We start from the raw sequence: 241,131 nt of genomic DNA on the forward strand, positions 1-241,131 counted from the left end.
GCTGGGGAGCCATAAAACTGGCAAAGGCCTTGGAGAGTGTTCCCCCGCCGGCGCTGAATATGCTGCCTTATCTCCGCGCCTCCCCTGCTACTTGGCCCTCGGAACTGTGCCTTCTGTCACTAGCGCTGTCAGATGGGACGTTTACCATTAGTTTGTCCACCAAGGCGCTGTGGTATTGCATCACTCTCGAACGCCTTTCCTCTTCAGGAATGAGAATCGAAAGGTTCTCCTTATACCGTGGGTCGAGCAGTGTGTACACCCAGTAATCCATAGTGGCCAGAATGCGTCTAACGCGAGGGTCACGAGAAAGCATCCTAACATGAAGTCAGCCATGTGTGCCAGGGTACCTGTATGCAACACATGGCTGTCCTCACTAGGAAGATCACTTTCAGGATCCTCCTCCTCCTCTACAGGCCATACACGCTGAACAGATGAGAGGCAAGCAGCATGGGTACCCTCTGCAGTGGGCCCAGCTGTCTCTTCCCCCTCCTCCTCCTCAGGCTCCTCCCCCTCCTCCTCCTCCACCTCCTCCAAAACGCGCTGAGATATAGACATGAGGGGGCTCTGACTATCCAGTGACATTCTGTTTTCCCCCGTATCTGATTCCGACCACAAAGCGTCAGCCTTTATGCTTTGCAGGGAACTTCTCAACAGGCATAGCAGAGGAATGGTGACGCTAATGATTGCAGCATCGCCGCTCACCATCTGGGTAGACTCCTCAAAGTTTCCAAGGACCTGGCAGATATCTACCATCCATGCCCACTCCTCTGTAAAGAATTGAGGAGGCTGACTCCCACTACGCCACCCATGTTGGAGTTGGTATTCCACTATAGCTCTACGCTGCTTATACAGCCTGGCGAACATGTGCAGTGTAGAGTTCCATCGTGTGGGCACGTCGCACAGCAGTCGGTGCACTGGCAGATTAAACCGATGTTGCAGGGTCCGCAGGGTGGCAGCATTCGTGTTGGACTTGCGGAAATGTGCGCTGACCCGCCGCACCTTGCCGAGGAGGTCTGACAAGTGTGGGTAGTGTTTCAGAAACCGCTGAACCATCAAATTAAAGACGTGGGCCAGGCATGGCACGTGTGTGAGGCTGCAGAGCTGCAGAGCCGCCACCAGGTTACGGCCGTTGTCACACACCACCATGCCCGGTTGGAGGCTCAGAGGCGAAAGCCAGCGGTCGGTCTGCTCTGTCAGACCATGCAACAGTTCGTGGGCCGTGTGCCTCTTCTCTCCTAAGCTGATTAGTTTCAGCACGGCCTGCTGACGCTTGCCCACCGCTGTGCTACCGCGCCACGCGACACCGACTGCTGGTGACGTGCTGCTGACACATCTTAATTGCGAGGTAGAGGTTGCGTAGGAGGAGGGGGAAGGTTTAGTGGAGGTGGCATACACCGCCGCAGATACCAGCACCGAGCTGGGGCTCGCTATTCTGGGGGTGGGTAGGACGTGAGCGGTCCCAGGCTCTGACTCGGTCCCAGCCTCCACTAAATTTACCCAATGTGCCGTCAGGGAGATATAGTGCCCCTGCCCGCCTGTGCTTGACTACATGTCCGTTGTTAAGTGGACCTTGGCAGTAACCGCGTTGGTGAGGGCGCGTACAATGTTGCGGGAGATGTGGTGGTGCAGCGCTGGGACAGCACACCGTGAAAAGTAGGGGCGACTGAGGACCGCGTTGCGCGGGCCGCCGCCGCCATCATGTTTTTGAAAGCCTCCATTTCCACAAGCCTGTACGGCAGCATCTCCAGGCTGATCAATTTGGCAATGTGCACGTTTAAAGCTTGAGTGTGCGGGTGCGTGGTGGTGTATTTGCACTTTCGCTCCAACGCTTGTTCTAGCAACAGCTGGACGCTGCACTGAGAGACATTGCTGGATGGGGCCGAGGACAGCAGAGGTGAGGGTGTGGGTGCAGGCCAGGAGACGCTCGTGCCTGTGTCCTGAGAGGGGGGTTGGATCTCAGTGGCAGGTTGGGGCACAGGGAGAGAGGCAGTGGTGCAACCCGGAGGCGGTGAATGGCCTTTGTCCCACCTTGTGGGGTGCTTGGCCATCATATGCCTGCGCATGCTGGTGGTGGTGAGGCTGGTACTGGTGGCTCCCCGGCTGATCTTGGCGCGACAAAGGTTGCACACCACTGTTCGTCGGTCATCCACGCTCTAAGTGAAAAACTGCCACACCTTTGAGCACCTTGACCTCTGCACGGTGGCTTGGCGCGAGGGGACGCTTTGGGAAACAGCTCGTGGATTATTCGCTCTTGCCCTGCCTCTACCCCTGGCCACCTCACTGCCTCTTCCAACCTGCTGCACTTGCCTCCCCCTCTGAAGACCTGTACTCAGTTGGCTTATCAAACCAGGTGGGGTCAGTCACCTCATTGTCCAGCGGCTCTTCCTCCGAATCCTCTGTGCGCTCCTCCCTCGGACGTATTGCCCTTACTACTGCCTCACTGATAGACAACTGTGTCTCATCATCATCATCCTCCTCACCCACTGAAAGCTCTTGAGACAGTTCCCGGAGGTCTCCAGCCTCATCACCCGGACCCCGGAAACTTTCCAAAGGTTGGGCACCGGTCACGACAAACTCCTCAGGTGGGAGAGGAACCATTTTTTCCCAATCAGGGCAGGGGCCCGAGAACAGTTCCTGGGAGTCTGTCTGCTCAGCAAAATGTGTCTTTTTCATGGAGTGAGGAGGCTGGGAGGAAGGAGGAGCAGCAGCCAGAGGATTCAGAGTTGCAGCAGTGGACAGTGTAGAAGACTGGGTGGTCGATACATTGCGGGATGCACTTTCTGCCATCCACGACAGGACCTGCTCACACTGCTCATTTTGTAATAAAGGTCTACCACGTGGACCCAAAAATTGTGATATGAAGCTGGGGACCCCAGAAACTTTCCTCTCTCCTAATCCCGCAGCAGCCGGCTGCGATTCACCTGGACCAGGAACTCGGCCTATGCCCACACCCTCACTTGGAACTCCATGTCCTCACCCGCGTCCACGTCCTCTAGCCCTAGTTGGTGGCTGACAGCGGTTATGTAACGCAAACTGCATCCAGAAATAAATTATACGGAAGGCTGCAACCAGGCCTAGCTGTGCAATAGTGATGCACCTCAACTCCCAGCAGCCACGCAGTTAAATGCACACGGTCACAGGTAGCCCTAAAAAGGAGGGTTTAAAAAAAAATGCAATGCAGGCTATATAGCGTGTATCTGACTTTCCCTCTATCGGGGACTGTCGTCGTACGCTGTGCGTGCAGTTGACGGCACACAGAGAGCGGTGTAAAAATTTTTTGATTTATTGGCGTGCAGTTGGAAGCAGACAGCGCTTATGTTACACAAACTGCAGCCAGAAATAAATTATACGGAAGGCTGCAAGCAGGTCTAGCTGTGCAATGTGCAATAGTGATGCACTGCAACTCCCAGCAGCCACGCAGTGAAATGCACACGGTCACAGTTAGCCGTAAGAAGGATTTTCTTTTTTGGAAATGCAATGCAGGCTATATAGCGTGTATCTGACTTTCCCTCTATCGGGGGCTGTCGCCGTACGCTGTGCGTGCAGTTGACGGCACACATACAGCGGTGTAAAAATTTTTTGATTTATTGGCATGCAGTTGGAAGCAGACAGCGCTTATGTTACATAAACTGCAGCCAGAAAAAAAAATATACAGAAGCCTGCAAGCAGGCCTAGCTGTCTAATAGTGAGGTACTACAACTCCCAGCAGCCACGGAGTTAAATGCACATGGTCACAGGTAGCCCTAAGAAGGACCGTTGAGGCTCTTGTAGACAGGATTCCACACTACCACTGTTACTGCCTCACCACCACTCTCCCTATACTATGCAGTACAGACTGCAGCCTGAGAACGCTATAGCCTGCACACCCGATATAAAAAAATAAAAAAAATGTGCCAAACTGCTACCAGCAGCCACAACAGTAATGCACTAGGTCAGATGTGGCCCTAAGAAGGACCGTTGGGGTTCTTGTAGACGCTAACACTATCCCTGAATGAGCAACAGCACCTTCCCTAATCTCTGCCAGCGTGTGTCTGAGGCGAGCCGCGGGCGGGCCCACTTTATATACTTACCAGCCACTCACTGCAGGGGGGTGGGATAGGGCTGGCACGTCACAAGAGAAAGTTGTAATGCCTTCCCTGCATGTCTATTGGCCATAAAATGGCGCAAAACTTTCGGGGAAGGAAATGGAATTGACTCGAGTGCCGCGTGGTGCTCGCCTCGAGTAACGGGCATCTCAAGTACCCTAATAGTCGAACGAGCATCAAGCTCGGACGAGTACGCTCGCTCATCTCTACACCTCACCACTCACAACTACAAATTGTGTCCAAGTGCACTGGCATCCGAACAAAACAAATCACAATTAATTGCCAGGCACAAATAATAATAAATTAGCGCTCACCATAACGCTTTGTGGTGGCACAACACTAACATCTCCCATTTGTATATCTATTCACAGTTGATATTGGTGGAATGGCAGCTGATCTCCATGAAAGTCAAGCAGAGAAGAAGCAGATCAGATCCACAGCCATCAGGAAATCTTGTGAGATCACTATTACATTACTGATGTCTGTGGTCACCAAGTTCTGCATCTAGGAAATAAATGCTAAAATGGAGCAAAGACAGGAGGAAATCTCATGCCTTCTCATTCTTACCTTTTGGAGGTAAACACCTCAATTCCTCCACTTGATTTAGCCTTACAAATCGGTTCACTGCATAAAAAGAGAAGTAAAAGTTAATAGCAGCGAACAGGTGGGTCACAAGACTTAATAATTAGTGAATGTGCCAATACTGTTCTCTCAGAGCTTCCTTCAGATAGTTTAATTTAACCGTTTAAGGCATCCTGTTACCTTTCTGCAAGTCTTTCTGGAGCTCCTCTGCTACTTTTTTCTCATTGATCTTGCCTAGAACTTTCAGGGTCACCTCAACCCCATAGACATCATTGTAGTATTCCCTGATGAGATCAGCAACATCCCCCCAGTCCTTGTCCTCTAGTTTGCCCCTCGGGATCCTCCTATAGTTCGGTTTTACTTCAATTTCTGGTAACTGATTGCGAAACTTCTTAAATCCCATCTTCTCCAGATTCTCGAGAGCGTTGATTAGGGCGTCTCTCACCTTCATTTCCATCTCCTCCTATAAGGGACTGTAACACAATATCCAACTTACTGCAGGTACTGTTTTTGTAAAACAACTCCATTAAAGACTACAATAGAAAATAAAATCTAGTAGCCAGGGATAGACACTAAATGACCACTTTATTAGAGACCCCCATTTAGTAGCACATTGGACCTCCTTTGGTCTAGAACTGCAGCAGTTTGTCTTGATGTAGATTCCACTTTACTTTTGTGGACTACATAGCACTCAAAAAGTAAGTGGGAGTGGGGCTTCCATTATTCAACCCAGTGATGACTTGATCTTCGGGTGGTCTTAGCAAACCAAGATCACATCTGCCAGTTATTATTGTCACTACTGGGGGATGTTTTCCAATGTAATTGGGGCTCCTATGGATACTAGTCCTATGGACACCCCAGGTACAGACAAAAAGTGTGAAATAGAAAAAGAAATGCCAGCGTGAGTAACCCCCAGTGGTCTAAAATAATGAAATGAGGTATACAGATGTTAAAAAAATGATTTACAAAAAGAAGTAAAAAAAAATTACAGGATAAACTCAGAATATATTTATAAAACAAAAACTATTTGCCTTTGATGCCAACCTAAATCATCGCCATATCGACACTGTAATCTGAGACTATACAAATTATACATTAAAAAGTCAGGAACAAAATGCAAAAACCATTCCTATACTATATGTTAGTGTAAGTATGCTAATTTTAGAAATAAACAACTATACAGCAAAACCTTTTTTTTTGCTTTTTGCCTGTAACAAAACAAAAAAAAGAAAAAAAACACAGTGAACAACAGAGATTAAAAAATAGCCTTACTGTAATTAAAGAGAAAACGCAGCAAACATAATTTTGATAGCTAAAGAAAAAAAATAGGGCCTTAAAACCACCGCATGGGTAAAATTCCTACAAAGCGTCTGATCCATAACTGGTTACAATAGGCCCAGTCGGGGACATGGCCTGGCTGGCAACGGGAACAGCCATGGGATTTGGGAGCTTTCCAGTCCATGACAGAAACTTTCTGGCATCTAGACTTTTGGACGCTCCTATCTTTCTAAAAGTAGCACCTTCATCACCCCCAAACGAAGGGAAGCAAAAACAGGGGTCGTATACCCCCACTGGTAATCCCTGTAAAGCCGGGGACTCGAGTAATGGGAAGGCTTGCCAGAGTGTGCCACAAAAAGGAGTGGGGAGCCTGGATAGAAGTCACTCACCATACCGCTACATGAACGGACCCTCCTGATAGAAAGACAGCCGGGACAGAGATGAGGAGACGCCTGGAGGGGGTCTGAAGCTCCACTGGCGGCATCCACAAGTGCCAATCGTGGCCTGCACATCAGATGGGGAGACAGTCTACAGCAAAGCAGGAGCACTCCCGGCTGCAGCTAGGCCCACAATAAAGCAAAGGGGGCAATGGGAGGGGAATCCCTTGTAAGCAGCTGCTGCAGACAGGAGAGGGAAGGATAAGGACCCTTAATTATCATCTAGGAGCCTGGAAAAGATGGCCCAAGCTCCCCATACTGGTCCCCCTTCCCCTCCTCCTCCTCACACTACAAATCTAGTGGACGTCCTTCCATCTCCCTCCCCCACCAAAATACAGTAGCAATAGTGATGCCTGTTGCCACGTACATTATCTTTTAAAATAAAAAAGAACAGGAACAGTGCTCTGCTTCTAATTTTTTTTTAGTTCCTTTCATAAGGAACTACAAGCTATGATATGTCTAACTCAAGTAATTCACTAAATATTAGAGTGCTGCTGCCTAGTGGAGCAATATGAGACGGCGCCTATTTCAAATTTCTCATCCCATATATTAAACAGCAGGATTAGATTTTTAAACTAAAAAATTCCACACCGAGAATGACACAATTTATATGGAGGACGTGTGCCTCGATTTTTTACTGAATAACGCTGCTGCCTCAGCCTTTAAACCAGTGTTTTTGGAGGACTAACTACTAGGGCACAAGCCTTCCTAGCTAGTCACAGGTGATACTTTACCCTCAACTTGCAATGACTTGACCTTCAACTCAGGGAATACATGTTCAGGGCTGATATGCTGCTGCATTGACCCCTGATCAATTGGGGATCAATGATACCTACGAGAGAAAATTGTATGACAAAGAGTGCCTAAACATGCCAAAGTACGGAAAACACCAAAAGAATTCCCCACCACATAGTTCTGCTCAGAGTTTCCCAGAAATGTTCTGTTCTAAACATCCAGCAACTATGACAAACCAAGAACAGAATTCTTCCTCGTCCACAGAAGACAAAGGCGAGGCATCAAAGACAACACTAACCAATGTTGACCACCCCCAAAGCTTTGATGCCAAAGCCTTATATGAGAACATCAGCCAGCAGGTCAAAAAAGAACTCTATTTTGAAGTCTCTGAATTCTCTAAACAATTACAAGACCTGTCTGAATGGGTTGATAAGGTTGAAACCAAGATGGACGAGGTTATTGCCAACCTAGATGCAGATCAAGCCTGAATAGATGAAAACCAATCTAAAATAGAATGTCTAGAATTAAAATTGGAAGACTTAGAGAACCGGTCTGGAAGATCCAACTTAAGAATCAGATGCTTTTCTAATATAAAAGAAGTGGCACTAAACATCTTCCAAGCCCTTCTCCTGCAGAAAGATAGATAAACCGGTTTAGGATGGACTGCATTCAAAGATCCCTGAAAAAACCTTGGAATGCAAATCTACCCAAGGACACTATCTTTAAACTTCACTACTCGGAAGCACGGGATATGATACTTTCAGCAGCTAGGAATTTTTCACACCTCCCAGGGACAGAGCCAGGGGTTCAATGTTTTGTAGACCTGGCCCCATCCACTTTAGAAAGACGACATCAACTCCACCCCATCACCCTTGCCATACAAAGTGCACAAATTTGTTACAGGTGGGACTTTCCATTTATGCTCTCGTTCCAAATTGATGGTCGAAACCATATTAACAGATTAGTACCTGAAGGTCAAGACGTCCTCTGCTGGTCTAACATAGCCTTTGATACACCACTCAAGCAGAGATCCCCGATCCCAGAGACCATTAGGATTTTGGGAGACTTGAGGACAAAGAGCCAACCCTCCATCAACCAGTTCCAGAGGTTCAGTTTAAGGCAAGTACAGAACATTCTCCTTTGAGCGGACTAGGTCTTACTGTCATAGTTGAATGGTTTGGCACTCTTAGGGCTCCTGCAAACTTGCGTTTTTCTTGTGCGTTTTTTTTAAGCGATATCGCTGTGTTTTTTTCACGCAATTGTTAATGGGACGTTCTAATGTTAAAAACACATTGCAAGTAAGTGCTTTGCAATTTTTGTGTGATGCGTTTTTAACATTAGAAACTCTAATTGACAATCGCCTGAAAAAAAAACGCAGCGATATCAAGTGAAAAAAATGTGCAAGAAAAACGCAAGAGTGCAGGAGTCCTTATAGGTAGAAAATTTTACCTATTAATTGCAATTTCTAATTCCTTTTTACTTTAAGATCACCAACATGGATACCATGTTCTTCTCCTTTCAGGTGTGACCTAAAATGACCCCCCATGTGGGTCAACTTCGCACACTTCATACCTTTTGGTTATTGGTTGGTATAAGTGTTTTCTACCTACATTCCTTGGTTTGATACAATCTCCCGTAATGTCACTGTTAGACGTGCCTGGAAAAAAACATAGTCTTGTCACCCCTATATGCAGTACCGTTCAATGCTCCTAGCCCACCTGCCCTAAAATCTAAATTGGCCTACAGATTCGGAATTTTATTTACATATTCCCCATGTGTAAAATTATAAGTCACAATGTAAGTGGATTCAATGCCCCAATTAAGCATAGGAAGGCCTTCTTTGATTATGAGAGGCACAAACCTGACATTATATGCATACAAGAGATGCACTTCTCGCAAAACTCTTGCCCAAAATACTTTAACTTCTGGTACTAATCTTACTATCATTTTCTGTTTGCTACAAAGAAAAGGAGAGTGTCAATATCCATACGCAATTCCCTACTATATAATGTAACAAAGACCATAACTGATGAGCAAGGAAGCTACTTAGTATTACTAGGAGACCTATATAACGCAAACTCGGCATAGTTAACACATACGCCCCTAACAAATTACCTATTGAGTTCTCCAGTGCATAGGCACCATTGCCAATTGGATTGGATCCTTACCAGCTCTGTATTATTACCTCTCCTGTCCTTTTCTCGCCATATAATTTGCGCATGGTCTGACAAAATTTCTTTTCACCACTCACACTTATATTCCATACAACTGGAAGCTCAATTAATCTCTTTTCACTAACCCTGAACTGGTTACCACCATTCAACAGGAGAAAAATATTTCCAACTTAATAGCCCTAAAACTACCCCCACAGACATTTGCTGGCTTGCACACAAGAAGGTGATTTGGGGTACTCTGATTTCCATGCCCTCCCGCATGAGGAAGGAAAGAACCTGAGCCCAGATAAATCTAGAGCATAAAATTACTAAATTAGAGTAAGCGTACATGCAGCATCCCTTAGGCTAGGGTAACACAGGGCGGATTTGTTGCGGTTTTGCTGCGGTTTTTCCGTTGCGGTTTTGATGCAGAAGAACTGCGGAAAAATCCGCAGCGCTTTTTTACTTTTGTCGCGCATTTGTCGCATATTTGGTGCGGTTTTGGCTGCGTCAATAGAGGTCTATGAACAAAAAGGCGCTGCAGAAACGAACAAAGAATGAACATGCTGCATCTTTTAAAACCGCGACGCAGTTGCATTTCCGCACTGCGGCTGTGCGGAAAAAATCCGTCCTGTGAGAACAGCTTTTTGGCAAATCTCATTTGTGCTGCATTGCACTGCAAACGCAGCGGTTTTGCCGCAGTGCGGATATGCAACGGCAATCCGCGGCAAAACCGCGGCAAATCCGCCCTGTGTGACCCCAGCCTAAGGCTGCATTCACACAGGGCGGATTTGCCGCGGTTCTGCCACAGCAGATCCGCCCGCGGCCGCTAATCTCGGGATTTCTCGGGTTTCTCAGAAACCTCGTCCACACGGGACAGCTAATCTGCTGCGGTAAATCCGGTTGAAACAGCGGCTGCGGCCGCCGCAGCCGCGGTTTCAAAAGATTGAGCATGTCTGTTTACAGTCGTTTTTTTGTTTATTTATGTTATGGCCGCGCTCTCCTCTATGGGAGAGCCAGCCGCAACGGAAAAGCATGCGGCCGGACCGCTTCAAAGCCGCCGCGGCGGTTCTCCCGGCGGAAATCTCGCGGTTTTTGCTGCGGCCAAACCGCGAGATTTCCAACGGGAATCCGCCGTGTGTGAACCCTGCCTTACTCTATTTACATAAGGCTGTCAGAAACTCTAGAATGGAACTAAACGCCCTTTTAACCCACAAAACAGAAAAGGCACTAGCCTGGTTGCGGGTCACATTCTTACAATATGCAAATAAACTGAATTGTTTATTAGCACGTAAACTCAGGGAGAGGCAAACACTAAACACTATGCATTAAATTCAGATCAGAACAGAAACTTTCCCCTCTAACCCTGATAAAATTTATTCCACTTTGCGTCAATATTACCAAAAGCTGTATACAGAACCCCAGTCCGACTCTGGCTCCAAGGCAAATGCTTTTCTTTTCCAGATTAATCTCCCACTGCCATCAGATTCCACCCTTTTGAGACTCAATTCCATTATTACTTTAAAAGAAGTTGATTGAGCAATCAAACGTCTTAACGTGCCCTTATAACGACCATACCAAAACATGGGAAAGATCCCACTATCCCATCTAACTATAGGCCCATATCCCTCCTAAATATTGACCTCAAACTTCTTAGATCCATCATGGCCGCTCGACTTAATAGACTTCTCCACTCCCTAGTGCACAGAGACTAGGGGGGATTCATTCCAGGTAGACAAGCACCCAATAATGGTCGAAAAATATTGAAACTTATTCATGTAGCAAAACTCCAAAAAACTCTGGACATTGAAAAAGCTTTTGATAGATTGTCATGGTCCAACTTAAAACTCATTCTCCACCACATGGGATTTGAGGGCCCTTTCCTAAACCTCATTAAAGCCCTCTGCTCTGAACCCTCAGATTTTCTTAAAATCCCCCTCACCAAACCTATTCCATGCAACATTTCAATAGGCACTAGACAAGGCTACCCACTCTTGCCAGTCCTATTTGCTTTAGCGATAGAACCCATTGCTATATCTATATGCAACAACCCTAATATATTTGGGATCTCTGTGGATTCTCAAAATACAAAACTTAGCCTCTTCGCTGATAACCTCCTCCTACCCTGGCAAAACCCCTCACCTCTCTCCTTATTCTGCTATCAGTTCTGGGGAATTTTGAGAGGGAATCTGGACCCAAAATTAACCAATATAAATCTGAGATTCTCCACTGTAATGTCCCCTCCCACACTCAAAAAACTTATCAAAATTAATGTCCAATTCCACAATTGTCCACAATTTCTACTTTATCTTGGTGTCAGATTAACAAATAACATAGATTCTATCTATAAGTGGAATTATGAACCCCTCTTCCAGAAGCGTAAACAGGACCCACTAAAGTGGGAATGCCCGTACCTTTCCTGGATAGACCAGATTCATAGTGTCAGAATGGTACTCCTACCAAGACTATTACACCTATTTAGAACCCTCCCGGTCCCAGTACCACATCAGGCCCTAAAAGCTCTGTAAAAAAGAATTATGTCCTTTATTTGGTCCCATAAACGTTCCAGAATACCAAAGAACAAAATGTGTCTTTACAAGAAATCAGGTGGCCTCTCAGTACCTAACCTCCTAAACTACTACAGGGCAGCTCGGCTAGCCCAAATTTCACCAATTTATGCAGGACCTAACTCCCCATTATGGGTTTCTATAGAAGCTACGCAATTGTGTCCACATAACTAGCTTTGGACCAGATCGACCCTCCCAATTAGTTTTCGAAATTCGGCTCCACTCACATTTTTTACTATTTTACTATGGCGTCAGGTTTGATTCAAGATGACTTCTCCTTCTGGCCCATCACCTCTCACCCCACTCCGTTCCAACCCAGCATTTTCTCCAGGACTGGATGTTCCAAGCTTAACCTGGTGTCAGATTAATAAATTAACTACCCTCTATGACTTCTTACTACATGTTAGGCTTATCTCAGTATCCTCTTTCAAAAACCATTACCAACCTCCCCCAATGGAGTGGTGGAGAATAATACAGGTATTTCTCTTTTGGTCTTCCATACTACCTTCTGAAGCTAAGGTGGAACTAAACCCACTGGAAGCATTACCGTATGTAAATACTGCCCAAACTACCCAGGCACATTGTCGAATCTCTACAACACATTGAATAAAACACAAGATAAACTACATGTCCCAATGGGAATCAGACTTGGATGCCCCCCTAACTATAGAATAATGGCACCACTGCAGTGAAGGCTTTAGTTAAAAAAGATGGCAAGTTAGTCTTATGGAGACATCTTTAAAAGTTCTACATACAACCTATTTAGTGCCAGCCCGATTACATGGCATTCGTCCCAACATCTCAAACCTGTGTTTTAGAGGGTTCAATGACATTGGTTCCCATATACACATTTAGTGGTCCTGTCCCATAGTGCAGGCCTTTTGAATAAAGGTTACCCACCTTATCTCCTCTGTCATGGGAACCTCCCTGGGGATAGACCCAAACGTACTTCTACTAGGCAACAAACCCAAAAATATACGCAACACCCCTTTAAACTTATACAATTTATTACTATGGCAGCTCATACCCACATTGCTCAAAAGTGGCGAAAATTGCAACTACCTTTTAACCCACTCATTGACTGAATTAACAGGATGCTTCTAAATAAAAAATTGATAGCCATACATCAGGACACGATAATCCAATTTGAATCTGTTTGGGAACCATGGATCATCTATGCCAATATACCAAATCTTCAATATCACCTCCATCTCTAGGCCTTCCAAAATAAAATATGTAGAATGAAAAGATACTAGAGAGCATTCCCTTCCACAAAGAAAAACTTCACTGGTCAATTGATCTCTAAGCTTGACATCAAAAGGGAAAGACAAAGGAAAAATCTACTTCCCACCCACTCTTCCTTCAGTATGTTACAGCATCCAATAGAAACAGCATATTGGATGCTGTAATAGACTGTGCCGGCACTTGTGCAGTAGGCATAATACTATTGAGCAGCACTCCTGTAGCCACAGGATAAAAAAGAAGACTGAGAAGATCCTTGCTTTGCTATTATTTTATGCCCACCGGGATGTGGAGGTGCTAGTGGGAGTTCCCAGCAGGGTAGCCCGCTAGACACCCGGTGAGTCCCTTCTAATACCTCTTTAAAGATTTTGTGCTGTATTTGTCGTGGAGCGCTGCCCTAATTGTTTCATATTTACCTTTAGTACCGTATATACTCTAGTATAAGCTGAGTTTTTCAGAACAAAAAAATGTGTGGCCAGCTGCTGCAGTCTTCTTTCCGCTGTGTTCTCGCTTGCTTTTAAAATCCCCGCCGTCAGCGCTGTGATTGGATCGAGCGCCGGCCAATCACAGCCGGCGCTCGATAAACCAATCACAGCCATTCAGTGATGTCATTTTGACAACCAATTACAGCGCTGATGGCGGGGATTTCAAAAGCAAGCCAGGGAGAAGACAGTGGGGAGAAGACTGCAGCAGCTGGCCGCACCGCCGGGGAGAGCATTGTGCCGGGGACAGCATTGCAATGGGAAAACAGACGCCGGCTGATAGGGGAGTATTGTTTTTTTTTTTTTTACCTACTATATACTCGAGTATAGCTCGGCTTATACTCGAGTCAACAAGTTTTACCAATTTTTTGTGGTAAAACGTATTGACTCGGCTTATACTCGGGTTGGTTAATACTCAAGTATATACGGTATGTTGATTTGCATTGATATATGTTTTAACCCTTTCCAATCCACTGTCTGACGTCTAAAGACATTCTGATTGAAGGCCGTACAGCTTCTGATGTAGGAAGACGTCCGGCAGGGTATTCTTACTGTATATTACTGGCCGCTCTGCTGTCCAGGGCCTCTCCAGCATGTCCCATACCGCAATGCTGGCTCTAGCCAGCAGGTGGCACCATTGTATAATGGCAGAAAGAGAGAACCCTCTAGGAAACCCTGAATCCAAAATTGGATTGCAAAGGGTTAAATGTTTATTAGAGAAAATTAATGTTATTGATGCTAAGAAGTCGTGTCTTATACCAAACCTTTATCCCCCTATGTGGGGTCTATGTGGCAGGAATGTTGCCAAGGTTTAAAAATGACTTTCAATAGATACCTTTGAAACATAAAGATTTTCAGAGACATCCACCCTCTGTAACCTTCTGACTCTCTGGATGTAGCATCTAGTAATACAATGTATCTGAGGATCAGCTCTCTTCTCCCCTCCTGATGACTGCGGTCAGTACTAGTCTGTACGCTGGTTGCTGCATACAGAAGGGGCAAGCGAGAGTTAAATATTCAGCAAGTTTATGGCGCAGATAAGCAACAGACCCCGGATCCTCCACCCTCCAGTCTAAGGGCTCATTCACATGGACGATTTTATGCAACTAAGTTACACACAAATAAAAAAAAAAAAAAAATCACACCTAAAAAATAGGACATCAGCAACTGAAATTCCCTGCTGCGCAAAAAGATAGGTCTTGACTTAACTTTTGAAGGTTTTGGGCTGCCTAGACGAAATAAAAATCTCTCTCTCTCTCAACAGCGCATGTTTTAGCAACACGCCGCTCGCAATCGCGTGAATGGGCAATTTAGATGCTAATTAGTATCGGGACTTGATGATGGAAAATTGTCCATTCATGCGATTTTGTAGCGTTTTTTTGAGCGGTTATCTTCTATGCGATTTTAATGCCCATGAGCCCTTAGTGAAAAGACCCAACACGAAGAGCACTTTTCCCGGTTTTGCTCATTTCAGGTTGAAGCATTTCCTGTCTGTAGAAGTCAGTGAGGATTCCATCACTGTATATGTAATGCCTAGGCATACAAAGCTTCAGCACTTGTCGTAGGAGCTTAGATCCTAATATAATTCCCAGTGACCTGCAGAGAGTTACTGGTTACAACCTGTGAACTCTTCCATACCTGAGTGCTGTACATACAGAGAAGGCAATATTCCAGGTGCTGGAGTCACTTACAATGCTTCTCTCCTGCTTGGCTTCCTTCTTGCTAAACTTGGCCTCTTCAGAAGTGAAACAACATTCAATCCTCCCATCGGGGAGGAGGCGATGGGGTCGGCCAGCTCTGTCTATTGTGGAGATATGCAGGGTGTGTTTCTATCTGATCAGTCATATTCAGTGCTGTGATGAAAGGTCACTTCTTACCTGCACTTTATATTGGGAGGCTGTTCCATATACTTGAGTGCTGTTGTAGAAGATCCGTGTCCTTTTGCAGAAATAAGGCTTTGTTCACATCTGTGCTGCAGCTTATGTTCATAATGGAAGCCGTGATGAAGTGGCAGATCCATCATACAACAGACACCAATGACCCTGATGACCCCATTCACTCAAGGGCTGCAGACTACACACCTGGTTTTGGGTAAAAAAAATTCCCAATTCCAAATCATTGTTATAAAGACTTGTATAAAGGGTCTGACATTGATTTGAAGGAATACTGTAATCCAATAAGTGGCACTGCAGAGTTATTGTTCCATCTTCCATATTTGCACTCCTGGTTTTGGCTTGCAAATATCATTGCAAAATACTGATGTGAGAGCGGTCTGAAAGAAGTGTCCCTGTGTTGTGTGATATTTTACTATTTAGTCCTTTAGATTCACATGCCGAGGCATATTTACTTACACTAGCGTTTCATGTGCTGCTCTAAGCAAACTGTATACCAAGCTATGAGCAACAAATGTGCCGGATGGAAATTTATGCGAGCTGGGAGTTAGGCTGGGTTCACATGGGACGAATGTCGGGCAAACGATGACCCTTGTCCCTGTGTGTCCTCGCTCCCGTGCTCCTGCAGGAGAGCTAATAGTGCTGGCTCGCTCACAGAGCAGCCAGCAGGGGGGTGGGGCAGCAGGAGATTTCACTCCTCTCGCTCCCCCGCCCCTCTCTATTGACATAACACAGCGGCCGTTCAGTACTGAACGGCCGCTGTTTACACTGAACGATGAGCGATCAGCTCATCGGCCATCATTTATGCAGCATAAACGATGGACAATCAGCTGATTGCTCATCATTCAGTGTAAACAACGGCCGCTCAGTACTGAACGGCCACTGTGTTATGTCACTAGAGAGGGACGGCGGGCGCGAAGAGAGAAATCTCCCGCTGCCTCCCTGCTGAGAGCTAACGATTAAAGATGAGCGAACGTACTCGTCCGAGCTTGATACTCGTTCGAGTATTAGTGTGTTCGAGATGCTCGTTACTCGTGACGAGTACCACGCGATGTTCGAGTTACTTTCACTTTCATCTCTGAGACATTAGTGCACTTTTCTGGCCAATAGAAAGACAGGGAAGGCATTACAACTTCCCCCTGCGACATTCAAGCCCTATCCCACCCCCCTGCAGTGAGTGGCTGGCGAGATCATGTGTCACCCAAGTATACAAATCGGCCCCTCCCGCGGCTCGCCACAGATGCGTTCTCACATAGTTCAGGGAAAGTGCTGTCTTGGTGGAGTTGCTATAGGGAGAGCGTTAGGAGTATTTTAGGCTTCAAGAACCCCAACGGTCCTTCTTAGGGCCACATCTAACCGTGTGCAGCACTGTGGAGGCTGCTTTTTGCAGTGTTGCACTTTTTTTTTTTTTTGTATATCGGCCATGCAGAGCATTGCGCCCTGCAGTAATACTCCAGGGCCAGAAGTGGTGGTTAGGCAGGGACAGAAGACATATATTGTGAGGCAGGGACAAAACACATATATTGTGAGGCAGGGACATAAGACATATTTCTTGAATATAGGCAGTGGGCCTTTGCAAAAACATTTGGGGGAAAAAATCTATTTGGGCTGCCTGTGACTGTCCTCAGTGTTCTGGGTCTGTGCTGGGTGTAGTAGTCCTCCTTATTCATACGCAGCCAGCTAAGTCTTACAGCAGGCTTGCGCAAAATTATTTGCTGGCTCTGTGTTGACTGTTAAATCACCGCTGTATTCCAGTCCACAGTGCAACACTCTGCAGTTATTTGACATACTCCAGGGCCAGTAGCAGTGACGCAGAGAGAGAAGAGATATATTTCTTGAATATAGGCAGTGGGCCTTTGCAAAAACATTTGGGGGAAAAAATCTATTTGGGCTGCCTGTGACTGTCCTCAGTGTTCTGGGTCTGTGCTGGGTGTAGTAGTCCTCCTAATTCATACGCAGCCAGCTAAGTGTTACAGCAGGCTTGCGCAAAATTATTTCCTGGCGTTCCGTAAGCGAAGTCAGCCTCCAACCACAGGCCAATAAGCGGCACATTTAATTACAGCGTTCTGTTTCTGCACTACTGGTAATACACCATGCTGAGGGGTAGGGGTAGGCCTAGAGGACATGGACGCGGGCGAGGACGCGGAGGCCCAAGTCAGGGTGTGGACACAGGCCGAGCTCCTGATCCAGGTGTATCGCAGCAGACTGCTGCGGGATTAGGAGAGAGGCACGTTTCTGGCATCCCCACATTCATCTCACAATTAATGGGTCCACGCGGTAGACCTTTATTAGAAAATGAGCAGTGTGAGCAGGTCCTGTCGTGGATGGCAGAAAGTGCATCCAGCAATCTATCGTCCAACCAGAGTTCTGCGCTGTCCACTGCTGCAACTCTGAATCCTCTGGCTGCTGCTCCTCCTTCCTCCCAGCCTCCTCACTCCATTACAATGACACATTCTGAAGAGCGGGAAGACTCCCAGGAACTGTTCTCGGGCCCCTGCTCAGATTGGGCAGCAGTGGTTCCTCTCCCACCAGAGGAGTTTATCGTGACTGATGCCTAACCTTTGGAAAGTTCCCGGGGTCCGGGGGATGAGGCTGGGGACTTCCGGCAACTGTCTCAAGACCTTTCAGTGGGTGAGGAGGCCGATGATGATGAGACACAGTTGTCTATCAGTGAGGTAGTAGTAAGGGCAGTAAGTCCGAGGGAGGAGCGCACAGAGGATTCGGAGGAAGAGCAGCAGGACGATGAGGTGACTGACCCCACCTGGTTTGCTACGCCTACTGAGGACAGGTCTTCAGAGGGGGAGGCAAGGGCAGCAGCAGGGCAGGTTGCAAGAGGCAGTGCGGTGTCCAGGGGTAGAGGCAGGGCCAGACCGAATAATCCACCAACTGTTTCCCAAAGCGCCCCCTCGTGCCATGCCACCCTGCAGAGGCTGAGGTGCTCAAAGGTCTGGCAGTTTTTCACTGAGAGTGCAGACGACCGACGAACAGTGGTGTGCAACCTTTGTCGCGCCAAGATCAGCCGGGGAGACACCAGCACCAGCCTCACCACCACCAGCATGCGCAGACATATGATGGCCAAGCACCCCACAAGGTGGGACGAAGGCCGTTCACCGCCTACGGTTTGCACCACTGCCTCTCCCCCTGTGCCCCAACCTGCCACTGAGATCCAACTCCCCTCTCAGGACACAGGCACTACCATCTCCTGGCCTGCACCCACACCCTCACCTCCGCTGTCCTCGGCCCCATCCACCAATGTTTGTCAGCGCACCATCCAGCCGTCGCTAGCGCAAGTGTTGGAGCGCAAGCGCAAGTACGCCGCCACGCACCCGCACGCTCAAGCGTTAAACGTGCACATAGCCAAATTTATCAGCCTGGAGATGCTGCCGTATAGGGTTGTGGAAACGGAGTCTTTCAAAAGTATGATGGCGGCGGCGGCCCCGCGCTACTCAGTTCCCAGTCGCCACTACTTTTCCCGATGTGCTGTCCCAGCCCTGCACCACCACATCTCCCGCAACATTGTACGCGCCCTCACCAACGCGGTTACTGGCAAGGTCCACTTAACAACGGACACGTGGACAAGCACAGGCGGGCAGGGCCACTATATCTCCCTGACGGCACATTGGGTGAATTTAGTGGAGGCTGGTACAGAGTCAGAGCCTGGGACCGCTCACGTCCTACCCACCCCCAGAATTGCGGGCCCCAGCTCGGTGGTGGTATCTGCGGTGGTGTATGCTTCCTCCACTAAACCACCCTCCTCCTCCTACGCAACCTCTGTCTCGCAATCAAGATGTGTCAGAAGCAGCAAGTCGCCAGCAGTCGGTGTCGGGCGGCATGGCAGCACAGCGGTGGGCAAGCGTCAGCAGGCCGTGCTGAAACTACTCAGCTTAGGAGATAAGAGGCACACGGCCCACGAACTGCTGCAGGGTCTGACAGAGCAGACCGACCGCTGGCTTGCGCCGCTCAGCCTCCAACCGGGCATGGTCGTGTGTGACAACGGCCGTAACCTGGTGGCGGCTCTGCAGCTCGGCAGCCTCACGCACGTGCCATGCCTGGCCCACGTCTTTAATTTGGTGGTTCAGCGCTTTCTGAAAAGCTACCCACGCTTGTCAGACCTGCTCGGAAAGGTGCGCCGGCTCTGCGCACATTTCCGCAAGTCCCACACAGACGCTACCACCCTGCGCACCCTGCAACATCGGTTTCATCTGCCAGTGCACCAACTGCTGTGCGACGTGCCCACACGGTGGAACTCTACGCTCCACATGTTGGCTAGGCTCTATGAGCAGCGTAGAGCTATTGCGGAATACCAACTCCAACATGGGGGGCGTAGTGGGAGTCAGCCTCCTCAATTCTTTACAGAAGAGTGGGCCTGGTTGGCAGCCATCTGCCAGGTCCTTGGAAACTTTGAGGAGTCTACCCAGATGGTGAGCGGGGATGCTGCAATCATTAGCGTCACCATTCCTCTGCTATGCCTCTTGAGAAGTTCCCTGCAAAGCATAAAGGCAGACGCTTTGCACTCGGAAACGGAGGCGGGGGAAGACAGTATGTCGCTGGATAGTCAGAGCACCCTCATGTCTATATCTCAGCGCGTTGAGGAGGAGGAGGGGGGAGGAGCATGAGGAGGAGGGGGAAGAGACAGCTTGGCCCACTGCTGAGGGTACAGATGCTGCTTCCTTTCATCCTTTCAGCGTGTATGGCCAGAGGAGGAGGAGGAGGAGCATGAGGAGGAGGGGGAAGAGACAGCTTGGCCCACTGCTGAGGGTACACATGCTGCTTGCCTGTCATCCTTTCAGCGTGTACGGCCAGAGGAGGAGGAGTAGGAGGATTCTGAAAGTGATCTTCCGAGTGAGGACAGCCATGTGTTGCGTACACGTACCCTGGCACACATGGCTGACTTCATGTTAGGATGCCTTTCTCGTGACCCTCGCGTTACACGCATTCTGGCCACCAGAATTACTGGGTGTACACACTGCTCGACCCACGGTATAAGGAGAGCCTTTCCACTCTCATTCCCGAAGAGGAAAGGGGTTCGAGAATGATGCTATACCACAGGGCGCTGGTGGACAAACTGATGGTAACATTCCCATCCGACAGCGCTAGTGGCTGAAGGCGCATTTCCGCGGCCCAGGTAGCAGGGGAGGCGCAGAGATCAGGCAGCATGTACAGCGCAGGCAGGGGACCATTATCCAAGGCCTTTGCCAGCTTTCTGGCTCCCCAGCAAGACTGTGTCACCGGTCCCTAGTCAAGGCTGAGTTGGCGGGAGCACTGTAAAAGGATGGTGAGGGAGTACGTAGCCGATCGCACGACCGTCCTCGGTGACGCCTCTGCCCCCTACAACTACTGGGTGTCGAAGCTGGACGCGTGGGCTGAACTCGCGCTGTATGCCCTGGAGGTGCTTGCTTGTCCTGCGGCTAGCGTCTTGTCAGAGAGTGTGTTTAGTGTGGCTGGGGGAATCATCACGGATAAGCGTACCCACCTGTCAACCGACAGTGCCGACAGGCTTACACTCATCAAGATGAACAAAGCCTGGATTTCCCCAGACTTCTCTTCTCCACCAGCGGACAGCAGCGATACCTAAGCAATACGTAGGCTGCACCCGCGGATGGAAGCATCGTTCTCTTTCACCATCCAAAACGGGGACCTTTTTGCTTCATCAATCTGTGTATAATATTCCTCCTCCTCCTCCTGCTCCTCCTCCTGAAACCTCACATAATCACGCCGAACGGGCAATTTTTCTTAGGCCCACAAGGCTCAGTCATATAATTTTTCTAAACAATTTTTATACGTTTCAATGCTCATTAAAGCGTTGAAACTTTCACCTAAACCAATTTTTATTTTTACTGGGCTGCCTCCAGGCCTAGTTACCAATTAAGCCACATTAACCAAAGCAATTAATGGGTTTCACCTGCCCTCTTGGTTGGGCATGGGCAATTTTTCTCAGGTATATTAGTACTGTTGGTACACCAATTTTTGGGGGCCCTCGCCTACAGTGTAATCCAATTAATTTTTAGCCCACCTGCATTACAGCTGACGTTACATCAGCTGTGTTGGGCACTGCAATGGGATATATTTATGTACCGCCGGTGGCTTCCTGGCACCCACCCATGCTGTCGGTCCACAGGGAGTTGTAACTGCATGTGTCCACTTCTAAAGAACCCCAGTCTGACTGGGGCATGCAGTGTGGGCCGAAGCCCACCTGCATTAAACATGACATTACATCAGCTGTGATGGGCAATGCAATGGGATATATTTATGTACCGCCGGTGGCTTCCTGGCACCCACCCATGCTGTCGGTCCACAGGGACTTCACAATAGGGAGTTGTACCTGCCTGTGTCTATGAATTAAAAACCCCGGTCAGGTTGGGGCATGCAGTGTGGGCCGAAGCCCACCTGCATTTAATCTGACGTTAGCTCTGCTGTCCAGGGCACTGCAATGGGATACATTTATGTACAGCTGGTGGGTTCCAGGGAGCCACCCATGCTGTGGGTGCACACGGAATTCCCATTGCGGAGTTGTACCTGCCTGTGACTATTTATAAAAAAACGCGGTCTGACTGGGGCATGCAGACACCTTGACAGAATGAATAGTGTGTGGCACATAGGTTCCCCATTGCTATGCCCACGTGTGCAGCTCCAGATGGAGGTGGCACAGGATTGGATTTCTCATTGCTTCTGTACAGCATTGTGGACTATCGCCCCACCCCTTTTAAAGAGGGTCGCTGCCTAGCCATGCCAACCCTCTGCAGTGTGTGCCTGCGGTTCCCTTTGGCAGACGCACTTATAAATAGACATGAGGGTGGCGTGGCATGAGGGCAGCTGAAGGCTGGGCAGGGACAGTTTGGTGTGCACTGTGGACACTGGGTCGTGGGGGGGGGGGTTGGGCAGCATGTTACCCAGGAGAAGTGGCAGCGGAGTGTCATGCAGGCAGTGATTGTGCTTTGTTGGAGGTAGTGTGGTGCTTAGCTAAGGTATGCATTGCTATTGAGGGCTTTTCAGAAGTAAGAGTTGTTGGGAGGGGGGGGGGCACTCTTGCCGCTATTGTGGCTTAATAGTGGGACCTGGGAACTTGAGATGCAGCCCAACATGTAGCCCCTCGCCTGCCCTATCTGTTGCTGTGTCGTTCCCATCACTTTCTTGAATTGCCCAGATTTTCACAAACGAAAACCTTAGCGAGCATCGGCGATATACAAAAATGCTCGGGTCGCCCATTGACTTCAATGGGGTTCGTTATTTGAAATGAACCCTCGAGCATCGCGAAAAGTTTGTCTCGAGTAACGAGCACCCGAGCATTTTGGTGCTCGCTCATCTCTAGTCATCACCAATCCCTCACACACACACACACATAGCCACATCTGGTGGAGTGTAGTGGGCATTTTTTGTTGCTAGGGGCAACGCAGGGCAACCTGGTAATATTTAAGGGCTAAGCTGGCCGATGTCATGGGTGAAACCTGCTACCATTATGCAATCACATTTCGCTGCACTTGTCAAGCAGCTGGCTCAGGTGAAGCAACAGACAAATGTCCAGCCACCACAGATAATTATGCAGCAGCAACGAACGTTTGAGCGGCAACTCCAGGCACAGTAAGAACAAATTGCACTGCTGAAAAAGGAACTTTTAGGCTGCCCTCAGAGAAAAGTTGAAAGGGCCCCTGCTACTATAAGTGCAGTGAGCTATAGTCAGCAGATGTAACTTAGGTGGTTTGTTCTTACTCAGGCTTAGTCACGTTGGTGGCTACTCTGCCTAGAACGAAGGCCCGCACAGCAGCCAGATCACACAATTATGACCATTAACCACAGTAGCAAAAGTTCCATGTGATGCCAGTGCCTCAGAATATGCTGTAACGATGAAATAAAGAATCCACACTCAAAGAACTTTGGTTAAATTGGAGGGACACGGTTTACTCTGTTCTTTGCAGAATTCACAAACAGTTCACACTTTGCAATTTTTTCAAGTAATGACATATCAGCAGTTTCCAGGCCTGTCTTCCTTGCAGATTCCATAGGGTCTGTCCTTACTTAAATTTCCACTTATGCAGTGAGGAAAAAGACTCTTCAATGGCTGTCTCCACAACTTGCATCCCACTCTCTCCCTGGAGGTCTTAACCTAGAACAAGGCTGACCTTGATTTGCGCTTGGTTCAGACTGGCTGGTCTGTGCCTAAGCTTCGCCTCTTGCATTCCTCCCCTCCGACTACATTTTTTCTTCTCTTCTCTCCGCTTGGCCTAACTCTACCCCCTAAACAATTCTGATGCAGAAAGGGGTGACTGACTAGACACAGAGCAGGTTAGGGTGACAGGGGTACAGACATATACAAGCTTGTGGATGCTGACACCAGACAAGGACCTTTTGGTCACCTAGGAAGGACAATACACATAACTCTACCACAACTAATGACACAGACAAACACACATAAATAGTCCACATGAGGTAGCCAAACAAGTGCTGTGGGAACCCTAACTCCGGGCCACTATATTAGTACAAGAGAAGTTGTGCAACGGACTCTACCAAAGTTTACTGCTGAGGATGATGTAGAAGCATACCTGTCTGTCTTTGAGAGTACTGCAGAAAGGAAGAAACTCCCAGACGTGGAATGAGTTTAGGTTCTTGCACCGTATCTCACTGCTGAACCCCAAGACACCTAATATGACCTCAGCCAGTGCAGCGCTCCTGAAGAACAGTTCCTAAAGAAATCCAGGGCAGGGGTTCCTAAAGAAATCCTTACTGACCAATAGACACAGTTTATGTCCAAAATAGTGAAAGAACTGTACCACCTCTTTCAAATCAAGCACTTATGCCCCTTTGTGTACCACCCTCAGAGAGATTTAAAGGGGTGGTCTCGCGAAAGCAAGTGGGTCTATACACTTCTGTATGGCCATATTAATGCACTTTGTAATATACATCGTGCATTAAATATGAGCCATACAGAAGTTATTCACTTACCTGCTCCGTTGCTAGCGTCCCCGTCGCCATGGTTCCGTCTAATTTCGGTGTCTTCTTGCCTTTTTAGACGCGCTTGCGCAGATCCGTCTTCTCCCTTCTTCTCCCTTCGGCTCCGCTCGGCAGAATCGGCATTTTGGCTCCGCCCCCTTGTACGCATCATCGCGTAGCTCCGCCCCATGACGTGTGCCGGTTCCAGCCTCCTGATTGGCTGGAATCGGCACATGACGGGGGCGGAGCTACGCGATGACGCGAAAAGGGGGCGGAGCCAAAATGCCGATGCTTCCAAGACCAGCCGAAGGGAGAAGATGCATCTGCGCAAGCGCGTCTAAAAAAGCAAGAAGACACCGAAGTTAGACGGAACCATGGCAACGGGGACGCTAGCAACGGAGCAGGTAAGTGAATAACTTCTGTATGGCTCATATTTAATGCACGATGTATATTACAAAGTGCATTAATATGGCCATACAGAAGTGTATAGACCCACTTGCTTTCGCGAGACCACCCCTTTAATAAGACTCTAAGGCTGGTTTCATATGGGCGACAAAAATTGCACAATATTTTCACACTGCCAGTGCTACAAATCGCATGTATGTGAAGTCCATGATTTCCAATGGGTTCTTTCACATCAGCGATGTTTTGTAGCCTGCAACATTGCTAAAATACAAAATTGCTGCATGCTCTATACAGGCACAAGCTGTGATGTTTTGTAGCTCATGTTTCCCTATGAAGCATTCCTTTCTGTTGCATCACCATGTTAATTTAATTAAGCCCTGAAAGGATAAGTAATTGTTGGGTGCCTTGGCTATTAGGGAGGAAATGGTGCAGCAACCTTTTCCCACAGTTAGAGTAGGAAACTCCCTTCCAGTGCACCAACAACAAGAGGCCAAAGAGTTTCTGGAGAAAAATAAAAGTAAGTTCTCTGACCGATCAGGTCACACCCATGTAATAAAGCATGACATTTTGACTGAGTCTGGGATGAAGGGAAACCTAAAATCATACAGGATACCAGAAGTGTGTAGATTAACAATCTCTGCTGAGGTCAAGTGCATGCTTGAGCTAGGAGTGATTGAGTAGTCAGAGTGGGTGGTCAAGCCCCATTGTTTTGATTCCCAAACCAAATGGCCCTTGGAGATCCTGTAATAACTTCAGAAAGCTAAATGAAATCTCCAAGTTTGATGCTTACCCCATGCAAGGGTGAATGATCTGATTGAGAAATTAGGTAACGCCAGATAGATTATCACTCTTGATCTTGCAGAAGGCTACTGGAAAATACCTTTAATGGATAGAGCCAAAGAGAAAACCGCATTTGCCACCCCAGATACTGTGTTCCAATACAAAAACATGTCATTCAGATAGCATGGGGTGCAGGGTACTTTTCAGAGGTTGATGGCTGGCTTGAGGCCACATCATGACTATTCCACTGCATACCTAAAAAACGTAGTCATTTACAGTTCAGATTGGGAAAGTCAACTTTGCACAGTACAGGCAGGCTTGGATGCAATAATGGATTTAGGCCTGACCATAAACCCAAAAAAGTGTACTTTAGGCTTGGAGTATGCCAAATACCTTGGCTACATCATTGGCAGAGGTGTAATCAAACCACAGGTCAATAAGGTGGATGCTATACAGAGTTGGCATAGACCTTTGACTAAGAAACAGGACAGAACTCTTCTAGGCATCACAGATTATTATCGAAGGTTTGTGCAAAATTTTTGCCTCCATAACTGCACCATTGACTGACCTGACTAAAAGTCGGAAGTCAGGGATCGTGACGTGGACTCTAGAAGCAGAGAAGGCCTTTCATAACCTGAAGACTGCGTTGTGCCAGTAGCCAGTACTAATTACCCCTGATTTCACCAAAGAGTTTATACTGCGGACAGATGCTTCTGGCACAGGTCTGAGGGTAGTGTTATCCCAATCGATAAATGGTGAAGCACATCCAATAATACATTTTAAGTCGGAAGCTGTCTGAGAAAAATTATTCCATCATGCAACAGAAGTGTTTAGCAGTTAAGTGGGCACGGGGGCATTAAAATACAATCTCATGGGTAGAAAATTTAGGTTGCTTTCTGACCATGCCCCCTTAACCTGGATGAAGCAAAACAAAGGGGAAAAAAATGCAGGGGTGGACAAGATGGTTCTTGTGAATACAGAACTTTAATTTTGCCCTCGAGTAAAGACCCAGCAAGTCTCAGGATAATGCTGATGCACTATCTAGGGAGCACTGCATGGTGGCTAAAGTTTGCCCAGCCCCCCCCAGTCTGGAGAAGAGGGGGGGATATGTAGACTTAGAAAATTACTGGAGGGAGTGTAAATCTTATCCAAATGCTTAGCCTGGGTAAGATAAAACTCTAGCACAGGTCTAGTTTCTGGATCCCAGTAAGCTCAGCTGGACGCACTGGGACATAAAAGGCTACAAGTTCAGGCAGTCATGGTCAGAGTCTGGAGTTAGGACATCTGCCATGGTGCACATCTGCTATTTGCTGACCATTGCTGCGTGTTAGTAGTAAGATAGTACAGCTGTTCAGTTAGTGCTTGACGGGCAAGCATTTGTTTTGCTTGGTGCACAAAGTGTATGTGCTGCCAGTAGCGATTGTTTTCCACCGAGTTTTCCGTTACCTCTAAATATTCAAGAAAATAAAGTTATTCAGACTTTTACGTGGACTGAGTGAGCCGCTGTGTCATCTCTGATCCCTCCCTCCACACAAACATATATATTGCCTATATATAGGCACAGACATGGTGTGATTAGTTTGCACCTAAAACAGGATGAGTAGAGGAGTAAACACTTAGTTAGTCCACCGATAAGGATGGGAACGTTTTATGGTCTCTAAATTGGTGTTAGGGATCACCGGGCCAGAGAGTTATGTTTGCTATAGATTTCTCATATTCTTCATTGTAGCGGGAAGCTTCTTGGGTTGTTTATGCCTGTGTTGAAAGTGTCAAAGATGGTTATAAAATTGTACTCCCAAATTCTTCTATGATGTTGAGATTTTAAGTTGCCTTTTAATTAAGCAGCCTTTATTTGTTCTACGTTGTGTCCGTGATTAGAAAAATGCCCCGCCCCAGGTAATTCGGCATTTTTTTCTTCAATTGTGGGACGGTGAGACCTCATCCTCACTTACAGTATTTGTCCTGTTTCCCCAACATAAAGGCCCCCAACAGGACATTTACTGCACAGGATCAGGTACACAACATCAGACGTGGAACATGTGAATGTCCCCGGGATCTTATAGTCCTGCTATGTGTTGAGGACTTGTGGTCCTGGACTTGGTCCGTACATGTGAGCAGGTCTTGTAGCTCCTTACATCGCAGGGATAAGTTTCTTTTTGTGTGTCAGAGGGCAATTCTAAGGTATCATATCTATAAGGTTAATTGGTTTCTCTTACAGAGAACAATAACATGAAAAAAACTAACGTGAACCTTGAATTCAACTTTATATAAAAAATGTTAATCATTAACTAACTTACCTATTTACCTGCTGGAATGTCCGTGCAATAAACGATTCGTAGGAAGAACTAGTAATACATTAAGAACACGGATATCTCAACATAGGAGCAATATCAAAAAAGGTTTCCTTCAACATAGTGTCTCCCGTCATTTTAATATCCAGCAAAATTGTAATCCCGCCCCCCCCGATTTAAGAGTAACTCATATGGAATACATTTCCACCAGGTCAATTCCAGAATTACAGACAAAAGAAATGTATTGGATTTTTAAATTGAACACTTTAGTTCCATATGGCCTGAATGAGGTGTTAAAGAACATATCATTTATTAATTTAATATATATATATATAATATATATATATATATATATATATATATACTTTTTTTTTTTTTATTTTCTTCCAATTAATTATATTATAATAAATATAATTTATTCTGTGGACTGGATAGATTTTTTTATTCGAGAATTTTTAGAGGTATACGTTTTTCTGGATAAATTATTCATATATAGTGATCATATGTAGAGATGAGCGAGCACCAAAATACTCGGGGACTCGTTACTCGGGACGAAAATTTCGCGATGCTCGAGGGTTCGTTTCGAATAACGAACCCCATTGAAGTCAATGGGCGACCCAAGCATTTTTGTATATCGCCGATGCTCGCTAAGGTTTCCATTTGTGAAAATCTGGGCAATTCAAGAAAGTGATGGGAACGACACAGCAACGGATAGGGCAGGCGAGGGGCTACATGTTGGGCTGCATCTCAAGTTCCCAGGTCCCACTATTAAGCCACAATAGCGGCAAGAGTGGGCCCACCCCCTCCCAACAACTTTTACTTCTGAAAAGCCCTCATTAGCAATGCATACCTTAGCTAAGCACCACACTACCTCCAACAAAGCACAATCACTGCCTGCATGACACTCCGCTGCCACTTCTCCTGGGTTACATGCTGCTCAACCCCCCCCCCCCCCCCGCACGACCCTGTGTCCACAGCACACACCAAAGTGTCCCTGCGCAGCCTTCAGCTGCCCTCATGCCACGCCACCTTCATGTCTATTTATAAGTGCGTCTGCCGTGAGGAGGAACCGCAGGCACACACGGCAGAGGATTGGCACAGCTAGGCAGCAACCCTCTTTAAAAGGGGCGGGGCGATAGCCCACAATGCTGTACAGAAGCAATGAGAAATATAATCCTGTGCCACCGCCATCAAGAGCTGCACACGTGGGCATAGCAATGAGGAACCTATGTGCCACACACTATTCATTCTGCCAAGGTGTCTGCATGCCCCAGTCAGACCGCGGTTTTTTATAAATAGTCACAGGCAGGTACAACTCCACAATGGGAATTCCGTGTGCACCCACAGCATGGGTGGCTCCCTGGAACCCACCCGCTGTACATAAATGTATCCCATTGCAGTGCCCTGGACAGCAGAGCTAACGTCAGATTAAATGCAGGTGGGCTTCGGCCCACACTGCATGCCCCAGTCAGACTGGGTTTTTTTATAAGTAGACACAGGCAGATACAACTCCCTATTGTGAAGTCCGTGTGGACCGACAGCATGGGTGGCTCCCTGGAACCCACCGGCGGTACATAAATATATCCCATTGCAGTGCCCAGCACAGCTGAGGTAATGTCATGTTTAATGCAGGTGGGCTTCGGCCCACACTGCATGCCCCAGTCAGACTGGGGTTGTTTAGAAGTGGACACATGCAGTTACAACTCTGTGTGGACCGACAGCAAGGGTGGGTGCCAGGAAGCCACCGGCGGTACATAAATATATCCCATTGCAGTGCCCAGCACAGCTGATGTAACGTCAGCTTTAATGCAGGTGGACTAAAAATTAATTGGATTACACTGTAGGCGAGGGCCCAAAAAAATTGGTGTACCAACAGTACTAATGTACCTGAGAAAAATTGCCCATGCCCAACCAAGAGGGCAGGTGAAACCCATTAATTGCTTTGGTTAATGTGGCCTAATTGGTAACTAGGCCTGGAGGCAGCCCAGTTAAAATAAAAATTGGTTCAGGTGCAAGTTTCAACGCTTTATATGACTGAGCCTTGTGGGCCTAAGAAAAATTGCCCGTTCGGCGTGATTACGTAAAGTTTCAGGAGGAGGAGCAGGAGGAGGAGGATGAATAGAATACACAGATTGATGAAGCTAAAAGGTCCCCTTTTTTTATGGTGATAGAGAACGATGCTTCCATCCACGGGTGCAGCCTACGTTTTGTTTAGGTATCGCTGCTGTCCGCTGGTGGAGAAGAGAAGTCTGGGGAAATCCAGGCTTTGTTCATCTTGATGAGTGTAAGCCTGTCGGCACTGTCGGTTGACAGGTGGGTACGCTTATCCGTGATGATTCCCCCAGCCACACTAAACACACTCTCTGACAAGACGCTAGCCGCAGGACAAGCAAGCACCTCCAGGGCATACAGCGCGAGTTCAGGCCACGTGTCCAGCTTCGACACCCAGTATTTGTAGGGGGCAGAGGCGTCACCGAGGACGGTCGTGCGATCGGCTACGTACTCCCTCACCATCCTTTTACAGTGCTCCCGCCGACTCAGCCTTGACTGGGGAGCGGTGACACAGTCTTGCTGGGGAGCCATAAAGCTGGCAAAGGCCTTGGAGAATGTTCCCCTGCCTGCGCTGTACATGCTGCCTGATCTCCGCGCCTCCCCTGCTACCTGGCCCTCGGAACTGCGCCTTCTGCCACTAGCGCTGTCGGATGGGAATGTTACCATCAGTTTGTCCGCCAGGGTCCTGTGGTATAGCATCACTCTCAAACCCCTTTCCTCTTCGGGTATGAGAGTGGAAAGGTTCTCCTTATACCGTGGGTCGAGCAGTGTGTACACCCAGTAATCCGTAGTGGCCAGAATGCATGTAACGCGAGGGTCTCGAGAAAGGCATCCTAACATGAAGTTAGCCATGTGTGCCAGGGTACCTGTACGCAACACATGGCTGTCCTCACTAGGAAGATCACTTTCAGGATCCTCCTCCTCCTCCTCCTCAGGCCATACACACTGAAAGGATGACAGGCAAGCAGCATGGGTACCCTCAGCAGTGGGCCAAGCTGTCTCTTCCCCCTCCTCTTCATGCTCCTCCCCCTCCTCCTCAACGCGCTGAGATAAAGACATGAGGGTACTCTGACTATCCAGCGACATACTGTCTTCCCCCGCCTCCGTTTCCGAGCGCAAAGCGTCTGCCTTTATGCTTTGCAGGGAACTTCTGCAGAGGAATGGTGACGCTAATGATTGCAGCATCCCCGCTCACCATCTGGGTAGACTCCTCAAAGTTTCCAAGGACCTGGCAGATGGCTGCCAACCAGGCCCACTCTTCTGTAAAGAATTGAGGAGGCTGACTCCCACTACGCCGCCCATGTTGAAGTTGGTATTCCACTATAGCTCTACGCTGCTCATAGAGTCTGGCCAACATGTAGAGTGTAGAGTTCCACCGTGTGGGCACGTCGCACAGCAGTCGGTGCACTGGCAGATTAAACCGATGTTGCAGGGTCCGCAGGGTGGCAGCGTCCGTCTTGGACTTGCGGAAATGTGCGCTGACGCGGCGCACCTTTCCGAGCAGGTATGACAAGTGTGGGTAGCTTTTCAAAAAGCGCTGAACCACCAAATTAAAGACATGGGCCAGGCATGGCACGTGCATGAGGCTGCCGAGCTGCAGAGCCGCCACCAGGTTACGGCCGTTGTCACACACGACCATGCCCGGTTGGTGGCTCAGCGGCGAAAGCCAGCGGTCGGTCTGCTCTGTCAGACCCTGCAGCAGTTTGTGGGCCGTGTGCCTCTTCTCTCCTAAGCTGAGTAGTTTCAGCACGGCCTGCTGACGCTTGCCCACCGCTGTGCTGTCACGCCACGCGACAGCGACTGCTGGCGACGTGCTGCTGCTGCTGACACATCTTGATTGCGAGACAGAGGTTGCGTAGGAGGAGGAGGAGGTTGGTTTAGTGAAGGAAGCATACACCGCCGCAGATACCAGCACCGAGCTGGGGCCTGCAATTCTGGGGGTGGGTAGGACGTGAGCGGTCCCAGGCTCTGACTCGGTCCCAGCCTCCACTAAATTCACCCAATGTGCCGTCAGGGAGATATAGTGGCCCTGCCCGCCTGTGCTTGTCCACGTGTCCGTTGTTAAGTGGACCTTGGCAGTAACCGCGTTGGTGAGGGCGCGTACAATGTTGCGGGAGACGTGGTCGTGCAGGGCTGGGACGGCACATCGGTAAAAGTAGTGGCGACTGGGAACCGAGTAGCGCGGGGCCGCCGCCGCCATCATGCTTTTGAAAGCCTCCGTTTCCACAAGCCTATACGGCAGCATCTCCAGGCTGATCAATTTGGCTATGTGCAAGTTTAACGCTTGAGCGTGCGGGTGCGTGGCGGCGTACTTGCGCTTGCGCTCAAACAGCTGCGCTAGCGACAGCTGGACGCTGCGCTGAGAGACATTGCTGGATGGGGCCGAGGACAGCGGAGGTGATGGTGTGGGTGCAGGCCAGGAGACGGTAGTGCCTGTGTCCTCAGAGGGGGGTTGGATCTCAGTGGCAGGTTGGGGCACAGGGGGAGAGGCAGTGGTGCAGACCGGAGGCGGTTAACGGCCTTCGTCCCACCTTGTGGGGTGCTTGGCCATCATATGCCTGCGCATGCTGGTGGTGGTGGCTCCCCAGCTGATCTTGGCGCGACAAAGGTTGCACACCACTGTTTGTCGGTCGTCAGGCGTCTCTGTGAAAAACTGCCACACCTTAGAGCACCTTGGCCTCTGCAGGGTGGCATGGCGCGAGGGGGCGCTTTGGGAAACAGTTGGTGGATTATTCAGTCTGGCCCTGCCTCTACCCCTGGCCACTGCGCTGCCTCTTCCAACCTGCCCTGCTGCTGCACTTGCCTCCCCCTCTGAAGACCTGTCCTCAGTAGGCTTAGCAAACCAGGTGGGGTCAGTCATCGTCCAGCTGGCCCTGCCTCTACCCCTGGCCACCGCACTGGCTCGGCCTGTGCCCACACCCTGACTTGGGCCTCCGCGTCCTCGCCCGCGTCCACGTCCTCTAGGCCTACCCCTACCCCTCAGCATGCTGTATTACCAGTAGTGCAGAAACAGAACGCTGTAATTAAATGTGCCGCTTATTGGCCTGTGGTTGGAGGCTGACTTCGCTTACAGAACGCACAGCAGAGCCAGGAAAGTAGCTGGCTGCGTATGAATTAGGACAACTACCCCCAGCAGAGACCCAGTACACAGAGGACGGTCACAGGCAGCCCAAATAGATTTTTTTTCCCAAATGTTTTTGGAAAGGCCCACTGCCTATTTACACTGTATATGTCTTCTGTCCCTGCCTCACCACTACTGGCCCTGGACTATGTAAAATTACTGCAGGACGCAATGCTCTGGACGCAATACTCTGCACGGCCGATATACAAAAAAAAAAGTGCAACACTGCAAAAAGCAGCCTCAACAGTACTGCACACGGTTAGATGTGGCCCTAAGAAGGACCGTTAGGAGTTATTGTAGGCTTCAAGAACCCCAACACTCTCCCTATAGCAACTCCAGCATCAGCAGCACTTTCCCTGAGCTATGTCTGAATGCATCTGTGGCGAGCCGCGGGAGGGGCCGATTTATATACTCGGGTGACACCTGATCTCGCCAGCCACTCACTGCAGGGGGGTGGTATAGGGCTTGAACGTCGCAGGGGGAAGTTGTAATGCCTTCCCTGTCTTTCTATTGGCCAGAAAAGCGCGCTAACGTCTCAGAGATGAAAGTGAAAGTAACTCGAACATCGCGTGGTGCTCGTTTCAAATAATGAGCATCTCGAACACGCTAATACTCGAACGAGCATCAAGCTCGGACGAGTACGTTCGCCCATCTCTAATCATATGTTTTTATTTATGTACTATGTATTGTAAATAATTAATATATATTACACACACATTTTTTATTATATGAAAAATCATAGATTTTAAAGTGCTGTTTTATTTATATATATATAATATTTATTTTATTTTTTTTCATATAGGTGTATTCAATCCGAGAATGATGGTATTTTGTTTATATCTGAAATCACATTATATGAGGGTTCCTGTTTTTTCTTTCATGCACTGTAAGATATAGGACCCTCTTTATTCTGAGGCCGTATGTGTAGGCCATATTCCAAGGTGAATGACAGGATGCAATCATGTGACCGCTTCATGTGGGTCACACCTCCAGGCATTACTTTTTGGGATAAATCTATGGACGGCAGTTTTTGGCCGCTGAGTATGTCCTGACGCATTTTTTCAGCACCAGCACGTAGACACGGGACTTCCAGAATCCGACCACGTCATTGGTTACGCCCAGTAATGACGGTGTCAAGCTTGAGAACATGTTGTTCTCAGACATAAGTGTCATTTCAGCTGGCGGGTACATCTTGACGTCAGCACGCAGACACGTCACGGCCTGTCGGTGACTGTGTCATTGACCACGCCCAGGCATGGTGGCACCCAGCGCAAGCATGGGGTTTCTTGATGTAAGTGATATTTTCACTCTCTATATAAAGGTTTTGTTTATGTAATATGTTTATGCTTGATAAAGGCTCTGTGGTGATGAGCCGAAACGCATTGCATTTCAATAAAGAAAGATCGATATATGACGGAAAAGTTTTGGCAGTCTATCCTCGGGAGCGCTAGGTGATTTTTCTCCTGTGCTTCTTTGACTACCTACATATTGAGTCTTCCCCTGGTAGACACAAACACCAAGCGGCTCTCCTGATCCTTCAGGATAGAGGGAAGAACTGTGAAGGCATGTCTTCTAATTTTTATATGCCTGCCGGGATGTGGAGGTACTAGTGGGGTGTCTCCTCAGGGAACTCCACTGGGTACCGGGTAAGTCCCGTTAATCTCATGTTCTATTTTTATTTTAGTTCATCAAGTGGAGTGCTGTCCTGATTTTCTGTTTTATCCAATAACTAATCTATTTGAGACACAGATAATTCACCTTCAATGTATGATGGAAGAGCGGCCATGGTGAATGTGAGAAGAAACAAACCTGTGTAACCAGTATTCTGGTTTCATCTGTTTATTCACAGCAGGTGATAAACCAAGTTAGTAGCTATTAACCCGTATTACTGCGAAAGGTGCTTTTAGATGTAAGAATTATTGTTAAAAAAATTGTACAAATGAATGAATGTGAGTGATAATCATTCAGTCTAAATTTGCGCCAACAACTGAACGATGAATGATATTCATTCATTTTTCGCTCATTGTTTATTTTATGCAGGTAAAAAAATAATCATTGGCTAGTAAACTTACCATTCGGTTTGAACAGCGCTCATTCAGTTATTCCCATTCACTTACGCTGCTCTCACACAGGCATCTATAAAAAACGCCTCATTTTTAAACACTGCATTTTACGGCATTTTCGAATGCCATCTTCAAATGTATTCAACAGTGTTTTTTACTCACCCCATCATTGTAATGGGTGAGGAGGTGCGTTAAAAATTGCTGAAACACACATCATTTGAAAATCGTGGCTCTAGAAACACCGCGTTTAAACGCTCTTCTGAGAAAGCCCATTGAAATCAATGGAGGCATTTTACAGCATTCAGCGTAGTGTTTGAAACGCCACAGTAAACGCTGTAAAAAAAACGCCTGTGTGAGAGCTGCCTTATATAAAAAACAGAATTCTTCTGATTTCTCGCTTGAACGAGCGTTGTATCTGCCTGTCTAAACATTATTCGCACGTTCAAACAATAAATCGTCTCCTCTTAAAGGTCCCTTATTCACAGCAGGCTAGTAAGCGTGTAAAGCATCATTAACCTGATAAATCACTGTTATTGGTAGAAATTATATTTCTACATAGCGAGTAATTTACTGGTAAGTGTAGTAGAGTAATAGAAAAACTAGCGACAACAATTAGGATGGGCCGCTCATTCTGAGTGAGTCATTAATTGAAAGGGGAGTTTTCATAATAAGAGCAGTGAGGAGTCACATTGGTGAAATCATTGATTCTGTGGAATAACGGGTTAATTTTGGTCTTTATTAAAAGGAGATGTCCCGCGCCGAAACGGGTTTTTTTTTTTTTAAACCCCCCCCCCGTTCGGCGCGAGACAACCCCGATGCAGGGGTTAAAAAAACCACCCGCACAGCGCTTACCTGAATCCCGGCGGTCCGGTGACTTCAATACTTACCGCTGAAGATGGCCGCCGGGATCTTCTACCTTCGTGGACCGCAGCTCTTCTGTGCGGTCCACTGCCGATTCCAGCCTCCTGATTGGCTGGAATCGGCACGTGACGGGGCGGAGCTACACGGAGCCGCTCTCTGGCACGAGCGGCTCCATAGAAGAAAGCTGAAGACCCGGACTGCGCAAGCGCGGCTAATTTGGCCATCGGAGGCCAAAAATTAGTCGGCTCCATGGAGACGAGGACGCCAGCAACGGAGCAGGTAAGTATAAAACTTTTTATAACTTCTGTATGGCTCATAATTAATGCACAATGTACATTACAAAGTGCATTATTATGGCCATACAGAAGTGTATAGACCCACTTGCTGCCTCGGGACATCTCCTTTAAGGTTGGCAAATGTTGCTCATGTTGGTCATATTGCATTTCCTTCTGAAATACTGATGAAAATCGGTCTTTTCAGACATTGTTCTGATGTAGGACGGACTTTGATTAAAAAGTTGATTGGAGGGGGAGAGTGGCCTATCTTGCTGAGCAAGTGGATGTGCACTGCTGAGATCCGTTTTCTTGAGATAAAAATCCCCGGCCTGTTACTCAGATCTAATCGCAGACCCCGGGAGACCCACAGGAGCTGTGGACACCTTCCCCTGTAAGGTCCGAATACGAGACACAGAGGCAGCACTGGGAGGACCAAACTTATGGGGACATTGCAGCCTGGTAGTCCTGAGAAGCCAGAGGGAATATATTGTTCCGCGCCGGTGCGAACGGAATTACAGCGAGATCCAAGTAGACTCTGCAGGAGGACCAGTAGTATAAGATGAGAAGCCACCTACTGCTGAAGTGCTTACCAGTGGGACCCAGACAGGAAATGAAAAGTATAAAAACCCTCACTGGAGCCCGCAGCTCCGATGCTTATCGCTACACATATATACTTACAAAGGCCTGACTGGGACTGTCAGGGCTTAAGAGAAGTGGCCTGTGACTTTAAGGGGCTAGTGATTTTCTATCAGGAAGCTACATATTCACTGCTGGGGCTAACTGCATCAGAAGCTCTTTGAAGGCCTACTTGCATCAGGGGACCTTAATCCAGAGAAGAATAAATAAGCACTGTGAATACTTATTGGACAGAGCCTGTTGAAGAGATTGGTTGTATCCCTATGCAGTCTTCCTCCCTCTCTAACCGCAGCTCAAAAGAAAAGCCTGCATCTTCAAGTTATTCAAAGAAATGCAAAAGCAGTTGCAAATACCATGTAAGCTCCTTTTATTCATCTAAACCATACTTATGTCACTCCTTAGAGGGACACTAAACAATGGAAATCATGTTTAACTAGTGAATGTGTGAACGACACCGAGACTTCAACAGATTTTAACACAACAGACCAAATTCAAAATGGTTAAAATTGGAAAGGACAGGATCAGTGACACAGCAGATACTCCAAAATTGGCCAAGAGCCAGATAGAAATGGACAAATATTGAAAAAAAACCCACCACTTATCTAGAAAATTAAAACAACATACGAAAATCCCTCAGAATGGGACCTGATAGCTTCTGAAATAGCGTGTACTTCCATCAATTTTAACAATAATGATGATCAAGAAAAAGGCCCCATCTCTCACTCGTTTATCAAAGCAAATTCAATTCCAATCTCTGACCCCAGTGTTAAAGGAACGGGTGGACATTAAATACGATGTAAAACACATAGGCTAGAGGGTTGAAAGGCTCAAGAATTCTCAGATGGAGATAGTCCAACATAGTGACTTCCTCCAGTCTCTCTCCCTGGTTGTCATCTCCCACCTCACCACTATATTCAACCTCTCTCTGACCACTGGCATTTTCCTCTCCTCATTCAAACATGTTATCATATCCCCACTGCTAAAGAATTGACTCTAGACTCATCCTATACTGCCAACTACCAGCAGATTTCAAATCTTCCCTTCATCTCCAAACTATAAGAATGCCTGGTTTAGTCCCACCTTATAAGCTATCTCTCAGAAAACTCTTTTCTTAACTCCCCACAGTTCGGCTTCCACCCTCTACATTCAACAGAAAACGCCCTGACTAAAGTGTCAAACGACCCCCTAATGGCTAAATTGAGGGGTTATTACTCCCTACTGATCCCCCTCGATCTCTCTGCAGCATTTTACACTGTTGACCACAAACTCTTCTTAATATGCTTCACTCCATTGGACTCAAGGACACTGCTCTCTCCTGGTTCTCCTCCTACCTGTCTGACCGCTCGTGCAGCAAAAATTACATCACATGATTCACAAGTAGTAAAACTTTTCATGGTATTATTCTTTGTACCATCACCATTTTCGAATCTATTTTTTTTTCCATAGCATCACAGCATGCTCCACATCGTCGTTTACCACATTTGAAAAGTCCTCTGTAGTTTAACAAATGTTTTTTTCAATATAAATAAACTTAGTGATAGTTTATCCCCCGGGCTTTTGTTTTGTTTACACAAAGGACCCCTTTCTCCCAAATATTTTTTAGGGTATCATCTTGTTTCAATATTGGTAAAAATTTCCAGAATAGATTCCTAATAGTGTAGCAATTATAGCTAAACGCTGTAGAAAAAAGCAATTTATTTTTGTTACTATTAATCTTCCAATAGATCCTCTCATTTACGTTTATCACTAAGGATGAGCGAGCATACTCGCTAAAGCACTACTCGTCCGAGTAATGTGCTTTAGCCGAGTATCTCACTGCTCGTCCTTGAAGATTTGGGTGCCGCCGCGGAGCGGGGAGCTGTGGGGAAGAGCGGGGAGGAACGGAGGGGAGATCTTTCTCTCCCTCTCTCCCGCCCGCTCTCCCCTGCTCCCCGCCGCAACTCACCTGTCAGCCGCGGCGCTCCCCGAATCTTCAGGGACGAGCAGAGAGATACTCGTCTAAAGCACATTACTCGGACGAGTAGTGCTTTAGCGAGTATACTTGCTCATTCCTATTTATCACCTTTTTTCTATAGCTTTATTAACCCCTTAACGACCAATGACGTACCTGGTACGTCATGGAGCGTCGGTATTTGTATGAAGAGAGGTTGCGATGCAACCTCTCTTCATACAGTGCGGGCATCAGCTGTTTATAACAGCTGACATCCGCGGGCAATAGCCGCAAGCGGCCGCGCGGCCGATCGCGGCTATTAACCATTTAAATGCCGCTGTCAATTCTGACAGCGGCATTTAAATCCCCCAAACGATGTTCGGGGGTCCCGCACGGCCCCCCCGCGGTGAGATCGGGAGAGCCGTGCATGTGTCATGGCAGCCGGGGGCCTAATGAAAGGCCCCAGGGCTGCCTTAGCAGACTGCCTATCAAGCCGTCCCCGTGGGGTGGCTTCATAGGTTGCCTGTCAAAAAGCAATATGACGTAATGCTATAGCATTACGTCATACTGCAGGAGCGATCAAAGCATCGCATCTTAAAGTCCCCCAGGGGGACTTCAAAGTAAAGTAAAAAAAAAAATCAATAAAGTTTTTTTTTAATTGAAAAAAAAAAAAAGTTGTAAAAGTTTAAATCACCCCCCTTTTGCCATATCTATTATTAAAAAATCTAAATAATAAATTAAAAATATGTATTTGGTATCACCGCGTCCGAAAAAGTCCGAACTATCAAAGTACCACATAATTTTTCCCGCACGGTGAACGTCGTTCGAAAAAAGAAATGAAGAACGCCAGAAATGCATTTTTTTAGTTACCCTGTCTCCCAGAAAAAAACACAATAAAAAGCGATCAAAAAGTCGTATGTATTCCAAAACGGTACTATCAGAAACTACAGGACATCCCGCAAAAAATGAAACCTTGCTCAACTACGTCGACGGAAAAATAAAAAAGTTATTGCGCGCACAAAATGACCGCAGAAAATAATTGAAAAAATTTTATGTCTTTAAAAAAAAAAAAGAGGAGTATAGTAAAAAAAAACCTATACAAGTTTGGCATCGTAGTAATCGTACCGACCCATAGAATAAAGTTATCATGTCGTTTTTGTTGCCATTTGTGCGCCGTAGAAGCACGACGCACTAAAAGATGGCAAAATGTCGTTTTTTTTTTTCATTTTACTCCACTTAGAATTTTTTAAAAGTTTTTCAGTACATTATATGGTACTTTAAATAGCACCATTGAAAAATACAACTCGTCTCGCAAAAAACAAGCCCTCATACAGCGACGTGGATGGATAAATAAAGGAGTTATGATTTTTTTAAAGGGGGGAGGAAAAAACGAAAATGGAAAAAGAAAAATGCCCGCGTCATTAAGGGGTTAAAGGAGGAATTTCTATATCCTCGATCTTGCAATCTATGACAAATACGTTTTTTTGACATTTCAGTGCTCAGTCACACGGGCGTTTGTATGTACGTCTGTTAGTTGCATTTGCGGTCCGCATCTATATAGAACCTATGCTTTTCAATGCCAGCGGTCACATGTGCGAATTTTTAATGTGCACAAATACATGCGGCGGAAATTATAGGACACCGTTTCGCAGAACGCATGTAACTGCGGCAAAGCGGTGTTTTGTGTATGTAAAACTCCTGGATGGTGTCATAGCAGCAGCACTGACCTCATTGAGAACATACAGCGAAGATCGCGATCTTCTGCCACAACTGTCACAGCTGTAGCAGAGGAGCATGATGTTCTCCCATTGAATTCAATGGAGCTGGCAATACAGCCGGCTCCATTGAAAGCAATGGGCTGCCAGCAAGCCCTGCACTGATTTTTGGGGAAGGGCTTAAAATATAAGCCCTTCCCTGAAAACCATCCTAAAAATGTGTAAAAAAATACTCACCTCTCTGCAGCTCCCGGGGCTCAGCCGTGTTCAGCCAGCTCTTTTCCTGCACTGCTATGAGAAGCTTTGAGCAAGAGGGGATTTAAAATCCCCGCCTGCTGAAAGGGCTGCCTCTGATTGGCTGAGCACTGTGACCAATCACAGGCAGCTCTCAGCTATTGAATGACAGTTGAGAGCTGCCTGTGATTGGTCCCTGCGCTCAGCCAATCAGAGGCAGCACTCACCCATTCATTGAATTCATGAATGGGTGAGTGCTGCCTCTGATTGGCTGACCACAGGGATGAATCACAGGCAGCTCTCAGCTGTCATTCAATAACTGAGAAGTGTGGCAGAGGATTTCTTCATCTCTGCGGGGAGTCCCATTGTCACTGGATACTGTGACAATGCTGAGGACCGCAATGTTCTCTGTATGTCAATGGGGCCACCGCTGCTGCCGCCGGCCCCATTGATCAAAAGTGAAACCCCTAGATGTGACAGCATCCATGGGTTTCACATCCAAGGAACCCCCTGCTGCAGCTGTCACAGCCAGGGATAGCACACTTTGAGCAGAAAAGCGTGACCAGGTCTGTTTTTTTCTGTGTGCCGTCCAATTTGAGCGTTAAAATGCCCATGTGACTGAGCCATTAGTGGTTAAGAAAAAAATCTGCACAACTTAAAATTAATTACTTTAAATATATTGAATAATTACTGTATTTATCTAAATGAAATATCACTGCTTGAATGGCTACATGGTGTGGTATGCTCGAATAGAGGTCCTTCACATCACAAAGAAGCCACTGGTGGCCTATATCCCACTTGATATTCTGCAATTGCTGTATTACATTTTTACTGTCTGCTATTCCAGGGGAGTCTATGTTCTAATAGCTGCAGGAATCGATCAACCCACGAATTTACCCACTCACAGGAGGGATCAATCCCGGGAACTATCCGGTGCATCTTCGGCAAACCAATAAAAATTGCTATTGATGGACTTGAAGGACATAGGAAGAAAGCTTAATTCTCCTCCAATATCCCCATTGTTACTCCTTCTTCCAACAATTTTGGGAATTTCAATTTACATTCTTGTATTGGATTTTCTTATAAACCCTCGTGACATTCAAGATGCTATACACTAAATGTGCATATAAATTGGCATCTAAGACAACTATGTTCCCTCCTTTGTCTGACTTTCTAATTATTAAATCTTTATTAGATGACATTTTTATCAGTTCTTTCTTTTCCTTCGTGGAGAGATTTCCATACTTCTGTTCTTATTTTTATGCAATTCTGTTAATTCTCTCTCCATAGTTAACCCCTTAACGACCACGCTATAGTGTTTTTACGTCCTGCAGATGCAGGACGTGTATGGAGGGAGGTAGCACCGCTATCTCCCTCCATACAGCGTGGGTGTCAGCTGTTTATTACAGCTGACACCCGCGGGCAATAGCCACGCTCGGCCGTTCGGCCGATCACGGCTATTAACCCTTTAAATGACGCTGTCAATTCTGACAGCGGCATTTAAATCCCCCGAACGCTGTTCGGGGGTCCCGCACGGCCCCCCCACGGTGAGATCGGGGGAGCCGTGCAGGTGTCATGGCAGCCGGGGGCCTAATGAATGGCCCCAGGGCTGCCTTAGTAGACTGCCTATCAAGCTATCCACACAGGGTGGCTTGATAGACTGCCTGTTAAAAAGCAGTATGACGTAATGCTATAGCATTACGTCATACTGCAGGAGCGATCAAAGCATCGCATGTTAAAGTCCCCCAGGGGGACTTCAAAGTAAAGTTAAAAAAAAGGTCAATAAAGTTTTTTAAATTGTAAAAAAAAAAAAAAGTTATAAAAGTTTAAATTACCCCCCTATTGCCATATCAATTACTAAAAAATCTAAATCATAAAATAAAAATATGTATTTGGTATCGCCGCGTCCGTAAAAGTCCGATCTATCAAAGTAGTGCATTATTTTTCCTGAAACAGGACGCACCGAAAGATGGTGGAATGTCGTTTTTTTTTCCATTTCTCTCCGCTAAGAATTTTTTTAAAGTTTTTCAGTACATTATATGGTACAATAAATAGTGCCATTGAAAAATACAACTCGTCCCGCAAAAAAACAAGCCCTCATACAGTGACGTCGATGGATAAATAAAGGAGCTACGATTTTTTAAAAGGGAGTAGGAAAAAACAAAAATGGAAAAAAGCAAAAAAGCCTGGTCACTAAGGGGTTAATTGAAAGTCCTCCATACATTTAACCCTTGATAACAGGCAAAAGCGAGGATTGGATTTTTTTAATTTAATTTTGTTCACTGGATCAGACTTATTACTTTCTATGACTTTCTTTTTCTAGATCTTGTAAGTCCTTCAGTCCCAATACTTCCAAAAAAAACTTTTTATTGGAAAATTTATTATAGGAACTAGAGATGAGCGAGCACACTCGTCCGAGCTTGATGCTCGTTCGAGTATTAGGGTGTTCGAGATGCTCGTTACTCGAGACGAGCACCACACGTTACTCGAGTCAATTCCATTTCCTTCCCTGAAACTTTTGCGCCATTTTCTGGCCAATAGACATGCAGGGAAGGCATTACAACTTCCTCCTGTGATGTGCCAGCCCTATCCCACCCCCCTGCAGTGAGTGGCTGGCAAAATCAAGTGACCACAGAGTATTTAAAGCTTTCCCGCCCGCTGCTCGCCTCAGACACACGCTGGCAGACATTAGGGAGGGTGCAGCTGGTGCTATAGTTAGAGTGTTGGCGTCTGCAAGAACCCCAACGGTCCTTCTTAGGGCCACATCTGACCGTGTGCATTACAGTTGTGGCTGCTGGGAGCTGTTTTGCTCATTTTTTTTAATATCGGGCGTGCAGGCTATAGCGTTCTCAGGCTGCAGTCTGCACTACGTAGTATAGGGGCAGTATTGGTCAGGCAGGGACAGTGGGTAGTGTGGAATCCTGTGTCCAAGAACCCCAACGGTCCTTCTTAGGGCCACATCTTACTGTGTGCATTACTGTTGTGGCTGCTAGGAGCAGTTTTGCACCGTTTTTTTTTTTTCATCTTGGGCTCTGCAGAGTATTGCGTTCTCGGTCTGCAGCCAATTATACAGAGTATAGGGGCAATATTGGTGAGGCAGGGACAGTGGTAGTGTAGAATCCTGTCAACAAAACCCCCCAAAAAGCTCCTGCTTAGGGCTATCTGTATGCATTTAACTCTGTGGCTGCTGGCAGTTCTAGTAACTCACTATTGCACAGCTAGGCCTACTTGCAGGCTTCCGTAATATTTTTTGTCCTGGTGCAGTTTGTGTAACATAAGCGCTGTTTCCCTCCAACTGCACGCCAATAATTCCAAAATTTTTTACACCGCTGTGTGTCTGCCGCACAGCGGACAGCGACAGCCCTCGGTTAGAGGGAAAGTCACATGCACAATATATAGCCTGCATTGCATTTCCCAAAAATTAAAAAAAAAAAAAAAACACTTCTTACGGCTAGCTGTGACCCTCTGCATTTCACTGCGTGACTGGTGTCAGTTTAGGTGCATCACTATTGCATATTGCACAGCTAGGCCTGCTTGCAGGCTTCAATATTATTTTTTGTCCTGGGTGCAGTTTGCATAACATATTAAGCGCTGTTTCCCTCCAACTGCACGGCAATAATTCCAAAAATTTTTTACACCGCTCTGTCTGCTCTATTCGGAATCCAACATACTGAGGTGTAGGGCTAGAGGACATGGATGTAGACGCGGGCGAGGACGCGGAGTTCCAAGTGAGGGTGTGGGCATAGGCCGAGATCCTGGTCCAGTTGAATCGCAGCCGGCTGCTGCGGGATTAGGAGAGAGGAAACTTTCTGGGGTCCCCAGCTTCATATCACAATTTTTGGGTCCACGTCGTAGACCTTTATTACAAAATGAGCAGTGTGAGCAGGTCCTGTCATGGATGGCAGAAAGTGCATCCAGCAATATCTCCAGCAACCTGTCTTCTACGCCGTCCACTGCTGCAACTGTGAATCCTCTCGCTGCTGCTCCTCCTTCCTCCCAGCCTCCTCCCTCCAAGAAAATGACACATTCTGATGAGCAGGCAGACTCCCAGGAACTGTTCTCGGGCCCCTGCCCAGATTGGGAAAAAATGGTTCCTCTCCCACCTGAGGAGTTTGTCGTGACCGATGCCCAACCTTTGGAAAGTTCTCGGGGTCCGAGTTATGAGACTGGGGACTACCGGGAAATGTCTCAAGAGCTTTCAGTGGGTGAGGAGGACGATGATGATGAGACAGTTGTCTATCAGTGAGGTAGTAGTAAGGGCAGTAAGTCCAAGGGAGAAGCGCACAGGATATTCGGAGGAAGAGCAGCTGGACGATGAGGTGACTGACCCCACCTGGATTGATAAGCCAACTGAGGACAGGTCTTCAGAGGGGGAGGCAAGGGTTAGAGGCAGGGCCAGAGCGAATAATCCCCCAACTGTTTCCCAAAGCACCCCCTCACGCCAAGCCACCGTGCAGAGGCCAAGGTGCTCAAAGGTGTGGCAGTTTTTCACTGAGAGTGCTGACGACCAACGGACAGTGGTGTGCAACCTTTGTCGTGCCAAGATCAGCCGGGGAGCCACCACTACAAGGTGGGACGATGGCAGTTCAACGCCTTCGGGTTGCACCACTGCCTCTCCCCCTGTGTCCCAACCTGCCACTGAGATCCAACCCCCCTCTCAGGACACAGGCACGAGTGTCTCCTGGCCTGCACCCACACCCTCACCTCCGCTGTCCTCGGGCCCATCCAACAATGTCCCACAGCGCAGCATCCAGCTGTCGCTAGCACAAGCGTTGGAGCAAAAGCACAAATACGCCGCCACGCACCCGCACGTTCAAGCTTTAAACGTGCACATTGCCAAATTGATCAGCCTGGAGATGCTGCCGTACAGGGTTGTGGAAACGGAGGCTTTCAAAAACATGATAGCGGCGGCGGCCCCGTGCTACTCGGTCCCCAGTCGCCACTATTTTTCACGTTGTGCCGTCCCAGCCCTGCACAACCACGTCTCCCGCAACATTGTACGAGCCCTCACCAACGCGGTTACTGGGAAGGTCAACTTAACAACGGACACGTGGACAAGCACAGGCGGCCAGGGCCACTACATCTCCCTGACGGCACATTGGGTGAATTTAGTGGAGGCTGGGACCGAGTCAGAGCCTGGGACCGCTCACGTCCTACCCACCCCCAGAATTGCGGGCCCCAGCTCAGTGCTGGTATCTGCAGCGGTGTATGCTTCCTCCACTAAACCACCCTCCCCCTCCTCCTCCGCAACCTCTGTCTCGCAATCAAGATGTGTCAGCAGCAGCACGTCGGCAGCAGTCAATGTCGCGCGGCGTGGCAGCACAGCGGTGGGAAAGCGTCAGCCGGCCGTGCTGAAACTACTCAGCTTAGGAGATAAGAGGCACACGGCCCACGAACTGCTGCAGGGTCTGACAGAGCAGACCGACCGCTGGCTTGCGCCGCTGAGCCTCCAACCGGGCATGGTCGTGTGTGACAACGGCCGTAACCTGGTGGCGGCTCTGCAGCTCGGCAGCCTCGCGCACGTGCCATGCCTGGCCCATGTCTTTAATTTGGTGGTTCAGTGCTTTCTGAAAAGCTACCCACGCTTGTCAGATCTGCTCGGAAAGGTGTGCCGGGTCAGCGCAAACTTCCGCAAGTCCAACACGGACGTTGCCACCCTGCGGAACCTGCAACATCGGTTTAATCTGCCAGTGCACCGACTGCTGTGCGACATGCCCACACGGTGGAACTCTACGCTGCACATGTTGGCCAGGCTGTATGAGCAGCGTAGAGCTATAGTGGAATACCAACTCCAACATGGGCGGCGTAGTGGGAGTCAGCCTCCTCAATTCTTTACAGAGGAGTGGGCATGGATGGCAGATATCTGCCAGGTCTTTGGAAACTTTGAGGAGTCTACCCAGATGGTGATCGGCGATGCTGCAATCATTAGCATCACCATTCCTCTGCTATGCCTGTTGAGAAGTGTCCTGCAAAGCATAAAGGCTGACGCTTTGCGGTCGGAACAGGAGACGGGGGAAGACAGTATGTCGCTGGATAGTCAGAGCACCCTCATGTCTATATCTCAGCTCGTTTTGGAGGAGGAGGGGGAGAAAGAGGGGGAAGAGACAGCTGGTCCCACTGCAGAGGGTACCCATCCTGCTTGCCTCTCATCTGTTCAGCGTGTATGGCCTGTGGAGGAGGAGGAGGATCCAGAAAGTGATCTTCCTAGTGAGGACAGTGATGTGTTGCGTACAGGAACCCTGGCACACATGGCTGACTTCATGTTAGGATGCCTTTCTCGTGACCCTCGCGTTAGATGCATTCTGGCCACTACGGCTTATTGGGTGTACACACTGCTCGACCCACGGTATAAGGAGAACCTTTCCACTCTCATACCCGAAGAGGAAAGGGGTTCGAGAGTGATGCTATACCACAGGACCCTGGCGGACAAACTGATTGTAAACTCAGATTGGGCAGCAGTGGTTCCTCTCCCACCAGAGGAGTTTATCGTGGCTGATGCCCAACCATTGGAAAGTTCACGGGGCCCGGGGGATGAGGCTGGGGACTTCCGGCAACTGTCTCAAGACATTTCAGTGAGTGAGGAGGACGATGACGATGAGACACAGTTGTCTTTCAGTCAGGTAGTAGTGAGGGCAGTAAATCTAAGGGAGGAGCGCAAAGAGGATTCGGAGGAAGAGCAGCAGGACGATGAGGTGACTGACCCCACCTGGTTTGCAACGCCTACTCAGGACAGGTCTTCAGAGGGGGAGGCAAGGGCAGCAGCAGGGCAGGTTGCAAGAGGCAGTGCGGTGTCCAGGGGTAGAGGCAGGGCCAGACCGAATAAACCAACTGTTTCCCAAAGCGCACCCTCGTGACATGCCACCCTGCAGAGGCCGAGGTGCTCAAAGGTCTGGCAGTTTTTCACTGAGTGCAGACGACCGACGAACAGTGGTGTGCAACCTTTGTCGCGCCAAGATCAGCCGGGGAGCCACCACCAACAGCCTCACCACCACCAGCATGCGCAGACATATGATGGCCAAGCACCCCACATGGTGGGACGAAGGCCGTTCACCGCCTCCGGTTTGCACCGCTGCCACTCCCCCTGTGCCCCAACCTGCCACTGAGATCCAACCCCCCTCTCAGGACACAGGCACTACCGTCCGTCTCCTGGCCTGCACCCACACCCTCACCTCCGCTGTCCTCGGCCCCATCCACCAATGTCTCGCAGCGCACCGTCCAGCCGTGGATAGCGCAAGTGTTTGAGTGCAAGCGCAAGTACGCCGCCACGCACCCGCACGCTCAAGCGTTAGCCGTGCACATAGCCAAATTTATCAGCCTGGAGATGCTGCCGTATAGGGTTGTGGAAACGGAGTCCTTTAAAAGTATGATGGGGGCGGCGGCCCCGCGCTACTCAGTTCCCAGTCGCCACTACTTTTCCCGATGTACCGTCCCAGCCCTGCACGACCACGTCACGTGACCAACGCGGTCACTGCCAAGGTCCACTTAACAACGGATACGTGGACAAGCACAGGCGGGCAGGGCCACTACATCTCCCTGACGGCACATTGGGTGAATTTAGTGGAGGCTGAATTGCGGGCCCCAGCTCGGTGCTGGTATCTGCGGCGGTGTATGCTTCCTCCACTAAACCACCCTCCTCCTCCTCCTACGCAACCTCTGTCTCGCAATCAAGATGTGTCAGCAGCAGCACGTCGCCAGCAGTCGGTGTCGCGCGGTGTGGCAGCACAGCGGTGGGCAAGCATTAGCAGGCCGTGCTAAAACTACTCAGCTTAGGAGATAAGAGGCACACGGCCCACGAACTGCTGCAGAGTCTGACAGAGCAGACCAACCGCTGGCTTTCGCCGCTGAACCTCCAACCGGGCATGGTCGTGTGTGACAACGGCCGTAACCTGGTGGCGGCTCTGCAGCTCGGCAGCCTCACGCATGTGCCATGCCTGACCCACATCTTTAATTTGGTGGTTCATCGGTTTCTGAAAAGCTACCAACGCTTGTCAGACCTGCTGGGAAAGGTGCGCCGGGTCAGCGCACATTTCCGCAAGTCCCACACGGACGCTGCCACCCTGCGGACCCTGCAACATCGGTTTAATCTGCCAGTGTACCGACTGCTGTGCGACGTGCCCACGCGGTGGAACTCTACGCTCCACATGTTGGCCAGGCTCTATGAGCAGCGTAGAGCTATAGTGGAATACCAACTCCAACATGGGTGGCGTAGTGGGAGTCTTTACAGAAGAGCAGGCCTGGTTGGCAGACATCTGCCAGGTCCTTGGAAACTTTGAGGAGTCTACCCAGATGGTGAGTGGCGATGCTGCAATCATTAGCGTCACTATTCCTCTGCTATGCCTCTTGAGAAGTTCCCTCCAAAGCATAAAGGCAGACGCTTTGCGCTCAGAAACGGAGGCGGGGGAAGACAGTATGTCGCTGGATAGTCAGAGCACCCTCATGTCTATATCTCAGCGCGTTTTGGAGGAGGAGGAGGAGGGGGGGAGCATGAGGAGGAGGGGGAAGAGACAGCTTGGCCCACTGCTGAGGGTACCCATGCTGCTTGCCTGTCATCCTTTCAGCGTGTATGGCCGGAGGAGGAGGAGGATCCTGAAAGTGATCTTCCTAGTGAGGACAGCCATGTGTGACCCTCGTGACCCTCGCATTACACGCATTCTGGCCACTACGGATTACTGGGTGTACCCACACTCAGAATAGCGGACCCCAGCTTGGTGCTGGTATCTGCGGCGGTGTATGCCACCTCTACTAAACCTTCCCCCTTCTCCTACGCAACCTCTACCTCGCAATTAAGATGTGTCAGCAGCACATCGCCAGTAGTCGGTGGACAAGCACAGCGGTGGACAAGCGTCAGCAGGCCGTGCTGAAACTAATAAGCTTAGGAGAGAACAGGGTACACGGCCCACGAACTGTTGGATGGTCTGACAGAGCAGACCAACCGCTGGCTTTCGCCGCTGAGCCTCCAACCGGGCATGGTCGTGCGTTACAAAAGCCGTAACCTGGTGGCGGCTCTGCAGCTCGGCAGCCTCACGCATGTGCCATGCCTGGCCCTTGTCTTTAATTTTGTGGTTAAGCGGTTTCTGAAAACTACCCTCACTTGTCAGACCTCCTAGGCAAGGTGCGCCAGGTCAGCGCACACTTCCGCAAGTCCAACACGGACGTTGCCACCCTGCGGAAAATCACTAATCTTCCCATCTGACAGCGCTAGTGGCAGAAGGCGCAGTTCCGAGAGCCAAGTTGCAGGGGAGGCGCGGAGATCAGGCTGCATGTTCAGCGCAGGCAGGGGAACACTCTCCAAGGCCTTTGCCAGCTTTATGGCTCCCCACCAAGACTGTCACACCTCCCCAGTCCAGGCTGAGTCGGAGGGAGCACTGTAAGAAGATGGTGAGGGAGTACGTAGCCGATATTACCACTGTCCCCCGTGACGCCTCTGCTCCGTACAACTACTGGGTGTCAAAGCTGGACACATGGCCCGAACTCGCGCTGTATGCCCTGGAGTTGCTGGCTTGCCCTGCGGCTAGCGTCTTGTCAGAGAGGGTGTTTAGTGCAGCTGGCGGAATTCTCACGGACAAGCGTACCCGCCTGTCCACTGACAGCGCCGACAGGCTTACACTCAAAGATGAACAAAGCCTGGATTTCCCCAGACTTCTCCTCTCCACCAGCAGACAGCAGCAGTGCCTAAAGAGCTTTTTCAATCGGTGTATGATATTCGTCCTCCTCCTCTGGCTCCTCCTCCTGAAACCTCACGTAATCACCCCGAACGGGCAATTTTTCTGTGGGCCAAAAGGCTCATAACTTTTCAAAATAATATTTATCTGTTTCAATTCTCATTAAAGCATTGAAACTTCCACCTGAACCAATTTTCATTTTGACTGGGCTGCCTCCAGGCCTAGTTACAAATTAAGCCACAGTAAGCTAAGCGATTAATGGGTTTCACCTGCCCTCTGGGTTGGGCATGGGAAATTTTTCTGGGGTACATTTGTACTGTCGGTACACCAATTTTTCGGGCCCTCGCCTACAATGTAATCCAAGTAATTTTTATGGGCTTCGCCTGCACTCATGGTACACCACTGTGTCTGGGGTTGGCCTACACTTGTGCTACAGAAATGTAACTCTGTTCTGCCTACCTATACTTCTGCCACAGTAAAGCTAGAGGGGTCTGACTATACTTCTGCAACAGAAATGTTACTTCGGTCTGCCGATACTTCTGCTCCTGAAATGTTACCTTGGTTTGTGTGTACTGTTACTACTGTAATGTTACTAATACTGGGGTCTGCCCATACTGCTTCAACGGAAATGTTACTGGGGCATGTCTATACTGCTATAACTGAAATGTAACTAATAGTGGGCTCTGCCCATACTGCTTCTGCGTAAATGTTACTGGGGCCTGACTATACTGCTACTACTGAAATGTTACAAATGCTGTACTCTCCTTACACTGTTGCAAGGGAAATGTTTATCTGCTACTTTGCCCATACTGCTGCTTCGTAAATGTTACTAGGGTCTGACTATACTGCTACTACTGAAATGTAACAAATACTATGCTCTCCCTACACTGCTGCCAGGGAAATGTTTATCTGCTGCTTTGCCAAATCTGCTTCTACGTTAATGTTACTGGGGCCTGTCTATACTGCTACTACTGAAATGTTACAAATGCTGTACTCTCCCTACAGTGCTGCCAGGGAAATGTGAATCTGCGGCTTTGCCCATACGTCTGCTACGTAAATGTTACTGGGCTCTGACTATACTGCTACTACTGAATAGTTACAAATACTATGCTCTCCCTACACTGCTGCCAGGGAAATGGGAATCTGCTGCTTTGTCCATACTGCTTCTACGTAAATGTTTCTGGGATCTGACTATACTGCTACTACTGAAATCTTACAAATGCTGTACTCTCCCTACACTGCTGCAAGGGAATCGTGAATCTGCTGCTTTGCCCATACTGCTTCTACGTAAATGTAACTGGGGTCTAACTATACTGCTACTACTGAAATGTAAAAAAAAATGCTCTCCCTACACTGCTGCCAGGGAAATGTGAATCTGCAGCTTTGCCCATACTGCATCAGCGTGCATGTTACTGGGGTCTGTCTATACTGTTACTACAACTGAAAAGTTACTGCTTTCTGTCAATACTGCTGCAAATGAAATGTTACTGGGGTCAGCCTACACTACTGCGCCGGAAATGTTAAAGGGGTGTGTCTATACTGTTACTACTACTGAAATGTTACTGGGGTCTGTCCGCACTGCTGGAACTGAAATGTTACTGGGGCATGTCGCAACTGATACTACTGAAATGTTACTGGGGTCTGTCAATACTGCTGTAAATGAAATGTTACTGGGGTCTGTCTGCACTGCTGGAACTGAAATGTTACTGGGGTCTGTCTATACTGTTGCTACTGAAATGTTACTGGGGTCTGTCCCGAATGATACTACTGAAATGTTACTGGGGTCTGTCAATACTGCTGTAAATGAAATGTTACTGGGGTCTGTCTAGACTTATAGTTTTGAACTGTTACTGGGGTCTGTCTATACTTATACTACTGAAATGTTACTGGGGTCTGTCTATACTGCTGCAAATGAAATGTTAGTGGGGTCTGTCCCTACTACTGCCAATGAAATGTTACTGGGGTCTGTCCATACTCTTACCACTGAAATGTTACTAATTCTCGGCTCTGCCTATACTTCTGCTACTGCAATGTTACAGGGTTGTGGAAACTGAGGCTTCCCAAAGACATGATGGTGGCAAGGCCGCGCTACTTGGTCCCCAGGCGCGACAACTTTTCAGCGACGCGGTTACTGGGAAGGTGCATATAACCACGGACACGTGGACAGGACACATACTGCCTCAAAAACATCCCCCTCCTCCTCCAACAATGAAAACATTCTTGGCAAATGCTTTCGCAGTGGTCCGTCTGGCGGCAGTCCAAGAATTTCACCTTAAACGACACAATAAGAAAGCCCCCAACACGGCCCACTTAATCCTGGCCACATTCCGAAAACCAACTAAATAAAACCGCGCTACTATATCCACACTCCAGATTTCATCCTGGCCACATTCCGAAAACCAACAAAATAAAACCACGCTAATAGGTCCACAGTCGCGACCACTTTCCCACCAACGCGGTTACTGGTAAGGTGCATATAACCACGGACACGGGGACAGGACACGTACTGCCTCAAAAACACCCCCCTCCTCCTCCAACAATGAAAACATTCTTGGCAAATGCTTTCACAGTGGTCCATCTGGCGGCAGTCCAAGAATTTCACCTTAAACGACACAATAAGAAAGCCCACCACCACCACCCCGCCACGGCCCACTGAATCCTGGCCACATCCTGAAAACCAACTAAATACAACCACGGTAGTATTCCGTTATCCCTAGCTGAAGCTTTCAGCCGACTGGTAGAGCAATGGTGGCTTCCAACTTGTTGGTACTGCTAAGTCCAAAGATTAGCATACAACTGAGGTCGGAATACAGGTGACTATAGAACACAGCATCCCTGCAGGGCAAGGGACAGAGTTGCAGCAGGTACCAACCCTAAATGTAAGCAGGCCAGCTGAAAACCACATACTGCCTGAATTATTTTGGACAGACCAATGATGAAGCCTTTACTTGTGATCATCATTGGTAATTCCTTAGAAAGATGCTTGCGTGGTAGTAGCCGGAAACTTGGATTGCTATTTGCTAACACTTTGAAATGGACAACGGAAACCATAGGAATGAAGGCTTTCCATTTTCCAGCTTGAGATGAGAAGGAGTGCAGACTTTCAGTACCTTGAGTATCCTTGCCATTGCAATCAAATGCCCATCTCTTGTCTTAGAAACTACTAGCTTTTCCACAAACGTGTTCTCAATCTGTCTATACTGTTACTACTGAAATCCCACTAATACTGGGCTATGCCTATCCTGCTGTTACGGAAATGTTACAGTGGTCTGTCTATTGTTACTACTGAAATGTGTTGCGTCTTAAGAACGTGCAACCTCAATAACCTAAAACAAAGGCACAACTGTGCAAAAGGAAACAAAAACTAAAGGGGAATGCTCTCCCTATCGTCCCCTAACCCGGGACGGGGCCCTGCCTACTCAGCAGACCGACCGCGCTGATAAGTGCGAGCCTGAACTCGAACCTGGGCCACTGACCAGTCCCTCACTCAGGGCCCTAGCACAAAACCAAAAGGAAAACAAAAACCAAACCAAAACAGCAAAGCACTTAGCTTAAGATGCAGAGCTTCCACCTCTGTGTTGCACTGTCGCTGTCCAGCATAGAACTGCAGTGAATCATTGACCCGCACTGGAGTAACAGTTAGCACTGCTTACAAAATAGCAGAGCTACTTAGCACCAGGTACTGACTGACATTAATCTTGCAACCTCCACACCTCTCAGCTCCAGGAGAGGTAGGAATGCTGCTAAACCCTTGTCTGGCCTGAAGACAAGGTGGGAACCTCAGAACGGCTGCAACACAATGTAACTGATACTGTGCTCTCCCTATACTGCAGCTACTGAAATGTTACTGGGGTCCGTCTATACTGTTACTACAGAAGTGTTAATAGGGTCTCCCTAGACTTCTGCAACATAACTGTTAGTGGGTTGTGGGTATACCTAAGCTGCAGGAGTATTACAGTGGTTGGTGCACACTATGGGTGCACTAAATGTTCCCATAGCGGTGTTCCACGTACATGGCCCAAAAAAAAAATTACCCAGTCTGATTAGGGCATGCAGTGTGGGCCGAAGTCCACCTGTATGTAATCAGACGTTAGCTCTGCTGTCCAGGGCACTGCAATGGGATATATTCATGTACCGCCAGTGGGTTCCAGGGAGCCACCCATGCTGTGGGTCCATAGGGACTTCACATAGGGGAGTTGTTCCTGCCTGTGCCTATGTATTACAAACCCCGGTCTGACTGGGGCATACAGTGAGGGCCAAAGCCCACCTGTATTTTATCTGACGTTACCTCAGCTGTGCAGGACAATGCAATGGGATTTATTAATGTACCGCCGGTGGCTTCCTGGGACCCACCCATGCTGTCAGTCCACACGGACTTCACATTAGGGAGATGTACCTGCCTGTGTATACTTATAAAAATCTCGAGTCTGACTGGGGCATGCAGTTCGGGCCAAAGCCCACCTGCATTTTATCTGACGTTAGCTCTGCTGTCCAGGGAACTGCAATGGGATTTATTAATGAACCGCCGGTGGCTTCCTGGGACCCACCCATGCTGTGGGTGCACACGGAATTCCCATTGCGAAGTTGTACCTGCCTGTGACTACTTATAGAAAACTCCAGTCTGACTAGGGCATGCAGTGTGGCCGGAAGCCCACCTGTATTTCATCTGACGTTAGCTCTACTATCCGGGGCACTGCATTGGGGCAAACTACAGGAGCATTACAGCGCTAATGAGACGTGCACAGCTACGCTAGCATTGGAGTCCGCTGTAGGCCCGCGATTGCTGAGGGTTTGTGCAGAGGCCTATGTCCTGGGCGCAGTGAAAGTCCGTTTCCTGCCTACGATTGCTGAAGCTGTGGGCCGAGGCCTATGTCGTGGGCATGGTGTAAGTCTGCCATGTTTGGCCGCTCAGATTTATTTTTTGTTCATGTCTTGGGTTGCCTAGGACCCTCCTATGCTGTTAGTGCCCACTTAGTTCCCATCATGGTGTTTGACCTGTCTGGCACAAAGACACTGACTGACTTGGGTAGGGGGCAGAGTGCAGATGGCTTTCCCCTTGCGTTGTCGATTGAGCTATGCAACACTTTGACAGAATGAATACTGTGTGGGCACATGGATTCCCCATTGCTATGCCCACGTTTGCAGCTCCTGACGGAGGTGGCACAGGACTGGATTTCTCATTGCTTCTGTACAGCATTGTGGGCTATCGCCCTGCCCCTTTTAAAGAGGGTTGCTGCCTGGCCCCGCCAACCCTCTGCAGTGTGTGCCTCCGGTTTCTCCTCATCGCAGATGTACTGAGAAATAGACATGAGGGTGGTGTGGCTATGCAGCCAGCGTGTGGCATGAGGGCAGCTGAAGGCTGTGCAGGGACACTTTTGTGTGAGCTGGGGACCCAGGGTCGTGCGGGAGGGTTGGGCAGCATGTAACCCAGGAGAAGAGGCAGCGGTGTGTCCCGCAGGCAGTGGTTGTGCTTAGTTGGAGTTAGTGTGGTGCTTAACTAAGGTGTGGCTTGCTAATGAGGGTTTGTCCGAAGTAAAAATTGTTAGGGGGGTGGGCCCACTCTTGCCGCTATTGTGGCTTAAGAGTGGGACCTGGGAACCTGAAATGCAGCCTGGCATGTTGCCCGTCGCCTGCCCTATCCGTTTCTGTGTCGTTTCCATCACTTTCTGGGGTTTTTCAGATTTTCACCAATGAAAACCTTAGCGGAGCATGGGTGATATACAAAAATGCTCGAGTCGCCCATTGACTTCAATGGGGTTCGTTACTCGAAACGACCCCTCGAGCATCGCGGAAAGTTCGACTCGAGCAACGAGCACCCGAGCATTTTGGTGCTCGCTCATCTCTAGTCTTATATATATATATATATATATATATATATATATATATATATATATATATATATATAGATATATAGATATATATATATATATATATATATATATGTATATATATAGATATATAGATATATATATATATATATATATATATATATAGATATATAGATTAAAGAAGGTATACATTGTATGTAGCAACACAACAATATCCAAATTGTCGCAACATTGTGGCAGGGTGGCCTAAGCACAGGTAAAGACCTGTTGCCTTGTTATGCAGGTCAAGGGTTAATGCACCATGTGCAGAGACTGCTGGTGCTGTCTGTCTTTGCTGCATGGACGCATGCTGGATTAGTCATGCCTGGGACTAGGGTGGAGGTGTGGTTTTCCCTCTGCCAGTTTTTTTTCACTCTGCCAGTTTTAAGGTGCAAAGTGGCTTTATATTTTCTCACTTCCTGGTGATCAGTGCTGCTTATTCCATTCCATAGTGGAGAACTTAGAGTTTGGAGCTCTGCTGTGCTGGGTATTTTTCTACTTGCAGATAAGTTGCTGCAGATTTCCTTCAGTTGTATTTTGCTTTTCATTACTGTTTTGCTTAGCTGTTCAGTTCATCTCTCCAGGGGTCCCTTCAGGGACAGTCAGGGCCCAGGATGAAGACTGTGGGGCATCTCTATCGAGACAAATACTCCGCTGCTAGGTAGGGACCCTTCACCTCCCCTACCAGGTTAGGGCCAGGCTTCCTCCTCCCTGGAGTGGTGTTACCATTCGGCATAGCTTAATGTGTGGCTATTTTCCACCATGTGTACGTTCCTTCTCACCGTGCTAAGTGTTGTACTCTGGTGTCGCACGAGCCTTGCATCTGGGTTACGTACTTCAGTTGTGGAGCGCACTGTTCTTCAGTGCAATAGTCTTTCAGCTACTGTAGTTGCTATCATCACCCTACATTCGTGCTGAGTGAGGAGCTCATGTGCAGATGGTTAGGCGACTTATGAGGGCGACTGTTATGTTTGTTAGTGGCATTAGGGTGTTTGAGGCTAAGTAAGAAAGTAAACAGTGCATGTTAGCTGTCCATAGGTGAGGACAGGATAGAGTTCGGAGTTACTTAGAAACTAGTTCTAGTTTAACGCTTTTGTCTCTCTTGCTCTGGTACAGATGTTCTGGCTTCTGATACATAAAAATTAAAGATGAGCGAACACCAAAATGTTCGGGTTCGCGTTATTCGAAACGAACTTCCCGCGATGTTCGGGTGTTCGTTTCGAATAACGAACCCCATTGAAGTCAATGGGCGACCGGAACATTTTTGTATTTCGCCGATGCTCGCTAAGGTTTTCATGTGTGAAAATCTTGGCAATTCAAGAAAATGATGGGAACGACACAGCAAGTTCTCCTCTGCCACAGCTGTAACAGCTGTGGCAGAGAAGAACGATGTTAGCCCATTGAATTCAATGGAGCCGTCAATACAGCCGACTCCACTGAATGCAATGGGCTGCCGGCGATCGCGGGATGAATTGTCGGAAAGGGGTTAACTATATAAGCCCTTTCCTGCAATTCATCCAGAAATGTGTAAAAATAAAAAATATATATATACTCACCTGGTGCCGACAGACGGAGTTCAGCGCGGCAGGCTGCAGTTCTCCTGAACTGCTCTGAACAGCTGTTAGTAGTATTCAGCAGCCGGGGATTTAAAATCCCCGCCTGCTGAATAAGATGCCTCTGAATGGTCACAGCCTGACCAATCAGAGGCCAGCCCTCACTCACACCCATTCATGAATTCATGAATGGGTGTGAGTGAGGGCTGGCCTCTGATTGGTCAGGCTGTGACCATTCAGAGGCATCTTATTCAGCAGGCGGGGATTTTAAATCCCCGGCTGCTGAATACTACTAACAGCTGTTCAGAGCAGTTCAGGAGAACTGCAGCCTGCCGCGCTGAACTCCGTCTGTCGGCACCAGGTGAGTATATATATATTTTTTATTTTTACACATTTCTGGATGAATTGCAGGAAAGGGCTTATATATTTAACCCCTTTCCGACAATTCATCCCGCGATCGCCGGCAGCCCATTGCATTCAGTGGAGTCGGCTGTATTGACGGTTCCATTGAATTCAATGGGCAAACATCGTTCTTCTCTGTCACAGCTGTTACAGCTGTGGCAGAGAAGAAGGATTTGTCTTCTATATGTTCTCAATGGGGTTGGCGCTGCTGCCGCCGGCCCCATTGAGCGCATATAGACGAACATCCGAACATCGTGTGGTGTTCGTTACGAATAACGAACATCCCGAACACCCTAATATTCGCCCGAGCATCAAGCTCGGACGAGTACGTTCGCTCATCTCTAATAAAAATACTTATACGGGACAGAGAACATGGTCCTCCTATAATATTTGCAGGAATGTGGGTAATGTAATATTTCCACAAGAAAAGACCCAACCTGTGGGTAATTTGACATGCCTATTATGACTAGGGATTTTTACAGTGTTGTTACACCTCATACTATTGATGATATTTTTGCACTTTGTTCGGCTGCACAGGATCACTGAATCATTTGTTGCTGACATCTGGTTAAGTGATACTTGTGCACATTTTCCTATCACAGACTTATAGCAGGTAAAGTGGTAATAGACGTCTGCTCCTGCCGCCTGTCTGAGTCAATCACTTCTGGTACCCCGAATCTGCAGATTACCTCATTCATGAGCTTCTTTGCAGTTACCTATGAGGTTGTCTTGGTAACAGGGTAGGCTTTAATCCAATCTGAGAAAACATCAACACAAGCACATATTCATACTTCCTAACAGGTGGAAGCTGAATATAGTCAATTTGCAATCTCTGAAATGGGTAGAGGGGCTCAGGCAAGTGTTTGTGGCACCTTTACCTTCTGTTCTGGGTTACTTATGGCACAGATCATGCAAGATTGAAAAAATGATGCAGCAGCTACAGAGAATCCACAGGCCATCCATCCTCGTTCAAGCATCAACATTAGAGATGAGCGAGCACCAAAATGCTCGGGTGCTCGTTACGCGAGTCGAACTTCCCGCAATGCTCGAGGATTCGCTTCGAGTAACGAACCCCATTGAAGTCAGTGGGCGACCCGAGCATTTTTGTATGGGACCTATGCTCCGCTAAGGTTTTCATTTGTGAAAATCTGGGAAATTCAAGAAAGTGATGGAAAAGGACACAGAAACGGATAGGGCAGGTGAGAGGCTACATGTTGGGCTGCATCTCAAGTTCCCAGGTCCCACTATTAAGCCACAATAGCGGCAAGAGTGGCCCCCCCCCCAATAATTTTTACTTCTGAAAGACTCATTAGCAAGGCATACCTTAGCTAAGCACCACACTACCTCCAACAAAGCACAATCACTGCCTGCATGACGCTCCGCTGCCACTTCTCCTGGGTAACATGCTGCCCAACCGCCCATTTCAGTAATAGTAACAGTCAAGACAGGCCACAGTAACATTCCCGTTGCAGCAGTTTAGGGAGATAACAGTCTCTTTCACATTTCAGTAGTTGCAGTATAGACAAGGCCCCAGTTACATTTATGTAGCAAAAGTGTAGGCCTTAAGTATTTTGCTTCAATTTTTTAAAATGGTGAGGTGAAAAACCAGACAGACACCGTATGCAGCGTATATATGTATACTCTTTCCCTCTGGCGGGATGACGGCGATCATGTAACGGACACAGCAGAGCCAGGAAACAATTATGCGCAAGCCTGCTGTAACGCTTAGCTGGGTAATAATGAGTGACTACTACCACCAGCACACACGCAGTAAACTGAAGACGGTCACTGGCAGCCCAAATATAGGATTTTTTTTTCCAATTTTTGGGAAAAAGCCCACTGCCTATATAGCCTGTATATGGATTTCCCTGTTGGAGGTAGACTGTGGTGATTGAAAGCAGTGCAGCCAGAAAAAAATTATGCGCAAGACTGGGTATTAATGAGCGACTACTACCCCCAGCAGACGCGCAGTAAACTGAAGATGGTCACAGGCAGCCCAAATATAGTATTTTTTTTCCAATTTTTGGGAAAAAGCCCACTGCCTATATAGCCTGTATATGGATTTCCCTGTTGGAGGATGACTGTGGTTATTGAAAGCACAGTGCAGCCAGAAAAAATTATGCGCAAGGCTGCAGTAACACCTAGCTGGGTAATAGTGAGCGACTACTACCCCCAGCAGATACGCAGTAAACTGAACACAGTCACAGGCAGCCCAAAGATTTTTTTTTTCCAATTTTTTTGAAAAAGCCCACTGCCTATATAGCCAGTATATCTCTTTCCCTGTACCACTGTCCCTGCCTCAGCAGTACTGCCCCTATACTCTGTAAAATGACTGCAGACTGAGGACGCTATGGTCTGCACGCCTGATATACAAAAAAAAACAAATTGTGCAAAATTGCTAAAAGCAGCCTCAACAGTACTGCACACGGTCAGATGTGGCCCTAAGAAGGACCGTTGGGGTTCTTGAAGACGAAAATAACACCTAACACTCTCCCTATAGCAGCTACAGCAGGACGGCACTTTCCCTAATGTCTCTCAGCGTGCATCTGTGGCGAGCCGCGGCCGGCCCCAGTTAACATACTCGGGTGTCACCTGATCTCCCCAGCCACTCACTGCAGGGGGGTGGGATAGGGCTGGAACTTCACAGGAGGAAGTTGTAATGCCTTCCCTGTGTTTCTATTGGCCAGAAAATGGCGCAAATGTTTCTGGGAAGAAAATGGAAGTGACTCGAACACCGCGTGGTGCTCGTCTCGAGTAACGAGCATCTCGAGTACCCTAATACTTGAACGAGCATCAAGCTCGGATGAGTACGCTCGCTAATCTCTAATCAACATCATTGCTGCTTTTGATAGATGTGTCTGTCCATGCATCAGCTGGGCCATCATGGCATACAGGGATAAGGGTAGGCAAATTCTGTTGTCTGTTCGCCATACGCCGTCCTGTTCTGTCGCTCCCATCTTAGTCCATTTATCCTTTTCTTCCTTACTGGCTTGTGACTGTAAAATTTTTAGCTTATCAATGTCCAAGTTTTTGTCTCTGACTTGTGCAGTCAGTATCTTTTTTTTCTTCTTTCTTCCACGGCTTGAGGGCCGCTGCCTTTGCTCTGAAGTCTGCTAGGGCATTGCCTCTTGCTTCTCCAGTGTCGGCTTTGGTGTGAGCTTTCACCTTGAGGACTGCTACTTTTTCAGGTAGGAGTAGGGCCTCCATAAGACTCTGCACTGCTGCACCAGTCTTAATTCCATAGTGGGCTGTAATCATGAGCAATGCCAAATGCATACCGGGGATCAGTGTAAATGTTTGCCATCTTACCTTCTGCCACTCTACATGCTTCAGTGAGGGCTTTCTGTTCTGCTTCTTGTGCTGAGACATGCAAAGGCAGTGCTTCTGCTTTTAGGACATCATGTTATGTGACCACTGCATATCCGGTGTGGAATCGTTCATCCTCAGCTTGGTACCTGGAACTATCTACAAAAAGCTCAAAATGTGCATTGTCAAATAGGGTTTCAGTAACTGTTTCAAAACCTGTAGCTTCTTGTTGCATCAATGCTAGGCATTAATGGTGATGTTCTATTTCAAATAAATCAGAGTTTTGTTGCAAAGGATTTAAAAATAACAGATCTGCAGTACCTAAATCACCTATGTTTCTTTCTCCCCCATTTGAACCAGGGTACTTGATTGGAAGAAGAGTAGCCGGGTTCAACGTAGTGCAATGCTGAAAAGGTCATAAGTAGGGCACATTGTAGCTGGATTTGAAGTGCCAAAGACAAATGTTTATGTTGGACCCGTGTCAGTATGCTCTGAATGTCATTAGGGGTGAGGACCACTAGGGGGTAGTCCAGTACTAGTTCAGAGGATTTGTCAACCATTGCTTGTACTGCTGCCACCACACAGACGCTTGAGGGAACTCCCTGAGCCACTGGATCCAATCGCACGGAGTAGTATCCAAGCGGTCCTGGTCACCCTCCATGTTTTTGTGTCAATACTGCTGTTGCATGGACAGAGAGTTCAGTGCAGAAAAGAGTGAAAGGTAGAGTATAGTTAGGAATTCCCAAGGCTGGAGAGCTGAGAATAGAGAGTTTTAAAGTGTGGAAGTTGTCAGTTGATTCTGAAGTTAGAGAGCAGGGAGTAATTGAGAGACAGTCATAGAGTGGTTGCATGAGAGATGAAGCAGAGCGGATCCATGGACGGCAGTAGGGGATAAGGCCTAAATAGGTGCAGAGTTTGGCAACAGAGGAGGGCACAGGAATGGCCTGGACAGCGGCCTTCCATTTCTCTGTCAGATATCTGGTTCCTTGAGCCTGGTGGTGGCCCAATAAAACAACTTTTTCTTTGCAAAACTGAAGTTTTTCCTTTGAGGCTTTGCAGCCATTTTTTGCAAGGAAAATCAACAGTGAGATGGTAGCCTGTTGGCAGGCTTCCAAATCATCAGCACACAGTAAAAGATCATCAACATTTTACAGAAGTACCACCCCAGGTGGAAGGGGCCAACACGGCAACACTGACTGGAGTGCCTAAGTGTACATGTTTGACGAGTTGTGAGCTCCCTGTGGGAGAACCATCGACACATACTGTTTACCTTTAAAAGTGAAGGCAAAAAGGCTAAACGTTATTGGCAGTCTGGGGGGAGGGGAACACTAAAATAAGCATTTGTTAAGTCCAACACTGTGAAGTAGGTATGTGGCACCTGTGCCAGTAAGGTGTGGGGATTGGGCACCACAGGGGTGTCCAATACCATAACCTTGTTTTCCTCACGCAGGTCATGGACTATGCGGTAGGTGTCTGGCTGACCTTTCTGCATCTTTTTCTTGACTGGAAAAAGAGGGGTGCTAGCGGGAGAACATATCTCTCACAATGCTCCCATTTGAACCAAGTCTCCCACCTGTCCCCAATTGCATCTTCTTGTGGGAAACTAAGGGGATACTGTTTAACTTGGGGAGGGTGTATATCCTGGTTTCAGATATACTATTCTAGGGGGTACATAAAATTTCCCTATGTTTGTTTTGGAGGTGGCTCACGATTTGTCAGGAACTGCGTGAAAATGCTGGGTTTCTTTAGCAGCTGCCAGGACAAACACATGCACTGGATCCACCAAGACAGCAGTTAGTTTGCAAAATGCTTCTGAACTGGCACCTGAGGTCTCAACCCGTACTGATCTATCCAGTGAGAATTTGATGGATGCAGATAAGGCTTGTAAGATGTCAGTGCCAAAAACAGAGATGTCATCGCTGACCAGCAGCTTAGCTATTACTGTCTAATCCCTACATTTGAGTGGAAAGGATTTTGTTTCTTGCAATGCAACAGTCTTCCCTCCCAACCACACTACTGATTGTGTACTCTACTGTCTATGGCAGCCCCCCATATCAGTAAGAAATTGAATCTTTTAATGTAAAACTTCCCCCTTCATGTAGACCACTGAACCTTCTGTTTCTACAGTGATGCAGAAGAGGGGCAGGAGGTCGCCTGTTTTGTCATGCCTGTTCCTCCTCCTCCAGAGGGGGCATGATGCTAGACTGTTGCTTACTCCTGCATACTGACCTCTAGACCTTTTTTTCTCCTAGGAGATCGGAGATAAACGCTCCATACAAGGGATGTTCTTGTCCATCCGGAGAAGTAAAAGGTCTTCTAGTGTTTAGTATATAGCAGGAAACAAACTGAGTAATATTGCTGGGGCTTCCAAATGTTAAAGAAATTCTTCAGATCAGGTAGAGTTAAAATAAGAGTCATATTACCACACCCATTAGACCAAATCAGACAAAACAGATGCAGCTTTAAATGAAAAAAGTGATCAGTTCTAGTGGTGAACTACCCCTTCATCATCTCTTATAGTTTGATAAAAGAAGTTGGTAAAATGTGTATAGAAATTGGTTGTCTTACAAGTATGACAAAATCAAAGTATATGAATAAATACATTCTTGGCATAACAATACTCTCCCCAGGCTAGGAGATGGTCTATGTGTGGAAATCAAGATTTGGCAAATCATCCAACATCTGGTGTTTTGACCATTCAAGATTGCACAATATTTCACAATTGCTTGGACAATGGAGGACATAACTCAACTGTATTTCCTATACACCCCCACATTCTGGCATACATTAGATAAATAATCTGGTTAAACGCACATCTCTGAAATTCTCGGATCATGTATTTGTTATAATTAACTTCATAAGGCTCATGAAGACGTTACATTGACCTTTTTTCTGATGTCTTAAACACACCAGCCTTTCTTAAAGGCAACTAGATTTCTCTATCACAGGTGGTCCCCTATTCACAGAATATCCACAGGATAAGGGATAACTGGCTGATTGGTGGGAGTCTCACCACTTAGACCCCAATCAATGTGGAGAATGGGACTGCACTTCTCCGCCCCAAGTGACATCACTGTGAATGGACAGCCAGCACTCCATTCATTTCAATTGGGTTCTCGGAAATAGCCCAGCCGGCACCACATTGCCATTGAAAGGAATTGGAGCACTAGTGTGCTTGTGTGACCAGTGCTCCATTCAGTCTCCTCTTCCGTACTTCGAGGGCGACATGGGACCACTGTTCTCAAGATCAGCAGAGGTCTCAGTGATGGGTCTCATCAATCAGCAAGTTATCGCCTTGTAACCGGGCACAAGGTGGCAGTGAAACGCAGGGGTGAGAATGGCGCAGCAATAGCAAACAGAGGGGGCACATTCTTTTTCTATGAAAATAAGTTACTGAACAACTCAGTAATAAACAGTATTGCACTCCATAGGAGGGTTCATGTATTTGTAACGTTGTGTAATAACTGCATTGAACTCTTAAAGTGACAGTAATCTTAAGGCAACACAATACTAATCACTTGCCATCTTTTGCCAAATATATACTATCAGTTTCTCATTAGCTCCTCCTGGCAGCAGTAAGTCACATGGCAGTACTCATATTTTCAGCATCTTTAGCTATTTCTCATTACTGCAGTGTAACCCCTATGTAACATAATCTCTATGAGTGTTGCCCACAACCTTAAATGGCCATAGGAGCAGTGTCCTTACCTACAAATGCGTCACATGTCTTAGACGTCGTTTATTTTTCCAGAGGTCGTCACATCATCATCATCTAGCAGCTTCTGTTCCGCGTTACACATTTCTTAAATCATATTGCTTCGTGCTAATCTATACAGCTGCTCTGGTCTTACTATGCCAATAAATATCCTGCATCAAAGACACTTCATAGACTTCATGTGTATTACACTCCATTACATCACATCAGGTACATTACACTAACATAACCACTGCTCAGAACATTATTAACCCCTTCGACCCCTGTGAGGCCTTGCGTTAACTAAACCATGGCGCCACATACCCAATACTGTTTCACTGTCCCATGGGTTCATTTCCCCCACCCTGGCCAGGGATTTTACCTTACATTATACTGTCAGTTGCAGTCTGCTGGCTCTCACTTCTGCTGCCGGCAGCGTCCATGGCAAATCTTTTGTGGTATCCAGCAGGCAGGGATACTTTCTCGCCTTCCCCCCCAGAAATGTAGCTGGCCCTCAATCTTCACCCCTGGGTTTTCAGGGCACACAATGGTTGCTGTGTCTCTGCAGAGAGCTAGACCGAGCGCAGACCAAAGATAAGGGTAAAGCAGTAGGGAATAAGATGGTTGTCAATGGTGGCTCTGCTGCTCCCCAAAAATGTTTACAATTGGGATCTGTGCCGGTAGGCCACATGCAGTGGTAAAAAACAAATAAAATAAAAATAATAGAAATACTCAGTTATTGTAATCTGCTACCCATGGAGTCGGGTAGGGGAAGATGTTAGTTTGTCACGATGCCAGTCCATGTATGGGTAGGGACTAGAGATGAGCGAACGTGTTCTAAACGAACACTTACGCACCCAGACACCGGCTTTACCGAGGACTTCAGTGTCCGCGCGTAAAGATTCGGCCGGCGCCGGGGGGCGGGGAGAGGCGCGGCGGCGCGGGCGGCAGCAGCGGGGAACAGGGGGGAGCCCTCTCTCTCTCCCTCTCCCCCCCACTCCCCGCCGCACCCCCCCGCGCTGCCACGGCGACCCCCGAACTTTTTTCGCCCGAGCACGGAATTGCTCGCAAAGTTCGGTGCTCGGGCGAAAAGGGGCGGAGCCGAGCACGTTCGCTCATCTCTAGTAGGGACTCATTCCAAATAAAAATAATAAAGGATAAAAAGTGGATAAATAAACAATAATGAGGGTAGTAGTGCTTCCACTCCTGCAGTGTTGTGTGGTACCTAAATGCAGATTTTATGAATGATGGGAAGCACTCCAGCAAGCAGACTTTAGTTGCTAAAAAACAATGTAACTCTTTTTCAAAGAGTGAGGGAACAGTGGAACTTGCAGCAGAAACACAATTTGCATTCACTTGAAGTAATTGTTGCATTACAATTCCAGATATTGATTACTTCTGAACTCTTCCCAGGGGATTTACATTAGGTTCCAGTTTTTCCCCCTGGTTTTAATAACTGCATTAAACATGACTTGCTGACTTGCTTTTACTTTCTTTCCTTTTTTGTCCTGTCCTATCTCTCTCCTCTCCCTGCTAAACATTTCTTGTAGTTTGAGTATTCACACTTGGATGTTCTAGCCTGCCACCACACTGACTGTTAGTAAAGATGGTATCCTTGCTCCTACCCGGTCTCCTTCAGACTAGCTGAGCTGGCTAGACTCCACTCAAAAGACTTTGTAAAGATGTTCACCTTGTTCCTTCCTGGTCTCTATCTCTGGGCAGTCTTCTATCTATTAATTCAAAGAGAAGACTGACTAACCCCGCCCACTCTTTACTTTTTATGTCTTTCCTCTCCATTAATCCTAAACTAGAAGGAATCTCTCTATCCAATCCCAGTATTGGGAGTGACTGGCACCTAGGTGTGACTGGCAGGTGTGAGAGCAGGTTAGGGTGTCTTATGCATAGTCATGCAGTGTTAGGTAGCATAAACACTTCTAAACAACACATTTAAAGTTATAAACACATAATTTCATTCATTTTAGATTTTTGAAGATATATATATATATATATATATATATATATATATATATATACATTTTACATGAGGTAGTAATAAAACTGCTGTGGGACACCAACTCTGGGGTACTACATGAGTAGCTCCCCAGCATGGGGAATCTGTCTACAATGCCCCCCTCCCCCCAGTAGCCCAACACCACAATGTTCCCAAACCTACTGCTGCTTCGTGCCGCCATCTCTGGGTCTCTGCTCCCATCGGCTCTCAGTCTGCCTCAGGCACTGGAGCTGTGATGTAGCACTCACTATTCTCCTATCATAGGGCTGATTTTCGAAGCAGTGAAACACTGGAACAAAAGCACTGGTCAGCACTCTTCAGACTAGTGCTAGCAAGTGCTGTCTCCCCGCTCCCCCTTCCACCAGGGACCAAAGATGTGAGGCTTAAACTTACAAATGGCAGCCTCTCTAACAGTGTCTGTATGGTGATTCATGGGGTAAATTGGATCGCTGTAGTGTTATACCTCTTACATACTATCCTGTGGATAGAGGATAAATGGCAATTCTGGTACAACTCCTCTAAGACTGTGCAGGTGAGATGTGCTTAAAATTATGCAAAAAAAAATTTCTATGCTTCCCGAAAATTCTCTTTTTCATAGTCTTCACTGGAGAACACAGAAACCATGGCTATGAGCTGCTGTCACAAAGAGGTGCGACACCAAGGGCTCTTTCACACGGTGTTATGCTACCTGCATATTATACTCATATTTTTCATGCATGTGGTACGTGGTGCTAAAAGTCAATTGATTTCTATCGGGACACTCACACCTGTGTTTTTGTTGTGTGTTTTTACGTGCAGAAAAAAAAGGCATGTCCTATTTTGGTGCATATTTTATGCATGTAAAAATTATGCATGTAATACGTGGGACACATATTCCCATGTGAGTGAGCCCTTATCTCCTCTTACACAGTCTATACCCGAGTTCCTCAGTTTGTGTTGTAGCACTTGGAGAAGCACAAGGTAAAGGGTGAAAAATAATAAGAAAACAGAATGAAGGCTTCTACAGACGAACGTATGCACAAATGTGCTCTCCGCAACAGAGCATATCTGCACATCAACTAGGTTTAGAGATGGTGCTAAACAGGTTGATACGTGTGTACTAATATAATTTTTGCGCTCAAAATTCCAGTTCACACGCACACATTACTTCCTTTCCGTGGAATAGAATGGCTATTTAAAACCAAATAAGGGCCAGCTCGCTTCTTTTCCTTGCATTTCACGCACCCAATCCCTTTTTAAAGCTGTCATAGACTTCTACAGCAGCTTTCTGCATAGCAGGCAGAAAAATAGGGCAGGGCCTATCTTTATCTCACACAGGATTTGTAAGCGATAAACACATTCATGAGAAAGACACCACTGAAATCAATGGCTTTGCTTCATTACGTTATATGAGCATGATTTTCACTCACATAAAAACATGTGCAAGCACATTTTTGATCGTTTTAAGCCCTAGGTACCACCAAAAGGCAACTTAACCCCAAAACAATGGGCAGGTGCTATATCCCCAACAGAGACTACGAGAAGTGATTGCACAGCAATTACCAAAATCTTATTTTCTTGGTTGTTTTACTAGTGGGCACAGAAACCATAGGAGGTCCTAAAGCTGTCCCTGGGGTAGGACAGAGATGCAAAAGTGTCTAGAAATTTGGGTTAGTTCAGGGTTTTCGTATTTCTGCTCTGTTTTTGGAGAAGATAAACTAAAACTAAAATGATCCTTTTTTCCCCTTTGATTTCCATGGGGCTTCAATAAAAATGGAGAGCAAATGCAAAGGCTTCTGCAGGCTTCCATTCCATCAGATTTCATGTGTCTTTTGGACAGAAAAATAAAGCTGCAGACTGCACTACTCTCCTGTCCAAAAAAAATGGAAACCTGACCGAATGAAAGCAAACAGAAGCTCTTTCATTTGCCTCTTTTTTTGAAAACCCATTAAAATTAATGGAGAAAAAAACGAAACCTTTTTTTTTCCATTTTCTTTTCAGTTTCTCTCCTCCAAAAATGGAGCAGAGACAAAAAACACGAACTGACCCTAACACAGGTGGGAAAGCAGCATTAACCATATCGTGTCTATCTTTTACTGAATATTCAGCCACTTTATTTGGTTCTAAAGAATATATCTGTGGTAAGCACAACTGTTTGGGAATTGGTGGGGTTTATCATGGTGGCATTACTGCTCCCCGACAGATGGCACCTACACATTGGTGAAAATAATAATGGTGGGGGTGACTACCCATCTAGTCAGGTAGGGTAAATTCATGACTGCAGTCCTGTGCCATACAAAATAATAATAAAAAAGGGAAAAAATGAAATTAAAGAAGTCTGTCCTTTCCCTTAGAGTGTAGTGTGGTACCTCTGTGTAGATGTCACAATGGTGAGAAGGGACTCCAGAAGGCAGGGGTTGAACATTAAATCAGCTGAAAACAATTTATTTAACAAAAGGAAGATCTTCCAGACTTTATACAGCTTTAGTATTTGGTATTCTTATCTAATGTCAAAAAACTTTATACTATGTCAGATTATCTGATAAAGGTCTTGAATTGACCAAAACATAAAATGAATTCTGACTATTGATTGTGTACATAAATTGATTGTGTACATAAAATTAAAATTAAAATAATATTTCTGCAGCATTGAAGAGACAGATTTTTATTCAAACTATCTGAGCATCAAAGTTCTCCTATTTCCTCTCTTCGTACAAAGCTAATTTTCAGTCTTATCTTATTCCTTAAGAACCCACAAGCCCCTGCTGTTCCCTAATACTGACGCGCACCAGCAGTCCTGTACTCATTTTATCACTTAAGGACCCACAAGCCTCTGCTGCCCTCTCATACTGAAGCCCACTAGCAGTCCAGTTCTCAGTCTTATTACCTAAGAACCCACAAGTTCCCGCTGCAAGTCGGTCTTATTACTTAAAAACCCACAAACTCAGTCTTATTACGGTCATCCTCTATTTGCCTCCACAAAGAGTGAAGTATAATCATGGCTCTGTAGAATGAATCCACATAAAAAATCTTTTTGGCACTGTGGGAATCTGGACATCACACACAAACATCCATTGCTATCTGTAGAACGCCTGATTGGTCGAACAAGAAGACATTAACTTCAATTGTTTTTCTCAAGAGTCAAGTTTTCTCTTTCTTCTTGAGGGTCTTCTTATATATCTTCATCTACCTCATCTGCTCGCTGATCCACTTCTTCCTCGATACCAAATATGAGTGTTGGTTTAAGCCTACAAAAGACAACGCCGATTATTTCTCTTTTTAACCCAATTTGTAAAGCCATAAAGATCAGGATGTTCCGTCATGCCGGCTGCTACTGTATACAGGAGGCGTCTGTCTACGGATCAGCTGATCTTATTAATGGCCACAAGTCCTATAATAATCAGGGGGCACAGAGGTAACTCTCTGGTCATCGGGGACTAAGAACAAGAGATCACCAAGGACTGAGGACTGTATATACTGGGAAATACCAATAATTAGAGATGAGCGAGTACCAAAATGCTCGGGTGCTCGTTATTCGAGTCAAGCTTTTCGTAATATTCAAGAGCTCTATTCGAGTAACGAACCCCAATGAAATCAATGGGAGACCCGAGTATTTTTGTATTTGACCCACCCGGTGCCGAGGTTTTTTTTTCTATCTTTATCTCTACCTCTCCACATATTGCTGTGGACGTGCGGACGCTGGCACGTCACAGCAGAAAGTGGTAATGCAGTGAGGGGTCAAAACAGGGAGGGGTCGAACTCGACGTGGTACTCACTCGAATAATGCGCACCATCGAGTATGCTAATACTCAAACGAGCATCAAGCTCGGACGAGCATGTTCGCTCGACTCTAGTAATAACCTTAATAAAACTGGTACCAACATGATCCACAATACCCAACACTCAGAACTAAATAGCATCTTACAGTGATGGACCTGACCCTAAAAGCTTACAATTTAAAGGAGGGGGTAATGTAGACTATACAAGCGCTCACTATACAGGAATTCAAAATAAAGCTTAGTTCAGGGTCAGCTCAGTAATCCCCTCACTGGAAGAGTTGTGACCCCCCGCTATAGACCCCCACATAAGTCAGACACAGTATCACACTATAGAATCAGTGATGTCTGTGTAGAGATGTGATTGGTCAGTGACTGCATCCTCACCTGGCGGTCACCTATGTGACTCATCACACTGGCCACCATTTACTATATAATAACCCTGCTGGATTAATAGAATGACTTACAATCTTAGGACGCTTCTACTTTTCTTTTCTACATCTGAAACAGAAAAAGATTATTTAGTAGGAATTAAACATGAAGTTTACAATGTGACATAAGAATATTCCAGAAACTGGTAAACCTGATAATTACTGGACTGCGGGGGAAATTATGCTCTTTATGACCTGATCCCTGCAGGTACATCTCACCTGTCTCCCTGTAATGTCCCCATTATCCAGCACTGACATTCTGGGATTATATAGTCATTACATCCTCAGGGGACGGACGTCTCGCTGCGCTGTAGTGTGAGGCTGGAAATATCATCAGTAATCTTATATACTGCCAGTATGATTACCGTATTTTTCGCTTTATAGGATGCATCGGATGATAAGATGCACCCCTGTTTTAGAGGGGAAAATAGGGAAAAAATATTTTGAACTTACCCAGGGACAGTGCAGGGGATAGTGCCGGGCGACGGAGCAGCAGAGGTCTGAAACAGCAGAGCTCCGTGTCACAGCAGTGCTTGTTTGGCAAGAGGGAGGCAAAAAGCCGATTGGTGGAGGCAAGGATGCAGGAGCAGTTCCTGCCGGCACTCACCACCAATCAACGTAAGGGAGGCAGTGGGGAGGAGAGAAAACTGGAGAGTGACCGCACATTTGTTCACACAATCGCAACGGTCTTTGTGCGACCGCAATTTAGTTAGCCTGATTGCACGCTTTGGGAGGAAGAAAAGTACATCTTATAAAGCAGAAAATATGGTATATAACAATTGTGTCCCCCTTTAGTGATAAATTATGACTAGAGATGAGCGAACGTACTCGGTAAGGGCGATTTCGCAATCGAGCACTGCGATTTTCGAGTACTTCACTACTCGAGTGAAAAGTACTCGGGGGCGCTGTGGGTGAGCAGGGGGTTGCAGAGGGGAGTGGGGGGGAGAGAGAGTGGGCTCCCCCCTGTTCCCCGCTGCTACCCTCCGCTCCACCACGCCACGCCCCGCCCCCCCGGCGACCCCGAGTACTTTTCACCCGAGTAGTGAAGTACTTGAAAATCGCGGTGCTCGATTGCGAAATCGGCCTTACCGAGTACGTTCGCTCATCTCTAATTATGACCCATTCACAAAGCTGTATTTTCAGGCCGTGTACGGCCCGTGTATTCCATGCTCAGCACACGGCTGCATTACAGATCATGATGCCGTTCACATGAATGATTTTACCAAGCACTGAAAAAAAATTGCTGCCCTGTCCTATTCTTGTCTATTTTCCATATCCATGGACCATGGATGTTGGGGTCCATCGAGCTCAGACGAGGGTCTGTGTGGCGTTCAATGAAAGTTGTGACTAAAGCCGTATGGATCTGGCTTATTTGCATGTGTTTTTTGCATGCATGAAATTTGTGTGTGTAATATGCACAGAATAGAACCCATCGACTTCAATGCATTCGTGCTCACACCCATTGTTTTGCATTTAAATTTAGCGCATGCTGAAAAAAACGCAGCATGCTATACTTTTGTGCGCACTAAAGGTCCCCATAGAAATCGGGGGGGGGGGGAGGTTGCGCAAATGTGGGACAATACACAACTGGATGAACTCGGGGCAAGAAAAGTACAGTAAATTACACCTGTTATGCTGCTACCTTCTCTTTACATATTGGATCGACTTTAAGTGGTTGATGGTCCACAACCCTCTGGTTGCTTGGCATGTTTTGCGTATGCTAGACGCACTTTTTTCTCCCTCTTCAACTTGGCTTGTCCTACTGGGGTGATCTGAGTGCTGCTGACCAACTTATTAACGATTGCATGTAGCAGCCATGGTGTACGAGCGTCAGCGCATTGATGTAGGAAGTACAAAAGAACTTGGTCTGTTTAGCAGTGTGCAGGTGGCGGAGGGCTGCCTCCTTTTTGGTCTAATCCACCCATCTGTCTCAAAGCCTTTTTATTATAGCATCTTGTAGCTGGATCCAAATTTCTCCGAGTTCATTTGGAGACTTAGGCCCAAAGGAGACCTAAGGGGTCACCTGGTCGCTGGCAGCTGAAGGAGATGTGCACTACTAGCCTTATATATTATGAGTGTAGTAAATATAATAGCAATGTCCTTTATGAACCAACATATTCAGTGTTTGCAGTTTGCTTCTACATGCAGGTTTGCAGTTCCACTGACCTTGTGCCTCATTCACACAGGCATATGCAACTTTGCTCTGTGAAAAACGCCCCATTTTTGCTGTTTGTGTATGTGTACTTTTGGTGCATATATGCATTTTTGTAAGCCTCTGTTGCATCCAGTTCCACTGCGTTTTTTATGCGTCGGCAAAAAAAAACCAAGACGGCCCAAGTGATGCCAGTTTTTTCACAATCCACAGAACACAGGGGGCGCAATAAAAAAAGAGTCAATTGTGAACGCAGATGTTACTGCATATTCACTGCATTATTTTAGGCAACCTTAGTCTTTAATAAGCAATTTTCATCCACGAATACGACCCCAAATATCATATGCTGCCGGCCTTAGTTTCTAGTGCTGTAGGGAGGAGACAGGTTAATGGATCTGTCTACAATCCTACAAATCTATTCAGACACAGATACCAAACTGAAACAAAAAGAAACTAAGGTTTTCTCTTTTTGGCAAATCAGTCCAAAAACAGAAGCATTAGTCTCCGTTTGTATCAGTTTGTCATTCGTTATAATAAATCAGTCAACTGGAGCTCATTTAATTTTCTTCTACACCGGCCAAGAATTAGATTATGGAGATGAACGCTAGTAAGATAGTTCGTGCCCCACCGGACGGCTATATACCTCCCTGTTCACATGAGGAGACGTACAGAGCCGATCAGAAAGCATCTTTATGTCCACTGAATACCAACGATCAGCCAGCGAGGGCTCACTCATTCGTTCTTTTTTACACGCCCTGATTGTCGGGCGAACAAACGTTCAGAGGAACATTCATGCTGATATCAGGACCGTTTAAAAAGACCTTATTGTGAAGATCTCATTATCTCTATAAAGTTATATCTAAGGCCATGTTCATTGTATCTCCTGATACATATGCTGAAGGGGTCCATGGAGCATTATTGACATGGCAGATGCCAAGTGCCCTCGACATCCACTAAGTAGATATATAGTACATTAGAATACTTTTTTTTTCTTTAGGCTGGCGACACACGAATGGGTCGGATTACGCATGCTGGAGCACATAGCAGAATCCTGCCCCGAATGCGGCTAGTGTCCACAACGGAAATGTTTAAATTTTTATTGCAGATTGACCCGGCGGTTCACCGTCAGGCATGCGCAGTACAAATTTTAAAAAATTTAATTTTTCCTGCGCTGTCGCTAGGCGATGACGCGATTACCTGCGACCTATCTGCAATGTCAATTATGGATAGGCTGCTGGTGGGATGGTTTCCATTGACTTTGAAATTAACACAAAAATTGAGAATTCTATGATTTTTCCTCCACCATGAAAATTGCTATTTGATTCCGCGATAGTGTTGAAAAAGACGACTTTACACTGCATGCTCCAAACAATAGTTACTGCGGATCCGTGCTGCGGTCAACGATCGTGGATTCAACAATGAAAATCTGTTCATGTGCCTCTGGCCTTACTGTATAGGAACGCACAGCCTGTTACACTTTCCTCTACAGCAGATGCCCCCAATAAACACATAACACACGGTCTACATTTTTTTAAACATAAGGCTTATGGATGATTATCCATCTGTGTATTATACTGTGGCAAACATTGGGCTTTATGTTGGGGTATAGAATGCAAGATTTTCCTTACATGTATGCCAGACATAGAGTCCAAGCACAATGTGAGTAGAGCAGGACTCTGGGGATGGTTTAACTGAAGAATATATATAAAGAGATATTTTGTTATTTTAATTTATTTTCCAAATGTCAATGAATAAAACTGATCCTTTTCTGTAAAGCTGGAGGCAGCTGTAAATTTCTATAAATGTATATACACTCACCGATGACTTGCAGCCTCCCTGTACTTCTATCTATGGGTTTCTCCAGGGCGGGATGGTCCACTTCACATATATATTTTGCCCCCTGATGTGTCCCAAGTGTGGGGGTGATGGTTAGGCAGGCGATACAGCTGTAGGTGTTATCGTTCGCTCTCATGGATGTCACACTTTGGTTAGCAGCACCGTCAGCTACCTCGTAGTTCTTATGTCCAGCACGTCTCCACCATATCACAGTGATTGCATCCGGAAAATACCCCGAGATATCACACTGCAGGACGGCCGGGACTCCATGATCTAGACGAGGAATCTGAATCTCTCCTACAACCGGACGCCATCTGTAATCTACAGAACAGGACATGGAAAGGTTTTGTAATTGTAAACCAACCTTATCAAAGAAAAAACATCCTCCACATAAATATCCCACAGGTATGTACTGTATGTTACATGTCAGGATGGGATGTGTAACAGCAGCTCAGATTACATACAAGTGGGGGGCAGTAAAAAATGTTTTACCCTCCATTAAACCCAATTTCTGCCTCATCCCGCTGCAAAAATACCATCTCTTACTGCTGATGTCTTTAGCACAGGGATATAATATATGTACAGTGCAATGAAATGTTGCTGCCAAACTAGAGCTCTAGTCTTCATGTGCCGGAGAAAGTCTTCTGGGTTCATCCTGCGCTCTCCATATATAACAATATTAGAGCTCAGCGAGGAGGAAACATCCCGCTCCTCACCTGAATCTCTGATAGACAGCTCCCTGGATTCCAGGCTCTCCATATATAACAATATTAGGGGTCAGCGAGGAGGTAACATCCCGCTCCTCACCTGAATCTCTGACAGCTCCCGGGATTCCGGGCTCTCCGTATATATAACAGTATTAGGGGTCAGCGAGGAGGTAACATCCCACTTCTCACCTGAATCTCTAATAGACAGCTCCCTGGATTCTGGGCTCTCCATATATAACAGTATTAGGGGTCAGCGAGGAGGTAACATCCCGCTCCTCACCTGAATCTCTGATAGACAGCTCCCTGGATTCCGGGCTCTCCATATATAACAGTATTAGAGGTCAGCGAGGAGGTAACATCCCGCTCCTCACCTGAATCTCTGATAGACAGCTACCTGGATTCCGGGCTCTCCATATATAACAGTATTAGAGGTCAGCGAGGAGGTAACATCCCGCTCCTCACCTGAATCTCTGATAGACAGCTCCCTGGATTCCAGGCTCTCCATATATAACAGTATTAGAGGTCAGCGAGGAGGTAACGTCCTGCTCCTCACTTGAATCTCTGATAAACAGCTCCCTGTATTCCGGGCTCTCCATATATAACAGTATTAGAGGTCAGCGAGGAGGTAACATCCCGCTCCTCACCTGAATCTCTGATGGACAGCTCCCTGGATTCCAGGCTCTCCATATATAACAGTATTAGAGGTCAGCGAGGAGGTAACATCCCGCTCCTCACCTGAATCTCTGATAGACAGCTCCCTGGATTCCGGGCTCTCCATATATAACAGTATTAGAGGTCAGCGAGGAGGTAACATCCCGCTCCTCACCTGAATCTCTGATAGACAGCTCCCTGGATTCCGGTCTCTCCATATATAACAGTACTAGGGGTGAACGAGGAGGTAACATACTGCCCTCACCTGAATCTCTGATAGACAGCTCCCTGGATTCCGGGCTCTCCATATATAACAGTATTAGAGGTCAGCGAGGAGGTAACACCCCGCTCCTCACCTGAATCTCTGATAGACAGCTCCCTGGATTCCGGGCCTCCATATATAACAGTATTAGAGGTCAGCGAGGAGGTAACATCCCGCTCCTCACCTGAATCTCTGATGGACAGCTCCCTGTATTCCGAGCTCTCCATATATAACAGTACTAGGGGTCAGCAAGGAGGTAACATCCTGCTCTTCACCTAAATCTCTGATAGACAGCTCCCTAGACTCCAGGCTCTCCATATATAACAATATTAGAGGTCAGCGAGGAGGTAACATCCCGCTCTTCACCTGAATCTCTGATAGACAGCTCCCTGGATTCCGGGCTCTCCATATATAACAGTATTAGAGGTCAGCGAGGAGGTAACATCCTGCTCCTCACCTAAATCTCTGATAGACAGCTCCCTGGATTCCGGCTATCCATATATAACAGTATTAGAGGTCAGCAAGGAGGTAACATCCTGCTCCTCACCTGAATCTCTGATAGACAGCTCCCTGGATTCCGGGCTCTCCATATATAACAGTATTAGAGGTCAGCGAGGAGGTAACATCCTGCTCCTCACCTAAATCTCTGATAGACAGCTCCCTGGATTCCGGGCTCTCCATATATAACAGTATTAGTGGTCAGCGAGGAGGTAACATCCCGCTCCTCACCTGAATCTCTGATAGACAGCTCCCTGGATTCCGGGCTCTTCATATATAACAGTACTAGGGGTCAGCAAGGAGGTAACATCCTGCTCTTCACCTAAATCTCTGAAAGACAGCTCCCTAGACTCCAGGCTCTCCATATATAACAATATTAGAGGTCAGCGAGGAGGTAACATCCCGCTCCTCACCTGAATCTCTGATAGACAGCTCCCTGGATTCCGGGCTCTCCATATATAACAGTATTAGAGGTCAGTGAGGAGGTAACATCCCGCTCCTTACCTGAATCTCTGATAGACAGCTCCCTGGATTCCGGGCTCTCCATATATAACAGTACTAGGGGTCAGCAAGGAGGTAACATCCTGCTCTTCACCTAAATCTCTGATAGACAGCTCCCTAGACTCCAGGCTCTCCATATATAACAATATTAGAGGTCAGCGAGGAGGTAACATCCCGCTCCTCACCTGAATCTCTGATAGACAGCTCCCTGGATTCCGGTCTCTCCATATATAACAGTATTAGAGGTCAGCGAGGAGGTAACGTCCTGCTCCTCACCTGAATCTCTGATAGACAGCTCCCTGGATTCCAGGCCCTCCATATATAACAGTATTAGAGGTCAGCGAGGTTGTAACATCCCGCTCCTCACCTGGATCTGTGATAGACAGCTCCCTGGATTCCGGGCTCTCCATAGATTCATGTTCCCAGGTCACTCGTACTGTGAATATTGGATCCTTGTGACGATCCTCAGGGATTCGGACCCTACTGGAGACGCTGTAGGTTCTGTCAGGATTATCGTCCAATGCTTCAGTGGATGATATGACGTCTTCTGATCCTCCCACTCCGCACCTCCATTTAATCCTGATGCTTGCAGGATAAAAGTTCTCCAAGATGAGCAAATAGTTCATCTCTCCATTGATAAACACACTTCTCATCACCGGCTCTGACAGCGTGGGCTTTGCTGAAATGTGAACGCACAGCCTGTTACACTTTCCTCTACAGCAGACGCCCCCAATAAACACATAATGCAACATAAGGCTTATGGATGACTATTATACGTCTGTGTATTATACTGGGTCAAACGTTGGGGCTTTAGGCCTGTGCCCCAGCATTGACCTTTTTACTTACCTGTCCGGCGTCTTCTCCTCCGTTCTGGGATGTGCCAACTGTTGCACAGCCACGCAGAGTGGAGCCGACGCGCCGGCAGTGAAGTTTCTGTGCGAGGCTTGCAAAGAAATAAATCATGCCGTAATTTGTTTACCGCACGGATTTTCACGAGGTCAAATAACGGCTGTGAGCATAGGATTGCATAAACGAATGTAATCCTATGACAGCGTGCCCCAGCCGAAATTCTGTTGCAAAAATTGCAGCGGAATTTCTATCCGTGGGCTTTGGGCCTTGTATTGGTACATAGGTTGTAAAAATCTTCCTGACATGTATGCCAGATATAGAGTCCAAATGCAATGTGAGCAGAGCCGGACTCTGGGGGTGGTTTAACTGAAGGATATATCAAGAGATATTTTGTTATTTTGATTTATTTCCCAAATGTCAGTAAATAAAACTGATCCTTTTCCATAAAGCTGGATGCAGCTATATATTTCTATAAATGTATATACACTTACCGGTGACTTGTAGCCTCCCTGTGCTTCTCTCTATGGGTTTCTCCAGGGCGGGATGGTTCACCACACATACATATTCTGCCCCCTGATGTTCCCCCAGTGTGGGGGTGATTGGCAGACGGGCGGTACAGCTGTAGGTGTTATGGTCCGCACTCCTGGATTTCACTCTCTGGACATTTACCTTTTTAAGTTCACCAACTCTCCACCATTTCACATAGATTTTATTTCGGAAATACCCCGCAATCTTACACCGCAGGACGACCGGGACGCCGTGAACGAGACGGGGAATCTGAATCTTTCCTACAATTGGACGCCATCTGAAATCTACAGAAAAGGACAGCAAAATGTTTTGTAATTTTATGCCAACTTAAAAAAAAACAAACATCCCCCCCACATAAATATCACACAGGTATGTATTGTATGTAACATGTCAGGATGTGATGTATAACGGCAGCTCATATTATATAGAAGTGAAAAGCAGTAAAAACTGTTTTACCCTCCATTAAACCAAATTTCTGCCTCATCCCGCTTCAAAAATACCATCTCTTACTGCTGATATCTTTAGCACAGGGATATAATATATGTAGAGTACAATGAAATGTTACAGCCAAACTAGAGCTCTAGTCATCATGTGTCAGAGAAAGTCTCTTGGGTTCATCCTATGCACTCTATATATCTGTTCTATTTTTCGACCCCAAAAAATTGGTCCGGAACCAAAAGGAAACAGGGCAGGTGACAGGGAGAAGGTGGCCATATTTTTCATACCTATCTGCTTGCTGGTTCGTGCGCTGCCTACTTGCAAAGTCAATACGCTAACTGAAAATCTGTCACTTTAAGAGTCCCTTGCCCTCCTATAGACTTGCAGAGTAAAGCATGCACACAGCACTCTAAAAAAAAGAGACAGATTTTCATGCCGTGTGCTGACTTCAAAGCAGGACACCTTTGCATTGCGAGAGTGGGTGAGTACAAAAATACATCAATAGACTACCTGTCAAATCCTATAATGGCAGCATAATTTAGGCCGGTTCCCCACGACCCTGATTTAAATAGTAGATTCTGCGATTGTATGATCTGCAGTAATACACTGTTCACTCTAATACATTGGGTTATGTGTATTATACTGTGGCAAACATTGGGGCTTTATGTTGGGGCAAAGTTGTAACATTCTCCTGACTTGTATGCCGGACGTAGAGTCAAAACACAATGTGAGTAGAGCCGGACTCTGGGGATGCTTTTAACTGAAGAATAAATATAAAGAGATATTTTGTTATTTTACTTTAGTTATTTAAAGTCAGTGAACAAAACTGATCTTTTTCCGTAAAGCTGGAGGCAGCTATATGTTTCTATAAATGTACACACACTCACCGTTGGCTAGTAGCCATCCTGTACTTTCTGCTATTGGTTGCTCCAGGGTGGGATGGTTCAGCACACATATATATTCTCTCAACTGACATTTCTCCTGTGGGTGGGTGACGGTCAGATAAGCGGTACAGCTGTAGGTGTTATTGGCCGCTCTCCTGAATGTCACACTCTGGCGAGCAGCAGGCTCAGGCTCTTCACAAGACGCCTCTGGAGAAAGACTCCACCATACCACATCAATTTCATCTGGGAAATACCCTGAGATATCACACTGCAGAATGGCTGGTTTGTCGCGAACTAGATGGGTAATCTGAATGTCTTCCACAACCGGACGCCATGTGTAATCTACAGAACAGAAGAAGCAAATGTTTTGTAATTTTAAGCCAACTTTGCCAAAGAAAAACAACCCCCCACATAAATATCATACAGGTATGTACTGTATGTAACATGTCAGGATGGGATGTGCAAATAAGGGATATGGATTAAAACCTCCACAGTGCCACCTTTCGGATGGCAACATTGGAATGCCGCCTACCAATAGGTGGCACTGTGGAGGTTTTATTCCATCTCCCTTATTTGCATATTACCCAGAGGAGCGTGCATGGCCATTTGAGTCTCCTCATTCACCATCTAGGTGCTCTCCCTAAGGAGAAAAGAGGATGTGATGTGTAACAGCAGCTCAGATTGCAAAGAAATAGAAGTCCGTAAAAATATATTTTACCCTCCATTAAACCCAATTTCTGCCTCATCCTGCTGCAAAAATACCATCTCTTACTGCTGATAACTTTAGCACAGGGATATAGTGTATGTACAGTACAATGAAATGTTGTGGCCAAACTAGAGCACTAGTCTTCATGTGCCAGAGAAAGTCTCCCAGGTTCATCCTGCACTCTCCATATATAACAGTATTAGAGGTCAGCGAGGAGGTAACATCCCACTCCTCACCTGAATCTCTGATAGACAGCTCCCTGGATTCTTGGCTCTCCATATATAACAGTATTAGGGGTCAGCGAGGAGGTAACATCCCGCTCCTCACCTGAATCTCTGATAGACAGCTCCCTGGATTCTGGTCTCTCCATAGATTCATGTTTCCAGGTCACTCTTACTGTGAATCCTGGATCCTTGTGATGATCCTCAGGGATTCGGACCTCACTGTAGACGCTGTAGGTTGTGTCAGGATTATCGACCAATGATTCAGTGGATGATATGATGTCTTCTGATCCTCCCACTCCGCACCTCCATTTAATCCTGATGCTTGCAGGATAAAAGTTCTCCAAGTTCAGTAAATACTTCATCTCTCCATAGATAAACAAACTTCTCGTCACCGGCTGTGACAGCCTGGGCTTTACTGAAATGTGAAGGAAAGAATGAGGTGAAGATCTCCCCACATGTCACAACACCCTTCATCCTGGCTAAATAACTACATCTCATGTCAGCTCATTGAACATTGAACCCTGAGCTTGACAAAGGCTACAGTGGTAGCCGAAATGTCGCCACTTTTTACGATATTTGAGGAATAAAGATACATCTCTGGATGTCATAATACTATTTTTTGCACCAGACTTTGCTGTCCTGCATCGCTGCTTTTCCCTGAGCTCATTGAACATTGACAACTGGACACATTTTACAGTTTTCTTTTAATGGATTATCCTGAAATTTCAACATATCCCTTATCCACAGGACAGGGTTAGAGTACCTGGCTTTTTTCAGTAGTCCCACAGAGAAGAATGGAGCAGTATACTCAACTGCTGTCTCTATTCATATGGGGGGAGGGGGGGGGCAGGATCTAATTTTTGTCATTGGTGGGGCTTTCAGTTATCAGATCCCCACCAATAAGACACTTATCAGCTATGTAGGGGAAAGGGGATAAGATGAAATCTTGGGACAACCTTTTAAAGGTTATCTGATAGTATCAGGCATACATAAAACAGACCATTACTCAGACGTCAGGGGAGTGTAATAAATTAGAAAGATAAATTTAACATTCAGAATCTGTGTCTTTTGAACTATCCGGCCATTACAGCAATTTTGGAGGGGAAGTGCTAACAGATTTCCTTTAAAAAAAAAACTAACATTTTCTGATGTTATTTGTACCCTGAGATATTGCTACTAAAATATACAACTCATCACAGAAAGAACAAACCCTCGTATGGGTAATTTAAAAGAAGGGAAATTTAAAAAATATAACTCTCAGATCGCAGAGATGAAACACAAAAAAAAACGCAAAAAACACAGCAAACAAGTGGCGATGGTCACAGTAGATCATTCTCTCTGCAGGTTTAAAAACATTTTTCCACCAACTAATTGTACAGAAACGTATGTGCACCCGTCAGTGAGTTATGTCGCATATATGCTTTCTTTAGTTCATATATCATAGCTAGCTGATATACCCGGCTTCGCTCGAGTTAATTTGGTACAGGTAGTTCGCACAGAAAATTTTCATGAAGTCATGGTTACTTCAGAAAAAAATGAGGAATAAAATATGTATACACATAGAAGTAATGTGTATACACATAGAACCTAATAGCAGCGGGCAACGCAGCGGATTTTCGCCGCGAATTACGTGGCGGAAATCCATTCGTGGGAAGGAGGCCTTAGTGAGAGAAGGAATGTGTGCTGCGGGGAGCTGGAGGTGTGGGCGCCGCCCCCTCCTCATAGATAAGAGAACCAACAGAAAGGCATTGTCCCCTCACCGAAGGGACAAAAGGTTTCAATAATGACTTATGAAAAACTCTATAAACCCTCCATGTAGCTGGCAAATCCAGTTCATAAGCAAGCAGGTTTACTACACGCGTGATGACAAAGGGACCCACGTAACGTGGCGCCAGTTTTAATGACGGAACCTTCAATTTGAAATTTTTAGAAGACAAATATACCTTCTGTCCCATCCTGTAAGGTTCAGATACTGACAGACTCCTCCCACTATGCAACTGCATATGAGCCCATGCTTCCAGGTTCTTCTGTACTTCTTTCCATACCCCCTGCAGCGCATCTGTGGTGACATCAGCTGCAGGACAGGCAGACGGAGTAGATATATATGTAAGGAAGCAAGGATGCTGACCATATATGCAAAGGAATGGAGATACCCCAATGGAAAAACAAGTACGGTTGTTTAGCGCAAACTCTGCCGAGGGCAGGAATTCTGCCCACTGATGAGCTTTTTCGCTAGCAAACAACTGTAAATATTGCACTAAATCCAGGTTCTCCCACTCAGTCTGACCATTAGTTTGCAGGTGGAATGCTGACGAGAAGGAAAGCAACGTTCCCAGGTTTCTACAAAAGGCTCGCCAAAATTGCGCAACAAACTGGACACTGCAATCAGATACGATGTTCTCGGGAACCCCGTGTAGACGAATGATTTCTTTTACAGAGCATCCCTTAACAAAGTCACGGATCTCTCGAGACATGCCTAGCCACCAGTAATGTCTAGTACAAAGATCCAGAGTCCCCTGAACCCCCAGATGGCCTGCGAGAAGAGATGACTGAGACTCTTCAATGACTCTAAGATGCAAGGTCTCTGGCACAAACCATCTGCCCTCCGGTATCCCCGAGGGAGCATCCTGTTGACAATTTTGTAGATAAGGAATGAGATCAGATTCTACAGCTGCCACCACCACCCCAGGTGCCAAGATATTCTCGGGAGCCACTGTCTCACTTTCCGGCGAACCAAAACTCCGTGAGAGGGCATCTGCCTTCATGTTCTTCTCCCCTGGAATATATGTAACAACGAGGTTAAACTTGGCGAAAAACAACACCCACCTGGCCTGAGTCTCTTAGCATTGGCGAGATATACCAAATTTTTATGATCAGTATACACGGTAATGGGATGCCTTGCCCCTTCAACATGGTGACGCCACTCTTCTAGAGACCACTTAATCGCCAATAACTCACGATTACCCATGTTGTAGTTACGCTCCGTCAAACTGAACTTCCGCGAGAAGAACGCACATGGACTATACCCAAATCTCCCATTGACTTTCGGAGACAATACAGCCCCCGCCCCTACTCAGATGCATCGACCTCAATGAAGAACGGCCGCCGCGCGTCAGGCTGTACTAGCACCGGGGCAGTAGTAAATGCCCTTTTGAGATGACAAAACGTCTTTAGGGCCTCTAGCGACCATCTTACCAAGTCGGAACCATTCTTGGTAAGATCGGTCATGGGTTAAGCAATAATAGAATAATTCTTAATGAATTTACGGTAAAAATTTGCGAAACCTAAAAACCGCTGGAGAGCTTTCAGGTTATCTGGTCTGACCCATTGGGAGATTGCTGACACTTTATCAGACTCCATTTGAATCTCCGTGGGTAAAATCACATAACCAAGGAAAGACACTTATTTAGTACCAAAAATGCATTTCTCCAACTTGACAAAAAATTGGTACTCATGCAAACGAGTCAGAACCAGCCTAAGGTGCCGCACATGTGAATCCCAGTCTGGGGAGTACACCAGAATGTCATCAAGATTTATGACCAAAAATACCCCCAGGAAGTCGTGGAAGACCGTGTTCATAAATCCCTGGAACACAGCAGGTGCATTACAAAGTCCGAAGGGCATGACTAGACATTCAAAATGTCTGAACGAGGTGTTGAACGCTTTCTTACACTCATCTCCCTTTCGGATGCAAATTAAATTGTAAGCCCCCCTTAAGTCCAATTTGGAAAACCAATGGGCCCCTACCACCTGATTCAATAAATCAGGAATCAGGGGCAAGGAGCACTGGTTCTTCACTGTAATTTTATTCAAAGCCCGATAATCCATACAAGGCCTCAATATCCCATCCTTCTTCTCTAAAAAGAAGAGACCTGCCTCGGCAGGGAACCTGGACGGCCTAATATGTCGTTTGGCCAGAGACTCTGAGATATAGGACTTAAGGGCTTTGTGCTCATGCCCAGACAAATTGAAAATGGCTCCCTTAGGGATGGGACTGTCGGGAATCAAATCAATGCCACAGTCCCACTCCCTATGGGGAGGCAAAGTCTCAGACAGTTTCTTGGAAAATACATCATAAAAATCAGACAAATACTCAGGAATAAGTATGGTATCTGCTGAACACATGGATATAGAAGCTAAGTGACTATGACAGGACAACCCCCAGCGTGTCAATTCCTGAGTGGACTAATCAAATCGGGGATTCTGCAGTGACAACCAGGGCATAACAAGCACTACATCAGCGGACATCCGTTCCATTACCAAGAACGACAGATTCTCAGAATGGAGTACACCCACAGTGAACTGTAAAATGCGAGTCTTCCATTGAACCACACCTGCAGACAGAGGGGTAAAATCAATACTAGTGAAGCGTATGGGAATCTTTAACGCCGACAATTCAGTCATCAGAGGTCTGACAAAACCTAAATTAATCAAATTGGCGGCAGCACCCGAATCAATAAAAGCTTGACCGGACCGAGTGAAATTCCGGAAGCAAATATGACAAGGCACCAACAACTTAGGGAGTACCTGTGATCCTAGGTGATCCTCCCAAAAATCGCCTAGGATCTGAAGTTTTCCGCCGGTTCGGACTGATGTTGAAGACGCTTCTGAGGATAGGTCGCTACATGATGTCTGACCTTCCCACAATAGAAGCAGGTACGATGAGTCATCTGGAATCATTGCCGTTCCTAGGGACTTAGCTGGTCAACTTCCATAGGCTCAGCACCAGAAGTTGGCCTGAGAGAAGTGGAAGCAGGTCTGCTGGATCCCCTAGCCTTACGGGCCTGACGTTGCTCTTTTCTATATTTCAGCCTCCTGTCAGCTTTGACCGACAATTCCATCGCATCATTGAGTGTCACGGGAGCGGGATGAGAAATGAGTAGATCCTTCACAGCGTCAGAATGACCCAACAAAAACACATCTTTAAGGACGCTATCAATCCAAGAGGTTTCACCTGCATACAGTCTAAATTTAGAGCAATAGTCCTCTACCCACTGCTGCCCCTGACACAAAGACAAGAGATGAGATAAACAAAAAACTTGCTCCTCTCCCCTGAAAATACCTCAGGAAGAGGACACTTGGGCTCAGGAATGGAAGGGGTGGCAGAAACATACACTAACTCCTGGGCCACCATATAACCGGACAGGTCTTGGATCACGACCACTAAATCCTGCAACTGACTTGCGAGGGTACTCATGGCCTCCATTGGAGAGCAATTTTAAGGAACAGTTATTATCTTATGGTATACTACCCTTAATACGCCAGCCCAGGTGCCCTAGATCTCACCCACAACCCCTGTTCCTGCCTACTTGCCTCCACTCCTGGCTAACCCCAGACGGGCAACTGGGCGGCAGTCCCTACTCTAACTAGGGACCGAAAAAAGGACACTGGCGTACCTGATGGAGAGGGTAGAATACCAACAGAATAGGTAGATGAAAATAACCAACACGAACAATACTAAGAAGAATGGATGCAGATGGAAAAACCTGGCAGATAATAGCAACGAATAGCAGACAAGCTGACAGAAGCAGGAGACCAACAGAGCAGACTAGCTAGCACATTGAGGGAAAGCAATAACTGTCAGTTATTGCAAGTCTCTGCCTGACCTTTAAACAAAATCCTCCGTCCAGGGCCAGAGAGAGGGAGACAGCCAACTCCCACCAGAACACAATAAAAGGGAGCTTGTGCACAGCAGCTGCACTCACAGGTGCCGCGCGCCACCAACACCACGCCGCCTGCGCTGGCCAGGCACCCGCGCCCCCGGTAGCCGGACAGCAAGCCGAGGGGATGTGCCCCGACCGCAGGACCCCCCACACCGCCACCCCTGGAGGACCAGCAACTGCCGCAGGAGTAGTGTGAGAAACTGACTTTGTAAATCACATATATTTGCTTGCGTGATTTGAATAAAAATCTGTAATGAATCCAGTGAATCATACAGTCTTAAAAATAGGAAAGATAGGAATTTTAAGGTATATTCTTGCTGTGCTATTCTTTGTGTAAATGTCAGTTCTGTGATTGGTTGGACGTGTGTATAATTGCTGAATGTGTGTTCCTATTATGGGAAAATATTAGAGACAAAGTGGTTGCTGTTGAATCTGTTGTACATCTCTAGCATTACAAATAGGGCAGTCAGGCAAAGTTTTATTTTCTCAAATTTGATGAGCATTGACATCTTACAAGCCTTATCTGCATCCATCAAATTCTCACCAGATGGATCGGTATGGGTTGAGACCTCAGCTGCTCTCTTGGTGGATCCGGCTTATGTGTTTTTCCTGATAGCCGCTGAAGAAACCTAGCTTTCCGCGGTTCCTGACAAATTGTGGGCCATCTCCAAGACAGGCATAGGGAAATTGAATGTACCCTCCGATGATGATATATTTGAAACCAGGATACACACCCCTGGGTCAAACAGTATGCCTTTAGTTTCCCACAAGAAAATGTTGTTGGGGGACAAGTGGGAGACCTAGTTGCAATAGGGGCTTTGCGCGAGATACGTTCTCCCGCAAATACCCCTCTTTTCCGGTAAAAAAGAAAGGCACAAAAAGGTCAGCCAGACATCTACTGCATGGTCCATGACCTCTGCAAGGGGAGCAAAGTTACGGTTCTGGACTACCCTCTATTGGTCCTCACCCCTCATGACATCCAGAGCATAATCAAACAAGGGCAACCCAAGCACTTATCTCTGGCCTGTCAGATCCAGCTACAAAATGCCCTTATAATGCCTCCTAGCATCTCTTTTCAATGTTGTACTACCTTGAACCTGGCTATTCTTCTTCCAATTGAATATCCCAGTTCAAATGGGGGAGGGGGAGGCATAGGTGATCTAGGTATTGCAGATCAGCTATTTTTAAATTTTTTACTACAAGATTCTGATCTATTTGAAATAGAATATCAGCATGATTGTCTAGCATTGATGCAACAAGAAAATTCAGGTTTTAAAATAGTTGGTAATGCATATTTTGAGCTTTTTGTAGATAGTACCAGGGTGAGGATTAACAACTCCACTCCGGATATGCAGTGGTAATACAAGATGTCCTAAAAGCAGAAGCTCTGCCTCCGCATGTCTCAGAACAAGAAGCGAAACTGAAGGCCCTCACTGAGGCATGTAGAGTGTCAGAAGGTAAGACGGCAAACATTTACAGTGATTCACGGCATGCATTTGGCATAACTCATGATTATGGCCCAATATGGAAGGCCAGACAGTTTCTTACCTCAGCGGGACAGCCAATTAAGAATGGTGCAGCGGTGCAGAGTCTCAAGGAGGCCCTACTTCTACCTGACAAAGTGGAAAGATCACACCAATTCCTACACTGGAGAAGAGGCAATGCCCTCGCACAAAGCACAGCAAAGACAGTGGCCCTCAAGCCGTGGAAGAAGGAAGAAAAGAAGATATTGACAAAAACTTGAATACTGATAAAAATTTGGACATTGATATGCTAAGGACTTTACAGTTACAAGCCAGCAAGGAAGAAAAGGAAAAATGGACTAAAAATGGGAGGAGCTGGACAGGACGACGTATGGCGAACAGTCAACAGAACTTGCCTACTACGGTCCCTGTACCCCATGATGGCCCAGCTGATGCACGGAGCGACGCACCTATCAAAAGCAGCGATGATGTCGACGCTTGAACAAGGACGTGTGGCTCCTGGGTTCTCTGTAGCTTCTGCATCATTTGTCGAGTCTTGCATGATCTGTGCCATAGGCAACCCAGGGGTAAATTTGCCACAAAAACACTTGCCTAGACCACTCTACCCATTTCAGAGATTGCAAATTGACTACATTCAGCTCCCACCTGTTGGGAAGTATGAATATGTGCTTGTTGTTGTTGATGTCTTTTCAGGTTGGAGGCCTACTCTGTTACCAAGGTAAATGAGCAGGTAACCGCACAGAAGCTCATGAATGAGGTAATCTGCTGATATGGGGCATCAGAAGTGATTGAGTCAGACAGAGGTACACACTTCACAGGTGAAATAATTGCAACACATCATGTCTGCTCTGGGTATATCCCAGGCTTTTCACACACCCTACCTTCCACGGAGTAGTGGGGAAGTAGAAAGGATAAACGGTACCCTGAAATTTAAAATATAAAAGGCAATGGACTGAGTGCCTTCCATTAGCCCTTTCCTCAGTTAGGTACATACCTAGCAGCAGAAAAGAAAAAGAAAAAATAAATAAAAAGTTCTGAGATAGCTTTCAATTTACATATGATAGTATTTAGAACACTGTCATAAGTTTTTGCTCAGACTTTGCTTCACTTTTACCTACACTGCACCCTGCTCATGCCACTCAATGTGCCAGTGTTGCAACGCCCTAGGTCCAGCTACCTTGCTACATCTGGAAAAGGAGGGAAGTGGGAATAATCACCTGATAGTTTTTTTTCCTTTCAGCTTGATACATATGACTATGCACTAGCTAATAGTCAAGGAGACAGGGGATTCAGTCATGTTGATCAGTCATTAGATAACCCTGATTTTGCACTCTTTGTGGATAAATCAAGGTATGGTCTAGTAGGCCGGTTCTATACAGGTTTTGTTGTTCTCTCTTTACCCATCTGGAGAGCGAGGTCATTCTTGAAAGCAAATAAAAAAGCAATAAAAAAAAAAAACAGAAAAGGTGTAGCAGCACTGATGGAAGCTCTTCTGCTGCCCGAGAGAATGGCCTGAAAACAAAAGACCACTCCAAGGATGGCACTAAATAGGCAACCATAAATCACCCAGCTGATCAGGCTGTGAAAACAGCCACACAGAAGCCAGACTTGATCCTCCAGGGGTTGGGGTGGTACAGGAAACCCCCCCCCCCCCCCAGACTTCACTCCCGGTGGAGTATGACCTGTTGATACAGTTATAAAAGCAGGCTACCAAAGGGGGAAGAAAGGAACACTGGGAACCAGCAAGAGGAGCAGAGAGACACCTGGAGATAAATGGATGGTATCCAACAAGCCTTGTCTCCCACAGGCCCCTATCCTGTCATGTCCAAAACAGCTATGATAGATGTGGTCGCTAGTCACTGGTCTGCACCAGGATTTAACGTCACGGCAGCTAAGCACACATAGGGCTGCCTGATTTGTGCACAGAACATCGTGGGTAGGTTTCCATGCAGTGCACCCCTCCTCTCGACTACCTGTTCCAGCGTCTTCAAGTAGACTACTTCCAACTGCCAAGGGAGGACAGGTACGAGTTCGTTCTGGTCTGCCTAGACCCGTTCTCAGGGTAGCCAGTCTGGCATACTCACTCACAAGCGCCACCACCAAAAACTGATATCTGAGTTGGTTTACAGGTACAGAGTACCAGAGACAACTGAATGACCGAGGCATTCCCTCCATGTGAAAAGTGATGCAGAAAGAAATGAAAGTGTTTTGGCGGTAGAACTGGCCTTTTATGCTCCTTACCATCCACTAAGCAGTGGTAGAGCAGAAAGTTTAAATGGTACCTTAGAAACCACGATCTTGAAGGCCATAGCAGAGCTCAATAGACTATGAACCGAGTGCCTCCCTTGATACTCTTCTCTGTAAGGTTCACACTGGACAGAATAAGCCTCAGCCCATATGAGGTAATTTTGGGTCGGTCCCAAGGTTAGGATTGTATTTTCCATGATAACTCCAGATGTAGCCTGGTAGCTTGACAAACTGTGTTATTTCTCTTACAAAACACTTAAATAATGTATATTCTCGAGTGTTTACTTCCCTTCCAGATCCTGACAGCTTACAAGGGACTCATTCTGTGAAACTAGGAGATTGGGTAGTTACTAAAAGACACGTTCGTAAAGCTCTAGAACCCAGACTTGATGGTCCATAACAAGTGTTCCTGACCACCACTACAGATTGTCAGCTGGAAGTACAAATCCAATTGGATACACACGTCTCGTTGCAAGAGAGTTTTCCCACCCCGATTAACATATTCTTTTTCCTAGGTTATTCAATCCCTGTTGTCTTTCTCACAGCTATGGTTCCATAACTAAGGCTCTGCAGGGTCTAAATAGCCTCTTTAAAGAACTAGCAGCAAATTCTGGTATCTCCGACCCCTTTTGATGACTGATGGACTGATATTTTCGGCAGATGGTGCAACCGGATTTCATATTTTGCTAGAACTTTAGTGACTATTCTTACTGACATTGCTATTATTGACTGCCTTATTCCATGCCTTCAAGGAACTTTCCCAAAGACTTTTAAAAAAAGCAGTCCCTGTTATGTATGATGATTAGAGATGAGCGAGCACCAAAATGCTTGGGTGCTCGTTGCTCAAGTCGAACATTCCGCGATGCTCGAGAACTCGTTTCGAGTAACGAACCCCATTGAAGTCAATGAGCGACTCGAGCATTTTTGTATGGGACCGATACTCCGCATAGGTCATGACTTGTGAAACACTGGAAAACCTGAGAAAGTCATGGAAACACCACAGAAACAGATAGAGAAGGGCAGGGGCAGCATCTCAGGCTCCCAGGTCCCACTATTAAGCCAAAATGGGGGAAAGAGTCTGCTCCCCCCCTAACAATTTTTACTTTGGACAAATCCTCATTAGCAAGGCACACCTCAGCTAAGCAGCACACTACCTGCAACCAGGGACAATCACTGCCTGCGGGTGACACTGCTGCCTCTTCTCCTGGATTACATGCTGTCCAACCCCCTTCACGACCCTGCATCCACAGCGCACACAGAAGTTTCCCTGCACAGCCTTCAGCTGCCCTCATGCCACACGCTGACCTCATAGCCACACCACCCTTATGTCTATTTATAAGTGCATCTGCCATGAGGAGGAACCGGAGGCACACACTGCAGAGGGTTGGCAGGGCCAGGCAGCGACCCCCTTTGAAAGTGTGCGTGATAGCCCACAATGCTATTGAGAATTGATGATAAATTGACGTACGATCATCATTCCAATCCCATGTCACCTCCGTCACAAAATTGTCAGGAGCCGCAAACATGGGCACAAAGGGGACTCAGGTGTCAGCACTTCTACACATTTCCACAATGCAGCAATACTCTGTGTGGGAAGCATGTGAGCGGGCCCAGGGTCAGGTTCGGTCCCAGCCTCCATCTTGTGTGACCCAAGGTGCCGCAGGTTGCATTGCAATGGAAATCCATGTGTCCCCACACAATTCATTCTGTGTAGGTGTTAGATAGCTCAACACCGCAATGGAAAGTCTTTGAGTTCCTTGGGCTTGCCTATGCTGTCGGTGCACAAAGATGGTATTACACAAGAAGAAATCAGAGCGCCCAAACATGGCAGAGTTTCAACCCGCTAAGGACCTCGGCCCACATTTCTACCCTAGTCAGTCAGTGAGTTTGTGTCAGACAGGTAAAACAGCGCAATGGGAAGTCTTTGTGCACTCACAGCATAGGCGAGCCAAAGGGACCCTAGGGAAGTATTAAACATGAAGCAATTACAGTGCCCAAACATGGCAGACTTTCACCCTGCTAAGGGCCTCGGCCTACATTTCTGCCCTAGTCAGTGAGTGGGTTTGTGTCAGACAGGTAAAACACCGCAATGGGAAGTCTTTCTACACCCACAGCATAGGCGAGCCCCAGGAACTTAAAGATGGTATTACGCATAAAGAAATCACAGCGCCCAAACATGGCAAAGTTTCACCCCGCAAAGCACCTCGGCCCACACCCTCAGCAATCGTGGGCATAAAGCTTTGATGCTAGTACAGCTGTGAACGTCTCATTTAATTATTTGCGGTTGCTTTCACCGCTCCAAAGACTGGATTAACCAGAAACAAGTTCCACAGGCCCAATCTGGCGCAGTTGCATTTTCCTCAGGACATATGCCTCTGGCCAAACCCTCAGCAGTCGCAGGCATGAAACGGACTCCGATGCTAGTACAGCTGTGAGGGTCGCATTAAATCAGTTACGTTTGCTTTCACCGCTCCAAAGACTGCATTAACCAGGAGCAAGTTCCACAGTCCCAACCTGGCACAGTTGCATTTCCCCCTGGACATGGGCCTCTGCACACACCCTCAGCAATAGTGGGCATAGAGTGGACTCCGATGCTAGTACAGCTGTGAAGGTCTCCTTAAATTAGTTACGTTTGCTTTCACCGCTTCAAAGACTGGATTAACCAGGAAGAAGTTCCACAGGCCCAACCTGGCGCAGTTGCATTTCCCCCAGGACATAGGCCTCTGCCCACACCCTTAGCAATCGCGGGCATGAAGCGGACTCTGATGCTAGTACAGCTGTGAAGGTCTCATTAAATTAGTTACGTTTGATTTCACCATTTCAAATACTGGATTAACCAGGAAGAAGTTCCACAGGCCCAACCTGGCGCAGTTGCCTTTCCCCCAGGACATAGGCCTCTGCCCACACCCTCAGCAATCACGGGCATAGAGCGGACTTCAATGCTAGTACAGCTGTGAACGTCTCATGAATGCAGTAACGCTTCTCTTGTTTGGCCCAAACCAGTGCCGTGGATAACTGTGGTAACACGAGAGAAAATACATGTTGCCCAGTGCAGATCGCATGACCCCAAGCTGGAGGAGGAGGTGCTATTACAAGGCCAAGAAACCATGACCAGGACCCGCTATAGTCTGTGTGGTAAGTATGTGAGCGGGCCCTGGGTCAGGCTCAGTCCAAGCAAACACCTTGTGTGACCCAAGGTGCGAAGTGACATAGCAGTGGGAAATCCATGTGTCCACACACTATTCATTCTGTGTAGGTGTCGGATACCTCAATCGACAATGCAAGGGGAAAGTTATCTGCACTCTGCACCCTACCCAAGTCAGTCAGTGTATTTGTGCCAGACAGGTAAAACACCGCTATGGGAAGTCTTTGTGCACCCACAGCATAGGAGAGTCCAAGGAACCTAAAGACAGTATTAAACAAGAAGAAATCACAGTGTCCAAACATGGCAGACTTTCACTGCGCCGAGGACATAGGCCTCTGCACAAACCTTCAGCAATCGCGGGCATAGAGTGGACTCCAATGCTAGTACAGCTGTGAACGTCTCATGAATGCAGTAACGCTCCTCTTGTTTGGCCCAAACCAGTGTTTCAGATAACTGTGATAACATGGGAGAAAATACATGTTGCCCAGTGCTGATCCCATGACCCTAAACAGGAGGAGGAGGTGGCATTACAAGGCCAAGAAACCATGACTAGGACCCGCTATAATCTGTGTGGGAAGTACTTGAGCGGGCTCAGGGTCAGGCTCGGTCCCAGCCTCCACCTTGTGTGACCCAAGGTGCCCTGAATTACATAGCAATGGGAAATCCATGTGTCCCCACACAGATAGCTCAACACTGCAAGGGGAAGTCTTTGAGTTCCTTGGGCTCACCTATGCTGTCAGTGCACAAAGATGGTATTACACAGGAAGAAATCAGAGTGCCCAACCATGGGAGAGTTTCAACCTGCTAACGACCTTTGCCTCGGCCCACATATCTGCCCTAGTCAGTCAGTGTATTTGTGCCAGATAGGTAAAACACCGCAATGGGAAGACTTAGTGCACCCATAGTGTAGACATACCCCTATAACATTCCTGTAGCAAAGGTATAAACAGACCCCTGTAACATTTCTGTAGCAGAAGTATAGGCAGACCCCAGTAACATTTCTGTAGTAAAAGTATAGGCAGACCCCTGTAACATTTCTGTAGCAGAAGTATAGGCAGACCCCTGTAACATTTCTGTAGCAAAACTATAGGCGGACCCCAGTAGCATTTCTGCAGCAGAAGTATAGGTAGACCCCAGTAGCATTTCTGTAGCAGCAGTATAGGCAGACCCCTGTAACATTTCTGTTGCAGAAGTATAGGCAGACCCCAGTAACATTTCTGTAGTAAAAGTATAGACAGACCCCAGTAACATTTCTGTAGTAGAAGTACAGGCAGACCTCTGTAACATTCCTGTAGCAGAAGTATAGGCAGACCCCAGTAACATTTCTGTAGCAAAGGTGTAAGCGGACCCCAGTAACATTTTTGTAGTAAAAGTATAGACAGACCCCTGTAACATTTCTATAGTAAAAGTATAGGCAGACCCCTGTAATCTTTCTGTAGCAGAAGTATAGGCAGACCCCATTAACATTTATGTAGTACAAGTATAGGCAGACCCCTGTAACATTTCTGAAGCAGTAGTATAGTCAGACCCCAGTAAAATTTCTGTAGCAAGAGTACAGGCGAACCCCTGAAACATTGGTGTACCATGAGTGCCGGTGAAGGCCGGAAAAATTAGTTAGATAACAGTATAGGTGAAGGCCGGAAAAATTAGTTAGATAACAGTATAGGCGAGGGCCAGAAAAATCAGTGTACCAAGAGTACAAGTATACCTCTAAAAAATATTTATGGATTTCACCTGCCCTCTCGGTTGAGCAATTTTTTAAAGATACAGCTCGCTGTTGCTTAGTTTGTAACAGAGCCAGGAGGCAGCCCTGTTAAAAAAATTGGTTTATGTTAAAGTATCAATACTTTTGAAACTTTGAAAGATTGTAAAAACATTGTAAGCAGAGCCTTTCAGGCCGCAGAAAAATTGGCAGTTCAGCGTGATGACATGATGTTTCAGGAGGAGGAGTAAGAGGAGGAGGACTAATATCCGAGAGAGATTGACAAAGCTAATTCCCCCTTATTTTCCGGTGATAGAGAATGCTTTTTTCTCTGCTTGCAGCGAAAAGAATCTTTAGGTTCCGCTGCTCTCCGCTGGTGGCGAAGAGATGTCTGGGGAAATCCAGGCTTTGTTCATCTTTATGAGTGAAAGCATGTCGGCACTGGCAGTTGACAGGCGGGTACGGTTATCCGTGATGATTCCCCCAGCTGCACTAAACACCCTCTCTGACAAGACGCTAGCGGCAGGGCAAGCCAGCACCTCCAGGGCGTACAGCACAAGTTAGTGCCACGTGTCCAGCTTTGACGCCCAATAGTTTTATGGAGCAGAGGCATCATGGAGGATGGTGGTACGATCGGCTACGTACTCCCTCACCATCTTTTTACAGTGCTCCCTCCGACTCAGCTTTGACTGGGGAGTGGTGACACAGTCTTGCTGGGGAGCCATAAAGCTAGCAAAGGCCTTGGAGAGTGTTTCCCTGCCTGCACTGGACATACTGCCTGATCTCCGCGCCTCCCCTGCTACTTGGCCCTCGGAACTGCGCCTTCTGCCACTAGTGCTGTCAGATAGGAAGTTTAGCATCACTTTTTCCACCAGGGCCCTGTGGTATTGCATCACTCTCAGACCCCTTTCCTCTTCGGGAATGAGAGTGGAAAGGTTCTCCTTATACCGTGGGGCAAGAAGGGTGTACACCCAGTAATCTATAGTGGCCAGAATGCGTCTAACGCTAGGGTCACGGGATAGGCAGCCTAACATGAAGTCAGCCATGTGTGCCAGGGTACCAGTACGCAACACATCACTGTCCTTACTAGAAAGATGACTTTCAGGATCCTCCTCCTCTTCAGCCCATACACGCTGAACAGACGAGAGGCACGCAGCATGGGTACCCACTGCAGTGTGCCCAGCAGTCTCTTCCCCCTCCTCCTGCTCCTCCCCCCTCCTCCTCCTCCAAAACGCGCTGTGATATAGACATGAGGGTGGTCCGCCGTCTCCTGTTCCAACCGCAAAGCGCAGGCCTTTATGCTTTGCAGCGAACTTCTCAACAGGCATATCAGCGGGATGGTAACGCTAATGATTGCAGCATCGCTGCTCACCATCTGGGTAGACTCCTCAAAGTTTCCGAGGACCTGGCAGATATCTGCCATCCAGGCCCACTCCTCGGTAAAGAATTGGGGAGGCTGACTACTACTACGCCGCCCATATTGGAGTTCCACTATTGCTCTACGCTGCTCATAGAGCCTGGCCAACATGTGCAGTGTAGAATTTCACCATGTGGGCACGTTGTACAGCAGTCGGTGCTCTGGCAGATTAAACCGATGTTGCAGGATCCTCAGGGTGGACTTGCAGAAATGTGCGCAGACGCGAAGCACCTTGCCGAGCAGGTCAGACAAGTGAGGGTAGTTTTTCAGAAACCTCTGAACCACCAGAATGAAGAAGTGGGCCAGGCATGGCACGTGTGTGAGGCTGCCGAGCTGCAGAGCCGCCACCAGGTTAGGGCCATTGTCACACACGACCATGCCTGGTTGGAGACTCAGCGGCGAAAGCCAGAGGTGGGTCTGCTCTGTCAGACCCTGCAACAGTTCAGGGGCCATGTGCCTCTTGTCACCTAAGCTGATTAGTTTCAGTGCGGCCTGCTGACGCTTGCCCACCGCTGTGCTGACGCGCCGCACCATACCGACTGCTGGCGACGTGCTGCTCACATCTCTTAAATGAGAGGTAGAGGTTGTGTAGGAGGAGCAGGAGGGGGTGGGTTCAGAGGAGGTGGCATTGACCGCCGCAGATACCAGCACCGAGGTAGGACCCGCTAATCTGGGTGTGGGTAGGACGTGAGCGGTCCCAGGCTCTGACTCGGTCCCAGCCCCCACCAAATTCACCCAATGTGCCGTCAGGGAGATATAGTGGCCCTGCCTGCCAGTACTTGTCCATGTGTCCGTGGTTAAGTGGACCTTCCCAGTAACCGCGTTGGTAAGGGCACGATTAATGTTGCGGGAGACGTGCTAGTGTAGGGCTGGGAAGGAACACCGGAAAAAATAGTGGCAACTGGGGACCGAGTAGCAGGGGACCGCCGCCGCCATCATGTTTTTGAAAGCCTCCGTTTCCATAAGCCTGTACGGCAGCATCTCCAGGCTGATTAATTTGGCAATGTGCACATTTAAAGCTTGTGTGTGCGGGTGCGTGGTGGCGTATTTGTGCTTTCACTCCAATGCTTGAGAGATATTGCTGGATGGGGTGGAGGACAGTGGAGGTGAGGGTGTGGGTGCAGGTCGGGAGGCGCTCGTGCCTGTGTCCTGAGAGGGGGATTGGATCTGTGTAGGAGGTTGGGGCACAAGGGAAGAGGCAGTGGTGTGACCTGGAGGCGGTAAATGGCCTTCGTCCCACCTTGTGGGGTGCTTGGCCATCATATGCCTATACATGTTGGTGGTGGTGAGGCTGGTAGTGGTGGCTCCCGGCTGATCCTAGTGCGACACAGGTTGCACACCTCTGTTCGTTGGTCGTCCGCGCTCTCACTGAAAAACATCCACACCTTTGAACAACTAGCCCTCTGCACGGAGGCTTGCCGCGAGGGGATGCTTTGGGAAACAGTTGGGGGATTCTTCGCTCTGGCCTGCCACTACCCCTGGCCACTCCACTGCCTCTCCCAACCTGTCCTGCTGCTGCACTTGCCTCCCCCTCTGAAGCCCTGTCCTCAGTAGGCTTAGCAAACCAGGTGGGGTGAGTCACCTCATCGTCCAGCTGCTCTTCCTCCGAATCCTCTGTGCGCTCCTCCCTCGGACTTACTGCCCTTACTACTACCTCACAGATAGACAACTGTGTCTCATCATCATCGTCCTCCTCACCCACTGAAAGCTCTTGAGACAGTTGCCGGAAGTCCCCAGCCTCATCACCCGGACTCCGGGAACTTTCCAAAGGTTGGGCATTGGTCATGACAAACTCAGGTGAGAGAGGAACCAGTTTTTCCCAATCTGGGCAGGGACCCGAGAACAGTTCCTGGGAGTCTGCCTGCTCATCAAAATATGTCATTTTTATAGAGTGATGAGGCTGGAAGGAAGGAGGAGCAGCATCCAGAGGATTCAGAGTTGCAGTCCCTAAGCCGGGAGTAGTGGACTGCGCAGAAGACTAGGTGGTCGATACATTGCTGGATGCATTTTCTGCCATCCACGACAGGACCTGCTCACACTGCTCTGTTTGTAATAAAGGTCTACCATGCGGACCCATACATTGTGATATGAAGCTGGGGACCCCAGAAACTTGCCTCTCTCCTAATCCCGCAGCAGCTGGCTGTGATTCACCTGGACCAGGAACTCGGCCTGTGTCCACACCCTCACTTGGATGTCCACGTCCGCGTCCACGTCCTCGACCCTTAGCCCTACTCCTCATCATGGTGGATTAAGAATAGAGCAGGGCCCAAATAAATTACCCCACTGTACAGCACTGACAACTGGGCCTTAATTCACCACACACAGAGACTTGTAGATAGCGGAGGCTTTATGCTGTGACTTGAAAAAAGGAACCCGCTGTCTTGCGCTGATACCTAGGGGTAATTTACTGCTCACAGAGACTTATAGATAATAAAGGCTGTGTGGAGTGGGAGAAGACTCTAAAGCCAGTGGATAGTGCTGGTAACTGCGGCTATCTCAACCCCACCAACGGAAATGGTATTGTGAGACGCTCTGCACAGCGGCAGAGCTCAAATACTTAGCAGTGCTTCCCGGTAATATTACAGTACTGTTTAGTGGTGAGACCGCTGTCTAATTCACTGCAGACAGAGAACGGTATAAATGAGGTAGTTCACAGCAGGCTAGGAATAATTTGAGTGCACTTTCACAATGAGAGCATTATTATACGGCACTGCAGCCAGAAAAAAGTCTAACTGAAAGGCTGCAAACAGGCCTAGCTGCGTAATACAAAAATAGAAGCACTACTACTCCCAGAAGGCCCCAAGTAAAATGCACATAGTAAGATGTAGCCCAACGAAGGAGCTTTGCGGTTTTTGCACGGAGGAGACGGACTGTATAGTGTATATAACATTCCCTCTAGAAGTGGCTGTGGCCCCAACACTCTGCGTCTAATTTACTGCAGACAGAGAACGATATAAATTAGGTAGTTTGCAGCAGGCTAGGAATTATTTGCATGCACTTTCATGATGAGCGTGTTATTGCACGGCACTGCAGCCTGAATACAAATTTTACTGAAAGGCTGCAAACAGGCCTAGCTGCGTAATACAAAAATGGAAGCACTACAACTCGCAGCAGGCCCCAAGTAAAATGCACACGATGAGATGTTGCCCAACGAAGGAGCTTTTGTTTTTTTGCACAGAGGATATGGACTGTATAGTGTATATAACTTTCCCTCTAGAAGTGGCTGTGGCCCAACGCTCTGTGTCTAATTCACTGCAGACAAAGAACGGTATAAATATGTTTGTTCGCAGCAGGCTAGAAATTATTTGCGTGTACTTTCACAGTGAGAGCGTTATTGTACTGCACTCCAGGCAGAAAAAAATATAACGAAAGGCTGCTGCAAACAGGCCTAGCTGCGTAATACAAAAATAGATGCACTACAACTCCCAGCAGGCCCCAAGTAAAATGCACACGAAGAGATGTGGCCCAACGAAGGAGCTTTTGTTTTTTTGCACAGAGGATACGGACTGTATAGTGTGTATAACTTTCCCTCTAGAAGTGGCTGTGGCCCCAACATTTTGCGTCTAATTCACTGCAGACACAGAACGGTATAAACGGAGTAGTTCGCAGCAGGCTAGAAATTATTTGCGTGCACTTTCACGGTGAGAGCGGTATTGTACAGCACTGCAGCCTGAAAAAAGTTTAACTGAAAGGCTGCAAACAGGCTTAGCTGCCTAATACAAAAATGGAAGTACTACAACTCCCAGCAGGCACCAAGTAAAATCCACACGGTGAGATGTAGCCCAACAAAGGAGCTTTTGTTTTTTTGCACAGAGGATATGGACTGTATAGTGTATATAACTTTCCCTCTAGAAGTGGCTGTGGCCCAACGCTCTGTGTCTAATTCACTGCAGACAAAGAACGGTATAAATATGTTTGTTCGCAGCAGGCTAGAAATTATTTGCGTGTACTTTCACAGTGAGAGCGTTATTGTACTGCACTCCAGGCAGAAAAAAATATAACGAAAGGCTGCTGCAAACAGGCCTAGCTGCGCAATACAAAAATGGAAGGACAAGGGCGTGGCCTGGATGGCAGTGATGGCGGTCGGCTTTCCATGAGCTCCGATACATCACTTTACCGGCAGCAACTCACAGCGACGTAAGAGAACAGTACTCACCGATTTCAGCCGTCGGACAGCGCCAGGAATCTAAGGATGTCACGCAGGAGACAGAACAAGCCAGGACTGAAGCGCCTCACAGACTTTTTCACCGCGCGGGACACAGAGGGGGAGCGGGAGCTGGAACTTGCAGCAAAAGGAGACCCGACTGGCGGAGGTGCAGGAGCGGCGAGCAGGGGGGACCCCACGCTTAGAAGAGGAGGTAAGCGTGCTTCCTCCTGTCCCTTGTTTTCCAATCGCAAAAGAAATAGAGCAGAAAAGTACAAGCAAAAATAAAATGGTCCCGCTCAGCTCAGAAAGAAAGGGGGAGGGGCTTGCCAGTAAAGCACCATCTTCCACTTCTCATACTCCACAAGCAGAGGAGACTACAAATACTGTTTCCCCTAGCAACAGTCCAGAGAAGAGACTACAAGAAAATGAATCGGATCTTAATACACAGGAAAGTAACAGTGACAAAGATAATGCAGACCCTATACTTAGTATAGAATGCTCTAGCCAAACTGCATCAGACTTCTTTATAAGAGATATGGTGCTCGCTCTCAGAGGATCGCTAAAAAACGACCTAAGTGAAATAAACACCAGAGTCAGCTCCGCCATAGCGAGCCTCGGCGACAGACTAGATCACCTAGAGAATAAAACAGGGGAAATCACCAGCTCCCACAATGACCTCATAGATGCCCGCTATAAACTAGAAGATGAAGCTGAAACGCTCAAACAAAAATTAGCGGACTAGGAAGACAGCAATAGGCGCAACAACATCAAATTTAGGGGGATACCGGAGACGGTAAAACCAGAAGAGCTTAACAATTATGCCCAAGATCTTATACAAACCCTCCTCCCCAACACTAATCCACAAGAACGGATTATAGACAGAATACATAGACTTCCCAAGCCAAAGAACATACCTGACAATGTACCAAGAGATGTAATTGCCAGATTACATTTTTATAGCACAAAAGATGCGCTAATGAAAATCTCAAGAAATTTAAAGAAACTACCTCCTCCATTCGGTAGCATTAAACTATATTCAGATTTTTCACCATTTACGATGATAGCCCGAAAAAATCTCTCAACGATCACAGCAGCTCTCAGAGAAAACAAAATTATCTACAGATGGGATTTCCCAACCAAACTCATCATAAACAAAGAAGGCAAAATGAACGTCATCACTACATCCGAAGAGGGCTTGTCTCTACTGAAAAAGGGGAACATCCTGGTCCCGAAGGACCCTAACCCCTCCTATGTGACCAAAGATTGGTCTCAAAAACAAGCAAGGCGCTAGACGGAACGCCATCTACACCTTCTTACCAACACTTTGTCCTCAGAACAAAGTAAATAGGGTGACATCCAACACAGGTTGGACTCTTAACACCCTAATCTCTGGCCTTTCGTACGTGGGCTTTGGTTGTTTACTAGCCCCGAACAGGCCGTTTTCTTTCTTCGCTATACCATTACAAGATGGTTATCCAAAAAGTGAAGATCATCAGTTTAGTTACGAATAGAGATGAGCGAACACGTTCGGCCCCGCCCCTTTTTCGCCCGAACACCGAACTTTGCGAACACTTCAGTGTTCGGGCGAAAAAGTTCGGGGGCCGCCGTGGCAGCGCGGGGGGGTGCGGCGGGGAGTGGGGGGGAGAGGGAGAGAGAGAGGGCTCCCCCCTGTTCCCCGCTACTGCCGCCCGCGCCGCCGCGCATCTCCCCGCCCCCCGGCGGCACCCGAACTTTTTCGCCCGAACACTGAAGTGTTCGCAAAGTTCGGTGTTCGGGCGAAAAAGGGGCGGGGCCGAACGTGTTCGCTCATCTCTAGTTACGAACTGTAGCTTTCTACCCCTTTCTACCCTAACTTGGATCCACTCACAGGATTCACTTCTCCCCATTGGGATACCTTATCAAGACCCACGCCGTTATTCTAGAAATTACTACCGGAACAAGCACTCAGCACACAAAGCTCTTTCCTTAAAAAACAAATGGAGTTAAATTTACTCTCTCTAAATGCCAGAGGCCTAAACACGCCTATCAAAAGATACGCTTTATGGAAGGAAGCCAGAGACTCAGCTGCAGATATCCTCTGTGTCCAAGAAACTCACTTTGCCCAAAACAAAGCTCCTCTCGTATCCCATAAAAGGTTCCCCAAGATATTCCTAGCCAACGCTGCCAAAAAGAAAGCTGGAGTCATGGTGGCAATAAGAGACTCACTAGACTTCCAACTAATTGAGAAGATAACGGACAACGAAGGAAAATTTCTCATACTGATTTGTAAGATCAACGGACTCCTGTTGACGCTTGCTAACATATATGTTCCCAACTTGAAACAAATTAGGTACCTGAACAAGGTGATGAGAAAAAATTTAAAAAAGTCCAGCAGGGTAGTCTAGTGATGTGTGGCGATTTTAACCTAATAGCTGATGATGCCCTAGACACTAGCTCTTCGAGTAGAGGTAGAAACCCAACTCTATCCGCCTGGATCCATGGAGCTCTCAGAGGATCGCTAAAAAACGACCTAAGTGAAATAAACACCAGAGTTAGCTCCGCCATAGCGAGCCTCGGCGACAGAGTAGATCACCTAGAGAATAAAACAGGGGAAATCACCAGCTCCCACAATGACCTCATAGATGCCCGCTATAAACTAGAAGATGAAGCTGAAACGCTCAAACAAAAATTAGCGGACTAGGAAGACAGCAATAGGCACAACAACATCAAATTTAGGGGGATACCGGAGACGGTAAAACCAGAAGAGCTTAACAATTATGCCCAAGATCTTATACAAACCCTCCTCCCCAACACTAATCCACAAGAACGGATTATAGACAGAATACATAATTGAGAAGATCACGGACAACGAAGGAAAATTTCTCATACTGATTTGTAAGATCAACGGACTCCTGTTGACACTTGCTAACATATATGTTCCCAACTTGAAACAAATTAGGTACCTGAACAAGGTGATGAGAAAAAATTTAAAAAAGTTCAGCAGGGTAGTCTAGTGATGTGTGGCGATTTTAACCTAATAGCTGATGATGCCCTAGACACTAGCTCTTCGAGTAGAGGTAGAAACCCAACTCTATCCGCCTGGATCCATGGAGCAAACTTATATGATTCTTTTAGATGCCTAAATGTCAATTCTAGAGAATACACCTTCTACTCTTTTCGCCACAAGTCATTCTCTAGAATCGACATGTTTCTGGTGGACTTCCCTATCCTCAAGAGAACTCTATAAGCAAAAATTGGAACTACATCATGGTCAGACCATACTCCAATCACTCTCAAACTAAAAATAGGCCCCCAGATCACTTCATTTGGAAATTGGAGGAACAATATTTTCCTAATGAAGGAACCAAATTGCCAAATGAAAGTCAAAAAAGCAATAGAACAATACTTCAAAATTAACGACTCCCCAGAAACATACCGATTTACCCTTTGGAATGCTCATAAATCTGTTGTTAGAGGGATAATGATCCAACACGGCTCCATTTATAAAAAAGAAAAAAGAAAAAAGATAAGCGACTTAAAAATATCCTTCCAAGCCTAGCCGAAACAGAAAAAAGAACTACAAAACAAACCCTCTACAGCACTTCACGAGACCCTAGCAGAACTAAGAACTAAAGCTAAAAACATTCTAATTAGAGATGAGCGAACGTACTCGTCCGAGCTCGATGCTCGGGCGAATATTAGGGTGTTCGGGATGCTCGTTACTCGTAACGAGTACCACGCGATGTTCGGGTTACTTTCACTTTCATCTCTGAGACGTTAGCGCGCTTTTCTGGCCAATAGAAAGACAGGGAAGGCATTACAACTTCCTCCTGTGATGTTCCAGCCCTATACCACCCCCCTGCTGTGAGTGGCTGGGGAGATCAGATGTCACCTGAGTATAAAAATCGGCCCCTCCCGCGGCTCGCCTCAGATGCCTTGTGAGTTAGCTGAGGGAAAGTCCAGTTGTATTGGAGTTGCTGTAGGGAGAGTGTTTGTAGTGAGTGTAGGCTTCAAGAACCCCAACGGTCCTTCTTAGGGCCACATCTACCTGTGTGCAGGCTGCTGTTAGCAGTGGATATATTTTTTTTTTCTCAAAATCGGCTGTGCAGATCATTGCACCCTGCATTAGGGACAGAAGTGGTGGTTAGGCAGGGAGAGTGTTAGGAGTGAGTGTAGGCTTCAAGAACCCCAACGGTCCTTTCTTGGGCCACATTTAACCGTGTGGAGTACTGTGCAGGCTGCTGTTGCTGTGTTGCATTTTTTTTTTTGTTCTCAAAATCGGCTGTGCAGAGCATTGCACCCTGCATTAGGGACAGAAGTGGTGGTTAGGCAGGGAGAGTGTTAGGAGTGAGTGTAGGCTTCAAGAACCCCAACGGTCCTTTCTAGGGCCACATTTAACCGTGTGGAGTACTGTGCAGGCTGCTGTTGCTGTGTTGCATATTTTTTTTTGTTCTCAAAATCGGCTGTGCAGAGCATTGCACCCTGCATTAGGGACAGAAGTGGTGGTTAGGCAGGGAGAGTGTTAGGAGTGAGTGTAGGCTTCAAGAACCCCAACGGTCCTTTCTAGGGCCACATTTAACCGTGTGGAGTACTGTGCAGGCTGCTGTTGCTGTGTTGCATATTTTTTTTTGTTCTCAAAATCGGCTGTGCAGAGCATTGAACCCTCCATTAATACTACACGGACAGAATTGTGTAGGCAGGGCCACAAAACAGATATTATTCATTGAATATACGCAGTGGGCCTTACCTTTGAAAAAAAAGGGAAAAAAGTATATTTGGCCTGCCTCTGACAGTCCTCAGGGCTCTGGGTACGCGTGTGCTGCGTGGAGAACGTAAAAATAATCAGACGCAGCCAGCTACGGTTGACTGCAGGCTTGCGCCAATTTCTTTCCTGCCTGGGAAATACCTGCTCTGCCATAGTTAATAACTCTGCAACACTAAAGTTCTGTGACACATTTGCAGGGGCACAACACAGTTATTATTCATTGAATAGACGCAGTGGGCCTTTCCTTTGAAAAAAAAGGGAAAAAAGTATATTTGGCCTGCCTCTGACACTCCTCAGGGCTCTGGGTACGTGTGTGCTGCGCGGAGAACGTAAAAAAATCAGACGCAGCCAGCTACGTTTTACAGCAGGCTTGCGCCACTTTCTTTCCTGCCTGTGAAATTCCTTGCTCTGCTGCAGTTAATAACTCTGCAACACTAAAGTTCAGTGACACATTTGCAGGGGCACAACACAGTTATTAAACTTATTATTCATTGAATAGACGCAGTGGGCCTTTCCTTTTAAAAAAAAAAGGGAAAAAAGTATATTTGGCCTGCAGGCTTGCGCCAATTTATTTCCTGCCTGTGAAATCAAATCACTGGTAATACAGCATGCTGAGGGGTAGGGGTAGGCCTAGAGGACGTGGACGCGGCCGAGGACGCGGAGGCCAAAGTTAGGGTGTGGGCACAGGCCGAGCTCCTGATCCAGGTGTATCGCAGCCGACTGCTGCGCGATTAGGAGAGAGGCACGTTTCTGGCGTCCCGACATTCATCGCACAATTCATGGGTCCACGCGGGAGACCTTTATTAGAAAATGAGCAGTGTGAGCAGGTCCTGTCGTGGATGGCAGAAAGTGCTTCGAGCAACCTATCGTCCACCCACAGTTCTGCACCGTCCACTGCTGTAAATCCGAATCCTCTGTCTGCTGCTCCTCCTTCCTCCCAGCCTCCTCACTCCACTCCAATGACACATGCTCAGCAGCGGGAAGACTCCCAGGAACTGTTCTCGGGCCCCTGCTCAGATTGGGCAGCAGTGGTTCCTCTCCCACCAGAGGAGTTTATCGTCACTGATGCACAACCATTGCAAAGTTCCCGGGGTCCGGGGGATGAGGCTGGGGACTTCCGCCAACTGTCTCAAGAACTTTCTGTGGGTGAGGAGGACGATGACGATGAGACACAGTTGTCTTGCAGTCAGGTAGTAGTGAGGGCAGTAAGTCCGAGGGAGGAGCGCACAGAGGATTCGGAGGAAGAGCAGCAGGATGATGAGGTGACTGACCCCACCTGGTTTGCAACGCCTACTCAGGACAGGTCTTCAGAGGGGGAGGCAAGGGCAGCATCAGGGCAGGTTGCAAGAGGCAGTGCGGTGGCCAGGGGTAGAGGCAGGGCCAGACCGAATAATCCACCAACTGGTTCCCAAAGCGCACCCTCGCGCCATGCCACCCTGCAGAGGCCGAGGTGCTCTAAGGTCTGGCAGTTTTTCACAGAGACGCCTGATGACCGACGAACAATGGTGTGCAACCTTTGTCGCGCCAAGATCAGCCGGGGAGCCACCACCAGCATGCGCAGACATATGATGGCCAAGCACCCCACAAGGTGGGACGAAGGCCGTTCACCGCCTCCGGTTTGCACCGCTGCCTCTCCCCCTGTGCCCCAACCTGCCACTGAGATACAACCCCCCTCTCAGGACACAGGCACTACCGTCTCATGGCCTGCACCCACACCCTCACCTCCGCTGTCCTCGGCCCCATCCACCAGGGTCTGTCAGCGCACCGTCCAGCCGTAGCTAGCGCAACTGTTGGAGCGCAAGCTCAAGTACGCCGCCACGCACCCGCACGCTCAAGCGTTAACCGTCCACATAGCTAAATTTATCAGCCTTGAGATGCTGCCGTATAGGGTTGTGGAAACGGAGTCCTTCAAAAGTATGATGAGGCGGCGGCCCCGCGCTACTCAGTTCCCAGTCGCCACTACTTTTCCCGATGTGCCGTCCCAGCCCTGCACGACCACGTCTCCCGCAACATTGTACGCGCCCTCACCAACGCGGTTACTGCCAAGGTCCACTTAACAACGGACACGTGGACAAGCACGGGCGGGCAGGGCCACTACATCTCCCTGACGGCACATTGGGTGAATTTAGTGGAGGCTGGGACAGAGTCAGAGCCTGGGACCGCTCACGTCCTACCCACCCCCAGAATTGCGGGCCCCAGCTCGGTGCTGGTATCTGCGGCGGTGTATGCTTCCTCCACTAAAGCACCCTCCTCCTCCTCCTCCGCAACCTCTGTCTCGCAATCATGATGTGTCACCAGCAGCAGCACGTCGCCAGCAGTCGGTGTCGCGCGGCGTGGCAGCACAGCGGTGGGCAAGCGTCAGCAGGCCGTGCTGAAACTACTCAGCTTAGGAGATAAGAGGCACACGGCCCACGAACTGCTGCAGGGTCTGACACAGCAGACCGACCGCTGGCTTGCGCCGCTGAGCCTCCAACCGGGCATGGTCGTGTGTGACAACGGCCGTAACCTGGTGGCGTCTCTGCAGCTCGACAGCCTCACGCACGTGCCATGCCTGGCCCACGTCTTTAATTTGGTGGTTCAGCGCTTTCTGAAAAGCTACCCATGCTTGTCAGACCTGCTCGTAAAGGTGCGCCGGCTCTGCACACATTTCCGCAAATCCCACACGGACGCTGCCACCTTGCGCACCCTGCAACATCGCTTTAATCTGCCAGTGCACCGACTGCTGTGCGACGTGCCCACACGGTGGAACTCTACGCTCCACATGTTGGCCAGGCTCTATGAGCAGCGTAGAGCTATAGTGGAATACCAACTCCAACATGGGCGGCGCAGTGGGAGTCAGCCTCCTCAATTCTTTTCAGAAGAGTGGGCCTGGTCCTTGGAAACTTTGAGCAGTCTACCCAGGTGGTGAGCAGCGATGCTGCAATCATTAGCGTCACCATTCCTCTGCTTAGCATCTTGAGAAGTTCCCTGCAAAGCATAAAGGCAGATGCTTTGCGCTCGGAAACGGAGGCGGGGGAAGACAGTATGTCGCTGGATAGTCAGAGCACCCTCCTGTTTATATCTCAGCGCATTCAGGAGGAGGAGGAGGAGCATGAGGAGGATGAGGAGGAGGGGGAAGAGACAGCTTGGCCCACTGCTGACGGTGCCCCTGCTGCTTGCCTGTCATCCTTTCAGCGTGTATGGCCTGAGGAGGAGGAGGAGGAGGAGGAGGAGGAGTATCCTGAAAGTGATCTTCCTAGTGAAGACAGCCATGTGTTTCGTACAGGTACCCTGGCACACATGGCTGACTTCATGTTAGGATGCCTTACTCGTGACCCTCGCGTTGCACGCATTCTGGCCACTACGGATTACTGGGTGTACACACTGCTCGACCCACGCTATAAGGAGAACCATTCCACTCTCATTCCCGAAGAGGAAAGGGGTTCGAGAGTGTTGCTATACCACAGGACCCTGGCGGACAAGCTGATGGTAAAATTCCCATCCGACAGCGCTAGTGGCAGAAGGCGCAGTTCCGAGGGCCATGTAGCAGGGGAGGTGCGGAGATCGAGCAGCATGTACAGCCCAGGCAGTGCAACAGTCTTTAAGGGGCCTGGACAGCTTTATGGCTCCCCAGCAAGACTGTGTCACCGCTCCCCAGTCAAGGCTGAGTCGGCGGGAGCACTGTAAAAGGATGGTGAGGGAGTACGTAGCCGATCGCACGACTGTCCTCCGTGACGCCTCTGCCACCTACAACTACTGGGTGTCGAAGCTGGACACGTGGCCTGAACTCACGCTGTATGCCCTGGAGGTGCTTGCTTGTCCTGCGGCTAGCGTCTTGTCGGAGAGCGTGTTTAGTGCGGCTGGGGGAATCATCACAGATAAGCGTACCCGCCTGTCAACCGACAGTGCCGACAGGCTAACACTCATCAAGATGAACAAAGCCTGGATTTCCCCAGACTTCTCTTCTCCACCAGTGGACAGCAGCGATACGTAAGCAATACGTAGGCTGCACCCGCGGATGGAAGCTACGTTCTCTCTCACCATCCAAAACGGGGACATTTCTGCTTCATCAATCTGTGTCTAATAATCCTCCTCCTCCTCCTCCTGCTCCTCCTCCTGAAACCTCACGTAATCACGCTGAACGGGCAATTTTTCTTAGGGCCACAAGGCTCAATCATCTAATTTTTCTAAACAATTTTTATATGTTTCAATGCTCTTAAAAGCGTTGAAACTTTAACTTGAACCAATTTCTCGTTAAACTGGGCTGCCTCCAGGCCTAGTTACCACTTAAGCCACATTAACCAAAGCGATTAATGGGTTTCACCTGCCATCTTGGTTGGGCATGGCCAATTTTTACTATGGTACATTAGTACTGTTGGTACACCAATTTTTTGGGGCCCTCACCTACAGTGTAATCATAGCAATTTGCATGTTTTTCGCCTGCACTCATGGTACAGAAGTGTGTGTGGGGTTGGCCTACACTTTAGCTACATAAATGTAACTTGGGCCTTGGCTATACTGCAGCTACTCAAATGGAACGAAGACTGCGCTCCCACTATACTGCTGCTTCGGAATTGTTACTGGGGCCTGTCTTGAGTGCTACTATTACTGACATGGAACGAAGACTGCGCTCCCACTATACTGCTGCTTCGGAATTGTTACTGGGGCCTGACTTGAGTGCTACTATTGCTGACATGGAACGAAGACTGCGCTCCCCCTATACTGCTGCTTCGGAATTGTTACTGGGGCCTGTCTTGAGTGCTACTATTGCTGACATGGAACGAAGACTGCGCTCCCACTATACTGCTGCTTCGGAATTGTTACTGGGGCCTGTCTTGAGTGCTACTATTGCTGACATGGAACGAAGACTGCGCTCCCACTATACTGCTGCTTCGGAATTGTTACTGGGGCCTGTCTTGAGTGCTACTATTGCTGACATGGAACGAAGACTGCGCTCCCCCTATACTGCTGCTTCGGAATTGTTACAGGGGCCTGTCTTGAGTGCTACTATTGCTGACATGGAACGAAGACTGCGCTCCCCCTATACTGCTGCTTCGGAATTGTTACTGGGGCCTGTCTTGAGTGCTACTATTGCTGACATGGAACGAAGACTGCGCTCCCACTATACTGCTGCTTCGGAATTGTTACTGGGGCCTGTCTTGAGTGCTACTATTGCTGACATGGAACGAAGACTGCGCTCCCACTATACTGCTGCTTCGGAATTGTTACTGGGGCCTGTCTTGAGTGCTACTATTGCTGACATGGAACGAAGACTGCGCTCCCACTATACTGCTGCTTCGGAATTGTTACTGGGGCCTGTCTTGAGTGCTACTATTACTGACATGGAACGAAGACTGCGCTACTCCTATAATGCTGCTAGTGATATGTTAGTGGGGCCTGTCCTAATGCTACGGCTGAAATGTTAATAATTCTGGGCTCTGCCTATACCGCTGCTAATGGTATGTCTCTGGGGTGTGGAAACAGAGGCTTCCCAAAGACATGATGGCGGCGAGGCCATTTCCCACCAACGCGGTTACTGTTAAGGTGCATATAACCACGGACACGTGGAGAGGACACGTAGTGCCTCAAAAACATCCCCCTCCTCCTCCAACAGTGAAAACATTCTTGGCAAATGCCTTTGCATTGGTTCGTCTGGTGGCAGTCCAAGAATTTCACCTTTACCGACACTACAAGAGAGCCCCCCCACCATCCCCCCGCCACGGCCCACTTAATCCTGGCCACATTCCGAAAACCAACAAAATAAAACCGCGCTACTAGGTCCGCAGTCACCACCACATTACCACCAACGCGGTTACTGTTAAGGTGCATATAACCACGGACACGTGGAGAGGACACGTAGTGCCTCAAAAACATCCCCCCACCACGGCCCACTTAATCCGGGCCACATTCCGAAAACCAACAAAATAAAACCGCGCTACTAGGTCCGCAGTCACCACCACATTACCACCAACGCGGTTACTGTTAAGGTACATATTACCAGTCTGACAGGGGCATGCAGACACCTTTACAGAATGAATAGTGTGTGGCACATAGGTTCCCCATTGCTATGCCCACGTGTGCAGCTCCTGATGGCGGTGGCACAGGATTCTATTTCTCATTGCTTCTGTACAGCATTGTGGGCTATCGCCCCACCACTTTTAAAGAGGGTCGCTGCCTAGCCGTGCCAACCCCTCTGCAGTGTGTGCCTGCGGTTCCTCCTCATGGCAGACGCACTTATAAATAGACATGAGGGTGGTGTGGCATGAGGGCAGCTGAAGGCTGCGCAGGGACAGTTTGTTGTGCGCTGTGGACACTGCGTCGTGCGGGGGGGGGGGGGGGGGTTGGGCAGCATGTAACCCAGGAGAAGTGGCAGCGGAGCGTCATGCAGGCAGTGATTGTGCTTTGTTGGAGGTAGTGTGGTGCTTAGCTAAGGTATGCCATGCTAATGAGGGCTTTTCAGAAGTAAAAGTTGTTGGGAGGGGGGGGGGGCCCACTCTTGCCGCTATTGTGGCTTAATAGTGGGACCTGTGAACTTGAGATGCAGCCCAACACGTAGCCCCCCGCCTGCCCTATCCGTTGCTGTGTCGTTCCCATCACTTTCTTGAATTGCCCAGATTTACACACATGAAAACCTTAGCGAGCATCGGTGAAATACAAAAATGCTCGGGTCGCCCATTGACTTCAATGGGGTTCGTTATTCGAAACGAACCCTCGAGCATCGCGATAATTTCGGCCCGAATAACGAGCACCCGAGCATTTTTGTGCTCGCTCATCTCTAGTCCCAACCCAATTATTCAATTCTAAGCGCCAAAGAATTAGCATCCAAATTTTATGTAAGGAATCTAATTCTCTCACTTCCTGATGCCATCTATATATAAAAACGAATGCATGTATGTCTGTCTTTGCAGCAACGCGCGACGAGTAAGCTAGGCTATATATATAAAATTGAATGTATGTCTGTCTGCGTGTCTGTCTGTCTGTGTGTCTGTCCGTTTGTCCTTTATGCGCTACTACACCATTCATCCGATCGCCATGAAACTTTGGGAAGTTGTTGAGTACACTCCTGGGAAGATTATAGGCATAGCACATTTATGCTATGATAAATGGTGCGCGTGAGAGCGTCGTCGACAGTTACGCCCCCCCCACGTAGATCGTTCGATTTCCATCATTGCCACTAATTCTCTCACTTCCCGATGTCGTAGAAACATGAAATTTGGCACGAGCACTGATTATGCCATAAATAGGAAAAGTTAATGAGTCCCAACTCGATTATTCAATTCTAAGCGCCAAAGAATTAGCGTCCAAATTTTACGTACGGAATCTAATTCTTTAACTTCCCAATGTCATAGAAACTTGAAATTTGGCACGAGCAATGATTATGTCATAAATAGGAAAAGTTAATAGGTCCCAACTCGATTATTTAATTCTAAGCGCAAAAAAATTAGCGTCCAAATTTTACGTACGGAATCTAATTCCATCACTTCCCAATGTCATAGAAACTTGAAATTTGGCATGAGCATTGATTATGTCATAAATAGGAAAAGTTAATAGGTCCTAACTCGATTATTTAATTCTAAGCACCAAAGAATTAGCGTCCAAATTTTACGTACGGAATCTAATTTTCTCGCTTCCCAATGTCATAGAAACTTGAAATTTGGCACAAGCATTAATAATGTCATAAATAGGAAAATTTAATGGGTCCCAACTCAATTATTCAATTCTAAGCGCAAAAGAATTATCGTCCAAATTTTACGTACGGAATCTAATTTTCTCGCATCCCAATGTCATAGAAACTTGAAATTTGGCATGAGCATTGATTATGTCACTAATAGGAAAAGTTAATGGGTCCCAACTCGATTATTTAATTCTAAGCGCCAAAGAATTAGCATCCAAATTTTACGTAAGGAATCTAATTCTCTCACTTCCCAATGTCATAGAAACTTGAAATTTGGCACGAGCAATGATTATGTCATAAATAGGAAAAGTTAATGGGTCCCAACTCGATTATTTAATTCTAAGCGCAAAAAAATTAGCGTCCAAATTTTACATACGGAATCTAATTCCATCACTTCCCAATGTCATAGAAACTTGAAATTTGGCTCGAGCATTGATTATGTCATAAATAGGAAAAGTTAATGGGTCCCAACTCGATTATTTAATTCTAAGCGCTAAAGAATTAGCGTCCAAATTTTACGTACGGAATCTAATTCTCTCACTTCCCAAAGTCATAGAAACTTGAAATTTGGCACGAGCAATGATTATGTCATAAATAGGAAAAGTTAATGGGTCCCAATTCGATTATTCAATTCTATGCGCAAAAGAATTCGCGTCCAAATTTTACGTACAGAATCTAATTCTCTCACTTCCCAATATCATAGAAACTTGAAATTTGGCACGAGCATTGATTATGTCATAAATAGGAAAAGTTAATGGGTCCCAACTTGATTATACAATTCTAAGCGCTAAAGAATTAGCGTCCAAATTTTACGTAGTACGGAATCTAATTCTCTCACTTCGCGATGTAATTTGGCATGGGCATTGATTATGTCATAAATAGGAAAAGTTAATGGGTCCCAAATCGATTATTCAATTCTAAGCGCAAAAGAATTAGCGTCCAAATTTTATGTACGGAATCAAATTCTCTCACTTCCTGATGTCATCTATAAATGAATGTATGTCTGTCTGTCCTTTATGAATTACTACACCATTCATTCAATCGCCATGAAACCTTGTGAAAGTTGTTGAGTACACTTCTGGGAAGATTACTGGCATAGTACAACTATCCTATGATAGGTGGCGCGCGTGCGAGCATCGTCGACAGTTATACCCCCCAGACAAAGATCGTTTGATTTCCATCTCAAGTACGAAAGCAAAAGGCATTACGAGCAACGGGATGCGTGTTCAACTACAAAATGATGCATCCGCCGAACGTTTCGCTTGACAATTGCTGCATATTGACAATGCTGAGGTAAAATGAAAGCTGTGCTGTGATTGGTTGCTATTTCTTATACTGCTGAGGAAACATGAAAGCTGTGCTGTGACTGGTTGCTATATATTATACTGCTGAGGCAACATGAAAGCTGTGCCTGTGATTAGTTGCTACTTCTTATGCTACTGAGGTTACATGAAAGCTGCGCTGTGATTGGTTGTTATATATTATACCGCTGAGGTAACTTGAAAGCTGCGCTGTGATTGGTTGTTATCTAGATATTTAAAAACGAATGTATGTATGTATGTATGTATGTCTGTCTTCGCAGCAACGCGCGACGGGTAAGCTAGTCTATATATATAAAAATGAATGTATGTCTGTCTGCGTGTCTGTTTGTTTGTCCTTTATGCGTTACTACACCATTCATCCGATCGCCATGAAACTTTGGGAAGTTGTTGAGTACACTCCTGGGAAGATTATACGCATAGTACATTTATGCTATGATAAATGGCGTGCGTGCGAGTGTCGTCGACAGTTACGCCCTCCCCCCACATAGATCGTTCGATTTCCATCATTGCCACTAATTCTCTCACTTCCCGATGTCGTAAAAACATGACATTTGGCACAAGCATTGATTATGTCATAAATAGGAAAAGGTAATCAGTCCCAAGCCGATTATTCAATTCTAAGCGCCAAAGAATTAGCGTCCAAATTTTACATACAGAATCTAATTCTCTCACTTTCCAATGTCATAGAAACTTGAAATTTGGCACAAGCATTGATTATGTCATAAATAGGAAAAGCTAATGGGTCCCAACCCGATTTTTTAATTCCAAGCGCAAAAGAATTAGCGTCCAAATTTTACGCACGGAATCTAATTCTCTCACTTTCCAATATCATAGAAACTTGAAATTTGGCACGAGCATTGATTATGTCATTAATAGGAAAAGTTAATAGGTCCCAACTCGATTATTCAATTCTAAGCACCAAAGAATAAGCGTCCAAATTTTACGTACGTTATCTAATTCTCTCACTTTCCAATATCATAGAAACTTGAAATGTGGCACGAGCATTGATTATGTCATAAATAGGAAAAGTTATTGGTTCCCAATTCAATTATTCAATTCTAAGCGCAAAAAAATTAGCGTCCAAATTTTACGTACGGAATCTAATTCTCTCACTTCCCAATGTAATAGAAACTTGAAATTTGGCACGGGCATTGATTATGTCATAAATAGGAAAAGTTAACGGGTCCCAACTCGATTATACAATTCTAAGCGCTAAAGAATTAGCGTCCAAATTTTACGTACGGAATCTAATTCTCTCCCTTCCCGATGTCATCTATATATATATATATATATATATATATATATATATATATATATATAAATGAATGTCTGTCTGTCCTTTATGCATTACTACACCATTCATCCACTCACCATGAAACTTTGGGAAGTTGTTGAGTACACTCTTGGGAAGATTCTAGGCATAGTACAACTATCCTACGATAGGTAGCGCGCGTGCGAGCATCATCGACAGTTATGCCCCCCAGACAAAGATCGTTTGATTTCCATCTCAAGCACGAAAGCAAAAGGCATTACGCGCAACAGGATGCGTGTTCAATTACAAAATGATGCATCCGCCGAACGTTTCGCTTGACAATTGCTGGATATTGAGAATGCTGAGGTAAAATGAAAGCTGTGCTGTGATTGGTTGCTACTTCTTATACTACTGAGGTTACATGAAAGCTGCACTGTGATTGGTTGTTATATATTATACCGCTGAGGTAACTTGAAAGCTGCGCTGTCATTGGTTGTTATATATTATACCGCTGAGGTAACTTGAAAGCTGCGCTGTCATTGGTTGTTATCTAGATATATAAAAACGAATGTATGTATGTCTGTCTGTCTTCGCAGCAACGCGCGACGGGTTAGCTAGTAATCTATAAAATTTTGATCCTCCCCAAAATACTATACAGGTTTCGCTTTATCCCACTCCTATGCCCTACAGGAATACTCAGAAAACTTCAAAAACAATCATTATCATTTATATGGGGTAACAAAAAACCAAGTATAGCAGCTTCCATAATGTACGGTCCTAGAAGATCTAGAGGAATGGAAGTCCCTAACATAGAAGCTTATTACAAAGCTAATATTATCAGACAAATAAGATCCTGGTCTGCTCCCCAACCAGGAATCAGTTGGCCAAACATAGAACAAAGCTCTTTAGGCAAAAAATCACTATGAGACCTAATATTAGCGGCCAGTCTAGACCCCAAGATTGAGCCCCCGAGGAACCGCATGGTAATCTCGACAATAACCATATGGAATTTTCTATTACAAAAATCCAGGAATCTTTAACCAAGAAAACTAGTCACCCTACCCATAAAAATTTTTGAATTCTGAACCACTAATTTATATACACACATATGGAAAAACAAAGGCATTAATTAAATCTTAGACATAACAACAAAGGGAAAGCTGAAATCCTTTGAAAGCCTCAAAGCAGAATTTGATCTCTCAGAAAAAGATTTTCTTCTATACATACAAATTTCCAGCATATGGGCTTCTCTCCCAACCTGGGAAATCTCGCTACCACTATGCTTATATAATCTTTTATTTAACACCCCTACTTTTAAGGTAGACCTAAAAACGATATAGAGATTTTCTGTGGAGAAAGCATTTACGACAGTAACCCACACAAGAAGGCCCACATCCTAAACTGGGAAAGAGAATTGGGGCGATCCTTTTCAACTGAACAATGGAACTCAGCACACAAATGGGCTATTAAGGACTCCTCCTGCACCTCACTGATGGAGGTCCATAGTAAAGTTATCACTAGATGGTACAAATCCCCGATTCGGTTGTTGGACTTTCTACCAGACTCCTCCGATAAATGTTGGAGGGACTGTGGAGGGAGAGGCACATTATTGCATATTTTCTGGAGCTGCCCACTCATAAAACCTGTATGGCACGAGTTTTTTCTTCTCCTAAGGAAAATAACAGGTGGCAGACTCCCCTTCTCTCCTGAATTAGCAATTTCCCGGATATGCTCTGAGGCTATCCCAATTAACCATAGAAAATGGGTCTCCCATGGACTCCTCTCCATTAAATTATTAGTAGCGAGGAACTGGAGATCGAAAGGCATACCTACAATTTCGGACGTAACACACCTACTCTCAGAACACTGCACTTACGAAAACATTTTCGCATATAGAAATGACAGACTTGATCATTTTCTGGAGACATGGGGACCCTGGCTGGATCATTCCCAGCCAAAAATTTCAAATGAATAAAATACGTTTGGGTTGATCAACCAAGGTGATAATTATATATTAAATTTTCTTATGTGTAAGTGCTTTACAAGGTTCTCTGAAATTCAACCCTCAAGTGGAAACTGAATTGGATCCATCAAACCTTTTCTCCTGATCCCCCCCCCTTATACCTACCCACCCTCCCCTTCTCCCCTATGTTTCCCAATCTACCCCTCCCCCCCCCCTTCCCATTATACCCACAAACATTTTAAATCTCTGCATAGTTCAAGCAAAGGGATTTACGTTAAGAATTTATTTGCTATAATTCTTCTATGTTAATACTTTACAGTTGTAAAATCCTAACATGTCAGACTATATCATCTGTTACATCTTTTCTTCTTTACCATGGAAATGTGTATCTATATTTCTTGACATGTCAAATGCAAATCTAATGAAAAACTATTGAACAATAAAAATGGAAGCACTACAACTCCCAGCAGGAACCAAGTAAAATGCACACGGTGAGATGTAGCCCGAAGAAGGACCATTGGGTTTCTTGAAGACAGGATCCTACACTAACACTTTCCCTATCTCAGCAGCACTTTCCCTATACTCTGTATAATAGACTGCAGACTGAAAACGCTATAGCTGTAATGGCCTGCACAGCCAGAGATGAAAAAAAAATGGTGCACTACTGCTCCCAGCCAGCCACAGGTATAATGCACATGGTCAGATGTAGCCCTAAGAAGGACCATTGGGGTTCTTGAAGACAGGATCCTACACTACCACTTTCCCTATCTCAGCAGCACTTTCCCTATACTCTGTATAATAGACTGCAGACTGAGAAGGCTATAGCTGAAATGGCCTGCACAACCAGAGATGAAAAAAAAAAAGATTTGTGCACTACTGCTCCCAGCCAGCCAGAACAGTAATAGCAGCAGCAGCACTTTCCCTAATCTCAGCCATTGTGTGTCTGAGGCGAGCCGCGGGCGGGACTGCTTTAAGTACATGGTGGTCACTCGATCTTACCATCCACTCACTGCAGGGGGGTGGGATAGGGCTGGCACATCACAGGAGGAAGTTGTAATGCCTTCCCTGCATGTATATTGGCTAGAAAATGGCGCTAAACATGTGGGGAAGGAAATGGAATTGATTCGAGTACCTTCGTGGTGCTCGACTCCAGTAACGAGCATCTCGAGTACCCTAATGCTCGGACGAGTGTGCTCGCTCATCTCTAATGATGATGCTTTGCCTTTTACTACTGTCTCTGAAGCTGAATCTGCTTTCGATCAACCCTCTCTTCTTGCAGTGCCTTCCTATGATACTTTTTGTTTATGCATAAGATAAGAACGTCAGTTGGGGGATCCGGGGAAGTAGTGTAGGAATACCGGCACTTGCCACTAGGGCATTTGTAAGTACCTGACATAGACGTTCGCTTGGCTACTCTAAAGAAACAAAAAGGAGGGAATGTTGTGGGAATAATAATATAAATGTGTTTCTTAAATCAGCCTATGCAAAAATATATACATATTTATATATCCACCTTCATAGAAAATAGCCAGCAGTGAAATGGTTAACTGGTTCAATACTGCACACTGTGTGTCTTTTGCATTCTTACTTTTACACAAGTTACCAAAACTTTGTCATCTAACCCATCAAGTTAGGACTTCAGTCTGCATAAGACAATATTTAGCGATAGCAAGATCTTCTAACGTCCTCTGATCATGCAATCTAAGCTTTGTGTATATCCTTAGAGTAAACCTCCTTCGGGGTATCTCTTCTTTAACCACAAAGCATATACTGGTATACCATCTCTGGCTATTTAACCTAGTCAAGCATACTGTAAAACATCACAGTAGCTAGTTTCTGATTGAAGGATTAGTCTGCAATCATCCTATATAGGGCTAGTGCACCATCAAATAGCACACGTCCCAGGTTGATATCTTAATATCACCACCCAACCCAATATAGGCATCCATGACCCCTTTCCTATGGGGCAACTGACGGAGGACATTGATTTATGATCTATAAAACACCAAAGGGCCTAATATATTCTGTCTACTTGTGGCCATTATATAACGCTTGACCAAGCATAGGAATAGACAAGAAATTGGATCTGTTATGAGAAAGTGGCCCAGGCCCCTTCCAGGACTTGACGTGTGAAGCCCTACGGTGTCATAACAGTAGATCTCATGGGGATAGTCACACACCAGTTACGCCAAGCCCATGAATGTTTGCTGTTTGTATTTGTATATTTGTATTGTGGTCTCCAATATTGTTTAATTTTAGATAATTATTATTAAGTTATATTTTAGATTTGATCCATATAGCACACTTAAAGGTTCTCCACAGTGATTTATGTTCCCAAATGCGAGGACCTATCTGTCTCAGTGATTCCCTACACAAGTTATCAAGACTTAACAAGGTCCTGAGATGTGTTTCTCATGAGAAAGACCTGCGATGTCCACCACTCATGCTTGCACGAAACTGGGAAGTTACACTACACAGTGGTGCCAATACTTTTGCAATCAGCATTGAATAATTGAGTTGTAACCCCCTTTACTTTTTCTATTTAAGACCTAAAGAATGCTTGCGCCAAATTTCATGCTTGTATGATACTTGTAACTTGTATGAAGTTACATTATATAGGGGTACACTTACTTTTTCAATTAGCATTGAATAATTAAGTTGTGACCCCCTTTACTTTTTCTATTTAGGGCCTAAGGAATGCTTGTGCCAAATTTCATGCTTGTAACTTGTATGAAGTTTCATTATATAGGGGTACACTTACTTTTTCAATTAGCATTGAATAATTAAGTTGTGACCCCCTTTACTTTTTCTATTTAGGGCCTAAGGAATGCTTGTGCCAAATTTCATGCTTGTAACTTGTATGAAGTTTCATTATATAGGGGTACACTTACTTTTTCAATTAGCATTGAATAATCATACAAAAAATAATAAAATAGGTCAGCATTTCCCAATAGAAATCTATAGGTGCACGTTAAACCATGGAATATACAATAGAAGCAGAAACCAAAAAGTGACAACAGCATGCAAAGTACATGTACTATCAGAAGTATACATACCTATAACAAAAAAACTAACCTCTTTAAAGAAGGCAAGGTTCTTGGTATATACTTTAATCAAACCATATTGGCCCATCTACCAACGTCCAGGTGACCAAGCTTTCAGATGGGTCCTAACGCTAATACCAGGTGGTTTAATCCTAACCTGGAAAAGATGGGTACCTACTAGAGATGAGTGAGCATACTCGCTAAGGCAAACTACTCGAGCGAGTAGTGCCTTATGCGAGTACCAGCCCACTCGTCTCGAATGATTCGGGTGCTGGCGGGGGAGTGGTGAGGGGAGTGAGCAAGGAAAGGAGGAGCAGGGGGGAGAGAGTGAGAGAGAGAGATCTCCCGCCCATTCCTCCCCGCTCTCCCCCACTGATCCCCGCCGCTCCCCGCCGGCACCCGAATCTTTAGAGACGAGCGGGCAGGTACTCGCATAAGGCACTACTCGCTTGAGTAGTTTGCCTTAGCGAGTACGCTCGCTCATCTCTAGTACTTACCTTTAAGAATGCTCCTCTCTTGGGACTAAGTCTACAAATTAGTATATTTATTAAAGGTATGTATACTTCTTATAGTAAATGTATTTTGCGTGCTGTTTCCACATTTTGGTTTTTGCTTCTATAAAATTGAATAATTGAGTTGTGACCTGTTTACTTTTCCTATTCTGGAATTAAAGAATGATCAAGTTGTAACCCCTTTACTTTTCCTATTTAGGATCTAAACAATGTTTGCGCCAAATTTCATGCTTGTACGATACCAGAAAGTTCCATTACTTAGCGGTGCACTTATTTTTGCAATTCACATTGAATAATCGAGTTGTGACTCCTTTACTTTTCCTATTTTCAACCTATAGAATGCTCATGCCAAATTTCACACTTGTACGACACTAGGAAGTTATGTTAAATAAGGAGGCCAATACTTTTGCAATTATCATTGAATAATCAAGCTGTGACCCATTTACTTTTCCAATTTAGGACTTAAAGAATGCTCCTGCCAAATTTTATGCTTGTAGGACATCGGAATAAAGATAGTGGTGAGTCAGTCAGTCAATGAGGGCTTTCATCTTTATATATATATAGATTTCAGGATATCTTACCATAAATGGTCTTACAGTGAAACGTCTTCTCGTCATTATGCTGATTGCTGACACTTCTACAGATGAAGGTCACACCTTTGTGTCTTTCCATATGTGGTATGAAGCTCAGTGATGTTACATACTGACGTCCCTCCCATTGTGATCTGATCACGTAGGATGTACCCAGTAAGCTCTCTTCTTCACTCATCTGAGATATCTGGATCTCCTGGACCTGTCCATCTCTTCTCATCAGCCACGTCACACTCAGGTCCTCGGGGCAGTGGTCCACTGTGTAGTACAGGGTGGCTTTTTCTCCATCAATCAGCTTAGGAGGACCCGCAATGTCTCTTATTATGAATGATACATTAGCTGTAGGAACAGGATAAAATGATCAGACATTACATGTACAATAACATTAAGCCGCAGTATGAATTTCCATCTGATATATTGTCACATGAACTAGCAGAAGGTTATCCTAATCTCTCACTGGTCAACAGAATACAACCTTTTTTCTTAACATAAACAAAAATACATTTTTATAGACCAACTTTTCATGCTGATTCCGAATATACATTCAGTTTTTCCTACCACGTTCAGTTTTGAAACATGACCACCTATGATTTTTACCGATTTTATGTATATTTCAGAATGTACCAGGAATGGAATCATTCCAAAGTACACCTGAGTAACATATCATGTACATTTATCATCTAATCAATCAATTTTTATTCATATTATACTTTTTACCAAACATAACATTAATTTTTGAACGCATCAGTTATGCACACAAAAATTTGTGCACCAAAATGCCCGTGTGACTGAGCCCTTAGGGTGGTTTCATGCAGGTGATAAAATCATGCGATAGAGGAATGATTTTTCAGTGGTTTCATTCTGCAATGCTTTCACTCTTGTGATTTTGCGAGAGAAAAAAAGTGTGGCATGCTCTACTCTTTCTACGATCTGCATTTTTTTTATCTTCTATATTTCTAAGATTATTCTCAAGAAAAAGCATAGCTGATGCTCAGAAATTGCGGGAGCAAAGACGCAATTTTGCCAAGATTTTCTTGTGGCAAAATTGCGATTGCCCATGTGAAACTGGCCTTAGTCTTGATGTCAAAAGCTCCGCCTTATCTTTTGAGAGAGATAAGTCCCTAATCAAGTCACTCAGCTCTTCCTGGGGAAATGTTTCTGACTCTTTTTCAACATCAGGCCTTCAGTCTAAATCTGCAGGATCTTCATCAGCAGTGGCATGCATATCAATTCAGTTTCTTCCTCAATGGAATCTAAACCATTCACTGGAGGAACTTGAATTGGCATTGAGGCATCATGAGGAACTGTTCTAAAAGCCAAATCCAAATTGGATATATGCTTTTATGCCTATTTTTTGCCAAAAAGCCAATTGTAGTAATGCTGTAAAAGTAGCAACCCTTGTCATGATCCTTTGTCTCCCTCCATATCATAGGTATCGCAAATGGAAGTAAAGCCTTCTGCCCATGAAGCCATTCACACAATTTACTAGAATACGCTGAGCAAATAATGTGTGGAGCCCATGATTTATCCTGATCACCCAGTGCACACCCCAAGTACAGTTTGTAGACTTTTGAAAGACTTGCAGTAATTTTACATCGCATTCCTGAAGCTGTAAATAAACCATAGACCTAGCAAAACTGAAGCCAATTTACTGCATTTGGTGAAAAAAATTCCTTCCAGACTCCATAATGGCAGTCAGAATAATCCCTGGATCAGCGTTTTGAAAGTTTCTACCTGACTCCAAGACCCGGATCAACAACCCCGCTGGTTATTTAATGTCTATATCCTGTAATATCATAGCATTCTAGAAAGACATCTAGTCCCCTCTTAAACTCCTTTAGCGATTTTGCCATCACCACATCCTCAGGCAGAGAGTTCCATAGTCTCATAGCTCTTACAGTAAAGAACCCCCTTCTGTATTGGTGATGGAACCTTTTTTCCTCTAACCATAGAGGATGCCCTCTTGTTACTGTCGCAGTCCTGGGTATGAATAGATCATGGAAGCGATCCTTGTATTGCTCACTAATGTATTTATACATGGTCATTTGGTCGCCTCTGAACTGTCTTTTTTATAGGATGAATTATCCCAAAGTCCTCTCATTCCGTTTATTAATTTAGTTGCCCTTCTTTGAACCCCCTCAAGCACTGCAACATCTTTCCTGAGCACCGGTGTCCAGAACTGTGCGCAGTATTCCATGTGAGGCCTGACAAGTGCTGTATATAGTGGAAGAATAATGTTCTTGTCCCTCGCCCCTATACCTCTTTTAATGCACCCCAAGACTTTATTTGCTTTTGCAGCAGCTGACTGGTATCGATTGCTCCAGTTAAGTCTACTGTCAACTAGTAACCCCAGGTCTTTTTCCATATCACTTTTCCCTAGCAGTACCCCATGCAGTGCATATTGGTGACATCTTATCCAGGTCCATTTGCAGCCTTACATTGTCCTCTGTTGTATTAATTATATTGTATACTTTTGTATGTCTCCAAATATCAATATTTTACCATGCAGTCTATCTATCAGGTCGCTGATAAATATATTGAACAGAATAGGGCCTAATACTGAGCCCTGTGTCACCCTATTAACGACAGTGGCCCAATCAGAGTACGAATAATTTATTATCACCCTCTGCCTTCTATTTCGGAGCCAGTTCTTTACCCAGCTACACATGTTTTCACCCAGACCGAGCTGCCTCATTTTATATATCAACCTATTATGATCTTACTTCATTGTAGAAGCTGATCAAATAAGTCTGACGTGATCGACCACTCAGGAGCCCATGCTGATAAGGAGTTATACCATTGTTTTCCTTGAGGTATTCCAGGATGCCATCTCTCAGAAACCCCTCGAAAAGTTTTTCAATTATTGAAGTGAGACTTACCTGTAGTTACCAGGCTCTCTACTTGACCCCTTTTTGTATATTAGAAGCACATTAGCAATTCGTCAATCCAAGGGTACAATCCCGGTCTCAATAGTGTCCCTAAATATAAGAAATAGTGGATTGTCTATCACGTCACTTATTTCCCTTTGGACCCTTGGATGTATTCCATCTGGGCCCGTCAATTTGTCAATTTTCGTGAATACACATGAAAAAAAAACTATTGATCTTTTATGATTTCTCCTACATTATTTGTTAAAGGGCCAGTGCTTTTGGCGTAAATCTTTTTGCCGTTTATATAATTGAAAAATAGTTTAGGTTATTTTTGCTGTCTTTGGCAATCTTTCTGTTTTCTACATTGCTGTTTTGATCTTTTCCTTACATAAGTTGTTTTTTCCCTGTATGTTTTTAGTGCTTCTTCATTGCCTTCTTGTTCTAATAATTTAAAAGTTTTCTTTTTTTTGCTTATTGCCCCCCTTATAGTCTTGTCGAGCCACATTGGTTTCCTTCTATTTGTAGATCTTTTATTTTTAAAGGGTATGAACTACTTTTTAAACTTCTCCCATTTGTCGTCTGTACTATTATTTTTGAGTACGGTGTCCCAATTAATAGTGCCAAGAGTAATTCTGAGCTGATCAAATTTTGATTTACTAAAGTTTAGTTTTTTTTTTTGCTCCCTGGTGAGGCTTCGTATTGAATGATAACTGGAAATTAATTATATTGTGGTCACTAATTCCAAAGTGTCCCTCAACCTCGTTGCCTCCAGCTTGTTAGTTAATAGTAAGTACAGAGTAGCCCTCTTTCTAGTTGGCTCCCATACAAATTGGGTAAAGTAGTTATCTTTAAATGTTCTCAAGAACTTATTGCTTTTGTTTGATACACAGTTTTCGTCTTAGCATATAATCTCCGGATAAATCTCCCATAATAATTACCTCATTGCAGTTTGACACCTTTTCTATTTTTTCTTAATAGTAAGTTTCTTCTGTTTTTTTTGGTGACTTAGAGAAAACTTCTATCGGGATTTTGTTATTTTTCCTTCCCTGAATTTCGACCCACAGAGATCCCATATGTTTATTTCCTACACCTATATCTTCTCATAGTCTCGGTATTAAGTAGGATTTAACATACAGACATACCCCTCCCCCTTTCTGGTTCCCGGGGTCTCTTCTGAAGAGATTGTAACCCTGTATATTTACCGCCCAATCACACTTATCATCAAGCCATGTTTCCGTTATTCTTACTATATCGTAACTTTCTTCAGACATTCACGCTTCAAGCTCACCCACTTTACTGATCAGATTTCTTGCATTTGTTGCCACACAATTTATATGGTTGTTGTTATTCTTTATATTCATTATGCTACATATGGTCTTATTAGCTGCTCTATCAGTACTAACCCCATCCCCCACTCAAACCCTCAACCCCATTACTTGCTCCCAGATCACTGTCTACACTGTCTTCCCTGTATTACTCTTTTTGCCCTCCCCTAGTTCCTAGTTTAAACACTCCTCCAGCCTTTTAGACATCTTCTCCCCAGCACAGCTGCACCATTCACATTGAGATGCATATACCTATGGTAAAGCCTATAGCCAACAGCGAAATCAGCCCAGTTCTCCAGGAACCCAAACCTCTCCTTCCTACACCAACTTTGGAGCCACTTTTTTACCTCCCTAATCTCCCGCTGCCTTTCTGGTGTGACTCATGGTACAGGTAGTATTTCCTAAAAAACTACCTGGAGTTTTTCGCCCTAAGCTTAGATCCTAGGTCCCTGAAATCATTTTTGAGCATCCTCCATTGCAACCTGTAACTTGGTCATTGGTGCCAATGTGTACCATGACCACTGGATCCTTACCAGTCCCTCACAGTAATCTGTCAGCCCAATTCGTGATGTGTTGAACTTGAGCACCAGAAAGACAACACACTGTTCAACCGTCCCAGTCTTTGTGGCAGATTGCCCTGTCTGTCCCCCTTATAATTGAGTCTCCCATCAGTAGGACCTGTCTAGCCTGCCCTGCGCTCCCCATCCCCATCTCACTGGAGCAGTCATCTCCCTGGCGTTCAGAGGGCATGTCATGCTGCAGCACTGCTTTCCCTGTAATGGCATCCTCCTCATCTGCAAACTTTGTAAACTAGTTGGGGTGTGCCAGTTCAGGACTAGTCTCCCTGGTTCTCTTCCCTTTACCCCTTCTTACTGTCAACCAGCTAGCTGCCTGCTTCACCTGCTCCCCCAAACTACCATCCACCCACGCATCTACCCCAATGAGTGCCTGCTCAGTAAGCGGCAAAGTCCTTTCCATATTGTCAACTCATTGTTGCCAGTCACTCATTTAGATCCAGGACCTGGGTTTCCAAATGTGTGACATGTATGCATCTTGTGCAACAGTATACACCCTTGATCTTGTGGGGATCTACAAATTTACTTACAGAAGTGCCGAAAATCAACTAGATCCCACCACTCACGAGCCTCCGCCCATTCGCACCCACTCACGTGCCAACGTCCTTCCCGTCTTAATTTTTTACAATCCCTCACTTACTCTATCACACACTCATACTCACTTACACACACAGAATATACTTACTTTATCATCCCTTGTCAGCATTGGTCCACATAAAAACTTAGCATCTGAATAACCAATTTATTTTAATGAGTCTGTGTGTTGTCTGCATTCAGTCAGTAGAAAATACAGACAGCACACGGACAGAAAATACACCTGTGTGGTGAGAAAATCGCACAAGAATTGCGTGTTGCGAGGCGCACAAATCTCCAACAATATGAACTCCATTCTTTTGAGTGGGGTGATACACATGTTTTATGTGATGTGGGAAACAAATAGCTGCACATCCTATTTTGGAGTGTGCTCTCGCATCGCATCCCCCAACGTTTTCATTAGGGCTGGCGACAGCATCGCACCATGTGCAGGTGCACACGATGTGATGCGAGGTTTCCCAATTGAAAACAGTGGGAGAAACTCCACTATAACCACAGCGGAGGATTGCTTCTTCCCTGAAGTGATGCAAGGCGGTTTTGAAACAAAAACGCCTCACATCCGCATCAAAATCGCAAGTTAACAAGTGCAAAATCGGGCCGTGATTTACGACTCGATATCACGCTCGCCCATAAAATGTTAGCCTTAGGTTGTGTTCTGTATACCAGGCAACCCGCTTCAGAGCTCCTGCACATGGGCGACTTTACGCACAGAAAATCGTCCATCGGAACCACAACCTTTAAAACTCATAGGTTTCAGTTGTTTCCCTCACATTGCTCTATTTTTGTATGCATTTGCACACCCAAGGCCCCATAGGAGTCTACAGAGTGTGCAAATGTACACTTGTTCTGAACACAATTTTGCAATGTTAATCGATAACACCGAAGACTAAGTAGGCTGGTTCACCTACTCATCTGACTGCTCAGCCTGTTCAAACATGGCACGGGTGTGTCCCACGCCAATGTGAACAGGGATGGCAGTGGGTAAAAGTACACAAAGGAGTGTGGATCCGCTTGCCAGAAGACATGATAGGTCTCCATTCAGAATGCAATCGCATCCTCCTCTTGCGAGTAAGCCTGAATACACTTATACCCATGTGCAAGAGCCCTAAAGGAGTTATCCCACAGGATAAAGGAAAAATGTCTGATTGCTGGGGTTTCCCTAACTGCCCCATGTGATTGAATCAGCTGTGCACATGTCCAACCGCTACTCTATTCACTTCTATAGGACGGGTGGAGATAAATGCACTCGGCAATCTCCCTCTGTCCCCTAGAAGTAAATGGAGTGGTAGTCATGCATGTGCACTGCTGATCCAATCACATGGGGTAGTTGTGGTGTGCAGTTCTCAGGATGCCTGGGGGTTACCATGTTTGAGCCCCCAGCAATCAAACATTGTCTTTGTTGGTAAAACTCCTTTAGAGGTAAAAACAGGGTCCATAAATGGATAAAGTCTCTGCATTGCAGAATAGTGGGATCCATGTTTGTAATCACTCCTCTTCACCTTGTCTTAATATATGGAGAGGTCCGCTGCTTCTCTCTATCGGATGCTCCAGGCTGGGATGCTCCACCTTGCAGATAAATTCTGACCCTTGGTCCTTCTTAGCATCTGGAGTGAAGTGTAGAACTGCAGTACAACCATTTTTGCTTTTGTGAGGTTCGATCTTTGTCTCTGTGTCCTTGGAGTCCTGCACCGCAGAAGTAACTCCATTCTCCTTCTTATACCAAGACACACTCGGTTTATCTGGGAAGCAGCCGGTAATACTGCACATCATGCAGCTTCTTAGCTGATCTTCCAACCTGAGGATAGAGATTTCATCCACACATGGGCTCCAGAGGAGATCTGTGGGGAAAACATCCAAAGTCAACTCTTACTTTATGTATCTGGGTCACAGCAGCACTATTACGGAACACTCTTATGGTGACATTTAGAAAGTTTCTGTGACTCTGATGACTTCTGTCACTCTATTTCTTGTCACTTTAATAATGTGTAGGAGTGCAATACACAGAATGGCCTGCAGAAGGTTGTAGATGGCATTCAGGCTGCAGAAACAAGAGGTAACACCTATGGGTGTGGAAGGAAGCAACATAAAAGTGTCAGTTTGCTGTCACACTCAGGGGGACGTTGGCTGAAAGCCAGAGAGTGAGACGGTACAAAGACTCTAGGAACTCGGAGCCTCAGGACCGGCAAGGACGAGTAGCGGTCTGTCCCAAGTCTGACAGAGGAGGTTGCCTCTAGACTCCGTGGGTGAGGGGCGGTGACAGAGATCCTGTGGGTTGTGAATCATGAGGACTGTATGTACTAAGTAGTGCATGTGCTGCAGATAAAATAAGTCCACGTTTCCTGAGCCTTTTATGAATGTGTGCCAACCATCCTGACTGAAAGATAGTGATCTGATAGGCGAGTATCCCCAACTTGCCACAATTGGTAAAGAGGTTAGATATCGCTTAAAGATATCCATCTCCTAAAATTATCACCTAAACCAGTGGTGGCGAACGTATGGCACGCGTGTCAGAGGCGGCACGCAGAGCCCTCCCTACTGGCACGCGCCCCATCGGCCGCTCACCACTTGTGAATACCAGCAGGGGCCACGGCTCCCCTGCCGGCATTCACAAACGGCACTGCTAGCCGCGCTGATCCCGGCCCACACTGACTTCAGCATGCAGCTTGAATCCCTCTCCCCCCTGCCCCGACGTCTCCTACTACTTGGTTCCGCTGGGAGGGGGGAGGCGTCCAGCAGCGTGTGTGTCAGAGTGTGTGCTGGGAGCATAATAACACTTTCTTCCCCACTTCTGCAGCAATCAGCAATTCCCAGCAACCTGATTAGTTGTTTGGGTTGGCTGATTCACCAAACAACCAATCAGGTTGCTGGGAATTACCTATTGAGGCAGAAGTGGGTAAGAAAAAGTTAATATGCATGCCGGGACCATCGCTGACCAGAAGAGGAGCTGAGCTTCCAGGAGGAGGGGGAGGAGGAGGTAAGTATGTGGGTCTCGGGAGGGGCACTGTGGGGTGTCACTACTGCACTGGGCGGCCGCTGTGGGGTGTCACTACTGCTCTGGGGGCCGCTGTGGGGTGTCACTACTGCACTGGGGGGCCGCTGGGGGGGTGTCACTACTGCACTGGGGGGCCGCTGGGGGTGTCACTACTGCACTGGGGGGCCACTGGGGGGTGTCACTACTGCACTGGGGGCCGCTGGGGGGTGTCACTACTACTCTGGGGGGCTGCTGGGGGGTGTCCCTAATGCACCGGGGGGGCCGCTGGGGGGTGTCCCTAATGCACTAGGGGCCGCTGGGGGGTCACTATTATCGCTGTGGGGTGGGGGACACTTTTACCGCTGGAGCCGCTGTGGGGTGGGGGTCACTATCACCGCTGGAGCCGCTGTGGGGGTCACTATCACTGCTGGGGCTGCTGTGGGGGTCACTATCACCGCTGGGGCCGCTGTGGGGGTCACTATTACCGCTGGGGCTGCTGTGGGGGTCACTATCACCGCTGGGGCCGCTGTGATGTGGGGGTCACTATCACCACTGGGGCCGCTGTGATGTGGGGGTCACTATTATTGCTGGGGGGTGGGGGGTCACTATTACTGCTGGGTGGGGGTCACTATTATTGCTGGGGGGGTGTCACTATTACCGCTGGGGCTGCTGTGTGGTGGGGGTCACTATTATCGCTGTGGGGGGTCACTATTACCGCTGGGGCCACTGTGGGGAGGGGGTCACTATTACCGCTGGGGCCGCTGCGGGGAGGGGGTCACTATTACCGCTGGGGCTTCTGTGGGGTGGGGGTCACTATTACCGCTGGAGCCGCTGTGGGATGGGGGTCACTATTAACCCTGGGGCTGCTGGGGGGTGTCACTATTACCGCTGGGGCTGCTGTGTGGTGGGGGGTCACTATTATCGCTGTGGGGGGTCACTATTATCGCTGGGGCCGCTGTGATGTGGGGGTCACTATTACCGCTGGGGCTGCTGAGGGGAGGGGGTCACTATTACCGCTGGGGTATGTTTACATGTGGCGGAAATGGGCAGGGCTGTTTCAAAATAGACAGGGTGCAGATTTTGACTGCTTTTTGGATGTGGGAATGCTGCAGAATTTTCCACAGAAATATCTGCTGAGGACATTCTGCAGTATTTCCGCATCCAAAAGGTAGTCAAAATCTGCACCCTGTCTATTTTGAAGCGGCCCTGTCCTTTTTAGAACGACGGGGGTACAATTATACGTTGTGATAAGCCCCGCCCCCTGACGTGTTGGCACTTTGCGATAAATAAGTGGGTTTTAGGTTGCAGTTTGGGCACTCGGTCTCTAAAAGGTTCGCCATCACTGACCTAAACCAATCCTAACCAAAGATATGGGATTTCCAGATAATTCTAACATCTCTTCACAGTGACTCCAATACCCTGAAGGTGCCATTTCTCTACTGTTTGTGGTATGCAGGACTGGTCTAGGCTTTTTCCCTTTCATTGCTTTCATATGAGTAACAGGGTGTACTCCCTTATACTGTTTTATTCTTGTAGATTGTTTTACACTGTTGTACAATTATGTCATTAGCATGTAAAAATGATGTATCATTAATTTATGTGGTGGGCCGCTGAGATACCAGTAGCAGAAGGACACTATGATGTGTGGCACATGGAGATGTGAAAGAACTGCTCCAAAGTACTGTGTAGAAGAAGCTGAGGGTCATCGCCTCATGGGCTATGGAGAAGTTGGGCATTATTGATACTGCACGTGTGGCGACCAAGTGCATACCTTAGTTGGGAAGACAGCAGGGAAACAAGATAGTAGTCAATGGTGGCTCTGCTGCTCCTCTCTGAAACTTAAACATGACCTGGCTCAGCTGCACACAGTGGTAATATCAGGCAGTTCTTATAACCCGCTACCCAGGTTGGGTAAAGTGAGATGTCTGTCATTACGCCAGCCTGTCTACGGGTCGGGACCCGTTCCAGGCAGAAACTATAAATATAAAAAGCAGAGAACTCGACAATAATGGGGGTGGTAGTCCTTGTCCTTGGAGCATTAAGTGTAGTACCTCAGTGCAGTGTATCAATGAAGGAAAGACACTTCAGGAAACAGATTGTAGCTGATGAAAACAGTTCAACCTTTTATTTGCAGGGAGAGAGGGTACTTGACTTTGCATTTACATTCACTAGCAGTACCTGTTAAATCACATTAACTTGAGATATTTGATGACTTGGCATTGCACTAGTAGACATTGCATTGAAACTCTTTCTCAGGGAGAGGGGGCTGTGGCAACATATTGAAGAACAACATTTCCAGCTTTCATCCCTGACTCTGACCAATGCTTTGCAGACAAATTACTGACTTGCTGACTTGTTCCTTTCCTGTACTCCTCTTCTGTTTTTCCTCTCTCTCTATCTCCTCTGCTAAAACTCCAGCACCACTTCTCTTGTTAGGTACACACACTTAGATGTTCTCCTTGTAACTCTATGACTGGACTCGGAATTAGAATATTTCTTCTAAATAGTCACCACAATATCTTCATAGGGTTAAAGGAGTTTTTCAGGCAATTTCTATTGATGACTTTTCCTCAGGATAATTCCATGAGGGGGCACTTACTTTTATACTTAGAATTGAATAATCATGTCGCAACCCCTTTACTTTTCCTATTTACGACCTATAGAATGGCCCTGCTAAATTTTCAATTTTGCATGACACCGGGAAATTAGATAATTAGATTAGGCATATTACATAGGGGGGACACTTACTCAGCATTGAATAATCAAGTTGTAACCCCTTTATCTTTCCTATTTAAGACCTAAAGAATGCTCCTGCCAAATCTCATATATGTACGACACATTAGAGAATTAATGGTGAGTCAGTCAGTGAGGGCTATTGCCTGTATATATATAATTTTTTTTTTTTTCTTGAATTGGGAGGGATCTGTGAGACTCCACGTCCACAGTTAAGGCCTCATGTGAATGGGTGGATTTTTACTGCAGAATCCGGAGTGGGCATTTCATTCCGGATTCCACAGCAATAACCCTCCATAGCATGCTATGGAAAAATCATTTTTCATGCACATGAGCGGAAGCCAATTGCAGTTTCCGCTCACGGATGAAAAGTTACAGCATGCTTCATTTTACTGCGGTTCCTGCATGGACAGCTTCAATTGAAGTCAATGGAAGCTGTACAATCCGCGGCTCATCCGAAATTGACACTGCAGACAGGCCGCGGATTCCACGGGTACAGCAGGAGTGTGAAAAAAAATACATACTGTGCATGTGCGCTGGCGCACCGGCCGGTACTTCTGCACACAGCCACGGTATGAAAAAAAGAAGACATGGGCAGTTACACAGGGTCGCCGGCCACGGCCATGGCCGGATTCCATTCGTGATTTCCCATGCTGAATCTGTGCATGCCCGTGGACATGAGGCATAAAGGTAAAGTGGCTAGTGCTGGTAATTAAAATCAATGGAAGCTGCCCCTGCAATTACCATCACTGCCCACAACGCAGGTGTCTGAGAAGATAAGTCATCAATAGAAATTGCCTGGCAGACCCATTAAAGGTCAAGACTCGGATTTGGGCATTCCAAAACACAAATCTTCTTACAACAGTATGGTATCTGATAGCTCTTTGTATACATCTTCCTACCTTTGATACACCGTGTTTGCTGCTCCCTGGTGTTTGTATACTCGTGTTCCCAGCTGACGTGTACTTCAGACTCTGGACTTCGGAGGGAATCTTCAGGAATTCTGACTTGACTGCGCACTGAGAATGATGTTTGATCAGGACTTTCTTCGCAGAGCTCCTGGGATGATAACACTTCTGTTGATTTCTCTCTTCCACACTTCCATTCAATGTGGAGATATCCGGGGTAAAAGGCTTCTAGGGTGACAGAGCACATCACCTCGCCCGTGTCACTCAGGTGTAGCATCGTGGGTCTGGCTGAAAACCACAAAATATCTTCATGTTCATTACAAACAATGATTTCACCTACCAAATACCCAATGATTCTGCATTAATAAAAACTCCATCGGTACTTCTGTACTTCCTTGCAGCTGAGGGATATTTCACTTTATGGGTTTTGTTTTTTGTCTTTTCAGGAAAAATAGGCAACAATAACCGTGTGCAGTTATCCACTATACTTATTTTATATCTAAGGCTTCTTTCACATGGGGACCTACATGCACAAAAATTACATGCGTAAAAACTCGTGGCAGTTAGAACCAATGGTTTCCTATGAGGACTAGAGATCAGCGAGCACCAAAATGCTCGGGTGCTCGTTGCTCGAGTCGAACTTTCCGCAATGCTCAAGGGTTCGTTTCGAGTAACGAACCCCATTGAAGTCAATGGGCGACTCGAGCATTTTTGTGTATCGCCGATGCTCTCTAAGGTTTTCATTGGTGAAAATCTGCAAAACCCAAGAAAGTGATGGAAACGACACAGAAACGGATAGGGCAGGCGAGGGGCAACATGCTGGGCTGCATTTCAGGTTCCCAGGTCCCACTATTAAGCCACAATAGCGGCAAGAGTGGGCCACGCCCCCCTTAAAGGAGATGTCTCGAGGAAGCAGTGATTTTTTTTTTTTGCCCAGTCCCCCTAATTAAACATACATTACTAATTACCCCTGTAAATTACTTTTCTAGCTGGTTCGTACTTACCGTTCCAGCGTTTCAGTAACTTATAAAAGTTTCCCCAAGATGGCCGCCGGCTCTTTCCCCGTCGCTCGCTGCAGCCCGACGTGCGCGCTCCCGAGACGCTGCCAGCTGTGTCTCCATCGCAACCGGACGCCCCGCAGCCGCCGACCAGACGCCCCGCAGCCGCCGACCAGACGCCCCGCAGCCGCCGACCAGACGCCCCGCAGCCGCCGACCAGACGCCCCGCAGCCGCCAGGCAGCAGGTAACCGGCGCTAGCCCCCGGCTCCCCAGCGCTACGCTCCCAGCTCCCCAGCGCTAGACCCTCAGCCCAGGTGAAGGCCCCGGAGCCCAGCGCTGGGCTCCGGGGCCTTCACCTGTCAGTGAACATCACCCCTGACCTGGCGGCAGCCCCCCCCCCGGCCTAGCGGCAGCCCCCCCATCGCAGCGGCAGCCCCCCCCGGCCTAGCGGCAGCCCCCCCATCGCAGCGGCAGCCCCCCCCCCGGCCTAGCGGCAGCCCCCCCATCGCAGCGGCAGCCCCCCCCCGGCCTAGCGGCAGCCCCCCCATCGCAGCGGCAGCCCCCCCCCGGCCTAGCGACAGCCCCCCCATCGCAGCGACAGCCCCCCCCGGCGCAGCGACAGCCCCCCCCCCGGCCCATCACTTACCTGGACAGCTGGACGGCAGGACAGCTGGGCGGCTTCTCCGGCAGCTCGGCAGCTCTGCACCTTCCTCTAACAGAGGAAGGTACAGAATGGCCGCTCCAGCGCGCTCCCGAGCAGTGACAGCTCATCTGCGCATGCGCAGAAGAGCTGTAGCGGGGAGCACACTGAAGCGGCTCGTGCTGAATGGAGAAGACCGGACTGCGCAAGCGCGTCTAAAAAAGCAAGCTGCCGGCGAATTTAGATGGAACCACACTGCAAGGGGAAAGCCAGCTGCGCTCTGCCCCCATACGCAAGTCAGTCAGTGCCTTTGTGCCAGACAGGTCAAACACCGCAATGGGAACTAAGTTTGCACCAACAGCATAGGTGGGTCCTAGGAAACCCAAGACATGAACAAAAAATTGATCTGAGCGGCCAAACATGGCAGACTTGCACTGCGCCCACGGCATAGGCCTCGGCCCACAGATTCAGCAATCCTAGGCAGGAAGCGAACTTTCACTGCACTCAGGACATAGGCCTCTGCACAAACCCTCAGCAATCGCGTGCCTACAGCGGACTCCAATGCTAGCGTAGCTGTGCACGTCTCATTAGCGCTGTATTGCTCCTGTATTTTGTCCCAATGCAGTGCCCTGGACAGCAGAGCTAACGTCAGATTAAATACAGGTGGGCTTCGGCCCACACTGCATGCCCCAGTCAGACTGGGGTTCTTTATAAGTAGACACAGGCAGGTACAACTCTGTGTGGACCGACAGCATGGCTGGGTCCCAGGAAGCCATCGGCGTTACATAAATAAATCCCATTGCATTGCCCAGCACAGCTGAGGTAACGTCAGATTAAATGCAGGTGGCCTTCGGCCCACACTGCATGCCCCAGTCTGACCGGGGTTTTTAATACATAGACACAGGCAAGTACAAATCCCTAATGTGAAGTCCCTGTGGACCCACAGCATGGGTGGCTCCCTGGAACCCACCGGCGGTAGATAAATGTATCCCATTGCATTGCCCTGCTCAGCAGAGGTAACGTCAGATACAATACAGGTGGGGTTCGGCCCACACTGCATGCTCCAGTCAGACTGGTAATATGTACCTTAACAGTAACCGCGTTGGTGGGAATGTGGTCGCGACTGCGGACCTAGTAGCGCGGTTTTATTTAGATGGTTTTCGGAATGTGGCCAGGATTAAGTAGGCCGTGGCGGGGGGATGGTGGGGGGGGCTCTCTTATTATGTCGTTAAAGGTGAAATTCTTGGACTGCCACCAGACGGACCAATGCAAAGGCATTTGCCAAGAATGTTTTCATTATTGGAGGAGGAGGAGGGGGATGTTTTTGAGGCAGTACATGTCCTCTCCACGTGTCCGTGGTTATATGCACCTTAACAGTAACCGCGTTTATGGGAAATGGCCTCGCTGCCATCGTGTCTTTGGGAAGCCTCCATTTCCACACCCCAGTGATATAGCATTAGCAGCGGTATAGGCAGAGCCCAGAATTAGTAACATTTCAGCGGTAGCATTAGGGACAGGCCCCAGTAACATTTCCATAGCAACAGTATAGTCAGACCCCAGTAACATTTCAGTTCCAGAAGTGCAGACAGAACCCCATCACATTTCATTGGCAGCAGTGCAGACAGACCCCAGTAACATTTTATTGGCAGCAGTGCAGACAGACCCCAGTAACATTTTATTGGCAGCAGTGCAGACAGACCCCAGTGACATTTCATTGGCAGCAGTGCAGACAGACCCAGTAACATTTCATTGGCAGCAGTGCAGACAGACCCCAGTGACATTTCATTGGCCGCAGTGCAGACAGACCCCAGTAACATTTCATTGGCAGCATTAGGGACAGGCCCCAGTAATATTTCAGTAGCAACAGTATAAACAGACCCCTGTAACATTTCAGTTCCAGCAGTGCAGACAGACCCCAGTAACATTTCATTGGCAGCAGTGAAGACAGACCCCAGTAACATTTCAGTAGCAACAGTATAGACAGACCCCAGTAAAACTTCAGTTCCAGAAGTGCAGACAGACCCCAGTGACATTTCATTGGCAGCAGTGCAGACAGACCCCAGTAACATTTAATTGGCAGCAGTGCAGACAGACCCTAGTAACATTAATGGAGAAGCAGTATGGGCAAAGCAGCAGAAAAACATTTCCCTGGCAGCAGTGTAGGGAGAGCACAGCATTTGTAACATTTCAGTAGTAGCAGTATAGACAGGCCCCAGTAACATTTACATAGAAGCAGTATGGGCAGAGCCCACTATTTGTTACATTTCTGTTATAGCAGTATAGACATGCCCCAGTAACATTTCCGTTGAAGCATTATGGGCAGAGCCCAGTATTAGTTGCATTACAGTAGTAACAGTATACACCAACCAAGGTAAAATTTCAGGAGCAGAAGTATCGGCAGACCGAAGTAACATTTCTGTTACAGAAGTCTAATCAGACCCCTCAAGCGTTACAGGGGCAGAAGTATAGGTAGGCAGAACAGAGTTACATTTCTGTAGCAAAAGTGTAAGCCAACCCCACACACAGTGGTGTACCATGAGTGCAGGCGAAGCCCATAAAAATTACTTGGATTACATTGTAGGCAAGGGCCCGAAAAATTGTTGTACCGACAGTATAAATGTACCCCAGAAAAATTGCCCATGCCCAACCCAGAGGGCAGGTGAAACCCATTAATCGCTTAGCGTACTGTGGCTTAATTTTTAACTAGGCCTGGAGGCAGCCCAGTCTAAAAAACATATGGTTCAGGTGGAAGTTTCAATGCTTTAATGAGAATTGAAACAGATAAATATTATTTAGAAAAGTTATATGAGCCTTTTGGCCTACAGAAAAATTGCCCATTCACGGTGATTACGAGAGGTTTCAGGAGGAGGAGTCGGAGTAGGAGGACGAATATCATACACAGATTGACAAAGTTCTTTAGGTAGCGCTGCTGTCCGCTGGTGGAGAAGAGAAGTCTGGGGAAATCCAGGCTTTGTTCATCTTTATGAGTGTAAGCCTGTTGGCGCTGTCAGTTGACAGGCGGGTATGCTTGTCCGTGATGATTCCCCCAGCTGCACTAAACACCCTCTCTGACAAGACGCTAGCCGCAGGGCACGCCAACACCTCCAGGGCATACAGCGCGAGTTCGGGCCACGTGTCCAGCTTTGACACCTAGTAGTTGTACGGAGCAGAGGCGTCACGGAGGACGGTGGTACGATCGGCTGCATACTCCCTCACCATCTTCTTACAGTGCTCCCTCCGACTCAGCCTGGACTGGGGAGGTGTGACACAGTATTGCTGGGGAGCCATAAAGCTGGTAAAGGCCTTGGAGAGTGTTTCCCTGCCTGCGCTGCACATGCTGCCTGATCTCTGCGCCTCCGCTTCTAATTGGCCCTCGGAACTGCGCCTTCTGCCACTAGCGCTGTCAGATGGAAAGTTTACCATCAGTTTGTCCACCAGGGCCCTGTGGTATTGCGTCACTCTCAAACCCCTTTCCTTTTCGGGAATGAGAGTGGAAAGGTTCTCCTTATACCGTGGGTCGAGCAGTGTGTACACCCAGTAATCCGTAGTGGCCAGATTGCATCTAACACGAGGGTCACAAGAAAGGCATGCTAACATAAAGTTAGCCATGTGTGCCAGGGTACCTGTACGCAACATATGGCTATCCTCACTAGGAAGGTCACTTTGAGTGTCCTCCTCCTCGTCCTCCTCCTCATCAGGCCATACACGCTGAATGCATGAGAGGCAAGCTGCATGGGCACCATCTTCAGTGGGCCCAGCTGTCTCTTCCTCCTCAGGCTCCTCCCCCTCCTCCTCCTCAACGCGCTGAGATATAGACATGAGGGTGCTCTGACTATCCAGCGACATACTGTCTTCCCTCGCCTCCGTTTCCGCCCGCAGAGCATCAGCCTTTATGCTTTGCAGGGAACTTCTCAACAGGCATAGCAGGGGAATGGCGACACTAATGATTGCAGCATCGCCGCTCACCATCAGGGTGGACTCCTCAAAGTTTCCAAGGACCTGGCAGATATCTGCCATCCAGGCCCACTCCTCTGTAAAGAATTGAGGAGGCTGACTCCCACTTCGCCGCCCATGTTGGAGTTGGTATTCCACTATAGCTCTATGCTGCTCATACAGCCGGGACAACATGTGAAGCGTAGAGTTCCACCGTGTGGGCACGTCGCAAAGCAGTCGGTGCACTGGCAGATTAAACCGATGTTGCAGGGTGCGCAGGGTGGCAGCGTCCATGTTGGACTTGCGGAAATGTGTGTTGACCCAGCGCACCTTGCCGAGCAGGTCTGACAAGTGTGGGTAGCCATTCAGAAACCGTTGAACCACCAAATTAAAGACATGGGCCAGGCATGGCACGTGCGTGAGGCTGCCGAGCTGCAGAGCCGCCACCAGGTTACGGCCGTTGTCACACACGATCATGCCCGGTTGGAGGCTCAGTGACGAAAGCCAGCGGTGGGTCTGCTCTGTCAGACCGTGCAACAGTTCGTGAGCAGTGTGCCTCTTCTCTCCTAAGCTGAGTAGTTTCAGCACGGCCTGCTGACACTTCCCCACCGCTGTGCTGCCACGCGTCACCGACTGCTGGCGACGTGCTGCTAGTGACAAGTCTTGATTGCGAGGTAGAGGTTGCGTTGGAGGAGGAGGAAGGTTTAGTGGAGGTGGCATACACTGCCGCAGATACCAGCACCGATCTGGGGCCCGCAATTCTGGGGGTGGGTAGTACATGAGCGGTCCCAGGCTCTGACTCGGTCCCAGCCTCCACTAAATTCACCCAATGTGCCGTCAGGGAGATATAGTGTCCCTGCCCGCCTGTGCTTGTCCACGTGTCCGTTGTTAAGTGGACCTTGGCAGTAACCGAGTTGGTGACGGCGCGTACGATGTTGCGTGAGACGTGGTCCTGCAGGGCTGGGACGGCCCACCATGAAAAATAGTGGCGACTGGAAACAGAGTAGCGTGGGTCTACCGCCGCCATCATGTTTTTGAACGCCTCAGTTTCAACCAGCCTGTAGGGGAGCATCTCCTGGCTGATCAATTTGGCTATGTGGACATTTAAAGCTTGAGCGTGCGGGTGCGTGGCGGCGTATTTGCACTTTCGCTCCAACGATTCTCTTAGCGACAGCTGGACGCTGCGTTGGGAGACATTGCTGGATGGGGCCGAGGACAGCGGAGGTGAGGGTTTGGGTCCAGGCCAGGAGACGGTCGTGTCTGTGTCCTGAGTGGGGGGTTGGATCTCAGTTGCAGGTTGGGGCCCAGGGGGAGAGGCAGTGGCGCAAGCTGGAGGCGGTGAACGGCCTTCGTCCCACCTTGTAAAAATGTTTGTGAATTATTACCGCGCAGTTGCTGGCTGCCAGCGGTAATATAACGCTAAATGAAGCCAGAGATAAATTATAAAGAAGGCTGCACTTAGGCCTAGCTGTGAACTATGCAGTTTGGATGGGCGTGAAGTCCCACAGGCCACGCAGGCAAATGCATTGGTTAATCAGTAGCCGTAAAAAGGAATTTTTAAAAAAATCTCCTTATTTTACTCTGCACTGCAGGCTGAGGCTAGGCAGTGTGTATTCCACTTTCAATCTATGGGCGTCGGGCAGACCGTGAACTTCTGAGACAGCACACGTATAACACAGAGCGGTGTAGAAAATGTGTGGTTTCTTGGCGTACACTTAGAGACAGACTGCAGTAAGGCTACGCGAAGTGCGGACAGAAATATGTTTAAATGAAGGCTGCACGCAGGCTAGGCTGTGCAATACAGAGGTACTACAACTCCCAGGAACAACGGAGTTAAATGCACATGGTCGCAGGTTGCCCTAAGAAGAACCGTTGGGGTTCTCGTAGACAGGATTCTACACTACCACTGTCCCTGCCTGACCAATACTGCCCCTATACTCAAGTACAGACTGCAGCCTGAGAACGCTACAGCCTGCATGCCCGATATACATTAAAAAAAAAATTGCGCAAAAGTGCTCACAGTAGCCACTACAGGAACTATAACTCCCAGCAACCACGGAGTTAAATGCACACGGTCACAGGTTGCCCTAAGAAGAACCGTTGGGGTTCTTGTAGACAGGATTCTACACTACCACTGTCCCCGCCTGACCAATACTGCCCCTATACTGAAGTACGGACTGCAGCCTGAGAACGCTACAGCCTGCACGGCCGATATACATTAAAAAAAAATTTGTGCAAAACTGCTCACAGCAGCCACAACAGTAATGCACTAGGTGAGCTGTGGCCCTAAGAAGGGCCGTTGTGGTTCTTGAAGACGCTAACACTGTCCCTATAGCAGCAGAAGCATCAGCAGCACTGTCCCTGATCTCTCTTAGTGTGTGTCTGTGGCGAGCTGCGGGCGGGGCAGATTTAAATACTCGGGGGTCACTTGATCTTGCCAGCCACTCACGGCAGGGGGGTGGGATAGGGCTGGAACGTCACAGGAGGAAGTTGTAATGCCTTCCCTGTGTTTCTATTGGCCAGAAAAGGGCGCACATTTCTCAGGGAAGGAAATGTAATGGAGTCGAGTGCCGCGTGGTGCTCGTCTTGAGTAACGAGCATCTCGAACACCCTAAAGCTCGAACGGGCATCAAGCTCGGACGAGTGCGCTCGCTCATCTCTAATGAGGACGTTCAGATAATGGAATTTTAGATGTGCAAAAAACATCTGAACGTTTGGTTCTAATAGCTGCAATTTTTTTACATGCACGATTTTTGTACCCATAGGTCCCCATTTGAAAAAGGCCTTATAGTGCTTTCAGCAGGCACAATGACAGTCTGTCGCTATTTACAGTTGGTTAGGAGAGGCACTGTTTGTCCTTGTGCAGAGCGCCAAGACAGCAGAGGAAAAACAGGACTCCTTGGGTAAAAGGTATATAAATGAGAGATGGAAAAATGCCTCCATAGCGCCAATTATTGGAAAGTAGCTTTCCTATAAGTCAATGACCAACCCTTTTAACAAGCCTTGTAACATAACTAAAGTTCTAAACTAAACAAGCGTCTTAACCATAAGTACAAGTCACCCATCTACAGACTGCTGATTTGAGGTTCTGGCCAACCCTATTGTGTACTGATGAAGAACCCCAAAGCAGCTGACTGCAGATGGGTGGCTTTTTTCTATATGGAGAAGACTCTGGCTTGGCTTACATCTTTAGTCATGTCACAAAGCCTGTTCTAATGTCAGTCATTGACTTATAGGAAAATTACCCTCCAATAGGTGGTGCTATGGAGGCATTCTAATGTAGCGGCCTGAAAAATAGGCACTACACAGCACTGTTTAGTTATGGAGACTGGTAATATAATAACCGGCCCTAGGAGTTAATCTGAGTCAGTTTACACAAGGGATGCAGGTAACCTAGCAACCAGTTAGGACATTTTATCCAGCTGCACAAAATAGAAAAAATGCATAGAGACTCAGATGAGGCAGGTAGCCTAGCAACCAGATAGGCTGTGATTGGCTGCAGACAAACCAAACTGGTCAGCTGACAGAGACGATAAATAGCAAAGGTGGCATAGATAGAAACACGAGAGAAAGCTAAAAAAACATGAGTAAATGAGGAGCAGAATCAGCTGTGACAGTAAATAGAGGGAAAATAAAAGAGATGTAAATATGAAGAGAGGGAGATAAAGAAATAAAGAGATATAAATACAAAGAAGGAGAGAGAGAAGACATCCAGAGTAAGCTTCCAGTGTATAAATGTGTTAGACACAGGTGTCTACATTGATGTAATTTAAAGGGGTTGTCTTGCGAAATCAAGTGGGGTTATACACTTCAGTATGGCCATATTAATGCACTTTGTAATATACATCGTGCATTAAATATGAGCCATACAGAAGTTATTCACTTACCTGCTCCGTTGCTAGCGTCCCCGTCGCCATGGTTCCGTCTAACTTCGGTGTCTTCTTGCTTTTTTAGACGCGCTTGCGCTGTGCGGTCTTCTCCCTTCGGCTCCGCTCTGCATCATCGGCCATCATCAGTGTTTTGGCTCCGCCCCCTTGTAAGCATCATCGCGTAGCTCCGCCCCCGTCACGTGCCGATTCCAGCCAATCAGGAGGCTGGAACCGGCACACGTCATGGGGCGGAGCTACGCGATCATGCGTACAAGGGGCGGAGCCAAAACGCCGATGATGGCCGATGATGCAGAGCGGAGCCGAAGGGAGAAGACCGCACAGCGCAAGCGCGTCTAAAAAAGCAAGAAGACACCGAAGTTAGACGGAACCATGGCGACGGGGACGCTAGCAACGGAGCAGATAAGTGAATAACTTCTGTATGGCTCATATTTAATGCACGATGTATATTACAAAGTGCATTAATATGGCCATACAGAAGTGTATAACCCCACTTGATTTCGCGAGACAACCCATTTAAGTATCATTTATTATGCACTGAATGGCCTCATCTCACTGTTGCATTTAATAATATCATGGTTACAGCAATTTAAGCAGAATATCTGGCTCCGTGTATTATTCCACACCTCACCACTCACAACTACAAATTGTGCCCAAGTGCACTGGCATCCAAACAAAACAAATCCCAATTAATTGCCAGCCACAATTAATAATAATAAAATTAGTGCTCACATAGCGCTTTGTGGCATCACGATAGTGCTTTGTAGTGGCACGACAGCCATTAGTGGCGTCTACGAATAGGATTAAATCCTCTGTCACCTTACAACTCCCATTGCAAGTGATCGCTGATTGCATCGTCTAAATTACCTGCAACTGTCATTTTCAATTTAAACGTCGTACCTCTGGTTGAATTGTCAAATTTAAAACAACAGCCATTGTGTGGGTAGTTCCTCTGCTTAAAGTCTATAGAAGAAAAAGTCAACTGACAATGAGCAGCTAAGCAGCATGGGAGCTATAATGCAGAACAATATCAACTCAACAAGTTCAAGCAGAAGATGAAAGCGCTATACCGTCTGGGCCCTCTCACGAATGACCATGTATTCGCCCTCTGCAAGAAAATGGAAGAACTGCAGGCAAGATTAGACAGGCAAGAGGACTCAATAGTTCTGCAACACAAGGGGGGATTCCCGTCCAGCTACCACTTCTACCAGAACACGACCAAGTAGACCAGGTCCAGTTATATGCAGGCATTGCCAGAAGAGAGGATTCACCGAAAAAGACTGTTGGCAGTTAAACGGATATCACCTGAGGACAAGGACCGTCCCTCAGGGAAACCAAGAGTAGGTCCTGAAGTCCCCAGATGGTTCTCAAAGTATGTGGGATCTTACCCGGAGGTTATCATCCACCTTGATGGCATACCTTTTCCATCGCTACTTGATACATAATCTCAGGTGACCACCATACGGAGAGCCATATTTCAGCAAAAAGAAGCACTCAACGGGAGAAAAGAAAGTGCAAGGACGAAGAGAGAAGTGAAAAGAGACAAAGATCACCAGTGAAAGAGAGAGAAAGAGAGAAACAAGAGAGAAAGCTAAAAAATCGTGAGTAACTGAGGAGCAGAGTCAGCTGTGACAGTGAATAGAGGGAAAATAAAAGAGATCTAAATATCAAGAGAGGGAGATAAAGCGATAAAGAGATATAAATAGAAGGAGGATAGAGAAAATAAATCCAGAGTAAGCTTCCAGTATATGAATGAGTTGGACACAGGTGTCTACATTGATGTAATTTTAGTATCATTTATTATGCACTGAATGTGTCACAGTTGTGTTTAATAATATCATCGTTACAACAATTTAAGCAAAATATCTGCCTATGTATTATTCCACACCTCACCACTCACAACTACAAATTGTGCCCAAGTGCATTGGCGTCCAAACAAAACAAATAACAATTAATTAGCGCTCACCATAACGCTTTGTGATGGTATGACACTAACTACTCCCATTTGTATATCTATTCACAGTTGATATTGGTGGAATGGCAGCTGATCTCCATGAAAGTCAAGCAGAGAAGAAGCAGATCAGATCCACAGCCATCAGTAAGATGGCTGGATCACTGTTACATTACTTACAGTATGTCTGTGGTCACCAAGTTCTGCATCTGGGAAATAAATGCTAAAATGGATCAAAGAAAAGAGGAAATCTCATGCCTTCTCATTCTTACCTTTAGGAGGCAAACACCTCAATTCCTCCACTTGATTTAGCCTTACAAATCGGTTCACTGCATAAAAATAGAAGTAAAAGTTAATAGCAGCAAACAGGTGGGTCACAAGACTTAATAATTAGTGAATGTGCCAATACTGTACTCTCAGAGCTTCCTTCAGATAGTTTAATTTAACTGTTTAAGGCATCCTGTTACCGTTCTGCAATTGTTTCTGGAGATCCTCTGCTACTTTCTTCTCATTAATCTTGTCTAGAACTTCCAGGGTCACCTCCACCCCATAGACATCCTTGTAGTATTCCCTGATCAGATCAGCAACATCCCCCCAGTCCTTGTCCTCCAGTTTGCCCCTCGGGATCCTCCTATAGTTCGGTTTTACTTCAATTTCAGGTAACTTATTGCGGAACTTCTTAAATCCCATCTTCTCCAGATTCTCCAGAGCGTAGACCAGGGCGTCTCTCACCGTCAGCCCCATCTTCTCCTATAAAGGACTGTCACACAATATCCAACTTACTGCAGGCATTGTTTTTGTAAGATAACTTCATTAAAGACTACAATAGAAATAAATCTAGTAGACAGTGCTGGACACTAAATGACCATTTTATTAGAGACCCCCATCTAGTAGCATTGGACCTCCTTTGGTCTAGAACTGCAGCAGTTTGTCTTGATGTAGATTCCACTTTACTTTTGTGGACTACATAGAGCTCAATGAGTAAGTGGAAGTGTGGCTTCCAGTATTCAACCCAGTGATCACGTGATCTCCGGGTGCTCACTAGCATGACAGAGCTGCAGGGTCTTAGCAGACCAAGATCACATCTGCCAGTTATTATTTTCATTACTGGGGGATGTTTTCCAATGTAATGGGGGCTCATATGGATACTACTCTTATGGACACTGCAGGTACAGACAAAAAGTGTGAAATAGAAAAAGAAATGCCAGCGTGAGTAACCCCCAGGGGTCTAAAATAATGTTATGAGGGATACTGATGTTAAAAAAAATGATTTACAAAAAGAAGTTAAAAAAATTACAGGATAAAATCTGAATAAATTTCTAAAACAAAAACTATTCGCCATTGACGCCAACCTAAACCATCGCCATATCGACCCTGTAATCTGAGACTATACAAATCATACATTAAAAAGTCAGGAACAAAATGCAAAAACCATTCCTATACTATATGTTAGTGTAAGTATGCTAATTTTAAAAATAAACAACCATACAGCAAAACTTTTTTTTTTGCTTTTTGCCTGTAAAACAACAGAGATTAAAAAATAGCCTTAGTGTAATTAAAGAGAAAACGCAGCAAACATAATTTTGATAGCTAAAGAAAGAAAATAGGTCCTTAAAACCACTGCATGGGTAAAATCCCTAAAAAGCGTCTGGTCCTTAACTGGTTAAAATAGGCCCAGTCGGGGACATGGCCTGGCTGGCAACGTGAACAGCCATGGGATTTGTGAGCTTCCCAGTCCATGATAGAATCTTTCTGGCATCTAGACTTTTGGACGCTCCTACCCATCCAAAAGCAGCACCTTCATCACCCCCAAACGAAGGGGAGTAAAAACAGGGGTCATACACCCCCACTGGTAATCCCTGTAGAGCCGGGGACTCGAGTAATGGGAAGGCCTGCCAGAGTGTGCCGCAAAGAGGGGTGGGGAGCCTGGATAGAAGTCACTCACCATACCGCTACATGAATGGAGCCTCCTGATAGGAAGACAGCCGGGACAGAGATGAGGAGACGCCTGGAGGGGGTCTGAAGCTCTGCTGGCGGCATCCACAAGTACCAATCATGGCCTGCAAATCAGATGGGGAGACAGTCTACAGCAGAGCAGGAGCGCTCCCGGCTGCAGCTAGGCCCACAATATAGCAAAGGGGGAGATGGGAGGGGAATCCCTTGTAAGCAGCTGTCTGCAGACAGGAGAGAGAAGGATAAGGACCCTTAATTATCATCTAGGAGCCTGGAAAAGATGGCCCAAGCTTCCTATACTGGTCATCCTTCCCCTGCTCCTCCTCACACTACAAATCTAGTGGACATCCTTCCATCTCCCTCCCCCACCAAAATACAGTAGCAATAGTGATGCCTGTTGCCACGTACATTATCTTCTAAAATAAAAAAAAAATTAAAAGAACAGGAGCAGAGCTCTGCTTCTAATTTTTTTACTTCCTTTCATAAATAACTACAAGCTATGATATGTCTAACTCAAGTAATTCACTAAATATTAGAGTGCTGCAGCCTAGTGGAGGAATATGAGAGGGCACCTATTTCAAATTTCTCACCCCATATATTAAACAGCAGGATTAGATTTTTAAACTCAAATTCCACACCGAGAATGACACAATTTATATAGAGGACGTGCGCCTCGATTTTTTACTGAATAACGCTGCTGTCTCAGCCTTTAAACCAGTGTTTTCGGAGAACTAATTACTAGGGCACAACCCTTCCTGGCTAGTCACAGGTGATACTTCACACTCAATTTGCAATGACTTGACTTTCAACTCAGGGAATACATGTTCAGGGGATCAAGGATACCTATGAGAAAAAATTGTATGACAAAGAGGGCCTAAACATGCCAAAGTACGGAAAATACCACAAGAATTCCCCAACACATTGTTCTGCTCAGAGTTTCCCAGAAATGTTCTGTTGTAAACATCCAGCAACTATGACAAACCAAGAACAGAATTATTCCTCGTCCACAGAAGACCAATGCGAGGCACCAAAGACAACATTAACCAATGCTGACCGCTCCCAAAGCTTCGATGTCAAAGCCTTATATGAGAACATCAGCCAGCAGGTCAAAAAAGAACTCTATTTAGTAGTCTCTGAATTCTCTAAGCAATTACAAGACCTATCTCAATGGGTTGATGAGGTTGAAACCAAAATGGACAAGGTTATTGCCAATCTAGATGCAGATCAAGCCTGAATAGATGAAAACCAATGTAAAATACAACTTCTAGAATTAAAATTGGAAGACTTAGAGAACCGGTCCAGAAGATCCAACTTAAGAATCAGAGGCCTTCCCAAATGCTTTTCTAATCTAAAAGAAGTGGCACTAAACATCTTCTAAGGGGGCGAAGCCTAACCGCTGAGCGGAATGGAGTTCTGAGAGAGGAGCTCCGTGACAGCGGCACTTACCGGGACCTGCTACAGCTATCAGTCAGCCCGAAAATGGGAAAGATCAACAGGGACAGGAGCAGTGAACCCCAAGAAACACCTAAGAAGAACAAGGGGCAAGTAGACATGCAGCGCTACCTGAAAGAAAGGAGCGCTCGTCCTCTGCATGATGCAGCCAAGATGGCGCCCGCCCACGAGCCGAGCGGAGCAGGGGCAAGAGATAGAGAGGATGAGGTCTCCTCAGAGGGGGAAGAGAATGAGCGCATATCTAAAGGATTTATGAAAGATCTCCTAATGCGCACTATGAGACCCATACTCCTTGAGCTCACCGAAATTAAAGAGAAGATGAAGCAGCTAGGAAGGAGAACAGAAGACCTTGAAACCTCTACAGCTGCCATCTCATCACATGCTCTGGAGGTAGAGAGAGCCCTTAAAGAACACCACGCGCAGATTAACAAAGCCATACTAATGCAGTAGGATATAGAAAACAGGAGCAGGCGCAATAATGTGCGCATAAAGGGCCTCCCAGAATCCTGGGCTACAGAAGTGTTAGAGAAAGTGGTAAAAGAAATCTTTGCTTCGCTTTTGGGAGAAGACAGAGCGGCCGCCATTGCAATTGAAAGAGTACACAGGGCATTGAGATCACCCCCTTCAGCATCTGACCCGCCAAGGGATATCATCTGCAAAATGCTCTCATTCCCTGATGCCGCCTCAATACTTAGGGCCGCAAGGAATCATAACGACATTTAATATGGAGGCACATCCTTACAAATTAGAGATGAGCGAACGTGTTCTTCCGAGCTTGATATTCGTGCGAATATTAGGGTGTTCGGGATGTTCGTTATTCGTAACGAACACCATGCGGTGTTCTGGTTACTTTCACTTCCTTCCCTGAGACGTTAGCGTGCTTTTCTGGCCAATTGAAAGACAGGGAAGGCATTACAACTTCCCCCTGTGACATTAAAGCCCTATACCACCCCCCTGCTGTGAGTGGCTGGGAAGATCAGGTGTCACCCGAACATAAAAGTCGGCCCCTCCCGCGGTTCGCCTCAGATGCCGTGTGAGTTAGATGAGGGACAGTGCTGTTTGTACCGGAGCTGCTGTAGGGAAAGAATTGGTAGTTAGTGTAGGCTTCAAGACCCCCCAAAGGTCCTTATTAGGGCCACTGATAGCTGTGTGTTGGCTGCTGTTAGCAGTGGCAATTATTTTTTTTCTCAAAATCGGCTCTGCAGAGCGTTGCACCTGGCATTAGGGACAGAAGTGCTGCATAGGCAGGGAGAGTGTTAGGAGTGAGTGTAGCCTTAAAGAACCTCAACGGTCCTTTCTAGGGCCATATTTAACCGTGTGCAGTATTGTCCAGGCTGCTGTTAGCTGTGCTGCATTTTTTTTTGCTTCTCAAAATCGCCTCTGCAGAGCATTGCACCCTCCATTGATACTGCAGGGAAAGAATTGTATAGGCAGGGCCACAACACAGTTATTATTCATTGAATATACGCAGTGCTGCCTTTTGCTTGTAAAACAAGTGAAAATAATTCTATTTGTCCTGCCTCTGTCCGTCCTAAGGGCGGTGGACACGTGTCGGCTGCGTGTGCAACCTGTAAAAATCAGACGCACCCAGCTACGTTTTACTCCTGGCTTCGCCATTTGCTTTCCTTAATTGGGAAAAAAAATACCTGCTCTGCCACAGTTAATAACTCTGCTACCCTCACGTTCTGTGACACATTAGCAGGAAAACAGCACAGTTATTAAACTTCTCATGTTCATAGAATATACGCAGTGCTGCCTTTTGGTGCAAAAAAACGGAAAATAATTCTATTTGTCCTGCCTCTGTCCGTCCTAAGGGCGGTGGACACGTGTCGGCTGCGTGTGCAACCTGTAAAAATCAGACGCACCCAGCTACGTTTTACTCCTGGCTTCGCCATTTGCTTTCCTTAATTGGGAAAAAAAATACCTGCTCTGCCACAGTTAATAACTCTGCTACCCTCACGTTCTGTGACACATTAGCAGGAAAACAGCACAGTTATTAAACTTCTCATGTTCATAGAATATACGCAGTGCTGCCTTTTGGTGCAAAAAAACGGAAAATAATTCTATTTGTCCTGCCTCTGTCCATCCTAAGGGCGGTGGACACGTGTCGGCTGCGTGTGCAACCTGTAAAAATCAGACGCACCCAGCTACGTTTTACTCCTGGCTTCGCCATTTGCTTTCCTTAATTGGGAAAAAAAATACCTGCTCTGCCACAGTTAATAACTCTGCTACCCTCACGTTCTGTGACACATTAGCAGGAAAACAGCACAGTTATTAAACTTAGATTATACATTCACTAGAGGCAGTGGGGCCTTTCGTTTTCAAAAAAGGGAAAAAATTATATTTGGCCTGCAGTCTTGCGCCAATTTATTAGCTGCCTGTGAAATCAAATCACTGGTAATACAGCATGCTGAGGGGTAGGGGTAGGCCTAGAGGACGTGGACGCAGCCGAGGACGCGGAGGGCCAAGTCAGGGTGTGTCGCAGCCGACTGCTGCGCGATTAGGAGAGAGGCACGTTTCTGGTGTCCCCACATTCATCGCCCAATTAATGGGTCCACGCGGGAGACGGTTATTAGAAAATGAGCAGTGTGAGCAGGTCCTGTCCTGGATGGCAGAAAGTGCTTCGAGCAACCTATCGTCTACCCGCAGTTCTGCGCCGTCCACTGCTGCAAATCCGAATCCTCTGTCTGCTGCTCCTCCTTCCTCCCAGCCTCCTCACTCCACTACAATGACACCTGCTCAGGAGCGGGAACACTCCCAGGAACTGTTCTCGGGCCCCTGCTTAGATTGGGCAGCAGCGGTTCCTCTCCCACCAGAGGAGTTTATCGTCACTGATGCCCAACCATTCGAAAGTTCCCGGGGTCCGGGGGAAGAGGCTGGGGACTTCCGCCAACTGTCTCAACAACTTTCTGTGGGTGAGGAGGACGATGACGATCAGACACAGTTGTCTTGCAGTGAGGTAGTAGTAAGGGCAGTAAGTCCGAGGGAGCAGCGCACAGAGGATTCGGAGGAAGAGCAGCAGGACGATGAGGTGACTGACCCCACCTGGTGTGCAACGCTTACTCAGGAGGACAGGTCTTCAGAGGGGGAGTCAAGGGCATCAGCAGGGCAGGTTGCAAGAGGCAGTGCGGTGGCCAGGGGTAGAGGCAGGACCAGACCGAATAATCCACCAAGTGTTTCCCAAAGCGCCCCCTCACGCCATGCCACCCTGCAGAGGCCGAGGTGCTCTAAGGTCTGGCAGTTTTTCACAGAGACGCCTGACGACCGACAAACAGTGGTGTGCAACCTTTGTCGCGCAAAGCTCAGCCGGGGAGCCAACACCAACAGCCTCACCACCACCACCATGCGCAGACATATGATGGCCAAGCACCCCGCAAGGTGGGGCGAAGGCCGTTCAGCGCCTCCGGTTTGCACCCCTGCCTCTCCCCCTGTGCCCCAACCTGCCACTGAGATGCAACCCCCCTCTCAGGACACAGGCACTACCGTCTCCTGGCCTGCACCCACACCCTCACCTCCGCTGTCCTCGGCCCCATCCAGCAGTGTAGTTCAGCGCACCGTCCAGCCGTCGCTTGCGCAACTGTTGGAGCGCAAGCGCAAGTACGCCGCCACGCACCCGCACGCTCAAACGTTAACCGTCCGCATAGCAAAATTCATCAGCCTTGAGATGCTGCCGTATAGGGCTGTGGAAACGGAGTCCTTCAAAAGTATCATGGAGGCGGCGGCCCCGCGCTACTCAGTTCCCAGTCGCCACTACTTTTCCCGATGTGCCGTCCCAGCCCTGCACGACCACGTCTCCCGCAACATTGTACGCGCCCTCACCAACGCGGTTACTGCCACAGTCCACTTAACTACGGACACGTGGACAAGCACAGGCGGGCAGGGCCACTACATCTCCCTGACGGCACATTGGGTGAATTTAGTGGAGGCTGGGACAGAGTCAGAGCCTGGGACCGCTCATGTCCTACCCACCCCCAGAATTGCGGGCCCCAGCTCGGTGGTGGTATCTGCGGAGGTGTATGCTTCCTCCACTAAAGCACCCTCCTCCTCCTCCTCCTCTGTCTCGCAATCAAGATGTGTTAGCAGCAGCATGTCGCCAGCAGTCGGTGTCGCGCGGTGTGGCAGCACAGCGGTGGGCAAGCGTCAGCAGGCCGTGCTGAAACTACTCAGCTTAGGCGATAAGAGGCACACGGCCCACGAACTGCTGCAGGGTCTGACACAGCAGACCGACCGCTGGCTTGCGCCGCTGAGCCTCCAACCGGGCATGGTCGTGTGTGACAACGGCCGTAACCTGGTGGCGGCTCTGCAGCTCGGCAGCCTCATGCACGTGCCATGCCTGGCCCACGTCTTTAATTTGGTGGTTCAGCGCTTTCTGAAAAGCTACCCACGCTTGTCAGACCTGCTCGTAAAGGCGCGCCGGCTCTGCGCACATTTTCGCAAGTCCCACACGGACGCTGCCACCCTGCGCACCCTGCAACATCACTTTAAGCTGCCAGTGCACCGACTGCTGTGCGACGTGCCCACACGGTGGAACTCTACGCTCCACATGTTGGCCAGGCTCTATGAACAACGTAGAGCTATAGTCGAATACCAACTCCAACATGGGCGGCGCAGTGGGAGTCAGCCTCCTCAATTCCTTTCAGAAGAGTGGGCCTGGTTGGCAGACATCTGCCATGTCCTTGGTAGTTTTGAGGAGTCTACCCAGGTGGTGAGCGGCGATGCTACAATCATTAGCGTCACCATTCCTCTGCTATGCATCTTGAGAAATTCCCTGCAAACCATAAAGGCAGCTGCTTTGCGCTCGGAAACAGGGGCGGGGGAAGACAGTATGCCGCTGGATAGTCAGGGCACCCTCCTGTCTATTTCTCAGCGCGTACAGGAGGAGGAGGAGGAGCATGAGGAGGATGAGGAGGAGGGGGAAGAGACAGCTTGGGCCGCTGCTGACGGTACACCGGCTGATTGCCTGTCATCCTTTCAGCGTGTATGGCCTGAGGAGGAGGAGGAGGAGGATCCTGAAAGTGATCTTCCTAGTGAAGACAGCCATGTGTTGCGTACAGGTACCCTGGCACACATAGCTGACTTCATGTTAGGATGCCTTTCTCGTGACCCTCGCGTTGCACGCATTCTGGCCACGACGGATTACTGGGTGTACACACTGCTCGATCCACGGTATAAGGATAACCTGCCCACTCTGATTCCCGAAGAGGAAAGGGGTTCGAGAGTGTTGCTATACCACAGGACCCTTGCGGACAAGCTGATGGTAAAATTCCCAGCCGACAGCGCTAGTGGCAGAAGGCGCAGTACCGAGGGCAAGGTAGCAGGGGATGTGCGTAGATCGAGCAGCATGTACATCCCAGGCAGTGCAACAGTCTTTAAGGGCCTGGCCAGCTTTATGGCTCCCCACCAAGACTGTGTCACCGCTCCCCAGTCACGGCTGAGTCGGCGGGAGCACTGTAAAAGGATGGTGAGGGAGTACGTAGCGGATCGCACGACCATCCTTGGTGACGCCTCTGCCCCCTACAACTACTGGGTGTCGAAGCTGGACACGTGGCCTGAACTAGAGCTGTATGCCCTGGAGGTGCTTGCTTGTCCTGCGGCTAGCGTCTTGTCGGAGAGGGTGTTTAGTGTGGCTGGGGGAATCATCACAGATAAGCGTAGCCGCTTGTCAACCGACAGTGACGACAGGCTAACACTCATCAAGATGAACAAAGGCTGGATTTCGCCAGACTTCTGTTCTCCACCAGCGGACAGCAGCGATACGTAAGCAATACGTAGGCTGCACCCGCGGATGGAAGCTACGTTCTCTCTCACCATCCAAAACGGGGACATTTCTGCTTCATCAATCTGTGTCTAATATTCCTCCTCCTTCTCCTGCTCCTCCTCCTGAAACCTCACGTAATCACGCTGAACGGGCAATTTTTCTTAGGGCCACAAGGCTCACTCAAATAATTTTTCTGAACAATTTTTATAAGTTTCAATGCGCTTAAAAGCGTTGGAACTTTAACTTGAACCAATTTTTCGTTACACTGGGCTGCCTCCAGGCCTAGTTACCACTTAAGCCACATTAACCAAAGCGATTAATGGGTTTCACCTGCCCTCTTGGCTGGCCGTGGCCAATTTTTGGGATGTACATTAGTACTGTTGATACAGCAATTTTTGTGGGCCCTCGCCTACAGTGTAATCAAATTAATTTTTAGCCCACCTGCATTACAGCTGACGTTACCTCAGCTGTGTTGGGCAATGCAATGGGATATTTTTATGTACCGCCGGTGGGTTCCAGGGAGCCACCCATGCTGTAGGTGCACACGGAGTTTTTAATACATGTGTCCACTTCTAAAGAACCCCAGTCTGACTGGGGCATGCAGTGTGGGCCGAAGCCCACCTGTATTACGCACGACATTACTACCTCAGCTGTGTTGGGCAATGCAATGGGATATTTCTATGTATCGCCGGTGGCTTCCTGGCACCCACCCAGGCAGTGGGTCCACAGGGAGTTTAACCTACATGTGTCCACTTCTAAAGAACCCCAGTCTGACTGGGGCATGCAGTGTGGGCCGAAGCCCACCTGTATTACGCACGACATTACTACCTCAGCTGTGTTGGGCAATGCAATGGGATATTTCTATGTACCGCCGGTGGCTTCCTGGCACCCACCCAGGCAGTGGGTCCACAGGGAGTTTAACCTACATGTGTCCACTTCTAAAGAACCCCAGTCTGACTGGGGCATGCAGTGTGGGCCGAAGCCCACCTGTATTACGCACGACATTACTACCTCAGCTGTGTTGGGCAATGCAATGGGATATTTCTATGTACCGCCGGTGGCTTCCTGGCACCCACCCAGGCAGTGGGTCCACAGGGAGTTTAACCTACATGTGTCCACTTCTAAAGAACCCCAGTCTGACTGGGGCATGCAGTGTGGGCCGAAGCCCACCTGCATTAAGCACGACATTACTACCTCAGCTGTGTTGGGCAATGCAATGGGATATTTTTATGTACCGCTGGTGGGTTCCAGGGAGCCACCCATGCTGTAGGTGCACACAGAGTTTTTAATACATCTGTACACTTCTAAAGAACCCCAGTCTGACTGGGGCATGCAGTGTGGGCCGAAGCCCACCTGTATTACGCACGACATTACTACCTCAGCTGTGTTGGGCAATGCAATGGGATATTTCTATGTACCGCCGGTGGCTTCCTGGCACCCACCCAGGCAGTGGGTCCACAGGGAGTTTAACCTACATGTGTCCACTTCTAAAGAACCCCGGTCAGACTGGGGCATGCAGTGTGGGCTGAAGCCCACCTGTATTACGCACGACATTACTACCTCAGCTGTGTTGGGCAATGCAATGGGATATTTCTATGTACCGCCGGTGGCTTCCTGGCACCCACCCATGCTGTGGGTCGACAGGGACTTCACAATAGGGAGTTGTACCTGCCTGTGTCTATGAATTAAAAAGCCCGGTCTAACTGGGGCATGCAGACACCTTGACAGAATGAATAGTGTGTGGCACATAGGTTCCCCATTGCTATGCCTACGTGTGCAGCTCCTGATGGCGGTGGCACAGGATTCTATTTCTCATTGCTTCTGTACAGCATTGTGGGCTATCGCCCCGCCCCTTTTAAAGAGGGCCGCTGCCTAGCCATGCCAACCCTCTGCAGTGTGTGCCTGCGGTTCCTCCTCATGGCAGACGCACTTCTAAATAGACATGAGTGTGGCGTGGCATGAGGGCAGCTGAAGGCTGCGCAGGGACACTTTGGTGTGCGCTGTGGGGGGGAGGGGGGGCGGTTGGTCAGCATGTAACCCAGGAGAAGTGGCAGCGGAGTGTCATCCAGGCAGTGATTGTGCTTTGTTGTAGCTAGTGTGGTGCTTAGCAAAGGTATGCCATGCTAATGAGGGCTTTTCAGAAGTAAAAGTTGTTGGGAGGGGGGGGGGGGGGCCCACTCTTGCCGGTATTGTGGCTTAATAGTGGGACCTGTGAACTTGAGATGCAGCCCAACATGTAGCCCCTCGCCTGCCCTATCCGTTTCTGTGTCATTCCCATCACTTTCTTGAATTGCCCAGATTTTCACACATGAAAACCTTAGCGAGCATCGGCGAAATACAAAAATGCTCTGGTCGCCCATTGACTTCAATGGGGTTCGTTGTTCGAAACGAACCCTCGAACATCGCGGGAAGTTCGTTCCGAATAACGAACACCCGAACATTTTGGTGTTCGCTCATCTCTACTACAAATCTTTCAAGATTTGGCGCCCTCTACCTTGGCAAAACGCCGCCTTCTGCGACCCTTACTGGATGCTCTGAGGGAGAGAAACATCCGTTATGCGTGGCTGTTCCCTTTTGGGCTGGGCATAACGCACAAGGGCCGCAGATTAAACATACGCTCTCAAGACGACCTAGAAAAATGCTGGCAGATTTTGGACTTAGAACCCATGGAGCTTCTCTGCTGGCAGTCGATCCCTGATTTGCCAAACTTTACGATGCTGGAACCTCCAGAGAGATGGCAACTGCCGGGAAACGCTAAATCGCCCAAGGGAAAAAGAAAGAAATCCAGAGATGAGGCCGCTGGTGCCGCGACTTGAAAGCAGCCGTTGCCCAGGATGGCACTTCTCCCCTACCAGGCTTTGGAGAAAGCCTCTTGGACTGCACCCCATCTACGCCATATCTCCACAACCACATATTTTAAGTGGTGACGGAGTGGAGAGAGAAATGGAGGGTGTAGTATGATTTTCTCCATCACCAAGCAGAGACTACTGTCCCATTGTTACTTATAGTTCATGATAGAATGTCCCTCCACTTCGACTGGAGGTGACTTGGGGTCACGTTGGAGTAGTATTATATTTAATGTAACTATTTGACCCTTGATCTTTACCCACATAGTCAGGTTCCTTTCGTGCCGGTCAGGTTAGGCCGCTATAAATATTCAGTAGAGCGACTGTTAGAGTTAAACAGTTGCACTATTTTCTCGCCCACGAAATTAAGGACGGTCTCAGTTAAATAACGAGGCCGATCCGCATTGTTTCCTTAACTTTATCTTGTTATACCATCACTCACGTGAGTTTGATAGAGTTATAAGATTTACTTAACCTTTCTGTTTCCTCTTTCTCCTTACGTGTTCTTGTCTTGTCCCCACCCTTCAACCCCACCCCTTCTATCTCCTCTGTGGGAGAATACAGTTTGCAACTACTTATTGCGTTTGCATTTCATCTACAGCTGAAGTCCAGGTCGCCAGTGCCAGAGTCTGAGCACACGACAAAAGTCCTGAGATGGGGAGCCTACGGGTCACGTCCTTCAACGTGAGAGGCCTCAACTCACCCTCAAAGAGACACAACATCTCTCTACTAATTAAAAGGTATGGCACGAGTGTTCTTCTTCTGCAGGAAACTCACTATAAAAAGAGTAAATGCCTGGCATTACCAGGCAAATACTTTGATCAGGCCTTCCATAGCGCCCACTCCACCTCTGCCTCGAAGGGGGTCTCGATCTTCCTCCATAAATCTATTGACTTTAAATGCCAGGCCAGCTTTGAGGACGGGGAGGGTATGGCTTTATTCTTGAAGGGAACATGCAATAACATTAAAACAACGATAGCCAATCTCTATGCCCCTAATACCGATCAAGTTCCTTGGCTGATCAAGAACTTAACAATTCTAAAACACTTCGCAGAAGGCCAACTAATCTTGGGAGGAGATTTGAATATCACCTTACAACCGTTAAATGACTCATCAACTGGCCGCTCCCATACCTCACAAATAAAAATTAGGAGACTCATTCGTAGCCTCCAGGAGTTAAACTTAACTGATGCGTGGCGCCTCCTGAATCCCACCATAAAAGATTATACTTTTTATTCAAAAGTACATCAATCCCACCAAAGACTGGATTACATATTCCTTAGCACAGAGCTCCTTTCGAATGTTGTGAGAGCTAAAATAGATGTAACTACAATCTCAGACCACGCCCCTGTCCATGTGGACCTCCGCCTTCCCCAACCCAAACCCAAAGAATGGAGATGGAGACTCAATGCATCTCTGCTTGACTCTCTGGAAGAAAGAGAACGCCTATCAGCCCTATTAGAGGAATACTTTTCCATTAATGCGAATGGGGAAGCGGAGGTCCCCATGGTATGGGAAGCCCATAAAGCTTTTATGCGAGGGCTGCTCATAGCTCTGGGAACTAGGACAAAAAAACTCCTCCAAAAAGATATAGATGACAGATTGCGCAAGATAGCACAACTGGAACAAATAACGAAGCTATCCCAATCTAAATTAGCGTTATAGGAGTTGGAGGATCTTAGAAGGGACCTCAAACAACGCTTAGACTCCCGCTATAACAAAAAGCATTTATACCTTAAACATGTAGTTTATGCACAAGGCAATAGAGGCAGCAAGTATATGTCTACCTTGATAAAAAAAAAAAAGCACGAGCCAAAAACCACATACACTCCATCAAAACCGCTAACGGATCACATGTAACCTCCTCGGAAGAAATCGCAAAAGCTTTTCATCAATTCTATTCCAACCTCTATAATATTGGACAACAAAATCCCCTCTCCCCGGAGGAAGAAAAGGATTTAGAAGGAAAAACTGATGCCTTTCTGCTCCAAACCCACCTCCCTAAGCTTAATCACGATCAAGCGGAGTCCCTAATGGTCCCAGTCTCCCGGGAGGAAGTCGACCTCCTACTAAAATCTTGCCCACATGGTAAAAGCCCAGGACCGGATGGCCTAAGTCTATCGTATTACCACTCTTTTAAGGAAATCCTTGTGCCCAGAATCACCGAATTATTCAACGCCCTCCTGCAAGGGGCTGCGTTCCCCAAACAATCACTCAAAGCCCACATAACTTTACTACACAAAGACAACAAAAACCCAGAATTATGTGGCAGTTATCGCCCACTCTCTCTCCTAAATCTTGATCTAAAATTATGGGCCAAACTCCTAGCTAAAAGATTAGAGGGCTTCTTACCGTCCCTGATCAACGAAGAACAGACAGGATTTGTGAGGGGGAGGGAGGGCAGAGACAACAGCAGAAGGATTCTTCACGCAATTTGATACGCCCACAAATTTAAAATACCCCTGCTACTGGTCGGGACAGACGCCGAGAAGGCTTTCGACCGGGTAGACTGGGGTTACATGAAGAAAACTTTACTCCATTTTAATATTCCCCAGGCTTTTGTCTCTGCCATCCTTTCCCTATATGCTTCTCCAAATGCTAGGCTCAAAATTAATGAGATTCTCTCCCCAACCTTCGATATTAAAAATGGCAACCGCCAGGGCTGCCCCTTATCACCATCCCTATTTGTACTTGCATTAGAGCCCTTTCTTCAGATGATTAGACAAGATCCGGAAATACAAGGCCTGAAATGGGATAAACATACACTCTCCTCTGCTGCCTTTGCGCATGACATAGTTTTTTTTAGTCACAAATCCTGAGAAAGGTCTGGCCAAACTGGAAACTGCACTCAATAATTTTGGGTCGCTTTCAAACTTTAAAATTAATTTTGCAAAGTCCACTGTCCTAAATATTTCAATTCTAGAAGCGCGTTGTAAGATCATTAAAGAAAAGTCCCCCTTAACTGGGCCGAAAAATCAATGGATTTTTTAGGAATCAAACTAACAAAAAAAAATAGAAGATCTCTACCAAACGAATTTTCCACCTCTGATCGGCCATATCAAAAATCTCCTACGGAGCTATGATATTCCTTTTATATCCTGGTTCGGGAGAAAAAAATATCCTAAAGACTTATATCCTCCCAATAATTTTGTACAAAATCAGAATGCTTCCAATACACCTACCAAAAAGCTTCTTTAAAACAATACGAACAATCTTCTCTGGATTTGTGTGGAGAAATAAAAGGCCTAGATTGGCCTACAGCCTTATGATTAAAAGAGGCACAGAAGGAGGCATAGATCTCCCCAACATCTCTGACTTCTATGGCGCATCCCAATTGGGATACTGGATGGACCTAGTATTCCCAACCAGAGACAAAATCCTACCCTCATTAGCAGAGGCCTCAGAGGGGAGATCATACTTGAAGGATCTATGGCTTCCCACAAACAATAAAGGCAGAACCAAGAGTCTAAACCCTCTCATTAAGGGCCCTTGCGAAATATGGGCAAACCTGAAAGAAACTCTGGCACCAGACCCCTCTCCATGCGCGCCTATAAGAGCAATTCCTCACCTGCTGGATACCTCCGGGGATCCTGCCTCCCACTCAGTATGGGAGAAATTTAAAGATCTCAATATAGGCGTTTTGCAAACAATAGCTTACAAAACAGCAGATTAAATCCTAAAAGACCTCCTCCCTGTGCATAACTTTTCATTCCTTCAACAGATCTACATTAAAAAAATTCTGAATAATTTCCTGAAAAAGTACAATTCTACAAGACCCTTAACAAGCCTTGAAAAGATCCTTATGGACAACAATTCCAAATTTAGGAAAATCTCTTTCCTACGCAAACAATTTATTACCAAACCATCCTATACAAAACCCAATTTCCTCATTTCCTGGGAAAAGGAACTGGGCATCTCTCTCTCTCCATCTGATATCAAAACTATCCTGAACACCTCGTTCGGCATCTCACCTTGTATTATAGCTCAAGAAAGCCACTACAAGCTGCTGGTGAGGTGATATAAAACCCCCCAGTGGCTGGCCGCCTATAATTTAGCTCCACACGGGAGATGCTGGAGGTGTGAGAACGATATAGGAACTTACTCCCATATATGGTGGAGCTGCCCGATCCTGACCCCTTTCTGGACAGAGGTGGAGGTGACATTAAAACAATTCACTCCTGATATATCTATATCCCCGGAGATGATATTTCTTTGGAAACCTACTAAAGAGTTTCATCCTAGGAAGAACCCACTCATTGCCTTTCTCTTAGATGCTGCCAAAGCATTAATCCCATTACTGTGGCTACAAAAGACTCCTCCCTCAATATCTCAGTGGATGGAAAAAGACGATACTATCGCTAACTTAGAGGAGCTTTCTAGTTGGGCCACAGACTCCCATGAAAAGTTCTGGAACACTTGGGGCCCCTGAAGACAACTGAGGGCTACATGATCTGCATTTGTCGAGTTGGGGCCTCTCGCGTGGGGTCGGCCCGCCTCCTTCTTATATTTCTACATAATAGAGTAATAAATCCCCCCTTAGAAGAACCATGGACCACTTAAGTAGGGCGTACGCATTACAATTTCTATGTATCTCAGTGGCTGACGCCTCGCCCAGGAAACAACTAAAAAAGAGTGGTCTTAACACGCCAAGCGGTCAAGTGGGTGCCCCGCATTATACCCTGGATAAACTTCTAGATAGCTATCACTCCTCCCGTCTTCTTGGAAAACCTTCTATACACGCAGTGAGTACTGTTTATACAGTAAGCTGAGTCACAACAGTGACTCGATCCCACAGTACCCCCCCCCCCTTCCAACCTTCCCCCCGTCTGTCTGCCCCCCCCCCATCTATTTTCCCCTCCTTCCTCCTAATTATTACTCGATTTTCTTGCAGGCTAAGTTAATTAGTTAGTTACTTTAATTCTTTTGCCGCGTATTCTCAAATGGATACAGGACCGCATTATTCTGCCTGCCGCCGTACGTGGAGATGGACCGTCCCTTCAGAATCAGGGAGAAGACCCATCATCTATATAAGCACAGGACTCTATTACCTCCCGACCATGCCCTTTTGTGGTCTTATCTCACCGTGATGCAGATAATTGTTCATGTACCTTTATACGTGTATTTGTTCCCCCTGTTAATCAATAACAAAAATGTCAATAAAAAACTGATTTTCAAAAAAAAAAAAAAAACATCTTCTAAGCCCTTCTCCTACAGACAGATAGATAAACCGGTTTAGGATGGACTGCATTCAAAGATCCCTGAAAAACCTTGGAATGCAAACCTACCCAAAGACACTATCTTCAAACTACACTACTCGGAAGCACGGGATATGATACTCTCAGCAGCTAGGAATTTTTCACACCTCCCAGGAACAGAGCCAGGGATTCAACGTTTTGTAGACCTGGCCCCATCCACTTTAGAATGACGACATCAACTCCGTCCCATCACCCTTGCCATTCAAAGCGCACAAATTCGTTACAGGTGGAAATTTCCATTTATGTTCTCGTTCCAAATTGAAGATCGAGAACATATTAACAGATTAGTACCTGAAGGTCAAGAGGTCCTCTGCTGGTCTAACATAGCCTTTGATACACCACTCAAGCAGAGATCCCCGATCCCAGAGACCATTGGGATTTTGGGAGACTCGAGGACAAAGAGCCAACCCTCCATCAACCAGTTCCAGAGATTCAGTTTAAGGCAAGAACAAAACATTCTCCTTTGAGTGGGATTAAGTCTTAATGTCATAGTTGAATTGTTTGGCACTCTTAGGGCTCCTGCAAACTTGCGTTTTTCTTGTGCGCTTTTTTCACGTGATATTGCTGTGGTTTTTTTCATGCGATTGTTAATGGGACGTTCTAATGTTAAAAATACATTGCAAGTTAGTGCTTTTCAATTTTTGTGCAATGCGTTTTTAACATTAGAAAGTCCCATTGACAATCGCCTGAAAAAAAACGCAGCGATATCAAGTGAAAAAAATGTGGAAGAAAAACGCAAGTGTGCAGGAGCCCTCATAGGTAGAAAATATTACCTATTGCATCGCAATTTCTAATTCCTTTTCACCAACATGGATACCATGTTCTTCTCCTTTCAGGTGTGACCTAAAATGACCCCCCATGTGGGTCAACTTCGCACACTTCATACCTTTTGGTTATTGGTTGTTATAAGTGTTTTCTACCTACTTTCCCTAGTTAGATACAATCTCCCGAAATGTCACTGTTAGACGCGCCTGGAAAAAAACATAGTCTTCTGATACCAATCTTACTTTCATTCTCTGTTTGCTACAAAGAAAAGGAGAGTATCCATACGCTATTCCCTATCATATAATGTAACAAAGACCATGACGGATGAGCAAGGAAGCTATATAGTATTATCAGGAGACCTATATAACGCAAACTCGGCATAGTCAACACATACACCCTAACAAATTACCTATTGATTTCTTTTTGCGTATGTGCTTGAATCTGATGCCACTATAATACTCCAGGCTGGTCTGGTGTGGGGACTTTAATTTCACACTTGACCCCACTGTTGACTTTGCATCCCCTACCTCCCTTTCCAGAACCAAAAATCAAACTAAAGATCTGACCAAGGCACTCCAGACTCTCACATTAGCAGACACTTGGCGAGAGTTTAACCCAAGAAAAAATAAGGTTTACACATAGGCATAGTTGCATAGGCACCATTGCCGATTGGATTAGATCCTTACCAGCTCTGTATTATTACCTCTCCTGTCCTTTTCTCGCCATATAATTTGCGCATGGACTGACAAAATTTCTTTTCACCACTCACACTCATATTCCATACAACTGGAAGCTCAATGAATCTCTTCTCACTAACCCTGAACTGGTTACCACCATTCAACAGGAGAAGGATATTTCCAACTTAATAGCCCTGAAACTACCCCCACAGACATTTGCTGGCTAGCACACAAGCAGGTGATTTGGGGTACTCTGAGTTCCATGGCCTGCTGCATGAAGAAGGAATGAACCTGAGCCCAGATAAATCTAGAGCATAAAATTACTAAATTAGAGTAAGCGTACAGCAGCATCCCTTACTCTATTTACAGAAGGCTGTCAGAAATTCCAGAATGGAACTAAACACCCTTTTAACCCACAAAACAGAAAAGGCACTAGCCTGGACACAGGTCACATTCTTTCAATATGCAAATAAACTGGATTGTTGATTAGCACGTAAACTCAGGGAGAGGCAAACACTAAACACTATGCATTAAATTCAGATCAGAACAGAAACTTTCACCTCTAACCCTGATAAAATTTATTCCACTTAGCATCAATATTACCGAAAGCTGTATAGAGAACCCCAGTCCAACTCTGGCTCCCAGGTAAATGCTTTTCTTTTCCAAATTAATCTCCCACTGCCATCGGATTCCACCCTTTTGAGACTCAACTCCATTATTACTTTAAATGAAGTCGATTGAGTAATCAAACGTCTTAACAGAAGTAAGACCCTTGGACCAGGCAGCTACATTAGCCTTTACTATAGGAAATTTGCTCCTATATTAATGCCCCACCTGGTTGAGTTATTCAACCACATCTAACAACAAGGCCAAATCCACCCTGACTTTTTACTTGCCCTCATAACGACCATACCGAAAAACATGGGAAAGATCCCACTATCCCATCTAACTATAGGCCCATATCCCTCCTAAATATTGAGCTCAAACTTCTTAGATCCATCACGGCCACTAGACTTAATAGACTTCTCCCCTCCCTAGTGCACAGAGACCAGGTGGGATTCATTGGGATTCAAGTACCTGATAATGGTCGCAAAATATTGAAACTTATTCATATAGCAAAACTCAAAAAAACTTTTCTAACAGTCCTTACCCTGGACATTGAAAAATCTTTTCTTTTTTTTTTTCAAATCAATTTTTATTCAAAAATTTTTGTGATACAGAAAGATAAAAAAAAAGGGGGGAACAGGGGAAAACACATATGGCTATGCTCTGTCAAAGCTAGACGGTACATTCAGTCTTACTGTCTACTGTAAGTACAGAGATTGTCGTCGCAGTGTAGCACAACAGGAACAAACAACGGGCTTGGCGCCAGGTCTTACCAGCCCTAAGCGGGCGGGGCAGACGGGGAAGCTATGTCAACGCCCGTAACTTTTCAAGTTAAAACAGCATCACTTCAAAAGAAATGGTATTAATGGGGGAGAAAGAAAAAAAAGGGTGTGGGGGGTGCAGGGGGGGGGGGGGGGGGTTGGGAAGAAACAAGAGGAGCGGGGGAGGAGAGAAGATAAGAGGGGAGAGTCTCTTCTAACTGCTGCAGAACGTCCAGGAGTCTCAGGTCACGTCAGGGATACCAAATTTTTATAAATTTATCATAGGAGTTGTTTTGCCAGCTCACTAGCTCCTCTAGATTGTAGATCATATCTACTTTCTCCTTCCATTGAGATAAGGAAGGGGGCATCTCGCTTCGCCAGTGCAGGGGGATCAGGGCCTTAGCGGCATCCGTCAGGCAGGCTATCAGCTTATCTCTTTGCGGGTGAAACCCAGGAGACGTTTTCCATAGAAACACTATTTCTGGCGTTAGCGTGAAGTCTTGTTTGATTTTCCCCAGCACTTCACCCACTCCTTTCCAAAAGGGCATCAGTCTCTTGCAGGACCACCAAATGTGGAGGTAGGAGCCTACTTCGGCGTTGCATCTCCAGCATTTTTTGTGAGGTGCCAACTTGTATGCATAGAGCCACTGCGGGGTCCTATACCACCTTACCAAGAGTTTGTAGTGGGATTCCTGGGCTAGGACGCATGGGGAGAGGCCAAAAGAAGTGGTTAGGATTTTTTTAATGTCTCCCTGTGACAAGGATATTCCCGATTCCTTTTCCCAGGTGGTCAAAAAGGTTGGTTTGGATAAGCGGTGGGGTATGATGAATTGTTGCCGCAAGTTAGAGAGATTTTTCTTGTTCTAGAGTTTGATTCTGCCAATGAGCGCTCAAAAGGGGTTCAGGGTCTGGTTGATTTATGGATCCTAAGAAACTCTCTTATAACTCTTTCAACCGTGGCTCGGAGAAGAAAGGATGGGGTCCAGGCCGGAAGCAGGGAACTTATTATCTCCTGTGCAGGTAGGTGGGCCAAGACCTGCAGGTCTCCAACTGTGGTATCTTTAAATTTTCCCCATACCGAAGTGGAGACTGAGTCCATTGGAAGATCTATAAGTCTACAGATCAAGCTCAATGGAGCGGGTGGGGAGGTTTTAGGAGCTAGATTTTCTTTCAGACCGTCCCACACCTCGCAGGGGCCTCTCAGAAGAGGGTTAAAGTCCTTCGCTCTGTACCTATTCTTTTCTGGATACCACAGGTCCTCCATAGAACCACTATAGTCATGGGATGTAGCCAGTTTAGACAGGAGAGGGTCTCTTTTCGGTTGGACCAAGTCCATCCAATAGCCCAGCTGTGAGGCCCGGTAGTAATCTAATACATTCGGGAGGTCCATGCCTCCTTCAAACCTCCTTTTTGTCATTAGGCTGTAGGCCAGCCACGGTCTCTTGTACCTCCATGTATAGCCTGTGAACGCCGAGCACAGGGTTTTAAAGAAGTTTGGGGGGAGATAAATTGGTAGCATCCTTATCCTGTAAAGGATTGTTGGTAGGATGTAGGATTTCACAATATTTCTTCTGCCAAACCAGGATAACAGTTTTTTAACCTGGTCTAGCAGGGGGAAAAAATTGGCTGCGAATGTGTCTTATCTTCTTGCGTATCTTGACCCCTAAGTATTCCATAGATGTTTCCGACCATTTAAATGGGGAGTTATTACTGCACCCCCTGCACCTTGCCTGAGGAATGGAGATGTTTAATGCTATAGATTTGTCAAAATTAATTTTGAAATTAGAGAGTTTACCGAACTCATTCAGCAAGTCTACTAACCTGGGGAGGCCTATTTCGGGTTTTGTAATCAGGAAGACTATGTCGTCCGCGAAAGCCGCGGTAGAGAGGAGATCGTTTCCGATAGACAGTCCCGCTATGTCTGGATCTTCTCTAACTTGTAGCAGAAGGGGCTCCAGGGCCAAGATGAATAGGGAAGGGGAGAGGGGGCAGCTCTGCCGTGTACCATTTTTAATTTCAAAGGATGGGGGTAATTTGTCGTTCACTTTAAGTCTAGCGTATGGGCAAGCGTACAGGGAAAAGATCGCCGTTACGAACTCCGAAGGTATATTATAGTGTAAAAGCGCAGACTTCATATAACACCAGTTAACTCGATCAAACGCTTTTTCGGCGTCCGTTCCAATAAGTGCTAGGGGTATATTATGCAGTTGGGCATATCGTGAAGCGTGTAGCAGTCTACGACTATTGTTCTACGTTGATAAGTCTTGGGATGAAATTGCTAAGCCTCTGTGCTAAAAGTTTTGCCCAAAGCTTGACGTCGAGGTTGATGAGGGATATAGGCCTGTAGCTACTACAGAGCTCCGGGTCCTTGTTTCCCTTGTGGATTAGCGTTATGTGGGCCTCTTGTGCTTGTTTAGGGAGGGAGGCTCCCGACAAGAGGTTGTTAAACAATGTGGTTAGTTTGGGGATTAGTCTTGATTGGAAGGTTTTATAGTAGGGCAAGGATAGACCGTCTGGTCCAGGGCTTTTGTTGGGAGGGCATGTGGCTATTAAGTTTTTAACCTCTTCTTGGGACACAGGTATCAATAGGGAGTCCGCTTCCTCATCGGTTAGTTTCGGTAAAGGTAGTTGTTGTAGAAAGGTGTCTATTATTTTTTTGGAGTTGGGAATGTCTTCGGGGGGAGGGGGGGTGACGGGTTGGAGGTTGTATAGGTCCGAATAGTAGAGCTGAAACTCTTGTGCAATTTCTGTGGTTGAGGTAACCACTTTCCCTGATGCAAAAAACTGCAAAGTTTTTTATGACCTCTAATTGGGCTATCAACCAGGGGACCTGGTCAGTGTTCGGTGCATACAAGTTGGCTATTGTGATCTGCATGTTATTAATTGATCCCTTTAGGTAGAGGACTCTGCCTTCTCCGTCTGTATACCACGAATCGAAGTTAAAATTGACGGTTTTGTGGAAGAGGGTCGATACCCCCTTGGATGCAGATGTGGGGTGAGAACTGTGGAAGTGCTGGGGAAACTGCTTACCTTGCAGCGCGAAGGACCTGTTCCCCTTGAAGTGCGTCTCCTGCAGGAGCACTATCTCAGAGCCGTATCTCTTGAGGAGGAGAGCGATGTTGTGGCGTTTCGCTGGTGTGTTGAGGCCCCGGACGTTGTATGAAGTACACCTGAGATCATCCATATTTGGTCCCTTAAGACGATAGCAAGAAAGACCGTTATTCTATGCTCGAGCCTCTCTCCTAAGTCGATGGAAGGGGGAGCGGGCAGAGGAAAAGTAAGGTATAGAGGGGATGGGAGACACGAGAGGGAAGGGGTTACTGGAGGAAAAGGGGACAATATGTAAAGCTGAAATGAATCAGCAGCTCGTTACGTATGAGAGCTGCTTCAATTAAACTATAACAGCTAAGGTTAGGTGTCACAGAGGTGTCCCCGCTTTCAGCAGGGGCAACGGTCACAATCAGACCCTTAGCAGAGAGACCCTTGAACTTGCAGGGTCTGTATTAGGTAACTGGGGTAACAATAATCGTGCCTACTCAGTCAGGCATCACAACCGGGTGGATCTTGTTGTGTTAAGTAAGGTTGAGATATACGGGTTTGTCAGAGGAGAATAACGGTTAGTAGTGGAACAAACATCAAAATAGGCAGGTATAAGTGAAAAACAGACAATCAACCAATTAATCAATCAGTCAATCAATCAATCAATAGGGCCACTTATCGTGGGAACCTTATCCTGGGGTAACCATAGCTATATTCAGGTGTCGTCGTGTGTAGGATCTTCTTTGTTCTTCTTCTTTTTGCCTTTAGGCGATTTGGAGCAGCCCATGGACTGCCAGCTTTCAACAGGAGTCAGCTGTGGGAGTATGGGCAGTTCTGGGATTGGCAACCAGCAGGGGAGGTCTATAGGTTCTATGTCCAGTTGACGCCAGCTTTTGTTTAAGTCCTCTGGAGTGCGAATGTTGAGTCGTTTGCCTTTAATGAATATTCCTATGCCAAATGGAAAGAGCCATGTGTATCTAATGACTTTTGCTCTTAGAGCTTCTAGTAGCGGTCTCAGCATCCAGCGTTTGGCCTGGGTTGTGGGAGCTAGATCCTGAAAAAGTTGAATGTACACGCCACCATATTGCAAGTCATTTTTGTTTCTAGCAGCCTCTAGAATTGCTCTTGCGTCCGGGTAAGCTACAAGTTTACAGACCACGGCCCTCGGTGGATCCGAGGGAGATGGAGGTGGTCTAAGAGCCCTGTGGATGCGTTCGATTGTAACAGTAGTAGCTCGTTCGGCACCCAGGAGTGAAGTAAATATTTCTGTGGCGACCTTGGGGAGTGATTCTGTTGCCCAAGTTTCTGGAAGTCCCTTGAGTGTGATGTTACTACGGCGGTTTCTATTATCAAGGTCTTCTTGCATAATTAACGTATAATTTAATTGGGAATTATGTTCTTTAATTACTTCTGCTAGTACTGTTGAGTGGGTAATCATGTCAGGCGAAGTCGACTCGAGGTCTTCCACTCTCCTCCCCATATGTTTGAGTTCTTCCTTAATTTCAGAGAGGTCTGAGATAACTGGATGTAAGGCTCTTGTGATCAGATCTCTCATAAAAGCCTTGGAGATATGCTCGCTCTCTTCACCTCCTGATGACGCGTTTTCTTCTCTCTCTAGACTCTGATGGGATGTAGATGTCATGTTTAACGCTTTTTTGCTAGATGGGTAGGGTGATCTGGAATTACGTTCCTTTAAAAATCGTTGCATGTCTGTTTGTCCTTTATGCGGACGGGGAGTGCTTATTGTTTCGCTGCTTTTGTCTCGGCTTGTCTTTCCCATGTTGACGCTGCTTTTTTATGTATATGGGAACCTGCCGTGGTGCCTAACTGACTCACGTAGGTGCTTCAGCCGTGGGCCATGGTGGTTTGACGATTAATTATGTGACTAAGGGGTCTCTGCGTCACTCTTGTTTGGAAGTCGCTGTTTACTTAGTGCTGTCCTGTGCTGTTGCAGAGCTCCACTATGGGGGCTCCTGGAAAAATTCAGGCTATGCCTGTGTTAGAGAGAATACCTTCTGCATCTCTCTTTCTCTAGATAGTCCTCAACTGTTAGGTAAAGCGTCCATCCGTGAGGGACAATATTGGTGAGAGAAGGGTATGATGCAATGATGGAGTGAAGATGCAAGGAGGGGAACGTGGGTCTTGCTGTTTACTCCAGTCAGGAGCCTGCGTTTTGCAGCTGCTTCCCTGCAAGGGGGGGGGGCAGCAATGCTGTGGTGCCCTGTGTAGTGTGGTTCCAGCTATGCCCTTCTGGGCAGTACATTGTCTCTGTGATCACACAGATCCACCTCCTCTATCTCCCACTTCAGGGCTCAGGTAAGGGGTGGGGGGGGGCGCCGCGGGCGCCACGGGTCCTGGCGCTGTCTTCACCTTCCCCAGGCTTCTCACCCCACTCCTCTATCCTCTACAGGCCTCTCCCCCTCGCCTGAGGCTCCGGGTGCAGCTGCTGCTTACTGTGCTGCCAGCGCGGTGGTGTAATCCTGCTCGTCCCCGCTTCCGGTCCGCTCCGGCTCCAAAATCTAGGCCCCGGATTCACCTGTTGGGCTAGGCCTCAAAGTCCGTCTGCGGCCGATCGGGACCTGCGACCCCTCTTTTTGTTCCCTGGACTGTGGAGCAGCTGTTGGTGTAGAAGAGCGGAGCGTAGTTGACAAGGGAGTCTCCGAAAACTGCCGCAATCTGTTCCAATTGCAGGAGCACAGAGATTCAGCCACCGCTCGCTCCACAGGGTAGGCCACGCCCATTGAAAAATCTTTTGATAGCTTATCATGGTCCTTCTTAAAACTCGTTCTCCACTGCATGGGATTTAAGGCCCCTTTCCTAAAACTCATTAAGGCTCTCTACTCTAAACCCTCAGCTTTTCTTAAAATCCCCTTCACCAAACCTATTCCAGTCAACATTTCAAGAGGCACTAGACAGGGCTGCCCACTCTTGCCAGCCCTATTCACTTTAGCGATAGAACCCCTTGCTATAGCTATATGCAACAACCCTAATATATTTGGCATCCCTGTGGATTCTCAAAATACAAAACTTAGCCTCTTCACTGATAACCTCCCCCTACCCTGGCAAAACCCCTCACCTCTCTCCCTAATCTGCTGTCAGTTCTTGGGAGTTTTGAGAGGGCATCTGGACCCAAAATTAACCAATCTAAATCTGAGATTCTCCACTGTAATGTCCCCTCCCACACTCAAAAAACTTATCAAAATTAATTTCCAATTCCACAATTGTCCACAATTTCTACCTTATCTTGGTGTCAGATTAACAAATAACAGATTCTATCTATAAGTGGAATTACGAACCTCTATTCCAGAAGCTTAAACAGGACCCACTAAAGTGGGAATGCCCATACCTTTCCTGAATAGACCAAATTCATAGTGTCAAAATGGTACTCCTACCAAGACTATTATAACTATTTAGAACCATCCCAGTACCACATCAGGCCCGAAAGCTCAGCAAAAAAGAATCATGTCCTTCATTTGGTCCCATAAACGTTCCAGAATACCAAAGAACAAAATGTCCCTTCACAAGAAATCGGGTGGCCTCTCGGTACCTAACCTCCTAAACTACTACAGGGCAGCTTGACTAGCCCAAATTTCACCAATTTATGCAGGACCTAACTCCCCATTATGGGTTTCTATAGAAGCTACGCAATTGTGTCCCCATAACTAGCCATCCCTTCTTTGGACCAGATCAACGCTCCCAACTAGTCTTCGAAATTCGGCGCCACTCACATTTTTTACCATTTTACTATGGGGTCAGGTTTGATTTTAAGATGACTTCTCGTTCTGGCCTGTCATGGAATATAAAGTGTTAAGTTTCAGAATGCAAGAAGTGTATGTTTCTTACCTTGTATTGGACTATTGACCCTTAAATAGAAGCCTAAAACCTATGCTTTGTAGTGCCAGTAACTAGGATTTTAAGATAAGAAGTCAATAGACAAATTAAATAAGGCTAAGCTATGTTAACAGAGAAGACACACAACTATTGCAGAAATGTTGTCTAATGCAACAGCAATATCCTGACTTAGGTAATTTCTATGTCTGAGACGGGCCTTAAGAGCTTTGAGAATATAATGTCAATATAGATGTCAATAAGTCTTATGATCAATAAGTATTTTCACCTTTGTAACAGTAAACTACGTAACACTAATCTTTGTACTAAGCAACATTTGGATATGCCCTCTTCTTTCTGTATAAGAGTTGGCAATGCTGATAATAAAGTAGAATTCATTGAGATTCTCACTGGAGAAGTGTCTTGACATAACATGGAGTGATTTCATGCTATTGATAGATAATGCTAGCAAAATCTCCTCATCACGGGCTTCCATATCTACCAATTTGGCACCTGGCATCGAGGTCATCAGATCGGTACCGGTGTGGTCCGATAACAGGACCATCACCTCTCACCCCACTTCGTTGCAACCCAGCATTTCCTCCAGAACTGGATGTTCCAAGCTTAACCTGATGTCAGATTAATAAATTAACTACCCTCTATAACTTCTTACTACATGTTAGGCTTATCTCAGTACCCTCTTTCAAAAACTATTTCCACTCTCCCCCAATGGAGTGGTGGAGAATAATACAGGTATTTCACTTTTGGTCTTCCATACTACCTTCTGAAGCTAAGGTGGAACTAAACCCACTGGAAGCATTACCGTATGTAAATACTGCCCAAACTACCCAAGCACATTGTTGCATCTTTGCAACACACTGAATAAAACACAACAAGGTAAACTACATGTCCCAATGGGAATCAGACTTGGATACCCTCCTAACTATAGAATGATTGCACCACAGCAGTGAAGGCTTTAGTAAAAAAAAAAAAGGTGGCAAGTTAGTCTTATGGAGACATCTTTAAAAGTTCTACGTACAGCCTATTTAGTGCCAGCCCGATTACATGTCATCCATCCCAAGATTTCAAACCTGTGTTTTAGAGGGTTCAATGACATTGGCTCCCATATACACATTTAGTGGTCCTGTCGCATAGTGCAGGCCTTTTGAATAAAGGTTACCCACCTTATCTCCTCTGTCATAGGAACCTCCCTGAGGATAGACCCATACGTACTTCGGGTTGGCAACAAATTAAAAAATATTAGCAACACCCCTTTAAGCTTATACAATTTATTACTATGGCGGCTCATACCCACATTGCTCAAAAGTGGCGAAAATTGCAACTACCTTTTAACCCACTCATTGACTGAATTAACAGGATACCTCTAAATAAAAAAATGATAGCCATACGTCAGGACACGATAATCCAATTTGAATCTGTTTGGGAACCATGGATCATCTATGCCAATATATCAAATCTTCAATATCACTTCCATGTCTAGCCCTTCCAAAATAAAATATGTAGAATCAAAAGATACTAGAGAGCATTCCCTTCGACAAAGAAAAACTTCACTGATCTCTAAGCTTGACATCAAAAGGGAAATACAAAGGACAATTACAGTATATAAATTAATAAAAAGGTTTCCAATACTTTGACATTTTCTAATATGCCCGCACCACTGGGGAGAGCATCGCCCGAGGGACAGCATTGCACCGCAGACACAGACGCCGGCTGATAGGTGAGTATTGCTTTTTTTTTTTACCTACTATATACTCGAGTATAGCCAGGCCAGTAAAAGTTATAGACTCGGCTTATACTTGGGTCGGTTAATACTGGAAAATATACGGTATGTTGGTTTGCATTGATATGTTTTTAAATGTTTATTAGAGAAAATTGATGTTATCGATGCTAAGAAGTCGTGTCTTATACCAAACCTTTATCCCCCTATGTGGGGTCTATGTGGCAGGAATGTTGCCAAGGTTTAAAAATTACTTTCAATAGATACCTTGGAAACATAAAATAGGCCCAGTCCTTCTGTATATCATATAATGACATACCTACAATTTCTGCTGACCTTATCTCTGGATTCGTAGGTTGGTTGCTGCATACAGAGGAGGCAAGCAGGACTTAAAGATTCAGAAAGTTTATGGCGCAGATAAGCAACAGACTCCGGATCCTCCACCCTCCAGTCTATGGGCTCATTCGCATGGACGATTTTACGCAATTGAGTTACACACAAAAAAAATTGCACCTAAAAAAATAGGACATTAGCGACTGAAATTCCCTGCTGCACAGAAAGATAGGTCTTGACTTAACTTTTGAAGGTTTTGGGCTGCCTAGACGAAATAAAAATCTCTCTCAACAGCGCATTTTTTTTAGCAACACCCCGCTAGCGATCGCGTGAATGGGCAATTTAGATGCTAATTAGTATCGGGACTTGATGATGGAAAATTGTCCATTCATGTGACTTTGCAGCGATTTTTGAGCGGTTATCTTCTGTGCGATTTTGATGTCCATGAGGCCTTAGTAAAAAGGCCCAATGCGAAGAGCACTTTTCTCGGTTTTGCTCATTTCAGTTTGAAGCATTCCTGTCTGTAGAAGTCAGTGAGGATTCCATCACTGTATATGTTGTGCCTAGGCAGACAAAGCTTCAGCACTTGTCATAGGAGCTTACACTCTGATATAATGCACAGTCACCTGCAGAGAGTTACTAGTTACAACCTGTGAGCTCTTCCATACCTGAGTGCTGTATATACAGAGAAGGGAATATTCCGGCCGCTGGAGTCACTTACATTGCTTCGCTCCTGCTTGACTTCCTTCTTGCTAAACTTGTCGTCTTCAAAAGTGAAACTACATTTATCCCTTCCATCAGGGAGGAGGCGATGAGGTCTGCCAGCTCTGCCTATTGTGGAGATATACTGGATGGGCTGTGAAGAGACGTCACTTCTTACCTGTGCTGGGAGGCTGTTCCATATACCTGAGTGCTGTTTGTAGGCGATCCATGTCCTTGCTGCAGAAATAAGGCTTTGTTCCCATCTGTGCTACAGCTTATGTTAATAACGGAAGCCGTGATGAAGTGTTAGATCCATCGTACAACGGATACCAGCGACCCTGACCGGCCCCATTTACTGACAGGCTACACTCCTGGTTTTGGGTCAAAAAATTCCCAATTCCCAATCGTTATTATAAAAACTTGTATAAAGGGTCTGACATTGATTTGAAGGAATGCTGTCATCCAATAGGCGGCGCTGCAGAGTTATTGTACCATCTTCCTTATTTGCACTCCTGGTTTTGGCTTGTAAATATCATTGCAAAATACTGATGTGAGAGCGGTCTAAAAGAAGTTTCCTGTGTTGTGTGATATATTATTATTGAGTCCTTTAGATTCACATGCCAAGGCATATTTACTTACACTAGCGTTTCATGTGCTGCTCTAAGCAAACTGTGTACCAAACTATGAGCAACAAATGTGCCAGTTGGAAATCTATGCGAGCTGGGAGTTAAGCTGGGTTCACATGGGACGAATGTCGGGCAAATGATGCCCGACACTCACCTCTGTGTGTCCTCGCTCCCGTGCTCCTGCAGGGGAGCTAGTAGTGCTGGCCAGCCAGCAGAGGGGCAGGGCAGCAGCAGGAGATTTCACTCCTCTTGCTCCCCTGCCCCTCTCCATTGACATAGCACAGCGGCCGTTCAAAAAATCTCCTGCTGCCTCTCCGCTGAGTGCTAACGATACAAGCTCCCGTGCAGGTGAATGGGAGATAGTATGTGCGTGGACCAGTGTCAGGCATCGTTTGCCTGACACTCGTCCTATTTAAAAGGGCCTTTAGTTTTAGGGCTTAAAAAAATAAGGGGCTACTCCGGAAAAAACATACTTTTTTCATCCCCGCCTCCCTCACCTGAATGCCTGTAACATTGTAAAGGCCTCCTCTGTATATTCCAGCCACTTCCCTGTGATGTAGCCCCCTGTCTGATGCTTACCAGCCCACATCTTTAATGAGATTTTTTAAATTTTCAGTTTCCAATCAATCCCATAATGCAACAGCATTAGCTGAGGCTATACCATTTCTGCCTGCTGGGAGACAGTTTAATTATTATTACCTTCTATATTCACCTAAATAAGCTACAGACCATAAGTTCACAGTCAGGCGCATGAGCTGTGATCTCTTCTATTATATCTTTGTGATCATAATCAGTAACTGTGATAGGAGGGTCGTGTCCATCTATAGGCATTTTCAGTGGTAAGTGCATATAACAAAATCACACAGATGATCTGACTAGGAAATAAACACTCAACTGTGCTGGTTAAAAAATTGTGATCACATGACCATCTGAGGAGGAAGAGGCTGGAAAACTTAGATAGAAATAACTACCCATTTTAACACTAGCTGACTTATTTATACTGGGGGTATAGCTACATAATGAATGAATAGAAAAAAAATCGCTGGAGTGGCCCTTTAATAATTAATGATAACTCTTCCCTATCAGGGTCACCGCATGTTCCCTTCTTTTCCCTTGTATTATCCTTATTACCTTTTTATTTATAGTGCATTTGGTGACACACAACATATTGTAATAATAATAGATACCGTATATACTCGAGTATTAGCCGATCCGAGTATAAGCCGAGTCAATACGTTTTACCACAAAAAAACTGGTAAAACTTATTGACTCGAGTATAAGCCTAGCTATACTCGAGTATATACTAGGTAAAGAAAAAATGCAATACTTACCTCCCACCCGGCGCCTGTGTTCCCGGCGCGATAGTCTCCCTGGCGGTGCGGCAAGCTGCTTCAGAATTCCCTCTGCTGTCGTCTCCCTATCGTCTAAGCCAAGCAGACCATCAGACCATCATGCCGGGGACACAGACACCAGCTGGGAGGTGAGTATTGCAGGTTTTTTATTATTTTTTTTTCTCGCCTCACTCGAGTATAAGCCGAGGGGGTCTTTTTCAGCATAAAAAAATGTGCTGAAAAACTAGGCTTATACTCGAGTATCTATGGTACCTTGTTTATTAACTAACAGTATCACACTAAATGGCACAGTATGTTACAAATGATATATAACAGTATAAAATCAGTTTATTTAAATACATAGAAATAAAAAATATGCAATTTTAAATGTCACCAATGCAACCCAAAAGAGAAGGGCAGAGCCTCCTTAAAAAATAAGTCAAAAAGGGTCAAAAAAGGGAACCTGGAAACTACAGGCCGGTAAGTCTTACTTCTTATGGGAGTGAAATGTTTGGTGTCTTTCTAAGAGTTGCTATCCTGGAGTACCTCAAGGAAAATAGCTCTATAACTCTGTATCAGCATGGTTTTATTTGGGGTTACTCCTGTCAAGCCAACCTGATCAGCTTCTACGAGGAGATAAGTTCTAGACTGGCTTGAGAAGAGTCACTGAATATTGTGTATCTGGGCTTTTCCAAAGCATTTGATACTGTGCCGCATAAAAGGTTGGTCTATAAAATGAGAATGCTTGGTCTGGGCGAAAATGTGTGTAAGTGGGTAAGTAACTGGCTCAGTGATAGAAAGCAGAGGGTGGTTATAAATGGTACATACTCTGATTGGGTCACACAAACTGAGAATCTGATTAGAAACTGAATACATAAACCTAAGTAGATCTGAGCTGATCAAAATTGAGATCACATGACCATCTGAGGAGAAAGTGGCCAGGAATTTAGACAGAAAGAAATAACTAACCAAGTTAACACTAGCCAACATATATATTAGGGGGTTAGCTAGTGAGGTCAGTATTTGGCCCTAATACCAATGACCACCTGTCTGTGAGTGAGTTTCATGTGATGATGTCACCATCATGTGATCAGTCACTGCCCCTGATTACATAACGGTGACATCATCACAGGCCCTAAAACATACAGAGCCCGACAAGAGCCATGTGCTTACAGGACCTGTGATGATGTCACCATCATGTGATCAGGGTGGAGCTCAGAGCCCCAGTGACTGATCACATGACAGTGACATCATTACAGGTCCTATAAGCAAACGGCTGCTGTATGGCTCTGCTGGTTTAGGACCTGTGACCATCTCCAATCTTTTTCACTACATTATATTAGTAAGTGGTGCATTGCACCACCAGAAACACTGGTACTAGTGCATTTATTAACGATGTTGTGGAGGGATTGTACAGAAAAATATCTGTATTTGCAGATGATTCAAAACTATATAAAGTAATTAACACAAGAGGACAAAATGCTGTTTCAAATGGATCTGCATAAATTGGGGTGAAAAAGTAGCAAATAAGGTTTAACACTGATAAATGTAAGGTTCTGCACATGGGTAGGAAATACATGTCACCATTACACACTAAATGGGAAACCACTGGGTAACACTGACATGGAGAAGGACTTGGAGGTTTAAGTGAACTGTGAATTTAACTGGAGCAACCAGTGTCAGGCAGCTGCTGCCAAGACAAACAGGATAATGGGGTGCATCAAAAGAGGTCTAGGGGCGCATGATGAAAAGTTTGTTCTTCTTCTTTACAAGTCACTGGTCAGACCACACATGGAATATTGTGGACAGTTTTGGGCACCAATACGCAAGGACACATCAGAGCTTGAGTGGATTCAAAGACGAGCAACTAAAGTAATACGTGGAATGGGTGGACTACAATACCCAGAGAGGTCATCAAACTTGTGGTTATTTAGCTGAGGGGTGACTAATAACTATGTATAATTATATCAGGAGTCAATACAGACATCTCTCCCATCATCAATTTAAACCCAGGACTGTGACTGTAACAACGGGGCACCCTTTACATTTTGAGGAAAGAAGTTTTCTACATCAACATAGAAAGGGGTTCTTTACTGTAACAGTAGTGAGACTTTGGAACTCTCTGCCTGAGGATGTGGTGATGACGAACTCACTACATATTATATCACTGATTACTGAGATAAGATGAAGAAAATTGAGGGTTTTTACCTTCCTTTGGATGGACAATGGGGGAGGAGAGGGTAATAGGCTGAACTGGATGGACAGGTCTTTTTCAGCCTTACACATTATGTTAATATGTATGGGTGGTTTCACATCTGTGTTGAAACCTCCAGTTGGAGTTTCCACCACAGATATGGCAGAAAATACTGAAAGAAAAGGCTCTGCATACAAGCACTGAAAACCAGGCAGCTGAACGGAAACTGAATAGACCCTATTATAGTCAATGGGGTTCCTCAGCACTGTTTGGTTCCTTCGTAAGACAGCAGTTCAGCCACAGGGATTCCTCTTTTCTGCTCCCCTAATAGAGCAGGAAAGCGGAACCCCTACCACAAATGTGAAACCACCCTAATGTGTACTAAAATGATACACAATTACAATACAGTAAACCATCCCAGCAGCAGATACCTTTTTCCACCCAGCTAGCTATACACATATGCACATACGGCCCCTTTCTCACCTGACCCTAACTGTCCCTATAGTTAAGGGGTAGCAGACAGTACTTTATATGGGATAGGGCTATGAGAGGGGAGAATGAAGGATATGGATGATGGGATGGGAACTGTGAGGGGAAGAAGGAAAGATTGGCCAGGGTGAAGACGCCTTTGGATGCCTTTGGAGAGAAAGGGTTAAGGGTGTACAATTGGGGGTATATGGAAAGTCTGTAGGATAGTGTAGGAGAGTCGATGAGATACTTGTCAGCCTGTTTTATGGTGTGGTGGCTTCGCCTCTTCCTTTCTTCTATACACCATTTACCCTCTAGGCCTTCTTTATATCTACATTTAGCTGTTGACTATAATATGGCCTGTCCTTATTGGTCAACCCAAAAGAGAGTGGTGCATTTTCTGATGGAAGGTGTTTCTATATCCAAATGAGGAAACTTTTACATTGTTTCTGGGATTTCTGACCGTGGCCAAGATATCACCAAGAGGTGGAAAATGAGTCCTTGGGGAGAGCAAAAAGGAAGTGATATGATCAGCTGCCCAATCATTCAATCAAAAATGCACATGTAAAAATCCTAACACTGCCCGCTAACACTAAGCCCTTCCCACTTTCTGAAAAAGTGATAGGGGCCTGGCATAAAATCCCTAAAAGTTGCAATTTTGGCATTTGCATTAAAATTGTGAAAATATGCCCTTGTGTATTCACAGTCATATCACTAAAATTCTGAGTTCCCATTCTAATCATGGAAAAATGAGAAAAGAGAACATGCGAAGAATGAGGCAAGAAAAACATTAGAGAAAGGCCTCTCTCATACAAGTGTATTTTTGCTGGGTATTTCACACGCTCAAAATACGCAGTACTATTATATTATATTTCAATGGGGCCTCTCATATTAGCATTTTTATATTGCATACTTTCACACAAAATCATACCCAGCGTGTCCTTTTTTTGACGTTTTAGCGCAAATTTCATGCATAAATCGCACCTTACAGGTGTGCAAACAATAATATTCCAGGAGAAAGAATTCACCAAAATTCCTCGGATTGCTTGTTTTGCTTTACATTGCTCTGTTTAGTCATGAGAATAGAAAAACGGAAAGCCGGATCTGTTCTATTGTGGAAGCAAATGGCGTCAGATGGACATCATTGACTATAATGGGTCCCAACCAGCTTCCATCACACTCTCAGGCATTTTCCAGACAGAATAGGGCACAACGCTACACTAAATCATCTGAGATTTTCAAACGGATCTACACCGGAGACGTCGAGCGGAACCCAACTGTAATATTATTTATCGTTTCCAATGCATGTTTGCTACTTTGTGCATTTTATAATCCTGTATGAGCTTTAGTGATAGCGTTACACAGATACATAGTCTGACCGGAGAAACACTGAATCCATCAAAACAGCGCAGCATATTAATCTCAATGGGAATTATGGAAACCAGCCAGCAGCCCGTTAGATCATTTGGATATGCCAGGAAGGTTTGTGCTGGTAATACATCTTTATACAACCCCAATTCCAAAATGTTGTGTAAAACGTAAATAAATATAGAGAAAAAAAGAATGCAATGATTTATGACAGCATTCAGTCCCGATTTTTCTTTTTTTCCCCTTATAGGCACAGAATATCGTGTATCGTCTGCACATGTAATGATCGCGGATTACACAATTAAAATCCAGTCATGTGCAGCTGGCCTTATTCACAACAGGTGATATAACATGACATGGCAGATCATCAGGTGATGAAACACATCACATAATCGCATTGTAACATAGCACATGCTAAACCCTAAATGAAGATTAGTCCGCCTCTCAAAAAAAACAAAGTTTTATTGCAGCTATTTTGCTGCAGTAAAACATCAGACGAAAATCATGGCCATCTGGAGCATTGGATTCGAATGCATTCATTCAGATGGCCGACTTCCCGTCACATAAAATCGGACAACGGTAAAAATAGCATATACAGTGCCCATTCCGGAGGGCCGCTTTTATGCGCACCTGGAAAAGATAGGTCTTGCCATGTCTTTTGGCCGCAATCAACCTATGCAAGCCACCGGCAGGCAGAAGGGGATGAAGTTCAGCACAACTAGCTCTGCTTAGCTCCCCCCACCCTCCCTTTGATGGCAGCCAGCAAGAGGAGGGAAGGGGAGGGAGAGGGAGTTTAGTGGAGCTAATGTTTCTTTCCCTAGAAGACGGAATTCCGAGCTGTGGTGTATGTACGCTACATTTTGCTGTGTGAATGGGCGAGAAAATGGGAGATTTAGCCATGACTTGGTTCCGGCTGCCTCCCATTCCTGCAATTTTCAGACAAGATGCGGGTGGCGGAAAATCGCAACAACCGTGTGACTGAGGCCTTAGGAAGCATGTGTATAGCCAATCAAATTGGACAAAAACACCATGCATTCGAAAAAAACAAACATTTGGTCAAAAATTATGTTAATATCACAAAGTAAAGAGGTAAGTAGTAATTATTACTTTCATTAGTGCATGATGGCTTCACTATGGAAAGGCTGCCTTCAAGTGTAAATGTTTACACTGAACTAGCAGAACTGCAGGCTGCTGAAAAGATCATAATTATTTACATGATTTTAGCTAAAACCAGCAAAATGCATAGTGGTAAGTAAGAAAAGGAACCTGAACGCATGTCCTCACGTTAACTATTAACATATCCCACGGCTCCAGCAGCCTAAAGAACATATGATATAGCCATTCCAAACCAGTAGCCCATCCCCACATGTGTCAATCAATGCACTACCGGCAAACATGTATATGATTTAACTATAGTAACTATCAAAAACACACATGACATGTGTACTGTTACTAAAACCATGCAAGCAATTCTCATTGATGTGATTGCTACCAGCAAGAGAAACCAAGTAACCTTGTAGATATGATACCTTTTAAAGGCTAACAAAAATAAATAAAGCAGAATCAAACAGGTGGGAACTTTGAAGTGCCGTGAATAAAAACTCCTTTTATTGTAGTCTGTGCATATAAAAGTCACAGGTTCAGAGGACTAGTTTCAGCTCCTCATGAGCCTTGATCACCTCAGAGGTGATCAAGGCTCATGAGGAGCTGAAACTAGTCCTCTGAACCTGTGACTTTTATATGCACAGACTACAATAAAAGGAGTTTTTATTCACGGCACTTCAAAGTTCCCACCTGTTTGATTCTGCTTTACTTATAAACACCACCGGATCGAGTGGTTAATGAAGTATGTGAGTATACTCCTGCATGTGAAATATATGCTGCAAGCTGAAGTGGATAAGACGAGGTGAGACTTTTTCTGCTAACAAAAATAAATGATGCTATAGAGAACTTTCAAACCTACTCAGTGTTCTTACTTAGCATAATGAAATAGATCTGAAGAGGCATGTGTATATATATATATATATATATATATATATATATATATATATATATATATATATATATATATATATATATATATATACATACTTATTACAAGGCACAGACATGGATGTGATTAATTTACACTTAAAATAATACCACAACAGGATCAGTAGAGAAATAAATAAATAAACAATTAAATAGTCTACTGATAAAGATGTGAAAGTTTTATGATTTCTGAATTAGTGTTAGGGGGTCACCAGGCCAGAGTGTTATCTGTGCTATAGATTTCTCATACTTCCCAGCCACGCATGAATCCTCTTGAAGAATTTAGCCCTCTGTTGAAAGTGTCAAATGTTGTTATAAATTTGTACACCGAAATTCTTCTCTGTCTGTGTGATTTGCAATTGCCTTTTAATAATGCGACTTTCTCATTGATAACATAGATATATCTACACGGGCTCCAAAAATGGAAAGCTGATTGTCACAGCATCCACATGCATATGCCAAAACAAAAACATGTCATTAGTATACAAAATACAGTGGATATGAAATGTCTACACAGATGACACTTCAGATGTATTCCCACCTTCTATGTGACCATTTTACTGAAAAACAAACTGAAATTGTTTGGGTGGAAAAAAAGCAACCTAACATAATGTGGTTGCACAAATATGCACACCCTAAAACTAATACTTTGTTGATGTACCATTCGACATTATGACAGCATTCAGTCTCTTTGGGTCGGTGTCTACCAGCATGGCACAATTTGACTTGCAATCTTTGCCCACTCTTCCCTGCAAAAGCACTCCAAATCTCTCAGATTGCGAGAGCATCTAGTGTATAGCGCCCTCTTCAGTTCGCCCACCAAACTTCAGTAGGTCTCAGGTCTGGGTTCTCGCTGGGCCATTCCAAAATTTTGATCCTTTTCTGGTAAAGCGATTCTTCTGTTGGTTTGGAGGTATGCTAAGGTATGCTTATTATGCAGAAAAGTGAAATTCCTCTTAATCAACAGCTTTTTAGCAAAGGCCTGAAGATTTTGTGCCAAAATGGACGAATATTTGGAACTGTTCAGAATTTCTTCCATCTTGATTAAAGACCCAGTTCCAGCAACAGATAAACAACCCCAAAGTATAATGCTGTCTCCATCATCTTCACTGTGGGTATGGTGGTCTTCTGGTGATGTGCAGTGTTGGCTTTGTGCCAGGCATTATAGCCAAAAAGTTCCACCTTGGTCTCATCAGACCATAACACTTTGTCCCACATACATCTGGCAGACTTTATGTAGGTTTTGACAAGATATAGACAGTCTTGCATGATTTTCTTTGTTAGAAAAGGCTTCCGTCTTGCCACTTTACCCCACAACCCAGACATATGAACAATATCGGAGATGGTTGTCACATGCACTACACAACTAATACTTGCCAGAAACTCCAGCAGCTCCTTTAATGTTGCTGTAGGCCTCTTGGCAGCCTCCCGGACCAATTTTCTTCAGTTTTTTTCATCAATTTTTGAGGGACGTCTAGTTCTTGGTAATATCACTGAGTGAGCCGCTGTGTCATCATCAATCCCCCCCCACACACCACACTCACACCACACACACACCCCACGCACACATAGCCACACCTGGTGGAGTAAAGTGGGCATTTCTGGTTGCTAGGGGCAATGGCAGGACAACCAGGTAATATTTAAGGGCTAAGTTAGCTGATGTCTTGCGTGAAACCTGCTACCATTATGCAATCACATTCCGCTGCATTTGTCAAGCAGTTGGCTCAGGTGAATGCCCAACAGCAACAGACAAATGTCCAGCCACCACAGATAAATATGCAGCAGCAACAAATGTTTGAGCGGCAACACCAGGCATGTCAGGAACAAATTAAACTGCTGAAAGAGGAACTTTTAGGCTGCCCTCAGAGAAAAGATGAAGGGGTCCCTGCTACCATAAGTGCAATGAGCTAGAGTCAGCAGATGTAACTCGAGTGGTTTGTTCTTACTCAGGCTTAGTCATGGTGGTGGCTACTCTGCCTAGAACGAAGGCCCGCACAGCAGACGGATCACACAATTATGGCCATTAACCACAGTAGCAAAAGTTCCACGTGACGCCAGTGCCTCAGAATATGTTGTAACGATGAAATAAAGAATTCAGACTCAAAGAACTTTGGTTAAATTGGAGGGACACGGTTTACTGTTTTTTGCAGAATTCACAAACAGTTCACAGTTTGCAATTTTTTCAAGTAATGACACTTCAGCAGTTTCCAGGTCTGTCTTCCTACCAGATTCTATGGGGTCTGTCCTGACTTAAATTTCCACTTATGCAGGGAGAGAAAAGACTCTTCGATGGCTGTCTCCACAACTTGCATCCCACTCTCTCCCTGGAGGTCTCAACCTAGAACTAGGCTGACCTTGATTTGCGTTTGGTTCAGACTGGCTGGTCTTTGCTTAAGCTTCGCCTCTTGCATCCCTCCTCTCCGACTACATTTTTCCTTCTCTTCTCTTTGCTTGGCCTAACTCCACCCCCTAACCAATTCTGATGCAGAAAGGGGTGACTAACTAGACACAGAGCAGGTTAGGGTGACAGGGGTACAGACATATACAAGCTTGTGGATGCTGACACCAGACAAGGACCTTTTGGTAACCGGGGAAGGACAATGCACATAACTCTACCACAATCAATGACATAGACAAACACACATAAATGGTCCACATGAGGTAGCCAAAGAAGTGCTGTGGGGACCCTAACTCCGGGCCACTATATTAGTACAAGAGAAGTTGTGCAAAGAAGTTGTGTGCAAAAGATGACTGCTGAGGATGATGTAGAAGCATACCTGACTGTCTTTGAGAGGACTTCAGAAAGGAAGAAACTCCCAGAAGCGGAATGAGTTGAGGTTCTTGCACCATATCTCACTGCTGAACCCCAAAACATCTAATATGACCTCAGCCAGTGCAGCGCTCCTGAAGAACAGCGGTTCCTAAAGAAATCCTTACTGACCAATGGACACAGTTTATGTCCAAAATAATGAAAGAACTGTGCCACCTCTTTCAAATCAAGCACTTATGCCCCTTTGTGTACCACCCTCAGAGAGATTTAATAAGACTCTAAGGCTGATTTCACACGGGCGACAAAAATTGCATAATATTCTCGCGCTGCCAGTGCTACAAATTGCATGTATGGGAAGTCCATGCTTTCCAATGGGTTCTTTCACATCAGTGATGTTTTGTAGCCTGCAACATTGCTAAAATACAAAATCGCTGCATGCTCTATACAGGCATAATTTGCGATGTTTTGTAGCCCATGTTTCCCAATGGAGCATTCCTTTCTGTTGCATCACCATGTTAATTTAATTAAACCCTGGAAGGATTAGGAATTGTTGGGTGCCTTGGCTGTTGGGGAGGAAAAGGTGTAGCAACCTTTTCCCACAGTTAGAGTAGGAAACTTCGATCAGGTCGCACCTATGTAATAAAGCATGACATTATGATAGAGTCTGGGATGAAGGTAAACCTAAAATCATACAGGATACCAGAAGCGTGTAGATTAGCAATCTCTGCCGAGGTCAAGTGCATGCTTGAGCTAGGAGTGACTTGAGAAGTCAAAGAGTGGATGGTCAAGCCCCATTGCTTTGATTCCCAAACCAAATGGCCCTTGGAGATCTTGTAATAACTTCGGAAAGCTAAATGGAATCTCCAAGTTTGATGCTTACCCCATGCAAGGGTGAATGAGCTGATTGGGAAATTAGGTAACGCCAGATACATTACTATTCTTGATCTTGCAGAAGAGTACTGGCAAATACCTTTAATGGATAAAGCCAAAGAGAAAACCACATTTGCCACCCCAGATAGTGTGTTCCAATACAAAAACATGTCATTCAGATTGAACGGACTGCCGGGTACTTTTCAGAGGTTGATGGATGGTTTGAGGCCACATCGTGACTATTCTGCTGCATACCTAAAAAACGTAGTCATTTACAGTTCAGATTGGGAAAGTCAACTTTGCAAAGTGCAAGAGGTCTTGGATGCAATAATGGATTCAGGCCTGACCATTAACTCAAAAAAGGGCACTTTAGGCTTGGAGGAAGCCAAATACCAAATACATCATTGGCAGAGATGTAATCAAACCACAGGTCAATAAGGTGGATGCTATACAGAGTTGGCATAGACCTTTGACTAAGAAACACGACAGAAGTCTTCTAGGCATCACAGATTATTATTGAAAGTTTTTGCAAAATTTTTGCCTTCATAACTGCACCATTGACTGACCTGACTAAAAGTCGGAAATCAAAGATCGTGACGTGGACTCTAGAGGCAGAGAAGGCCTTTCATAACCTTAAGGCTGCGTTGTGCCAATAGCCAGTACTAATTACCCCTGATTTCAGCAAAGAGTTTATACTGCAGACAAATGCTTCTGACACAGGTTTAAGGGTAGTGTTCTCCCTATCGATTAAATGGTGAAGAACATCCAATAATACATTTAGGTCGGAAGCTGTCTGAAAAAAATTATTCCATCGCGCAACAGGAGTGTTTAGCAGTAGAGATGAGCGAGCACCAAAATGCTCGGGTGCTCGTTACTCGAGTCGAACTTTCAGTGATGCTCGAGAGTTCGTTTCGAGTAACGAACCCTATTGAAGTCAATGGGTGACTCGAGCATTTTTGTATATCGCCGATGCTCGCTAAGGTTTTCATTTGTGAAAATCTGCAAAACACAAGAAAGTGATGGAAACGACACAGAAACGAATAGGGCAGGCGAGGAGCTACATTTTGGGCTGTATCTCAAGTTCCCAGGTCCCACTATTAAGCCACAATAGCGGCAAGAGTGAGACCCCGTACGCGGGATGAATTGTCGGGAAGGGCTTAAATATATAAGCCCTTCCCTACAATTCATCCAGAAATGTGTAAAAATAAAAAATATATATATACTTACCTGGTCCCGGCAGAACGATGTTAGCCCATTGAATTCAATGGAGCCGGCAATACAGCCGACTCCATTGAAAGCAATGGGCTGCCGGCGATCGCAGGATGAATTGTCGGGAAGGGGTTAAATATATAAGCCCTTCCCTGCAATTCATCCAGAAATGTGTAAAAATAAAAAATATATATATACTTACCTGGTCCCGGCAGAGGGAGTTCAGCGCGACAGGCTGCAGTTCTCCTGAACTGCTCTGAACAGCTGTGAGTAGTATTCAGCAGCCGGGGATTTAAAATCCCCGCCTGCTGAATCAGATGCCTCTTATTGGTCACAGCCTGACCAATCAGAGCCATCCCTCACTCACACCCATTCATGAATTCATGAATGGGTGAGTGAGGGCTGCCTCTGATTGGCTCAGCTGCCCCTGAGCCAATCAGAGGCAGCCCTCACTCACCCATTCATGAATTCATGAATGGGTGTGAATGAGGGATGCCTCTGATTGGTCAGGCTGTGACCAATAAGAGGCATCTGATTCAGCAGGTGGGGATTTTAAATCCCGGCTGCTGAATACTACTCGCAGCTGTTCAGAGCAGTTCAGGAGAACTGCAGCCTGTCGCGCTGAACTCCCTCTGCCGGGACCAGGTAAGTATATATATATTTTTTATTTTTACACATTTCTGGATGAATTGCAGGGAAGGGCTTATATATTTAACCCCTTCCCGACAATTCATCCCGCGATCGCCGGCATCCCATTGCTTTCAATGGAGTTGGCTGTATTGCCGGCTCCATTGAATTCAATGGGCTAACATCGTTCTGCCGGGACCAGGTAAGTATATATATATTTTTTATTTTTACACATTTCTGGATGAATTGTAGGGAAGGGCTTATATATTTAAGCCCTTCCCGACAATTCATCCAGCGTACGCCGGCAGCCCATTGCTTTCAATAGAGCCGGCTGTATTACCGGCTCCATTGAATTCAATGGTCAGTGCTCGTTTAATCGAGACGAGTACCGCGTGGTGCTCGTCTCGAGTAACGAGCATCTTGAACACCCTAATACTCGAACGAGCATCAAGCTCGGACGAGTATGCTCGCTCATCTCTATTTAGCAGTTAAGTGGGCACGGGGGCATTAAAATACTATCTCATAGGTAGAAAATTTAGGTTGATTTCTGACCATGCCCCCTTAACCTGGATGAAGCAAAACAAAGAAAAAAAATGCAGGGGTAACAAGATGGTTCTTGTGACTGCAGAACTTTAATTTTGCCCTCGAGTGAGGACCCAGCAAGTCTCAGGGTAATACTGGTGCAATATCTAGGACTGCATGGTGGCTAAAGTTGCCCAGCCCCCTGTCTGGACAAGAGGGGGGAATATGTAGACTTAGAAAATTACTGGAGGGAGTATAAATCTTATCCAAATGCTTAGCCTGGGTAAGATAAAACTCTAACACAGGTCTTCCTTCTCGATCCCAATAAGCTCAGCCGGACGCACTGGGACATAAAAGGCTGCAAGTTCAGGAAGTCAGGGTCAGAGCCTGGGGTTAGAACATCTGCCATGGTGCACCTCTTCTATTTGCTGACCTTTGCTGCACGTTAGTACTAAGTGAGAGTACTGCCGTTTAGTTAGTGCCTTGACGGGCAAGTCTTTGCTTTGTTTGGTGCACAAAGTGTATGTGCTGCCAGTAGCGATTGCTTTCCACCAAGTTTAACGTTACCTCTGAATATTCAAGAAAATAAAGTTATTCGGACTTTTTCATGGACTGAGTGAGCCGCTGTGTCATCTCTGATCCCTCCCTCCACACAAACATTGCTATATATATATATATATATATATATATATATACATACATACACGGACATGGTGTGATTAAATACTTAGACCACCAATGAGGATGGGAAAGTTTTATAGTCTGTAAATTGGTGTTAGGGGTTCACTGGACCTGTGTGTTATGTCTGCTATAGATTTCTCATATTCTTCACTTTAGCGGGAAGCTTTTTGAGATGTTTAGGCCTGTGTTGAAAGTGTCAAAGATGGTTATAAAATTGTACTCCCAAATTCTTCTATGACGTTGAGATTTTAAGTTGCCTTTTAATTAAATAGCCTTCATTTGTTCTACGTTGTATCCGTGATTAGAAAAATGCCCCGCCACAGGTAATTCTGTCTTTCTTCAATTGTGTGACGGTGAGACCTCATCCTCACTTACAGTTTTTGTCCTGTTTCCCCAAGATAAAGGCCCCCAACAGGACATTTACTGCACAGGATCAGTTACATAACATCAGACGTGGAACATGTGAATGTCCCCGAGATCTTATAGTCCAGTTCTGTGTTGGGGATTTGTATCCTGGACGCCGTCAGTACATGCGAGCAGGTCTTGTAGCTCCTTACATTGCAGGGATAAGTTCCTTTTTGTGTGTCAGAGGGCAATTCTAAGGTATCATATCTACAAGGTTAATTGGTTTCTCTTACAGAGAACAATCCCATGAAAAAGCAAAAGTAAACCTTAAATTCATCTTTACATAAAAAATGTAAATCATTAATTAACTTAACGTTTCACAGTAGTCTAATCGTTCAATTGTAAGCCCTTCACAGTTTAGACTATTTAAAATTTACCTTTTATTAATAATTATTAAAAACATTTACCACAGTAGGGCACACTTGACAATACAACAAAAACACAACTGACGAACGTATGGGTGGAACACTGAAGATTGGCGATCATTATGGGGGTATGATATGTACTGATGATGTCCGCCAATCATCAATCTCTTGCCTGAAGACGTCATCCCATCATGTCTCAGTGCCCAATACAGTGATACCCCAGAGAGTCAGAGATTTCTCATCAGTGGTGGGTTATTTGTTGGTATGCAACACCACTTGGGTTCATGTTCGAGAAAGGGGCAAAAGGGATAGTCACAGGTGGCTATTGTGTACAAGACTCCCTAAATGTTGATAAGACGGGGTCTTATACTGTTGACCTATGGTACGGCTTGAGATTGGAGCCACTAATGGGACTTAAACTTTCTTGAAGAGTAATTCAGACCTTCTCCTAGTAAATCAGTTAGACCTTTGGCGCGTTTCTCCGTGAGTGCCACGGGTCATCAGGAAGTTAACTTAGGGTAATGAATATAGTGTATCACCCAAGGTCTATGAAGCATAGGTCGCTATTAATATAGCTCATGTAGTAATTGCTGTACAGAGCTCATTACGAGTGTACACACCCTTCCTTGTGCTGGAAATGCGAGGTGGGGAGTAACTGTATATAGCACTAAATAATTTGCTTATTCTTAGTTGGAGATCAATATAAATATTTATGACTCCAGTAGTTGGAGACGTGCATAGATATTTTGGGAAGAGGGGGAGGGTATTGTGACCAGCGAGGATATTTAGCTCCCACTTTGTAATACTTGTATATATTACAGTGGGTATCTGGTTCCTACTGGGAACATATTCTGATAGCCCCAGCTAGCCCGTAGCAGATTAAGCTATCATAGAAAATGTCTATATATGCCCTCCTGCAACCAGCTTAAGATAGGATTTATTCATAAAGGCACAGTTACGCCCATGGGCGCATAGGGGCTGTTTTATAGCAGATATTGGCTCGTGATAGAGTATGTGCTAATAGTCAATATTGGAATTCAGCCCTGTAGATTAAGCCTTTGTATCAAATGCTGCTCGTGCTAGTCACTATCCTAGAGTTCCACCCTCATATAGAGTTCCCTACTCCATTCTAGTTGTTCCCCATTCACACAGAAAATGAATAAAGGGGCGCCCACAGTCCTGATGGTGGACATAGAGCATTACCTGCCTCATGGTGTTCAAGAGTTTTTAAATGGTTATAGTTCCTCCCCTGTGTGGATCATGCAGCCACGCCCCCTTCTTAATTAGGTGCAAAAATAAAGGTAAATTGTCAGAGATCAAAGCCGCCTTGTAACAATGTGCCAGACCTATATTATAAACATGAGCTTGCTGATAATAGCCACATAGTATAATATCTAATTATACCTGTAGCTCCTCGGTTTTAGGTCCAATGTCCGGAAATGTGTGTCTCGGTTGCCATAGTAATAGGTCCGTGTTTTGGTATTAAGGTCCCGTCTTCCCAGCGATTGATAGGGCAGGGAACTGATTCCCAGAGATGGCCTCTTGCTGATTGATGGGCGTTCGCCGCCATGGAGCGTGGTGGGCGGGTATCGCAAACTGCCTACTCGCCGTATATGGGGGCGTCTTCACGCTGGGTGGAGCCGGCGTTGCGGCATCACTATATCGCATCACGGGGGACGTCACCATGTCCCGGGCGCATATTTCGGATTTCAGCCGCAGTTCAGCAGCGCTGCTGATTAGAGCCACCTGATTGGCTCTTCGGCACCACGTGACTACACAGCGTGCACGCGGGTTGCCTTCAGCAGCCATGCACTACACACTACACTTAAGCAGCACAGGGTTAGGTTTAGGGTTAGGGTTACCTAATCCTAAACCCTAAACCCAAACCCTAACCCCGTGCTGCTTAAGTGTAGTGTGTAGTGCACGTCTGCTTAACTGTAGTGTGTAGTGCACGGCTGCTGAAGGCAATCCGTGTGCACGCTGTGTAGTCACGTGGTGCCGAAGAGCCAATCAGGTGACTCTAATCAGCAGCGCTGCTGAACTGCGTCTTAAATCCTAAATATGCGTCCCGGGCCATCGTGCGATGACATCAGCGCACATGCGCGGCTCACTCTGATGACGCGGCAATGCCCTATGATTGCCATAGCGGCAGGACAAATCCATTCTATCTCTCCATTGAGATATTGAGGGAGGTATTTTTTGCATCCATAAAGAGGGGATAAGTGCCTTTGCTGCGTCAATTGCCTGTGCCAATAGTTTCTGCTTTAAAGGGTGAAAGCACCCAGATGGTCTCCATAGAAAGATAATCTCGGGGTCAGTGTAAAATTACGTGCTAGCTTCCTAAGATTTCTCTCCACTTCGTGCCAGAAGGGCATCAAGATCTGGCATTCCCACCAAATGTGTAAGTAAGAGCCTGTGCCCGTCCCACATCTCCAGCATTTATCGCATGTAGTTAGTTTGTGGTCAGAGAGCCACTGAGGTGTCCTGTACCATCTAACAAGTAGTTTGTAATGGGCCTCCAGTGAGAGAATGCCTTGGGACAGGCCATATACCAACTTCAAGATTAATTGAATGTCAGAGGGAGATAAAGTGATATGTAGTTCCTTCTCCCAAGAGGAGAGGATGCGGGCTTCGAAGTTAGAGAGGGTGAAATAAGTGCTTCCGAAGGAAAGCTATTTTCCTGTGGTTAGGTCTGTTCTCATCCACTGTTTTCTCAAAAGCAGTGAGAGGTCTTGTGGAAGGATGTGTCTTAAGAAAGTCCCCAATTATTCCTCTTATGTGCGCTAAATGTAAGAATGACATAGGCTGGTCGGGCAGAAGGGAACGCACAGTTTCACTCAGGCCCAGGTGGGCCATAGCCTGTAACTCCCTAATGGGTCTGTTCTTGAATTTAGCCCAAATCTTACTGAGGCATGGGTCTGAAGGGGTCCCCATAAGGCTAGGCAGCACGCGCAGGGGAACGATTGGGGAGGACGTTGGAGCCAACGTCTCCCTTCGTAGATTCCAAGTCTCGCACGGCCCGCGCAGGAGGGGGTTGAATTTCTTATTTCTGTAGAGATTTTTCCTAGGGAACCACAGATCCTCCGCCAGGGAAGCTCTGTAGGTCTCACCGACTAAGTGCTGCAGTAGTTTGTGATGGCAATCCCAGTATATAAATCTTTGTGTATTGGGATTTGGGGCCTTACGGGGAAATTGTTAATTCAAATGCTTTAACTCTGGTTTGATTCAGCTATAGAAGTGTACGTACACAATACACAGTTACACAATAGTATGAGGCAATGCTTATATGAAATATCTGTTTTTCATAACTCTGCTGACAAAGATGGAATTTTGCAAATTAGCCGTAACCGACATGTATAAATATATTTGACTGTCCAGCTGCATGCACTAATACGGAACTAGGAATCAGACAATCAACCGCATCCGAGACGGACTACCGTTTTTTGATTACCGCAAAAATACCCCAGCGATTTTACTGGAAACAGATGCAAATAACATGGGCGGTCTATGCAATTACTAATTCATGAAATAGCCTCCAATCATATCGGTTTGACACAAGTGGGGCGAGACAGCCCATTCCACTCTCCAGAGTGCCACCACGTGACAGGCAATACCAGATGACCGGATGAAGGAAGACGCTTATCCAATAATCAATCAACACATTGTGTCTATGTAATTCTTGCCTGCCCCAAAAGGGCTGTGTTTGATGTGCCTTATAAGTTGTTACGCGCCAAGAATAAAGGAGGAAGTTACTTTTTCTTGAACTTGTGTCAGACAAAGTGATTTCAGTGGGAGACAGTGCACTGTCCGATACCTTATCAATCAATCTGGAAGGGTGTGATCATTCCTAATTGAGTAAGCCGTGGTTCCAAAAACAGGAAGGTTCCTCGACATCTGGTGGAGAATGCGGGCAGCGTGATCGATAGGTTCCAAAGAGCCCGGACACAAGGCACCGGACAGACAACCTTGGATTTAGTGGGCCCACCAAAGAACACGGTAAGATAAATCAATTATCTATACCTGTGTGGCTAGGTTCAGGTTTGCCTGTGTTGTGCCTAGGCCGGACACTTTGGAGCCATACGACAGGTACTTCTTTGAGTCTCGATCACGTGATAAGAACCTGTCATAAAATATAAAGGAATGATTACATGCCTGTTGTCTTGAGAGTACTAGTTAATTGGTGACATCAATAGCTGCCCCCGGGAGGGCCTGTACGGGGTGTTTCCACTCCTGAGGGAGGAGGGAGCCGTTCAGGTGGCCTGTCGCAGAGACTCAGCAGCCCTGAGGCCTGTTTGTAGGGCCCAGGGAGGGAGAGACTGTCAGAGATAAGTCTGATATGGGATTTCCGCTCCTGCTAGGCCTGCTTGTAGGGTCCGGGAGAAGGGAGCTATCAGACAGTATCCCGAGGGGCAGTTTAGACTAAGCCAGCCGTACTGGTGCTCCGTCTAATTGTCTGTCTAATTGTGCGGGTATACCACCCATGTCTTGCCCGAATTGCAAAAAAGGATTGTTATTGACAATAAGTACCCTTGGATGGGAGATCTGTAATCAAAGCGATCCGTACCCCCCCCCACCGTTGTGGTTACGGGCCTCTGCTTGAGGGTGATGGACCACAAATATTTGTTTATCGTTTAAACGTGCATGAGTGGATCCCTCTGGCTGAAGGTAGATTGTTGAACTGTGTAGCAGTAGAACTCTGTGAGGTTCTAGGACGGGACATACTGTGTCCGGTATCTAGCGTTACTCCTAGAATTTTAGACCTGACTGCCGTATTTGAGATTGGAATGCAACACCTGTTGTATCAAGGACAGTTTTTGCATCCCCCTCTGAGATGTGGAAATCCAAATAATCACTGCTACCACTGACTCTCTGAAGTGTCACATTTATAACTGTAATGGACAGTACTAACAAATTATGTAACAGTAGAGTATAAGTAATTACAATCTGCATGGTTCTGCTCATCCATTGCATAAGATAAGCCTTGCATAGAATTAAGAGTGTTTATATATCGTGTAGAGTTAATCCTGCTTGCATCTCATATAGAAATAGTCTGTCTGTATATTGCATAGAATTAAAGTTAGATCTGTGATATAGGGTTAAACTGTAGTCTGTTATCAGAAGAAGGGAAATGGAGGGGGCACCCGGAGAAACGGGGGATCAGCGCTGCAGAGAAAAAGAGGAAGTCATTCTGACACTCAGCTCCTGAATTACACATTGCACTTAGGGAAAAGGAATAAAAAAACAACAAAAAAGGCCCCTAGAAGCTAGAACCTAGAAATAGTCTTGACCATCACTGTTCCGGATCAGTGACCTAAGGACGGGATATTTATAGTACCGCACCGCTTGTCTCTTGTCTGGACTACGACGCTATCCCAGCCGGCACAGTTAGCGCTAACTACGCACGCTGCTGGCATACACCCGCTCCATCCCACCTGCTCCGTAGTCATCTCAGCCAATTAACCTCCCGTTCGCCTAGGGAAAGTGTAGGCGGCCATAGGAACGAGCGGGGGGACACTTTACGAAGTGCCACCCCGTACAGGTGAGGGGTGTGGGTTTCTCGGGAAAAAAAAAAAAAAACACACGAGACGCCCATGCCCCCCTCCTGAGATAGGTAGGGATTCCACCTCCTCGTTGTAGGGTATTGGGGGCGACAGAGGTTAATGGACGTGGGAAGCAGGTTAGGTGTAGTGTCGCTGAAATAGAAAATATCCTCCTGCTAGAGAGAGAGGGGGGGGGAAGCCCTGCAGAGGGGGAGAAAAGAGGAAGTGCTAGTTTAGAATCTATTAGTACTACAGGTCCCAGCCAGACGCCTAAAAATACGGACTTAAGAATGGGGAATGAATCAAGCAATAATAACGGGAGGCTGGCACGGGATTTAGTAGCCGAAAGAGAAGGCAAGCACTGCTCAAATAAGTGGCCGCAGATACGGAAGATTGCATGCTGGGATGCAGATGCAAATGGGCGACTTCAGCCGGAGGCCTGGCGAGTCTTGTTAAAAGATAGGCGTGGCTTGTTGCAGGATAAAAATTTGCTCACAGCTGCAGAAGGATGGTATCGGGTCTCAAAGACGTTAAATAGAGACGGGTGGAACGAGACGGTGCAGGGAGAGGGGGGGAAATACAAACGTTATGTGTATCATACAAATGCTGTGAACCCACTTCTTACACATCCGTCAGCACCTCCCATGCATTTAGGTAACTTACCATATTGGATGTGCCTAGTCTGTGGAGTGCAAAACCCCAGGCAAAGAGAGACCTGTCTGGGATGTGGCTCCCCGCGCCCAGACGGAAGTGTAAATGAGCCCACACTTCCTGTATTCAACGCTGAGCAGGCGGTTCCTGTATCCGGAGCTGCCGTGCGTTTCAACACTGCAGTTTCCTGTGATGATGTCGCAGGAAACACTAGGCATTCCAATATGCGTTCCACAGCCACTTCCTCAATGACCACTTCCTCTGGCAGCCATCTTAAGACACCTCAGAGGCCTAGGGCACTGCCACCCACTCCATACGGGGGCCATCTTGGTACACCCCAGAGGCCTAGTACCCAGCTGTCCACCCATGAAGGCAGCCATATTGCTACACTTCAGAGATGCAAAACACCTGCCATGTCTCCACTATATCCAGTGATAGATCCTCAAGCATTGCAAGCACAAAGACAAGCTGTCCCTCTGTTCCCAGACCAGCCAATTACAGAGGAGCAGCTGAACGCAGGACCTGTTACAAGGGAAGGTGGAGCTCAGGGAGGCTCTGATCCACCCCCACTCCTTCCCCTGCAACCCAGGGAGGAAGATGGAGATCAATGGACAGAAAGTGAGGAGGATGAAGTAATAGGAGTCACCAGGTCTGGAGAGAAGTTCCGAGGCCGACCCCCCCCTGTGAAGATGGTGCGCCGCCGGGACGGCATATTGGCAAACAAGGGATATGGTGCAAGGCCAAAACATCGCTCCGTGACGGCGACTTCAGGGGGAGCAGAAGAACAATTCTCGCTAACGAAGCCCAGCTTACGCAAAAACCCAGCAGCTCGCACGAGTATACAAGAACAACTTAACTTTGCACCCCCCAATACATCTACTCCTAAAGTCCATTTCATGTCTCCACAAGGAGATGACCTTTATGGATCGCAAGACTCCCTCACACAAGATGAACATCAATCACTGGCACCACAGATCACGCCTCAGCTGGCACCCCACAGGATGCCCTTCGTACCGGCAGACGCCCCGCTCCTATACGTCAGCTTCACTCCAAGCCAGGCCACTACCCTCCAGGCGGGATTACCAGATCCAGAAAAGCAACCCATGCCTTTCTTCAGGAAGTTGGTCCAGTACCAACGTAATTATTCAGCCACCTGGAAGGATCTACAGGCCTTGACGGAGGTGAAGGCCGGAGATACGTATTGGCCGGTCATCCAGAAATCCCTTGATCCAACAAGTGAGAATGCTACTCCAGAGACAACATATGTTTCCGGGAGGGAATTCTGCAAGCAAGTGAAGGCCTGGGCGCAAGACAGGTTGGCAGATCAAGCTATCACACTGCAGGACGTGACCCAAGATAAAGGGGAATCTGTGGACAAGTTTTATGGTCGCCTCATTCAACTCTTTGACGATCTCGGATTCTCATCACAAATCAGAACACACCAATTGATGCTTTCCGCTGCTTTTGTTTCTGGTTTACGGGACCCAGTAAGAAAGGGACTAATGGCAGCAAAACCAGAATACAAGATTCTGGCCATCGACGTCCTGCTACCAGTTGCAAAGGGGGTAGCAGGGAACGGACCTACCCCTGTCATGGTGGCAGCGGTGGCAACAGGGACCTCACAGAATCGGAATGAACCCATGAAATGTTATAATTGTGGCCGAAAAGGGCATTTCAAGAGAGACTGCCGTGCACCACCAGGACAACACGGACAGACAAATCAGGCCAGAAGACAGGCTGGACCAATATCTTCTGATGACTTACCACCACCACCACCACCGGTATCCTACCATGGCCCGTCCCAATAGGACACAGGCAAGCCAGTCTCCAGTATGGCCTCTTTCCAGAACCCTGCAGTGGATAATACCGGACCACAAGCGCAAATGACTCTCTCTATTGCAGGGAATCCAATTACCTTCCTACTGGACACTGGTGCAGCCAGGAGCATCATTCGTGCTGACGACTTCCCCTTCAAGCACCTGCTGGATGACAAGACCATACTGACCGTAGGAGTAGGAGGAAGGCCGTCTGAAAACCCACTAAGCAAGCCACTTCCTGTCGGCATACAGAACATCCTGGCTAGATTTGTGGTTCACAGGACCTCACCACTCAACCTACTGGGAGCCGACCTTCTATCAAGACTTCAAGCTACAATTGCCTACACTGAAGACGGTGGCATAACGGTTACCTCCCCGCTATCTGAAGATGACCATATGACACTTGCCTCAGAACCATTCCTCATGACCTGTCAGGAAGTTCGAAAGACAATACCAGATGAAGTGAAAGCAAGAATCCCTGATACACTGTGGTCAAAAGGACCTGAGGACATTGGTCGTCTAAGAGTTCCACCAGTGATGGTGAGGATGAAGCCCGGAATGCCATTCCCAAGAAGACCACAATATCCACTGAAGCACTCAGTGTCGCTAGCCATCGACGAACAGATTAAGTTGCTGATCCAGAACGGAGCCCTTGTGCGATGTGAGTCGCCATGCAACACCCCGTTGTTCCCGGTGAAGAAGAAGACACCGAAGGGCGAACCAACCAAATACCGCATGGTTCAAGATCTACGGGCAGTGAACCAAGCTACCATATTGGAAACTCCTCTGGTGCCGAACCCACACACGCTACTGTCTGGAATTCCGCCAACAGCAAAGTACTTCACAGTGATAGATATGGCAAACGCTTTTTTTGGAGTCCCATTAGACGCATCATGCCAATATTTATTTGCGTTCACGCACAACGGAGGCCAACTTACATGGACTGTAATGCCTCAGGGTGCACAGAATTCACCCAGCCAATTTGCCAAAGCAATGTCTCTGATTCTAAACCCATGGATGGAGGGACACCCCACAGTGGTCTTACTCCAATATGTGGACGACCTGTTACTTTGCACGGACGATCTGGACACGGCCTCCTCCTCCTCTGAAAATCTTCTGTGCTATCTGGCATATCAGGGATGTAAAGTGTCAGAATCCAAGTTACAATGGTGCTGCACAACCGTCGTATTCCTTGGCCACTGCATTTCCCAAGGAGTACGACACTTGACAGGAGACCGGATCGCCGCCATTCAACAAGTGCCGCTTCCCAGATCTGAAAAGGCCCTTCAAGCTTTCCTGGGACTGATCTCGTACTGCAGAGCCTGGATTCCAGAGGCCTCTTTGCTGATGCAACCCCTGTACGAAGATGTCAGAAGGATCGGTGAAGAAGGAGGAAAGGCCAAGGCCCCGTGTACACTCTCTGAAGACTCGACAAGAAATTTCAGCACACTTAAGGACCTGATCTCTAAAGCACCTGCATTGGGACTACCAGACTACGACAAACCATTTGCTCTGTTTGTGTCCGAGAATCAAGGACACGCATCAGGTGTCCTTACTCAGAAACATGCTGGAAAATCGCGACCCATCGGCTACTTCTCAGCCAGACTCGACCCAGTGGCAAGAGCAGGACCTTCCTGCCTGCGGGCAGTCTTTGCAGCCCATGTCTTGCTGGACAAGACCTCAGATCTCGTGCTGGGTTACCCTCTGACTGTCCTGGCTCCGCATGACATTGCCGCCGTACTCAACCAGACACAGCCGAAGCATCTATCAGCAGCAAGGCATCTACGCTTGCAATGCTCACTGTTGATTCCGGAGAATGTCACCCTACAGCGTTGTAATGTCCTCAACCCTTCCACCCTCCTTCCAATTCTTCAGGGGGAAGGCGAAGAGGAGAATGGAAGCGATGGAGAGGAAAAACCGAATGGTTCCGTCTCCTACTACGACATTCCACGCCCTTCACATGACTGCGTCAAGATGATGCAGCAGGAAATCTCTCATCTACCATCAGTCTATGATAAACCACTGGAACCCGTAGACTACACACTCTTCGTGGACGGCTCCAGATTCGCCGATGAGATGGGTCGGTACCATACCGGTTACGCAGTTACCACCTCCACGAAAATAATCCAAGCTCAACAACTCCCTCCTACTGTATCAGCACAGGAAGCCGAACTACAGGCCCTCACACGGGCGTGTGAGGTGGCCCAGGATCATACAGCCAACATCTACACAGATTCACGGTACGCTCATGGAGTGGCACACGACTTCGGGATGATCTGGAAAGTTAGAGGATTCCTCACAGCTGCAGGCACCCCAGTCAAGCATCATCAAGCCATCAGGCACCTGCTGGATGCCCTCCAACTGCCACGGAAGGTGGCCGTACTGAAAGTGAAAGCTCACAGCAAGAAGAACACTGAAGAGGCCGTTGGTAATCATACAGCGGATCAAGCAGCAAAAAGAGCTGCAAGGGGGGAGTTTGGAAGAATTGGAATTCAGGTGGAAGCCCTACCGGTTGGGGTGGAATCAATGGAGGGACCAGACCCGTCCATGATGGTCAGTGTGGATGAGAAGATACGACCGGACTACCTTACAGAAGCACAAAAGAGAGCAACCAAGGAAGAAAAAGAAGAATGGACGAAAAAGGGAGCGAAAAAGGACGAACAGGGATTGTTTGCGCTGGCAGGCCGCCCATGCTTGCCTAGAAGCTTCTACCCAGCAGTGGTACAGTGGGCACATGGCCCAACCCATTTGTCCAAGATGCTCATGAACGCATTGATCCAGAAATATTACCTGGCGCCTGGCATCACAACGTTGGTGGACAAGTACTGCAGAGCTTGCACCATTTGCGCCCAATGTAATCCAGGAAAAATGGAGGAGACACCAAGAAAACACCTGGCCAAGCCACTGTATCCATTCCAACGGATCCAGATTGACCACATCCAGATGCCGAAATCAGGACGCTTTGAATACGCCCTAATAGTGGTGGATGTTTTCTCTGGGTGGGCAGAGGGATACCCAAGTACAAATATGACTGCCAAAAGTACGGCTAAGAAACTCATGACTGAGTTAATTTGCCGTTTCGGAATACCTGAAGTCATCGAAAGTGATCAAGGTCCAGCGTTTACCGCCAACGTCACCAAGGAGATATGGCAGGCGTTGGGCAGCAGTCTTTTGTTTCACACACCCTACCACCCCCAGAGTAGTGGTAAGGTAGAGAGACTGAACGGTACCTTGAAAACAAAAATACTTAAAATGTCACGAGAAACTGGCATGCCCTGGCCAGAAATCCTCCCCATAGCACTGTATAGCGTGAGGTACACACCAAGGGGAAAACATAAGTTATCACCTTATGAAATTCTTTTCGGGACCGTCCCCAGACTAGGGTGTTATTTCCCCCAGCAGTTACAATTGCACTCTGATGTTCTGACTAAGTATGTTATATCACTCGCCAAAGAAATAACTAAAGTCCATGCACGAGTTTTCTCTTCCATTCCAGACCCCGACCAGGACACAGGCACCCATTCCATACAGCCCGGAGATTGGGTGTACGTAAAGAAGTTTCTGAGGAAAAACTCTCTTGAGCCAAGATTCGACGGTCCATTCCAGGTGTTGTTGACCACTGCCACCTCGGTGAAACTAGAGGGGAAGCCTACCTGGATCCACGCAAGCCACTGCAAGAAAGCTCCATCTCAGAAGGACGACTCATCATGAAATATTTAGGTCAAGTTATCATAATACTTCTCCTATGTGGGGGTCTGGTAATGTGGGACGGAAAGGGTACCTCAGTGAAGAACCAGAAGCAGCAGGCTAAACTAGTGAGGGAAAGCCATATCAATATGTGGGAGTATTTAGCCAGAGATGTTATCAATATAACTAATATGTGCATGCCTAAATTAAGGAGCGGGGAAGATATTCTACAAGCTTGCCTACTGGCCGTTCCCACTCCAGTAAATGTATTGAGATCAATTTATGCAATGGTACATGATGATGATGATGTGGGGGGAGGCGATGTGATACAAGATAACACCTTCATTAACATATTTGAGTATTGTCCCTACTGTGAGGCTATAGAACACGCTGACTGGTCCAATATGACTGAGTTCCAGGTCAGAAATGTCTCACAGGCTGAGGTATGTTATAACTTTACATGTAATCCACGGTACATTGGGAAATGTGAGAGGGGCCAAGTGGTCACTAGTGATTCCCAAATACTTTGTTCCCGTACTGAAGAACAATGTCAAAAGATAGTGACTACCATGTCTTGTGGAAAAGTAGTTCGGAGTCCCAGCCACACCAGACATGTCAAACTACCAGTAGGATGGGTCCTGTCCTGTGGCAATTTAACATACACAAATATCCCCGCCAACATTACAGGAGGACCGTGTGCATTGTCCCGTCTAAGTATCCTTATGTATCAGAAGCCAGACCCCCCGGCACCCACATCCTCACTTAGGGATCGGAGGGACATCCACGGCCTGGCCGATAACTGTGTAGGACCACCCACTCTACTGAGTTTCTCAGAGCACACAGCACTAGCTCTCAGCATTCTAGGCACCCCCGCATTAGCCCAGCATAACACAAGAGTGATTAACGGTTTAGCTTGTGACATGGTAAAGGGCCTAAATGCCACATCCCAGGCACTGGACCTACTACTCTTAGATGTACAAAACATACGAAGAGCCGCTCTACAGAACAGAGCCACCATTGATTACATCCTTATGACCATGAACCATGGGTGCGAAGAGTTTGAAGGGATGTGTTGTTTTAACCTCTCTGACAACTCTGCGTCAATCCATCAACAGATCAACCGCCTGAGAGATCTAGCCACCAGTATCAAACAAGGAACGGACCAGGGGTGGTTTGACTGGTTGACAGGGTCCTGGTTTGGATTTACTCTGATGAAGAAAATACTAACTGTTTTTGTTGCCATTGTAATGGTTCTAATTTCTGTTTGTTGTTGCATACAGTGTATCCCGGCCCTGGTGTCTACCTGGTCCACCTGTTTCTCTATGATGTCCGGCAGTAGGCCCACTGTCAATGCCAATGTCGTCATCACAGATCCAGAATACGATGATGTTGACCCATCCTACACCCCCATGAGAGCAATGGCTCCAGTCTACAACACCTTACAAGTCTAGAGTCAGCAGTGGGGGTGGGATGGAGCAGGGCGAGTTTGGTGAAACAGATAGTTTCAAGGGGGGTCTGTGATGGCAATCCCAGTATATAAATCTTTGTGTATTGGGATTTGGGGCCTTACGGGGAAATTGTTAATTCAAATGCTTTAACTCTGGTTTGATTCAGCTATAGAAGTGTACGTACACAATACACAGTTACACAATAGTATGAGGCAATGCTTATATGAAATATCTGTTTTTCATAACTCTGCTGACAAAGATGGAATTTTGCAAATTAGCCGTAACCGACATGTATAAATATATTTGACTGTCCAGCTGCATGCACTAATACGGAACTAGGAATCAGACAATCAACCGCATCCGAGACGGACTACCGTTTTTTGATTACCGCAAAAATACCCCAGCGATTTTACTGGAAACAGATGCAAATAACATGGGCGGTCTATGCAATTACTAATTCATGAAATAGCCTCCAATCATATCGGTTTGACACAAGTGGGGCGAGACAGCCCATTCCACTCTCCAGAGTGCCACCACGTGACAGGCAATACCAGATGACCGGATGAAGGAAGACGCTTATCCAATAATCAATCAACACATTGTGTCTATGTAATTCTTGCCTGCCCCAAAAGGGCTGTGTTTGATGTGCCTTATAAGTTGTTACGCGCCAAGAATAAAGGAGGAAGTTACTTTTTCTTGAACTTGTGTCAGACAAAGTGATTTCAGTGGGAGACAGTGCACTGTCCGATACCTTATCAATCAATCTGGAAGGGTGTGATCATTCCTAATTGAGTAAGCCGTGGTTCCAAAAACAGGAAGGTTCCTCGACAAGTTGGTCTTTTGTAAGAGTGGTCAACTCCAGCCAGTAGCTGAGGTGAGATGCTAAGTAGAAATCGTGGATGCAAGGCAGGCCAACCCCCCCTTCTTCTGTTCTCCGTATCATAAGGCTATACGCTAACCTTGGTCTTTTCAATCTCCATATGAAATTAGTGAATAAGCGAAGGGTATGGAAGAAAATGGGGGGAAGATAGATCGGAAGGGTTCAGATCTGGTACAGGATTATTGGGAAGATATAGGATTTTAGTATGTTTTTTCTTCCGAACCACGAGATATATGGGGGGGTCGTAGCTCTGTAAGAGGGTCTCTATGTTAGTAATAAGCGGAGGAAAATTGAAGAGATACAAATCCCCAGTTTTCTTTGAGTTTTATCCCAAGGAAGTCAATTGTAGAATTGGACCAGGAGAATGGAGAACCCGTCATCAAGTTTTTACAGAGTATAGTAGGGATAGAGACATTTAACACCGTCGATTTGTTAAAACTAATTTTAAAATTAGACAGGGTCCCAAACTGTTCCAAGCTGCGGGTGAGCTTGGGAAGGCCCTTCTCTGGATTGGTAATAAGGAATATAATGTCATCCGCAAATGCTGCTGTCGACAGTTCATGACTCCCTACTGAGAGGCCTCGTATCTCCTGGTCCAACCTAATATACTGGAGCAGGGGTTCCAAGGCTAGAATAAAGAGGGTGGGGGAGAGAGGACAGCCCTGGCATGTGCCATTCTTTATATCGAATGGCGGCAATAGGGTATTATTGATTTTCTTGATGCACATTTTCAACATAAAGAAGGGGGATGGGGAATGTAAATGGGGAGGATTAATCAGAGAAAGTAGTTAAATTGTAGGCTCTCATTTAAGCCTTTGGGATGCACAGTATCCAATTTGAAAATCCAAGATGCTTCTTTTTGCAACAGAAGAGGATCGACATCGCCTCCCCTGTTGTCAGATTTTATTAGTTCAATTCCCTGAACTCGCAGACACTCTGGGTCTCCATTATGTTTGTCCTAAACGTGGTTAGCAACTGAAGTGTTCTCTTTTCTCCGAACGTTCCCCATGTGGGCTTAAACGCTTCTTGTGAGTTGTTGCTTTGCTTTTCCCACGTATTGCATAGTGCAGGAGCATGTAATGAGATACACTACATTTCTCGTCTGACAGTTGATGAAGTCCCTTATAGTGTTGTCCCGGTGAATAAAGTGGCACGCCGCGCATTCTGCACATGCAAAGGTCCCATTTGGTTTCTGGCTACCTCGCCAGTTAGTACGTGTCTTTTCTGATTTTAAATGGCTCTTGGCTACATGGTCCCGGATATTCCGGCCTCTTCGATAGGTAATACTCGTGTGTTTTGGAAGGGCATGAGATTCTGCCATCCAAAGAAGAATATGTACCAACTATGTAACCTATAATTATGGAGCCGTACTATTGGGATACCTGGAATGAATATTGAGCGCTGGAATACAGCTCCAGGGTACCATTGACCGATTTTTTTTTTTAAGAGTCAATTTAGATACCCCCGCTCAAGATGGCCGCTATGGCAATCTTAGGGCATTGCCGCGTCATCAGAGTGTGCCGCGCATGCGCGCTGACGTCATCGCGCGACGTCCCTGGACGTGGTCACGTCCCCCATGATGCGATATAGTGACGCCGCAACGCCGGCTCCGTCCAGTGCGATGACGCTATGTGGCGATGCCGCCATGCCGGTTCCGCCCAGCGTGATGACGCCCCCATAATTGGCGGGTAGGCAGTTTGTGATACCGGACCACCGCGCTCCACTGCGGCGAACGCCCACCAATCAGCAAGGGGCCGTCTCTGGGAATCAGTTCCCTGCCCTATCAATCGCTGGGAAGGCGGGACTTTAATACCAAAACACGGACCTATTACTATGGCAACCGAGACACACATTTCCGGACATTGGACCTAAAACCGAGGAGCTACAGGTATAATTTGATATTATACTATGTGGCTAATATCAGCAAGCTCATGTTTATCATATAGGTCTGGTACATTGTTACAAGGCAGCTTTGATCTCTGACAATTTACCTTTATTTTTGCACCTAATTAAGAGGGGGGCGTGGCTGCATGATCCACCCAGGGGAGGAACTACAACCCTTTAAAAACTCTTGAACACCATGAGGCAAGTAATGCTCTATGTCCACCATCAGGACTGTGGGCGCCCCTTTTTATTTTCTATGTGAATGGGGAACAACTAGAATGGAGTAGGGAACTCTATATGAGGGTGGAACTCTAGGATAGTAGCTAGCACGAGCAGCATTTGCTACAAAGGCTTACTCTACAGGGATGAATTCCAATATTGACTATTAGCACATACTCTATCACGAGCCAATATCTGCTTTAAAACAGCCCCTATGCGCCCATGGGCGTAACTGTGCCTTTATGAATAAATCCTATCTAAAGCAGGAGGACATATATAGACATTTTCTATATAGTCCCAGCTAGCCCGTAGCAGATTAAGCTATCAGAATATGTTCCCAATAGGAACCAGATACCCACTGTAATATATACAAGTATTACAAAGTGGGAGCTAAATATCCTTGCTGGCTACAACCACCTCCCCCTCTTCTCAAAATATCTATGCACGTCCCCAATTGCTGGAGTCATAAATATTTATATTGATCTCCAACTAAGAATAATCAAATTATACAGTGCAATATACAGTTACTCCCCACCTCGCATTTCCAGCACAAGGAAGGGTGTGTACACTCGTAATGAGCTCTGTACAGCAATTACTACATGAGCTATATTAATAGCGACCTATGCCTCATAGACCTTGGGTGATATACTATATTCATTACCCTAAGTTAACTTCCTGATGACCCGTGGCACTCACGGAGAAATGCGTCAAGGTCTAACTCATTTACTAGGAGAAGGTCTGAATTACTCTCCAAGAAAGTTTAAGTCACATTAGTGGCTCCAATCTCAAGCCGTACTATAGGTCAACAGTATAAGACCCCGTCTAATCAACATTTAGGGAGTCTTGTACACAATAGCGACCTGTGACTATCCCTTTGGCCCCTTTCCCCAACATGAACCCAAGTGGTGTTGCATACCAACAAATAACCCACCACTGATGAGAAATTTCTGACTCTCTGGGGTATCACTGTATTGGGCACTGAGACATGATGGGATGACGTCTTCAGGCAAGAGATTGATGATTGGCGGACATCATCAGTACATATCATACCCCCATATTGATCGCCAATCTTCAGTGTTCCACCCATACGTTCGTCAGTTGTGTTTTTGTTGTATTGTCTGGTGTGCCCTACTGTGGTAAATGTTTTTAATAATCATTAATAAAAGGTAAATTTTAAATAGTCTAAACTGTGAAGGGATTAACTAACTTACCTATTTACCTGCTGGAATGTCCGTGTATTAAGCGATGTGTAGGAAGAACTAGTAATATATTAAGAACACGGATATCTCAACATAGGCGCAATATCAAAAAAGGCTTCCTTCAACATAGTGTCTCCCGTCATTTTAATACATTTCCACCAGGTCAATTCCAGAATTACAGACAAAAGTAATGTATTGGATTTTTAAATTTAACACTTTATATCCATATGGCCTGAATGTGGTGTTAGAGAAGATATAATGTATTAATTTAATTTTATACCAAATGTATTATTATTTATTCTGTGGACTGTTTGGATTTATTCATTCTAAAATTTTTGGAGGTATATGTTTTTTCTGGATAAATTATTCATATATAGGGATCATATGCTTGTATTCATGTACTATGTATTTTAAATAATTAAAATATATCACACACACATTCTTATTATATGAAAAATCACAGATTTTAAAGTGATCTTTTATATATATATATATATATATATATATATATATATATAAATAATATTTTCATATAGGTGTATTTAATCCAAGAATGATGGTATTTTCTTACATTATATGGGAGTTCCTGTTTTTTCTTTCATGCCCTGTAAGATATAGGACCCTCTTTATTCTGAGCCTGTATGTGTAGGCCATATTCCAAGGTGAATGACAGGATGCAATCATGTGATCGCTTCAAGTGGGTCACACCTCCAGGCATTGCTTTTTGGGATAAATCTATGGACTGCAGTTTTCAGCCACTGAGTATGTCCTGACACATTTTTTCAGAGTCGACACGGGACTTCCGGAATCCGACCCCGTCATTGGTTACGCCCAGTAATGACGGTGTCAAGCTTGAGAACATGTTGTTCTCAGACATAAGCATCATTTCAGCTGGCTCGTACATCTTGACATCAACACGCAGACACGTCACGGCCAGATGGTGACTGCGTCATTAGCCACGCCCAGACATGGAGGTGTCCAGCGCGAGCATTGGGTTTTTTTATGTAAGTGATATTTTCAGTCTCTATAAATGTTTTGTTTATGTAATATGTTTATGCTTGATAAAGGCTCTGTGGTGACGAGCCGAAACGCATTGCATTTCAATAAAGAAAGATCGATATATGACGGAAAAGTTTTGGCAGTCTATCCTCGGGAGGTGATTTTTTTCTCCTGTTCTTTTTTGACTACCTACATATTGGGTCTTCCTCTGGTAGACACAAACACCAAGTGGCTCTCCTGAATTCTCAGGATAGAGGGAAGGACTGTGAAGGCATATCTTCTAATTTTTATACGCCTGCCGGGATGTGGAGGTACTAGTGGGGTGTCCAGGTAAGTCCCGTTAATCTCATGTTCTATTTTTATTTTAGTTCATCAAGTGGAGTGCTGTCCTGATTTTCTGTTTTATCCAATAACTAACCTATTTGAGACACAGATAATTCACCTTCAATGTATGAGGAAAGAGCAGCCATGGTGAATGTCTCAAGTGAGAAGAAACAAACCTGTGTAACCAGTATTCTGGTTTCATCTGTTTATTCACAGCAGGTGATAAATCAAGTTAGTAGCTATTAACCTGTATTACTGCGAAAGGTGCTTTTAGATGGAAGAACTATTGCTAAACAAAGTGTGCAAATAAACGAAAGCGAATGATAATTATCATTCACTTTCGTTTATTTGCACAATTTTTTAACAATAATTCTTGGTGCAAGTTGTTGGCGCAAATTTAGACAGAATAATTATAATCATTCCGTCTAAATTTGCGCCAACAACTGAACAATGAATGATAATCGTTCACTTTTCGCTAGAAATGAGCGAGTACCAAAATGCTCGGGTGCTCGTTACTTGAGTCGAACATTAACATTTCAGTAGTATCAGTAGAGACAGGCCCCAGTAACATTTCAGTTCCAGCAGTGCAGACAGACCCCCAGTTACACTTCAGTTCCAGCAGTGCAGACAGACCCCAGTAACATTTCAGTAGTATAGGTATAGACAGACACCAGTAACAGTTCAGTACTAACAGTAGGGAGAGACCCCAGTAGAATTTCATTGGCAGCAGTACCGACAGACCCCAGTAACATTTCAGTAGCAGTAACAGTATAGACAGACCCCTTTAACATTTCCATAGCAGCAGTATAGGCTGACCCCAGTAACATTTCATTTGCAGCAGTATGGACAGACCCCAGTAACATTTCAGCAGTATCAGTAGGGACAGGCCCCAGTAACATTTCAGTTGCACCAGTGTAGACAGACCCCAGTAACATTTCAGTACTAACAGTAGGGAGAGACCCCAGTAACATTTCATTGGCAGCAGTAGGGACTGACCCCAGTAACATTTCAGTAGCAACAGTATAGACAGACCCCAGTAACAGTTCAGTAGTAACAGTAGGGACAGACCCCAGTAACATTTCATTGGCAGCAGTAGGGATAGGCCCCAGTAACATTTCAGTTCCAGCAGTGCAGACAGACCCCAGTTACATTTCAGTTCCAGCAGTGCAGACAGACCCCAGTAACATTTCAGTAGTAACAGTATAGACAGACCCCAGTAACATTTCAGTAGTAACAGTATAGACAGACCCCAGTAACTGTTCAGTACTAACAGTAGGGAGAGACCCCAGTAGCATTTCATTGGCAGCAGTATGGACAGACCCCAGTAACATTTCAGTAGCAACAGTATAGACAGACCCCTGTAACATTTCAGTTCCAGCAGTGCAGACAGACCCCAGTAAGATTTCAGTAGTATTAGTAGGGACAGACCCCAGTAACATTTCAGTAGCAACAGTATAGTCAGACCCTAGTAACATTTCAGTACTAACAGTAGGGAGAGACCCCAGTAACATTTCAGTAGCAACAGTATAGACAGACCCCAGTAACAGTTCAGTAGTAACAGTAGGGAGAGACCCCAGTAGCATTTCATTGGCAGCAGTATGGACAGACCCCAGTAATTTTTCAGTAGTATCAGTAGGGACAGGCCCCAGTAACATTTCAGTTCCAGCTGTGCAGACAGACCCCAGTAACATTTTATTGGCAGCAGTAGGGACAGACCCCAGTAACATTTCAGTAGTATCATTAGCGACAGGACCCAGTAACATTTCAGTTTCAGCAGTGCAGACAGACCCCAGTAAGATTTCAGTAGTATTAGTAGGGACAGACCCCAGTAACATTTCAGTACTAACAGTAGGGAGAGACACCTGTAACATTTCAGCTCCAGCAGTGCAGACAGATCCCAGTAACATTTCAGTAGTAGTAACAGTATAGACAGACCCCAGTAACATTTCAGCAGTATCAGTTGCGAAAAGCCCCAGTAACATTTCAGTAGCAACAGTATAGTCAGACCCCAGTAACATTTCAGTACTATCAGTAGGGAGAGACCCCAGTAACATTTCATTGGCAGCAGTATAGACAGACACCAGTAACATTTCCGTAGCAGCAGTATAGGCAGAGAAGCAGATTAACATTTCCGTTGCAGCAGTATAGGGAGAGCCCAGTATTTGTAACATTTCAGTAGTAGCAGTATAGACAGGCCCCAGTAACATTTCCGTAGCAGCGGTATAAGCAAAGGCCAGTATTAGTAACATTACAGTAGTAACAGTATACACAAACCAAGGTAACATTTCAGGAGCCGAAGTATCGGCAGACCGAAGTATCGGCAGACCGAAGTTACATTTCTGTTACAGAAGTATAGGCAGACCCCTTTAGCATTACTGCGGCAGAAGTATAGGTAGGCAGAACAGAGTTACATTTCTGTAGCAAAAGTGTAAGCCAACCCCAGACACATTGGTGTACCATGAGTGCAGGCGAAGCCCATACAAATTACTTGGATTACATTGTAGGCGAGGGCCCAAAAAATTGGTGTACTGACAGTACAAATGTACCCCAGAAAAATTGCCCATGCCCAACCCAGAGGGCAGGTGAAACCCATTAATCGCTTAGCTTACTGTGGCTTAATTTGTAACTAGGCCTGGAGGCAGCCCAGTTAAAATAAAAATTGGTTAAGGTGGAAGTTTCACTGCTTTAATGAGAATTGAATCGTATAAATATTGTTTACAAAAGTTATATGAGCCTTTTGGGCCACAGAAAAATTGCCAGTTCGGGGTGATTACGTGAGGTTTCAGGAGGAGGAGGATGAATATCAGACATAGATTGACAAAGGTAAAGGTCCCCATTTTTTACAATGCTTGCATCCGCGGTTGCAACAAAAATAATCTTTAGGTACCGCAGCTGTCCGCTGGTGGAGAAGAGAAGTCTGGGGAAATCCAGGCTTTGTTCATCTTTCTGAGTGTAAGCCTGTCGGTACTGTCAGTTGACAGGCGGGTACGCTTATCCATGATGATTCCCCCAGCTGCACTAAACCCCCTCTCTGACAAGACGCTAGCCGCAAGGCAAGCCAACACCTCCAGGGCATACAGCGCGAGTTCGTGCCACGTGTCCAGCTTTGACACCCAGTAGTTGCACGGAGTAGAGGCGTCACGGAGGACGGTCGTATGATCGGCTACGTACTCCCTTACCATCCTTTTACAGTGCTCCTTCCGACTCAGCCTTGACTGGGGAGGTGTGAGACAGTCTTGCTGGGGAGCCATAAAGCTGGCAAAGGCCTTGGAGAGTGTTCCCCTGCCTGCGCTGAACATGCTGCCTGATCTCCGCGCCTCCCCTGCTACTTGGCTCTCTGAACTGTGCCTTCTGCCACTAGCGCTGTCGGAGGGGAAATTTACCATTAGTTTGTCCACCAGGGCCCTGTGGTATTGCATCACTCTCGAACCCCTTTCCTCTTCGGGAATGAGAGTGGAAAGGTTCTCCTTATACCGTGGGTCGAGCAGTGTGTACACCCAGTAATCCGTCGTGGCCATAATGCGTCTAACGCGAGGGTCACGAGAAAGGCATCCTAATAAGAAGTCATCCATGTGTGCCAGGGTACCTGTACGCAACACATGGCTGTCCTCACTAGGAATATCACTTTGAGGATCCTCCCCCTCCTCCTCCTCCTCCTCCACAGGCCATACACGCTGAATGGATGAGAGGCAAGCAGCATGGGTACCCTGTGCAGTGGGCCCAGCTGTCTCTTCCTCCTCAGGCTCCTCCCCCTCCTCCTCCTCCTCCTCAACACGATGAGATATAGACATAAGGGTGCTCTGACTATCCAGCGACATACTGTCTTCCCTTAGCCTCCATTTCCGACCGCAAAGCGTCAGCCTTTATGCTTTGCAGGGAACTTCTTAACAGGCATAGCAGGGAATGGTGATGCTAATGATTGCAGCATCGCCGCTCACGATCTGGGTAGACTCCTCAGTTTCCAAGAACCTGGCAGATATCTGCCATCCAGGCCCACTCCTCTATAAAGAATTGAGGAGGCTGATTCCCACTACACCGCCCATGTTGGAGTTGGTATTCCAGTATAGCTCTATGCTGCTCATACAGCCTGGCCAACATGTGGAGCGTAGAGTTCCACCGTGTGGGCACGTCGCAAGCAGTCGGTGCACTGGCAGATTAAACCGATGTTGCAGGGTCCGCAGGGTGGCGGCATCCGTGTTGGACTTGCGGAAATGTGCGCTGACCCGGCACACCTTGCCGAGGAGGTCTGACAAGTGTGGGTAGCCTTTCAGAAACAGCTGAACCACCAAATTAAAGACATGGGCCAGGCATGGCACGTGCGTGAGGCTGCCGAGCTGCAGAGCCGCCACTAGGTTACGGCCGTTGTCACACACGACCATGCCCAGTTGGAGGCTTAGCGACGAAAGCCAGCGGTCGGTCTGCTCTGTCAGACCATGCAACAGTTCGTGGGCCATGTGCCTCTTCTCTCCTAAGCTAAGTAGTTTCAGCACGGCCTACTGACGCTTGCCCACCACTGTGCTGCCGCGCCGCGCGACACCGACTGCTGGCGACGTGCTACTGCTGACACATCTGGATTGCGAGGCAGAGGTTGCGTAGGAGGAGGAGGAAGGTTTAGTGGTGGTGGCATACACCGCCGCAGATACCAGCACCGAGCTGGGGCCCGCAATTCTGGGGGTGGGTAGGACGTGAGCGGTCCCAGCCTCCACTAAATTCACCCAATGTGTTGTTAGGGAGATATAGTGGCCCTGCCCGCCTGTGCTTGTCCACGTGTCCGTTGTTAAGTGGACCTTGCCAGTAACCACGTTGGTGAGGGCGCGTACAATCTTGCGGGAGACGTGGTCGTGCAGGGCTGGGACGGCACACCGTAAAAAATAGTGGCGACTGGGGACAGAGTAGAGCGGGGCCGCCACCATCATGTTTTGAAAAGCCTGTTTCCAGAAGCCTGTATGGGAGCTTCTCCAGGCTGTTCAATTTGGCTATGTGGACATTTAAAGCTTGAGCGTGCGGGTGCGTGGCGGCGTATTTGCGCTTTCGCTCCAACGATTCTCTTAGTGACAGCTGGACGCTGCGCTGAGAGACATTGCTGGATGGGGCCGAGGACAGCGGAGGTGAGGGTGTGGGTCCAGGCCAGGAGACGCTCGTGCCTGTGTCGTGAGAGGTGGGTTGGATCTCAGTGGCAAGTTGGGGCCCAGGAGGAGAGGCAGTGCCGCAAGCTGGAGGCAGTGAATGGCCTTCATCCCACCTTGTGGGGTGCTTGGCCATCATATGCCTGCGCATACTGGTGGTGGTGGCTCCCCGGCTGATCTTGGCGCGACAAAGGTTGCACACCACTGTTCGTCGGTCGTCTGCAGTCTCAGTAAAAAAGAGCCACACCTTTGAGCACCTTGGCCTCTGCATGATGGCTTGGCGCGAGGGGGTGCTTTGGGAAACAGCTGGTGGATTATTCGCTCTGGCCCTGCCTCTACCCCTGGCCACTCCACTGCCTCTTCCAACCTGTCCTGTGGTGCAATTGCCTCCTCCTCTGAAGACCTGTCCTCAGTTGGCTTATCACACCAGGTGGGGTCAGTTACCTCATCGTCCAGCCTCTCTTCCTCCGAATCCTCTGTGCGCTCCTCCCTCAGACTTACTGCCCTTACTACTGCCTCACTGATAGACAACTGTGTCTCATCGTCAGCGTCCTTTTCACCCACTGAAAGCTCTTGAGACAGTTGCCGGAAGTCCCCAGCCTCATCCCCCAGACCCCGGGAACTTTTCAAAGGTTGGGCATCGGTCACGACAAACTCCTCCGGTGGGAGAGGAACCATTGTTGCCCAAACTTGGCAGGGGCCCGAGAACAGTTCCTGCGAGTCTGCCTGTTCCTCAGAATGTGTTTTTTTCATGGAGCGAGGAGGCTGGGAGGAAGGAGGAGCAGCAGCCAGAGGATTTAGAGTTGCAGCAGTGGACGGCGTAGAAGACTGGGTGGTCGATAAATTGCTGGATGCACTTTCTGCCATCCACAACAGGACCTGCTCACACTGCTCGTTTTTTAATAAAGGTCTACGATGTGGACCCAAAAATTGTGATATATAGCTGGGGACCCCAGAAACTTTCCTCTCTCCTAATTCTGCAGCAGCCGGCTGCGATTCACCTGGGCCTGGAACTGGGCCTATGCCCACACCCTCACGTGGAACTCCACATCCTCAACCGCGTCCACGTCCTCTACCCCTACCCCTCAACATGATGGATTAAGAATCGAGTAGACACTGAGCGGTGTAAAAATTTTTGTGAATTATTGCCGCGCAGTTGGTGGCTGCCAGCGGTTATATAATGCAAAATGAAGCCAGAGATAAATTATAAGGAAGGATGCAAGCAGGACTAGCTGTGCAATATACGATTGTGATGCACCTCAAGTCCCACAGGCCACGCAGTGATATGCACTGGGTCACAGGCAGCCGTAAAAAGGATTTCTTTTTTAAAATTTGTGTTTTTCAATGCAATGCAGGCTATGGAGCATGTTTTGTACTTTCCCTCTATGGGTGTCTGCCATCCTACACTGTGCAGGCAGCTGACGGCTAACACAGAGCGGTGAAAAAAATTTGTGGTTTCTTGGCATGCACTTGGAGGCAGACAGCGCTTACGTTACACTAACTACACCCAGCAAAAAATTTTACTGAAGGCTGAACGCAGGCCTTGCTGTGCAATACTGAGGTACTACAACTCCCAGCAACCACTGAGTGAAATGCACACGGTCACAGGTAGCCCTAACAAGGACCGTTGGGATTGCTGTAGACAGGATTCCACACTACCACTGTCCCTGCCTCATCAATACTTCCCCTATGCTACGTAGTACAGACAGCAGCCTGAGAACGCTATAGCTGTAATGGGGCTGCACGCCCGATATACAAAAAAGAAAGTGCACAACTGCTCCCAGCAGCCAAAACAGTAGTGCACTAGGTGAGCTGTGGCCCTAAGAAGGACCGTTGGGGTTCTTGTAGACACTAACACTCTCCCTAGAGCAGCAGCACTGTCCCTAATCTCTGCTAGCGTGCCTCTGTGGTGAGCTGCGGGCGGCGCCACTTTATATATTCGGCGGTCACTTGATCTCTCCAGCCACTCACTGCAGGGGGGTGGGATAGGGCTGGAACATCACAGGAGGAAGTTGTAAGCCTTCCCTGTATGTCTATTGGCCAGAAAATGGTGCAAATCTTTCAGGGAAGAAAATTGAATTGACTCGAGTACCGCGTGGTGCTCGTCACAAGTAACAAGCATCTCGAGTACCCTAATGCTCGAACGAGCATCAAGCTTGGACGAGTGTGCTCGCTCATCTCTACTTTTCGCTCATTGTTTATTTTATGAAGGTATAAAAATAATCGTTGGCTAGTTCACTTATCATTCAATTTTAACAGCGCTCATTCAGTTGTTCCCATTCACTTAGGCTGCTCTCACACAGGCGTCTATAAAAACGCCACATTTTTAAACACTGCATTTTATGACATTTTCGAATGCCATTTTCAAATGCATTCAACAGTGTTTTTCACTCACCCCATCATTGTAATGGGTGGGGAGATGCATTAAAAATTGCTGAAACACACTAAAATAGAGCATACATCATACTTCTGTTTGTTCTCTGGATCAGACTTATTACTTTCTATGACTTTCTTTTTCTAGATCTTGTAAATCCTTCAGTCCCAATACTTCCAAAAACTTTTTATTGGAACATTTATTATATGAGGAGGTTCATAGTTTCTTCTTCTTGATGTTTTAATCAAATGTTCATTTCCTCAGTTTGTTTGGAAAATTGGTTTTTAATTGTTAGTGTTCTTACAAATTTATTGATGTCTAATATGGTTTCAAACAGATCAACACTTACACTAGGTGAAAAATTAAGGCCTCTATTCAAGATAGATTTCTGTTTAGCAGACATGGGGTTAGAAGGATAATGTTGTTGTCATTTATTTCCGCATTCTGTTTGGAGACTGTCTCGTTTTGTGGCCCCTTCTATTCCTTTTTTTTAGGGTCTTCTTATTTTTGACTTTGCTGTTAGTTGGAACTTCTGGGCTTGAAAAATTACAGCTAGATGTTTCAGATTCTGTAGTAATATCCTCCGTATCTGACGCTGTAAAAGTTACTTTGTTGCCTAATTTATTTATTTTCCTATTTTTCAAAATTGATTTAGATTTTTGATAAGAGCCCCTGGAGAGATAAGGTAACTCAATTATATAGATTTGAAGAATTGGCTGTTGGAAATCAGGTTTGAGACTTAAGTTTCTTGAAATCTGGCCATTATGGCTAACATATTTAAAGGAACAAATCTTATAATTTTTTTTTTTTTTTTAATCAGATTTTTTATTGAAATTTTTTTCATAATACAAAGGATATGCCTGGCACTCGGGTTCCAACAACCGAGGGAGGTCTCGTCATGAATAAACAATAGCACATAAACACTGTGATCCATGAACATTCTCCTTAGCTTAGCAATGACAGTTAACATATACAACGAATAATAAGGAGATGCTGAAGTTTCTCGTGAAAGGTTCAGACCTCCTGCAGGTAGAATTATATACAGACTGCTTAGGAGTACCAAGTGCAGGGGGAAAAGAGGGGGACGATCGGGAGGGTCTGGTAGGACTAGAGTGGGGGGGGGGGATGGGTAGAAAAATAAGGAGGAAAGAAATAGAGTAGAAAAGGAGAGAGAGCTCTCCAGTGGTGTACCTCGTCTCATTTGTCCCAATTCGCCATGAGTGTCACTTTTTGCCAGGGGCTCCAGGTCAGAATGAACTTCTCGTGGGTATTTCTGGACCAGCTATGTAGTTCCTCTAAGTTGTAGAGATTGTCAACTTTCTCTCTCTATTGGACGAGCGTTGGTACGATACTTTGGTGCCAGAGGCGTGGGATTAGGGATTTGACAGCATCTAAGAGGAAAGCTATCAATTTGTTCTTCAATGGATGGAAGGAACTGGACGGTCTCCATAGGAAGACTACTTTGGGTGAGATGGAGAAGCTCGGTGAAAGTTTTTGTATAAATTTCTCTATCCCCTTCCAAAAAGCAGACAGTATCGGGCATGTCCACTATATGTGCAGGTAGGACCCAATATCGTTATTGCATCTCCAGCAATTACCATGTGGAGCGAGGTTATGATCATATAGCCATTGTGGGGTCCTGTACCATCTGACCAGTAATTTGTAATGCAATTCTTGGGCGAGAATGCAGGGTGATAGACCAAATGAGGTGCCTAAAATTAAGCTAACCTCGCTCAATGATAATGAGATTCACAATTCTCTTTCCCAAGAAGTCAGGAATGCTGGCTTGTAAGGACGAGGGGGGTAATAAAGTTTTTGCGTAGGAAGAGATTTTTTTTTTTTTTTTGAGAGCAAGCTTATTCTCCATCAAAGGGCATTCGGGGTCTTGTAGACTTGTGAGTTTTAAGAAATTCTCTAAATATTCCTGTCACTTGAGCTTGATGCAAGAAAGAGAGTTTCTCTGCTGATAATAGGGTATGTAGGATAGTGGATGGGGGAAGGTGGGCCTGAGATTGCAGGTTGGTCAAAGTAAGGGATTTGAACTTCCTCCATACTGATAGAGTGCCTGACTCAAAAGGGAGATCAGGTACTTTGTAGATAGATCGTAATGGGAGGATGGGGGAGGGGTCAGGTGCTAATTCTGCCCTGAGCTCGTCCCAGACTCCGCAAGGGCCGCTGAGAAGAGGGTTAAAGATTTTGGCTCTATAGCGGTTCCTTGAAGGTAGCCAAAGATCCTCGGCCAGAGATTCATCACTGTAGCCTTCAACTAGGGTTGAAAGTAGTTTGTCTTTAACCGACTGGGCCAAATCTATCTAGTAGTGTAATAGGGAGGCACGGTAGAAGTTGTGCAGGTTAGGAAGGTCAATGCCTCCCTCTGATCTCCTCTTAATCATTAGGCTGTAAGCCAATCTTGGTCTCCTCTGCCTCCACACAAAGCCTGAGAAAGCCGAGCGAAGTGTTTTGAAAAAGCTTACCGGAAGGTGGATGGGTAGCATTCTAATCTTGTATAGGATAATAGGCAAAATGTAGGATTTGATGTTTTTCCTGCCAAACCAGGAGACAAACGGTACATCATAAGATTTGAGGAGGTTTTTAATCTGGCCAAGCAAAGGGATAAAATTTGCATTATATAGTTCTTCCACCTGTTTGCTTATGCCTAGGTATTCCATTGAGGAACTCGACCACGTAAAGGGAGAGTTCGCTCTCAACGTTGCGCACCTAGTCGTGGGAATGGAGATGTTCAACACCGTCGCTTTTGAGAAGTTGATCTTAAAGTTAGAGATAGAACCGAACTTCCTTAGAAGCTCTGTGAGGCCGGGAAGACTCTTTTCAGGTTCTGTTATTAGAAAGACGATGTCATCAGCAAATGCTGCTGTGGAAAGAGAGTGTCCGCCAAAGTTTAAGCCCTGGATTTTTTGGGTCCTGTCTGACCTTTAATAGTAGAGGCTCTAAAGCTAAAATAAAGAGGGAAAGTGAGAGGGGGCATCCCTGCCGTGTGCCATTTCTTATATTGAAGGGAGGTGAGAGAATATCATTAATTTTGAGTCTTGCGTAAGGGCAGGAGTAGAGGGAGAAAACTGCAGAGATGAACTCCACTGGGAAGTTAAAGTGATGTAGGACTCTTTCCATATAGCGCCAATCGACCCTGTCAAATGCCTTTTTGGCATCAGTGCCTACTAAGGCTAAGGGTATCCTGTGGGACTGGGCATAGTGAGCTGCGTGGAGCAATCTAAGGCAGTTGTCCCTCCCCTCCCTTCCTCCAATAAAACCAGCCTGCTCTCCATTGATAAGGGATGGCATAAAAGCTTCCATTCTTTTAGCTAGAAGTTTGGCCCAGAGCTTCATATCTAAATTGATTAGGGATATTGCGTGATAACTTTCGCATCTTTCTGGGTCTTTGTTGTCTTTGTGGATCAGGGTAATGTGGGATTCCTGGGACTGCTTCGGCAGGGATGCCCCCCTCAAGAAATTATTAAAGAGATCAGTTAACCTCAGCTTTAAGGTGGAGAGGAAAGATTTGTAATGTTGTATGGTTAGGCCATCTGGACCTGGGCTTTTGTTTGGGGAGCATGAGGCAATCAGTTTTTCAACCTCTGACTGGGTGACTTGGGAGATTAGTGAGGCTGCCTCAGAGGGAATCAGTTTAGTAATGTTTAGGTGAAGGAAAAAATTCTCTATCAGGGAAGTGGTATTTTCGTGTTCAATGGGTGGAGAGCTGCCTTTTAGATTATACAGATTTGAGTAAAACTTCTGGAACTCCTTTGCTATATCCATAGAGGAGGTCAGTGTCCTACCTGAGGAGTTCTTTATAGAGCTAATCAGTTTTTTTGCCCGTGCTTTTTTAATTAATGCTGGCTTAAATTTGCTTCCTCTATTACCCTGTGCGTATATTATGTGTTTCAGATGGAGTTGTTTTTTGTTAAATCTAGACTCTAGACAGTGCTTTAAGTCCATTCTCAGTGCAGTCAGATTGTCTAAGTTCTGTTTCGTTTGCGAGAGTTTCGTTGTTAACTCCAATTTTGCTATCAACTATAGCTTCTCGTCAATTTCTTTTTGCAAGCGTTTTTTTGTGCGTGTGCCCAGGGCTATCAGCAGCCCTTGCATGTAGGCCTTATGAGCCTCCCAGACTATCGGGGTTTCTGTGTCCCTATTGTAATTGAGAAGGAAGTATTCCTCCGTGGCTTTGGTTAAATGTTCTCTCTCTTCAAGCGAGTCTAGGAGGGAAGCGTTAAGTTTCCATCTCCATTCCAGCGAGGGTGGTCGATGTGCACGAAAAGTAATGTGCACTGGGGCATGGTCGGAGACTGTCATTGTATCAATGTCGGCCTGGACTAGAGACATGAGGAGGTCAGAGGAGACGAAGATGTAGCCGAGTCTCTGAAATGAGGAGTGGACCGAGGAGAAGAGCGAGTAGTCTCTTGTCGAAGGGTGCAGAGAGCGCCAAGCGTCTACCACTCCCAAATCCTGCAAGACTCCACCCAGCCTCCTCAGCTTGACTTGGGAGATTTGTGAACGGCCAGAGGAGGAGTCTAGAATGAGGTTGAGAGTAACATTAAGGTCACCTGCTATCACTAACTGACCAACTGCAACGTGTTTCAGAATCTCTAGTTGTTTTAACAACCAGGGGATCTGATCTACATTGGGAGAGTAGATATTTGCAAGGGTTATTTGACGTTGTTTAAGGAGTCTCTTAAGAATAGGACTCTTCCCTCACTGTCTCTATATTAAGCCTCTTCAACAAAGTTTATCATTTTATGAAAGAGGATTGACACTCCCTTAGAGGCCGATGAGGGATGGGTGCTATGAAAGGCATTGAGAAAGTATTTCCCTGGCAGCAAGAAGTGTTTGTTTCCCTTAAAGTGTGTTTCCTGGAGGAATAGGATTTTGGTATCGTACCTTTTGATGAGGAGAGCAATATTGTGCCTCTTAAATGGCAAGTTGAGACCCCTGACGTTGAAGGACGAGAGACATAGGACATCCATAACAGCACACCTAGGCTAAAGTAAATAAAGTAAATGAGAGAAAGAGCACCGCGTATCTACTTAAGCCGACCGAGAGGTGTAGCCACCAGTTTCCTCAGACAGTTCTAGACTTGTAGGAGAGGAGGGGGGAGGGATAGAAAGGGGGTGGGAAAGACAGGGAAAGAAAAAATAGAGTACAGGTATAGTAGTGGCAACAAACTATATGAACTAGTCAGCAGAGACGTTCTGCTGGCAACAAGGTAAAACTAGGGGAAGGGGGGGGGGAGTCCGTGTGACCCCCTCACCTTCCACCTCAAATATTGGGCGGGTTATGGAGCACTTGCAGAGTCACTGACTCTGACCAGGAATCCGAGAAAATATCACAGCCTGGACCGACAGGCACCCCCCGTGACCACCGTATCAGGGGAAAAATTATGCTTACAATATAGAATATTTGCTAATAGAGCAGCAATCATTTAAATGAACTTTGGGTAAAGAGAAAGCTTGATACCAAACCTACGAACAGTAATAACCAATATATGCGAAGTAAGATGGTAGAACAAAGATAACATCGAGCCCTCTTCCAGAGTCCGACTTTGGGCCGATTACCCAAGAGCCCCTTTTCTTCCTCCTCTGAACCCTTTGAAACTGCAGGACCGGAAATCTGGAGTAGAAATCAAACCCGCCTGGATCACAAGGACCATAGGTGGAGCAAAGGTCCCTCAGGGATCTGGATGTAGACAGGGAGGGACTTTTACAGAGGATACATAATCTGAAATGTCAAGTCACATCGGTTCCTCTCTTGTTTTTTTCTTTTTCCCCTTGGACTTGAAGTTACCCACCAGGTGCCACCTCTCTGGAGTCTCCAATCAGTGGAATTGCGGTGGGTCAGGAAGTGGTTGCCAACTTGGGAGATCGATGGGTTCGATATCGAGAGATTGCCACAATTTCTGCAAATCTTCCGCGGTGCGGATGTTGACTTTTTTGCCTTTGTGTAAGATACTCAGGCCAAAAGGAAAAAGCAAGGCATACTTTATTTCCTTAGATTAAGGACCTCTAGTAGTGGACGGAGTATGCGTCGCTTTGCCAGTTTGGAAGGGGCAAGGTCCCAGAATAGCTGTATAGGGGCCTCTGCGTAACTCAAGTCTCTGTGGTTTCTTGCAGCTCTCAATATGGCAGCTGCATCCGGAAATGCAAGTAATTTGCAAATTATATCTCTAGGAGGTTCAGACGCAACAGGTGGGGGTCTGAGAGCTCTGTGAATTCTTTCAATAATAACAGTAGATGCCCTTTCCGTCCCCATAAGAGATTCAAAAAATTTTTTGGCAATTTTGGGTAAGCACTCACCAGAATAGGATTCAGGCAGTCCCTTGATGCGCACGTTGTTGCGCCTGTTTCTATTCTCAAGGTCTTCTTGCATTAGTAATGCTCTGTTCAGGTGTAAGTGCTGTTCCTTTAAGGCTTGTTCCATTTGTAGTGAGTGTGTGCTGATTGCTGTAGCTGAGGCTTTCAGATCTTCCACTCTGCGTCCCAGCTGCCTGATTTCTTCTTTTATTTCTGCTAAGTCAGAGCTGATGGAGCGCAGAGCTTGAGAGACCAGGTCCCTCATGAAGCCCATAGAGACATTCTTGCAGTCTTCCCCCTCTGAGAGCGTCTCCTCATCATCACCCTTACTATGTGGAGGGATGGGCTCCTGTGCCGGCGCCATCTTGGAGAGGGGACGTGGGGAATGAGCACTCCATTCTCTGAAGAAGCGCTGCATTTCTGCCTGTCCTTTTGCCGGTCGGGGAGTTCCCTGTAGATCAAAGCTTCTTTCGTTGGTAAGTTTGCCCAACTTTCTGTAGAATTGCTGCTGCTAGGGGTGTTAGAAGGTGCCAGGTCGGAGGAGCGCTTCACTCAAGCGACCATCCTGCTCAGCGTCCAGGCTCCGCCCCCCACAAATCTTATAATCTAACCCAATACATTATCACCACAGTGATGCTTTAAAACTATCCCCTATCAAACCATGCAATCTGATACATCGTGTAGATCTGTTGATTGCCATCTTCCCATTCCCAATATCCAGCAATTGTTTTGCAAAAGCGTTCGTCAGATGCAACATTTTGGAGTTGAACAGGCATATTGTTTTTTCAAAGTCAATTTCTTTACATGTCGCCATAGAACCGATGATTTGAGACATGCATAAAGTTCATCAGTGGGTGTTGACCGTGGTATAACTTGCAGAGTTTGTCGAAAATGACCAGACAATAAAATGAGTGCTCCACCGAAGGGCTGTCCATTTCCCTTGTTTGTGAGCCATAGTGCATTCGTCCCATATAATAAGTTCACATGTTTGCTAGATGTACTATGCCAGAAACCTTCACGGGAGTGTACTCAACAACTTCCCAAAGTTGCATGGCGATCGGATGAATGGTATAGTAATGCATAAAGGACAGACAGACATTCATTTCTTTATATATATATATATATATATATATATATATATATATATATATATATATATATATGATGGGGAGCCACTACTCCTAGCACAGAACTGGACACCATAGGCAGTATGGTTCTTTATTATTCAACTACTAGTAATTATAAGGAAATTATAGTACCAGTGTTTCTGGTGGCTCAATGCACCACACAGCTGAACTATATGGTACATCCATTATGATCCCCACACATCACACACAGCACTGCTACATCCATCCTGACCCTACACATCACGAACACAGCAGATTACATACACAGCTTTACTACATTCATCCCAACCATACATATTCCACACAGCATATTCCACACACAGCTTTACTACATCCATTCTGACCCCACACATCACACACAGCACATTGCTCGACTCTACTACATACTATCCCTATACATCATACACACAGCACATTCCACATACAGCTCTACTACATCCATCCTGACCCCACACATCACACACAGCACATTCCACACACAGCTCTACTACATCCATCCTGACCCCACACATCACACACAGCACATTCCACACACAGCTCTACTACATTCATCCTGACCCCACACATTACACACACTGCTCTACTACATCCATCCTAATTCACGCACATCACACACAGCTCTGCTACATTTACATCCATCCTGATTTCCAGACATTACCAGACTCCTGAATACAGTGATCAGCCCCTGGTAATGTGATTCCTGACTCCACCCACACAGGTGATCACATGACAGTGACATCATCACAGGTCCTGGTGGCTGCCGTCAGTTATGCAGTAAACAGTACTTTCTATTAAACTGCACAATGGCTCCTCCCACAGCAGTGATGTCACCGCAGGTCCTTCAGTCCACCATAACTTTTACCAAACTGCACAATGGCTCCTCCCACAGCAGTAACATCACTGCAGGTCCTTCAGCCCACTGGATCTCTGAGGTGACAGTACATTGGTGTCTTCTGTGAGGACCGCAGGGTTGTGTCTGAGATAATAATAGCTTAGTTGTATTCTCATTTCGTTATTTTTGGCCTCACCTTTTCAAGAGCCCTAACTCTGTTATTCTTCTGTTGGTCAGGCTCTGTGTTTTATATATGTTGTAGGACCAGTGACGACATCACCAGGTGGTGAAGTGATGCCATCATCAGGGGTGGAGCATGAGAAGCACTCACCTACATACTCAGGGAATACATACTCAAGTGGTCATCAGTAGTTTTATAGCCATTTAAAGACTTCCCACTGATTTAGGTTTTAACAATCCAGTTTCAAAATTTCCAATTACTATGAGAGTTCTCATAGAGACAAAATCTCAAGCAGAATTTCTGTACACGTTTAACACGTGAACACTTGCAGATGCAAGCCTTCAGAAACTTTCTTTTACTCATGATTCAAATGCACTTCCAATTTTTTACCAACTTAATTTTAATGTTCCTTTTTTCTCTCAATACACTTGGGTGTATCATATGTGAGACCAGTGGTCCATCTAGACACACCTGTGCTAAATGTTATGCAACTTTAATCTGTACTGTTGCACTACATTATTTATATGTTTTTGCACACCATTTATGTTCTCTCAATAAAAAGAGATTGTTCAAAATCAAAGTTGATTAGAGAGGGAAAAACAGAGAAGTGCAGCAAATTATAGGCTGCTCAGCTAAAATGGTCTGAAAAATGTCTTGAAGTGCCCGCCCAAAACTAAAAGACACAGAAGGAAGAGGGGAACTATTATTCAATTGGATCAAAAAAAAAGACAAAATGCGAATGACTCAGCCAATGATCACCTCCAGGAGGATCAAAGGTCTGAACTGACAAGTACTACTACAATCAGAAGATGATTAAGTGAAGTAGCAAGAACTCCCCACAGAGTCTCTTTGTTGAAAAAAAGATATCCTTTATACAGGCGAGTGCAATATTGGGCCCTGATTCATGGCTTGATATTACGCTCCCCAACGTTTGATTTCCCCACGGATGTGAAGTGTTTTTATATCAAAACTGCCTTGCATTACTTTGAGGAAATGGTATTCCTCTGACGCAGCTGACAGCCGTGGTGGAATATTGCGGAGTGTTTACCATTGTTTTCAATGGGGAGACCTCGCATCACATTGCATCACACTGCATGCAGCTAGCACATGTTGCGGTGCTGTCACCAGCCCATTAAAAACAGTTGGCAACGCGAGGGCATGCCCAAAGATAGGACATGCCACAATTTGTTTCCTGCATAGCATCTTGGTGTGTATGACCCCATTCAGAAGAATGCACTCCATAGTCAAACCCCTAGCAATCAAACATTGTCTTTGCTGGTAAAACTCATTTAGAAGTAAACAACAGTGTCCATAAATGGATAAAGTCTCCGAATTGCAGAATAATGGGATCCATGTTTGTAATCACTCCTCTTCATCATGTCTTAAAATATGGAGGGGTCTGGTGCTTCTCTCTATCAGACACTCCAGGCTGGGATGCTCCACCCTGCAGATAAATTCTGACCCTTGGTCCTTCTTAGCATCTGGAGTGAAATGCAGAACTGCAGTATAACCAAGTCTCATGTTTTCCCTTTTGTTTAATCTCTGTCGCTGTGTCCTTGGAGTCCTGCACAGCAGAAGTAACTGCATTCTTCTTCCTATACCAAGACACACTCAGTTTATTTAAGAAGTAGCTGGTAATACAGCACATCATGCAGGTTCTTAGCTGATATTCCAACCTGAGAACAAAGATGTCATCCACACATGGGCTCCAGGGGAGATCTGTGGGGAAAACATCCAAAGTCAACTCTTACTTTATATATGTGGGTCGCAGCAGCGCTAACACGGAATACACTTATGGCCACATACAAAACTCTGATGACTCGTGAATCTATTTTTTTTTAATTGTAATAATGGTGAAGAGGTTAGATATCACCTAAAGGATGCCCATCTCTTAAAAGTATCACCCTAAACCAATCCTACACAAAGATAAGGGATCTGCAGATAATTCTAATATCGCTTCACACTGATTCCAATACTCTGAAGATGCCATTTTTGCACTGTTTGTGGTATTCAGGACTGGTCCAGGATCTCTCTCCCCCCTCTATTGTTTTCATGTGTGTAAGAGGGTGTACCCCTTATACTGTTTTATTCTTGTATATTGTTTTAGACTGTTGTATGATTTCACCATTAGCTTGTAATAACCATGTATTGTTACTTTAAATGGTGGACTGCTGAGATACTGGAAGCAGAAGGGCACCATGATGTGTGGCACAGTTAGTTAGAAAAAGCTGCACATTAAAAGCATGTGAATGAGCTGTTTCTACACAAATGCACAGAGCATGGGAAACAAACAAGGAGAATTGAGGATCCTAACACAAGAAGAGAAATATGATGTCATAGGCATCACGGAAACTTTGTGGGATGATACACGATTGCAATATGCTGATAAAATGTAATCCAGTTTAACAGGGGCTAATGCCATTAATACTTCCGCAGTGTCATGCTGACCTTTAAAGAGCTATACTGTCTATCCAACAAATGGTTTCCCAATGTACAAACAGCATTCAGAAAGCGCCTTAAAGGTTGCCAGGGGGTTGTTTTGCTGAACAGTTCTTATCCTTCAGTAACAGGGAGAGCTGCAGAAACAATTTGGGGGTTTCCCTGGGCAGAGAATCTCCCCCAAAAAGAAGCTATCAATAAAAAATAAAAAAAATCTGCGCTCTTGAACTGTAAAGTTATAAACTATGAATGTCACAGAACATTTCAAAAAAGGAAAATGGCACTTACTCGAGAGGAGGGGGGTATAATGTAAAGAAATCCCCCTCCTAGAAGTGTCTACTCCTTTATGTCACAAAGTCACGTCCCAGCCGCATCAACATAAGAACATGCAAACCTTTAGTCCTAGTTGTGGGTGGTACAAGGGCAACGCGTTTCTGTGCTCTAAGGCACATTCTTCAAGCCAGTAATCAGATAGTACAAACATACACATATTTATAGTGTTAAAAAAATAACTTACATTACATGAAGTTGAATCAGCGTCCTCCATGTCCAAAGCAGCCCACTTATGTACACTAATTAACACCCCTTTTATGCCTTAAAGGGGTTCTGACATGAAAAAAAAAAAATTGTACTCACCTTGCCTGGCCTGGCCCGATCGCCAGGCATGTCCCCTCCAGCCGGCATCTTCTTCTGTGCCTTTAAAGCAGAGCAGGAGCGGTCAAAAAGACCGCTTCCTGCTCTGGTCCGTCCGTCAGGCAATTCCGAGGTCAACGGACGGACCGCCACAGCAAGCACGTCACAAGCAGTGCTTGCTGTGGGCGGCCTGTCCGTCCGGCTGAACTCCGGAGTGCTGCGCATGCGCAGTGGAGACGCAGCCCGTCCTGACTCCTGTCAGAGGGCACCTCTCCACTGCGCATGCGCGCGATCCCGGAGCGGCGCGGCTGCTGGAGGAAGAAGACTGCCTGCCGGGAGGCATACTAGCACTTTCTGCTTAGGTTAAGCAGCGCTGCTGATTAGAGCCACCTGATTGGCTTTTCGGCACCACGTGACTGCACAGCGTGCACCAATCAGGTAGCTCTAGTCAGGCTGCTTAACCTAAGCAGAAAGTGCTAATATGCTGCCGGGAGATGACCCCCCGATGTCAACAACAACAGGAGACAAGGTAAGTATAAGATTTTTATGCTTTAGCAGCCATTAACCCATGGGTTCCCTGGGTCCATTAGGCTGACCAGGGAACAATGGCTGCTAAAGCATAAAAAAATTATTCATGTCAGAACCCCTTTAATAAAACACAGCAGTGAGCAGGGGAGAGCAGCAGAAACTGCTAACATTGACTGTTATTCAGATCTCTGTGTGTCTGGGTCTTCGTAAATAGGCGTTACCATTAGTGATTGACTATTGACTATTTTAATTCTACTTGGTATTGGTGATTTCTTATCGATTTAACCCTTTTCAATCCAATTTGTATCCTAGTTTTCCTAGGGGGCTTACTCTTTTTCTGCCATTATACAACAGTGCTATATGCTGGCTAAAGCCAGTACTGCATGAGGTGACACACTGGATAGGCTCCGACAGCAGAGAGCGTGGCAATATACAGAAACCCGGCTGACGTCTTCCAACATCAGAGCTGTACAGCCTTAAATCATAATGTCTTGACATTTTGGAGGCCCCAGCGAGATTGCTAGAATAGATTGCTACTAAACAAGGAGCAGCAGGCTTCTCCCTTTGAAAAAGTATGACCTGGGATAGTAGAATTTTCTCTTGACTTTTCCCTGGGGAAGGCGATGCCTGCAGAGTCAGTGGTCGGTGCCTTCTCAGCAATACTGAACTTTGCTCCCTATCAAGTAGAATTACTTTTTCATTATTTGTAAATAGTTTCTTGTGTTTTTCTTTGTGCTATTTCTGAAGTCTGTCTTAATATGCTGAGTCTGCTGCTGGGTTGAAGCCGGCTCCGTATTTCTGTGTTTTTGTGTGTGCTTTAACTCTTGACGAACTGTTAATTTCCTGTTCTGTCTGCTTCATTGTGTTGTGTGTCAGTAATTGTACTGTCATTGATTATACATTTTGATGTTTCAGAAGGGGATTCTGGCATAGATGCATAGCTGCTGACATTGCTGTAGTGTGATATCCTCTGTGGTGATTTTGAATTTTTTTTCTCATATCTGATCTTGCCGGGGTTCTATGACTCTAGTGTTGGGACTTAGTGCTGGAGTGTAAAGGATACATAACTGTGGGGTGAAGTAGCTGGTCACCAACAGTTTTGTTATTAAGGAAAATTACATAGCAGGGTATTTAAAGAACGGACTAGCACTCTTTGACAGATTTACTATGGGTGTGATTCTCACAAAATTCAACACAGTGTTGAAGTATAAGCCAACCATTGTTGATTAGTCAAGGATCACTTTCGGGAGATCAGCTGTGAGAAATGCAGCTACCATACTGTGAAAGGCCAGATTGCCAAAACCTGTCAGTCTTCACCTTAATGCCTGGGGCCAATTTTCAGCAACTGCAGATTGATCGATGTCTTCTCAAACTGTTCAGAAGGTTGGCCCTGTGGCAAGGCATGTGCAAAAAAAAACTGTTGCAAAGAAACTGTTGTCAGAGGTTGTTTGAAGGTATGAAATACCAGAGGTGATTGAGAGTGCAAGGGGGAATGGCCTCTCCTCTTATCTCCGAGGTGCCTCATTTATGTGTCACTTTGCTGATTAGGAGGGAGGGTAGAGAATGCTAGTAACTAGTAGGATCGATATGTTAAGAGTTACACTGCTGAAGGTTAAATTGAAACCAGATGTTTTATCAAGGTGCAATGTAGTAAGTTATGCAAAAAAAGAGAAAAGCGCTGCCTTGAAGAAATCGTGCTCAGATAGTTGGTATGGATTTGTTACCTCTATGTATGGGAGTATGAAATATGATGGATTATGACTAGATTTTATTTTCTGTTGTGAATGATTTGTTATTTGTGTGTTTGAACTGTGATTGTGGGTACATAGCTGACAGTCTGTTGGTTCTGTGTCAAATGCGTAGCAAATATTTCATCATGCAAACCTTTCTTTAACTGTCGTTAGTTATGTATGGTTATATGTTTTAATTAAACAATATATGGTGGTTATTCACTGTATAGCCTTTTATGTTCAGAACTGTATATCTGTATTCTCTTACTATTCTAAAAGGAATTTTATATAGAATTCAATTAAAGTCAAGTGACAATCTTACTGATCTGGATCACAAGGCTGCAATACATTTACGTCCCATCCACAGCCAAAGAGGGATGTTATGGCTGTGGAAGGAGGGGTTCCATGAAGGGAAATTACTCACCACGCAGAAGCTAGGCATAGGTGTAGATGTTTGGCTATAATTTTCCCTCCCTAGCCGGCCGATCGATAATGCAAAAATAATATAAGTTCTAGCTTAATTGAACCTGATAAGTAGTGAGAGTTGATAGATCTTACTTGCTATAACAGACAAAACCTTTACAAAATCAATTACTGGACATTGATATTTGTATCCAGCTGTTGGTTTCTGAGAAACTGTCCTATAAATCTGATTGGTGCGAATGTGTAAAGTGCTATTAATGCAAGTGTAATGGGGTATTTAGGTATGCTCTGATAACCCTTATTTTTGCATTTAAGGTTTAATGCTCTAAACAAATGGCTAGACTCAAATAGGTGGAGCTGGATGATGTGCAGAGAGGGAGTATGTATTGGGTCCCTCCCCAGAAAAAGAGGATGTGAGAGAAAAACTCTGAGAAGGCTAGACTGACAAAGTATGAAAGTTGCTAATTATAAATGTACGGATGATAATGATAAATCTTAAGATTGCGTTGCAAACTTGATTAACTTAATTTGTAATGTTTGAATAATATCTAGTAATTATTACTCTGTTTAAAAGACTAATACATGAGTTGTATGTATAAAGTATAAAGAAGTTGTTCAGGCTGTCATAGAGATAAATATTTATTAGAAATATTTGTTTGCTGCAGCAGAAGGCTAATAGGGTCACTCTGGGCAGAGATTGATAAAATTTATATATAGAAACTTGTTTCATCTATTTTTACTCACAGATGAAGAAGAGTACCACCAGACCCAAGACTGTGATTTGGTTTTTGTTTTGTTTTAATTTATTTATGGACTGAATTATTTGTGATCAAGGCTATTTTGGACTGAATAAATTCATGAACTGAGTTATATCTGGCAGGAGATTGGGACTTTGCAAGTATGATTTTAATTTTTATCTTCTCTAAGTACAAGCTGTATCACTCCATACGTTGTGACTATTCAACTGAGCCTGAAGAACTGACAAGTGTTTATAACAGTGCCCAACTGTCAGCTGGTGACTAGTCAAAGAAGGGCTAAGCATTATAACTCCTCCATAGAGACCTGAGGTCACCAATGGTGTACAAAGGGCATCTTGAAGAGTGGAATCTGCAAGGAACAAGGGGCTGTATAATCACCTGTGAATACCTTAGGGTGGCTTCACACAAGCATGTGCATATGTGTGCACAAAACATGCGTCTATTATAACCAATGCATTCCCTATGGTGTGTTCACATGTCCGTGTTTTAAAGATGTGCATCTGTAAATATAGGACATGCGTGCACCATAGGAAATGCACACATTGCCTGCAAGGGAGCTGCGGCTGCTGCCGGCGGCTCCTTTGAAGGCAATAGTCTGCCGGAACTACTTAATTAATTTTAAGGGAAGAGCTTTAAATATTAGCCCTTTTCTAAAAAACAACTATTTTAGTGTAAGAAAAAAAATAATATATACTTACCTGTTCGCCGCTGCCATGTCCCCCGCGGAGATGAAGAACACATATACAACATGTGGCAGATGTTTTTTTTTTTATCCCTATGGGGAATAATTCCCTGCTGCACCTGTCACAGATGTGACAGATGCAGCAAAGGAATTCTTCATCCCTGCAGGGAATAAAGAATTCCCTACCACAGCTGTCACAAATGACAGCTGCAATAGAGAACCAAGCTGCCAGCACACCGTAATTGTTTTTCAGGGAAGGGCTTTAAATATAACCCCTACCCTGAAAAACAAGGCAAACTAGTGTAAAAAAAGAAAAAAAAACACATACCTTCATTTAGCTGCCGGAGCTCCGCCGTGTCCTCTCTGCGCTGTCCCCAGCTCTGCAATGTAGTTCTTTAAGCAGGCTGGGAATTAAAATCCCTGTCTGCTGAAAGAGCTGCTTGTGATTGTCTGAGGCGCAAAGCCAATCACAGGCAGCTCTTGCCTGACATTCATTCAGCGAGAGCTGCCTGTGATTGGCTGAGTGCCCCAGCCAATCAGAAGCAACTCTTTCAGCAGGCAGGTATTTTAATTCCCCACCTGCTTAAGCATCTTCATTGCAGAGCCATGGACAGCACAGAGAGGACGCATCTGATCCCCGGCAGCTGAAGGAAGGTAAGTGTTTTTTTTTATTTTTTAAACTAGTTTGCCTTGGCTTTAAATATAAGCCCTTCACTGAAAAACCTTTCCTGAAAAACAATTATAGGGGGGTGTTGTCAGACCATTACCTTCCATGGAGCCGCTGGCAGCAGCCGCAGCTCCATTGAAGGCAAAGTGCACCTGCATACACACGTGTTTTTGCACGTACAGGGGTGCACACATATGTACGCACAAACACACGCTCGTGTGAAGCCACCCTTACACTCATGGACATGAAGAATGGAGGAGATTGACTGACACCACACTAAGCAGGGAAAGTAATAAGGGCATAATACTCCCTCTGTTCCTCTGCATCAGAGACCCTGTATATTTGGGATCTAAAGAAGAACAAGGGAAGGAAGATCTCAAGAAAGACACATTAGTATTCCACATATGACTATTTTGCTATTGTTTTCTTTTATATATTCTTTTCAGCTTTTCTTCCTCGAGCCCAGATTTGTCAGGATTGGTTTTGTATTGCTAGCAAATAAAATGCTAGAGAACAATGTAATAAATGTGATATTAGATTATCTGATTGTTTATGCATTGTATCATTGTTATGAAAAATATAGAGAATTTCAAAGAAGGTGGCATCTATGCAGTATGTGGCAGTAATGCATATAGATGTTTACTTTAGCCAAATCAGAACCAGCAACTTGGATTTGGAAAAATGATGAATTTTAGAGATCAGTGAGCATGCTCGTCTGAGCTTGATGCTCGTTCGAGCATTAGCATACTCAAGAGTACTTGTTACTCGGGAGAGCACCATGCAGTGCTCGAGAACATTTCACCCTCTCCTCCCAACGTCTTCAATGGAGCCACGGCTGCTGCCGGCGGCTCTATTGAAAACAATGGTCTGCCGGCACAACTGAATTGTTTTTCATGGAAGGGCTTTACATATAAGACTTTCCCCGAAAAGCAATAATTTTAGTGTAAAAAATAAATAAAAAATAAACTTACCTCTCCGCCGCTGCCGTGTCCCCTGCGGGGATGCAGAACACATCTGCCGCATGTGGCAGATGTTTTCTTCATCCCCGCTAGTAAAAAGAATTCCCTGCTGCTGCACCTGCCACATCTGTGACAGATGCAGCAGAGGAATTCTTCAATTCCGTACTGCAGCTGTCACAAATGACAGCTGCGGTAGAGGATCCTTCTGCTGGCACCCCGTCATTGGTTATCAGGGAAGGGCTTATATTTAAAGCCCTTCCCTGAAATTCAATGACTGGGTGCCGGCAGCAGGATCCTCTACCGCAGCTGTCACCTTAAGGAACATCCGTATGACAGAAACACTAGGAGATGCTTTTGATAATAACACAGATATATTATGTGATGTGCTTAAGGGTCAAAATGAATACACTGAACAGTTTATTCTAGTCAATAATCAACATAATGTAGTATTATATTATCTTATAACCTCATAAGGAGGGTTATTTCAAATAGTTGTGATCTAATCATCGTTATGGTTCTAATTTTAATGTTTGAAAAATCATGAGAACTAATTGCAGATGTTTTTCAGGAAAATCTTTAGTGAAATTTGTGGAGCAGTAAACCCCTGATGTGCATTTTATCACGGTTACAACAACTGCAAAGCTAACATGTACCTTATATGGAAAACATACTCATGCATTAGTACTTTTGTATGTAGTTTGCTAGTTGGTGGGGGAGCCCAAGATGTCAGCCAGTGTGGCCCACTTTAGAGATACAGGGCAACCCGCTGTCATATCAGCCAGGGTTGATATCCTGTATGGTGGGTCACCACCCATCTATGGCTGACATCTTTGGTATCGTTCACATGTGCAGGCTATTAGTATATGCAGTCACTCCTCCCCAATCTGGGCTGGGTTGAGTGGGTGACTGCATATTAGCCTGCCAGGAACAAGCTGCTCCTCCACACTATTGTCTGGCTGACTGCATATCTTCAGGGCTTAAGGCCATTGCGCCTGCCCTACGGCGATTGTGCCGGTGGCGATTGTGCCGGTGGCGATTGTGCCTGCCTTATGGCGATCGTGCCTATGGCGACCGTGTCTGCTTTGCAGACCTTCAGGTATTGTATTTTTGGCTATGTCAGTGAATAATGTGTTTGTTCTTTTCTTTTTCCTCACCTCTGTGATTTCTGTTCTGTGGTACTGATCTATCAGCAGGTGGAGATTTAAAATCCCCGCCTGCTGAAAGAGCTGAATGCGATTAGCTGAATGCTCAGCCAATTACAGGCATCTCTCGCCTGTCATTTATTCAGGGAGAGCTGCCTGTGATTGGCTGAGCACCTCAGCCAATCACATTCAGCTTTTTCAGCAGGCGGGGATTTTAAATGATTTAATTTCCTTCCCCGAAATCAATTGATGGGTGCCAGCAGAATCCCTTTACCACAGCTGTCATGTGTGACAGCTGCGGTAGAGAATTGAAGAATTCCTCTGCTGCATCTGTCACAGATGTGGCAGATGTAGCAGCAGGGAATTCTTAACACTAGCAGGGATGAAGGACACATCTGCTGCATGCGACAGATGTGTTTTTCATCCCCGCGGGGGCCACGGCAGTGACGTGAGTGTGAGTGTACTGAAAGCTTTCTTTTTCAGGGAAGGGCTTATATGTAAAGCCCTTTCCCGAAAAAGAATGCAGGGGTGCCGGCAGCAGCTGCGGCTCCATTGAAAACAATGCACGGACCTGCATTCACGAGTGTTTTTTGCTAGTACTTGGTTACGCACCTATGTACGTACAAAAACATGCTCGTGTGAAGCCACCCTACAGCCTAAGAAGCAAAGAAATCGACACAGGAACTCGAGTACACCAACAAGAACCAAAGCTAGGCTAGCAAGAAGATCTACAACATTACAGTTGAGTTTTACTCTATAACTCTTAATCTTTTTGACTACACCCTGCTTAGCCTCATTCACACGAGCATGAAATGCATGCTGTATTAGCTGTGCAAAAAATCACGGCTAATAGAACCAATGGGTTCCTATGAAAACGTTCAGTAATGGGAGAATTATAAGTGCTTTAAAAAAAAAAAAAATCGCACCTCGTGTGAGCAGTTCATTCCCTTTAAAAATAAAGGAACTTCAAGTAAAAGGAAACCAATGTGCCTTGACAAAATGGTAAGGAAAAAAGACAGCGTTTAAACTACTAAAGCAAGAAGTCAGCAAAGAAGCGCTAAGATCATACAGGTAAAAAAGCAAAATATGCAAAGGAAAGATCAAAATTGCTAAAAAGAAGGCAGAAAGACTAATCTTCAAAGAGAGCAAAAATAACCCTAAACTATTCTTCAACTATATTAACAGCAAAAGGATTTGCACTGAGAGCACTGGCTCTTTAACAAATAATGTAGGAAAAATCATAGAAGATGATGGATAGGCAAACCTATTAAATAGTTTCTTTTCAAGCATATTCACGAACAAAAAGGAAAAGCCATATGAGATGCAGGGGAATAAAATGAACCCCTCGCAAATTATTTCATACCTAGCGCAGGAGGAAGTGGAGAACCAGTTAAAGAAGATTAAAATCGATAAATCGTCGGGCCCCGATGAATACATCCAAGGGAACTAAGTGATGTGATAGCTAGGCTGCTATATCTATTATTTATGGATACTATCAAGACCGGGGTTGTTCCACTGGATTGGTGCATTGCCAATGTAGTTCCAATATACAAAAAGGGGTCAAAACGCGAGCCTGGTAACTACAGGCCGGTAAGTCTCACTTCAGTAACTGGAAAAATATTCAAGGGGTTTCTGAGAGATGCCATCGAAGAATACCTCAAGGAGAACAACGAAAGAACTCTTCACTACCATGGGTTCATGAAGGGTCGATCATGTCAGACCAATCTGATCAGCTTCTATGATAAAGTAAGTTCTAGGTTAGACCTGGGAGAGTGTATTGATCTCATATCTGGACCACTCTAAAGCATTTGACACTGTGCCACATAATAGGCTGATATATAAAATGAGACAGCACGGATTGTGTGAAAACGTGTGTATCTGGGTAAAGAATTGGCTCAGAGATAGAAAGCAGAGGGTGATAGTAAATGGTTCATAATCTGACTGGGCCACTGTCGCTAATGGGGTGCCACAGGGTTCAGTATTGGGCCCCATTCAGTTCTATATATTAATCAATAACCTGATAGAGGGGCTGCACAGTAAAATATCAATATTTGCAGATGACACAAAATTATACAAGATAATCAATGCAACGGAGGACAATGTGCGGCTACAAATGGACCTAGATAAGCTGGGGGCTTGGGCAGAAAAATGGCAAATAAATTTCAATGTTGATAAATGTAAGGTTATGCACATGGGCAGGAGAATCGGATGTCACCAATATACACTAAATGGGGTACTGCTAGGGAAAAGTGATATGGAAAAAGATCTGGGGGTACTAGTGGATTGTAAATTAAACTGGAGTAACCAATGCCAGTTAGCTGCTGCAAAAGCTAATAAAGTCCTGGGGTGCATTAAATAAGGTATAGTGGCGAAGGATGAAAACATTACTCTACCACTATATAAGGCACTAGTTAGGCCCCACATGGAATACCGCACACAGTTCTGGTCACCAGTGCTCAGGCAAGATGTTACAGCGCTTGAGAAGGGTTCAAGGAAGGACAATTAAACTAATACATGGAATGAAAGGACTGGAATACCCAGAGAGGCTATCAAAATTGGGATTATTTACCCTGGAAACAAGACGGCTAAGGTGCGATCAAATAACTTTGTATAAATACATGAGGGGACGATACAAGGATCTCTTCCACGATCTGTTTATACCCAGGACTGAGACGTCTAGAAGAAAGCAGGTTTCATCGCCAACTCAGAAAAGGTTTTTTTACTGTAAGAGCAGTGAGACCGTGGAACTCTCTGCCTGAGGATGTGGAGATGGTGAAATCCATAGAGGAGTTTAAAAGGGTAGTTGATGTCTTTCTAGATGGGAAGAATATTATAGGATATAAATTTTAGGTGACCAGCGGGTTGTTGATCCGGGTATACAGACAGGTAGGAACTATTAGAGGTTGATCCAGGGATTAGTCTGACTGCCATTAGGGAGTCGGGAAGGATTTTTCCCCCCCAAAAGGGCTAATTGGCTTCTGCCTCTTGTTTTTTTTTTTTGCCAACAAGGAGGTTAAACAGGCTGAATTAGATGAACATTGTCTTCATTCGGCCTTACATACTATGTTAAAAGCGACCATGTGGCATGAGGACAGCTGAATGCTGCACTGGGAAAAATTTCACTATGCTGTGGCCTACTGAGCAGGCGTAGGGGTGCGCCTTGCCCGTCTGGGATGGGGACAGCTGGACGCTGCGCTGGGAAAAATTTCAGTACGCTGTGGACTACTGAGTAGGCGAAGGGGTGCGCCTTACCCTGTATGGGATGGGGACAGCTGAACACTGCACTGGGAAAAATTACAGTAAGCTGTGCACTACTGAGCACACTTCACGGTCTTACAAGCGGTGCTCAAGTCAGAAGGGTCACTGCGCCTGTGGCAGAGCTTCGGCTGCCCCTGGTAAAAGGCCAGGATACGATCCATACCAAGGAAGGCTGCAGATAGTATGTGAGCCACTGAGTTTCCTGAATGCGTCAGCTTGACCATAAATGTCCAGAACCCGGACCATATGCCGTGCTCGTCCCTGTTCTTCTTGGGCATGTCTGTCACTTCACTGTCCCCACTGAGCTACGTCATAATGTCATAGCAAGAAAGGGACTCGTTACGGGTCAAAACGGTAACCCTCTCGACCTAATTCTGGATCTCTAGACCCTCTGGGCGAAGGAAACTGATGTCAAACTCAGACTTGCCATAGGGATAGATCAGGGCAAAGATGTCAACCGCCCTGAAGCCCATCTTCAGTAGAAGCTCCACTACCTTCCCCCTCGGGGGACATGCATCATTGCCTCTCCAGTGAAGACGGACCACATTCCTATGAGCTACGTCCTTCCCGGGTGTCAGTAGGGACCATACGGTTTCCTCCCTTTACTCTCTTAAGGCTCCTAAGCCATGTCTCTCTGTCCAGAGAGATAGGTCCACCTCTCTTCCTCCTGTAATTGAACTCCCCCCCCTCCGCAAAGCCCCCAGAAGGCACTGTTGCAAATTGCCCTCCCTAGAGTCTGCAGACAATGAGGACCCCTCTCCCTCCTCCAGCGATGACACTGGCATAACTCCTACCAGATATTGTTGTGACCGGAAGGGCGACTGGAACCTGCGACCCCTTCTGACCACCTATAGATACAGTACCTGCTTGTGAAGCGCCAAGAGCTGCCCAGGTCTTTGAGCTCTTAACAGCATCAGAAACCCAGGCTGAACCAGGAGTGTTCCCATTCACACTTGTATCCCTAATGCACATACCCTCACCATCCAGACCAGACCTTGGATCAGGACCAGGTACCAAGTGGGCCTTAGCAGACCTAGGGGGTAACATTCTGCATCCTGGGGGTGATTGGACAGCATGTAACACAGGAGAAGAGGCAGTGGTGTCACCCGCAGGTGGTGATTGGCCTTCGTTCCACCTAGTGTGGTGCTTAGCTAAGATGTGCTAGCGCGTGTGCCTTGCTGATTATGGTCTGGCCCAACTAAATTGTTAGGGGGGTGACCACCAGGCTCTTGCACACAATTTGGCTTAATAGTGCGACCTGGGAGCCTCAGATGTATCCATGCATGCTGCCCTGCTGTTCCCTATCCATTTCTGTGGTGTTTCTATCACTTTCTGATGTTTTTAGGTGAATTACACACCCTCCCCTATGCAGAGCATCGGTCACCTTGAAAAATGCTCAAGTCTCCCATTGACTTCAGTGGGGTTTGTTACTTGAAACGAGCTCTCGAGCATTACGAAAAGCTCGGCTCAAGTAATGAGCACCTGAGCATTTTGATGCTCGCTCATCTCTATTCGTCTGGCATGACTTGTTTGTTACAAACTCATGCTGACTGGTTAATTACTCCATTTTTATCCAAGTACTCGCATACATGCTGTTTAATAATTTGTTCAAAGAGCTTTCCTGGTATAGAAGTCAGGCTCACAGGCCTGTAGTTTCCTGTAATACCATCTTTGACTTTTCTTTTGCTTTGATATACCCCCAACATCTTTTTTTATTGACTTTGGCCTCTGTTGCAAACCTCAATTTATTATTATCTTTAGCTTCTCAAACACTTTCCCTACAGTTTCTGCAGACGGCATTGTATTCTGCTTTAGATATCCCCCCCCCCCCCCTTTCCATTTGGTAAACTTTTCTTTGTTTTAAACATGTGTGCAAGTTCTATGTTCATCCATTCTGGTTTCTTAAAATGTTTCCCATTCTTCCTTTTTCTAGGGATTGTTAACGATTGTGCTTTGAGAATCTCATTTCGCAATATTTCCAAAACGTCATATACATACATGCCCTTAAGATCACCCAGCCATTGGATTCTCCCTACCCTCATTATGACTTTATTAAAATCTGCCTTTCTGAAATCCAACCATAAGTTCTACGTTTTCTCAGGTCTTCCTCCCATTTTTAACCAAAATTCAAGGATAGCATGATCAGTGCCTCCTAAGGTCCCAGCCACCCTTACTTCCTCAACCATTTCCTCCCTGTTAGTAAGAATTA

General features: G+C 46.2%; 1 protein-coding gene across 4 annotated transcripts; it reads right to left on the reverse strand.

The window, feature by feature from the left end:
• Positions 1–69,651: 69,651 nt before the first annotated feature.
• On the reverse strand, positions 69,652–175,795 carry LOC136577083 (uncharacterized). 4 transcript variants are annotated; one of them, XM_066576795.1, is made up of 13 exons: positions 175,663–175,795; positions 146,398–146,690; positions 146,203–146,259; positions 134,515–134,808; positions 129,408–129,746; positions 122,536–122,883; positions 81,762–82,073; positions 80,732–81,070; positions 79,370–79,690; positions 78,397–78,708; positions 75,393–75,731; positions 71,459–71,492; positions 69,652–70,463 (listed from the first exon to the last, which is right to left on the reverse strand). In XM_066576795.1, the coding sequence occupies exons 2-13, from the start codon at positions 146,672–146,674 to the stop codon at positions 70,388–70,390; spliced, it is 3,048 nt and encodes a 1,015-aa protein (XP_066432892.1). In that variant the 5' UTR covers positions 146,675–146,690; positions 175,663–175,795; the 3' UTR covers positions 69,652–70,387. The 4 variants fall into 4 exon arrangements, with proteins under 4 accessions (XP_066432892.1, XP_066432893.1, XP_066432894.1 ...); XM_066576796.1 differs by lacking the exon at positions 175,663–175,795 and adding an exon at positions 169,034–169,153; XM_066576797.1 differs by lacking the exon at positions 71,459–71,492.
• Between the last annotated feature and the right edge of the window lie 65,336 nt (positions 175,796–241,131).

Source organism: Eleutherodactylus coqui, chromosome 8 (assembly GCF_035609145.1).
Source record: "Eleutherodactylus coqui strain aEleCoq1 chromosome 8, aEleCoq1.hap1, whole genome shotgun sequence".
Classification (NCBI taxonomy): domain Eukaryota; kingdom Metazoa; phylum Chordata; class Amphibia; order Anura; family Eleutherodactylidae; genus Eleutherodactylus; species Eleutherodactylus coqui.

Coding starts and splice junctions, on each gene's coding strand:
- LOC136577083 (XM_066576795.1), bottom strand. CDS start 146,674: ATGGGGCTGACGGTGAGAGACGCCCTGGTCTACGCTCTGGAGAATCTG. Junction 81,071..81,761: donor GCTGTCTATCAGAGATTCAG/GTGAGGAGCGGG, acceptor TCTGTTCTGTAG/ATTACACATGGCGTCCGGTT. Junction 70,464..71,458: donor AGTAGAAGCGTCCTAAGATT/GTAAGTCATTCT, acceptor TGTCTTTTGTAG/GCTTAAACCAACACTCATAT.